Source organism: Panthera leo, chromosome D2, assembly GCF_018350215.1.
Source record: "Panthera leo isolate Ple1 chromosome D2, P.leo_Ple1_pat1.1, whole genome shotgun sequence".
NCBI lineage: Eukaryota > Metazoa > Chordata > Mammalia > Carnivora > Felidae > Panthera > Panthera leo.
The window spans coordinates 78086707-78300982 of NC_056689.1; the positions used below are offsets into that span (position 1 = coordinate 78086707).

Sequence of the window (214276 nt, forward strand, 5' to 3'; positions counted from 1 at the left end):
GTTCTTTTATCTCCAAAGCTGAGCATTTTCCACAACTTGCTTCTTTATTCACCGCTAGTGCACACCTACTATGTGCACGCTATGGTGCTGGGCATGGGAGAGGACAAATGATCTGACTGGTGCATTCTAACAAGACAGCTAGCTGTATTCCCCAACCTAGAAAGCATAGACATTTGGGTATAATGAAATGTGTATGTCTGTCTCATTTTCCTTAACCACCAGCTTATTTCACGAGACAATGTCACTGAAGTTAAGGAAACAAGCAAAGAGTGCACAACTACAAAATCGCACTTTTCTCAGCATACCTAACAATGTACCATCAATGTACCACGTTACACAGCACAGTCTCCATGCTATTCCTCTCTTCCTTTGTATCAGTATTTAGAAACACGAAACAGCAAACATTTGGCATTGCTGGAGGTTTGATTCATTCCAATAGCCTGCATGACGCCAAGTGACCGCTTCACTCCATACTTCACATTTTGTCTAGTTGGTTGTGCAGACCCACGGTCGTCCTTATCCTTTTTGCTCTGAACCTTCTAGTTTTTACCTCAGAGGTTTCTGCCCCAGGGGCCGTGCCGGAAGCCCCCCGGTGTCTGCGTGGCAGGCACCCCGGAAGCTTCTAGGCCATCAGGGAGGACCCTGGCAGTGTCCTCTGTGGCCCCGGCTGGCCTAGCTCCTACAGCACTGGGGCCAGAGGACACCGCAGGTCAGGAACCACTTGGGGTGATGGCCAGTCCCAGACCACCCACGGCGAAAACACTGCCACAGGAAGGTCCTGTGTGTGACTGCAGAGTCAGGGAATAAGCAAACCTTCTAGGTGCTGAGGACACAGCGGCCAACGAGACAGGGGCCGTGCTCCACAGCTCTCACGTTCGAGAAGGAGGCACTGCACAAACACACATATGAGAATCATTTCACAGACCTTAAGATGGCAAAACAAGGAAGAGAATAGGGGATGATGTGGGGTGGAAGGAAGGCCACTTCGAATAGGGTGGCCAAGGAGCTGAGGCCTGAATAAGGAGACGGAGCCAGGTAAAGGAACAGGGGGCATGCTCCGTGCAGGGGGGCTAGTGACGAGGCCCCCCGGGGCAGCAGCAAACTTGGAGGGCTTGAGGAAGAGACTCGAGGAGTCAGCACCGGGAAGCCCAAGGTCAGGTTGGAAGGGGCAGGACCATGCAGTCATGGAGTTTAGCTTTTTCTCTAAGCTGTGCATCAGGTCAAGGGACAAGGGAGACACTGTTTCTTCGGGGCACAAAGAAAAAAATGTCTGTTTTCATGGATAAAGCGTGCAGAACGTGAAGGGTATCTCTGTTGTATTAAAATGTCATAACGGAGGCTGGGAAGGGGCAGGGGGATGAGTAGGAAAGGAAAGGTCTAAAAAGGCGGGGGGCACCTGGGTGGCTCAGTCGGTTGAGCGTCTGACTTTGGCTCAGGTCACCATCTCACGGTTTGTGAGTTCGAGCCCCATGTAGGGCTCTGTGCTGACAGCTCAGAGCCTGGAGCCTGCTTCGGATTCTGTGACTCCCTCTCTCTCTGCCCCTCCCTCACTCACGCTCTGTCTCATAAAAAACGAATAAACATTAAAAAAAATTTTTTTAAATAAATAAATAGAAAGGCAGACCTGGTCTGAGCTGACGGGGCGGTCCTTGGAGGGTTCCCAGGCGGACATCAAGCAACCGAGTCACACACGCAGAGGCTTCCTGCAATCCACGTCGCTGGGCGGGCTGAGTCTCTGGACGGCACACAGGGCTGTGGGGAGGAGGCTGCCAGAGGCGACGGCACCTCGCACAGTAGTCTTCAGCACCCCCTTAGCCCTTCGAGTCCTGCTGGATTTGAAGGACAAGGCTGAGACTCAAGGCGAGCAGGGCCAGGCGCCCAGCTCACAGGGAGCCAGAACCCCTCTGGGGCCAAGCGAAGAGAGGGGCTGGAAGAGAGGAGAAAAGCACAGTGGGCCATGGTCCGTGCCTGGCTGAGAATACCCGGGCTGAGGGGGGGGGCACGTGTGCAGGAACTGGGTGGAGAGAGCGCCGGGTAGCCAGCGTGGACCCCCTGCCCCGCCTCGTACCAGCACAGCCGGGCCCTCACAGGAGGGAAGAAGGGAGGGCAGGCTCACACACCGGGGCTCCTTGCGTGCTCCCTGAAGTGCTACGTCACTCCGCCGTGGCACTAGGTACCACGGGAGGCAGCCCCGAGGCCCCCTGCCTCCAGCTCACCGGCCGACTGGCACCCAGCGGGTGTGCGGAGAGGCCTCTGCCGGTGTAGGAAGGCGCTTGTCAGGGAGCCAGGAGCACTGGCCAGAACCTCCCCTGTCGTCCTCCCAGGAAAGTCTCGGCTCCCTCAGCTACTCCAACTCCATCAGAAGCCGAACGCGGGGCCACCCTGGCCGAGTCATCGTGCGGCACAAGGTGCCTCAGCTGAAGTTCACCTGCAGGGCGGATGGCCCATCTGCAGTTGACATCAGTCCCGGGGCTGACGTCCCAAGGGAGAGCGTCGGCTATGACGTGTCCATATCCTTCCTCGAGTCGCCCATCAGCCTGGGGCCACACTACGGCAGCCAGAGCAAAGCGGTCTTCCTCCAGGTCACACTCCAGAGCCCCGACCCCAGCCTGAGGCTCTTTGTGGATACCTGTGTGGCCTCTCCAGATCCCCGTGATTTTACGACTGCCAAGTACGATCTGATCCGGCACGGGTAAGGAACATAGAAGGCCTTCTAGGGTTGACTGTTATATTCAGGTGGCATTCCTGCGACTTCTCTGTAGATCTAAGTCATAACATGGTGCAAAATAGTCCTCGTTATGCCCCAGAGGCAGAGTCGGGCCCCTACCGTCCCTCTGATCTCAGCTGGAGACATATAGTTATAGGAAGCCTGGACAACGTCCCTTGAATCCCCAAAGAGTCTTGGGCAAAGGCCCTGCTGTCCTGGACTCTGCTGTCCCATCTCACCCTTTCATACCTGTGCCTCCCTTCCCTCCGTGTTTTATGACTTTATTACACTCCCTATTTGTGGTTCAGGCTCTCAGGCATCTGATCTACCCTGATGGGCTGGCGCGTCTTCTCAGCCTAAACTCTTATAGTGGTGAGATTCACTATGGCTGTTTTGATTAAGCAACAAATTCGCCAAGTTAGAACTTGGGTATGTTGTTTGCCTTCATAGCTCCCTTGCCCCCTAACAGGAGCAAACACTTAGAGATGGGCCATTGGTGACCGGTGCAAGACAACAAAACCCTATCACTTACTGGTGGCAGCTTCAAAGTGGTGAGAGCCGCATGGGGCGCATCATCGTGGTACCTGTTTCCAAAAGACAGGGGGAGGGGCAAGACGTAGCGCTGCGCACGGGTGGCATGACCTCTAGCATGGGAAGTGCACAGGTGTGGCATTGAACCGCACTGGGTCTCGGAGTGAGAAAGCTCTTGCCTTTCCATTGTCCTCACAAATAGATCAAGGAGAGAGACACAGTTTGGTGCCAGAATTTTAACAGCCGACATTCTCCCAATTCTGCTTGTTTAGGTTTAAGATGCTCTTCTGTTTCTAATTTCCTAAGGTGGATTCTACATCTTTCTTCATTTCCAACACGTGCATTTGATTTATTTGATTTTGGTGAATTGTATATTCATTTTCACTTAGTTCGAAATATTCTTTACATTTCTCTGGAGACTTTTTCTTTTACCTCCAGGTTACTTTGAAGTGTGTTTGATTTCCAAATAGGAGTTCTCCAGCAACCTTTCTGTTTTTGATTTCTAGTTCCGTTCCATTGTGATCTGAAGATACATTTTGTGCGATTTCTTTTCTTTAAATTTGCTAAGGTGTGGGTTATGGTCCAGAATGTGGTCTATCTCGGTGAATATTCCATGCAGGCTTGAGAAGAGTTGTGTTCTGCTGGTGTTGGATGGAGTGGTCTGGAGATGGCTGTTAGTCTAGCTGATTGATGGTGCTTTTTAGGTCATCTAAATCCTTCCTGATTTTCTGCCTGCTGGTTCTGTCAATTACAGACAGAGGGTTGTTAGAGTGTCCAGCCATCACCGTGGATTTGTAGATTTCTCTTTGCAGTTCTATTAGTTTTTGTCTCACGCATTTTGATGCTCCGTTGTTACATGTATACTCATTAAGGGTTGTTGTGTCTTTTTGGAGGGCTGGTCTCTTTATCATTATGCAGTATTCCTCTTCATCTGTGATCATCGTCCTGGCTCTGAACTCTGTTTTGTTTCAAATTAATATAGCTACTCCAGCTTTCTTTTGGTTAGTATTAGCATGCTAAATCTTTCTCCATTCCTTTGCTTTTCATTTTTCTATGTCTTTATCTTTAAGATGGGTGTCATAGACAGTTATTAGTTGGAACTTGGGGTTTTTTGTTAGTGTTGCTTTTGTCTTATCTGCTCTGGCAGTCTGCATCTTTAAATGGTCATATTTAGAACACTCACATTTAAAGTGATTACTGATATAGTTGGATGAAAATCTACCATATTGGTAACTATTTTCTATTTGGTGCATTTATTCTTTGTTTCTACCCCTATTCTCCTTTTGCTGTCTTCTCTGGTTTCAGTGGAGCATTTTATATTACTCCATTTTATCTCCTCTCTTGATGTATCATTTGTACTTCTTTCCTTAACTTTTTCCATGGTTGTACTAGGGTTTACAAAACACATTCTAATTCTGGAAAGAGCCCCAATGTCCATTGACTGATAAATGGATAAAGAAGATTCATCAAAAGGAATGAAATCCTGACATTTGCAATGACAAGGATGGAGCTAGAGGGTATAAGGCTAAGTGAAATAAGTCAGTCAAAGACAAATGCCATATGATTTCACTCACATGTGGAATCTAAGAAATGAAACAGATGAACATAGGATGGACGGGGGACGGAGAGGTAAACCATAAAACAGACTCTTAATGATAGAGAACAAACTGAAAGTTGATGGAGGGAGGTGGGCGGGGGATGGGCTAGATGGGTGGTAGCGATTAAGGAGGGCACTTGTGATGAGCACTGAAACTGATATTACACTGTATGTAACTAACTGGGATTTAAATAAAAACTTGAAACTACAAAACCCCCACATTTTAAAATACTCAAAATTCACCTGCAAATAAGACAACCACCACCTTTAACCTCCCCTTTGGGCAAAATAGAGCAGAGCTTCAGAAGGCAACAGCTCTAGCTGGAATTTAATTACCTTGTTTGGTTTTTGTTGTATTTCTTTCACAGTTACCTGTCAGGAACAGTGGTTTTTCTACTCACAATAGTATTTTAAGTTTCTTCATAAAAGAAAGAGTGGGTAGTGGGAAGAGGTGTGTTTGGACTTCATATGTCTGAGTCTAAGCCTGATTATTTGAGTTGGGGTGCATTCACACCATCCTTTAAGTTAATCCTTGTGGCTGGGGGTGGTTTCTTCTATCAGGTGCATCAAAGACAAAAGCTATGTCAACCTCCACTCCCACCAGAAGAACACGGCCCAGTTCAAGTTCAACGCCTTCAACTTTCTCAGCAGCTATGATGTGGTGTATCTGCAGTGTGAGGTCGCCGTGTGCAAAGTGGGGGACCATTCCTCCCGCTGCTCCCAGGGCTGTGCAGAGTGGAGTAAGAGGGATGTGGGCCCCAAAGAGACCACAGAAGGGCGGACTGAGCATTTCCAAGTGGTGGGGCCACTGGAAGTCCACAGAGGGACGGGTCAGAACAAGACCCTTGTTTGATTTCTCCACTTTTCACATGATTCTGTTATTAGAAAGCAAAATCTATTTCCCTTCCGCAATGTAGTAAGTTTGAGAAATCAGAAGTTGTCCACACAGCGACAGGTGAAACTGCTAAAGAAGTTCTCTCTGAAGTTTGTTGCTAAATAAACCTTCTCTGATTACTAAACTTCCAGGCTGTCCCTCTCTTTGCCAGCCGGAGATGCTGCGTTTTCTAATTCTTCACTACCAAGCACGTGACCATTGTCTTAACTGCACAAAATGTTATCAAGAACAGAGTTCTCTCTCTATCAAATTAGCCAATTTAAGGTATTTTCTTTTAATTGACTCCTTAATGTTCAGATGCTGGTAGGTGGATCTTTTTGTTTCTGTCCCTTGAGTGATGTGAGAATTTCTTTTCAGATCTCACTAAGAGTCTTACGAAAAATAAACTAAGTGTCAGGAAATCACTGCTTTTTTTTTTTTTTTAACCCTAATAACTGGTCAGTTGAATCAAACAGGTCATTTGCTCATTTACTTGTTATCACTTACTCAAAACAAGCTCATTTTGCCCATTTCAAAGGGAACAAATTGCGCCTCAGCTTTGTTGGGTTTGGCGACAGCTTGGACATTGACAGCAAATGGGAGTCTGAGACACAATCACACGAACCACCCGTGACTGCTTGCTGAGCTACCACACACTCAGTCCGTGTCCCAGATCCTCAAAGCTTTATAGGAAAGCTAAAAAGTACACAGGAAATCTGAAGAGTACAGAAAGAAAGGCTTGTATGTCCCACACCCTCCTGAGAAAGGAGGGCAGCACCCACTTTATCCAAGCTCTCTTTGTGTCATCACAGAAAGAGGTCTGCACTAGGCTCAGTCTTTAAAGAGACAGTTTTGGACGTGGCCGTTGTTTTTTTCTTTGCTTGTCAAGAAATATTCAACAGCAACGTTTGAAATATGAGTCCTTAAGGCCAAGAGATTTTTCCTTTCATTGTCATTAAATAGCAGTATGAGATGGGATGAATATGGCCAAGTCCCCCGGGGAGGAGGGCAGGGTTTGGGGGAGCCTGGGAGCTAACCCTGAAGTCCCAAGAGATGAAAATCTGACGAGTGACCCAAGGGCGGACATTGCCTCCAAAGGGGAACATCTCAGTTTCATTTCAAACGTGCCCTTCATCGACAACCATCTTGCTAAAAATAGGTTACTGACGTTTACTTTGATGATGTTCCCTGCTTATACCTAGTAGAAGTTGACGAAACGTAATTACTGGTCAGTCTGGTGAAGACCGTATCTTTAAATCAGAAGTTAATCATTTGTCACCCAGTGGCTTCATCTTCAGTCACATGATTTTAGCATCGGGCATCGATTTCACCCAAGGGCTTCAGATGAATTGAGGAGTTTTCCAGGTAAGCTATGAGCTGCTGGAGTTTCTACTTTCCAAAGCTTATCTGCCCAGTAACCGCAGCTATCCAAATGTGTTGAGGAAGTGAGAGGCTAACAGCTTCCAAACTCAGCATCTTAGGACTTCTAACAGGTGCCTAACGTGAAAAGTATCGACACTGAAAGGACTGATCTTTTCAGAATAAAAAAATAAGGGGCCAGTGAACTTCCCAGCCAGGCTCTCTGGCTGTGGCTCAGCTAACAGAAGCCAGGAAGCGGCCCTTTCCACAACTATTCCAGGTGATTCTTAGGGACGCTGAAGTGTAAAAGCCATGGCCACTGCTAAGCATCCTGTGCTTTCTGGATCAAAATGCACTTCACAGAAAACTGCAACCCAGAAACACCAATGGGTACAGACAAAAAGGCCCCAAGAGAAGTCTGCTGTCTCCAGCCAAAGGACGGGTAAAGGAGCAGCCAGGCAAGACAGAGAACTTTTACACAATAGCCACCTGGCTCCACGCACCATGGGTGAAACTGTGGCCCTATCCCCAGCCCAGCCAACGAAGGTGAAGCGGGGAGCCTAGACTTTCACCTGCCCTCAGGATCCTTACATCTCCCCTCCCCTGCGCAGGGTGGTGTCACCTCTGGGCAGTAACCAGAGCCTCCCCAACACCCCCCAGGTCAGGCGGAGACCAGGTGGGGAGCCTAGACTTCCAACCCCACCCTTTAACACCACTCTGGGTAGAGCCAGGACCTCAACCCTCATCCAGAGGTAACAAGGCAACTCCACCTTCCGGGGGGAGTGGGGGGGCAGCAAGGTCACATGGACAGCCTGGGTTCCATCCCGCTCAGTGGTAATGAGGTGACCCTCCCCATCTGGTTTGCACGTGCTGATATTCCATTGCCCAATTTGCTCTTAGCCTTGCTGACATACCTTGTTAGGCACGTGTCTTGAATACAGCGTAATGGAGTCAGAATTTAGCGCTATGAGACATGCTGAAGATCCTCTTTTAGGAAGTGAGTCTAGTGACCGCTCTGGTGTGACACCCACATCTCCCTCAGATGGGATCACTCATTCCTCAAGCTGCCGGGAGTGTTGGTGGCTGATGGCTCTCGGCCCCACTGCTCTGCAGGAATTCCCTCGGCTCAAGGCAGCTGCCTCAGCCCCATCCGTTGGCTTCAACCACGAGTGGTCAAGGGAGGCACGTAATGGCCGGAGCACCAAGCCTTGGCATGGGGCATCTCTGAAGAGCCGGCCCAGCCCAGGACTCCTGGGGGGCTGACGGGGCTTTCTGCTGCGACCGCTTCTCCGCTCACCAACTCCCCTGCCGGGTCCTCCTTCCCTCACCCCTTTCAGGGCTTGATCGCAAGCACACTCCCCAGGAATCCTTCTGTGCGCAATACTCTCTATCAGAAGTGGTTTCCCGGGATCCGAGCCATGACAGTCAATACCGGGTGGGGTCTGAGGAAGCAGGTACTAAGACAGGACTTGGGGGGCCGGCCACGGGTAATCACCACTGGTGGCACGTGGAACACAGACAGCCCCTGACTGCAACTCATTTTCTCCTTTAATCCTTGCAACACTCCGGGGTGGGGGGTGGGGGTGGGGCAGTTTTACCCTCTCTGTTTTAAATTGTGAAGATCAAGGCTGAAGGTGAACCCGGCGAAGGTAACCCACCAGGTAAGAGGAAGAGCTAACACCCAGGCCACCAACTCCAGATCGAGGACCCTTAATTACTTTACTGCAGTTTCCCCTGAAGAAAAACACTTGCTGATATATATTATTTTATACCTATAATGCCTTGGTATAGCTCAATAGCTCTGCAAAAGGTTTTTTGATGCATGGTAATACAATTTTACAGTGTCTACTGAGTCACAGCATTTGACAATTGTCTTAGTCTTACACTATGTGCCTGGTGTGCCCCTGAGAAGCCCCCAGGCCTGGCCACCAGCATAAAATCAATCGGTTCCTGACAGAAAGATGGTGGACGGGCCAGCACCCAGACAGGTTGTAAGTTCTGTTTTTCTGAATTCGATTTGCCCGTTCTGATTACGTTCTGAGTGTTTTCACATTAGGTTGGAAGAGAACTTCTGCAGTAGCTCCGGGTTGTCAATACTGATGGAATGCGGAGGGCACCCAACCGCATGGCCACTTGGGGGAAGTGCTTAGAAGATCCACGTGGACATATTAAAGAGAAAATGGGGAAGCTGCATTTCGATTTGGATCTGGAAACCCAGCAGGCTCCTAAAAACTTGTTCGGTGAGAACAGAGATGGCGTCTTACTCGTGGTATATTCCCCGGGCATTACTGTGTACCCGATACGTGTGTACGGGAGGAAAGTCTTTGGGCATTCAGAAATGTGGTTGCCTCTTTAGATGTAGATCAGAACCCAAACCACGGTGGTACTGAGTGATGAGGTAGACTTGTAATGTGCATCTAAGACAAAGAATTCAATATGATGTTCGGTACGTGTAAAGTCAGTTCACACTGAGGTCTTTAATATTTGTTCAGCCACAGCAGAGACGAACGTATTAAGTCAGAACTGACTCCGCCTTGCTACAGGTATGTTTGGCTTTGGTGTTTGATGGGAAATGGGAGAACTGTTGTTTCAATTCATTAACCTGGAAACTACACAGAAGTCTCGCCTATGATAATCAGGGTCTTCTTTCCAAAGCCCTTTTCTGAGATGTGTTTAAGTTGTAAGATGCTGAGACTCCGCATTAAAATAGTGAGGCGTATGAATAAAAAAGATGGTCATTCTCTTTGTCACACTTCGTTTCAGAAATTATAACGTTCGTATATGTTTCAAAAGGTAACACATTTGCATCTAGAAAATAAATACAACTAATGCTGAAGACTTACGTCTTTTTTTTTTTTCCTTTCACCTAATTATTTACTGAAAGTGCTTTGTGAAAAAGGATGCTTTCAATTCATTTAATATTTTGGTGGCTTCAGGTCTTTATCATGAGACCTAACTTACATAATGTTCGCTCATTTCAACCACCCTGCAAGGCAGCACACTCTGACCACAATGACAGCAAGACCTGTGCATCACTCTTACGAGACTCTCCCTAATTTATTCATAATGGGTAGCATTTCCTTTGGTGTTCAGGAGAAATGTGTCTCACTTAAGGCTGAACCCGTTAGTTAATATTCTGCAGCTTCTGGTACTTGTAGTCTGTTCTCTGCTTCACAAAATGCCTTACTGTGATCGTAGCCACAATCACTACATTCAGAGCAAGGGCCATGAATAAAAATAGTTGCAGACTGTTGAAAGGTTGATTCTGAGTTTCTTCTCCATGTATTTGATACTGAAATCCTGTAACTGGAAACAAGATAAACATCATTTAAAGAAAAGTATTACTTGGCATTACAAAATGTTCATGAATTGTGTACCTCCTCGCAAATATGAATCTTATGCACCAATTAATGCATGGTATATAATGCCAACACAACATACAGCGACAGTGAGCAAATATTTCAATCACTTTATGTTTCTGTTTAGAAAGGACAAGATGCCCTTACATTCGTTTGTTTAAATAGTTAATTTGTTTCCTTGACATAAAGTGAAAAACTTGTGTCAATCAAGCATCTCAGTCAAACAGAAGCGCGGGTCCACTTATGGATTCTCACTATTTCCCATAGTTGTCAAAATATATGTGATCGATAGAGAAACAACTGGTTTCTCCTCTTGAAACAGGAAAAGGGTACTTTTTTAAAAGTTTTTATTTATTTATTTTGAGAGAGACAGAGACAGCCTGAGCAGGGGAGGGACAGAGAGAGGGAGGGGCGGGGGGGGGGAGAGAGAGAGAGAGAGAGAGAGAGAGAGAGAGAGAGAGAGAGAATCCCAAGCAGGCTCCACACTGTCAGCACAGAGCCCAACTGGGGGTTCAAACTCATGAAACCGTGAGATCATGACCTGAGCCGAAACCGAGAGTAGAACACTTAACCGACTGAGCCACCCAGGTTCCCTAGAAAAGGGTACTTTCTAATATGGATGATATTTCTGTAACTTTCATTCACAGATTTTCAACTAATTTCAGACTAATATCCACAGATGCATCATCTTTAGTGAATGTGTTTATAAAGTTACTGGATTTAATTTTTGTGTTCTTTTGCGTATATCTTAGAAATGTTTTGCTACAAACTAGAATCCTACTCCTTCATAGTCCATTCAAATAACAATTAACATAGAGGTCACAAGATTCTTTTATGCCAGGATAATTTTCACATGAGATAAACTCATAAGGAGTTTTTATTTAACTGTGGTCCGTCCAAAGCCATTTAGTTGTGGCTTGTCCATGAGTGGCCACCACCACCTCATTCTCCTGTGACCTGGCAGGGGTCATGTTTCAATCCTTTAAAAAGAAGCAGGGCTGGGGGCACCTGGGTGGCTCAGTCAGGTAAGCGCTTAAGCATCAGACTTCTGCTCAGCTCACGATCTCACAGTTCGTGACTTCAAGCATCGAGCTTTGGATCCTCTGTCTCCCTCTCTCTGCCCACCCCCGACTCCGTGCTCACATATGTGCACCTGCTCTCTCTCACTTTCTCTCTCTCTCAAAAATAAAATAAACATTTAAAAAAAAGAAGTAGGTCCATCTTAAAAGTAGAGTATTTTCTCTTAGAAAAAAATTGCTTTTTTTTTCCCAAAAAGGTGGTTGTGTGGGATGCAGGTTCATTGGATTTTCTCAGATAGGAGTTAAAACACATTGCTTTGATTCTATTATCTGCCATGCTGCCTATAACAAGGAGTCAGGAAGCTAAGAGAAAGTGTTGGTTTTAGAAGTGGGGAAGTTATATTTATACTCAAAAGCCACAGGGATCATGGTACATTATCAGTGCATAATATGTTTAAAATGTACCTGGTTTACATTTTTTCAACTAGTAGAAAGAAAAATTAATCTTGTGTGTTTATTAGGACTTAGCTGCTGATATGATAAATCTCTTACTGCGCATACTTAAGCAGGAACACAATTGAGCAGAATTTAATGAACCATGAGGTGTTCTTAGATCAGGAAATAGCTTGTTCTTTACCTGAATTTCCACTTGCACTTTGACCCCTTTTCAGACGAATAGGTCCTATGACAGAATCCGCCTTCCATTTGTATGAAGAAATGTCTCGTTTCCTTCTAGAGACACAGCCTTGGTTGCAGCGAGACTGATGGTCACTACTGTCACATATCAAAATCTTACACTGTAGATACACGGAGCCCAGATTTCTCAAGAATTTAAAGGCATTAAATTGGAATCTTCCATGGTGTCCAGAAAACGGATACACCTCACAAGTCTCATCTCGACTACATCTGGAACAGAATTTATGGCACATTTAGAAAATTTACAGTTCAGTCTTTTTGATATTGAAAAGAAATGATACAGAGTTTTGTTTGAACTAATTTGTGGGTCCAAAAATTGCTCTAGAAAGACAATGTCTTTAGCTCAGACCATAGTGAGCTAAGGCTATAGATCTGATTCCTGGGTAAGATAAAGTTCCCTCCAGCAATAAAATTCCTAGTCTATATGAATTAATTAGAAAACCAATTCAGATATATTAGAACTCAAATGTCTTACTCTACACACTTGCTTTGAACGTGCCAATAGGGTTGATATAAAGTCCATCAGCTTACAGAAAAAGAGGAAAACTTCCCTTTTTTTTTTTTTTTTAGAGAATGCCGCATATACTTTACTAATTGCATTATGTCTGTGTTCTAAATCTGGAACAAATGAAATAATCCTTTGGCGTTTTGTTGAAAATAATCAACATGGGGGGGTGGGGGGGGGAAGCAAAAACAAAACCACAAAGCCTCTTGACAAAAAATATATTTGTTTCTACCGGCAAATATTTGGGAAACATACTTAAAATTCTAGTGAATATGGGCTGTGGCTGTAGAAATGCTCTAACTTAAAGTATTTGTCACTAGTATACACTAACTGTATTTTGTAAAACAATTAAATTTACTAAACTCCATGGCAGCAGTATGGCAAACAATTATACAGCAGGCATACAGGAATTGTACAACCAGACACAAAAAATACTACTTCATTCGAGTCATTATTAATCCTCAGAAAAGCGTATCACCCATCAGTACATACCCACTCCTGATGAGGTCATAGGTTGGGGATGCAAAGTCAGACGTGGGAGAGGCAATACAGGTATCAAGAAAAACCACCAAATCTGGATCCGAGGTGTGGACACTGACTTGAACAAAAAGAGTTTGGTTCAAATCCACATAATATGGGGACTCCAGCAGAGGCTTTTCAAATGAATTGGATTCAAAAAGAGCCATGCTTGTGTTATATTTGCCCAACACATTTTGATTTTGTATTATGTCATCTTCTGTTATGTACATCATCTCCACAGTAGAATTACGTTCCATTTCACACTTCAGAACAATCTGGAGATGCTTCTGGCGGGTGATCACTTCCGATGCGGAGGACGGAATGAGAGTGATTATGTTGGTGTAAGTAATTGAATGATCTTCTACCTGCAGACCAAGATGGAATTCAAATGTTGTATTTTAAGTCCAATAATATTTTAGAACATAGATATGCATGGCATGTGTGGGTAGGCACACAATCATCTTAAATTGCAAGTCAGCAGCTTGCATGTTGGAATACCATAAGGCTCAAATGTGCTTTCTTTAAGAAACATGCTGGGTAGGAAGAAAACACGTGAGACGAGAGACAGAGCTTGGCTTAGAAAGACCAGAATACGGAATTAGACAGAACTTTTTACGTTAAAAACAATTTTGAACACAAATTTCCAGCCCTAGAAAGACTCGAGACCCTATAATGTATTGCCTTTCGTAAGTAGCATTAAGTTAGTGCGGCTCCCTGGGCGGTTTCCCAAGTGTATGCGGACAGAAGTCCTGCAGTAGGGTTTCCCCGGACTGCTTTCCCCAGGGATGCGCAGATAATCGTCCAGGTGTTCACGTGGAGCAAAAAATAACGATTTACTTCCATCCTTATTGATTCCCCGAGTAGCTCCCATTCCTTTCAACGACATCGTTGTTTCATGACCTGAGTGAAAAGTTTAGGGAATACATCCTAAAGGGACCTACAGGTTGCAAATGTTTGAGATCTTCAAGTTCTAGAAAAGGTAGAACGAAACTTATGTCCTTCATGTTTAAAACAAAGCATAATATTTTTATCTTCTCTCTTTACAGAGGAAAAGAAGAAGATCATAAAAATACAGCTAGGTGTTTGCTGAATATGAGATGTAGACATTTTCTGTACAGGTATTATTGGTAGACTCTTACACCTGCAGTATCTAGATGTTCGAACTTTCTGCAGTGAGTCGTCAGAGTTCTTCACCTTTTGGAAAAGATAACCACCCTCCAGTTACCCTGATAATGAATGTGGTCATTTGGCTTTGGTGTGTAAATGAGCGAGTGCACTTATATGTCCCCACAAGCTTACCACACATGAAGCTGCTAAGGCTTGGGAGTTGTTCGTTAAAGTCACCAGCAAGTACCGCGGCGTTATCTAACACATCTCTGGCGTGTGACAAAAGCCAGCTCAGTGTCTCGCTTTACCTTTTTGACTGTACTGCATCCATCCAGAGGAATAGAAAATTCCACCACATTTGATATCTTTGGTCTGCAAGTTGGGTCATTTAGTTGTAAGTTATTCATGCTATATTTTAATAATCCCAGGTAGGATTTACTAATGATAACTCTCATCTTGTCTGAGGAGCAAGTTAAGGATGCTGTTCAGAAAAAACAAAAACAAAAACAAAAACAAAACAGGGATGATTATGTTTATGTCAACCTTGAACTTTGGATCTTGAAAAGCTATGCGCACAGAAGTATATAAAAAAACTCAAAACCGGGGAGAGGGGAAAGTGGGTGATAGGCATTGAGGAGGGCACCTGTTGGGATGAGCACTGGGTGTTGTATGGAAACCAGTTTGACAATAAATTACATATAAAAAATAGAATAATAAAATAAATAAAATGAATGAATGAATAAATTAACTAATTAAATTAAAAAATAAAAACTCAAAGCCATTTTGCTCTAAACCATAATCAGAAGCCTGAGACAGCAGAGTAGTTGACCCACCTTTTATGACGTTCACCGTGACCTTTTTTGCAACTTGAATCTGTGACTCTATTATTTTTAATTGTGCCTTTACAGAAGGCAATAAGGAAAACAGTCGCTATTTTCTACAGAAATCTTTCTCAAGTTAATAAAATCATTCCCTTCCTCTTGTACGAGGCAATGCACAGAACTGATCCTCCAGCTTCCGATCACGAAGATGTTCCAAAGTATGTACGACAGGCTTGCAAGCAGGGGAGCCACGGGTAGGCTAAGAATTAAAGGGCAGTTTCTACGGGCACCGTCCTCAGAGAGCTCAAAACAGCTAAGGGGTATGACTTACTAGTGTTGACGTTTCCCGCGTAAACTGAAGTGTAGGAAGCAGTGAAGCCCCGGTAGGAGTTGGCGTAATCTGTAGATAGCACAACGGTCAGCGAGTCCGACGAGGATTCAAAGGTGGGCTTCACGTAGCCACACACTTGTCCAAGCAGGCCAGAGGTGGTGGAGGAGCCATCATAAACGGCAATGAAGTCAAATCTGCAGTATTCGTCCACTTCTATGCTAGAGAAGCAGGGCCTCTGGTGAAAATTCAATTCTCAACAGTCTCAGTCCTAAGCGATTCAAGAGTTTTCCTTACGGTGGGATCTCAGGCTTATGATGACAAACCTGGGGCTTTGCCCATCCCTGGTGTGACCTCAGAATCTTCAGAAAAAGAGTCCATTTACTTCAATGCAATAATATTGGTGCTTTCTTTTTTTTAATTGTCTTTAATGTTTTATTTATTTTTGAGACCAAGAGACAGAGCACGAGTGGGGAGGGGCAGAGGGAGAGGGAGACACAGAATCTGAAGCAGGCTCCAGGCTCTGAGCTGTCAGCACAGAGCCCGACGCGGGGCTTGAAACCACAAACCATGAGATCATGACCTGAGCTGAAGTCAGACGCTTACTGGTATTTTCTTTATACACCCATTCTTTGAATAATGCTCATCTAAGAGGGGGTCCACATGATCTTTTCCCTTCCCCAGGTTCCCCATTTGCCGGGGGGGGCTCGCTGCCTTTCTCCAACAGGAGAAATGGACCACAGTACTTACAAAACGTCTTTGAAGTGTAATTTTATCTTGTAACCTTTCTCCACTTGTATGTGCCACACGCAATAAGCCAGTGCAGGATGTGGATTTGGGTAATTGGGGCTGGTAAAGGATCCTTCGGAGGCATCCAAGTAACCACCACAGTTTGGAATAGCTGAAAGGGATGTGAGGGTGACCAAGAGTATAAATCACGGGAGAGACTTCATTGAGAGACTTCATTTAGTTTCTGTGCTGTGCGTTGAGCTCAATAAGCAATCCCCACCCAGACCCCCCGAATTTTATTCTATTGCCCTCTTTTGAATTGGCAGCAGACTGAGATTTTCATCTTTCTTTATCACTGGATTTTCTGGCCACTGGTGCAGGGCAGAGTGACACTGTAAGATCTGTCCCAGAGTTAGAGACCCTCCACTAAGGTCTTAGCCACGGAAAATGATGTCACACTCTTAGGACTAACATCTGAGGCTCTTCCTCACTTGGCCCCAGCCTAGCTTTCCAGCCTCATCAGCCACCTCCGCCTGACCTACTGTTCCCCACTGTCCTTCCCTCCCGTGGCTCCTCAGACTGTTGGTGCCAGCAGACGGGAGCCCTCCTCCCCTGCTTCCCGCCTCTCCCTACCCTACACTGTGGTTCACAGCTCAGCTCGGATGCAGCCTTCGTGAAGACACCCTCGGTCCCTCCCCTCCCCTCCCCAGTAAGTAAGCAAGCAGCCGGACAAGTGAAACGCAGACAGCCAACACCGAAGGCTCCTTTTAGGGGGGTGCAAAATGGTGTAGGCCGGCTGAAGCCGAGGATGCAGGTCAGGTAGTGGCTAGAGGTAAGGCCCGAAAAGGTGGCCCGGGTCTGGCTTCGGAGAGCCCTGACTGCTCCACTCTGGAGATCCGCCCACACCAAGGATTCAGCAGTTTACGAGGAGGGTGACCTACTCAACTCTGGGCCTCGGAGAGCAAACCAGAGTGGAGCTTTGCTCCTGAACCCACTTGCAGAGTTTCTTGGCATTCTGCTTTGGGTTGCAGCGGAATCTGGGTGCTGTGAATGCAGAACCATGTATTTGTAGCCTCAGACTGCCTGACAGTCTTAGATTCAGATGTGAGATAAGAGATTCTCAGCATGTGCTCCCTGGATGACCTTCTTTATCAAGAATTACCTGGAAGGGGCACCCAGGTGGCTCAGTTGGTGAAGCATCGGACTCTTGATTTCAGCTTAGGTCATGATCTCACGATTTGTGAGTTCGGGCCCCACGTAGGGCTCTGCACTGACCACATTGAGCCTGCTTGGGATTTTGTCTCTCCCTTTTTCTCTGCTCCTCCCCTGCTCACTCATGCACTCTCTCAAAAATAAATAAATATATTTTTTTACTAAAAAATTTAAAAAAAGAATCACCTGGAAGACGTGTTAAACATGTAGATTCTATAGCTCCAAAGATGTTGTGTTCAGACCAGAGGGAGGAGCAGTCCCTGAACAGGCATTTCAAAGGATCTCAGGTTATTATAAAACAGGCTGGGAGCCCCTGGGTGGCTCAGTCGGTTGACCATCCGACTTTGGCTCAGATCATGATCACTCGGTTTGTGGGTTCGAGCCCCGCGTCGGGCTCTGTGCTGACAGCTCAGAGCCTGGAGCCTGCTTCAGATTCTGTGCCTCCTCCTCTCTGCCCCTCCCCCACTCGCACTCTGTCTCTCTCTCTCTCTCAAAAATAAATAAACATTAAAAAATTTTTTTTAAAACAGCTGAACCTGGAGAGTCTGCTTCGGTCTGTCACACCGTACACCTCAATACGTAGCCGTCTGATCAGCCCCATCCATCTGCCTCACGTGGGAGCTGGTTAGAAAGGCAAAGTCATGGGCTCTATGCCAGAACCAGTGAATCAGAATCTGATTTCACAAGCTCTCCAGGTGATTCTTCCGCACACAGGTTAGAGAACCGCTGCTCTCGCACACAGCGAGCTCTCAGGGCACAGACTCAGACTCAAGGTTACAACAACCCACGCAGGAGAGTGTGTGACCTTCTGTGCTCGCAGGTGCAGAGGACATATACGTGTCCTTACTTACAGGTGCCGGGTGAGAAGTAGTAGTAGAAGATGAAGACAGTTCTTTGCATTCTTACAGAATCGGTGACTATTTGAACCGTTAACGTATCGGATGATGACTCAAAAACAGGAACGTAGTCATGTTTACTGCAGACTTTCCCGAGCACAGACCCCTTGGTAGAGTTTCCATCAAAAACTTTAATGTTTTCATTTTTACACCCTCCACTGGGATCCAGCCTGTGAACAGGACACATGGGTGGTTGGAGACGAACCACCAGGCCAGGGGGTTCGGCGTGGAGTCAGTCATTCACCTCGGCATGGCGGTTTGCATACCGGGACCGGCCTCCTTCCCCCGCCCCCCAACATCAACCCGCACACCATCAGTCTATAAAGGCCTCAGGAAACACAACTGCTTTGCCCGTGATCCTGTACAGTCAGGGGGGAGGTGGGACTCGGGTCCAGGACTCCTTCCCTTCCCGTCTCCATCTCTCCTGCTCCTCGTGCCCCGGTGTGAACCGTGGGGTGGGATCTTCTTATTTAGAATACATCCCCTTTGACATTTGGAACCCAAGGCCGTAGAAACGGGAAGCGACTCTTCCTCCACGGCCACCTCGCTCACGGTAAGGGACGCCCCTTCCTTCCCTCACATCCCCCGGTCTTCTTTCGTAAGGACGGTCCGTGCCCTGCACTGGACAGGGCAGACCCGGATGATTCATTGTCCTCTGCCCATGCTGACAGGGTCTCTCCGGATGGCCCCCGAATCCTGACACAGTTGCAAGATGGCTTAGAGGGAACACCGCGAGGGTAGACAAACCTGAATTCTTCCACCGTAGCCCCTTCCCTGCTGCGTAACTTTGGCTGAGCTATTCAGGATTTCACCTCACTCTCCCTTCTGCAAACGGGGATATCACAGCCTTCGTCTCATCCTGTGGGAGGTTTATAATCATCTGAACAGGGAGCACCGGCACAGGCCCGGCACACAGAAGTGTCTAAGACGGGCAATGTCCGTCTCCCCTCCCTCGCTCTTGCCCCGCTGCCGTCCTCTCTTTCTCGACACATCAGGGATACTGTATGTGATTCTTCATTAATAGCCCTTGAATTCTGGGAAATACGGAAGCGCCCCTTCTTTTTTATTGCCTTCAGGGCCAGACAGAAGTGAATGCCAACTTCCCTGGCGAAGGGCCACGAGTCTCAAAGTGTGGCACCTTGACCGCACCAGCAGCACCTGGGAAGTCGTTACCCGTGCACGTTCTCGGGCCCCGGCCACCCCCGTCCGGGTCAGAATCTGGGCCCAGGGTCCCACAGCCGCGCTTTTGCAAAACCCTCCCGCGCTTCTGAGACTCTCCGGTTTAGAACCACGGGCAGAGGGGGAGCGTAGGGGCGCTGGGGCAAGGGTGCCGGGATCCGGTCCCTCTGCTGCCTGTATCGGTCCGTGACCCTGGGCACGTGAAGTGACTTCTCTGGGATTTCTTTCTAATCCCCGCCGAGTGGGGATTAGATCGCATCCACCCCAGAGGGCTGTTGAGAGGACTGATTAACTGGGGAAGTTCTCACGAAGCCCTGAGAGAGTCTGGTAGGGCAGCGCCCCGTCCTCAGCTTGGCCTTGCACTGCCATAACCTGGGCACTTATAGAAAACGCTTGTGGGTGTATATTTATTTCAAAATAAAAAATTTAAAATAAAAAAAAACACTGCTGCCTGGTTGTCTGCCCCTCCCCCTCCCCCGATTTATATGAGGTGCAGCCTGGGAATCTGACTTTCTGGAAGCTCCCCCGCTGATTATAATGCATACTTTGAAACCATGAGTTTAGTGTCTTAGGACCTGGAACCTGGAACTAGACTAGCTGGATACTAACTATGGTCATTCCACTTACTATGTGACCTGAGACAAGTTTTCAATCTCCCTGGGATTGAGGGCCTGGGATACTCATACTGACCTCACAGGACCTCTGTGACCACAGCCAGGGGCCCAGTCATCAGTCAGTGACTAGTCGTCAGCCATTACGACCATCACCATGGTCATGGGAGTTACCACTACCTCTAGGAGCAGCTGATTTTTTTTCGACACAGACTCCTTGGTATGGCCAGAGTTCAACCACCCTCATTAGAAAGCAAAGCCTCTACTTACTGGAAGTGGGAAAAAATAATTCTGATGCTTTTGTTTTCTGGTTTTTCTAGTGTCCAGGTGCAGTCCTCATTGGGATTGAGTTGCAGGATTAGGGCTCTATGGGCATCCGATTGGCTGGTGCCTCCCACGGTGGCCCGGCAGCTAGATTTGCCTGGTAGAGACCACAGTTGGCACTGAGAAAAGTCAGCAGCCCCCGCCCTTCTCCTCGAGGGGTTGGGAATCTACCTCCCACATGTACTATCCATACAAGCATGCGGGCGATTGTGAGTGGTATTTAACTCATTCCAAAGTAAGCCACCAGCAACTGATTTCCCCCTCTTAGAGTCCTTGGGGAGAAAATACTTATGATTCCTCTATAAGTGGTGCATAAAAAATAAAGAATATATTAGGGCATGCAGAAAGATGGTTTTAAAAATAGGCTTTATATCTACAATATACAAAGAACTCCTACAACTCAATCATTAAAAGACAACCTGATAAAAGACAAAGGACCAAAATAGATGTTTCTCCAAAGAAGACATAAAGGCCAATAAGCACATGAAGAGATCCTCAACATCATTAGTCATCGGGGAAAATGCAAATGAAAACCACAGTGAGATACCATTTCACACTGTTCAGAATGTGAAACAAAACTAGAGTCGAAAACAGAAAACGAGAATTTGACAAGGATACGGAAAAATTGGAACCCTCTGCAAAGCTAATGGGACGGCTGCTAGGAAAACGGTCCGACAAGTCCTCAAAAGATGAAACAGGGAGTTCCCATAACGCAACATTTCCACTCCTAGGCATGTCTCCAAAAGGAATGAACACATACGTACACTAATGCTTACAGCCGCGCTAGCCAAAATAACAAGGGGAAACAACTCAAATGTCCATCAAATGATGAACAAATAAAATCTGGTCCATCCATACTACGCAGGATCACTCAGCAATAAAAAGGATGAAGCGCTGGCCCATGGTACAGCGTGGATGAACCTCGTATATTTTAAGCTGAGTGAAAGACCACATATATTGTAGGGTTTCATTGATAGGAAATGTCCAGATTGGGGAAATCTATTATAGAGACAGAAAGTAGACTGGTGGTTGTCTTGGGCTGAGAGCACTGGAAAAAACAGCCAATGGGTGCAGCGTTTCTTTCTGAGGTGATGAAAATGTTCTCAAATTAGAAAGTAGTCATGGTGGCACAATTCTGTGCCTACACTGAAAACCGGTAAATTTTACATTTTAGAAGAGTGGATTTTATGGTATGTGGCTTATACCCTAATAAAGCTGTTACTAAAGAGAAGGAAGAGGAGGAAGGAGAGGAGGAGCTGCAGCGGCAACTCTAACAGAATGTGAATAAAAAAATCAAGTACTTCAGAATGGAACCCAACTAAGGGTTCCCAAAAGCTTCTCATTTTCTTTTTATCTATGACTGATGAGCTATGTCCTTATAACAGTAGTCTCTTATTTCTTTTTCCCCAACAATAACTACTATTATGTTTATTAGTAAAAAACAGAAAGCCAAGAAAAAAAGTGTATAATCCCACCCATCCAGGAAAAAAATGACCATTAAAAACTTCTTGTAAATACTTCAGAACCTTTCCTTTCCTACTTCCTGATCTTTAAAAATGCTCAAGTGTATGTATTTTAAACATAACATCATATTACACAAATTTCAGGTAGTTTTTTTTCTCTCTCTCTCTCTTAAGGTAGATCCTGGGCACCTTTCTTCCAGCTCAGTCTTACTTGTACGAAACTGCCGAAGTACGTACCTTTGTGTGGATCTGCAACTTACAGAAGGAATGAGGGACATTCACATTGCTTTTTACAATTGGGTAAATGCGCCGTGTGTTTTGTGTGTGTGTGTGTGCACTTTTATAATTATTTCCGAGGTATTTACTTCTCACTAGTAAAATTACCTGGTAAAATTCTTTGTGATTTTTCAAAAAATATTTTTACGTATATTGTCACGTGGGCTTGAAAAAAAACTTAGTACCAATTCGAAATCACATCAAAGAGCATACGAATAAGTGTTCTCTGTAATACGGTCATTAGCAGGTAATTAAAACTTCAAAACTTTGGGCAGGGGCCTCTTGGAAGGAAGTCTCCTATTTTGTTAGGGAAAAAAAGAACTGGTTCAAGCTTCTTACCTTCAGACTTGGTCCAGTTGAACTCTGCCAAACACGGCACGATGAAAAGGGCCAAGGGGACAAGCCTGCTCACAGCCTCCATCTTGGTCAGGAGAAAAACAGCCCAGAGGGCTAGCAGGCTTTTATACTTCTCGGTGTTTCATAACCGGCTGGCTTCATGAGCCCTCTGGCCACCTTCAGGGAAATGTGTCAGTGTGACCAGCCAAGGACTAAATTTATGTGGGAATGGAGCAGCTGTGTGACTGGTGTATTATCAGCAATCCCCAGCTTGAGTGTTCCCTCTCCGGCTCATTCCTGGAAAGCTTACAGAAAGTTCCCAGCTAAAAACTTCCTCGCAGGGGATCTCCAGCCCCCGGCACGCAGCAGGCACTGAGTAATTCATCATGGCACCGAGTTAGAGTTGAGCCTTCGCCCTGTTATTTGTTCAGATCACGAAGCAGGTAGCACTGCTGATATCGTAAGACTTCACCGCTCTTCTCCTCCAATTGAAGTCAAAGGATCAGCTGGGGGAGGTGGGTGGCACCTGGGCAAAGTGTGGGTCCAGCTAGGTCACTTTGACGGCTGCCGGGGTGCTGACACAGAGGGAGAGGAAGAGCTGGTACAGGGTGGGGAGCAAAAAGAAAGTACAGGTGCAGGTTTGGCTTCAGGAACTCAAACCGTTATGTCCAGAGAGGCTGAAGCAGGTGAATTAAAGTCCCCTTGGCACTGTTTTACAAATGACAGAAAGGAATCCTGTCGTCCAAGGTGAGATGGGTGCTGCAGTGGCAAGGCCAGCGCCTGTGACATCAGGAAGTTGTGCTCACAAGGAGCTTGTATATGGGTCTTCCCTGTTTTCATTCATTCATTTATTCAACAATTATTTGTTGGCTACTGCTCTAGGGCCTGGGGATTCATAATTGAACGTGAGAAACACAGTCCCTGCCCTCATGGAACTTATTCTCTAAGTGGAGGAGACAGACAACAAACAAAGTAATTACAAATAGTGAGAGGTACTATGAACGTAATGAAACAGGGTGATGGGATAGAGTGCAGGGAGGATGCGATATTGAGGTGCAATTGAGAAAGATGAAAGGTGAGCAAACACAGAAAGACAGAGGCATTTATGTGTCATATGGGCTTAAGGGATGCATTTTAGGCAAAACAATGGGCAAGTGCAAAGGCCCCGGGGCGGGAATCAGTTGGGCATGTCTACATAATAAGGGAAGGCAAGCCAGTGTGGCTGAGGTGAGCAAAGGGGAGGGGAGTAGAATGTAAGTTAAGGTGAGGCAGGTAATGGTCCAATAATGAAGGATGTGTAGGTCAGATGAGGCATTTGGATTTTATTCTAAGTTCAGATGAAACTTTTTTGAGCAGGAAAACGATGACCAGCAGCTCTGTGGAGGTAATTGTGGATACAGACTGAACTTATAGCTTGAAACCCTTCCCAGGTGCCCTCAACTTTCCATGTTGTTCTCACTGTCCTACAGCCCAGAGACCCTTGCTTGGATCTAGGACACTGGGGTTCCTGGGCAGGGCACAGTACTAGACTGTGACCCAGGGGTTCCATTCCTAGTTAGACCCCTGGACCAGGCATCTGGCTTCATACCAGTGCCACAGCAGCAAGGCCAGCACCTGTGACATTACCAAGTTGTGCTCAGTAAGGAGCTTGGACACTCACCAAGGTCCCTGGCACAGCCCCACTCAGTTCCTGTCAGCTCGGAGACTTCTGGAGCCAGCCACGTACCAGGTAGGGACTGGATATCCTGATGTGAGAGCAGGGGCATCAGTATAGGGTAGGTACCCTTCTGATCACTAAGGACCCCTTACCCTCAGCTGTGCACAGATCCCCACTCCTACCCCTACTTTCTTACTAACACCATCCCCCTGTCTCCTATGGACATGATCTCCTAGCTCCCTGAACCAGCACCACTGGGTGTGAGAGCTCCATGGTCACTCTTCTGGGAGGGGGCTGACAGAGGGAAAGGAGCCCTGGGTCAGCAATCAGGAGACAAGCAGTTCAGGCCACTGGCAATTCACCATGAGATCCCAGGATCCCAGGGCCTGTGGGGTTGGTATACCTTATTTTGCTTAACCCTCACTATCACCTCTGCAAGCCCTCAATTTACATCACGGAAACCGAGGCTCAGAGAGGTTAAGAAACTTCCCCAATGGCCCATGGCTATTGAAAGGCAGAGTTGGATTTGAACCAAGTGTATCTAGCTCTGAAGCCCACAGGGTACGCTCTGTCCCTACTGCCTACCAGACGGGTGTCCCAGGAACCCTTGCCCCATCCTGCCTCCTTCGTGGACCCTGAGATGCCTGAACTTCAGATGTATTCCCAAGGAATTCCTGTACAGAACATGCTTGCACAGGGCCTCCAGGGTTCTGGGCACTGTGCTGCCCGTTGGGTGAGGTTGAGAGGGATATGGGATGGGCTCAGGAGCTTGCCAGCGACGAGAAAATCGAAGTGCAAGTGAACACCGAACACCAGGCCTGAACAGGAGACGCCAGACAGAGGCAGAGAAAGTGCTTCAGGAACTCAAGAGGGACAGGTCATTTCCAGATGGGAAGTCTCAGGGCAAGATGCAGGGAAGATGCAGCCTTGAATTTGCCTCCTGAAACTCATCCTGGAGCCTGCAGGGATTTTCGTGGCCATTCCAAACGGCTGCTCTGTGAGAGCAGCCTCAGCTCCCACATCCCTTCTGGCAAATCTCTCCACCACTGGAGTGCTGAAATGGCCTCATCAGCCAAGCCCTCTGGAGAGAGTGCTCTGCTCACAAAGCCAGGGTTTTGTTAACAAGTCCAAAATGTAGTTTCAGATGGACAGTCTGTGAGTAAAAAGGGGTCCAGACAGGGGAAAGAGCAGGAACAGAGGGGAGCTGATGAACAGGAGTGGAGAAGAGTATGTCCTACTGCTGAGACCAAGAGAATCCTGGCCTCTCCAACTCAGCTGGGGGTTCCGGTCAGCAGTTACAGGCACTGGCAGATGAATTAGCAAGACTCCGTTGTTAAAGGGATCCAGAAGGGAGGGAATCTGCTTCTGAAGATTTGCTTGGAGAATGCCAGAGGGAGAATCTCGGGTTTTCTGAAATGTCTTTTAGATGCCATTGGGCTCCACCCCATCATTACACAGATAAGCTAACTTAAACCCAGACATGTCCCATCGCTTTGTTCCCACTCTCTCCAAGATGACAGGTGTCCTCCTTCAGGACAGTGTGACAGAACTGTGCAGGAGAGGAGCTAGATGAGAGTGGGTGAAACTCTCGGGAGGAGAAGAGCCAAATGAGCTCCTCCAGCTGGGAATTTCTGAGTCGGAAACTGGAAACGCTCTAAGATCAATATATATTTTTCTTCTGGCATTGGAGATAACTCTCTTTATATTGCAATATAATACTACAAGATAGTTGCCCCAAGTCACCAAGTGGCTAGTACACAAATTTAAGTGCATTTATTACTTTTTTTAATGTTTATTTACTTTTGAGAGATAGCACAAGCAGGGGAGGGCAGAGGGAGAGAAAGACACAGAATCCGAAGCAGGCTCCAGGCTCTGAGCTGTCAGCACAGAGCTGAATGCGGGGCTCAAACTCAGGAAGTGTGAGATCATGACCTGAGCTGAAGTTGGACCTTAACCAACTGAGCCACCCAGGGGTCCCTAAGTGCATTTATAACAAACAACAACAAACACCAGAGGCAAAGAATTATTTTCAATATTGCATTTATTCAAAAGTACATAAATATGTTACATAACACATAATGTAAACATTATAAAACTTGACTTGAATAATAAAACATTCTACTAAGAAAGAAAGATTGCGCATGAAGATTTTTGTGCCCACCCAAGTCAGAGTCCCTCGTTTACGTCACAGAAGCATGGTGGCAGGGAATCAAAGTCGGCATACAAGCTACATTCGTCACAGCATTGGAGGTTGGGATAAGACCCAGCAGTGATGGCTGCGGCCGCGACCTTGTCCAGGGGTGAATTTTTTAAGGCCAAACAAAGAGGTGCCTTTGAACATCTTAAGAAAAGACATACGCAAAGTATAGGATTAGAATTTTTCTTCTCCATCCATTTGTCACAATTATCGGGGGTACCTGGGAAGTTTAGGGCTGGAGCCAATTAAATACATGACACCAGCCCCAAACTAGAGTTCTCTGGCCCTGTCCCAAGTTCCTATCTAACCCCCTCCTCTCCTAGGATTGTTAGAAATGTAAAATCAGGTTGCAGCAAATAAAGGAGAGCAAACTACAAGCGTGGATCACCCAGCGGATCACTACAGGCCCATCAAGTGCAGAGCGTGATCAGGAAGAGGGTCAACTCAGTGAGGGTAGGTGAAGCAAAGCAGCACCCAGCCACCCAGCCGAGAACATTCTACTTATGAGCTCACAGCCCTAAGCCAGAAGGGGAAAAAAACCAAGGTTCTACACTCACCTGCCTTTGCCTTTTCCAACCCACTTGCCCTTCCTGGCCTCACCCAGGGTGGGCCCACAGGGCAAGGAATGACCTTGCTCAAGCAGAGAGCCCCAGGTATCCTATTTGAGGGGGTATTTTTCACTCTTACCCACATCACTCACTTCAATGCGTTGGCTACTTTGTAGTAAAGACAGATGACAACAGCCATCAGCACAAGCATGGCCACCAGGATACCGCCAGCAATGCTGAACATAATTATTGTGTTGACTTTAGTAGACTTATCTAGGCAGAGAAGCGAAGGCAAGCAGTGAATGTGGCCTCCCTCCCCACACACCCACCTAGCGACCTCAGCAGCTTCCTCTAGTGGAAAAAGAATGAAACCCAAACCACGGATCCTTATGCAAAATGAGTCTTCCCAGAAAGCCTAGGACCCTACGCTGGCCCAGAGAGGGGGAAAGGGTGTATGTTTGAATGAGAGGAGACTGAAATACAAAATCCAGAAAGAAAGAAGAACGTGGAAGAGTCCCATTCTTCCTTTCACAGGAAGTAATGCGCAGCTATACAAATGGTTTTAGTCCCAAATACCTGGATTTCCTGAGATACATTCATTTTCAGATTCAGAATTAAGTCCTCACTCGATAGCAAGCTAAAAAATCTATGGGAACGATTAAGGGGATGACTTTTTAAAAAGGTTATGTTCAACAATGCTGATCATATACAAATCCATTTTGTAAGTGATACATGTTTCAGGAAAACAGTTTTCTATTCTCCCACTGACAACGGCCATTTTTCCTTCTAAATCCTCCCAGGAAATCCAGTTTTTCTGGAATATGCAATTTTTTTAACCTTATTCCCTGAAACTGGGGGAAAGTGAAGAAGGACGAAGAATAAACAATCCAACTGCCAAAACATACTTACTATTTTTTTCTTTAAAAAAAATTTTTTTAAACATTTATTTACTTTTGAGAGACAGAATGAGACAGAGCATGAGTGGGGGAGTGGCAGAGAGAGGCGGGGACACAGAATCCAAAGCAGGCTCCAGGCTCTGAGCTGTCAGCACAGAGCCCCCGACATGGGGCTCAAACTCACAGACCGAGAGATCATGACCTGAGCCGAAGTTGGATGCTTAACCGACTGAGCCACCCAGGCGCCCCCATACTTACTATTTTCTAACTCTTCCATGCTCGATGAATGCCGGCAGTAAAACAAAATTACAATTAATATAAACTTTAGGGAACAGTACATCTTATCAGGAATTTCTCAAACTTTTAATTTGAGAAAGAAAGTTCTAATTATCCCTGTTAGGAGTAATTAAGATATGAAGTTTGAAGAGCTTATTTTCAGATGCATAGTCTCCACGAGAGCTGGCAGAACGCACAGCCAATGTCCAGCTCCAACTTCTATGCCTGTCAGGCCATACATGGGCTGTGTGACATCAACACTTCAGACACCAACGCCCTTTCACAGAGTTCTGAATTCCATTCCACGTTCAGATATATGTTAGGACCAATAGCAAGACGAATGTCCAAATCCTATTCTAAATAATTTACTCTCAGTCTCACCTTTTTAAGTTTTCTTCCCTCAGAGAACCTTTCAGGGCTTGACCATTAATTAAAAGCAAATCTGGGATTTCAATAAAGTAAAATGACAGTAGTGTGGTAGTGTGGAGAGTCCAATATCTAAAAATACTCATATATTTAAAAGTTCAATTATAGAAGACTGGGTAGACTTTATGTTGTGGCAACACAATAGAATAATATATAGTTGTAGTCATTCTACAGGACTCAGATATAGGTTAACAGACGTTGGGACATTATACTTCTTGGCTAAGGCAAAAAGATTTCAAAAAGTAATTTGAATAGGATGCCTGTTATAAATCAGGATTCTATTATTTTGAAGTACTCACACCTAACAAAGCTCGTTCAATTAAATGAGGAAACTATTTTAACTATGAAGGGTTATTCCTTGTTGCTTTGTCCAAACCCTGGGTGGAATCACAAACAGCAGGGGAGTTATCAACAAAAACAGTGGCATAAGACCTCTGAAAATTCTTTCCTCTCTAAAAGCAATCAGGAATCTAGCAGAAAAACTGACTTTTTCAGACTCTGAAAATTAAAAGCTTGGTGCAGCTCAGGAAACATTTATTTAAGAAGAACTGAATCTTAGTATAAACAGCAAGGTTTATCGCATTGTTCCATCCTTCACTCTCCAGCTCCATGGCAACCTTGAAAATAACGGCCCAGGCTCCAATGCAGCCACCAAAGGGAAAATAGAGGCAAAGCTCTATCAAAGCCTTATTCCCAAAGAATTGTCATTATTTGACCTGTGTGCTGGTTACCTGAAAATCCTCACCTGCAAAGCTATCTGTCTGTATTTGACATAACTTAAGAGTTCACCCAATGCAAAAAGTCTTCTTCTAAGGGGATTTTGGCAAAAACAATTACAGATAATAGTTTTAACTTCCTGGCTGCCTGAGGTAGTGGATAACATTTGGGGCAAATCACAGAGTAGCCAAACAGCTTAAAGGAAAAGTTGGTAAATTAGATGTCCATAGGAGTTTTGAAAAGCTCTGATATATTCCTGGGACTCTAAGCCATGCACAGGTGTAGGGTTGTGTGCATGTCTAAGGCTGTGAGCATACTCAAGAAAGACATGAGATGGCCCTAAGCATTCACCTCTCACTGACCTTGAGGCTTTTTCCAAGCAAAAAGTGAAGGCTATGGCAGAGTTTTCAATTGCTTGGCTGATTGTCAAAGGCATGCCCCAATGCACACAGAGTCCCTCATGAAAGACTAGTGGATTTAATTGGTTCCAGGCATTTAAGGTAATCTTTGTCCAATCATTAGCTGATCACTAAGCTAATCAACAGAGACTTCAGTGTCCACCTACAACAAAGATTACAGATTTTATAGAATTTGTTGAGAAGTCACCAAACAAAAACAAACTCTGGATGGCAGGGAGAATCAGATTTCCAGAGTTGCCATGTTATATTATTTTAAATGTCTAGTTTTCATTGAGACTACAAGACATGCAAAAAAAAAAAAAAAGAGAGAGATAGAGAAAAGAAAGAAAAAGGAAGGAAGGAAGGAAGGAAGGGAGGAAGGAAGGAAAGAAAAAACAAAAGTATGGCTGATAAAAGTAAAGTAATTAATAAAAAACTTTCCCTAGGAAGCCCAGACATTGGCCCTACTAGACACAGGTTTTAAATCAACTATTTTAAATATTTTCAAAGGAATCCATGTCCAAAGAACTAAAGTATGAGAATAATGACTGTGATGGAGAGTATCAACAAAGAGAGAAATTAGTAAAGAGTCAAACAGAAATTTCGGAGTTGGAAAGTGTAACTGAGAAAAATTCATGAGAAAAGCTTAACAGCAGATCTGAGCAGGCAGAAGAAATAATCAGTGAACTCAAAGATAGGTCAATTGAGAATATCCAGTCTGAGTGAGGAACAGAAAAAAAAAGGATGAATAAAAATCAATGCAGAAATTCCTGTTCCACCACAACATGTAAAAAGCTTGGGAGTTGCCATCCTCAAAATAAGAAAAAAGCTGAACAATTGATAATCATAATGTCTTCCTAGGTCAACCAGTGAATTGAAGTCACAGGGCAAATAGACACCCCAAAACTGAAGAGACTGGTGAATATAGAGAATCACAGCTTCTCAGAAGCAGAAGCCACTGCTAGAGTCAGCAACTGAAAGGAATTTTTAAATGGTAATTGACAAATTGCTGGAGGCTGAATGAGGACCAGCATGGAAGAAACAAATTCTTGGGGTCCCAAGTTTCATCTGGGAGGGGAGCCACTTTCATGAATTTTACCTCAAGGAGATCAACTAGATCTGTGAAGACCACAGAAAAATCCCCTCATGTTTTGGTCTCCACTGATACCGCAGTGGAGGTGGTCTTATTCAGGAGGTGAAAGTCCTGAATTTCCAGTAAGCCTTCTCTGATACTACCCCAGCAATTAAGTGGAATGGTGCCTCATTATCACTGGGTCAAAACGAAGAAAAGTTCACACTTCCCAAGATCTCCACCGATGGGGGTGTTATCACCCAGTGTTCTCTGACACTAGTCTGGCAAAAAGGGGTGATCTGGGACAATACTTTATAGCCTGGTGAGAGTGAAAGTCTAGGTTAAGTCTTTACTGGGGAGGGGGGCTGCGGGTGAGCCACAGTTTTTTTCTGGGATATTTGGCTGGAATACAGGCTCCCTGTCTTGTCAGGCTCCTCCCCTCCTTTTTTTTTTTTTTGGTCCTTTGGCTAGAGACAACAGGGTTTTGCTTTTTTGGTTTGTTGGCTTGTTGTTTGTTTTTGTATTTTTTTGTTTTTTGTGTTTGTTTTTGTCTGCACCTATTGGTGTTTCCAGGTTGCTGCTTCTTCATCTCCAAGTCTGGAAATATGAGGCAGTAACAAAACCCAGAGAGCTCACCACCATGTTCCTTGGATTTCAAGTTTCCTAACTTGTCTGTTTTCTTCTCTCCACCTGTCAAGGCCTTGTGTTTGTTTTATACATAACGTCCAGGATTTTTAGTCACACTTGGTAGAAAGCATAAAAGTACACCTACTCCATCTTCCCAGAAGCAGAAGTCCCTCGTATGGAAGATTTGGGGTTTTGTTGTTTTTATTTTTATATTTTAGTTAACATACAGTACAATATTGGTTTCAGAAGTAGAATTCAGTGACTCATCACTTACACACAACACCCAGTGCTCATCACAAGTGCCCTCTTTAATACCCATCACCCATCTAGTCTATCTCTCACCCACCTCCCTCCATCAACCCTGTTTGTTCTCTATTATCAGGAGTCTCTTGTAGTTTGTTTCCCTTTCTTCTCCCCAACCACACGTTCATCTGTTTTGTTTCTTAAATTCCACAAGCTAAATCATGTTATTTGTTTTTCTCTGGTTGACTTATTTCACATTCTAGCTCCAGCCACATTGCTGCAAATGGCAAGATTTCATTCTTTACACACACCATATCTTCTTTATCTTTTCATCAGTCAACGGACATTTGTGCTCTGTTTAGCTATTGTTGACAATGCCTGTATGGGAGATGGTGAAATCAATCCTCTACTTAATGGCCATAGTCACTGTGCCAATCCTGCACTTGTCTGCCTCTGAAAGTGAATGCCTCCTTAAATCTTGTGTCCCAGGCACTTCACGTGTCATCTTAGATGGGGCCCTGTCCACCTTTCCACATAGGCTATCTCTCCAGCCTCATCTCCCACTGCATTTCCCCATACGCCATGCATTTTCATGCCACTGAGCCTTGACTAGATGGCTCTCCCAGTCCCTTTCCTCCTCTATCTGCCGTAATACTAACCCTGCAGGGCTTTACTCAATGCAACATCCTGGGTAAATTCTTCACTGCTTCCCATCTGTCTCCCATGTTAATTGCTCGTTTTCCTCTGTATCCATGACACGTGCTTGTACCTCTCTAAAAATTTGAATTCCAGGGGCGCTAGGTGGCTCAGTCAGTTAAGCGTCCGACTTCAGTTTAGGTCATGAGCTCATAGCTCATGAGTTCGAGCCCCACATCAGGCTCTGTGCTGACCACTCAGAGCCTGGAGCCTGCTTGGATTCTGTGTCTGCCCCTCCCCTGCTCATGCTCTGTCTCTCAAAAATAAATAATAAACATAAAAATTTTAATTTGAGTTTCGTTTGTCGTAAGGATTTCCAGTTCCTGTTTTAACTCTGAACAGACATTTGTCTTGAGTACAGGAACCTACTATGTTCACTCTCACTGAACCCAATACTCTGGAGTTGAATTAACTGTGGGGTGTTTTTCTACTTTTTATCTTACAAAAATGTTTTTTTCCAAGCTTCTTTTCTATGCCCTCCATCGAAGCAGCAACTATTCTGAGGGACATGTTCTCGAATGAGCTTAGTCATGATTAAATAGACAAGTTATGTAGACCTTCCCTACAGAGATGACCACTTCATTTCTTGGTTTCCTTTTATTCCTGTGGTTACTTGGTTGCCGTTTGAGGAGTCTGTACATTGAAAATTTGCCTTGTATCAAGGTATGTTTCACCGGGCAGAAACTCAGGATCCCCAATATCAAGAGTCCACTAGGTGCTGACACATTTCATGGGCAATGACCCAAATATGAATTTTGTCAATCTGATAGCAACTTGCCTGATCTAAACCTCTAAATTCAGACAGAGCAATAAATTCGGACGAAACAGAAAACCATGAGCATTATTACTTCATTTATTGTTCAAAATATTTTAGGGGCTCCTGGGTGGCTCAATCAATTGGGCGTCCAAGTCTTGATTTTGGCTCAAGTCATGACCCCACTTTCATGAGATCGAGCCCCGTATTGGGCTCTGCACTGACAGTGTGGAGTCTGCTTGGGATTCTCTCTCCCTCTCTGTCCCTCTCCCACTCTCTCAAAATAAATAAATAAATAAACATTAAAATATAATATTTTACTCATTACTTATTAGTCAGCAACATGAAGCTACTGACCTTATTACTTCCAATATGTTTTAGCAGTATTTTTCTGATCTTCACTGGAGATGGCCAGAAGACAATGACTAAGACTTGGACAGATGAGGAAACTGAAGCACAGAGAGCAGAAGTGACTCCCTTAGGTCCCCTAGCAAGTCACTGGCAAGGCAGCAACTAAGGCCTGGTTCTGTGATCTATCCCTCCAGCCCCCTCCTCCCAGATCCAGTGCCCTTCTACCCCCTCAACCTTTCTGCAACCCTCTGAAATGATGTGTGCCCCATTCACAGTGCCCACTAAACCTATCATCCAGAGGCTCTGATTTTGGCTCGGAGCTGAAAGATATGCAAACCAGTTGCATTTCATTTAGGGAAGGGCCTGGTTATTGTTAATATTTTCATCCTAAGTGCTATTCACATGTAGTGATTGGTCAGGAGTACTGAGAGTGGGGCGGGTGGGTGGCTCAGTCAGTTCAGTGTCTGGCTCTTGATTTTGGCTCAGGTCATGATCTCAAGATCATGGGATCAAGCCCAGTGTCAAGCCCCATGGCAGGCTCTCTCCGTCTTCCTCTGCCCCTCTTGTGAGCATGCCTGTGCACTCTCTCCTAATAAAAGAAAGGAAAAAAAAAGGTACTCAGAGTGGTGGGAGAGGCCATGTGTTCCAGATGGCAAAAAGTAGGCAGTGGCTGTATGCAGAATCCAGGAGTTGAACTTTGTGATGTGATCCAGGTTACAGGGGTTTGTTTTCCTGGCAAATTCTTCATCATTCACACCCACAAGGACTTTCACCCAGGCCCCTTACTTCGCCAAGTGCCCATCCTGTGGCTCTCGCCTGGGGCAGGTGGTTGCAAACACCCTGCTACTTGTAAATTGCACATCTGTGGCAGAAAGCAGCCCAGGTTCCAGGCTACTGGAATAAGCCTGTGAGCACCCCCTTACTTGGCCCAGGTTCCATCTCCAGACCTCTTCCACAGCTCCTGATCTGCTCCCAGGATCTTCATCTTTACCCTCAGACTCCTGCTCAGCTGAGGACCTTGCTATGGTTCTGGCAACTGCCATGAAAAGAGTCAGGTTTTGCCCTAAATAGGAAGGATCTTCCAAACTGAAATCCTCTTCTAGCAGTACATGCTACTATAGTATAGGATAGAATCTATACATGCCAGTTAATTCCCTGATTAATTCCCAAATCTGTGTCTGTGTAAGACTGGTTCTAATGCTTGCTTTGTCTTTTCAGCCTAAGTTTTTCTTACCTTTTAGCATGCATTATGTTTTGCTGAAAACCAGACATAATGTATCTGGAGAAATGTATAGGACCTGAAGTAATCAGGTTGTTAGTGTGGAGTTTTATGTTAATCTGGTTAAGATAGGCTATGCTTAACATTTGCTGTAACTATAGGTGTCAGAGGCTTCAATTTCCTCCAGTATTCTTGCTTTTGTTCCCCCACCCCCGTCTTTGGTTTCCCTAGAAACTCTTTTAAAATAGTCTGCATCCTACTCTTTCAACTGTCATCTGTTTTTATACTGAAGCCCTATTAATATTGGTAAGGCACTGGGGAAGGAAGGCATTCCAGAATCTTATGACTAAATCTATTTTTAGCATACCCGAGTCCCCAGCCTGTCACCATCAAAAATGTCTTTTTTTTTTTTTTTTCCCCTGCCCCTACTTGCTGACTGGAAGGCTAAAGGGGTCAGAGTAGTCTAATTGCTCATCCCCAGATCACAAAAGACTCTGGTGGTTTCCCCTGAGGGTACACCTTTGTTAAGAACACTGTGGGCTGGAGCATCCGGGTGACTAGGTCAGTTAAGCCTCTGACTTCAGCTCAGGTCATAATCTCACGGTTCATAGGTTTGAGTCAGGCTCTGTGTTGACAGCTTGGAGCCTGGAGTCTGCTTCAGATTCTGTGTCTCCCTCTCTCTGTGACCCTCCCCCACTTATGTACTGTCTCTCTCTCTCAAAAATAAATAAACATAATTTTTTTTTTTTTTTAGGAATAGTGTGGGCTGTATTTCCAAATGGTTACTTTCCCCTCCCCACTGCAGAAAGCCTGAGGGGATTCTTCTCCAATCTTCACTGTGTAAATATGGTGGGGTTCCTGGAAGTAAAACCCATAAAAGTATGGGACTACTAAATGTGGGCTCTCAGGGGTTTCCATCTCCTAGCTAGCTAGTCCACACTTGGCTTCCAGCAATTTATTAATGACCATTTAAGTGTTCCTACAAGTTACTGCCTCCAGAAGATTCTGTCCCTGATAAGCAAATCTCAAGTGTGATTTTCTGCATTTACTTCTCTCCAGTTTTCAGAGTGGCTCTTTGTTTGCCCTGTGACCTCAATTATCTGGTAGATTTTTTAAAAGTCATTGATTTTCAGTTGAAACAGCTTTTCTCTTATGATAAAGACGGTTGTGATGAATTCCAAACTCTTTGCATGTCAGAGCTGAAACCAAAAGTGTTGATTTTTTTTTTTAATTAATAATATAAACCCACGTAAACAAAAGCTCTTTGGAGTATTCAGCCCATGAGAATGTAAAGGGTCCTAGGCCAAAAGTATCTGAGAACTACTGTGTTACAATACACAGTCAGTCACGATTCACACTATAAATCCTAAGTTAATAATAAACTGCTCTTTAAAATAACTAAGCCAATCTGAAAAAGAAAAGGGAGATGACCCAAATAGATAAAATCATGAATGAAAATGGAATTATTACAACCAATCCCTCAGAAATACAAGCAATTATTAGGGAATACTATGAAAAATTATATGCCGACAAACTGGACAACCTGAAAGAAATGGACAAATTCCTAAGCACCCACGCACTTCCAAAACTCAAACAGGAAGAAACAGACAACTTGAACAGACCCATAACCAGCGAAGAAACTGAATCAGTTATCAAAAATCTCCCAACAAATAAGAGTCCAGAACCAGATGGCTTCCCTGGGGAATTCTACCAGACATTTAAAGCAGAGATAATACCTATCCTTCTCAAGCTGTTCCAAAAAATAGAAAGGGAAGGAAAACTTTCAGACTCATTCTATGAAGCCGGCATTACTTTGATTCCTAAACGAAACAGAGACCCAGCAAAAAAAGAGAACTACAGGCCAATATCCTTGATGAATATGGATGCAAAAATTCTCAATAAGATACTAGCAAATTGAATTCAACAGCATATAAAAAGAATTATTCACCATGATCAAGTGGGATTCATTCCTGGGCTGCAGGGCTGGTTCAACACTCGCAACGTAATACATCACATTAATAAAAGAAATAGAACCATATGATCCTGTCAATGGATGCAGAAAAAGCATTTGACAAAATTCAGCATCCTTTCTTAATAAAAACCCTAGAGAAATTCGGGATAGAAGGAACATACTTAAACATCATAAAAGCCATTTAAGAAAAGCCCACAGCTAATATCATCCTCAATGGGGAAAAACTGAGAGCTTTTTCCCTGAGATCAGGAACACGACAGGGATGCCCACTCTCACCGCTGTTGTTTAACATACTGTTGGAAGTGCTAGCATCAGCAATCAGACAACAAAAGGAAATCAAAGGCATCAAAATTGGCAAAGATGAATTCAAGCTTTCACTTTTTGCAGATGACATGATATTATACCCGGAAAACCCGACAGACTCCACCAAAAGTCTGCTAGAACTGATACATGAATTCAGCAAAGTCGCAGGATACAAAATTAATGTACAGAAATCAGTTGCATTCTTATACACTAATAATGAAGCAACAGAAAGACAAATAAAAAAACTGACCCCATTCACAATTGCATCAAGAATCGTAAAATACCTAGGAATAAACCTAACCAAAGAAGTAAAAGATGTGTGTGCTGAAAACTATAGAAAGCTTATGAAGGAAATTGAAGAAGATACAAAGAAATGGAAAAACATTCCGTGCTCATGGATTGGAAGAATAAATATTGTTAAAAAGTCAATACTACCCAAAGCTATCTACACATTCAATTCAATCCCAATCAAAATTGCACCAGCATTCTTCTTGAAGCAATCCTAAAATTTGTATGGAACCACAAAAGACCCTGAATAGCCAAAGTAATATTGAAGAAGAAAACCAAAGCGGGAGGCATCACAAGCCCAGACTTTAGCCTCTACTACAAAGCTGTAATCATCAAGACAGAATGGTATTGGCACAAAAACAGACACATAGACCAATGGAATAGAATAGAAACCCCAGAACTAGACCCACAAAAGTATGGCCAGCTAATCTTTGACAAAGCAGGAAAGAATATCCGATGGAAAAAAGTCTCTTTAACAAATGGTGCTGGGACAACTGGACAGCAACATGCAGAAGAATGAAACTAACCCACTTACTTACACCATTCACAAAAATAAACTCAAAATGGATAAAAGTTCTGAATGTGAGACAGGAAACCATCAAAACCCTAGAAGAGAAAGCAGGAAAAAACCTCTCTGACCTCAGCCGCAGCAATTTCTTACTTGAAACATCTCCAAAGGCAAGGGAATTAAAAGCAAAAATGAACTATTGCGACCTCATGAAGATAAAAAGCTTCTGCACTGCAAAGGAAACAATCAACAAAACTAAAAGGCAACCAACAGAATGGGAAAAGATATTTGCAAATGACACATCAGACAAAGGGCTAGCATCCAAAATCTATAAAGAAGTCACCAAACTCCACACCCAAAAACCAAATAATCCAGTGAAGAAATGGGCAGAGGGGCGCCTGGGTGGCTCAGTCAGTTGAGCGTCCGACTTCGGCTCAGGTCATAATCTCATGGCTCATGAGTTCGAGCCCCTGGTCGGGCTCTGTGCTGACCGCTCAGAGCCTGGAGCCTGCTTTGGATTCTGTGTCTCCCTCTCTCTCTGCCCCTCCTCCACTCATGCTCTGTCTCTCACTCTCTCTCAAAAATAAATAAAATTTTTTTAAAAAGAAATGGGCAGAAAACATGAATAGACACTTCTCTAAAGAAGACATCCAGATGGCCAACAGGCACGTGAAAAGATGCTCAATGTCACTCCTTATCAGGGAAATACACATCAAAACCACACTGAGATATCACCTCACACCAGTCAGAGTGGCCAAAATGAACAAATCAGGAGACTATAGATGCTGGAGAGGATGTGGAGAACGGGAACCCTCTTGCACTGTTGGTGGGAATGCAAACTGGTGCAGCCACTCTGGAAAACAGTGTGGAGGTTCCTCAAAAAATTAAAAATAGATCTACCCTATGACCCAGCAATAGCACTGCTAGGAATTTACCCAAGGGATACAGGAGTGCTGATGCATAGGGGCACTTTTACCCCAATGTTTATGCAGCACTTTCAACAATAACCAAATTATGGAAAGAGCTTAAATGTCCATCAACTGATGAATGGATAAAGAAATTGTGGTTTATATACACAACGGAATACTACTTGGCAATGAGAAAGAATGAAATATGGCCTTTTGTAACAACGTGGATGGAACTGGAGAGTGTGATGCTAAGTGAAATAAGTCATACACAGAAAGACAGATCCATATGTTTTCACTCATGTGGATCCTGAGAAACTTAACAGAAGACCAAGGGGAAAGGGAAAGGGAAAAAAAAAAGTCAGAGAGGGAGAGAGCCAAACCATAAGAGACTCTTAAAAACTGAGAATAAACTGAGGGTTGATGGGGGTGGGAGGGAGGGGTGGGTGGGTGATGGGCACTGAGGAGGGCACCTGTTGGGATGAGCCCTGGGTGTTGTATGGAAACCAATTTGACAATAAATTCCATATTAAAATAAATAAAATAAAATAAAATAAAATAAAATAGCTAAGCCAAAAACTTACATTGTGATATTGGTGGGAAGTTTTTAAAAATATGTTTTATTCTTTATCTGAAGTGGGGGGAAAAAAACAAAAACAAAAAAAAATCTCCAATTCATGACAAGAGTAATGTAGCACATTAAAACCAAGGTAATCTCAGCAACCACCATTCTAGCTTTGAAAAAAAAAAAAAAAGCATAAGATTGAATTTACTCATTTCTCCTTTTTCTGCTCCTCTTACATTGTAATAAAGTTCTGAACTCATACTGCTACCCTTATCAGTTCCATGCAAAAACATATTCTGAATATGTCCAACCAAGTATAAAATAATCTCTAATCTCAATAATCATTCAGATGGTAAGGAACACAAATATGAGAATTATTTCATAAAGTCCCCAACCACAAGGGAGTTATAGTACCTAAAACTTCTAAGTGTAGTACAGAAAAATTAGTAACTAATTCTGTAGTGCAGTGGAGGTCTATACTTGGTTTTCAACAGTAAAGAGGATTTTCCCTGCTATCCAAAAAAAAAAAAAAAAAAAAAAAAAAACAAAAACATTGTAGGTAGAGAGAAAAGCATGTGCAAAGGTAGAAGAGACCAGAATGCAGGCAGGAGACAAGAGTATGAAAGGCTTTATATGCTAAGCTAATGAACAAAGACGATGGTGACTCAGGAGCAGGACAATCAGAGGACAGTGCAAAGAATGAAATGGAGAAGATGAAAATGAAAGCTAATGACCAGTGAACAAACTCTGGGGATTATTCAAATGAAAGTGCTTGAGAACGGAAGAGGCAGAGGTGGAAAAAGGCAGGAAGGTTTTTCTTTTAAAAAAGCAAGCAAGCAAGAGTGAAAGAAAGAATGAAAGAAAAAGAAAGAAAGAAAGAAAGAAAGAGAAAGAAAGAAAGAAAAAGAAAGAAAAAGAAATCAAGACTTTGTGGTTTATTGTATATATGGGAATGAAAGAAAGGGAAGGACCACATAACTCTATAGTTTTCTGACCTACAGCTTTCAGTTTTATGTAAGTCAACACCCAGTTGGTAATATTGATCTTATTCATTAACTTGAACTCTGAAAAAGAGTATTTTCCTTTGGGGACTGTCCAAATAGGCTACCATGGATCAATGTTAACTTATGACCATAGGAAGCCGGACATGGGAGGGGGAAGAAAACACACACACACAAAACTGTTTAGACACCTTAGAATCAGTCTAGATTCATCTTTACAAACATGAAAACTAGGACACTTACAATTAAGAACTTTTAACTTTCTGATTGCTGTACATATCAGATCCCTCGGTGGGGTTTCTCTTTCAATCTTGGTAAATCCTTCTAATATACGCTCTGGATAACAGATTACTCACAAAAAATTACACTCCAATTTTTCTAACACCACTCCACAGATAAAAAGAATGAAAAGGGTATTGTACAAGTATCCCCTGCTTTCCCAAAATTCCCACGACACCACCTAGCTTTTATGAAAGCCCTACATTAACACAGCAAGGTCTTATTTTCCTAACAGCAAATAACCTCTTCACATTTCTTTCGGTCATCAAAAACAGGCACTAATGGAGGCCTTTGCGAAAGAAAAGTGGAAAAACTAGAACTTTTGGAAACCTGGGGATGCTCTTCCCTTCCGGCCATTTCTGTGAAGGCAAAGGTTTTTTTGTTTTTTTGTTTTGTTTTGTTTTTACAAGAACACTCCACTTGCGCGCATGAGGGAAATCCGTATTCTCACTGGGCACATATTCTAACATAACTCAAGAACTCAAGAAAAACAAAAAATTATTTTGCACTGAAACAAAAAACTCAGAACATGGAGTCCTAAAACAAAATTAATATGGCGCAGAATAAGATTTCTACTTTCCGGACTGAATGCCACCATAAATACATGGCTGACAGCCCAACTACGAAGAATGCTGACATTCCAATTTTATTTGAATCTAATTCTCCAGTTCTTTTACAAGGTAAGGTTGACACGACGGAGCAGAGAGGCCCCAGTTACCTTCCTATCCCATGGGGCAACTAGAAAGTTCCATCAGCTCCTTTCTCCCCGGAATCAAAGCTTAAAGGTCCTTCAAGTCCCAGCTCAGATGTCACTCCACCAGCACTGGGGTCCCGCTTCCGCTCGGGACAGGTTTCTGCTCACAGCCACCGCCGCCCCTCTGGCCGCTTTCCACACCTCCCCTCCAGCGCCGAGGCTGGAAGGCGCCAGGTCACCCCGCCGCCGTCCCGCCCTGGCGCCAGCGGCGCACCGACAGGGCGACGTCCGGCCGGCGCCCCGGCTGCACTGCAGTCCGGTGACACCGTGCAACCCTCCGCCTGCTAAAGCCAAGCTGCCGGCATCCACGCACCCGCCGCCCGCTGGGACGACGTGCTGGGGGACCGCGGGGGGGGGGGTCAAAGAAACCCCAACTGCACGGCCCGACCCACCGCCCAGGGTCTGCGGTCGGCGGGAAGGCCACGGCGTCCACCGCAGGCACAGCGAGGTCGGCAGCAGGGCCTCCAGGTCGCCTGCAGCGACGGCACCACTCCTACCTGACGATGGACTCTCCTCGAAGGACCAACCCTCCCGGGCGGCCAGACAACCGTCGTCCACACCGCCTGCTACTTCCTCGGACCAACGTCGAAAAATCCCCCTGCGTTCCCGCCAGTCTCGCCCCGCGCCTGCGCACAGCTCCTTTCGTAGGCCGAGGGGCCGTCGGAGCGCATGCTCCGTCCTTGAGCTCTTCCCCGGCAGGTTTGGAACCGCGTTGCTGAAGCTGGCTGGCGCGCGCATGCGCGTCTCCGGGACCTGGTTCTTTCCCCACTGGACAAGGAGAGGCTGGGCTTGGAATTGAAGCCTGCCGAGCCGGAAGGCGCTGTGCTTTTTCACCTCCGTCTGCTCTGGCGGAAACGCAAGCGGTGGAAGAGAGGTTCCGGGCTTGGCCTCGGCTGGCGGCTGCAGCATGGACACCCGGGCCGAGGAGGCGGGAGTGACTCGCCGCCCGATGCTGGCCTCTTCCTGGGATGCTGCCTGCGGAGCCCTGGCCCGGAGTCTCCATCTCACCCGGGCTGGTGTCGGCGCCCCGGACTTGGACTGGGAGCAGCTGCTGGCGCCGCCTGACCCGGGGTGAGCAGGGCCGGCGGGGACCCGGGCCGCGGCGCCGGGATGGTCGCGCTCCTGGGGGAGCCGGGAGGGGAGGCGGGGCCGAGCGGAGAGAGGGTGGGGGGCCCGGGGTGCGGGAAGGACCCGACTGCGGGGGCCCCGCATCTCCGCCGGGTCGCCCCCGGGGTCCGCCTCCCTCCCCCAGGCGAACCGACCGAGGCCTCTCTGTTGTCGACCCGAGGGGGCGTTAGAAAAACGAACTGTCGAGAATCCCCATCAGCTTCTTTATGAGAAAGAGCCGCGTTTGCCTTTTATTGCATTCTGCTTCCCACTCTTGTGCGCACAGTAGGTGCCCAGGGAACTTTTTATGTTGAAGGAGAAGGACTGCAGAGGCTTGAGTCCACAGCCGAGGAGAAAGTAGAGGGGAAAACCCCGGTGGGTGGCGTGCCCATCTCCTTGTGACTCTGTCTTGAGCGTTTGTTGGGTGCTTGGGAGGGTGCGGGGACCGCCGTGGTAAATGGGAGTGAGTTAGAAGTCCTGGTGGCCCAATAGGAGGGTCGCGAGCAGCGTTCGGACAGGTGCACTGTGTGATAGTTTGAACAATTCTTTTCAGCCAAGATCTGGTGATTTTGAAAAGAAGCCTCAACAGTGACCAAGATGAAAACCCCTGCTTCCTTTACCTGAGATGTGACCCTAACGGAGGTGAAGAAATCGTTTCTATTGGCGTTTTAAGTTCCGCAAGAAATATGGAAGTATACTTAGGAGAGGAGTACTGTGGAACCAGTAGGGGCAAGAATGTTTGTAGTGATCTGGATAACAGGTTTGTAACTTGTTCATGCAGAAGTGTTCCCCCCAAGCAGTGTTGTTTTTCCCCAGCGTTTGTGGTATTTACTGATTCTCTGACATTGAGGCCAGCACTAAGGGAGAGAAGATAAAAACATACCAGCAGGAATAGAAGTTTAGGCGCTAGGAATCTTGGCGTGTACATGAGCCCAGTTTTTTGTGTGTTTTTTTTTTTTTTTAATTTTGGAGAGAGCGAATGAGTGTGAGTGGGGGAGAGGGGCAGAAGAGGAGAGAGAGTCAGAATCTTAAGCAGACTCCACACTCAGGGTAGAGCCCCATTCGGGGCTCAATCGCATGACCCTGGGATCATGACCTGAGACAGAACCAAGAGTCTGGCTCAACCAAGTGAGCCACCCAGGGGCCCCTCAGGAGTTTTTATAAATGTGGAAATTGGGAGCTAACAGAAGGCAGATAAGTTGGTAGAACATCATAGCTAGTTAGTGGAGGACTTTGATTAGAATTGAAGTTGTGATAAATGTTTCTTGTCTCCTTAACTCAGAATGGTCTGTTTTCCAAAAATTAATTAGGCTGGAACTTTGAACACATTTGGAAGCCCATTACAAATAGTGCACAAACCCCAGACTGTGCCATACAAGTATATTGAATGTGTTATTATACTTTTGATTTTTTTTCCGAATTCTTAAAAAGATTCTGTCCTAATCTTTCTTTAATAAAATTCAAGCTATGAACGGTTTTATTATACCACATAATGTTGGAAATAATGGGTATGTTTATTGAGCTTTAAAATATGCTCTGTGCTACATGATTATACATTTGTTATCTTTTTTAATTATCTTATATAGGTAGTAAGTGACAGATGTAGTCTTTTCATCCAGTGCAACTCAGTATTAACCTACAGTTCTTTATGTCTTACCAGGAAAACTGAATTTCAGGATTTATGTATTGTCCTGGAAACCTTCATTTTTAAACGTAACTGTTAAAAGTGGTAATGAGTGAAAATTTTTAAAATTCATTTCTTTTTTATTTTTAGTGAAGGTGAAAAGATTATTTTGTACAAAAAATATCTAAAATTGGAGTTCTCCACACATGCTTGTAAAATAAAGGTAAGTAGTCACTAAATTATAACTAATTTGAAAACTACAGTTGTTTTTGTACTACATAAACTTATTTTCTGATAGCTCACTAATGTGGTAAGTCCAATGTGGTCCCTGGTTTTAGTTGAGAAATACTAAACATGGAAGAAGAAATTCTTCTCTAAGAAATTACCAAAATTCAGGGCACCTTAGTGGCTCAGTTGGTTAAGCTTCTGACCTCAGCTTAGGTCGTGATCTCACGGGTCATGAGTTGAACTCCACATCAAGCTCTGCACTGAACAATACAGAGCTTGCTTGGAACTCTCTCTGCCCCACCCCCGCCCTGCCCTTCCCCTGCTTGCACTCTCTTTCTCTCAAAATAAATAAATGAACTTTAAAATTATCAACATTCTTCTTTTAAAATAAATCAACATTTACTAGCTATGGCAATACTATGTCATGTGCTATTATTAATATAATGGTATCGTACTTTTAGCTTTAAGCCTTGGAAAACTGAGTTTAAGTACATTTTTTATTTTTATGTAGAACTTAGGTGCAAAGAAAGTGACAGTTTTTGTCCCAAAACATCCAAAGAGAACACAGAGAAGTTCCAGACAAAGGCAGTACAGAGTTCAAGAAATTTGGACTGGTGTCTTTAGCAGGAAAAATATTGTTACAGTGAACTTTAATGAGGTCATTAGAGTCTAGGGAAAGAGTACTTAGCTGGAAATCAGAAGCCCTGACTATGAAATGAGCTTTGTTGCTAACAAAACAGCCTTGGTCAAGTTTCCTCACCTGTTTGGACCTACTTTGTAGGTTATACAAGGAGACTAAAGACAGTAAATCGTTGAGTTATTTTTATCTTTAAAATATTTTATCTTGGGGTGTGTGGGTGGCTCAGTGAGTTAAGCATTCGATTTCCACTCAGGTCATGACTCTCAGTGAGTTTGAGCCCTGTGTCGGGCTCTGTGCTGGCAGCTCAGAGCCTGGAGCCTGCTTCCAATAATGTGTCTCCCTCTCTCTGTCCCTCCCCTGCTTGCTCTCTGTCTCTGTCTCTCTCTCAAAAATAATAAACATTAAAAAAAAAAACCTCAAAAGTATTTTATCTCTGTGCTTATTATTACTTAGAGAAGGTTACAGAACTGACCTTCCAAGTTGTTAATATTCCAAGATGTTGTTTTAGGAGCAAACGCTAGTAACTTCTAAAGTCTTTTAAATAAAGCGATTCATTCATTCAACAATTAGAGTGCCATTTGATACCAGATCCTATACTAAGCATTTAGGAATTAACGGAAATAAAATAAATTGGAGCAAAACCCTCATATTGCTAATAGTATAGTGGCCAAGACGTGTCCAAAAGTGTGCAAAATATGTCCTACATTCAATAGTGAGGAAGACTTGGGAATCAAAAAGCATGAAAGAGATCACATGGAGGTTGGAATGTAGATGTATAAATTTGATGAGATGTTTATTTAGTTGTTGATGACAGTCCGATCTTTCGTGTCGCACTGAGTTTTTTGATCGTGGATTTGTGTTCACCTGTGTCTTTGTGTGATACATGGGCTTGTGTGTCTCTGAAGGAGAATGTTTTGTGACTGTTCTGTGAAAGTAGGAGGGAGTGCAAGGACCTGTTTCATTTAGGGGGATCTTATGAGGACTTCTTCCAGGGCAATAACATATGCAAATTAAAATAAAAATAATAGCTACTGGTGCACAGTTTTGAGCCCTTAATCAGTGTGGTCAGTACTGGAAATTTTAACACGTACTTCTCAGAACAACTATGTGAAATCGTTATTACCCTCCCTCATTTTACTCCTGATTTCAGGTTTTTGCCTTTTCCCAGGATCACACAGGCTCTAAGTAGAGTCGTCATTGAACCCAGTTCTGTCTGATTCTAAATCCTAGTCCCTTTCCACTTTGCTACTTTGTTGTGCATATCACACATAAAATGTCTTTTGGTTCAGGAACATGGACAAAATGAGGCAGCATGAAGCGTTGGGAAAACTACTGGGGTAAAAGCTGGCAGAGCTACGTCCAAAGTTCTGACCTTTACTACCTGGGTGTCCTTTGACAAGTTAGAAAATCACCCTGCACTCATTTTTTAAATATGTAAGTTATCAAGCTATATATTAGATCATCTTGACATTCCCTTACAGTTCTAACTTCTAAAGTACTGACTTACATTTAGTATTTCAGAAGCAACGTAGCACGGGCTCTAGACAGCCTTATTTTGCTTTAAATATTTATATTTACATTGCAAGTTGCAGTATGTTAAGTTCTCAGATTGGTACAGTTTATTTTTAATCCCTTAAAAAACTGAGTAAATGTTATTTTATGTTTCCCATCCCCATTTGCTATTTTATGTGTCGTCTGTTAGTTTGAAAGGGCTTTTTTATTTAAATACTTCTGAGCCTCATGATAAATTTGAATTTTTTTCTATGACTATGCTAGAGAAAATGTAAAAATGAAAATGTATTTAATTTTTTGATTCTTGAATGCTTCACTCTTAAGTAAAGAGTAACTTTAAATGATGATTGTTTTTAATATTATTTTCTGGAACGTCTTTGTTTTGTAACAGTTGCTCTCCTTTGGTGAAAAGCAGTGTGTGTTCGTCAGTAAAGTTGTGGTACACATGAGGCGGGTTTCAGCCAGTTCCGCAACAAGCTCTCCTGCTCTAGGATCAAGGATAGACCTCCGGAGGGTCCAGACTATCATGGCGTCCATGGGGTCAAAGCTGTCACCTGGAGCTCAGCAACTGATGGATGTGGTTAGATTTCAGCAGCAGGTAGGTAGAAATGGATCCTGTCCAGGGACTCTTAAAAATTTGAGTGATCCGGGCACCTGGGTGGCTCAAGTCGGTTGAGCATCTGACTTTAGCTCAAGTCATGATCTCACGGTTCATGGGTTCGAGCCCCGCTTTGGGCTTTGTGCTGACAGCTTGCTCAGAGCCTGGAGCCTACTTCAGAATCTGTGTTTCCTTTTTTCTCCGCTCCTCCCCTGCTCACGTTCTGTCTCTGCTCTCAAAAATAAATAAATGTAAAAAAAAATGTTTTTGTTTAACTTCGGAGTGACGGCTTTTTATAAGGACACGTATTGACTTAAATCTTTTCTTTGCGTTTGTAAAATAGCATTTTTGTAGACTTTCCCTCCTACAAAATACCTTACTACAGACCCTCACAGTCTTTCATGAATTTATTCATTTAGCACCTTGTTGGTAGATAAGGCACTATTTTGAGCAATTTAGAAAGTTTTTCTCAAGCATAGAGATAAAGAGGAAATTGGAGGAGAGTTGTGTAAAGGAATATTGAGAATAATGGAAGAACTTGTCAAGCTCCTGAGACTACTATTTGAAAGGGTTTAGGAATAGTGTGTCTTTTAAGTATGATCCACAGAACGCCTATATCATAATCCTTTCCAGTGTTTACAAAATGCATATCCTGGGGCGCCTGGGTGGCTCAGTCGGTTAAGCGTCCGACTTCGGCTCAGGTCATGATCTCACGGTCCGTGAGTTCGAGCCCCGCATCGGGCTCTGTGCTGACAGCTCAGAGCCTAGAGCCTGTTTCAGATTCTGTGTCTCCCTCTCTCTGACCCTCCCCCATTCATGCTCTGTCTCTGTCTCAAAAATAAATAAACATTAAAAAAAAAAAAATTAAAAAAAATATAAAATAAAATGTTTAAAAAAAACAAAAACAAAAACAAAAACAAAAACAAAATGCATATCCTGGCCACACTTTTCCACCTACTAAGTCTCCCAGAGTGGGATCCAGGAATCAGTATTTTAAACAAGTATGCTATGTTAATTTTATGCACACTGTGGTTGGAGAGTAACTCTTTCAGTGCAAAGATTCTGTGGAGAAACGCTGAAGATGGTTAAAAAGCTTTCAAAAGCAAAAGATTTTGTAAATAGAAGAGATGAATGATTAAATATGACTAGTTCATTTATTTTGGAGAGAGGTACATGTCTTTCAATCTTAAGGTCTTATTCCTTAAGTTGTACTCGTTTTCTTTGCCATGAATTTGAATCCGTGCAGAAGGTTATTGAGTAAAACGTCAAAGTGTTTTCCTAGCTATCATCCCGTTCCCCAGAGGTAACTGCTGATAACAGTTTGGTGTGTAGCCTCTAGAGTGTTCTGTGCATGTAGAAACTCGACATAAACTGTCCCAGTCACCACTCACGGGTTAATACTATAGACACTGCGTGGTAACTGGCTTTCCTCCCACCGCTTCATGTGAGGAAGTTTGGGGGGACACCCTGGGGAAGGAAGATGGTCCCGTTCAATCGCCTTTTCAACACCCTAATGTGGGAGAATCCGTATTTGTGGAGTGGATCCTGATTGTCTAGGACTGATTATTGTTAACAAACCAGAAATCTCTGGAATCTAAGGCATGGCTTCTTGGAAAATGCCACATGAACCATGTGATTATCCGAGCATAAAATGGGGATGTTTCATGCCTGCTACGAAAGTGGTCAGCCACACACTGTTTACAGCCTTCATGTGTCAATTTGGACTGGGCCTGGGCCTGTCCCGAAGGGGAAAGAAAGGACGTGGGGTGCTGTGTCAGAATCCTAGACCTCCCCCTGCTTCACCCGTGCCTTGGGGATTGCTTGTTTCCTTGAAAGCTTTGTTAAAGGTTAACACTCACGAGTCATGTAGGTCTGATGTGACAATACAGACTTTTGTTTTATCACAGTAAATGTTAAAGTTATTCCTTATTTTCTTGTATTTGAAGTTCAGATATACTAGCTTTGATTTGTTTTTTGCTCTAGTAATTTAGAGTAACCAAGTAGGACTTCTATATCAAAGTACCTAACATACAGCGGTTGTTTAAAGTTACCTGAATGAAAGGCTATGCCCCATTTTCTTAGAGAAAACATTAAATTGTTCAGGATTTATATTATGGGACTTTTTCCCCTTTAAAATAAAAATGACTTTATAATTTTATTTTTTTCTGAGTATGAAAAGTGATACATCTTGGAGGTTTTTATAATATAAAAGTTATAGAAAATTCATACTTTTATAAGTCCTACAACATACAGAGAGAGAAAACTATTTTTCAGAAATCCGTGTGTGTATACACACGCATGTGGATGAAATTACATATACCCACACATATACATAGCTCTTTATATATTCATGTGTAAGTATACGGGCACAATTTTATGTAAATGCTTTTATACTGTACATGTTGCTCAGTAAAATTTTCCATTTAACAGGATATCATGGGCCTCTTATTAAGCAATAAAGCAATATCTCTGTGATTTTATGGATATTCTGTGGTATGTAACCAATGTAACCAGTCGTTGATTCATGAATATTTTAAGCTTTTTAGTTTTGTTTTTGTTTTTGTTTTGTTTTGTTTTGTTTTTTTGGTAGCATGAGTAGCAACACATAGAAGGAATTTGAATGTCTATTTTTGTAAATTGTTCCAATATCTCCTTAGGGTAGATTCTTCAAAGTGGAATTATTTTGGTAGAGTGAGTTCTTTAGATTATTTAATATGTATTTAGCTGTTCACTTTCAAAAGGACTTAATGTGACTTCAAAATAATATATGATAGGACAAGTAAAAATAAGAATTGAACAAACTGACATAAAAAGAAGTAGAAGAAGGGGCGCTTGGGTGGCTCAGTCAGTTAAGCATCTGGCTCTTGGATTTTGGCTCAGGTCATGATCTCACAGTTCGTGAGTTTGAGCCCCAAGTAGGGCTCTGCGCTGAGAGTGTGGAGCCTGCTTGGGATTCTCTCTCCCTCTCTCACCCTCTCTCTCCTTCTCTCTCTCTGCCCCTCCCCTGCTCACACACGAGCCCTCTCTCTCTCTCTCTCTCGAAATAAATAAATAAACATTAAAAAAACAGAGAAGTAGAACAGCCACCAGTCACCTGAGGTTTGTTCATTTACTCTAGTGACATATAGACTTACCCGTGAATATCTTGATACTTCATACAGAGAAAAAAAATCACCCAAAGAGCCCTGATCTGAGGGAAAAAAATGACTAAAAAGCAATGATTTTCTTATGATCCGAATATTAAGAAATAACAGAAAATGAAAATTTGCGTAGCGAATACATTTACATTGGACTTAAAAAAAAATTTTTTTTAACGGTTATTTTTGAGAGACAGAAACAGAGCACAAGCCGGGGAGGGCAGAGAGAGAGGGAGACACAGAATCAAAGCAGCCTCCAGGCTCCATCTGAGCTGTTGGCACAGAACCCGATGCGGGGCTCGAACCCATGAACTGTGAGATCATGACCTGAGCCAAAGTTGGACTCAACCGACTGAACCATTCAGGTGCCCCTCCTTCTTTTTTTTTTTTTAATGTGTATTTGTTTATTTTTGAGAGAGACAAGGGGAGCGAGGGGCAGAGAGAGAGGAGAGAGAAAATCCCAAGCAGGCTCTGCACTGTCAGCACTCAGTGTAGAGCCTGACACAGGGCTTGAACCCACAAAATGTGAGATCATGACCTTAGCCAAAATCAGGAGTCAGACACTTAATCAGGAGTCAGACCCACCCAGATGTCCTTCTCTCACAAACTCTTAAACAGCAGGAACTATGGGTCGATATATCCTGATAAGAACCTATCATACAGTTCTATTGTTTTGATTTTAGGATAGAGCCTTATGTCTTAACACTTAGTTATGTTTTCCTCCTGTGGAAAAATTGAAGAGCATAGCAGAGATATGATAGCCTTCCCTTCAAAGTAAACCAGAATCTTCTCAGGAAATAATACTGCATGAGCAGTTGATTAAGGCCACAAAACAGAACTCTTATTCTCCTGGAAATTCTGAAAAGAAACACAGCCAAAGGTAGCTCATTTTATTCATTGAAAAGGTCACAAAAGTATGTAGTACATTTAATTTTAAGTGACTGTGTGGCCTCCATGAAAAACTCATTGCAAAAGACATGGCTAAGTAAAAATGAGTAGTTTACGATATGTGGAAAGTAGGGGAATATTTAACTCTAAGAAAATTATCAATTATTGTGACTCAGTTGAGTAGTATATTTTATCGCCATAAATTAAGGAGGACTTTGTAGTGGAGACGTGAATGTTAATGAAGTTTTACCAAACATGCTAATATTTAATATTTCCTTTAGGGAAAAACTACAGAGAAATCATTAAAAGCCTGGACTGTGGAGTTAGGTGGCCCAGGTTCATGCCCCGGTTCTGCCACTTAACTAATTGTGTTACGGTAGACAAGTGACCTTTAGCCTGGGTCTCCTCCACCCAGTATGGGGGTAGTAATCGTAGCCTGCTTCGTGTGGACGTTTTGAGGGTCAAATGAAAGAATGCACGTCGCCTGCCTCACAGTCATTACCCCCAAAGTTAGCTGTCATGACTGTTAACAGAGACGTGTATTTCTTTACCTTGCTCAGAATCGTATTCCCATTGGCGAGCAGCTTCAGTCGGTTTTGGGAAATCCTGGCTACAGACGTGGGATTGACCTGCAGTCATCATCTACTTCGGGGGCCTTAGACAAGTCCCCGTCCACGCCTTTTCCTTTCAGAACCGGCTTGACCTCTGGAAACGTGACTGAAGACTTGAAAGCTTGCACCGATCAAAGTCTGCAGCCACCCGGTGGCGGAAAGGCTACGAGCCTCCAAGAGTATAAAACTGTGTCACCGAGCCATGTTCTTCTTGAGAATGACCTCAAAAATGCAGTTTCTTCTCTCCTACCAAAGAAAGCAAGTGACAACTCGAACATACCTAACTCTGACTTGCTGCCTTTTCTCCAGAGTTTATGTAGTCAAGTTAGCCATCTCCGCGTGGGACGTAACACCAAGTGGCAGGAAACCGTCCCTAAGGCTGGTGAAGACATTGCTGGTGTTGCGTAAGTATTTATTTTGAGACAAATGTGGTTTAGATTAGGTAGGTGTGTGAATGGCCTGAAGGGAAACAGACTTTTTCCGTGCACACTGCCTAAAAATGTGTTTCCAAAGATAATTTTAGGAGCTTCCACATTTTACCATTAACACACTTACAAGGAATAACTATTATACAAAGTAGAATTGGTTGCTTTGAAAGAAGTGCCTGAAAGTGGAGGTTTTGAGCACTTCTCAGGGATTTTGTGGAAGGATTATAACCTCAGAGAGGTTGGAGTAGAAAGTTGTTTGTATGAGTACCAAGCAGTTGTAGACTCATAAGCTTTACATTGTGTTTTTATTTATTTATGCTTTTTCTGTTCTTGAGCTCGGTATGTTAAGCATGTCGTTATAATAGATTTTCTTTGTAGATCATGTTTGACCTGGGCTAATTTTGGAATAATCAAAACTATATATATTTGGATAATAATTATTTGTAGTATACCGGCTCTTATCCCCTGATCTTATAATCTCATATTTTAGCAGCACAGGTTTGATTAGCAATGGTTAAGGATTTAGTATGTTCCTGGGGCACCTGGGTGGCTCAGTTGGTTAATAAGCATCTGACTTTGGCTCAGGTCATGATCTCACAGTCCGTGAGTTGAAGCCCTGCATTGGGCTCTGTGCTGATAGCTCAGAGCCCAGCCTGCTTCAGATTCTGTCTCCCTCTCTCTCTGTCCCTCCCCCCCCCCCCGACACTCTGTCTCTCTCTCAAAAATAAAATAAACATTAAAAAAAAAGTAAAAAAAGAGAAGAATTTAGTATGTTCCCTATCCTTTACATAAGTGTAGTTTGTCATTCAGGAATTCAGGACTCAGGTCATAGTTTTGGCTTACCCACTTTGCCACAGTTGTATCTCCCTTAATTTAGAGTTTTCCTCTGATGGTGAGGCAGTTGGAATAGTTTGGAACTAAAGAATTACATACCAGCCAACAAGATCTAATTGACATATAGAAGGCTCCACCAACAGTATCAGAATACACATTCTTTTCAAGTACCAATGGAAGAATCACAAAGATTATTTCTTGAGTTATAAAGTAAGCCTACCCAATTTTAAAACCATTGAAATCACACAAAGTGTATTCTCTGACCATAAATGAAACCAACTAGAAATCAGTAACAAAGACAACAACAGCAGCAAAATGGTCCAAACACTTAGAAATTCAGCAACACATTTCTAAATATTCTATGGTTCAAAAAGGAAATCCCATTAGAAATTTTAAAATACTTGGAGATGAATGAAAATACAGTAGATCAAACCGTGGAATGCAGCTACTAAAGAAGTGTTGAGTAGAATATTGATAGCACTAATGCTTACATTAGAAGAGAGGAGAGGTCTCAATAACACAAAAGTACAACTCAACAAACATGAAATAATCAGAATGGTCCTACATAACCATGCAAGAAGTTGAATTTGTAATTTAGAAGCCTAGCAACATAAACCTAAAGCAAACAGAAAGAAGATGAATGACAAGGAGTGGAAATCAATGAGATTGAAAACAGGGAAACAGTAAAGAAAATCCATGAAGAAATTCAATGAAATTGACAACATTTTAGTAAGACTGGCTAGCAATACAGGCAAAGATAGAAGATATAAATCGCCCATATAAAGAATGTAACTGGAGATGTCACTACACATTCTAAGTCCATTTTAAAAAGGGAATGGGGCACCTGGGTGACTCAGTTGAGCATCCGACTCTTGATCTTGGCTCAGGTTGTAATCTCGCAGTTCATGAGGTCGAGCACCACAATGGGATTCTCGCTCTCCCTCTCTGCCCCTCACACGTGCGTGCACACGCTCTTTCTCTCAAAATAAATAAACTTTTTAAAGAAAGGAATATTGCTAGTAACTTAATGCTCATAACTTTAACAGTTTGGAAGAAATGGATTAATTCCTCAAAAAAACACACACTACCAAACTCAACTAAGATGAAATAAACAGAATAGTCCTATAACCACTGAAAGTTCTGAATTCACAATTTGAAAACTAACATAAAAGAAATATTTAGGCCCAAGTGGTTTCACTGGAGAATTCTACCAAACCTTTACAGAACCCAATTTAAACACTTCCCAAAAAAAGAGAATGTAAGACCTCTCAACTCATTTTATGAAGCCAGTGTGCTCTGAGATAAAATTAGATGCTCCAGAGAAAATGAGATACATAAAAATACATGTAAATACATGTAAAATATATAAATCTATGAAAAATAATTGCAAAAACAAAAATGTAGCAAAACGTGTAGGATCTATAGACTGAAAATTACAAGATAGGTGATGAAAGAGAGAAGACCAGAATAAATGGAGAGACATACATGTTCATGAATTTGAAGACTCAAAATAGTAACAATGTCCGTTTTCCCCAAATTGATCTGTAGGTTTAATGGCATTCCTTCCAAAATTCAAAAACATTTTTTATAAATGTAGACAAGAGTATTCTAAAATGTGAAAATACAGGGCACCTGGGCGGCTCATTTGGTTAAATGCCCGTCCAACTCTTAATATTGGCTCAGGTCATGAACTCACCATTCGAGGGATTGAGCCCTTTGTCAGACCCTGCACTGAGCATGGAGCCTGCTTGGGATTCATTCATTCATTCATTCTCTCTCTCTCTCTCTCTCTCTCTCTCTCTCTCTCTCTCTCTCTCTCCCCCTCCCCCTCCCCCTCCCTCCCTCCCTCCCTCCCTCTCTCTCCCCCTCCCTCTCCCTCCCCCCTCCCCCTCTCTTCCCCCTCTCCCTCCTCCCTCCCCCCTCCCTCCCTCCTCCCTCCCTCTCCCCCCACCCCTATCTCCTCTCTCTCCATCTCCCTCATTCCTTCTGCCCCTCTCTCCCTCTCGCTCTCTCTCTTGTTTTCAAGTAAAAAAAATGAATAGAGCACACAGAAGTACCCCTAAACAATTATGGCTGACTGATTTTTGACAAAGGTGCAACAGCCATTCAGTGGAAAAAGCATAGTTTTTTGTTTTTTTTTTTTTTTAACGCGGTGCGAGAGCAATGGGATATCCAAAGGGCAAAAAGTGAACCATGACCTAAATGCCTTATACGAAAATTACCGTGGACATAAAAGCAAAACATAAAGGTATAAAACTTTCTTAATATATAAGAGAAAAGCTTGGGGACCTAAGACCAGGGAAAGACTCCTTAGATGACACCAAGATCACAGTCATGGAAACTTTGATCTCTTGAATCCCATCAAAATTTAAAAATTCTGCCCATAAAAGACCCAGATAAGTGGATAAAATACAAATTACAGACTGGGAGAAAATGTTTGCGAATTACAAGTTTAACAGATGACTTATATTTAATAAATAGCTGTCAAAACTCACATTAGAAAAACTTCAATCAGAAGGTGGGCAACAGACATAGAGCCATTTTCCTAGAAAGGATACACATGTCAAATAGCAGGTGAAAAGATGATCATCATTGACTTTGTGGCTACTAGGAAAATGAATATTAGAACCACAGCAAGATGCCGCTACACGGTTACTCCAAAGCTAAAATAAACACAGTAAATGGTAACAATACCAAATGCAGATGAGGATGTGGAGAAACTGGATCTTCTACATTGCCAGTGGGGGTAAAAATGCGCAGCCACTATAAAAAATACTGTAGCAGTTTCTTGAAAAGGAAACAACAGTTACTACATGACCCAGCAATCCTACTCCTGAGCATTATTCCTAGAGAAATGGAAACTTACGTCCACACAAAAACCTATGCACAGTTCATGGAAGCTTTATTTCTAGGTAATAGCCAAAAACTGGAAACAAGCAAAATGTCTTAAAATAGATGAACAGTTAAACTGTGACATATCCATATCACAGGCTGCTAGTCAATAAAAAGGAACAAACCACTGACACACGTAACAGCTTAGGTGGTTCCTGGGGACATTACGCTGAGTGACAAGAGAATCTCAAGAGGCCACGCGCTGTATGATTACATCTATATGGCATTTCCGAAATAAGATTTTAGACGTGGAGACCACATTGGTGGTTGTCAGGTGTTGGCGATGGAGGGGCTGAGGGGAGTGGAGGTGACAATAGGGAGCAGCCTGACGGTCGGTGATCATTAGTTAAGGAATAGTTGTGCATCTTGACTGTGCTGGTGTTCACGACAATGTGTGTACACGTGATAGAACGGCATTCACGTGCACTGTGCCAGCATGAGTTTTCTGGTTTTGTATTCTGCCATTGTTAGGTGAGATGTAACCATTGGGACCAGTGGGTGAAGGGCAGTGTCTTTACAACTTCCTGTGAAATCTATAGTTATTTGGAAAAAAACAAAACAAAACAAAACACAGTTTAAAAAACCCCCTCCTATATTCTAGAGTGGTGTTCTCAAACTTTTTGGTCTTTACGCTTTGAAATATTGAGGGCTGTAAAGAACCTTTATTTATGTAGAATATATAAAAAATTCATTTGTTTAAAAATAATAAGCCCATTCTATGGTAATATAACAATTTTTGTGAAAAATATATTTTCTAAAAAGGTTTCATAACGATGGTACTATTTTAAATTTATAAAATCAATGTTAGTTTTTTTGGTCGCATTCTCCTGTATGTTGCATTATAGTATATATCATCAATAGCTAGTAAGACCATAGAGGTACCAAGAGCAAACTGAGTTAATCTCTGAAAAAAATATTTATACCCTAAGCTTACTACCTTAGGAAAGTCTAAGAAACAGAAGAATACACAACCACAACTTGTGTTGATTATCAGAGCAGTGACATTATACCTTATGTGGCCTCTGGAAAATGTCACTGTACCTTCATGAGGATCTGAGGATGAAAAGTTCAGATGACATCTTAGTAGTAGGATAAAAATACTTGCGACTTCATGGAAGCTGAAAAAGTCATGGCGACCCCAGGGTTTTGTGGACCACACTCTGAAGTGTTCGTTGGTTATGAACTTGAGGAACTGGAGTGCTTTTTACTATTTTTATTTCTGTTTGCCCAGTCCAGTACATTTCATTTCTACATGTTTTCGCATTAGGTTAGAAAAGAACTTTCTGGTACTTAGATGGTGACAAAAGGCACAACTTTAAATTGTAGGGTTGTTTAGGGAAGTTCTTAGAAGACATGTGAAGAGCTTAAAAAATCGGACGGTATCTGTTCTGATTTGGAGCTTAAAATCAGAGCCTTTGTAAAGACTTGTTCTTTGAGGGTAGAAATTCTCTTCATTTTTATATTCTCATTTCAATTGTATGCTTAGATGGTTAAAGAATTAAAGATTCAGAATACTTTGGGCACTCAGGGTCATGGTTTCCTGTTCCATGAGTATTTTTGGAACCTGGAAATATGTTGTACGAAGACAGCACAGCTATGGAGGCAGATTTCGGCCATGTGTGTCGGCTGCTTGTTTTAGTAGAGTTTGGTTGCTTTTGTGATGACATCAGGAATCATTGTTATATTGTGTGTGTGTGTGTGTGTTTTAATTTATTTGTAGCACGGAAGAGCAGCCTGTGTGCTCCTACTTGGAAAAGGTCCTTACTAAAAATATGGAACTGATGGAAAAGAAGCTTGTGGACTACATTGATCAGCGGATGCATAAACTGCAGAAGCACATAGATACAAAGATGGCTTTGTTAATGGACGTGCTGCAGAGTCCCTGCCCCCCACCCGCCGGGATGGCCCTCCGACAGTGGGACTCTGGGGAAAGACTTTCAAACGGAGAAAGATAAGCGCTCGACACGGACCGTGCGCCACAGATATTTATTACGTATTTATTAGAAAGCCAAAACCCCACAAGTTCGAGGCAAGTATTTAATGGCATTTGAGGATCACCATGTTACGCACGGTGACCTCAGTGTTCATTTTAGCTCCACGTGTTACTGTGAATCCAGTACTGTGCGCTAAGATTTAACAACACGATAGGATTATAAATTATTTGCAGTATTTTTATTGTTTACTTTTATTTACTTTTTTAAGCGTTTAAGCTTTTTAAGGATTTCTATTGCAATTCATGAGTCTGTATTGTATATGTGTTGGATTTAAGTGCTGTTTTAATTTATACCAAAACCTTATGTTTTATGGGTGTGAAAAAAATACAGTATTTGATATATTTTTCTTTTTCTAAAACTGAGTACTTAAGAATCACAACCTTTAGTTTCAATCACATAATTACATTTTATATTGTTTATTTCAGATAAAAAATTAGATGTGATGTTTCTGCAACATTAATTTACATGGGGCCATTAATTTTGCATTCTGTCATGTTGGAGCTCTATGTGGATAGGAGAGAAAAATCAGAACTGGCCTTTGTTAAGATTATTACTTTAGGTTAGCGTTTGGTGGAAAACGAGTTTGATCTCACTAAACCCAGAAAGCATAAGGAACTCTTCTTTTCTGAGCTGATAGTGGTTCTTCTTTCCAGAGCCCTTCTCTGATATGTTTCCAGCGTGAAGCACTGAGGCTCTCACAGAAGGATTAAGGCCTATGAATCAAGGAGCTCGCGGTTCTCTCTGGCAGACTTAATTTTCAGAAATGACAATGATTTCATATGTCTTGAGGGGTGGTATATTTGCATCTAAAAAATAAATGCGTCTACTCTGGAAACTGTCTTGAGTAAATAGAAATAGTTTCATTTCATCTAATATTTGTTCTACGTGAAAAAGATGTTTTATACTCATTTAACGTTTTGGTGAATTTAGTTGTTTAAATAGTGAGAACCAATACAGTGTTCATGTACGACTCACTCTGACCTCAGTGACAGGAGGTCTCTGTACCACTTCTATCAGGCTTTTCCTAATTTAATCACCACATATGTAGCCATTAAACAGCATTTCTTGAAGAAAAATTTCTTTCAATGTTTATTAATTTTTGAGAGACAGAGAGAGCAGAGGAGGAGCAGAGACAGAGGGAGACACAGAATCTGAAGCAGGCTCCAGGCTCTGAGCTGTCAGCAGAGCCCGATGCGGGGCTCGAACTCATGAACCGTGAGATCATGACCTGAGCTGAAGTCAGAGGCTTAACCAACTAAGCCACCCAGGCGCCCCAAACAGCATTTCTTCCTGCCCTTGGGAGAAGGGTGTGTCACTTAAAGCCAAACCCTTTCCTTAACGATTAGGCAGCTTCTGATAGTTTCGGTCTGTTCTTTGGCTGGGAAATCTCAATAGAGTTACAACTAGAACACCAAGTATGTCTTATAAAATGATTCCAATAATACAATATTCATGATTATGGTACTAGAAGTAATTTAGAAGAGCTTTAATTCCTGATTTTCCATTTCTTAGTTTTTCCATGTTAATGAAGGCCTAAGCTACACTATATATATATATATATATATATATATATATATATATATATATATATTAGATATTCACAGATACTGATTTTCTTATATTTGTAAATTGCTGTACATGAGTATGTTTTTCTGTAATAATTGCTTTATTGTTATTTCCTAAGAAAATACTGCCAGAATTTGCTCAACAGAAGCAGGAGACCATACATAGTATTTACAAAGTCTCTGTGAAGTCTTTTTCTCCTTGTAACTTTTCTCCACCTGTAAAAGCCAAATGTGCGAAGTCAGAGCGAGCAAACGCACCTTCACAGGCCTGCTGCGGTTTAAAGTAGCTGCAGGGGATGTGTGGTGATCAAGAAATTAAATCGAGGTGAGGGTTATGTCTTTTCATTTGCACATTTTTACCACTTAGAGTGTTTTTCTATCTCCCTCCTCCCCATGGGGGTGCGTTGAGGTCTCCATCCCGTATCACTGGATTGTCAGTCTTTTCGGTGCAGGGCTGCGGCCCTGTCACTCATCTTCAGGTGTGGCCGCAGAGTCAAGTGTTTGAGGCTCCTCCTCACTTGGCTCCAGCCTAGCTTTCCAGCCTCATCAGCCACCTCCGCCTGACCTACTGTTCCCCACTGTCCTTCCCTCCCGTGGCTCCTCAGACTGTTGGTGCCAGCAGACGGGAGCCCTCCTCCCCTGCTTCCCGCCTCTCCCTACCCTACACTGTGGTTCACAGCTCAGCTCGGATGCAGCCTTCGTGAAGACACCCTCGGTCCCTCCCCTCCCCTCCCCAGTAAGTAAGCAAGCAGCCGGACAAGTGAAACGCAGACAGCCAACACCGAAGGCTCCTTTTAGGGGGGTGCAAAATGGTGTAGGCCGGCTGAAGCCGAGGATGCAGGTCAGGTAGTGGCTAGAGGTAAGGCCCGAAAAGGTGGCCCGGGTCTGGCTTCGGAGAGCCCCGACTGCTCCACTCTGGAGATCCGCCCACACCAAGGATTCAGCAGTTTACGAGGAGGGTGACCTACTCAACTCTGGGCCTCGGAGAGCAAACCAGAGTGGAGCTTTGCTCCTGAACCCACTTGCAGAGTTTCTTGGCATTCTGCTTTGGGTTGCAGCGGAATCTGGGTGCTGGAATGCAGAACCACGTAACATCTGACTGCCTAAGAAATTAGGTCTGTATTTCTCATCATTTGCTCTCCAGTCTTCATCAGAATCGCTTGGGGAAGCTGTCAAACTTGAAGTTTCTCCAGTCCCAACGCAGATCTTATGAATGAGACCGGAGGGAGGAGCAGACATTTCAAGGACTGAAATGGCATTGCAGGGAGGAGTAGGCATTTCAAAGGATCTCAGGGTCATTATGAAACAGCTGAACCTGGAGAGTCTGCTTCGGTCTGTCACACAGTACACCTCAACACGTAGCCGTCCGATCAGCCCCGTCCATCTGCCTCGCGTGGGAGCTGGTTAGAAAGGCAAAGTCATGGGCTCCATGCCAGAACCAGTGAACCAGAATCTGTGGTGGGGCCCAGGAATTAGATTTCACAAGCTCTCCGGGTGATTTTTATGCACACGAGTCAGAGAACCCCTGCTTTAATGAATGGCTGTCTCTGAAGAAACAGACTCACGATTTCAAACACCCAGGGCAGGTGTCTGTGTTAGCCTTGTGTATCTAGGAGATGCTCCTGAAAGTTTATGCCTAAATGAGAACCAGGGGTTCCAGAAGAGAAGTAGGGCAAGATTCAGGCAACTTTGACTTCTTGAGAGTCAGAATTTCTGAACCATGAAATGACTCAAATGGAGCGTAGTTATTTTTCCTGCAGACTTTCCCTAGCAGAGACCTGTTGGTAGAGTTTCCATCAAAAATGTTAATGTTTTCACTTTCACACTTTCCATGGGGATGAAAACTGTGAAGAGAGTACACGTGTAGCTGGAGATGAGCCACCAGCAGAGGGACCGACTGCTTACGTTATCGCAAGTTACAACGCGTGATGTGTCTGTTTACGTTGGAACGTCTCAAAGCCTAGCAGCTGCCGCCACCGCCACCATTGTCAAACCACACAGCGCCCACTGTCTTGAAATGGGTCCAGGGAGCTGAATGGCTTTGCCAACAATTTTGACAAGTCAAGGGAGGAAGGTGGGCCTGGAATCCACCTCTCCTGTTCCCCAGGCCCGTGTGGATTGTGGGGTGGGATCTTCCTACTTCGAGCTGATTCCCTTTGACATTTGAAATCCAAGGCTGTGAAAAGGAACAGCTCTTCTTTAATGGCCACCTCTGTCAAGGTAAAGCAAACGTAGCATCTTTTACATGGTTTTCTACCATTTTGACAGTGTTTCTCCAAATGCCCTTCGAAGACATATTTTCAAGATGGCTTAGAGGAAAATACACCAGGGTGAACAGATCTGAAGTCTCCTTCCACCTTAGTCCCTCACCTGCTGTGTAACATTGGATGAGTGATTCTGCCTTTTTCTTGACCTGTTTTCTCTTCCGTAAAAGGGGAGATCTCACAGCCTCCTTCATGCTATGGGATAAGGTTTATAATATTCTGAACATGACGCCCCTGGTATATAGAAGATGTTATATGGCAAATGTTAAATTCTTCTTTCCCTTTCTCTACCGTGTTCTCTTTTTGTCTTCTTAAACAGTAAGAATGACGTGTGTGTGTGTGTGTGTGTGTGTGTGTGTGTGTTAATGTTTATTTATTTTGAGAGAGAGAGAGTGCAAGCAGGGGAGGGGCAGAGAGAGAGGGAGACACAGAATCTGAAGCAGGCGCCAGGCTCCGAGCTGTCAGCACAGAGCGCAGCGCGGGGCTCAAACCCATGAACTGTGAGATCTTGACCTAAGCCAAAGTTGGACGCTTAACCTACTGAGCCACCCAGGTGCCCCGACACACATGGTTCTTTTTTTTTTTTTTTTAATTTTTTTTTTTTAACGTTTATTTATTTTTGAGACAGAGAGAGACAGCATGAACAGGGGAGGGGCAGAGAGAGAGGGAGACACAGAATCTGAAACAGGCTCCAGGCTCTGAGCTGTCAGCACAGAGCCCGACGCGGGGCTCAAACTCACGGACTGCGAGATCGTGACCTGAGCCGAAGTCGGCCGCTTAACCGACTGAGCCACCCAGGCGCCCCCACATGGTTCTTAATATCATTACTATTCGGGCAATTTTGAAGTCCCTCTTCTATATCATGTCTTAAGTGCATAAGGGAAGTCACAATCATGTTGAGCAGTGGTTCTCAAGTCTAGTTCAGGAAACCACAGCATCAAGCATTACCTTGGAACTTACCTAAAATGCAGATTCTTGGACCCCACTTCATACTGAATCAGAAACTCTGAGGGTGGGGCTATCCATTGCATTTCCTGAAGCCCTCCAGCTGGCATGGAAGCCCGCTCATTTTGAGAACCATTGGTCTATGTCAATGGTTCACAGGCTCTGTAGCCAGCTTACATGGGTTCCTTCCTAAAACCCCGACACACTGCAAAAATGTTCTATAACTGGCAAAAGTCTAGGCTTTTCACTAGGGCTTTAAACCCCGACCAAATTGTATCCTTGGCTAATCTTTCCGACTGGTCTCCTCCTGCCACTCCCCTGCACGCATCCCACTCTACCCCAACAGCCTTTGTCTTGTTCCTTGAGCACACCAAACCCATTACAGTCTCAGGAGTCTGTCCTCAGTATTTTCTTTGCCTGGAATGCACTTCCTCAGCTTGCCCTCTCCCTTTTTCCAGGCCTCTCCTGAAATATCGCCTCCTCAGAAAGGCCTTTCTTGATGATCCTCCCTAAATTACTCCTCTCCATCCCCATCACTTGCTCATTGATTTTCACTTTATTTTTCTCTTAAGCGTTCTTTAAGGGGTAGATCTGTTTGGAACAAATTCTTTTTCTTCATCTGAGAACATCTTTCCTACCCCCTGTCCATTCCTTAAGGGTAGTTTTGCTGGGTATAGAATTTGAAGTTCTTCTCATTCAGTGCTTGAGAAATGTCATGTGCTACATCTGTCTGGCTTCTGAGGTTACAGATGAGAAGTCCATCGTTTGAATTGGTGTGTTCGCCTGTAGGCAGTGTGTTGTTTCTCTCTCGCTGCTTTCAAGTTTGTTTCTCTGTCTTTAGTTTTTGTAAGTTTAATTACAATGTGTCTCGCCATGGATTTTCTTGACTTTATCCTGTTTGGACTTTTCTCAGCTTCTTGAATCTGTGTCTTTTGCCAGATTTGACAAGTGTTTAGCTATTATTTCTTTGGAAACCCAGCCCCATCCTTTCTCCTCTCCTTCTGAGACCCTGATGACATAAATTTTGGATCTTTTGTCATGGCCCCCCAAGTCCCTGAGGTTTTGTCAAATTTTTGTTCAGACCGGGTACATTTCTTGCTCTGTCCTAAGTTCACTGATTTGGTCCTGGCATCTCCGTCTGCTAGTGAGTCGATTCAGTGAGGCTTTTTGCTTTTTTTTTTTTTGAATTTCTGTTAATGTACATTTCAGTTCTGTAATTTCTACCTAGTTCTTTTGTTATAACTTCCATTTCTTTGATGAGATTTCTATATTTTGATTGTTTCAAGAAGATTCGTTACTGATTGTTGAAGCTTTTTTATGATGTCTGCTTTAAATCCTTTTTGGATAACTCCAACATGTGATTCATCTTGCTGATAGCATCAGTTTACGGTCCTCTCTCATTCAGGTGTTACTTCTCTGTTTCTTGGTCCTACAGGTGATTTTCCATTGATCCTGGCTGTTTTGGCTAAGTACTACTTAGATCTTTAATTTTATCAGGCAGTCACGCTGCTTAGATTTAGCATGCAGGTCCTGGTCTACTTTTGTGGGGCGATGTTCCAATGACAGTTTAATGTCCAGAGGCTTTGCAGTGCTGTTTTGATCTGTTCAGTTTCTGTAGTGCCACTGGGGCCCCCAGGTCCCTGACAGTGCTGCCAGAAGGGGCAGAAGACTCCCCAGGCTAGCGCCATCTGGAGATCTAAGTGGGAGAAGGGAATCTGGCCCACAGGGACAAAGATGCTTCTTATGGTGGATCCCCTTTGGGCTGTCAACTGGCCATCCCAGTGTCCCCCAGAAGAGCGGAGTCTTGGGACCAGTGAGGAAGCAGGTCACTTCCCCTGAGCTTTTACTGTCAGTTGGGGCTGCCACACCATGCACCTTACCAGTGTGGCGGCGCTAGCTTGAGGATGTTCGCTTGTCTTGCATTAAATCCCACAGCAGCACACCCACTGGCGCCACCTTCTGTTGCCAGATTCAGAGTTGGAAGACACCGGCCTGGATCACCTGTTTCTGTTCCGCTGTTGTGTTGCTCTTCCAGGCCCGGGGTCCCTACCCCGTTGGCCTTCTTCTTTCCAACTTGCAGAGTTCTTCTTTGACTCTTGTTTTTTTTCCAGGGGTTACAGTTATACTTCAGATAGAAAGGCAGGGAGAAACAAGTCCAAGCCGTCTCGTCTGCACCCAGAGTCTCCTCTTAATGTTACTAGATTGGCTGGCTGTGGGCCTCTGTCATACACAGCTGACTAAAACAGATGTCCTATTCAACTTTTCATTTTTGTGACCCTTGTATCTCACCAATCAAGTGTGAACATCTTCCAATGTCAATGAGCATATACTTGAATCCTAGTAAGTGGCATTATGTTATTTCATTGTATAGCTATAGCATAAAGTCAACCAGTCTTCTATAACTGAACTTTGAAGTGTAAAAAGATTTGTAGCCTCCCCATATCTTTTTTAAAAAATGTTTGTTTATTTTGAGAGAGATTGTGTGTACATGTACTTGTGTGCGAGCAGGGGAGGGGCAGAAAGAGGGGGAGAGAGAGAATCCTAAGCAGGCTCCGCACTGTCAGCACAGAGCCTGACTCGGGGCTCAATCCCATGAACCGTGAGATCATGACCTGACCCAAGATCAAGAGTCAGACATCTAACCGACTGAACCACCCAGGTGCCCCAAGCCTCCCTGTATTTCTATCTTTTTATTTTTTTTTAATTGAAATCTTAAACCTGCTTTTGAGGAGCAGTCAAATCCTGAAAATCAGTGTGAGGGAAGTAAGACCTGAAAAGGGAAAGACTTAGAATTAAATGGCTCAAAATGGTGTTTCTATTTCCTGGGTGCTAACATGTACCCAAACACGGAACAGAATTCAGAACTCCGTGAAGAGCTGGTATCCCGAGAGTCGATGTCACATGCCTGTGGCATAGGACATGGGGCTGGACGGTGGCTGCGCTTCTAAAGTGAGTTCTTCAACCTTGGATCTTAATTCCTCCTAGCAAGGATGATTCGATCCTTCTTTCTGAAATTACAGGTTTCATAAAATATCGTCTTCCCTAAATTAAAAAAAAATTTTTTTTTTTTACTAGTTGGCCTTCATCCAGATCTGGACAGGTTAATTGTCGTAAGTATGCTCAGCACTTAAAATTATTTATGCTTCTTTCTTGCCTCCCTGTTCCCCAATTTCAGAGTGTTAAACAACTTGCTGATCCTAGACACCTCTCCCTGGCAGTATTTAGCAAAAAAAAATGGCCAAAGGGCCTGTGGTGTTCTCAAGAGACAGAATGAAGGATAAGGGCTCCTAGAATCTCCTTAAACCGTAAGATGACCGTCGGAGTGGGAGAATTAAGACCTTTTCCTCCTTAAAACATATTATTTACAGTGTGGGTTTGTGTATTCTCAGCATTGCACAGCATGATATTTGGGGAAGAAAGAAAAGAGACATCTCCCTAGTCATTCTCAGAAATGGCAAGTTTTAAACTTGATGAACAGCACGGGGTCACTCCCGACTCTATCAGGGAATATATTTCACGAGACCCAGGTGTTTGGGAGTAAAACTACCTGCTCAAGAGCGGGCCTGTGAAAGGGAGAAATTCTTCCCGTTTTCTCTCCTGATTTCCTTCTCTCTGGACTTTGTATTTCAGTTGCGTTTCATCCACAAATAAACCCTTTCCCCTCTGGGTCAGCCTGTGCTCTTAGGCCTCCCCGGGAAGATTCCTGCATGTTTTACACATGTAAGGCTTTGTGGTTTGGGGCTCATGATTCCCCCGCCGAAGGAAGTGTGTGCTAGGTGGGTGTGTGGGGAGGGAAGCCACGTTCGCTGCTCACCCGCACTTCTCTGCCCAGGTGTGTGTGAGATGCTTGACCTCAAGATTATCATCGCCCTTGGTGGCGGCTTACTGATTGTCACATTTGTGCTGATGGCTGTTGTCATCTGTCTTTACTACAAAGTAGCCAACGCATTGAAGTGAGTGATGTGGGTAAGAGTGAAAAATACCCCCTCAAATAGCATACCTGGGGCTCTCTGCTTGAGCAAGGTCATTCCTTGCCCTGTGGGCCCACCCTGGGTGAGGCCAGGAAGGGCAAGTGGGTTGGAAAAGGCAAAGGCAGGTGAGTGTAGAACCTTGGTGTTTTTCCCCTTCTGGCTTAGGGCTGTGAGCTCATAAGTAGAATGTTCTCGGCTGGGTGGCTGGGTGCTGCTTTGCTTCACCTACCCTCTCAGTGTGACCCTCAGCCAGTTTATTCAGCACGTTGGCTGGGCCCTCCCTCTGTCCCAGACACTGCAGACTGTGGGGGAGTCTCTGACAAGTCTGGGTCTTAGACTCACTCAGAGGATAGGCTGAACCTCTCTCACAGTGTTCTCTCACTCTCTTACCTGCGTTGGGGGAGCTCTCACTGTGTTGTCTCATTCACTGTGCTTGGCCTAGGGGACACGGAGGTGGGCCTGTAGGATTGTGGGGGAGCTGAGCTGTAGGAAGATTCTGGGGCACGCCCACACAAGGGAGTATAGATCAGACTAAAGATAACTACCTTTGGGAGAGAGGAATCTTCCAATGGGGGAGAGATGGGTCCTCAGAAGCAGTGCTGTTCCCATCCTAGGGAAGTTAAGCCTGTGAGCTGGAAGGTAAATTCCAGAACCTGGGGGGCGGCCCTCGGTGGCACCTTCCCGATCACGCTCTGCACTTGATGGGCCTGCAGCGGTCCGCTGGGTGATCCACGCTTGCAGTTCGCTCTCCCTTATTTGCTGCAACCTGATTTTACATTTCTAACAACCCTAAGAGAGGAGGGGGTTAGACAGGAACTTGGGACAGGGCCAGAGAACTCTAGTTTGGGGCTGGTGGCATGCATTTGACTGGCTCCAGCCCTAAACTTCCCAGGTACCCCTGACAATTGTGACAAATGGATGCAGAAGAAAAATTCTAATCTCATGCTCTGTGTATGTCTTTTCTTAAGATGTTCAAAGGCATATTTGGCTCTGACCATCAATGATAATGAGGCCACAGTCACGATGACCACAGACTCCACCAATGGGTCCTATCCCAGCATCCGGTGTTGTGAAGAATGTAACTTGAATGCCAACTCGAACCCCCTGCCACCGTGATTCTGTGATGTAACCAAAAGCCGTGGACTTGGCACAAAAATCTTCATTCGCAGTATTTCTTTCTTGGTAGAATTCATTATTCAAGTCACGTTCAAATCATGTTTATATCATGTTAAGTACCACATATTTATGTACTTTTGGATAAATATGCAAGAGGAAAATAATCCTCTCCGCCTCTGGCATTTTTGTTGTTGGTCATGTACTTAAATTACTTAAATTTGTGTAGTAGTCACTTGGGGACTTGGGGCGAGTAAACTTGTAATATTGCAGTATAAGAAGGAGAGTTAAGAGTAATAGAGAAAAAGGCATGCTGCCAGTTGAACAAGAAGGGATGTTGTGCCAGATGCTTGGGGTGGAAAAATAAAAGCATCTGGAAACTAGGCTCAAAGGGAAACACGGCATCTCTGAATGAGAGAAACTTCTTCCTGGTGCTTAATTCTGTTTGGATCGTATTACACAGAGCCCTCTCCTTGAGACTCTGAAAAAAATGGACATCCTTCTTTGGGTTTAACCAAGCCTCAGAACCAGTTTTCAAACCCTGGCAGGTGCTAACATCTGAGGGCACGCCGTCAGTCCAGACGCTGATTTCTTCCAGACCCCTGGGCACTATGTTGGCTCCGAGGACGTAGGTTTCTGTAGGGCGATTCTCTCCCACAGGCGACAGCAGACGCTTCTCATGGAGGGTACCAGGGCCACAGCAAGGTCCTCGGCAATGCAGGACCCTGAAGGTAAAGATGGGTGAGACGCCTGGGGGCAGAGCAGGAGCCACGGATGAGGCACAGGGATAGAACCTGGGCCAAGGCGGGCTCACAGGCTTACTCCCGGTAGTCTGGGCTCCAGGCCACTTTCTGCCACCTTGCAGGCATCAGGGGTTAGTCACAGGATGGGCACACTCGGCAAAAGAAGTGATGTGGGTGAAAGTCCTTGTGGGTATGACTTACAAAGAATTTGCTACAGAGAAAACAAGCCCCTGTAGCCTGCACGAAAGTTCAGCTCGCTAATTCTGAACCCAAGCCGCTCCCCGTTCCTCTGTTACATCTCCAAACTTCATCACTGCCAACACTCCCAGGTATCATTAAACGTGGATTGCTGGGAAGGTACTTGTAGGACATAAAATGAAAAACAAAAAAACCCAGCCTCTCCCTAAACTGCCTGCAACTGAATTTCTTTGCAGGCTTTCCGGCACAGAGCCAGAGCATTCTAGCTCACAGAACCAGAGGGACCGGAACGGGAAACGAGAACCTTTCTGAGGGCTCACAGAGGTTAGGTGGTGGAGACAACTGGACTTGGGTCTGGGTGAAGGTGAGCGAGGTCACAGAGCCAGGCCCTGGGTTCTGATCTGCCCTGACTTGCAGTGGAGAATGGAAGTCACTTCTGCTCCCCGAGTGTAGTTTCCGCTTCAGTTACAAAGTGGTTTGAGCCACTGTATCTCCACTGGAACTCAGAAAGATACTTCCAAACACACCGATGGTAGTGAGGTCAGTACCTGAATGTGGGTGATTGAAAGAGCCATGTTAAAATATTCTTTGTTTTTGTGACAGCACGAGCAGGGAGGGGCAGAGAGAGAGGGAGACACAGAATCCGAAGCAGGCTCCAGGCTCCGAGCTGTCAGCACACAGCCCAACGCGGGGCTCGAACCCACAAACTGCAAGATCATGACTTGCAGAAGTCCGTCGCCTGACCCACTGAGCCACCCAGGTGCCCCAAAATATTCTTAATAGATCGAAAGAATTTAACACAGGGTTTGTTCTTGTGTCTTGAGTTTACTGCTGTGTTTGAATTCAGAGGTTTGGGCGAGCGAAGCTATGACCAGATTGACAAAATTCATCTAGGGCTCATTGTCCATGACACCTAATAGATTCCAGCCTTTCTGTTAGGCACTTATTCCGGACATAAGACACAGTTCCCGCTCTCAGGTGCTCAGAAACACCTCTGAAAAGAGAAAGCCCACAGAGCACCACACCCTCCAGGATTTATCAAATGGAGCAATCAAGTCACGTTGGGCATTGTGGGGCCCAGGACGTGAGGCGTTCAGTTCCAAAGGAAGCAGGCCCGCGGCCCGGCTCCTTCCCAGGGACAGCGCTCACGCAGGCCACATCTGTGGCTTCCGTGGCGCATTTTCGCCGCCTCGCTGAAGCAGCTGGCTTCACGGGCTGGTGGAGTGGCCTTTTGAAGTCTCAGTTACAGCACCAGCCAGGTGGCCGTACCTTGCAGGTCTGGGGCAAGGTTCTCCAGAAGGCTGTGGATGCTCTGAATCTGGGCATCCAGTCTGTGGTACTATTTCTCGTAGAGTCAGGATTCCCAGTTCAGGAATCAAGGGCCGGAAATGGGAGTGGCGCCACTCACCATTCCCTCTAGCGCTGTTACTTACCCCTAGCAAAATAAATTTTGTCTCCTGCTCCCACAACTTTTTTGCTCTGCTGGCCTAACCGGAGGCCTTAGCTCCAAGGAAGGAGCGCTTCTACTGGGACACATGACAGTGATTCCCCTGACCTGGAACTCAGGACTGCCAGCACGGGCTCCTCGTGTCTTGGAGTCAACAGGCCAAGAAGGGAGTCAACGGGGGGCTGGCTGGGGTGACTGATCCAGACTTCCAAGGAGAAACCAGACTCCACAGTGGAGGTGAGGACTATGTGTGAAAAGAGGGAGATCCTTCAGGGCCCCTCTTCATAAGACCAGGCTCCGTGATTAAGGCCGATGGCAAACTACATCAACCCAATCCAGCCAGGATGACTCATGGCCTAGATCCTTCGGGAATGAAAGTTTGTGGCATGCTGCGGGGTAAAGAATCACAACCAGCTGAGGTTCTTGATGAAAGCAGAGGGAATACAGAACGAGCAGTTATGACTACCTGCTACTACCATGGGACCAATTATAGAAACAAGGACTGTGATTATGATTATTTCCTCCTTACTTGTTATGAATACACTGGTGTGTATACACATACACTTATGGACGTATGTATACATATACATAATATACACATATCGAGCAAATGTCCTTGTTTTCTTTCCTCTCTCATTCCCATTTCATATAACATGTATTGTCTTCAAGTCAGTATTTAAGTAGTAGTTAAAATCTTTTTAAAAAATCTACTTTATTTTTATTTCTTAATTACTGTTTATTTTCGAGCGAGAGAGCGCAAGCAGGGGAGAGGGGCAGAGAGAATCTGAAGCAGGCTCCATGCTCAGGGCAGAGCCTGACGCAGGGCTTGATCCCATGACCCTGGATCATGACCTGAGCCGAGATCAAGAGTTGGGCTCTCAACCGCCTGAGCCACCCAGGTGCTCCATAAGTGGTATTTAATTTTATATTACAGTATTTCAGTTACGGGATATCAGGAAAATAATCAACATCACTCAAATATTTGCCTCCTCTTCTGGGGAAGGAATCCGTGTGTTTTCCCTCTGCCAGTGTCCCTCTCCTCCCGGAGGAGGGACCCTAAGGCTCTCACACGTAGTGATGGCAGTTCAGGGAGCTAGGAGATCACATCCGTAAGAGAGAGGGAGAGGTGCGGTAAGAAAGGCCAGGGGTGGGGGTAGGAGTGAGGATCTGTGGACACAGCGGAGGGTAAGCAGCCCTTAGTGACCAGATGGGTCCTCACCACATAGGCATGCCCCCTGCTCGCTCCCACACCAGGACACCACTCCCCACCTGGTATGTGGCCGGCCCCAGAAGTCTCTGAGCTGACAGGACCTGGTTGAGTGTCCAAGCTCCTTGGGAGCACCACTTCCCCATGTCACAGGTGCTGGTCTTGCCACTATGGCACCGGTGTGAGGCCAAATGCTTAGTCCAGGGACCTCGCTAGGAATGGCTCCCCCTGAGTCACAGTATAGGCTTGTGTCCTCCCCAAGAACCCCAACATCCTAGAGCCCAGTGATGGGTTCTGGGCTGCAGGACAGTCAGGATATCACAGAGGGTTGAGGGCAACCAGAAAGGGTTTCCACCTAGAATATCCGGTCTCTGCCTACCTCCACAGAAAATTCTGTAAAAATTAGTCACATCTTTCTCCTGCTCGGCCAGTTCCAACTGAACTGAGAATAAAATCCAAACTCCTTATCTGACCTACAGCTCCTTCACCTTTTCCTCATTATCTGCCTCTCCTTACCTTCCCTGCCATCGCCTTCCCTTCAGTGACACCCACCACACTGGCCGGACCGCCCTTATGTTGTGGACGTGTTAAGTAAGCTACTTGCTGCTTCCTCGGGGCCTCTGCACTTGCCCTTTCTGTTGCCTTCTTGTACCCCTCCAGCCCAGATCACACATGACAGCCTCCCCCTCATCTCTGTGTTTGCTCAGATTTCATCTTCAACATGCACTCCCTGGCCACTCTAATATTGCCCCGCCCCACCCCCACTGAGGCAGTCACTCTCTAACCCCTCGTCCTGCTTTATTATACTCAGAGCACCTCTCACTATTTGAATTTTTCATTTGTTTTTGTCTCCCCCACTTAGAATATGAGTTCCATGAAGGTAGGGCTGTGTCTCTCATGTTCAATTCGGTATTCTCAAAACCTAAACTATTAGCTAATGGATATCTGTTGAGAGAAAAAAAGAAAGGAAGGAAGGAAGGAAGGAAGGGAGGAAGGGAGGAATGAAGAAGGAAGGGAGGGAGGGAGGAAGGAAGAAGGAAGGGAGGGAGGAAGAAGGAAGGAAGGAAAGAAGGAAGGAAGGAAAGAAGGAAGGAAAAAAGGAAGGAAGGGAGGGAGAAGGAAGGGGGAGGGAGGGAGGGAAAGAAGGAGGGAAGGAGGGGAGGGAGGGAAGGAGAAAGAAGGAAGCAAGGGAGGGAGGGAAGGAGAAGGAAGGAAGGAAGGAAGGAAGGAAGGAAGGGGAAGGGAAGGGAGGGAGGAAGGAAAGAAAGGAGGGCAACTCTACACTCTCATACACTTGTTCTTGTTCATACACTTGTTCAAGGACACCAGGATTCCTTTCTATCGTCTGCAAAATAGTACTTAAGGGACTTTAATTCCCCTACTTCCGGCCCTGTGGACATAATGGTTTAAAATTCCTGGCAATTGAACCTGGACCCACACTTTCTTTTTCCTCCTCATCCTGTGTCATCGCTCTCCTTGCTGTCAGCACCCTGCCAGGCATCTGGCAACACAGCTGGAACCAGAGTATGCCCGGGTGCCACAATACCTGCCTCGCCTGGCTGATCCTTTAGAATCCAAAGGCGTTCATTTTTAGAGAGGAGCAGTGAAGGCTTACGGTATCAGCAGTGCTACCTGCTTCGTGATCTGAACAAATAACAGGGCGAAGGCTCAACTCTAACTCTGTGCCATGATGAATTACTCAGTGCCTGCTGCGTGCCGGGGGCTGGAGATCCCCTGCGAGGAAGTTTTTAGCTGGGAACTTTCTGTAAGCTTTCCAGGAATGAGCCGGAGAGGGAACACTCAAGCTGGGGATTGCTGATAATACACCAGTCACACAGCTGCTCCATTCCCACATAAATTTAGTCCTTGGCTGGTCACACTGACACATTTCCCTGAAGGTGGCCAGAGGGCTCATGAAGCCAGCCGGTTATGAAACACCGAGAAGTATAAAAGCCTGCTAGCCCTCTGGGCTGTTTTTCTCCTGACCAAGATGGAGGCTGTGAGCAGGCTTGTCCCCTTGGCCCTTTTCATCGTGCCGTGTTTGGCAGAGTTCAACTGGACCAAGTCTGAAGGTAAGAAGCTTGAACCAGTTTTTCAATCAACACAGGGATATATTTAGAGGCACCTGCCAGAGATTTTTAGTTTTAAAACCTTCTGTTGCTCTCAACATGGAAAAATAGTACTCATATATATTTCAGGGGGTACTAAATTGGTACCAGTTTATTCCAGATGATGTGACAATATATATAAAAATATAAAAAGCATGATTCTACCAAGTGTTTTACTTCTAAAAACTTATCTTTAAAGAATTTATATCAGTACTTCCCAAACACTTCCAAAAAACAGAAGAGGAAAGAACACTTCCAAACTCATTTTAGGAGGTCAGCATGACCCTGATACCACAGCTAGACAAGAACATTCAAGAAGAGAGTAGGGGTAACTTTAATTATATCAGACAAAATAGATTTTAAGTCAAAAACTGTAACAGAGACAAGAAGGTCATCACAATGAAAAAATGAGTTAATTCTTCAAGAGGATATAATAATTGTGAATATATATGCACCCAACATCAAAGCACCAAACATATAAAGCAAATACTAACAGATCTGGAGAAACGGACTACCATACAAGAGTAGTAGGAGAATTTAATACCTCACTTTCAACAATGGATAAATCATCCAGACAGAAAATTACTAAGGAAACGTTAGAACTGAACTACGCTTTAGACCAAATGGACCTTACCAACACATACAGAACATTCCATCCAAGAGAAGCAGATACACATTGTTCTCAACCACACATCGAAGATTCTTCAGGACACATCATATGCTCGGTCACAGAACAAGTCTTAACAAATTTAAAAAGATTCAAGACACATGGAATTTTTAGCCACAATGGCACGAAATTAGAAATCTATAATAAAGAAAAACTGAAAAATTCACAGAACTATGGAAATTAAAAAACACAATCCTGAACAAGCCATTGGTCAAAGAAAAAATCCAAATGGCAAGTAAAAAAATACCTTGACATAAATAAAAACGGAAACAAAATATATCAAAATTTATGGGATGCAACAAAAGGCAGTCCTACTAGGGAGGTTTACAGTGATAAATGGCTTCATTATGAAAGAAGAAAGCTCTCAGATAAAGAGCTTACCTTTACATCTTAAGAAACGAGAAAGAGAGGGGTGCCTGGGTGGCTCAGTCGGTTGAGCGTCCGACTTCAGCTCAGGTCGTGGTCTCGCAGTTCATGAGTTCGAGCCCCTTGTCAGGCTCTGTGCTGATGGCTCAGAGCCTAGAGGCTGCTTCGGATTCTGTGTCTCCCTCTCTCTCTGCCCCTCCCCTCCCCACCTCTGTCTCTCTCTCTCTCTCTCAAAAATAAAATGAAAACATTAAAAAAAAAAATAGAAAAACAAGCTAAACCCAAAGAGAGCAGAAGGAAGGATGTAGCAAAATCAGAGCAGAAATAACAAAATGGAGACCAGAAAAGATCAGTGAAACTAAGAGTTGGGTTCTTTCTAGTTTCGTTGCTATAACTGAGATACAATACTGTGTACAAGTTTAGGATGGACGGCGTAAGGATTTGACTTACATATATGGTGAAATGATTACAGTAAGTTTAGTTAACATCCATCATCTCATATAGATGCAAAAAAAAAAAAAGGGGTTTTTCCCTTGTGATAAGAACTCTTAAATTTACCTTCTTAGTAACTTTCATATATACCATATGGCATATGGTATATGACAGTGTTAACCGGAGTCATGGTGTTGTACATTACATCCCTAACACCTATTTATAACTGTGAGTTTGTACCTTTGGACCACCTTCCTCCAATTCCCCCTCCCCTCACTCCCACCACTGGTACCCATGAATCCAATGTCTTTTTCTCGAAGTTCAGTCCTTCCTTCTTTCTTTCCTTCCTTCCTTCCTTCCTCCCTCCCTCCTTTCTTTCTTTACTTTCTTTCTTTCTCTTTTTTTTTCTTTCCTTTCTTCCTCCCTCCTTTCCTTTCCCCTTTCCTTCTCCCTTCCCTTCCCTTCCCCCTTCCTTTCCCCCTTCTCTTCCCTTCTTTTAGATTTCACATATAAGTGTGATTATAGAGTATTTGTCTTTCTGTTTGACTTAGTTCACTTAATATAATGGCCTCAAGGTTCATTCATGTTGTCACATACGGCAGGATTTCCTTTTTGAGGCTGAATTGTGTGTGTGTGTGTGTGTGCGCGCACGCACACGCGTGTACATCTATTCATCCATCGATGAACGCTTATATTGTTTCCATGTCTTGGCTATTGTAAACAATGCTGTTATGAACATGGGAGGGCAGATTCTCTTCAACATAGTATTTTTGTTTCCTTCAGATATATTCCCAGAAGTGGAATTTTTGGATCCTTTGGTAGTTCCATTTTTAATTCTTTGAGGAACCTCCATACGGTTTTGTATAGTGGCTGCACTGATTTACAATCCCACCGACAGTGCACGAGGGTTCCTTTTTCTCCACATCCTCACCAACACTTGTTATTTCTGGTCATTTTGATTTTAGCCATTCTGACAGGAGTGAGGTGATACCTCATTGTGGGTTTGATTTGCATTTCCCTGATGATGGGTGATGTTGAGCATCTTTTCATGAGTCTGTTGTCCATCTATATGTCTTCTTTCGAGAAATGTATGTTCATATCTTCTGGCCATTTTAAAATTGGATTGTTTGGGGGTTTTTTTGGTGTTGAGTTGAATAAGATCTTTTTTATTTTTTAGGTAGGCTTCATGCCTAGTGCAGAGCCCAACACAAGGCTCTTGACCCTGAGATCAAGACCTGAGCTAAGATCAAGAGTCGGATGCTTAACCTACTAAGCAACCTGACTATGCCTCTTCATAAGTTCTTCATATATTTTGGATACTAACCCCTTATCAGTATGTCATTTGAAAATATCTTCTCTCATTCCATAGGTTCCATAGTTTTGTTGGTTGTTTCCTTTGCTGTACAAAAGCTTTTCATTTTGATGTAGTCTTAATAGTTTATTTTTGCCCTTGTTTCCTTTTCCTTAGGAAACATACCTACAAAAATGTTTCTATGGCAGATGTCAGAGAAGTTACTGCCTATGCTCTCCTCTAGGATTATTATGGTTTCCGATCTCACATTTAGGTCCTTAATCCATTTTGAGTTTATTATTCAGCCTTAAAAAAGGAAATCCTTTAAGGAGCACAGAGTAGTATGCAGAGTTGCTAAATACTACATTGGTACATCTGAAACTAATGTAATGCTGTATGTTAACTATATGGAATTAAAATTAAAAAAAAAAAAAGAAAAAAAGAAAAGAAACCCTGCCATTTGCAGTAACATGGATAAACCTGGGTGATGTTATGCTAACTGAAATAAGCCAGACACAGAATTACAAATGCATGATCTCACTTATATGTGGAATCTCAAAAAAACTTGAACTTATTTTAACAGAGTAGAATGGTGGTTACCAGGGAGTAGGTGTGAGGGAAATAAGAGATGTTGGTTAAAGGGTACTAATTTTCAAGATAAGTACTTAAAGAGTACTAACTACAAGATAAGTAAGTTCTAGATTCCTAATGTAGAGCATGATGGCTACAGATGTCTATACTGTTTACTTGAAATGTGCTAAATACATAGATATCAAGTGTTTAATGGGAACTATTTGAGGTGATATGTTAATTTGCTTGAGTTGGGTAATCATTTCACAATATATAGATATATCAAAACATCATGTTGCACAACCTTAAATACACACAATTTTTATTTGTCAATCATATCTTTAAAATAACACCTACAAAACAGGAAGTATTAAGCTACACGGCCGTATGGGGATCCGAGGCAGGAGGTGAAGACCCACAAAGCCCTGGTCCTGCAACTCAATGCCACGAGGACTGTACCTGGACACTTGAAAGACCAGAACATGAAAGCATCAGACTCACCTTTCCTGCTTCAGGTAGAGACTTTGGTCTCCTAAAAAGGATGGCTGAAGACTCTGGCCATACTGACAAATCTCTGTGGAAAGAGGTCAGCTGTGCCCAGAAGTTGTGGTAGGAAAACCCACAACCCAGCTGACGATGGGAATGGCTGACAGCCCCTGACCGGACTGTGCTCCCCGACTGGCTCTCATGGAGGCTGAAAACTTGTCTCAGGTCACATAGTAAGTGGAATGATCAGCATTAGTACCCGGCTAGTCTAGTTCCAGATTCTAGGCCCTGAAACACGAAACTTGTAGTTCCAGACTTTGCTGTGCATCGCTCAGCAGGGGAGTTTCCCAAATCCCAGATGCACAGGCTGAACACTGTGCAGTTAGCTCAATATTCTGGGGGTGGTGGGGAGGGAACCAGGTACCAGTGCTGTTTTTATTTTAAATTTTTTATTTTCACTTTTTTAAATGTTTGAGAGAAAGAGAGAGAGAGAGAGAGAGAGAGAGAGAGAGAGAGAGAGGAGAGTACAAATGAGCGGGGGAGGGGCAGAGAGAGAATCCCAAGCATCTCTGTGCTGTCAGCACAGAGCCCAAGGAGGGGCTCAATCTCATGAGCCATGAGACCATGACCTGAGCTGAAATCAAGAGTCAGATGCTCAGCCAACTGAGCCTCCTATGCAACACCCCCCAATTTTTTATTTTGAAATAAATATACACCCACAAGCGTTTTCTATAAGTGCCCAGGTTATGGCAGTGCGAGGCCAAGCTGAGGACGGGGCGCTGCCCTACCAGACTCTCTCAGGGCTTCGTGAGAACTTCCCCAGTTAATCAGTCCTCTCAACAGCCCTCTGGGGTGGATGCGATCTAATCCCCACTCGGCGGGTAAGAAATCCCAGAGAAGTCACTTCACGTGCCCAGGGTCACGGACCGATACAGGCAGCAGAGGGACCGGATCCCGGCACCCTTGCCCCAGCGCCCCTACGCTCCCCCTCTGCCCGTGGTTCTAAACCGGAGAGTCTCAGAAGCGCGGGAGGGTTTTGCAAAAGCGCGGCTGTGGGACCCTGGGCCCAGATTCTGACCCGGACGGGGTGGCCGGGGCCCGAGAACATGCACGGGTAACGACTTCCCAGGTGCTGCTGGTGCGGTCAAGGTCACACTTTGAGACTCGTGGCCCTTCGCCAGGGAAGTTGGCATTCACTTCTGTCTGGCCCTGAAGGCAATAAAAAAGAAGGGGCGCTTCCGTATTTCCCAGAATTCAAGGGCTATTAATGAAGAATCACATACAGTATCCCTGATGTGTCGAGAAAGAGAGGACGGCAGCGGGGCAAGAGCGAGGGAGGGGAGACGGACATTGCCCGTCTTAGACACTTCTGTGTGCCGGGCCTGTGCCGGTGCTCCCTGTTCAGATGATTATAAACCTCCCACAGGATGAGACGAAGGCTGTGATATCCCCGTTTGCAGAAGGGAGAGTGAGGTGAAATCCTGAATAGCTCAGCCAAAGTTACGCAGCAGGGAAGGGGCTACGGTGGAAGAATTCAGGTTCGTCTACCCTCGCGGTGTTCCCTCTAAGCCATCTTGCAACTGTGTCAGGATTCGGGGGCCATCCGGAGAGACCCTGTCAGCATGGGCAGAGGACAATGAATCATCCGGGTCTGCCCTGTCCAGTGCAGGGCACGGACCGTCCTTACGGATGAAGACCGGGGGATGTGAGGGAAGGAAGGGGCGTCTCGGGAGATGCTGCATGTCCCTTACCGTGAGCGAGGCGGCCGTGGAGGAAGAGTCGCTTCCCGTTTCTACGGCCTTGGGTTCCAAATGTCAAAGGGGATGAATTCTAAATAAGAAGATCCCACCCCACGGTTCGCACCGGGGCACGAGGAACAGGAGAGATGGAGACGGGAAGGGAAGGAGTCCTGGACCCGAGTCCCACCTCCCCCCTGACTGTACAGGATCGCGGGCAAAGCAGTTCAGTTCCCTGAGCACTTGTGAAGAGACAGTGGATGCCGCGTGGTTGACAAGAGCGATGGTGATGGTGGCTGTTAATGGTGGAGAGGTTTTGATGAGAACAGGTGTTTTACTACTTTGTAAAGTGTGATGCTAATGTGAGCAGCGGACCACTTTCCTAGTGAGACGTGTTTCTCCCGAATGTCAAAGGAAGTACGATCATATAGCTATACATGTTGTGAATGTCCCACAAATCATAAAAGACTAGAAAAAGTGATATGCAAATTCTCCTGTGACTACGGTCAGAGCATGTTCCACATGCTGTATTACCTCTGTAGTATATAAAAATGAGTAGCGATGGGGCGCCTGGGTGGCTCGGTCGGTTAAGCGTCCGACTTTGGCTCAGGTCATGATCTCGCGGTCCGTGAGTTCGAACCCCGCGTCGGGCTCTGTGCTGACAGCTCAGAGCCTGGAGCCTGTTTCAGATTCTGTGTCTCCCTCTCTCTGTGACCCTCCCCCATTCATGCTCTGTCTCTCTCTGTCTCAAAAATAAATAAACGTTAAAAAAAAAAAAATGAGTAGCGTTATCTAAATTAGCCCTTATTTTATTTTTTCTACAGAGAGCACGAGTAGGGAGAGGCGCAGAAGGAGAGGGAGGGAGAGAATCTTAAGCGGGCTCCACGCCTAGTGTGGCTTCTTGGAAGCGGGGCTGGATCTCATGACCCTGAGATCATGACCTGAGTCTAAATCAAGTCGGACGTTTAACCGCCTGAGCCACCCAGGTGCCCCTAAATTAGCCCTTATTCCAAAGGATAAATTCACCAAAACACTGAATGAGTGTGAAATACCCCGTTTCCATAAACATAAAACATTTTCGGCAAAGATTCACTGAAAATAAAACTTTACTGTTTCCTTGAGACTAGTAATTTCCAAAGTGGATAGGTTTATTTTTAAGGGCAACTAGATCACTCGTTAACACACATACGATAGTTATCATACGTCTGCCAGAGAGAACCGCAGCCCCCTTGATTCACACGCTTTCTTCCTTCAATGCAGACCTCAGCGCTTCACACCGGAAACACACGAGAGAAGACCTCTGGCCAGAACCTGTATCTGCTCAGGAAAGGAGGGGACTGTACACTTTCTGGGTTTACTGAGATCAAACAGGATGAATTCTCTCAATTTACCTCAAACGCTAAGTCTAAAGTAATAATCCCAACAAGGAACAGGCCGGTTCTGATGTTTACTTTCTACCTACTGCTACGCTTTATTGAAACAGATAATAACGGCCCCGGTGTATACGTACGCCTGCCAAACACACTGTGCCTCAGCCGTTATCCGAGCGTAAACACCACCCAATCAATGATCTGAATGAAAGGCTTTTAAGTCTTAGGTATCTAATTTTCCATGAACAATCAATTAGAAAAAGAAAAATCATCAAATACTCTAAGCATTCTTTTTCATACTCCTAAGACCATAAAATAAGCCCTATTATAAATAAAAAATGTACTTCTATCAAAAACATTATACAACACAGACTCATGGATTGCATTAAAAATCCTTAACATGTTTCAACACTGAAGCCAGAAACACACATACATTTCTGTCAGAGTGAACAAGACTGTAAACAAAAATAATTTATAACCCTATCGTGTTGTTAAATCTCAGCGCACAGTACTGGATTCACAGTAACACGTGGAGCTAAAATGAACACTGAGGTCACCGTGCGTAACATGGTGATCCTCAAATGCCATTAAATACTTGCCTCGAACTTGTGGGGTTTTGGCTTTCTAATAAATACGTAATAAATATCTGTAGCGCACGGTCCGTGTCGAGCGCTTATCTTTCTCCGTTTGAAAGTCTTTCCCCAGAGTCCCACTGTCGGAGGGCCATCCCGGCGGGTGGGGGGCAGGGACTCTGCAGCACGTCCATTAACAAAGCCATCTTTGTATCTATGTGCTTCTGCAGTTTATGTATCCGCTGATCAATGTAGTCCACAAGCTTCTTTTCCATCAGTTCCATATTTTTAGTAAGGACCTTTTCCAAGTAGGAGCACACAGGCTGCTCTTCCGTGCTACAAATAAATTAAAACACACACACACACACACAATATAACAATGATTCCTGATGTCATCACAAAAGCAACCAAACTCTACTAAAACAAGCAGCCGACACACATGGCCGAAATCTGCCTCCATAGCTGTGCTGTCTTCGTACAACATATTTCCAGGTTCCAAAAATACTCATGGAACAGGCAACCACGACCCTGAGTGTCCAAAGTATTCTGAATCTTTAATTCTTTAACCATGTAAGCATACAACTGAAATGAGAATATAAAAATGAAGAGAATTTCTACCCTCAAAGAACATATCTTTATAAAAGGTCTGCAATCAGCAAGTTGTTTAACACTCCTGACATTGGGGAACAGTGAGTGGCTCAACTGGTTGGGTGTTCAACTTCAGCCTAGGTCATGATCTCACCCTTCCGGAGTTCAAGCCCTGCATCAGGCTCTGTGCTGACAGCTCAGAGCCTGTTTCAGGATCTGTGTCTCCCCCTCTCTCTCTGCCCCTCCCCCACTCGCACTCTGTGTCTCTCTCTCAAAAATAAACACTTAAATAAAGTCATACAGTCATGCATATACTAAAAATATAAAGTCCATAATTTTCTGGACTGTCCTTCATTACGATGATTTGTAACTTTTTATGTAAAAACACATCTATCACCCTGCACCAAATGTTCCTTCCCAGAGCACTCTCTTCTTTGTGAAGACTGCATAACCCCTGCAACTATCCTAACTTGGCATCCAAGAAAATTCTTTTCCTTTCTCTATAAAATTTTGAAAAAGGTTAGCTCATTTCGCACTGACAGAGCTGAGAGGAATGGAGACATTCAATCTCACCTGGCCCCAGAGCAGTTTTTAATCTCAACTTAATTTTTTTTGGTTTGCTTTGTTTTGTTTTGTTTGTTTAGCCACAACAAATACCAACTAGAGTTCACTGATGTAATCTATCAACAACTAAAGAATAATGGTTTTTTTCCTTACCGAGAATCCTTACTAAAAAATATTACTAAGTAATAAATATCCTTACTGAAAACCATACTTTTTTTCCAATAACTTCCTAACCTCCTCAAATTTCAAGGCTATTGGAGACTTTAAGAAAATTTCAACCAATAAAACTACCTCATTTTACATGTGAAAAAAATCTAAACCACAAGATTTAACCGGTAAGGCAAAAGAGTTAAGCCAGAACTATGACCGGAGTCATGAATTCCAGTCTAGTGCAATATCCTGACACATTACATCAACATGAAGGATGGGGAAACATACCAAATACTTAGCTACCCATTAATCACACCAAGGCTGCAAAAAAATTAGAATTATGAGATCAGCAGATGAGGGTCTGTACACTATAAACGATTATAAGCTTAAAAATGTCATTGATGACCAGACTAAAATTAGCCTATGGCAAACAAGATCTACAAAGAAAATCTACTATGATGACTCAGTGATTATAATCAGGCACAAATGTTTATCTTATGGTTTCCACGGCTCCTCCCCATTTATACAGATAACTTTCTACTCCAACCCTTATTTGATGCTTATACCCCTTCCATAAAATGCCTAAGAAGTGATCAACATCTTCAGTTTTAGACACCTCTTTAAAAGTAATCCATTCTCCCCTACAGAATATTTATTCTCTATAAGTATGTTAATATTTATTCCCTATAAGTATGTTAATGTGTAAAATGCAGAAGCTGCTAAAATGACCTCGGGAAACATTTTCAGGCAGTAGTTAGTGAAACCAATGTTTTCCTCCAACTGATTCTTCCACCTATGAAATCTAAATCACACTTGTCTTAAATACTTACGCAACACCAGCAATGTCTTCACCAGCCTTAGGGACGGTTTCCTGCCACTTGGTGTTACGTCCCACGCGGAGATGGCTAACTTGACTACATAAACTCTGGAGAAAAGGCAGCAAGTCAGAGTTAGGTATATTCGAGTTGTCACTTGCTTTCTTTGGTAGGAGAGAAGAAACTGCATTTTTGAGGTCATTCTCAAGAAGAACATGGCTCGGTGACACAGTTTTATACTCTTGGAGGCTCGTAGCCTTTCCACCACCGGGTGGCTGCAGACTTTGATCGGTGCAAGCTTTCAAGTCTTCAGTCACGTTTCCAGAGGTCAAGCCGGTTCTGAAAGGAAAAGGCGTGGACGGGGACTTGTCTAAGGCCCCCGAAGTAGATGATGACTGCAGGTCAATCCCACGTCTGTAGCCAGGATTTCCCAAAACCGACTGAAGCTGCTCGCCAATGGGAATACGATTCTGAGCAAGGTAAAGAAATACACGTCTCTGTTAACAGTCATGACAGCTAACTTTGGGGGTAACGACTGTGAGGCAGGCGACGTGCATTCTTTCATTTGACCCTCAAAACGTCCACACGAAGCAGGCTACAATTACTACCCCCATACTGGGTGGAGGAGACCCAGGCTAAAGGTCACTTGTCTACCGTAACACAACTAGTTAAGTGGCAGAACCGGGGCATGAACCTGGGCCACCTAACTCCACAGTCCAGACTTTTAATGATTTCTCTGTAGTTTTTCCCTAAAGGAAATATTAAATATTAGCATGCTTGGTAAAACTGCATTAACATTCACGTCTCCACTACAAAGGCCTCCTTAATTTATGGCGATAAAATATACTACTCAACTGAGTCACGATAATTGATAATTTTCTTAGAATTGAGTATCATCCATCAAGTTTCCCATATAATAAGCTAACCTAAGGAAACCTTCTACTACTAGCTTCTCACAAAAGACATGCCAGATAGCTTACACGCTCTAAGGTACTGATGATGTTCCATCGGTACATTTGTGACGTCTACAATGACTAAAATGAGCAAACTTTTTGGCTATGTCTGCCTTAATGATTTGCGGCCTCAACTGAACCGGTGCTATATTATTTCATGACAAGATCCTGGCTCACTTCTGTGATGAGGTTACATGATCTCCCCTACAGGGCCTGTTTGTGCCGCACTCTTGGATTCTTCCTCAAGAGAAGAGCAGAACTACTTCTAGTGGACTTGACTCTGAAGCTTTAGGGCTCTATCCTAAATTCAGAACACAGAACTCTATTACACACTCTTATCGGGGGTATCATCTCATATTTACTGTTGGCTCAATACCCAGTGAAAGAGAATGAGAAAAATATTATTAAGGTTAGCTAAAGAAACTCAGTATACACATCTTCCAGATATTCTAAAAAAATGATTCCTGGATCATGCCAACCTCAAACTCAATTCAGTCAACAAATATTTACCAGAAATTGACTTTGTGTTTCAGGCATAGGAAATGAGACAGTAAACAAAACCAATGAAAATCACTGATATGTGGAACCTATAAGGGAGTAGGAAACAATGGAAGGAAGGAAGGAAGGGAGAAAGGAAGACAATATATCATGTGGACAGAGACAGTGATAAATACTTAGGGATAAACAATGCAGGAAAGGGGAATAATGAAAGCCAGAGAAGATGGTGGTGTAGGAGGAGGGGAGTCTCCACAGAACTTCTGTTACTGAAGTGAAGAAATACTCTAGAAAGAAATGTGTTCTTCTATTGAATCCAAGTTTTGAATAAGCCTTAAATTAAATTATTCCAAGAAGATGAACTGTATACAATTATGTTATATAACTACATGCATATTGTATATACAAATTATGTGTAAGTTTTATATAAATTTGTATATAATTGCATGTAATTATATGCAATATAATTTTTCTATATTTTGTATAGAATTACATACATATTATATATATAGCATACAATTATACAAATGTATATATATAAATTATGTATGTAATTCTATACAAAAGTTTTAAAGTAAACAACTCTCCTCTGGTGGAAACGAGCTTTACTCAATCATGATGACAAAGCTAAATGATTTTTGGTAGCAGTATAACAGAGCAAAAATACCTTAATGACAGAAAATTGAAAAGTCTACATAAACAGCAGTGAAATCAATGTCAAAATTGCATATGACGATTACTTTGGCAGAAATGTTAATTATAAAAATCCAAATGTTAATAAGGTATTTGCTATGCAAGGTTTTCTTTTCTGATATATCAAATTTTGATTATAAGAAATTCACTGATTATAAAAATTCATATTTTTTTCAAATAAAAGCTCTTTAGGTGATTTACCTTTCCTCTTTGCATTAACTGTCAAGGAATTCAGAGGTAAGTCTATGTGGCAGTGCAATAAATAAACAAACTTTAAGTGCTAGTGGCTATTCTATTTCCTGTCGTTTGATTTCACTGAATTCTTAATTTTCTTGTACATTGGCCTTACAAGGTACAACAAGCCCTTTTAAAAGCAGGCAGAAGGGGGTGCCTGGGTGGCTGTCGGGTAAGTGTCCCAACTTCAGCTCAGGTCATGATCTCATGGTTCATGAGTTCGAGCCCCGCGTCGGGCTCTGTGCTGACAGCTCAGAGCCTGGAGCCTGCTTCGGATTCTGTGTCTCCCTCTCTCTCTGCCCCTCCCCTGCTCATGCTCGCTCTCTCTCTCTCTCTCTCTCTCTCTCTCAGAAATAAACATTAAAAAAATTTTTTTAAAGCAGGCAGAGGGATATGTATGAAATAATTTCTAACAATGGATCCATGTCATGTTATATGGAAAACAATTACAGAGTAGCCTAAAAGAACATGAAAGCATTCATGTAGAATTATGTCTATACGTATATATGAATATGCAAAAAACTATTGTGTATACATAACTTCATATATGCACATGTATATACCTCCAGGCTTGTGAAAAGTTGTTTATCTCTGTATATCCGGTCAGATATCTGAAAGGATTGACTAACTTTAGTTATCACCTTGAAAAAGCAAGAAAAAAAGATATTTGTATTTCAAAGGTGAAAAAAGTAAACCGTGTAAATCTTGCACACCTGAATTTGTTCTTCGAGAAAATGGGGCACACCCTTTCACTCAGATAACATTAAATGAAAACTACATGCTAGGGCACTTTGATATAGTGTCCCATTCAATTTTTCCAAACGGAAAAGCAAAAACAAATCAAAGCCAGCAAATTTGAACTTCAAACGTAATGAAATAAAATACGACGTTAATAAAACTTTCAAGAACACAAGCAACCCCATAGCCCAGGTGAAGCAGGGAGAGGCACAGGACTCCTAACAAAGCTTCCCAGGTTGTTTCTTTCCCCTTCAGGACAGGCCCTGCCCAAATTAATATAGGAAGGTGTGTGCGGTTATACAACTTCCATAGAAGGAATAGTTTTGGTCATGAGACATCCCTACTTCATTTATTTATTTTTTAAGATTTTATTTTTAAGTCATCTCTACACCTAACATGGGGCTTGAGCTTATAACCTGAGATCAAGAGTCGCATGGCTCTACCAGCTAAGCCAGCCAGGAGCCCCAAAATATCCCTACTTTATACTCAACAAATAGTTGATACATGACAAGAGCTTACATGACATTTTCCCGGGAGACATTCCATAGACTCTGGTTTGTTAATAATATGCAATCCTAGAAATCCAGGTATATCATGTAAGAATCATCCCATAAATAGAGCCTCCTCACTTGGAAGAAGTCTTTTATTAGCATGTTTAAAAGAAGATTTAACTGGATCACTTTTTGTCTTCCCCAAATGTCCTCATACACAATGATTTAGTGGGGGGAGGGGGGAGGGCACAGCATGTGTGTTGGATGGAAGGACGTGCACGTATTTCTACAAGTACAGAAAACTCCAGGATACACACCAGGCAGGGAACAGAATGAGAGCTGGGAAAGCACTTTTATGATTTACTTAATGCACTTTTTGTTTAATAATATAAATTATTGTCCAATTGGCTAAAATACAGTGTGTAAAGTGTGCTGTTGGTTTTTGGGGTAGATTCACGTGGTTCATCGCTTACCTACAACACCCAGTGCTCATCCCAACAAATGCCCTCCTCAATGCCCATCACCCATTTTCCCCTTTCCCCCACTCCCATCCACTCTCAGTTTGTTCTCTGTAATTTAAGAGTTTCTTATGGTTTGCCTTACTTACTTTACTTCTGAACAGATTGAAATTCAAGGCAAAGAAAACATGTATCTTTGGAATTAAAGAAAACTTAAAGACATGGCCAAAAAAAATCTATTATCCATGTTATCCCTTTTTCCAAAGCTAAGTTTTTAAAACATAAAAATTGGTCTATGAGCTGACTTTAATTCCTGAACCCTCTCTGTTTCCAAAGTCTTGCACACACAAAAAAATTTCTTCTTGTTTTTACATTTTCAATCTCTGTCTCCATAGGATCCTTGTCCTCAATCATTTGTTTTTAAAATATACTATGCATAAGACTCACCGGGGGATGCCTGCTTGAAATACTGATTCCTGGAAACCGCCTTCAGGGTTTCAGGTCATTGGTGACAGCCAGTAATCTGTATTTTATAAATATCACAAGGAATTCTGATACAGGCAAGTTCCTTATCTCTACCATTCTTGAAACAAACCCATATTACCCTGGGACCTCAACATTCCAACTACCCCCATTTAGTGCCTAATCCCTCAAAATCTGGCTTCCACCTCATGGTTATTCAAACTGACCCCCTGAAGATCTCTAAGGAGTACTCAGTTGATAATCCAAATCCTATATATCGTATACTTATCTGAAGCCTTAATCAAGACAGACCAGGTCCCTGTTCACATGAAGCTTACATTTTAATGAGATAGACCAATATATAAATAACAACAAAATGATCAAGAAGGCTCTGATGAAAATATGATACAGATTTGGAGGAAAAAGCTATTTTAATTATTTAGTTTTCAGTTTACTTTTTATTCATTTTGAAAGAGAGAGAGAGGGAGGGAGAGTGTACACGCACAGGGAAGAAGCGGAGAGAGAGGGAGAGAATCCCAAGCAGGCTTCATGCTCTCAGCACGGAGCCCGATGTGGGGCTTGAACTCACGAACCATGAGGTCATGACCTGAGCCAAAATCAAGAGTCAGACGCTTAACTGACTGAGCCGCCCAGGTGCCCTGGAAAAGGCTATTTTAAACTGGTAGTTGGGGAAGGTCTTAATAAGGATGTAACATTTAAGCTGGTATCTTAATAAAAAGAAAAAGCCAGATTTGCCAAGGTCTGGGGAAAGGGCTTCTGGAGAAAGAGAAAAGTTAAGAGTGCAAAGGTCCCGAACACATCTGAGTATCTGAGGAATACACACATCAGCATGTCTGGAGCAAGGTGTCCAAGGAGATTTGGTAGGAAGGAGATGAGGTTAAGGAGTCCAAGAAGGCCCAGATCTTAGATGCCAAGGTAAAGAATCTGGGTTAATTCTGTGTGAGAGAAGCAGTCAGAGGGCTTTACACAGGGGGAAGGACGAGTCTGATTTACCCTTTGAGATTATTCTGCTTGCCCTGTGGAGCATGGACTGTGGTGGAGCAGGGGGCCCAGTCAGAGACTTCCTGCGGCATCGAGGTGAGATAACGGTACAGGAGAAAGAAAGTATGAACCTGGTATTTTTTTGAACCCCTCCTTTCCAAGGTTCCTGTGATCACCGTCAACTTTGCTAGTCTCCCTTTCTTGCCCATTGTGTCGGTGACACCTGTATTAAATGAATATTGGTTGAGAAGCCTCGCTGGCTCAGTCAGTTAAGCGTCCGACTTTGGCTCAGGTCATGATCTCATGGCTCATGGGTTCGAGCCCTACACTGGGATCTATGCTGTCAGCATGGAACCCGCTTCGGATCCTCTGTCTCCCTCTCTCTCTGCCCCTCCCCCAGCTGCACTCTCTCTCCAAATAAATAAACTTTAAAAAAATAAATAAATTACTATTGGTAAATCTCGCGAGAAACGCACAAGTTGTTTATTATACTATTTGTTTTCAACTTTCCCATGAATCCTATGATCTTAGCAGTATTATCACTTAGATTTTGAACCTGGGGAAATTTATGTCAAAAAGATGAAGCAACACCCGATAGCACAAGTACAAACAAATGTCAGCACCAGAACCTGCCATCAGGTCTCCTGACATCAGGTCTTTCCTGCTGCTACTCGGTCGCACCGCTGGTCTTCCGCTCTCCTATTCCTTTTCCCTCTCCCTGTGTCCTTCCCAAACACAGCTACTCCTCATGGACCCTTCTTCCTTGCTCTGGCTCTCCCTTCATTTCCTTCCCCACCCTCTGCTGGGGTGCCCCTCGCATACCTCCCTTCTGCTTCCCGCCACAGGCACCGTTGGATTCACATCCATGACTCAATACTCCCCAAATCAAACTTCCTTTCTCCCAAGTAGCCTCCTCCCTTGGGTTCCATTTATACTGTCGGGAGCCCCATCTTCAAAACCTCAATTTCACTTTTAACTCTTTTATCTTTCTCCAGCGACACCAATATCAAGTTAGCTGTCAAGCCCTGACGGCACCGTCACCTTAGCAACTCACAACCCAGCATCAGGTTATACGTCCAATTTCAGACCCTCCTTAACTCCCACCTGGATGAGGGCAGGAACAGGCAGCTGCTCCCCTTGGGGTCCCACATCCTACTGATTCACCGTACCCTCTCATTCCTCTTATGTATAACTCTGGGTTCGAATTTCCCAAAACATAGGCAAAACCACCTATGAGCTTTTAAGACAGCATTCAAAGCCCCCTATGATCCGGCCCCAAGCCCAACTCCCCCTACCACTTCTTCACCCCAGAGAAGCGAACTTCTGTCCATTTCCTAGCTATATCCCGTTCCTTCCAGCGCTGAAGAGTTAATCCATGTTATTTTCTCTCTCAAACTGCATCCCTCCAAATTTACTTGCCTGGTCCCCTCCTTCTTTTCTAAAGGCCTAGATAAAATGAGACTATAAAGATCCTTAAAGATAGGCTACAGACTAATCTTTGAACTTTCTAAAGTGCTCAAAACACTGCCTCATTCACTGAGAGGGTGCTTAATAAATATTTGCTGAATGAATGAGTAAATTCATGGAAAACTGTGAAGATATGTAACAAAAATATTTTGGAAGAGGGTAAGTCTATAAAATGTTATTTTACAAAAGTAAATAAAGGTATGCATTAAATCAGTATCTTTTCAAAACATTAAATCAATCTTTTTCAAAGAAAAAACCAAGTCAATACGTGTCCTTAAAAAAGCCACCTTTTTGAAATTTTTTTTTTTTTCAACGTTTTTTATTTATTTTTGGGACAGAGAGAGACAGAGCATGAACGGGGGAGGGTCAGAGAGAGAGGGAGACACAGAATCGGAAGCAGGCTCCAGGCTCCGAGCCATCAGCCCAGAGCCTGACGCGGGGCTCGAACTCACGGACCGCGAGATCGTCACCTGGCTGAAGTCGGACGCTTAACCGACTGCGCCACCCAGGCGCCCCACCTTTTTGAAATTTTTAACGGTCATCTGGAGAGAATCCATTTCTACCTACCTGCTGCTGAAATCTAACCACATCCATCAGTTGCTGAGCTCCAGGTGACAGCTTTGACCCCATGGACGCCATGATAGTCTGGACCCTCCGGAGGTCTATCCTTGATCCTAGAGCAGGAGAGCTTGTTGCGGAACTGGCTGAAACCCGCCTCATGTGTACCACAACTTTACTGACGAACACACACTGCTTTTCACCAAAGGAGAGCAACTGTTACAAAACAAAGACGTTCCAGAAAATAACGATATTAAACAATAATCACTATTTGAGGTGACTTTTTAACATAAACTAGCAACAGTAATGTATTTAAGAAAACAAAACATTAAATACATTTTCATTTTTTAAAGTTTTCCTGAAAATTGTAGTGGTCAGCACTTCTAATTTATTATCAGGCTCATAGGAACTATTTATATAAAACAGTATCATTTGAGGGGTGTCTGGGTGGCTCAGGGTAAGCATCCAACTTCACCTCAGGTCATGATCTCACGGTTTATGAGTTCAAGCCCCGCATCCGGCTTTCTGTTGTCACCATGGAGCCTGCCTCAGATCCCCTCTCTCTCTCTCTCTTTCTGCCCCTCTCCCATCCTCTCTCTCAAAAATAAATAAACATTAAAAAAAATTATCATTTCAAACTGAAAAAATATACAGAATAGCCAAAAGGGACTATAATAAAGTTCCATTCACTTAAATTAATGAATAAAAATAAACTATACCAATCTGAAAATTTAACATAGCACAGCTAGCTACAATACTATTTAATACAAAAGCACTTCCAAAGTATTTACTGAAATCCTAAAAATAAGTCAGTCTCTTAGAATTTAGAATTATAAGGGAAAGTTAAAATGGTCTAACATAACCTGCTAGTTCACACACAAAAATGATGAGGTCAGGGGTGATTTTCTGACTTGTCAAAGGGCTACCCAAATTAGTAGGAGCCAAGCTTGGAACACAGCCCTTCTGGCTTCTCTAGTAGCGTCCTGCTCAACACTTTATGCTGCCTCATTTCATCCATGTTTCTGAACCAAAAGACATTTTATGTGTGATATGGACAACACAGTAGCACGTGGAAAGGAAACAGAATCAGACAGAACTGGGTTCAATGATGACTCTACTTAGAGCCTGTGTGACCCTGGGAAAAAGCGAAAACCTGAATCAGGAATAAAATGAGGGAGGGTAATAACAATGATTTCACATGGTTGTTATGAAGATTAGGTGTTAAAGTTCCCAGTACCTACCACTGAGTAAATGCTCAAAAATATGCATCAGGAACCATTAACTTTCATATGTTATTGCTCCAGAATAAGCTCTAGTAGGTGTAGGATCTCTCTAAATCAACCTAGCCTTTGCACTCCCACAGAGTTTCCAAAGAACAGTTACAAAAAGCACTTACCTTCAGAGACACACACAAAACCACATGTAACATAAAAACACAAGTCAAATCAGACCCATGATCCAAGAACTTTGCGTGTGGCAGCAAAGAGGTGGACTGTCCTCAACAATCAAGGAATCTCCCCATTAAATTTCTACACCTACCCTCTAACCTCCCTACTATCCCTTTTCTGCTTTTTCACCCTCATTGCCCGACCACTGAATATGGGACACATTTTACTCATTGAGTTGGCTTATAATCTATCTCATTACACTAGAATGTAAGCAACATAAGGGCAGTCATTATTATATTACTGCTAATTCCTACATGCCTCACACAGTATCTAACATCAGCAGGCATTCAAATACTTGAATGAAGGAATCACTTTAAATAAATCTGAAAGTTATTAATATATACTAAATAAAACAATATCTTGGAATAACCAGTTCTGTTAATTTGCCACCAGCAGATAATGAAATTACTTATTTTGTCTTATTCTAAAGTCTTGTAACCCTGTATAAAGTAATGTGGAGACAAAAAGATTGCAAGTGTTTATTTCCTTTTTAAAAAATTTAAAAACACAGGGGGCCTGTATGGCTCAGTCAGTTAAGCATCTGACTTCAGCTCAGGTCATGATCTCATGGTTCACAAATCCATGCTCCGCATCGGACTCTATGCTGACAGCTCAGAGCCTGGAGCCTGCTTCGGATTCTGTGTCTCCCTCTCTCTCTGCCCCTCCCCAACTTGCACGCGCATTCTCTCTCAAAAATAAACCAAAAAAATTTTTTTAAGTATCTTTATAGAGATATAATCCACATGCCAAACGATCGAGTTAAAGCGTACAATTCAGTGGATTTTAGTATATTCATAGAGTTGTGTAACCTTTGCAATTTTAGAACATCACTCCAAAAAGTAGCTCTTTACCCACTGCCAGTCACTTCCCATCCCACCAAGTCCCCCAACCCTAGCCAACAACGAATCTTTAGTCTCTATGCATCTGCCTATTCCAGACCTTATATATATATACATACATATATATTCTATATATATATGTATATGTACATATATATTCCATATATATATGGAATCACACATACATATATTCCATATATATATGTATATATACATATATATTCCATATATATATATGGAATCACACAAATATACATATATATATTTATGGAATCACACAAATATATATATATATATATTTATGGGATCACATATATATATTTATGGAATCACACAAATATATATATATATTTATGGAATCACACAAATCTATATATATATATATATATATATATATATATAGATTTATAGAATCAAACAAATACATATATGTATATATGTATAAACAAATTGTTTCAAATGAATAAGCAAAAAAAAAAAAAAAAAAAAAGCAGAATCAGACCTATAAACACAGAACACAAACTGATGGTTGCCAGAGGAATGGGCAAAATGGATTCAAGGGCATGGGAGATACAGGATTCCAGTTATGGAATGAATATATGTATATATATATACTTATGGAATCACACAATATATGGCCCCAAATTCTTTCACACAGTATAATGTTTCAAGGTTCACCCATGTCTATAGTATGTTTCAGTAATTCAATGCTTTCTATGACTAAATACTTTCCCATTGTGTGGGTATACTATACCATATTTTCATTACATTCATTAGGTGACAGACAGTTGGGTTGTTTTCTGTGTAAGCTTTTAGCTATCAGGAATGATGATGATGAACATTCATGTAATTGATGATGAACATTCATGTAATACCAAGGAGGGTTTTTTTTAGTCCTCTAATTTTTATTTATTTAAAAAAGTTTTTTTAATGTTTATTACTTTTGAGAGAGAGAGAGAGAGAGAGAGAGAGTGTGTGCAAGTGGGGGAGGGCCAGAAAGAGAGGGAGACACAGAATCCAACAAAAGCAGGCTCCAGACTCTGAGCTGTTAGCACAGAGCCCGAAGTGGGGCTCAAAATCACGAACTGTGAGATCATGAGCCAAAGTTGGATGCTTAACCAACTGAGCCTCCTAAGGTATCCCTATTTATTTATTTTTGAGAGACAGAGAAAGAGAGAGAGAGAGAGGAAAGAGAGAGAGAGAGAACACACACGGGTGAGCAGGCAGAGGGGCAGACAGAGAAGAAGAGAGAGAATCCCAAGCAGGCTCTGTGCTGTCAGTGCAGAGTCCGGCTTGGGGCTCAATTCCACAAACCATGAGATCATGACATGCGTCAAAATCAAGTCAGACACTTAACCAACTGAGCCACCCAGGTGCCGTTTAGGTCCTCTAATTCATCCATGAGGTACTTCCAAAGAAAGAGATTTGCCGAGGGTCACTTAACTAGTCAACAAAGCAGAATTAATATCCTGGGCCTATGTACTCCGGTTTGGTACCTTTTCTAGGCTCTAGTGATACCACTAATTTTCACTTCTGTATTTTTCATACTTAAGACATCACTCCAAATCCCTGATTTTTGGATGCTCTTCTCTAAACTTCTCTAATTCCCTTCCACCTTTCTTGATATAATGAAACCAAAACTGCTTGCAGTTATCATGACACCATATTTTTATAGAAAGACAACCAGGAACAAAGGTAGATTAAGCATATTATGAAACCAACCAGAAAAGAAGCACAAATTACACAAACACATTTGCAGTTGGCAACTTAGTTAAAATTTAGTGATGACTTACCTTTATTTTACAAGCATGGCTGGAAGACTCCAATTTTAAATATTTTTTGTAGAAAATAATTTCATGCTCACTGAAAATAAAATTTAAGTTACTTTTACCTTATGATTTTCAATAAACTTAAAAACAAATTGTTTCACATGAATAAAAAAAAAAAAGCAGAATCAGACCTATAAACACAGAACACAAACTGATGGTTGCCAGAGGAATGGGCAAAATGGATTCAAGGGCATGGGAGATACAGGATTCCAGTTATGGAATGAATAAATTATGGAAATAAAAGGTACAGCGTAGGGAATATAGTCAACAATACTGTATGGTAACAGATGGTAGTTACACTTGTGAGCACAGCATAATCTATAAAGATGATGAATCACTATGCTGTATACCTGAAGCGAATGTAACATTGCACATCAACTATACTCGAATTAAAAAAAATTTGTTTTAGTTGTTTCTAAGCCATTACTTAAATCCTGAGATTCAATTAGAGTAGAATCTTTGTATAAGAACTTAGAGAAAAATCAGGGACCCTGGGTGCCAATGTTGCTTGAGGCACCAAACTTGATTTTGGCCCAGAGTCGTGGAATCAAGCCCCACATCAGGCTCCCTGCTGAGCATGAAGCCTGCTTAAGATTCTCTCACTCTCTTCTCCTCTTTCTCTCCCTCTGCCCTTCTCCCCCACTCACATGCTCTCTCTCTCACCAAACATAAGTCTTTAAAAAAAAAAAAACCTAGAGAAATAGCAAACTATAACAGGCTGAATTGTGGGTTACATAGGCTGGGGAGGCACAGTCTTGGGCCTGTCTGCTACTCACAATAGAGTTCCTTCCAGAAAAATGTATGCAGTGTTTCAGACTAACTGCCCAATTACCTTTGGAAGAGACACCATTGTACGTCCATGTAGAAAAAAGGCCAAGAAGAAGAATAAGGACTACACTGTAGTCTGCAGTCTATACAGTCTGACTACCTAGTATGACCCTCTATCTAGTCAGCTCCCTCAATTAGCTCTAAATTTCCACATTTATAAAAATTGAGAAAGGTGACCTAGACTATCTCCAAGATCTTTTATTTTTTTAATTTTTTTTTTTTTAACATTTATTCACTTTTTGAGAGACAGAGACAGAGTGTGAGGACGGCAGGGGGCAGAGAGAGAAGGAGACACAGAATCAGAAGCAGGCAGTCTCCAGGCTCTGAGCTGTCAGCACAGAGCCGGAAGCGGGACTTGAACTCAGGAACTGTGAGATCATGACCTGAGCTGAAGTGGGACGCTCAACCGACTGAGCTATCCAGGCGTCCCAATCTCCAAGATCTCTTAAAAGGAGAAAGTTCTATTCCTGCTGGTATGTTTTTATCTTCTCTCCCTTAGTGCTGGCCTCAATGTCAGAGAATCAGTAAATAACACGAACGCTGGGGAAAAACAACACTGCTTGGGGGGAACACTTCTGCATGAACAAGTTACAAACCTGTTATCCAGATCACTACAAACATTCTTGCCCCTACTGGTTCCACAGTACTCCTCTCCTAAGTATACTTCCATATTTCTTGCGGAACTTAAAACGCCAATAGAAACGATTTCTTCACCTCCGTTAGGGTCACATCTCAGGTAAAGGAAGCAGGGGTTTTCATCTTGGTCACTGTTGAGGCTTCTTTTCAAAATCACCAGATCTTGGCTGAAAAGAATTGTTCAAACTATCACACAGTGCACCTGTCCGAACGCTGCTCGCGACCCTCCTATTGGGCCACCAGGACTTCTAACTCACTCCCATTTACCACGGCGGTCCCCGCACCCTCCCAAGCACCCAACAAACGCTCAAGACAGAGTCACAAGGAGATGGGCACGCCACCCACCGGGGTTTTCCCCTCTACTTTCTCCTCGGCTGTGGACTCAAGCCTCTGCAGTCCTTCTCCTTCAACATAAAAAGTTCCCGGGGCACCTACTGTGCGCTTAAGAGTGGGAAGCAGAATGCAATAAAAGGCAAACGCGGCTCTTTCTCATAATGAAGCTGATGGGGATTCTCGACAGTTCGTTTTTCTAACGCCCCCTCGGGTCGACAACAGAGAGGCCTCCGTCGGTCCGCCTGGGGGAGGGAGGCGGACCCCGGGGGCGACCCGGCGGAGATGCGGGGCCCCCGCAGTCGGGTCCTTCCCGCACCCCGGGCCCCCCACCCTCTCTCCGCTCGGCCCCGCCTCCCCTCCCGGCTCCCCCAGGAGCGCGACCATCCCGGCGCCGCGGGCCCGGTCCCCGCCGGCCCTGCTCACCCCGGGTCAGGCGGCGCCAGCAGCTGCTCCCAGTCCAAGTCCGGGGCGCCGACACCAGCCCGGGTGAGATGGAGACTCCGGGCCAGGGCTCCGCAGGCAGCATCCCAGGAAGAGGCCAGCATCGGGCGGCGAGTCACTCCCGCCTCCTCGGCCCGGGTGTCCATGCTGCAGCCGCCAGCCGAGGCCAAGCCCGGAACCTCTCTTCCACCGCTTGCGTTTCCGCCAGAGCAGACGGAGGTGAAAAAGCACAGCGCCTTCCGGCTCGGCAGGCTTCAATTCCAAGCCCAGCCTCTCCTTGTCCAGTGGGGAAAGAACCAGGTCCCGGAGACGCGCATGCGCGCGCCAGCCAGCTTCAGCAACGCGGTTCCAAACCTGCCGGGGAAGAGCTCAAGGACGGAGCATGCGCTCCGACGGCCCCTCGGCCTACGAAAGGAGCTGTGCGCAGGCGCGGGGCGAGACTGGCGGGAACGCAGGGGGATTTTTCGACGTTGGTCCGAGGAAGTAGCAGGCGGTGTGGACGACGGTTGTCTGGCCGCCCGGGAGGGTTGGTCCTTCGAGGAGAGTCCATCGTCAGGTAGGAGTGGTGCCGTCGCTGCAGGCGACCTGGAGGCCCTGCTGCCGACCTCGCTGTGCCTGCGGTGGACGCCGTGGCCTTCCCGCCGACCACAGACCCTGGGCGGTGGGTCGGGCCGTGCAGTTGGGGTTTCTTTGACACCCCCCCCCCGCGGTCCCCCAGCACGTCGTCCCCGCGGGCGGCGGGTGCGTGGATGCCGGCAGCTTGGCTTTAGCAGGCGGAGGGTTGCACGGTGTCACCGGGCTGCAGTGCAGCCGGGGCGCCGGCCGGACGTCGCCCTGTCGGTGAGCCGCTGGCGCCAGGGCGGGACGGCGGCGGGGTGACCTGGCGCCTTCCAGCCTCGGCGCTGGAGGGGAGGTGTGGAAAGCGGCCAGAGGGGCGGCGGTGGCTGTGAGCAGAAACCTGTCCCGAGCGGAAGCGGGACCCCAGTGCTGGTGGAGTGACATCTGAGCTGGGACTTGAAGGACCTTTAAGCTTTGATTCCGGGAAAAAGGAGCTGATGGAACTTTCTAGTTGCCCCATGGGATAGGAAGGTAACTAGTGCCTCCCCACCACCTCCACCCATCCTCTTCCTGGAAAGGCTTGTGCAGATGAGTTTTTCATTTTTTGAAAGCAAAAAGGAAATTAGGTCATAGACAAATGGAGCATCAAGTTCAAAAGTGCTTAAATGTAAAGGTACTGGTTTGCAAAGATTTTTCGGTATTCCAGATTCATTCTAGGTGGTCTACATCAGTGTTTTGATTCTAAATATCTTGTTTCCCTGTGGTCATACATTAACTTTCACTCATGTTAACATTTTGGGCAGTCCAAAGGAAAATACGCTTTTCTTCAAAAATCCCAATCTTGAATTTAAGGAGTGAAATGAATGTTATCTATTGGATTTTGACTTCCTTAAAGAGGCTGAATGACCAGGAGCCAAAACCTAAAGACTCCCATACATTCAGGAAATCACCAGGTCTTGTTACAAAGCTGTAGTCATCCAGACAGTAAAGTACTGGCACAAAAACAGATGCAGATCAAATGGAACAGAATAGAAAACCCAGAAATGGACCCATAATTGTATAGTCAACTAATCTTTGACAAAGGAGGAAAGAATATCCATGCAATGGAAAAAAGTCTTTTCAGCAAATGGTGTTGGGAAAACTGGACAGCAACATGCAGAAGAATGAAAATGGACTGTTTTCTTACACCATACACAAAAATGAATTCAAAATGGATGAAAGACCCTAGACGTGAGACAGAAAACCATCGGAATCCTAGAGGAAAACAATAGGCAGCACCTCTTTGACCTCAGCTGTAGCAACTTCTTACTAGGCACATCTCTAGAGGCAAGGGGAACAAAAGCAAAAATGAACTTTTGGGACTTCATCAAGATGAAAAGCTTCTGCATAACAAAGGAAACAACGAAACTAAAAGGCAACCTATGGAATGTGAGAAGATTTGTGCAAATGACATATAAGGGGTTAGTACCCAAAATCTATAAAGAACTTATGAAACTCAACACCCCCAAAATAAATAATCCAGTTAAGAAATGGGCAGAAGGGGGCACCTGGGTGGCTCAGTTGGTTAAGCACCTGACTCTTGATCTCAGCTCAGGTCATGGTTTCGAGTTCCTGAGATTAAGCCCTGTGTGGGACTCTGCGCTGACAGCACAGAACCTGCTTGGGATTCTGTCTCTCTGTCTCTCTCTGTCTCTCTCTCTCTCTCTCTCTGCTCTTCCTGCACTCCAGCAAGCATGTGGGTGCTTTCTCTCTTTCTCAAAATAAATATTAAAAATAAATGAGAAGACATGAATAGATACTTTTCCAAAGAAGACATCCAGATGGCTAACAGACACATGAAAAGATGCTCAACATCACTCATCATCAGGGAAATACAAATCAAAACCACAATGAGATACCACCTCATACCTGTCAGAATGGCTAAAATTAACACAGGAAAAAAACAGATGTTGGCAAGGATGTGGAGAAAGAGAAATCCTCTTACACTGTTGGTTGAAATGCAAACTGGTGGAGCCACTCTGGAAAACAGTATGGAAGTTCCTCAAAAAAGTAAAAATATAACTACCCTATGACCCAGCAATTGTATTACTAGGTATTTACCGAAAGGACACAAAAATACTGATTCAAAGAGGTACATGCTCCCTAGTGTTTATGGCAGCATTATCAAGAATAGCCAAAGTATGGAAAGAGCCCAAATGTCCAATGTCCATCAACTGATGAATGGATAGAGATGTGTGGCGCGTACATACACACACACACACACACACACACACACACACACACACGTGTGTGTGTGTGTAATGGAATATTAACCATCAAAAAGAATGAAATCTTAACATTTGTGACAGTGGATGGAGCTAGAGTGTATTATGCTAAGTGAAATAAGTCAGAGAAAGACAAATACCATACGATTCCACTCATATATGGAATTTAAGAAACAAAACAGATGAACATAGGGGAAGGGGAAAAAAGAAAAGCAAACCATGAGACCCTTAACTATAGAGAACAAACAGGGTTGATGGAGGGAGCTGAGTATTACGGAGGACACTTGTGAGGAGCACAAGTGTATGTAAGTGATGAATCACCAAATTCTACACCTGAAACTAATTTTATCATATATGTTAACTAGCTACAATTTAAATAAAAGCTTGAAATAGAAAATAAATCACCAGGTCTTGATTTTCTTAAAGGAAATCTTTCTCATCTTTCTTCATCTCTGCTTCTTATTTTCAAGCACTAGCTTTCATCTGAACAATTCCAGGAGTTTCTTTACTGTCATTAGTCTTCTCTGTCTTTTTTAAATGTTTTATATATTTTTGAGAGAGCACAAGCAAGGTAGGGGCAGAGGGGGGGGGGGGGACAGAGTATCGGAAGTGGGCTCCACCACTGATAGTGGTGAACTCAACTTTGGGCTTGACCTCACGAATCTCGAGATCATAACCTGAGCCAAAGTTAAGCACTCAACCAACTGAGCCACCCAGGCACCCCCTCTCTTTTTTTTTAAGTGAGCTCTCTGCCCAATGTGGGACTTGAACTCGTGACCTCATGATCAAGGGTTGCATGCTCTACTGACTGACCCAGCTAGGCACCCCTAGTCATCATTCTCATACCCTCTATTTCATCCTCTACACTGCCCTCTGCCCCTTCTGATGCTTGATATCACCATCACCTTTTCTGCTTAGCATGGCATAAAAAGCCCTTGGTACTGTGACTCTTGCTTGCCTCTTTCCACATACTGCCTCCTCCTTTTGCACATACTTTTCCCTCTATCTAGAATCCCCTTTCTTTGGGTAGTAGGGAATGTCCTCTTTATCATTCAAAACCAAGCAGATATCCACTTTGCTACGGAATTAAACTAATTTCTCTGTAGTATGCTTACCCCTTTTAAGTATGTGAAGAAAAACCACAGCTGGATGGTAAAAAACAGATTTTATATAGAACTATTGCAATAGGAGAAAGACCTCTATATACAACCAGGCTCAATTCTCTCTCTCTCTTTTTTAAGTTTATTTATTCATTTTGAGAGAGAATGAGGGGTGGGTAGAAAGAGGGAGAGAGAATCCCAAGCAGCCTTCGCACTGTCAGCACAGAGCCTGACACATAGCTCAAATTCACGAACCGTGAAATCATGACCTGAGCCAAAACCAAGAGTTGGGTGCTCAACCGACTGAGCCACCCAGGTGCCCCAAACCAGGCTCAATTCTGAATATATCATGGACAAGTGGGAATTTATAGGCAAGGAGCAGGGTGGGGAGTCTGTAATGGAAAATTGTGAAGAGGAAACATCGGGGTCCGGGGAATTCTGGCTAAAACCAGCCTAATAGAACATTTGCCGATGAGAGGCCAGGATGGTCAGCACCTGGGGGATGGTGGAAGATGAGGAACCTGATTAAATATCAAGGGTGATCAGATCTGGAGGATGGGGGACTCTTGCTAAACTGACTTGGCAGCAGATCTCTTACTATAACTAGATTTTACAAGGAAGTGCACAGATGAGCCTAGGAGTAGATTTCAGGATCCTGAGTGATCAAGCAAAGAGTCTTTGTTAGATACGATAATTCTGCAGTTTCAGACTTTATCAGTTTACATAGTTGTGTTCTCTACTATCTGTAGGCTTGTCAAGATTAGCAATTATTTTATGCCTTCTAGAGGTGTTGAGCACATGTTTGTTGTATGGAATCGACAAATTGGCAAAGGTTGGGTGACAGCTTTATCACGAACTAAGACACCGAAAAAGGCAAAACTAGTAAATTCAGTCATATGCTTTTTTCTTCAAAGCCAATGTGGTGGTTGTTCAGAACTGATCTCAATCTTAATATGAAAAATTACTTTTGTCATGAATTGCAACTAACTTTTTTCCCTGTTTTCCCCTTTGAAATAAATCATAAAATGTATGTCAATACAATACAATTCCTACCAATATCACTAGGGTGAACTATGCAATTTTTAACTCACCTATTTTAAAGTTTATTACAGCTTATTAAAATGTAAGAACTCAATGTGCTCTTTAGGAGCATTTTTCCAGTCTGTTTTCAGAATATAAGCCAATGCATACTGAAAGGTACATTTTAGAAAAAAAGTGAGTTGGAGTATTAATTTTCCTGAACCCATTCATTTAGTAATACAACAGTTTAAATGTTGACCATCTTAATTTTAAGTAGAGTTACTTCTTACTGTATATGTCCTGCCTTTTAGGCAGGAGTATACTCCCCATGAAGGTGGTTATAGGAACTTCTCTTCCTTCCCAACAAGTACCGCTTGGATTGTGCCTCCTTCCATTTCTGGCTCTTGCAAGGTCCCACAATTGCCAGGAATTCCCTTCCTCTCACCCTGCCTCCATATGGGCCTGTAATTAAGGAAGGAGTTGGGAAAGAAACAATGACTTCCCTATCCTTTCCCTCCAATTCTTGTTTATAGGTATTTCCCACCCCATCTCATTTATAACCTCTCTTCTGGTTAGCAACATTGCTGTACTCTATAAAGTTTTTAATACAGCCTGACCTCAACCTTTCTGAGGAAATGTGGAAATGATGGGGAAGCTCGTGATCTAGAACTGAATCTGTGCTCACATCCATGTTGTTGACTATGTAACATCTTCTTATACTAAAGTTGCTTTGTCCAGTAAAAGGGTTAACTTGTTCGAAACGTGCACATTCCAAAAAAGACCTGGCTCTTACCCAGCTCCTGGAAATACCCTCTAAGCTGTTGGCATATCCTGCTTGATAAAATTGTCTTTTAACTAGGGGCCTTGGACCCCACCATCTTGAGGTTACACTAACAATTGGATTTATGGTGAGGGGCCACATTCTATCAGTTTGACCCTTGAAAGGGCTGAAGACTGAGTAACTAACGTCAGCACATGGGTGCTACATGCCTACCTGACTGACCCCCAATAAAAACCTTAGACACCAAGACTCAGAGGAGCTTCCTTGGTTGGCAACACCCTGCACATGATGTCGCACATCATTCCTGGGAGAATTAAGTGCTGTCGTTACAACTCCACTGGGAGAAGACAACTGGAAGCTGGCACCTGGTCTCACCTGGATTCTACCCTATGTGCCTTTGCTTTACTAGTTTTAATCTGCATCCTTTCATGTTTAAGAATCTGTTATAAGGCACACACAGGAACAAGACATGGTTATATCTCACAGCCATGTTAGATTCGTAACCATGGGTATAACAGCTTTTCTGAGTCCTAACAAATCATTGAGCCCGAGGATTGTCTTGGGGACTACAACACAGTTGTGGTCATCAGTATATGTCAAGAATTGGACAGGGGCGCCTGGGTGGCTCAGTTGGTTGAGCGTCCCACTTCAGCTCAGGTCATGATCTCACAGTTCGTGAGTTCAATCCCCGCGTCAGGCTCTGTGCTGACAGCTCAGAGCCTGGAGCCTGCTTCAGATTCTGTGTCTCCCTCTCTCTCTCTGCCCCATCCCCACTCATGCTCTGTCTCTCTCTGTCTTAAAAATAAATAAAAAATTTTTTTTAAAAAAAGGACATTCTTCCATTAGTAACAGCATTTAAATTCTAAATGGGGAAAATAGTAGTTTTATTAGGAGATAGTGTGTATGGTTTCTAAAAAGAACCCCACGCTACTGTTAAATGGTATTCTTGCTTCCCTACCTCTACCCACGCATCACTATCCTAGAGTCTTAGTAAAGAAAATAATTTAAAATCAAGTTAGGGGAAAATATTTGAAAATACAAATAGAGGTGTTAGGGGTGAGGTAGGTAAGAGTCACATAACTGTGTCTTGTTGCTGTGTGTGCCTTACAACAGATTCTTAGACACTTTGATTTAGGACCCCTTTATACGCTTAAATTATTGAAAACTGCAAAGAGGTTTTGTTTGCATGTTTTACTTTTGTAACTTAAAAAAATTAACTTGTTCTGCTTGTATCTACAGCCGTATACACTAATATGAATGAATTCAGTAAAAAGAGTAGATTGAAAAGGTAACCAGCATGAGTAGCATGGTATCTATGGAAAAATCCACTCCAGCTTCACAATACCTGGCTTAAAATGAACTTTCGTAATGGACCCATTTCATGGGATTGTCTTATCCTGCATTCTTGGGAACTCGGCAGCGACCGAGGTTGTTCACCTAGAATTTTAAGATCTGGGTGAACCAACTCTTCTTTTGATAAGTTCATAATGCAGGAAAGTAGCATCCAAGCTAAATGAGTTGTAGGATGTATTTTGTGACTTTTTGTTGTGTTTTTGTGACACTTGTGCTTTCTGAAGAAGTAACCCATCAAATATTCCACATAATATGCTCACAACCCACTTTGAATATTGTGTGCTTCCTAAAAAATTACCCATCTTTATGCATAATTACAGAATTTTGAAGTATGTTTATTAATGTCCCCCCCACAGGGATAAGTTATAATATTGGACTTCAGGAAAAAGGGAAACTATAAAATCCTTGTAGGATTTTTACCTTTGATAGCTGTATTTTTGTATACGATACATATGAACAGCCAAGGTACATTTTCTTAATTGGTAGTTATATTTATCTCTACATGCTGTGGACATTTTACTTTTCTCACTTTCCTCAAATATTAGCTTTTTTTTTAACAGCAGGGGTGGTCTTTATTTATGTGCAGATATCTAATATTTAACACAGTATCTGATACACAAGTACCAAGTGAACATTGAGTGAATAACTTTCAGTGTTAAAATACATGGCTCACTAGACTGTTGAGTTTGTTTTAAACATCTTTGTAACTATTTTAAGCATAGAACAATGGTAGGAAGGAAACAGTAAGAAAGCCCATTAGAAATCTCTAGGAATTGTTTTCTTCCAAAAGAGTTGTTTAGAAAGTTTAAGAAACCAAGAAATTGAAATGTGTAGCATCACTGCTCCCATGAACTAGAGGTTGACAACATCCAGATCCTCCATTATCTTAGCAGAACTGCTTCTCGTACCTGTGATCTTTCTTAGACACGTTGCTGGTTCTTAGGGTTGAGATTAATGATTTTTCTGGCACGGAGTACCCACTGTCAGCACAGTAGAATGATTGACTCTCTCACACTACCAGGGGCAGAGCAGTCTTTGAGAAATCAGAAAAACACTACATATTGTAAAATTCCTTCAAGATCTGGTAACATTTCAGTATCTGGCTCACATTTTGAGATACCTTTGTTAGGATTTTTAAAAGCTCAATGAAGAGATAAGATTGGTGACTTGAAGACGATTCAACTGAAAACGATATTGATAGTGTCGGAGAGGAGCCAGTAAGCTTACAAGGTTTTATGCCAGCCTGAAATTTACAGGAGTTTTTGCAACGGGTATGAACAAATACCTCACTGGAGAGCAAAGAAAGGGAAGTTCGTTTTCACAGGCCCATGAGGAGATGGCAGCTAACGGGACAAGCACTTACTAAATGTCTGCCAGGCTACGGACTCGCTTGTCTTAATCTTCTCAGCAATGAGAAGTGAGAAATTGGAGAGGTTGTGAACAATGCCATGTTTGGGTTAAGGTAAAGATTGTAAAAAATCTGTAGGGGTTCCAGAAGGCTTAGCTCTGGGAATTAGTGAAGAAAAATGAGCAAAAGAGGTGAGGAGTGAGGTTTTATATTACTATTGCTGTGACTGAGGAAATCTGGGCTTTGGCAAGCTAGATTGTTAGCAGTTTGTTAGCAGCTGAAGAACTTGAGTGCTGAGTTGGCAGAAAACAGCGTTAGTGACCGGAGGAGAAAACCTGCTTCTGAAGATGCTGGGGATGTCAGACGGTGGAATCCCGGGGCGCCTGGGTGGCTCAGTCCGTTGGGCGTCCGACTTCGGCCCGGGTCATGATCTCGCAGTCCGTGAGCTCAAGCCCCGCATCGGACTCTGTGCTGACAGCTCAGAGCCTGGAGCCCGTTTCAGATTCTGTGTCTCCCTCTCTCTCTGACCCTCCCCCGTTCACGCTCTGTCTCTGCCTCAAAAATAAATAAAAACGTAAAAAAAAAAAAAAAAAAAAAAAGGTGGACTCTCTGATTTTGGAAGTGTCCTTTTGAGCCCTTCACTCACAATCGGGAAACTTAACCCCAGAGCTGTCACACACTGTTTTGTGTTCACTTGCTCTCAGGCGAATACAGCTTCCCCTTCAGGACAAATTAACGTTTGCAACGGGCAGCTGAAGCCAAGCGAACTGGAAGCGCTCGTGAGAAGAATGAGCAGCCTCCAACATGGAAGACTTAGCCGAGGCAAAAACCGGAATCCGGAGCTGGGCACCCCCCACGTGGTAGTCAGGAGACCTGGGCCAGGCAAGAGTCGGGGAGCGCCTGCGGCTCTGAGGGGCAGAACTGAGAGAACAGAACTAGCAAGGTTAGGTCTGTCGAGCAGCCTCACTACAAGTTCAGAGCAGAGTGACTGCTCCAGCAGGAAGGGTCACTGACCCACCCCCTTGCTCCTGAGAGGATCAGAACGGACAGAAGGATGATAAGTGGGGTGCACTTAGTGACAATGCCCGTGTGGCAATCAACTTAAGAGCGATTTAAGTCAATTTGAACAAATCCTAAGCAAGAGTGACCTGTGCCCCTTCGGATTATGTGTTTGTATATGAGTCAAAAGGGCCACAAATGTCTCTCGAGGATGGGCTTGCTTTTTGGTCACTGTGATTACTGCAATGACACCAAAAATAGATCAGTCTGATTATGGGTACTAGAATCCAACAGAGCAATGAAAGTTTGGGTCCTTTCCCTCCCCTAAGTTCTTAGCATACTCAGCTTTATCCTTTTTTTTTTTTTTTTTTTACGTTTTTTGTTTTGTTTTTAATGTTTTTATTTTTGAGAGCATGTGAGTGCGGAAAGGGAAGAGAAAGAGGGAGACACAGAATCGGAAGCAGGCTCCAGGCTCTGAGCTGTCAGCAGACCCTGATGCAGGGCTTGAACTCACAAGCTGTCAGATCATGATCTGAGCTGAAGTCAGACGCATAAAGGACTGAGCCACCCAGGCGCCCCTTAGCTTCATCCTTAAATCAACTGACATGGGAGGGAAGGGGAAAGGAGGTTCAAGGGGACGGCACTAAAGGGCAGAGACACCCAATGTCACTAAGCAAGACTTTTTAAGTTCCAAGCGGCTACCTGCTTAGGCTGAATAAATGAACTTCTAAATTTCTGCTCAAAGTTCTGTATCTTCATTGCTGACACCATATATTTGAGTTTGGGTCCGTCTGCAACTCAGCAACCACTGCCATACTGCCTTTCGGTTGGGGACCTTGGGCTTGCTGCCCCACTGTCATAATATTCCTTCCTCATTCTTGCACTGGACCAATGGCAGAATGTCATGAAATTAAGAGTATGTTTAATTCGTGGCTCAGCTTCAAAAGAAAAAAGAAAATGTACATACACATGCCGTGTCAATTTATACCAGATTTAACATTGGGTTACCGATTGTATTTTGCCCCTGTATGTGGACTCTAACCTCACTTGTTCACATTTTGAACATACCACTTTACGACTAAGAAGTAATCCCCTTTAAAATAAGGTGTAAGTTAGAATCCGAATTCAACTTCTCTACACTACATCTGCACACAGGGAGTTTGTCTTATACCTCTCCACAGCTTAGTATTTGAACACTAAAATACCTACTGTCCTCTGCATGAAAGCATTGGAACTGAGGTCTAGGGATGTTCTATCCGGCCTCCACTTCCTCACACTTGCTGTAACTCAGGGCACAGTAACTATTTATTTTGCCCTGCCACCTGTCACATTTAGGAGGGGCAGAGGAGCGCGGCCGTGGGACTGTCAGCTTCGCCTGCTATGCTGACCTCCAGCACTTGACCTTTCAAAGACCGCTGGAGAAAGACGCCCAAAGCTTCTTCCGGGATCTTCCAGGGCCCGGTGCTTGGTCGTAGCAAGACCGAGGCGCAATTCCTAGTGGCTTGCAAGTTTCCAGAGGGGAGGACAAATCTAACTGAACACTGAGGCCACCTCTCTGACCCTTTGGGAAATGGCCGGAGGTTAGGAAACGCATCACCGCGGCCTGCCGGGCCCCGAGGACTCGCCTCACAAACGGGAGCCCTCGCAAACAGGCGGGCCGCGCACGGTGCCAGGATCGGAAGACCCGCCGGGTGCCCCCTCCCGGCCCCAGGCGGCGCGGCGCGGCAGGGCTGTGGGAGACTGCGCGTGCGCGCTGGGCGGCCGGTTCCGGAGACGACGTCCCCAGCCGCCTCCCGTCTCCCGCGACAGCATGAAGACCGCCGAGGACGCCAGAGGAGTGCATGGCGAGGGGCCGCGGAGGCTAGGCCTCTGCCTCCTCTGCGGCCTGCCCGCGGCAGGAAAATCGACCTTCGCGCGGGCCCTAAGCCCCCGGTTACGGCAGGAGCGGGGCTGGGCGGTCGGCGTGGTCGCCTATGATGACGTCATGCCGGACGCGTTCCTCGAGGAGGCGAGCGCGCGGCCGTTGGTGAGTACGGAGGGGGCGGGGCCTAGCCTGTGGTCGCAGAAGGAAATAGAGGGGCTCCACCTAAATGCTGGACTGCCCCTTGGGTGGGAGGTGCGGCCCTGACGGAGGGGGGAGACTGGAGTTCGAGAGAAGTGGAGTTGGTTTAACGTAGAATGTGTCGACTCCGTCTTAGAAGGATTCGTCGCAGAGATTTATGTGTATATTTGGGGCCTGTACGGATTGTGTATTGCATACAGTGAGTCTTAAGACGGCGTTAGGTTTTGTCGGCGTGCAGGATGGTACCCTCCCGCCCCCCACCCCCACCCCCATAGACAAGTATGCTTTTGAAAAGTCCTTTAGGAAGATCGTACTTAGGAGAGGGACAGAATCTCTTAAAAACTTCACAGCCAGTTTAACGTCCGGCCACCGGTGAATCCTTGTGGGTCTTCAAGTTTACACAGTTGGGAACTTTTTTTTTTTTTTTAAGATAAAGGATACAAAATTATGAATAACAAAATTACTAGGTTCCCTCCCATGACAATAGAAAGCTGTACAGATGAAGGGGCTGGTGTCTGAAGCTCTCTCTTCACTCATTTCCGGGTAAATCTGCCTCTGCCAGCATTAGGAAAAGACGGCTGTTTCTCAGGTGACCACCAGATGAAGTAATGGGCTTGTGTTTAGGCACCTACTTACATATAGGTACTTATAGATTCTCTTGAAGCCTTCAAATCACACTCTGTGCAGCGAGATGCGTCCCCTTGGAGAAGCACAAGAAAAGTGCGACCTCTGGGGAAGAGTGGATTCATATCTCCCATCTCGTTCTCCCTAGACTAAATACTCTTGGACAGATTCTGAAAAATTGAGATAGATTTGTCGTTCAGTACCTGTGTGTAGGTGGAGGCATCTAAAGAAAATACGAATATGATGTGAGTCCACTCTCCATATATGTAAAATTACAATACGTTCGGTGGCTGGCAACTGTATGTATTGTGTCCCGTTCTTGTTCTAATTGTGAGATGACTACAGTATCAAGTCCCTGGCAGCACTAGATTTAGTTGGATGATAGTATTTTCGCCACTTGAGTGAAAGCTGAAAGTTGGCAAGATGTATGGTTGTATTTACTGGGCCGTTTCCTCACTTTTATCGTTACAGTTTTTCCACTCCTCCCTGTAGACGGAGACTGTGGGACTCAACTAGTCACCATGAGTAGGAAATCTCACCTTTTAGGAAGTGATCGTGTTTTCCTTCTCCGTAGGTTTAGCTGATGTATTTGTTGTATGTGCTGTAATGTCAGTGATGTGGTAAGGCATGGACAGGCAGGAGAGGGACCCTTATCTCCTGTTCCTATGTTTTCTCTCCAGACTGGACCTGCTCTCCACAGTCCTTGAGTGGCACAAGATTACCTAAGTTCTCAAGTTACTTATTCTCTTCCCTTCAGTCTAGCTTTCCCCATCCCATTCCAACTCTGTTGTGAGCCTCAAGGCTTTTCACCCTGACCCAGGCGCCTTTCGGCAGATCTTTTCTGTCCACAACTTTTCTCATCTCAAGGGCAAACCAGCGTTGCTTTGTCTAAGCCAATTTTATTTTGTCAGGATATTGATTTTGGCTCATTTCTCTTGGATGGTAACAGCTTTTCATTCTTCCATTTATTTACTCATTCAGTCATTTTCTGTACTGGAGTAGCTCTTACGTGCCTGACCGTCTGCTGGAGGCCAGTTAGCCCATGGACTATTGGTTGAGCAGAGAGTTAGAGATGTGCAAACCAATGCCTAAATAGTGTAAGCCCCGTTAGGGTGGAGACCCCGTCTGTGCAAAGCAGGAGGTCGTGTAGGCAAGGGAGGGTCTGAGCTGCCTCCTGCGTGGATGTGTCTGTGGAGACTTCAGAGGACTATCCTCAGTGAGTAGGAGTTTCTGGGCAGAGGAAACAGGATATCGGAAGACCTAGGAGGCAAGGTGAAACGAGTTGTGCTCAGAGAATTCCACATGGTTTGGCTCTGTGAGCTGAGATGTTCACGTGGGGTGGAAGGCGATAAGCGGGAGCACCCTATTGACCAAAGCCCAATATAAATTGTGATTTTTCCCTCTTTTGTAGCCATCCCAATGGAAGGTGCTTCGACAGGAACTGTTGAAGTACCTAGAATACTTCTTGTCGGCTGTCATTAACGGGTGTCAGATGTCTACCCCACCCAACAGGACTGAAGCCATGTGGGAGGATTTTATAACCTGCTTAAAGGACCAAGATCTGATATCTTCTGCTGCACCGGAGGCCCAGTCTTGCTATCTCTTAACAAAGACTGCTGTTTCTAGACCTTTGTTTTTGATTTTAGATGACAACTTTTATTATCAAAGTATGAGATATGAAGTCTACCAACTGGCTCGGAAATGTAATTAAAACATTTTTTTTTCTTACACACAGACACTTGTTTGCCCATCAAAATCACGACCGCTTTTAGTGAGAATTGAATTGGATCAGGAAGTTAGTACAGATTTACTTAATTTTCAAAGCTAGATGTTCAGTATTTTCCTGCCACAGCTGGGATAATTTGCCTGATTTGTTTATTTGGCATTTTGGAAAAAATAGTGCACCACTGATTTCACGGTTTCACATTGCTTTCAGATTCATTAGGCTTTTGCCAGCTTTTTTTAGATTGTTCCCTGGAGACCTGTTTACAGAGGAACGGCCAGAGACCCCAGGCGCTGCCTGCTGAGACCATCCACCTGATGGGAAGAAAGCTGGAAAAGCCCAACCCCGAGAAAAATGCTTGGGAACACAACAGCCTCACAATTGAGAGTTCAGAATGTTCTTCCGAAGCCAGGTATCCTACGCAAAGCTGACCTTAGCTGGGTGCCTCCCTGAGGGAGCACTGTGCCTTGGCTTTACCCAGGTCCACTCGGTTAACCTTTACACAAGCATGGAGATTGCTCTCTCTCCTCTCTAGAGAAGAGGCAACTGAGTGAGAAAGTTAGTTTGCCCAGAGTCCCCAAGCTCATGGTAGCTCAGATGTGAACCCAAGTTTGCTGGCACACATGTGCTCTTGTTAAGACTATGTTCTCCCAGGGGCGCCTGGGTGGCTCAGTCGGTTAAGCATCTGACCCCTGGTTTCAGGATCTCACAGCTTGGGAGTTCCAGCCCCAACGTCGGGCTCTGTGCTGACAGTGCAGAGCCTGCTTGAGATTCTCTCTCTCTCTCTCTCTCTCTCTCTCTCAAGATACATAAATAAACTTAAAAAAAAAAAAAAAAGACTATGTTCTCCCAGAGATCAGAGCAGGGAATGCAGAGTTGGACACATCTTTGAAACTCTTGCCACAGTAGCACAGTCTAAATAGGTTGCCCAGTAATTTTCTCACAGAAAGAAAGAGAGTGGAAGTGGTCTGGAGTCCTAATTTTGCCTCAGACCCCCCTGCAGTTACACCACCGCATATATGTGATGCCTGTGGGCTGCGGTGCTAATGCTTTCGTCTGTGATATATGTCTTGAGAGTTCTACAGCCACACATTTCTAATGGAATTTTCGCAGATGATGGAAATGTACTACATTTGTACTGTCCAGTGTAGTAGCTGCTGGCCACATGTGACTATTGAGCACTTGAAATATAGCCGGTGCATCTGGCGGCCTGAATTTTAAATTTTATTTTAATTACTGTAAACTTAAATAGCCTCATGTGGCTAGTGGCTATTTTCTCAGACAGCACAGTTCTAGAGCTATTTTGCCCTCATTTTCTTAGCTCCTGCCTAACTGTTGTCCACAGGGGACCAGCAGTTTTTAAATGGCTAATTTTTAAAATTCACTTTGTTTTCACTTATCCACTTGTCACTGTCTGAAATTATACATTTTTGCTGATTTAATTATCTGTCTCCTAATGGAGATGATGTAACCACTGCTGGACTTAGAAAGCGTAGGGATCTTGCTGTACCCCCAACTTATAGCACATCGTTTCACATACATAGTAGTAAATGAATGAATGGATTCTACCTGAACCCTCCATGGCCCCTTGACCAGCGAGGAACTTTGCTAATCCCCATCCAGTAAATAAGAAGCCAGAAAGAAGTCCCTTCTTTAGGAAATAAAGTAGTTATAGTAGCCTAAAATTTGGCACTTAATAAGGGAAAAGAGAGGATTTCTTTTCAAAGCTTATTGAAATGAGTCTTAGAAAATTAATATTTTTTAAATAAGGGGATTCTTTTGCCTTATAATTTGTTTTCAGCTTCTCCATTTGGATTTTGTAAGTAGAAGGTAGCTTCCAAATCTTTTCATTCTTTACCCCTTTGGCTTAGGATCCTTTGGATTATAGCATGTTTATTCCTCTAGAATTCAATTCAGTATTCATAAACACAGGTTCTTTTTAAAAAAGATGTTTGATAGAAGGATTCATTCTATCTCACCTTCTCTTCTAGCCTGAAGTTGACCGATTTATTGCTTACTGCTTTGGAAAATCCAGTAAAATATATGGAGGACAATGTGGAACAAAAGGTAAATCTTCCAGTATAGATTTGGTATAAATGGCAAGGTACAACTGTTTGAAGGAAGGTCTTTCTGAGCTGAATGTAAAAAAAAATATGAGTAAAATGTGAAAAATGCCTTTGTCACCGCCTTGGCATCTCAGCAGCACTCTACTTATGACAACTGGCTGCAGTGGCATCCTGGTGGCCGCGTGCAGCAGCTGGTCAAAGCCGACTGTCACATTTTCCGAAATGTTAGAGCCTGTTAACATATGTTGGTGTTGGTAGCTTGGGACGGACAAGGACAGGAGCACTTGCACCGCACATAGTGACAAACGCTGTAGACGGAGAGCCCATTATTGGACAGATTGTCAGCCCCCATCATCTAGATGGGATCTCGGGAGGGACAGCTGGAACAGAAAAGCCACCGTAACTTTCCTTGTAGTCTCATCAGAAACACATCACAGTTTAGCCACCTCTTTTATAAAACTACCTAACTTCCAGTAACGACGTCTGTGTTGCATAGGAAGCAGACAGAATCATTTGTTCAACCAACCTTCTTCATCAAGCCGATCAGATGCTCCGAAGGATTGTCTCTCAGACGATGAAGGAAGCAAAAGGTATGTTGAGCAGTCGTGTGGGGTTTAGTTGATACAACTCTCCTGCTGTTCTTGTTCCCTTGGGTAGTTGGTTAGCTTTCCGTCACAACGTTGACATTGTTTTTAGTTTCACTATGCAACTGGATTATATAAAACTAAAAATTCTACCCCCCAGAACAGGGTATTCATCCATCCAATACATTTTTATTGAGTGGCTACTCTGTACTAGGCTTTATTCTAGATACTGGGGTGTCAGCAGGGAGCAGAACATTACTTCGAGGAGACAGACAAATACATGAGTCTCTGCTGGTGCCCTGAAGAAAAATAAAGTAGGGTAAGGCAGTGGAGGGTGATGGGAGAGCTTCTTTTAAAAACTGTTTTTTAATGTTTTTTTGTTTTGTTTTTATTTATTTTTGAGACAGAGACAGAGCATGAGCCGGGGAGGGGGAGAGAGAGGGAGACACAGAATCCGAAGCAGGCTCCAGGCTCTGAGCTGTCAGCACAGAGCCCAACGCGGGGCTTGAACTCACGAACCGCGAGATCATGACCTGAGCCGAAGTCGGACGCTCAACCGACTGAGCCACCCAGGCACCCGGGAGAGCTTCTTTTAAAGGGTAATCAGGAAGGCTTCTCAGAGGTGATATTTAAGCAGAGATATGAATAATGGAAAGAGTCAGCATGCAGATATCTGGAGATAGATCATTCCACGCAGTGGACACGGGTGCAGAAACCCCAAGGTGAAGTTATTTGGTAGGTCTTAGAGCAGAAAAGAGGCCACTGAATCGGGTGAAATAAGGAATGGGGAGAGGTGGTCAGGGGCCACATGTCCAGTCAGCAAGCTCAGTGGATTGTCAGTCTGAACTTAGATGGCATGTGTGGTCGTTTTATAAAATAACTCCTTTAGGGGTGCCTGGATGGCTCGGTTGGTTAAGCGTCCGACTCTTGATTTTGGCTCGGGTCATGATCTCATGATTCATGGGATCAAGACGCGTGTCAGGCTCTGTGATGACGGTGCAAAGCCTGCTTGGGATTCTCTTTCCCTCTCTCTCTGTCCTTCCCCTCTGTTGTTCTCTGTGTCTCAAAATAAATGAACATTAAAAAAAATTACTCCTTTCGCTTTTAAATATTGAACTCTACGCTATATTTAAAATCTGACTTAAAAACTAATAGCCTACCGTTTCTTTAGCTTTTACATGCTAAGTGCCTTATACATACTGTTTCCAGTCTTGACAGCCTCATGAGGTAGGTGTAATTTTACAAATGGGGAAATGAAGGTTCTGAGAGGATCAAGTAACTTACCCAAGGCTGAACAGCTGCTAGATACGTGGCCAACCTGGGTTCAGAGTCAAGTCTGACTCTAGTTTGTTTTCTCTTACGCTCCCTGCATCATCGGCATCTATTCTTAACACCTTTACAACAGTTTCTTGGAAAAAGAAACAATACACTAACCATATGGTGTGTTTCATACTTTTTTTTTTTTTAACCACGATCCAGAAGCAGATTTTGTCTTGTACCCGAGACTGTAGCTCAGTACACGAACACACACGTGCATAGCAACAAGTTTCACAGAACCCTCACGTTCGGTGAGCTCTTCTATGATCTTTTTGATTCCATTTTAGATAAACACAGCTTGCAACCTGCATCTCACTTGTAGGTTATAATCCAGAGTTTGAAAAACACGGGCCTGGAAGAGAAACAGCAGCATAATTAGAATAGAAACAAAAATAGTTGCAAATAGTTGCAGGAGCTGGGGCTCAATCATTTGCCTGCCTTGTCTTCTGTATAAAATGAAGAGAAGGGGAGGAGATAGGATTACGCTCAAATCACTCTTATTTCCCACCCATTAAAAAAAACCTTTTTTTTTTTTTTTGGTGAGGGAGGTGGTCGTGGCTTCTAGATCTATGCTTAAATGAAATTAGAAATTCATTTCTCCTACCACCAAGAAAATGAAAAGACAACCCATAGATCAGGAGAAAATCCTCGCAAATCATCTATCTCATAAGGGACTTGCATCCAAAACAGATAAAGGACTCTTACCACTCAATAATAAAGATAACCCGATTTTAAAAACGGGCAAAGGATCTGAATAGACATTTCCCCAGGGAAGATCCACAAGTGGCCCACAACCACAAGAAGACACACTTGACATCATTAGTCATCAGGGAAACGCAAACCAAAACCGTGAGCGGCCACTGCACCCACTCACTAGGCCAGCCAGAATCAGAAAGTCCAAGAGGCGGTGAGCACGTGGGGAAATCCGAACCCTCGTCCGCTGCTGGTGGGAATGGGAAGCAGTGCAGCTGCTTTGGCAAACAACCGAGCACGTCCTGCAGCGAGTAAGTGTAGTCACCACGGGACGCAGCAATTGCACTGCCAGGAAAGAGAAGTGAAAACATATGTTCATATAAAAATGTGAACACAAATGTTTGCGTCAGCATTATTCATCGGAGCCAGGATGAGCCTTGAAAATGTTAGACTAAGTGAAAGAAGCCATCACAGACGGCCACGTGCTGCTTGAGTTCAGTCGTGTGAGAGATCCAGAAGGGAGAAATCTAGAGGCACAGAACCCAACGTGGGACTCTATCTCCTGAACCTCGAGATCATGACCTGAGCCGAGACCAGGAGTCAGACACTTAACCGACTGAGCCACCCAGGTGCCCCCTGAGTTGGAGTCTAAATTAATAAAGGGTATACAGTATGCAAATTTATTTCAATAAAGCTGTTTAATAATAAAAATCTAGTTCCTCAGTCACATTACCCACGTGGCTAGTGGCTGCTGTATTGAAGAGGGCAGATCCAGGACATTTCCATCATTGTAGGAAGTTATATGTTGGACATCTGCTCTAGAGACTATTTACAACAGTTTCAACCACACTGTCATTTCCTATTCCTGCTGTTTTTGCCTTACTACCTGTTAGCTCAAGAACATTCTAAACCAACCATCTTGTCAACAACAACAAAAAATCCCCTTCAGGCTTATCTTTTCTGCTCATGCATCTCATACCAAGTTATTTAAAAGATTTGTTATCAGTCAGTGTGACCTTTTGTCTACATAGTACACCAACTCAACTGTGATTAACAAAATCTGATCAGTTTGTCAGAAGTATTCAAATTAATTTCCTATGTTGTTAGACAGCGTGGCCTGATTTAATTTATACAAATAATTTGAGAATGTCTTTTCATTTTAGAGGAACGAGTGCTTCCTTTCAACTTGAAGCTTCTAGCAGAAGAACTCAACAAGCTCAAAGCAGAGTTTTTGGAAGACCTAAGACAAGGAAACAAAAAGTACCTGTGCTTTCCAGAAACCATCAGTGTATCAGACGCTATTGCTTTTTTTCATCATGAGAAAGATAATATTGTCCAGAAATATTTTTCAAAGCATTAAAACTTTTGAACTTACAATCAAATATCCAATTTTGGTTGAGTTTGCAAAATCAAACCATTTTGCATTACTGGGTGTTTTCTAGGCCAGTGGTGTGAATTGCCAGACTTGTTTAAAAAAAAAAAAAAAAAGTCCGTTCTAAAGATCCATTTGTCATAACAGAAACTACTTCAGTTGGTGGCTTGTCGGATGTGACATGGACAGTTGAGTATGGGCAGCAGGCTTCCTCATGTATGTGCCAGAACCCTTAGGGTAGGGCTGGTGTCTTCGAAGGAGGAAGACAGGAGTCTTCGTCAATAAGGCAGAGAAGGAGGAAGACAAGATGTGGATACATGGAGCTGTTTTTGTTTTAACTCATGTGACAGATCTTCTCATGGGTAAGGCATTCTACAAATTCAAACCAATGTAGCCATAACCCCCACCCCTTTTTTTAATTAACGGTTTACATACGGGAAAATTACTAAAAAACTAACTGGACCCTAGTTTTCAAAGAAGAAAAATCGAGATCAATAGAAGTGTTATTTTTTTATTCATGTATTACAAAAGCAAAGCTTAATTCACAATATGAACTACAGACTAGATATGGTTATTTCAGCATCAAACTAAACTGCTCTCTGGAATCCCTAAACAATGTAGTGTTTTGCAACCATACTCAGGTTTTATGTTTTGCATATAAAATATGTTCGTTACATCAAAGTACATATGAACAAAAACAAGTTGTAGAAATCATAATCCCTCTAATATTATTTAATGAAAAAGTCCTTAGCAGGGAATTTCTTTAAAAATAATACATCCACTTGATAAATATCTTTGTAAAACTTAAAATGAAGTTTATCTCAACATTTTTAAAGGGATATCCCCTTTGTCAAACAATTCTGCAGATAAATGGCAAACACTTATTTCTAAAATGAAATAGCAGTGGCAAATATTCAAAGTAAAAGTCTAGCCTTTACTTGAATTTCAGGAAGTTGTAGCTACATACTAGATTAGTAAAATCTGAAACGAAATTATTCCCTGTTAATCTCTTCACAGTTTCTTAAAAAAATATTAGTGGAGATAAATTATCTATGAACTTTAAAAATCTAAACTTATGTTCACTGAACAAAAATAAATTTAGTTTCAGAGCATTGCCTGTTCACAGCAAAGTACTATAAATAATTCATGTTCAACTTTTCCTAGCAGCTCCTTTCTATAAAATATTTGATTAAAAATAAAATGGGAGAAACATATTCAACACTTAATGGAAGATAGTATCATCTTTCCATGTATAAAATTTAACCCAGAAAATTTAAATAAAATCCTAAATCTTTTTAAAAAATACAATACTAAAAACGTTTCTAAGGTAGATTTGATTCAAAAACTTTAGTGCATTTAGAATTAATTGTAGCGCTCAAGCACTGACGCCTTTGGAACACGGACTGTGCTCTTTTAAGTCTTAGGAAAATTCGATTTCTAATTCTAGTTTATAATTATGAAAAAAAAGATATTCTCTGTTTAAATTAAAGTGTACCTTCAAAACATCTATCTTTAGTTGTCAGAAAAAAGTGTGTGTCACTATTGGGCCCAGAATATAGAGTTAATAAACTGGTTTTAATGAGAGAGTCCTTCCTCTTTCTTTAATGAAATCTCTCATTTTCTTAGAGTATTGCTTTCGTTTGAATTGCAAAAGCTTCCAAATGACGGCAACCTGTTTCTCCTGGCAATAAAAAAATACTGGAGCCAAGTCAGATTTGGAGATGGTTGCATGAAAGTGGATCTGAGCAGTGAGTGAGTGAAGCTACAAGAGAAATACAATCGTAGATGGCACAAGCCTCAGATCTGACAAGGAAGAGAGTTACTGACAGTTTGGACAGACTCCTTGCTGCTCTCTCAACAATGCTGCTGAGATTAGTTTCAATTGGACATTAAACCACAAGAACTCCTTTTACTGTCTTTCTAGCATTTGGAAGGGAGGGCAGAAGATCCATTAAGTTGGCACTTGGGGGTTCTGGGGACATACACTGTCCGTGTTTCCCTTTTAGTTACTATAGATGAGCTCAGGTCTTTTTTGCTTAATAAATGCTTAGTAGTTAGGATATTCTCCTTAAGAAGCCAATTAGTAACACTTTGTAAGATCTGAACCAAATTAAAAAATCAAACTTTTGCAAAGTACACAGAAACCAGCAGTTAGTAACGATATATTTTATTGACCAAGCCCTCTTCAGAGTAAGCTAGTTATTACACAATATAAAAACAATAGCCTCCTATTCAAAATTATTCTAGATTTAGCAAGTCTTATTTTTGTAAACAAATTAAATACCACATTTAACTGCATCTTCTATCTATTTTCCTACTTTTTGTACCCTTTCCTACTAAGGCGGCGATTCAGTCTCCGTATAGTTTTGTCACTGTACACGAAAAACTGGCAGGACCTGCAAATAAGCATTACAACTTGAATTCACAGCAGATCTTTTAAATGGCCAATTCTGAAGGAAAAACCAGAATTTGCTCTGCACACACGTTCTCATTTTTTTAAGTATTACTTCACCACCACATTTTCCCATGTGTTACTATACCACCTCTTCTCAGAAATTATGGACGATGAATGGACAGAGGGCAGGAAATGGACATTTCAGAGATTCTGTGTGTGTGTGTGTGTGTGTGTGTGTGTGTGTGTGTGCGCGCGCGCGCGCGCGCGCGTGCATGTGTGTAAAGGACTGCATTTCCGAGGAGTGAGATGGATAAATTCCACTGTACCTCTTTGGTCATCAAAGGAATAGAAGGAATAACAGAGTCTCCGTATACTTATCAACCTTGCCTGACAATAATGACGTCAGAATGGAGAATTTAAATGAAAGGTTCAAATTAAAAGAAACAAAAAGGCATCTTTACAGATAATCCTCTTATATTTCTAACACTCTCCTGTATTTTCCTGTGGCTTTTACAATAAACCAGCATAAAAAGATAGGTGTTTAAACTGGAAATGGAATAAACAGGTATTTTAAATATTAAGCCCATTTTCAATTTAAGTTTCATTTCTTTTCAGAACTTTTACCTCATGTTTTTATAGCTTTAATTTGAAAGGAATGCACTATTACATTTCCCCTTATGGAAAACAAAATCTACACAAAGTAGTTCTGTGATTATCAGTTGAAACGAAAGCGCGGCTTCAACTTGAGCAATGTGAACTAAACAGCATGTCAGTTAAGAGTGTTGTTAAAGGCAATTCCTCTCCGAAAACACTGAAATAAGCTGTTAATAGACTTTGGAAGAGGTGGTAATTTTACCATGCTGATTCATGGCAGAAATTACCTAGCTGCAATGTGTATGTTGAAATACCAAGAGTAGCAATAAGCTTTGAAGATTTTATGGACCATAAATATGGGAAATTTAAATGAATACCTGTTAGGATTATGACTGCACTCCAATTCTCAAATGTCTAAATGAAACGAGAAAATAGACCCCAATGTGTCTAACTGTTCTAATACATAAGTGACCCTCACCAGATTTTTATGGGGAGAAGAAAAAAAAAAAGGAGAAAGTTTTGTTTCCACTGTCAAACTTACATTCTATAAATATGTAGATAGACTTTAAATTAGCAGACATCTTATTAGGAATGGCCCCACCCCCAGAAAAACAAAAACGACAATAAACAAAACTATAAAACACAAAGGTAAAACCAAGGAAAGCATAATGTGATTATTTTCAATCAGTGTTGATTATGTTGTCCCCTTGCAAAATGACAGGCAAAATCATACTTGTTTTTACATTTGCAGCCACATATGTTACACTGGAAAGGATTTTCGTACCCATGACATCCCATATGAATAGTGTAAAGGATGTTGTCGGCGAAGTACATATCACAGTGCTGGCAGTGGTGCAGGAGCTGAGGGTCCTGGACCGGCAGCGTGGGAGCCGGAGTGCTCGGCTGGCTGTTCCCTAGGCTGGGGGTACTGGTGTGGGCACTCGGTTCGCTGCTCGGACCTGCCACCGGACTGTAGTTCCTCTGACTGTGGGGCGGCCGAGGCTCAGGGCTCGTGGGGGAGGAGCTCTGAGGAATACTCGCGGACACGGCGGCAACGACCGCTTGGGCAGAGGGCTGCTGCATCATGAAAGGCTTCTCGTCGGGGCAGGGGACTACGTCGGGGGAGGCGGGGTTTTGGTTCTCCGGCGGTAAACTGGACAACTGTCCTGCCAGAGTCGAGAGCTGATTTAAAGGGTTGTCAACCATGAGTTCTTGTGGGTCCCTTGGCAGGCCACCCGTTGGTGCGGTTTTTGCCATACTTTCATACGAGTCGGTCTGGATATTTGGGATTTCGTGGGTAAAGTCGTTAAGGTAGTCTGGCTTCTGAACCACCATGGAAGGTGGACTTAAGTTGATTAGTGCTCTTCTGCTATAGCCCAGATTGCTTGTTTTCTTCTGTAAAACTCCCCACATTTTCTTGCTGCTTAAGGAAGACCTAGTACCTTTAATTGGTACCATTTTATGCTTGCGCCTTCGATGATGGGACAGGTTACTTCGATCACTGCAGCGGAAGGAACATAATTCACATTTGTATGGTTTTTCTCCTGTATGGGAACGCATGTGGGCTTCCAGATGGCGCTCGTAAGCAGATGCGAATGGACATAAGTGACACCTATGAGGTTTCTCACCTGTTTAAAAAGAAAAATGGGGGAGAAACTGCAAAGGTAGCTCATTTGTGGAGAGTTTCATGTTTTGTCCGTTCATTAGATTTAGAAATTGTTCGTTTCTTTGCAAAGAAACCTGTACACTTAAATAAAGCTTAAGAACTCTTCAGCCACAATTTGAGACATAGAGAGCCATTCTCTTAGTCAATATCATGTAAAAGTTGTTATGGCTTCAGCTGGCATTTTGGGAAAGAAGAGCAAAACTGACAGTACCCTGTATAACAGTGACTTTACCGAAAGTATGCCTCAGTTATATGTTTATGTACACACCTGTACACGAGCACTTCTCCATACATATTCATACACATACACACACATACCCCTTCCTCAGAAAAAAAATACAAAAAGCCTTTCTAAAAAGTCCTTCTATTAAATAGAAAGCTCAAAATGGAAATGAGTTTCCTAGTCCAAGTATGAGTTATGCAAAGTGTCCCTTCAAAATGGCCAGTGCTTTACCTCTACCTTCCTCCTTCTCCTCTTCAGCTGCCAGAGGGGACAATTTGAGTTAGTGCCCTTAGCTGGAAATGGTGTAAAATAAATATCTGGAATATGAGATTTGGAGTCATTAATTTAACAAATTAAGTACTGAATACTCACTATGTGTCAGCTGCTCTTTTAGGCTCTGTGGGCACCAAGAGGGCCCTGCCACAAACCCTGTCCTCAGAAGGGGTCTAGGTCAGCCCCACATAGCATGAGAAACCACAGGCACACAGCTGGGACACCTGACCAGGGCTTGCCCAGGGCAGGAACAGCTAGGAGGGTTTCTCAGGAAGTCGGGTGGCTACAGCAAGCCCTGCAGATTAGCAATGTAGTCTGTGACTGTATAAATGCCTTGTCCCTGGTCGGCAACTGAAACATACTAAGGATGAAGATAAAAACATTTTATCACTTCACATACCATCAGCATTAACCTGCCCAGCCTGAGAAGCAGATAAATGTTGAGAGATTACTTGGAACACGAAGAAAGATGGCTAAGGAAGGGGAAGCTCTAGAAGGGGCCTTACTTCCTCTCATTATGCTATTGTTTTGAAAAAATAGAGTAACTTCTCCATTTATCCATACCTTGTTATCAGCCATCAATGTTAAACTATTAGAACTATTTATAGGATGCATCAACCTGCCTTCCTTGGCCCCTCTCCCACCCCCAAACAAATGCCTTCTCCAGCTGTTTCTCCGTTACCTGTGTGGATTCTAATGTGTTCAATAAGCCGGGCTGTTCCTTTGCTGGCATAGTTGCAGTACCGACACTTGAGCTTCCCGTCAAAGGTCCTTTCAAACCCGTCTACTAACATTCCTGAGTTTTCATCCAGAGAAACTTCAACAGATGGGTGATCGAGTCCATTTTGATCACCATCTGTTCCAGCTATAAACAAAGTATAGCAAAAGAAATTATGCATCTCAGAATCAACTCAATTTAGCATTTTGGTTTTGAGTGGTAAAAAAATCATAAATTGATAGTTAATTTAGCACAAAAGCTAAACTCGTAAGCTACAGACTTTCACTTTCTGAACTGAGGTTAATTTCACACAAAAGCAGTATCCTGTTTTTGAGAACCTTTCATAGGGGGATCTCAAATTACTTACACATACATTTTATCAGTCCTCCACATGCTTCTGAAGAAGAGAGCTGGGTATTATCCTAATGTGACAGGTGAGGAGACAGAGGGGAGGGAGTAAGGAGTATTGGCAAAGTTACACACGTTTAAGATTCTAGCCACTTCTACAAATATTATAACTGGCAGTCACGGTAATCTCCCCAATCCTAACTCTATTTACTGTAGTCTAAAGCAATTAATGTTGAGTTTTGCACTGTTCCACCTGGTTTATGCACATGTTCTAGAGGCTGGGATGCATTTAGGATCTTAACATTCTAAATAAGCACATAAAGGAAGATAGTCTATCTGATACCTCTGAATGTTAGAACTGCAAGAATTTGAAAGCTAAAAGGTACTGTCTGGCCCTTTGTTTTTAATTTGATCCGACTACTTCTTTGTATCTATAAAGAAACCGAAGGGGCAAGTGCTCCTAATCAGGAAGACCAGCAAGCAGTGGGGACTACAAGCCTTTCTCTTGGATCCCAGTCCAGGAACCTATACACTCAAGTGTCAGAAGGGACATTTTTGGTGCTGCAACTTCATGGGAATAGCAGTACTATTTGTGTGAACACATCAAGCCGCCTCCTCCACTGTTTCCTCCCTGCTTCACCAGGAGAAAAGTGATCTTGCTGGTCGGTGAAAACCCAATATCCAACAGTGCCACGGCATGGGAGGGACAAGGCTGTGTCCCCCTCTCCGATTTCTCTCTCGAGCCGGTGACTCCAAAGATTTAATGTGCATGTATATGAATCACATGAGTAGCTTTTAAAAATACAGACTGATTCAGTAGATCTGCACTGGGAACTGACATTTTACACTTCTGACAAGCTCCCAGATGATGCTTGGCCACTGCTGTTGGCCCCTGGACTACAGGCCACAGACCATCTTCATCAGGGGTCAGCAAACCTCCCATAAGGATCAGAGAGTAAATACTTTGTGGCTTTATGGGCCACATGTTCTCTATCACAACTACTCAACTCTGCTGTTATAGCACAAAAACAGCTATAGAAAACATGTAAACAAGCAAATATAGCTCTGTTTCGATCAAATGTTACTTACGGATGCTGATGTCTGAATTTCATATAATTTGCACATTATAGTATTGTTTTGGTTCCCCCCCACCACCATTTTAAAATCTAGAAATCTCTCTTAGTTTGCAAGTCATATAAAAACGGTTAGCAGTCCAGGTGGGGTCTGTGAGCAGTGGTTTGTTGACCCCTGAGCTACGTTCAGAAATAAATTCCAGTGTGTTTGGTAAGCAAACAAGATAAAGTATGTCTGTAACAGGCCCAAATGGGTTGCTTTCTCTATTCCAGTTTGCTGTCTAAATGGGTAAACATTGTCAGCGCTTTCTTCATTTTAAGAGAGAAAAAACAGAAACCCCCATCATGTCTCTGGTCTAATCCAGATTTCCTAATGGCCAAATCCTTTGTGTAGTGAAGCTGATGTTCGACCCCCTTGGGTTCCTTGTTTCGACAGTTAGCTACTAGAACTTATAAGATGGGAAGGATATTTGGAACTCCTAACCTTCCAATGAGACCATAATGCCTCTCCAGACCATGTTAGGCCCTTGGGGAAGCCTCATTCTCCCTCAACAAAAATCGGACATGTAAAGAGGAAAACAAATTGTACTGTATCTTTCTAAGTAAAGATGGAATGATTCACGTTAGTCAATAGTGGTCTTCATCATATGCATAGCTATATACAAACATTAACATATTTATGAAAAGTGAATTAATTAATAGTATTAAGATGAGTCTACCTCCCTGAAGAGCCTCTGCTTCTTTATCCCCACTAACTGATCCAGAAATCATATTCACATGATGAGTCTGTTGAGTCAGATATTCCTGGAAATCTTTCACGAAGTCCAAAGGCTCTGGTTTCTTTTCACCCATCTTTACTTTTTTCTTTTTCTTTCTTTCTTTTTTTATTTATTTTTATTTTTTTGAAGTTTACAGTTCGTTTATGCCTAGGGGGAAAAAAAGTGAAATAATTTCACACTATTTAGTGAGATCCAATATGTATTAAAACAGTGACAAAGATTACTATGTTCAAGGAACTAAACAAAGCTACAAAGAACACAGTGCCTGCCTTTTAATATCTTACTATTTTCTTGGTGAACTAGATAAGACATACAGAAAATGGTGGATATTTAATATATTTAATATTTAAATAAACTAGGATTCAAACTTAGTCTTAAAGAATGGAATGAAATTACAAAGACAGAAAATAAGAGAAAATAAGTCCAGATGAAAGAAACAGGCACATCAGCAGGATTATCAATGGAGACAGTAAAAAAAAAAAACCAAGTGGCTCAATCAAGGCCAGAGAGAATTTTCTGGATGATGGACATATTACATATCTGCATTCCCCAATACAGTTGCTACCAGCCACACACAGCGATGAGTACTTAAAGTGTGGTGAATACAAATGACCTGAGTTTTTAATTTTATTTAATTAATTTAAACTGAAATAGCTACATATGGCTAGTGACTATCATTTTGGACAGTAAAGGCTCTCAAATCACAGGGTTCACATGGATGAATACTCTAGAAATAAAGGTGATCTAGAACAAGGGGTGGTAAACCTTTTCCATAAAAAGGCAAGACAGTAAGTATTTTAGGCTTTGTAGGTCATAAGGTTTCTGTCTCAACTACTTAACTGTCATTATAGCTGAAAGCGGCCATAAAAAACATGTGAATAAATTGAGTATGGCTGTGTTCCAAAATAAAGCTTTATAGAGGCAGGCGTTAAGCCAGGTTTGGCCTACATGCCATAATTTCCCTGACCCCTGCCCTAGAAATCCAAATCCCCACCTCTGCCGCTACCCATCATGCTATGAGAATGGAGGGAAAAAATTAAGAAAGAAAACAAAAAATCTGATGCTCATGTAGAGGGAAAGTATCATATAAGATTTTGTAACCACAAACTAAACCGATCCTCACATAGGTATAATTATGGCCCAAATTCAGAAATCAAATAATGAAAAAGTTTTCTAGTAAAAACAAGATAACGAAGTCTAGCACCTAGGAGACAAAAGTCTTTTCTTCCAGGAAAAATATTTTTATGCAAATGTCTAAGGTCTTGTTAAATACATCTTCTGCTAAATTTTTTTCCTCATTAAATATTCCAATTATTTAATGAGTTATTTCTATCTAAAAACACTCATCTTTGAAAGCCAGATGATTCATTCAGTAGAATGAATCTAAAGATTAGTCACTTCTCAATATGTAAGTTTAACATCTTCTCAAAGCCCGGCATACACACAGAAGAGCACATAAATCCTAAGGGTAGAGCTCAATGAATTGTCATACGCTGAATGCATCCATGAAGTCAGCATCCACGTGGAGAAACAGAAGGCCACCCGCATCCTGGTAGCACCCCGGCACACCTTCCTGTGCTGGTCCCTGAGCCCCAGCAAGGACCCTGCGACCTCTGAAATTGCTATGGCACAGGGTTTGCATATATCAGCTTTAGATGGTGCAAAATGGTTTTTCAAAGTGCTTAAACCAGTTTACACTCTCACCAGCAGTGAACAAGAGCTCTCTTGCTCTACATCCCTGCCAACACACAGGTATTTATTGCTTTTTTCATTGTAGCCATTCCAGTGCATATATGGTGGTATCACACTGGTTTTAATTTCTATCCCTTGATGATTAATGAAGTTGTGTACTTTTTATGTTAATTAGCCATGAAGACACCCTCTATTTTCATACCCAGTGAGAGAGCTTTCAAGTCTTTTGCTTATTTTTCTAATAGGTAAGAGTTCTTTGTAATATTCTGGATATGAGCTCTTTATTGGATATGAGGATTTCAAGCGTCTTCTCTCACTGTTTGCCTTTTCACTTTCCTAAAGATAACCTCATGAACACAAGTTCTTAATACAGTCCAACTTCCCCATTTCTTTCCTTCACATTTAGAGTTGTGTCCTTACCAATATCTTACTTGAGGATGTTCTTCTGTAGTTTCTTCTAAAAACTTTACTAGTTTTTTTTTTTTTTTAACCTTTCATATTTCATCTGGAATTTGTGTATGTATAGTGTGAGGTAAAGAGTCAAAATATACTTTTTTCCCAAAGAGATGTCCTAGCAACACGCATTTCATAGACTAGCCTTTCTCCACTAGATTCTATTATCACCTTTCTAAATCAGGTGATTATATATATGTGGCTCTATTTCTGGATCCTCTATTCTGTTTCACTGGTCTATTTTTGTCTATGCTCACACTAACACCACGCGGTCTTTTTCTTTTTTTTTTTTTTTTACCAATTTTTATTTTCTTTTGAAAGTTAGTGATGCGTGGGCAGAGTCTACACATACATATTTGCATTTGGCTGATGAAAAGAAAAGTTTCAAGAAAGTGCACAAGAAATAAAGGGCGCCAAGCACAGACGGCAACCACATTAAGAACTAAACAAACCAACCTACTCCAGTGTGATTCAAACTGCAGTGGTGGACGGGACCGTCAGATCCATAGAATCTTAAGAGCTGGAAGAAAGTTTACAAATCGAGGCCTCCCCCTCCTCCTTCATGATATAACCCCCCCTCTATGATCTTATGACCAGCTAGATCCTCTTCATTACATCCCTAGTCAGCAAGTCTCTTCTCCCCCCTGTAGCTAACATGTCTGCTGAACTCAGTCATCCCTTAAATGGCATGATAATGTTTTTGATTCCTTCTGAATTTTTTCTAGGTGTCACAAATTATGATATCCGCTCCTGGCATGAGATATCAGAGACTCTTCTAAGGATGGAAGGAGCAGGGGGCATGTAAACAACCTCCTTTGACTGCTATTTAGATGTTTCAAAGAGCTAAATATTTCAAAAGTTATTTCAACCAAATGGAGATTTACACAATACATGTATGTCTCCAAACAGTTTTTTTTTTAACTAAATGGGATTTTTAGTAGATATTCTGATAGTTTTACTATATTAGGTATTTATACACACACACACATATTTTTAGCGATTCATCACTTACATATAACACCCAGCACTCATCCCAACAAGTGTCCTCCTTAATACCCCTTGCCCCTTTAGCCCATCCCCTCACCCAACACTCCCAACAACACTGTTCTCTGTATTTAAAAGTCTCTTATGGTTTGTCCCTCTGTTTTTATATTGTTTTTGTGTCCTCTCCCTTATGTTCATCTATTTTGTATCTTAAATTTCATGAGTGAAATTTGTCTGAATATTTGTCTGACTTACTTCATTTAGCATAATATACTCTAGTTCTATCCACGTTGTTGCAAATTGGAAGATTTCATTCTTTTTGATTGCTGAGTGAGATTCCATTGTATATATACCACATCTTCTTTATCCATTCAGTCGATGGACAATTGGGCTCTTTCCATACTTTGGCTATTGTTGATAGTGCTGCTATAAACATTGGAGTGCATGTGCCCCTCTGAATCAGCACTCCTGTATCCTTTGGATAAACACCTAGTAGTGCTATTGCTGGGTCGTGGGGTAGATCTATTTTTAACTTTTTGAGGCACTCCATACTGTCTTTTGGAGTGGCTGCACCCGTCTGCATTCCCACCAGCAGTGCAAAAGGGTTCCTCTTTCTCCACATCCTCACCAACATGTTGTTGCCTGAGTTAATTTTAGCCATTCTGACAGGTGTGAGGTGGTATCTCGTTGTGGTTTTGATTTTTATTTTCCTGATGAATGATGTTGAGCATCTTTTCACGTGTCTGTTAGCCATCTGGATGTCTTCTTTGGAAAAGTGTCTATTTATGTCTTTTGCCCATTTCTTCATTGGATTATTTGTTTTTGGGGTGTTGAGTTTGGTTAGGTTCTTTATAGATTTTGGATACTAACCCTTCATCTGATATGTCATTTGCAAATATCTTCTCCCATTCCGTAGGTTACTTTTGCTGTTTCCTTCACTGTGCAGAAGCTTTTTATCTTGATGAGGTCCCAATAGTTCATGTTTGCTTTTGTTTCCCTTGCCTCCAAAGACATGTTGAGTGAGTTGCTACAGCTGAGGTTGAAAAGGTTGTTGCCTGTTTTCTCCTGTAGGATTTTGATGGATTCCTGTCTTATGTTCAGGTCTTTCATCCATTTTGAGTTTACTTTTGTGTATGGTGTGAGATAGCGGTCCAGGTTCATTCTTCTGCATGTCACTGTCCAGTTTTCCCAACACCATTTGCTGAAGAGACTTTTTTTTTCCATTGGATATTCTTTCCTGCTTTGTTAAAGATTAGTTGGCCATACATTTGTGGGTCCATTTCTAGGTTCTCTATTCTGTTCCAGTGATCTATGTGTCTGTTTTTGTGCCAGTACCATACTGTCTTGATAATTACAGCTTTGTAATACAGCCTGAAGTCCAGAATTGTGATGCCTCCAGGTTGGTTTCCTTTTTCAGGATTGCTTTGGCTTACTGGAGTCTTTTCTGGTTCCATACAAATTTTAGGACTGTGTGTTCTAGCTCTGTGAAATGCGGGTGTTATTTCGATAGGGACTGCACTGAATATGTAGATTGCTTTGGGTTGTATCAACATTTTAACAACATTTGTTCTTCTGATCCATGAGCATGGAATGTTTTTCCATTTCTTTGTGTCCTTTTCCATTTCTTTCATAAGCTTTCTATAGTTTTCAGCGTATACGTTTTTCACCTCTTTGGTTAGGTTTATCCCTAGGTATTTTATGGTTTTTGGTGCAATTGTAAATGAGACTGATTCCTTGGTTTCTCTTTCTGCTGCTCCATCATTGGTGTATAGAAATGCAACCGATTCTACACATTGATTTTATACCTTGCGACATTGCTGAATTCATGAATCAGTTCCAGCAGGCTTTTGGTGAGTCTTTTGGGTTATCCACATAGAGTGTCATGCCATCTATGAAGAGTTAGTTTAACTTCTGCCTTGCCAATTTGTATGCCTTTTATTTTTTTGTGTTTTCTGATTACTGAGGCTAGGACTTCCAAAACTATGTTGAATAACAGTGATGAGAGTGGATATCGACTTTAAATCGTGTTCTTGACTTTAGAGGGAAAGCTCTCAGTTTTTCCCCATTGAGAATGATATTCATGGTGGGTCTTTCATATATGGCTTTTATGATCTTGAAGTCTGATCCTTCCTTCTATCCCTACTTTCTGGAAGGTTTTATCAAGAACGATGCTGTATTTTGTCAGATGCTTTTTCAGCATCTATTGAGACAATCATGTGGTTCTTATCCTTTCATCACAATGTGATGTATCACATTGATTGATTTGTGGATATTGAACCAACCCTGCATCCCAGGAATAAATTCCAGCCGATCATGGTGAATAATTCTTTTAATGTATTGTTGGATCACGTTTGCTAGTATTATTGAGAATTTTCCCATCCATGTTCATCAGGGAAATTGGGTCTGTAGTTCTCCTTTTTAGTGGGGTCTTTGGTCTGGTTTGGTTTGAAATCAAGGTAATGCTGGCCTCATAGAATGAGTTTGGAAGTTTTCCCTCCATTTCTATTTTTTGGAACTGCTTCAAAAGAACAGATGTTAAATCTTGTTTAAATGTTTGGTGGAATTCCCCTGGAAAGTCATCTAGCCCTGGACTCTTGTTTGTTGGGAGATTTTTGATTACTAATTTGATTTCTTTACTGGTTATAGGTCTGTTCAAATTTTCTACTCCTTGTTTCAGTTGTGGTAGTTTGGATGTTTCTAGGAATTTGTCCATTTCTTCCAGATTGCCCAATCTGGTGGCATATGGTTGCTCATAATATTCTATTATTGTTTGCATTTCTGCAGTATTAGTTGTGATCTCTCTTCTTTCATTTGTGATTTTATTTATTTGGGTCCTTTCCTTTTTCTTTTTGAACAATCTGGCCAGGGTTTATCAATTTTGTTAATTCTTTCAAAGAACCAGCTCCTGGTTTCATTGACCTGTTCTACTGTGTGTTGTTTTTTATTTCAATATTATTGATTTATGCTCTATTCTTTATTATTTCCCATCTTCTGGTTTTGGGCTTTATTTGCAGTTCTTTTTCCAGCTCTTGTAAGTGAAGGCTAGGTTGTATATTTGAGACCTTTCTTCCTTCCTTGGGAAGGCCTGGATTCCTATATACTTCCCTCTTATCCTTTGCTGCATCCCAGACGTTTTGCGCTGTCATGTTTTCATCTCCACTGGCTTCCATGTACTTTTGAATTTCCTCATTAATTTCTTGGTTAACCCATTCATTCTTTAGTAGGGTGTTCTTTAATCTCCCAAGTATTTATGGTCTTTCCAAATTTTTTCTTGTAGTTGACTTCAAGTTTCATAGCATTTTGGTTTAAAAATATGCACAGTATGACCTCTATCTTTTTGTACTTGTTGAGGGCTATTTGTGTCCCAGTATGTGATCTATTCTGGAGAATGTTCCAGGTGCACTCAAGAAAAATGTGTATTCTACTGCTTTAGGATGAAATGTTCTGAATATATTTGTTAAGTCCATCCAGTCCAGTGTATCATTCAAAGCTAGTTTCCTTGTTGATTTTCTGCTTAGCTGATCTGTCCATTGTTGTAAGTGGGGTGCTGAAGTCCCCTACTATTATGGTATTATCACCAATGAGTTTCTTTATGTTTGTGGTTAATTGATTTATATATTTGGGTGCTTCCACATTGGGGACATAAATATTTACAACTGTTAGATCTTTTTGGTGGATAGGCCCCCTTAATTGTGATATAATGCCCTTCTTCATCTCTTGTTACAGTCTCTATTTTATTTTAAAATCTAGTTTCTCTGATAGAAGTATGGTTACTCCAGCTTTCTTTTGAACACCATTAGCATGACAGATGATTCTCCATCCCCTTACTTTTAATCTGCAGATGTCTTTAGTTTTAAAATGGGTCTCTTTTAAGCTGCATATAGATGGGACTTGTTTTCTTACCATTGTGATACCCTATGTCTTTTGATTGGAGTTTTTAGTCCATTGACATTTAGAGTGAGTAGTGAATAAATTCAGTACCACCGTGTTGCTGTTTCTGGTGATGTTCTCTGGTCCTTTGTAGTCTTTGTTGTGTCCAATCTTTTTTGTTTCATTTCGTCTTTTATCCACTCAAAGACTCCCCCTTAAAATTTCTTGCAGGGCTGGTTTAGTGGTCATGAACTCCTTTAGTTTTTGTTTGTCTGGGAAACTCTTTCTCTCTCCTATTTTGAATGACAGCCTTTCAGGATAAAGAATTCTTGGCTGCGTATTTTTCCGATTCAACACATTGAATATATCCTACCACTCCTTTCTGGCCTGCCGAGTGTCTGTGGATAGCTCTGCTGCAAACCTGATTGGTCTTCCCTTATAGGTTAAGGGCTAATTTTTTCCCTTGCTGCTTTCATAATTCTTTCCTCATCTGTGTATTTTGTGAATTTGACTATGATACGCCTTGGTGACGGTCGGTTTTTGCTGAATCTAATGGGAGTTCTTTGTGCTTCCTGGATTCTGATCTCTGTGTCCTTCCCCAGATTAGGAAAGTTTTCTGCTAGTTTGCTCACATAAACCTGCCCCTTTTTCTCTCTCTTCATCTTCTAGAACCCCTGTGATTCAGATGTTATTCCTTTTTAATAAGTCACTGAGTTCTCTAAGTCTTGTATCGTGTTCTTTTGCCTTTGTTACCCTCTTTTTTCTCTGCTTCGTTATTCTCCATAATTTTGTGCTCTACTTCCTCCATCCTTGCCATCATGGCGTCCATTTGAGACTGCATTTTGCTTGCAGCATTTTTAATTTCGTCCTGACTAGATTTTACTTCTTTTATCTCTGCAGAAAGGGATTCTATGTTTTTTTCAACCCCATCTAGTTATCATGGTTCTAAATTCTAGTTTAGACATTTTGCTTATATCTGTGTTGATTAAGTCCCTGCCTGTCATTTCTTCCTGTTCTTTCTTATTGGGTGAATTCCTTCATTTGCCATTTTGGAGGAATAAGAAAGTTAATGAAATAAAAGTTAAAAATTAAAAACAAAACAAAAAATGAAACAAAAGAAGTTTGATCCTAGGTGTGTTTTGGTCTGCTTGTTGAAAGGTTGATAAAATAGTAAAAAAAAAAAAAAAAGGGCAAGAAAAGAAAAGAAAAAAAGGTTTAAAAATGTATTTTTATAAGCCCTAAATATTTTATTAGATTTTTTTAAACGTTTATTCATTTTGGAGAGACAGAGAGACAGAGCGTGAGTGGGGGAGGGGCAGAGATGGATGGAGACACAGAATCTGAAGCAGACTCCAGGCTCTGAGCTGTCAGCACAGAGGCCGACACAGGGCTCAAGCTCATGAAGCATGAGTTCACGACCTGAGCTGAAGTTGGATGCTTAACCAACTGAGCTATCCAGGAACCCCTAAAAATTTTTAAGCTTAAAAAAAAAATTTATATAATAAAATAAAATGAAATAGAATGAAAAATTTTTAAAAATAAAAAATAAAGTAAAAAAACAAAAAAAAGAAAAATACATTTTTTTCTTTCTGTATCCATGCAAAAGAAAATGAAAAAAAAAAAAACAAAACCAATTTACACAAAACCAGAAGCAGAAAAACAAATAAATGAACCAGAAAACAGAATTAAATCCAAATGAAGTTACATCCAATTACCCCTAGAACTCAAACTATGAAGTACTCTATAGTCTGTACACTAAGCAGGTAGAGGGACTTGTGCTGGTGTTCTAGGAGATATGCTCGGAGGGAGCATTTGGGTAGGGCTTGGTGTAATGGCTCCATTCTCCACTAGGTAGCGCTGCTTAGCTTACTGAGGTGGATCGGTGTGGCGCACGTGTGTGTGTGCAGGAGATAGAAATGGCTTCACCCAGCTCCCTAGTCTGTGGCACAGGAACTTCATGCTCTCACCAACCCATGATCAAGCACCCCTCCTTTGTCTCAGGCCTCCGTCCACTCCCCACCTCTACTCTGTCCATGTCCAAGCTGTCCGCCTACCAGGCGGCACCTCCCTCCAGAGTTTTGATCCCAGGTGGGGTTGTGTTTCAAAACCCCACACTTTGGGGCGCCTGGGTGGCTCAGTCAGTTACATGTCCGACTTTGGCTCAGGTCATGATCTCGCGGTCCGTGAGTTCGAGCCCCGCATCGGGGTCTGTGCCGACCGCTCAGAGCCTGGAGCCTGTTTCAGATTCTGTGTCTCCCTCTCTCTCTGACCCTCCCCCCGTTTGTGCTGTGTCTCTGTCTCAAAAATAAATAAACGTTAAAACAAATTTTTTTCAAAACCCCACACTTTGAGAGAACCTTGTGGCTTGGACCCACTATGACTCTCTGGGGGAAGGTCTTGCTGCACAATGGCCAGGTGCCTGCTGGCCCCAGAAAACGTTTGTGTGATCGTGCAGCCACAGGGATTCAGAGATTGTGGCAAATCACAATACCCAGCTGGCGTCAGGTTTCACTACACTCTGGCATATATGTCCCAATACCAGCAAACGTGTCTGCTCTCCGGAGTCCACTGGGACCTTTGTCTGTGGGAAGGCCGTATGGCCTCACCAAATGCTCTCCAAGCAGGGGAACCACTTCTCCCCATGTGGCACGCGGACCCCTCAGACCCTGCTGCCTGCTCCTGGGGATTCGCCCTACTTCCTCACCAGAGCACCACCAGCCACTGGGCTCCAGAACTTCAGACTCTGTGCTCCAATGTTTATAGAATCCTGGTGGTATTGAAACCCTCTCCTTTCTTCCTGTCAATGGTTTTGGGGAACAGATTTCTTGTTCAGTCCCCTGTGTTTTCACTCTTCCTCTCTCTTTCTCTAGCTACTTTCGAGGGAGTGTTTTTCCTGCACTCTCCCAATGCACCGCACTCTCCACCTTTCTCTGTCCTCTCTCCACAAAAACAGCTCCCTACCCTCCGCTGCTTTTGTCTCCCCCAATTCACCTCTCCACACTGCATACCTGCCGAGTTCTGTGGCTCAGGTTATGCAGACTGTTGTGTTAATCCTCAGATCAATTTCCTAGGTGTGCAAAACGGTTTGGTGCTAATCTAGCTGCACTTCAGGGATGAGACAAACTGAGGATCTCCATGCCGCTTGCCTAATAATAATTAGGCAGTCCTAATAATAAAAATCTTAATAACTCAGGTACTAAGGTCCACCAGTACGTTTTTCTTCTTCAAGAATGTCTGGACTAGTCTGGGTACTTTTCAATCTGTTTTCCAAAGCATGAACTGTGGAGTTGAGAAATGAGAAGGCTCCATGACAGCACATTTCCCAATTAACAGCAGCTTGATTGATATTTTAAGACCAAAACTTCTGTTTTAACTAATGAGAACTCTAATAGATATAGACTAACCCTTAACTATGTCACTCCTGTAGCATGCTGTACTATACAATACTGCAGTGATATTTTAGTAACTAATGGAAGGACACAGGGCAGTTTTTGGTTTCCCTTATTTACTGGCCCCAGACTGATTTTTATTTAATATCTGTATTTCTTGTCTTTCTCTCTCCTCACATCTAACTTGTTCTTTATTCTGAACATATCTATCCAAGTAAGGATGTGCAAATGACCAAATTTTCACTGTTCTTAATGCAACATTTGAGAATAGTTCTTTTCCTCCCTTCTTAGAAGATGTTTAGGGGTTTTTAAAAGGTATTGTTATTACTATATCTTTTCATTGTTTTCTAGAAAGTTGAGGCCACTGAAAGTCTATCCTTTAGATAAACAGTATTACGGTATTAGGCCAAACGTACTAGCTTGAAGACTCTAAACAGAAACTTCTCTCGCCACAGTTTCTTATTTTGTAAAATGGGATAGTATCAACTGGCAATGCTGTTTTAAGTTTTACAGGTACGTATACGTAAAGTATCTCACAGCCTGTGTAGCATACGGCATGTTCTCAGACAACAGTAGCTATTTTGCAGCAAAAAAATGGTTATACCTGAGGTCAAAAAATTCTTCCTGTCCCAGATTTTTTTTCCTTTTTCTATCAATAAGTTCATCAACTGAGCATCATAAGCTATCATTTTATATATATGTTCTTTAGTTACAATGAAACACACATGGTCTACCCTCGTCTCATTAATTCCCATAGCCCAAATTGCAATTTCCCAAACTCATATCTCATTTTACTCTCTTAGGCCACCTCTTTAAATCATTTGCTTTAGTCTGGCTCAACTTTCTCAGTCTTAAGGATCATTGTTGGTTTCTGAACAAGTTTGTTTCAGTTACTTTTTCCCATCTTACCATGCTTATGTGAACTGGTTCTCTCTGCTTCCTAACCAGTGTATTACTAATTGTTCCATGACTATTGTTGATTCTGCTCATTCGTCCTTTAAAATTTAACCTTTGAGGGGCGCTTGGGTGGTTCAGTCGGTTAAGCGTCCGACTTCGGCTCAGGTCATGATCTCGCAGTTCTTGGGTTCGAGCCACGCATCGGGCTCTGTGCTGACAGCTCAGAGCCTGGAGCCTGCTTCCGATTCTGTGTCTCCTTCTCTCTCTGTTCCTCCCCTGCTCACGCTCTGTCTCTCTCTTTCTCAAAAATAAATAAAGATTAAAAAAAATTTTTTTTAATTTAACCTTTGATCAGGGGCAAAAAAAAAAAAAAAAAAGTGAGCCAGTCAGCTCCAATGAAAAAGGTTTTTAAGAATAAGATCAACAGGGGCGCTTGGGTGGCTCAGTCGGTTAAGCATCTGACTTCAGCTCAGGTCACGATCTCGCGGTCCATGAGTTCAAACCCCGCATCAGGCTCTGGGCTGATGGCTCAGAGCCTGGAGCCTGCTTCCGATTCTGTGTCTCCCTCTCTCTCTGCCCCTCCCCCATTCATGCTCTGTCTCTCTCTGTCTCAAAAATAAATAAAGATTAAAAAAAAATTTTTAAAAAAAACAAAGAATAAGATCAACAATAATTGGTAGTAAGATTATAACTCAATAAAAGGGAAAGGGGAAAAAAGGACAACAAAACACACGGGTGGGAAACAGTGTAAAGATATACATAAAAAGGTATGAAATACAGCAGACAAATGAACCAAATGAGTTCCAGAAAAATAAAAAGATAAGCCAAGAGAAATGTTTTTCAAAAAAATAACAATCAAGAAATTCCAAAATTAAAGATGTCTTTCAGACAGAAAGGGATCATAGAGCGCAAAACAGAACCTATGATAATAAAATAACAGACACATTTTGAAATTTTAAAACCTCAAAGAAGATAAAGAGAACATAAAGCTACTCAGAGGAAAAAAAGGCAATCCACCCACGTAAAAAAAAAAAAAAACAACAATCAGACTGATATCTGAGTGTCAAACAGTAGGTGCAAGAAAATAGCAGAGTAATCATTCACTCAAATTTAGAATGTTTAAAAATTCCTCAAGTTGATATAGGGTATCTTCCAAAAATCTACATCACAATTAACAGAAAATTTAGTTGCATTCCCTTTGGAATCAAGAACAAGACAAGGATGCTTGCTATTACCACTGCTACTCAATAAAGTACTAGAGGTAGAGGCCCCCACAATAAGAGGAAAAAGAAATAAAAGGGATGAGGATTGGTAAGGCCCTACAGATTGTCTGTGTCCTAATTATAAAAGTTGTAATTAAGAAAGAAATCCTGGTATTTACATTGCAACTTAGCATCACTTCTTGCTAATCAATATGAAAACTGAGATGTGTCCACTGGAAAATATCTGAATATGCTTTGACAGTCTTCAAAAAGCAAGACAAATCTTACCAACTCCTGATTAGAAGGCCTAACATTGCTATGGTACAACATGTGACCATGCAGAAAAAAAAATGCGTGAGATTGCCAGTAAGCAAGCAGAAGAAAATGGTATTTTTATACATGCATCTCAAGTTTTAAGAACACAAATGAGCCTAATTACAGAGGATGGCTGGCATATTTTGACAGTCTTGGCTATTATCACATTGTCACATTATAAATTTCACTGCGTTCTCTGCCATAAATTGTGTGATTTTCAATCATAATGCATGATGGACTTAAAAAAAAAAAAAGAATGCCTACGAAAAAAGGGAAGATCACAACACTGTAAATATGGGGAGAAAACTGTTCTTAAATTAGAGTTTTAAGTATATTGATGAGTTTTAACCTCTGATATTTCTGCAATGGTTCAGAAATTATGTGTCATTCCATCCCTAAGCATTTTTTATGCTCCCTTGACCTATATCACATCTATCTCTCTCACACCCTCTCTTACTTTCTCTCTCTCTTTTGCGCGCGCGCGCACACACACACACACACACACACACACACACACACACAACATGACAGGCCCTTGCCTAAATCTGAATGGAGTCTTTGGTTCAAAATCCAGCTCTCTCCATCTCAAGCCACTATTTCTAATCAACAGTAAATAGAAAAAGAACAATAACTGAAACTACAGAACACTTCCTAATATCAAAAGAAAATAAAGGTTTCATATCCAAACCCTCTTCCTGTCTTTAATAATCATCAGTCTCTGAAAGTTTAATCTAAGAACTTCACAAATTAACTGAAATCTGGAGATGCCCCTAAGACACTGATAAATTTAAAAACCTCTCCAAACATACCATAAAAATCTACTTTAAGAAATCAGCAAACTATAATGTTTTTACTGGAGGTATCTTTTCCACAAGTCATGAATTCAACACCTTGGGACTTGTTAGCCAAAATACAACTTACACAAAATTTCAAAATGGAAGATCATGTCATCAGAAAAAGAAACATATTTGAATTCTCCAATTTTATTACAGATTTGGGTGGTGTATTCCTAACCTGACCTATTCTTTCTACTAAATGATATCTAATTATATCAACCATGGAAGAATTATTCCCATTCCTTATGATACGGCAAAACTTTTGTGTCTCCCCTGTGATTACTCTGATTAAAGTTAAGTTGGGTCTAGTATGGTACTCCCTGGGGTGTAGGTACATGTCTGTATAAACTGGGTAGAATGTACCTTAACCATTTTTATGCCAATAGTTTCTCCCAAATTACCCATTCGAGGCTCAAAAATAAGGTTCTTACAAAACAGCCAGAGGCTACCCAGTGAAGGAAAGAAGCATTTAAGAAACAAGCTTTGGGATCCCAAAAGAACATGAAAACCTCTTCACCTTTAAGCAGGTAACTTAAAACTATTCTCCAACCTTTCTTGGTTTCTGATATTGGTGTATGAAGTTTTCTGATATTTGTTTTTCAGTCTCACACTATAAATGGGAAGTTGTTGACACACATACAAGTGCACACACATAAACCCTCTCTTAACCAGGAGCTAACAAAACAGGCATCATGATGTGAATTAGAAGACAGCCACAACCATGAAACAGCGGTGACATAAGAACCAGAAGAATTCTCTATGACCTACCTTCCCCCCAAAGTCTATCTTTTTTATTAGCTATGGGAAATTTTTGAAAACAACAGGATACAGGAATAGAAATCTCTGTTTTATTCACCTACTCTTTGGGGGTTACTAACCATAAGGTAGAAAACTGAGCAACCAACTTACTTATACAACAGCTTAATTTGGTGGTTAGGTATGCCTCGACAAAAGTGACTGCAGCTTAATAGATGTGCTTATTTTTATGGCCTAATAATTACAGTCACTGAAAGATTTACTTTGCCATGGAATACACATCAAGGGAGAAAGAAGCCTGACAAATGAGGACTGATTTGTAGAGACAGTGACGCAGACTCTTCAAAGATAATTAGGACACATTTCCTTCGATTACAGAATTGTCCAAAACAAATTCTTTGAAAGCAAAAAGGGACAGTATAAGGCTTTGAGAAATCAGATAACATAACATAAAAGTAAAACATAAAGTTAGAAGATATCCAAAACAGGAGCTACACACTCTAACCTTTTCACCCCAAATCAGTTCCTCCTTTTTCTTGCCACTCCAACATTGATGAAATGAAGAGTAATCGAAATTTACTCTGGAGACACACCAAGGGACTCCAAAAGGCCATGGAGGGAATTTCAACTAAAATTGAAAAGCCATACAGAGTTCTGCAAAGAAAAGCACACCACAAATCAAAACCTTTATGACAAAAAGTTAACTAGCATCTACAGGTTTAAGCTAAGAAAATAACCTGTGCCAAGTTTACCATTCCCAGAAAACTAAACTAGTAGATAATGAAAGAACAAAAGAACAAGTTTATTTCAAAAAAAGCTACAAAGAACCACCAAAGAATAACAAGCACTAATTTGACTTTTTCCACCCACTGGTGGATTTCTTAAGATTTCGTTTTGGCAAATTCTCAATAATGTTTATTTTCTTAAACTCAAGTTATTAATTTCATTTGTGCACAGTGTTGTACACTTACAGAGTCAGGCTTAGTACTGCTGAACAACTACAGTTGCATAAAAATAATGCACTAGTCCTAGGGAAACATTTGTGGGAAAGGGCTAAAAGGAAACCTCCAAGCACACCCCGCCAGGAACGAACACTTGATTCCCCTCTTTATTATGCTCTCTATCGCAATCCCAAACACGTAGGGTTTTCTAGGAAACAGTTTGAACCCCTAGGGGGCAAAAAACACCAAACATCTCAATTCCCCATAACGATTTCCCAACATCATATTAATCAGTAGCTGTTGAAGGCATGTCAGAAATTAAAATAAAATGCAATTTTAAAACTAACTGTCCGGATGTTTAAAATTTTGTTCTAAATAAGTTTTGTTTCTTCAAAACCGAATTCTCCTTAGATCTCACAACTTAAAGTACCTTTATTTCTTCTCCCAATTGTCACTTCCCATTAGGGTTCCCAATAGCACATTAAGGGGACACTACACGGGCCACGTGGTCAGTGGTAGCTGGAACCGGTTTAACCTCAATTCAAATTCAGTTACAGAGCACTTAATAGTTGCACGGCTTGGTTACCCGCACTACAGTTTATTAAGAGACTTAAGCCTGCGTGAACTTGAATGGGTCTTCGCTGCAAAGCCTCACATCTCCCCAAACCTCACATCTCCCAAAATGAGAGTGCATAAACAGTAGAAACTAACCCAGGCAGGACCATTAGATAACAGAGGTTTTAAAAGTCCTCCCAAGGAGCAGCCCAGGACTGGCGTCGGAGCAGCATCCTCATAAGGATTCGGAACACTTAGGAGTCCCGCGCCTCGTCTAACCCCCAGGCCCTGGGACCCGGTGAAGACGCAAACCTCGGGGAGACCCCCGCACGACCACCTGTCAGAGCGAGAAGCAGCTCCCTACCCAGCAGTCTCCAGCCCCTGCCTACAGGCGCCGCTCCCTCGGGGCTCCCGGAACCGAGAAACAGCACGTTCCGCACTCGGGCCAAGAACACCCTGGGTCGCGACCCTGCTGACCGACCGACCACGCCCAACCTTCCGCTGAGACTGAGTCCCGAGCGGGGTCAACCGGCCCGCTGCGAACTCGGCTCTCGTCTCCCGCCGCTCCTTCTTAACTGTCCTGCTCAGCTGTGTCACCGCCTTCCGAGCCGGAAGCCTGCTACTTACCACCTGACCACCGCACCGAGTAACTCCCACCGCCTTGTTTAATGCCGCTACCGTCGCCGCCGCCGCCGCCGTCTTCGTCACCGTCGCTGCCGCCGCCATGTTTGTTGTGTCTCCGACTCTCTTCCCGCCCCACAGCCTTGTCGAAGTCTCGCGTGAGCAGGGCTTATGGCAAAGGCGGAGAGGGAGCTGTGTGTCTCTCTTGAGGTTCCGTAGGCACCAGGGGGCGGGGCCAGGGAGGTGGGCTGGGGGTGGGGTGGGGGCGGGGCCTGACCCTGCCCTCAGGCCCCGCCCCTAAGCGCTGGCCCTGGGCCCGGAGGCGCTGAGAAAGGACTTCGCTGGATTGACACAGTCGCATCTCCTACAACACCCATGGAGGGAGCGGCGGTTCGGCTGCTGCGCGGAAGCGCGCTGGTGAGTGCGCTGGCGGCGGTCGCCCTGGGGGGTCTGAGACGACCTTGGCCTCGGCGGCGGGGTCTTCTAACGGGACCCGGGAGCCCGCTCCACGTCTCGGGTCCTAGCCTCCTTCTCTCCTCCGGGTCGGTCTCAGACCCTTCACCGAGGGCCGACCTCCCACCAGGCCTCTGGGCGAGCCAGCCTCCGCTTCTGTAAGGAGGGCCGGGAGTAGCAGCTGGTGAAAAGGGGGCTGGGAGATGTTCTAGAAGCTTCTTTGAGGGAGCAAGCATTCTGCGCTAAGTCGGAGTGCCATGGCTCCCAGATGTCCTTTGCAAATCTTTGGGCCTGAGCCTCGGATCCTTAGGGGCAGTTTGCAGAGGTGCCCCCTCTCCGAGGCCAACTTTACCCAATTATTACATTTCACCACCACCCCCAAAAAGATTGTTAAAAATAGTCTCTTTCTGAGCGGTGCGTTACCCTGTCTTCCCTAACTCAGCCCTGCTCCAGAGTTAGGAAGGGACCTCAGAGTTGGTCAGACTTCGCATCCAGTTAGAGAATTCCCTCAGCCCCTTATCTCATGACCAGGGCCAGAGCATCTCCCATGGGTGAGCTCAGCACTGCTCAGGGGAGCCCATTTCTCTCCGGCTTCCTCAACTTGAGCTGAAACCTGCCTCCCAGGAATATCCACCTGTTGTACCTAATTCCGCTCTCCGGCCGGACACAAACTGTGGATTCTTTAAAAGATACTGTGTGGGGTTTTTCTCATTACATTAAATGTTTCCATTATTCAGCTTTTCCTAGGGTAGGCTTTCCAGAACCCTCTCACACTTGGATACATTTCTGTTTGTGAGAACACTTCATTAGGGACTTGACCTCTGCTTGGCTGTAGACCTTTACATTTGCTCTAATGAGTTAAAGGCTCTTCAACTGCCAATTCAGTGGCATACCCAGAGGCAGAACTCTCCTTGTGTAATTAGAGATAGTTAATTTTATTTGACTGTCTTATAGACTTGAGGTATTAAGAAGATTACTAAAGTCGTCTTAGTGTATTGTTGCAAAGAAATTAAGTCTCTATGGTACTATTTAGTACTATTTTATAATTGTTGTTTAGTAGTTTAGGAAAGACAGTTCCCAGGATTTCACAATTTGACTCTTGTGTTAGAGCCAACACAGTTTTAGACACACGGGGTGTGGCAGGCACATGTTCTTGGTGTTCTATTTGTGTCATTTCATTTAATTCTTAAAACTATCTTCCAGAGTACTAGTTTCATCAGTCTTTTGGCTGCAGAGGCTAATGCCGGAATAGATCAAGTGACTTGCTCAGAGTGACTTGCTAGAAAGTAAGTGACAGAGCTGGTGTTCAGATTCTAGTCTGATGGGACACTTGACCTTCGTGCTCTACTACCTTCTTCTCTTCCTTAGCCATGTCAGAGATGTCTTTTGTTTGGATTTGTTGGTTTACTGTGACTGGTTGTCCTTGTTAGTTTCTGAAACTCTTTTGCATTAATCAGCTAATGTAATTGACGGGATGTTGACTCTGTAGCACAGTGGTTGAGAATGTGGGGTTTGCAACCCGATTGCTTGGGTTTGAACACAGGCTCTGTCACTTCCTAGCAGTGTTGGACAGGTTATTGAATCTCTGTGGATCTTAGTTTCTTGATCTGTAATATGGGGAGAATGATGGTACCTATCTATAGGGGGATGTGAGGCACTTAAAATAGTGCCTGGCATAGAGTCAGCTGTCATTAAATGTCAGCTTTTATTGTCATGCGTGAGACATTGGGTAGTATGCCAGGTACAATAAAGACCATGAACACTGACCTTTAAGAAGTGTATCTTTTAGTGGGGAAGTTAGAACTATATCCAACTAATCTGATATGTAGGTGGCATACAAATCCCAACGGGTACACAGTCTGCCTGTGGGCTCAGAGGAGGGAGCGGTATACAGGACCATTAGGGGAGAGACAGCCTCTCTGGGAGCTGGGTTTAGATTTTAGGGGAAAAAGAGAATTGGGAAAGACACAGCAACGAAAGGGCCTGGGGAATTTTAAGGAATTTTGGAGTTTATCTTTTAGGTTGTTGAGGGGCCTTTGAAGGTTTTCAGCTTTGGAGGTACATAGCTATAATCTAGTTTTATTGCTGTCATAGCAAGTGGTACGGAGGGTAGAGAATTGCAAATTAGGGCTAATTTTGGTCCCTGATATCAAAGACAAATGGAAAGCCAGATTTTAGTGAGAATTTTCTATAGACCAGGGACAGCATCTTACATCCACCACCCTGTATACTGTTCCTATTAAGCAAGTCTTAGTGGCTTCATTTCACAGCTGAGGAACTGGGGGGTGGGAGGGGGAGGACGGTATTCAAGGTGCTCTTGTCACACAACAGTCAGGTCACAGCTTGGGCACTCAGCCATGCCTGCCTTCTCAGAAGGGCTCTCTTATCCCTGCACGTGCATTAGAACTAACATGTCCATTTTGTTGGGGCAACCTGGTTTGTGGGGAATTGACCTAGTCTACCTGTGGTTCCAAAGCATTTTAGGCAACTTGATGTTTTTCAAGGGATCATTTTAAAAACGTATTTTTGAGGTGATTCCGTGTTCAGTTAATCCTATAAAGGATTTCTAGACTTTCTAGGACTTCTAGAAACAGGCCTTGGAATCAGAGCACTGGAGTTTGAATCCTGCCTACCACCTCTTAGTTTGATGACCTGAACAAAACGAAAAGGATTCATTCTGCTTTAGACTTCAGACTTTTAAAAGTGTGAATTGAACTTCTAACTGGAAGCATTTTGGAAGCTGATCAGGAAAGGGATCCGGAAACTAGCCAAAAAAATCGGAGCAGAAACTAACAGAAAAATCAGATATAGGTCTGAGCCTTTGGAGTACATCACAGACCATGTGGGGTGAATGCGGAAGACAGGCAAAGTCAAGACGAGAATTAATGTCTCGATTTGTGACAAATACACTTTATTCAGAGTAAGAGCAAAAGTACAAGCACAGCTCGTGCTATGTAAAGAAAACAACCCAAAGGGAGCAGAGGCGTGATGGAACTCAGGGCCAGCTTATGGAGATGCTGGAATGCACGTTGAGGCAGCGTGTGAACTGGGTCTGTTTAAGGCTAGAGAACTGCCTTAGGTTCGTAGGCTCCCTTCCCTCCTCTTACTATCCACCTGCCCCTGCAGGCATTTTAAGTGTGCAACTCCTGGTCTGGAAGTCGGGTCTCTTGATTGTGGTTTAACTGTTCTTTCTGCTACCCAACCTGGTTTCCCTGAAAAGGAGGGAAATTCCCAGTACCTGATAAGGTGTTGGACCCGAGTTAATGGCACAATTAAAAATTTTTAAGTTCATTGATAATCCCACCCTGTAAGATTTCTTTGGAAATAGAAGCCGTTTTGGAAAGAGAACTTGTTGGCCTGGCCAAGGCCATGTAAAGGTGAACAGGTCTCCTTTATGCTGATTTCCCAGCACTTTGCCCTGTCTTGGTTTATTTCACCCTCTCCTGAGACAGTCTCTGTCTATTCTTCTAGAAAGTGGTGGCATTGTTAGGAACCTTTAGATACTGGAGGAGGCGGAGACCGATGGAAGGGAAAGGTTACCTTTTTAGTAGTTCTGGAGAACACCTGGAACCAAAGCTGCTGTTTTTGGAGAAAGCAAGCAGAGGTTAAAGAGGTTCTGGTGTAGAAGCTTTGGCTCGGGGATAGGAAGGCAAAGAAAGGATCGATTTAAAATCTAAAATGAGATATGTAGTACTTAAATCATCTTAAAATAAATACCCTAGAGTTAGTTGGAATTCTCTAAGAGGTCTGTGTAGAGGAAGACGGGAGTCCTTGAGTTGTTACAAAGTGGAGAAGAAACATTGCGTCATCTGCTGTACTGAAGAATTTTTTTATAACCATTACTGACACAGTGGCATTAATAAGCAAAGCCTCTTATCTCCGCGTCTTCTCACATTTTGCTGTAAGGGAAACTAGCTGTCTTGGAAGAATTCTCCCTCCACCTACAACAGAGCCTGAGAAAAATGTGGCCAGCTGATTACATAATAGGGCCCTCTCTGTGTTAACCCATAAACCTGCAGAACTATTTATATACCATGTTGCTCCTTCTACCCCAAGGAGCATCAAAACATCCCAAAAATCACCGTTCTTGTTTTGATTAGGTTAATTAACAAGCAGTGAGCATAATTACACACCTTGGCATTTAACCTTGAGCTCATATTTATTATACGAGACCTTGGCACGGAGGACCTGCCCCTCTTCACTCCTACTTCCTGCTTGAAAACTTCTTAAATTTACATGTTTTAGAAACAGGTACAAATGATAAGAGGTTCAATGTTCAAATGTCTATTCGTTAAATTCTTCTAGATTGTTGACATCATCTTCATAAGCCATGTGAATTTCTGTCATGGTAAAGCTATAACATTTGGTTTCTCTAATTTTAAAGTAATTTGCTTAATTTAATTGGGGGGGGACGGCACTAGAATTTTTTAAAATGTTATTTTCAGTAGATAATTATAGGTTCTCATGCAGTTGTTAGAAGTAACACAAAGAGATCCTACATACTCCTTTTTTCTTTTTTTTTTTTTTTTTTTAGAGTGTGTGCAAGGGGAGGAGGGGCAGAGAGAGAGAGAGAGAGAGAGAGAGAGAGAGAGAGAATCTTAAGCAGGCTCCATGGCCCATCGCAGAGCCCGATGTAGGGCTCGATCTTACAACCTTGAGATCACGACCTGAGCTGAAATCAAGAGTCAGACAGTAACTGACTGAGCCCCCAGGCACCCCCTCCCTGCATACTCTTGATCCAATTTGTCCTAGTGGTAACACCTTATAAAAACTACAGTATAGTATCACAACCAAGATGTTAACATTGAGACAATCCATCACACTTACTCAGCTATCTCCAGTTTCACATGTAATTTATATATTTTGTCCTGCGCAGTTTTAATCACGCATATGTTTGGGGATCCACAACCACAGCCAAGCTACGGGACACTTCCAACTTCACAAAGATCTTTTGTGTTACCTTTGTTTATCCATCTGTATACGTGTATCATTTCAAGAATGTTAGATAAATGAAATCATCGATTTATAACCTTTGGGATTGGCTTTTTGCATTCAGCATAATAGTCCTGAGATTCGAACAGGTTATTGCCAAGCTGTTGCCGACGTGGAGAGCTTGCTTCTTTTATTGCTGAGCGATATTCCATTTTTCCGGACTGAAAAACTTTTCCTCTGCCCTCTTGGGTTCTGTAGCTGGAGTCTGGAAATTAAACTGACAGAAGACATTAACTCAAGGAAAAGGTTTATTTCGTATGAGTAGGGGAGCCAACAGAAGAACTAGCTGGCTCTTTCAAAGGTTAAAGTTTTCGTATCTTAGGGAAAAGGAAAGGGGCAGAAACTGATCCTAAGAGAAAAACAAATAGGGTTCTTTTAGGAAAGACAGATGAGTTTTTAGGAGAACAGACAAGAGATAAGAAAGTTGGTGATAATATTTGTCTCCACAAGTATTGGTGGTCTTTCCATAAAACTCCCCCAAGAGAGGATTTCTGGCACCCTCCTTTCCCCAAAGTTACTGCTTTGAGCCAGATCAGGGAACCTCCGAGAAGACTTTTTTCCTACATTTGTTGAATCTCAGATGTCTTCAGATTAAAACAATCTTTCTGCCAGCTCTGGGGTTCCAAGTGGGTCCCCACGCCTTGAGTGATATACCATTGGGTGCTTAACCAATCATCCAATGGAAGACAGTGTGGTTGCTTCCAGTTGACTATTTTGAATAAAGCTGCTGTATACATTGGTGTGCAGGTTTTTGTTTGAACTTAAATGTTCATTTCTTTAAAAAAAATTTTTTTTAAACATTTATTTATTTTTGAGAGACAGAGTATGAGCAGGGGAGGGGCAGAGAGAGAGGGAGACACCAGAATTCAAAGCAGGCTCCAGGCTCCAGGCTCCAAGCCGTCAGCACAGAGCCCGACACGGGGCTTGAACTCACAAACCGCGAGATCATGACCTGGGCCAAAGTCCAGGAGCCCACCCAGGTGCCCCCTTAAATGTTCATTTCTTAAGTAAATAGCGAAGAACACAGTTGTGGTAATTGCATGATCGCAAAAAACTTGCTGAACAGGTTTCCAGAGTGGCTGTGTCATTTCACGTTCCTAACAGCAGTGTATGGACATCCAGTTTATCCTCATCCTTACTGTTAGGATGTCCTTGGAACCACAGTAGAGGGGACGGCCATCTTGCCAGTGCAACCCAACGAAAAGCCCCTAGTAGCGTGCCAGAACAAATTGGAGGTCAACCAATCACCGAGCGGTCAACCAATCACCGAGCGACAGCACGACCTGACACGAAAAAGGCCCACCCAGACCTAAACCCGGAACCACTGCAGCTTAAAAACCCCACCCCACCACACCTGGGCTCGACTTCCCTGACTCCTCTCTCTCTCTCTCTCTCTCTCTCTCTCTCTCTCTCTCTCTCTCTCTCCCCCCCCCCCCGCCTCCCTCCCTTCCTCCCTCCCTCTCTCTCCCTCCCTCCCTCCCTCTCTCTCCCTCCCTCCCTCTCTCTCCCTCCCTCCCTCTCTCTCCCTCCCTCCCTCTCTCTCCCTCTCCCTCTCCCAGAGTCACGGAACCTCGCCTTAGTTCCCGAATAAAGCCTTTGACTGCTAAAATTTTTTAGCCTCTGACTCCTATCTTTACCCTGCCTTACGCCTGACCCTAACACTTACCATCAGTTGGTATTGTTGTTACGGTTTTTATTTTAACCATTCTGGTTATATCTCGCTGTGCTGATTTACTTTTAAAATACTTTTTAGTTCCCAGCAGAATCGGAGAGTGGGATATTCTGGTTTGTTGACAGTTCAAAGATCCTTCTTTTAATATTACACATATTTAATTATATCATAAAATAATCTTATTTTACCCTTTCTTGATCTGTAAAGTTGAGTCAATGCTGTTAGAAAACCAGAGGCTAAAAATGATGTCGCTTAGGTTAAGGGCCGCACAGCAGTAAGCCAAGACTTAATACCTAACTTAACTGTAGTTTTCAACACCCCCCCACGCCCGCCAGCCAACCAGGAATGTAGCCTTTAACAGGTCAACTTGGAATTTCTTGGTCCAACTAGGAAATTTACTGATAGACCCTTTCAGCTCCCCTTAGGAGGGAGGGCAACCTTGCCTAAACAGTGCATTCCTTGTTAATAAATTACTTTCTTTTCTTTTTAAATGCTTTCTCTGCTTTTAAAAGCCTTTCTTTTATTTATCCCAGTGGCACTCCCTCTTGCTAGATGGGATGCTGCCTAATTCATGAATCATTGAATAAAGCCAGTTAGATCTTTAAATTTACTTGGTTAAAATTTTTTTTAACGCAAAAAGGACAAGAAAGTTACCGTCAAAATCTGCTTACCGAGGGTGAGCACCCTAATTATTTAGCTGTAGAATTACTACATGATTTTAATGGACTTGTGTGTCAAAAAGGACTTAGTGGGTACCTGGCTGGCTCAGTCACTAGAGCATGCCACAAGACAGAGCATGAGTAGGGGAGGGGCAGAGAGAGAGGGAGACACAGAATCCGAAGCAGGCTCCAGGCTCCGAGCTGTCAGCACAGACCCTGATGCAGTGACCTGTGGGGGAGGTCAAGAAGTGTGCTGGATGAGGATGGGGCATCGTTCAAAAGCTTTTTTGAACCTTGTTATTGTTCAACACAAAAAAATGTTTAAAGCCAAACACATTGGGGGCGGACGTGGCAGGGAGAGCAGGGATGCACATTCGTGGATCATTACCATAGACAAGTGAGTGGTTAGGCTTTTGAAAGGTTGCATTAAGAGGAGTTGACTTTTTACTTTCCAAGTCATGTGTGTTAAACCAGATTCCAGCCCAGGCTACACATGAGAATCATCTGGGGGAGCTTTCTAGAAATACAGAAGCCCAAGTTTCATCTTGAGCCCGTTGAATCAGTCTTCATTGGTATGGCTCTCTCTTTTTTTTGCTATCTCAGGGGCAACTCGACCCTAGTGGAGTTGGTGAATGTTCCCAGAATTGACCAGTTTCTTTAGTTAAATTACGTGCAACTATATTTGACAGGTTCCTAAGAAAGCCATAAAGTTGTTCTGCAGTATGATTTATCTAAAACCGAACCTAGCATTTTAAAGGCAAGCCTATTTCGAAAATCCAGAGCATACATGGATTACACATCACATACTTTAAAAAGTCGTAACATTAACATTTCATCAGTAAATATTTCTAATACACAAGAAAGTGCAGGAAATAATATAATTGGCACCCATATGCCCACAACCCACTTTTCCTATAGTTTTGGAGGTTAGTTTATCTGTTTAAACGTTTATTTTGGGGGCACCTGGGTGGCTCGGTCGGTTCAGCATCCTTCTTTGGCTCAGGTCATGATATCACAGTTTGTGAGTTCGAGCCCCTCTCTGTGGTGACAGCTCGGAACCTGGAGCCTGCTTCAGATTCTGTGTCTCCCTCTCTCTCTGCCCCTCCCCCACTCACGCTCTATGTCTCTCAAAAAATAAACATTAAAAAAAATTTTTTTAATAAATGTTTATCTTTGAGGGGGAAGTATAGGGGCAGGGGCGGGGGGTGGAAAGGACAGAGGATCTGAAGCAGGCCCTATGCTGACAGCAGACGGGCCGACACAGGGCTCGAACTCACAAACTGTGAGATCATGACCTGAGCCAAAGTTAGCTGGTTAACCGACTGAGCCACCCGTTTGTTTTTTCAAGAAGTGAAACAAACACTTGACAAAAACGGTGCCATTTCCACCTTCTCCACAGAGGGCACATAATCCTGACGCTGATGTGTATGCTTCTTGTTCATGTTTTTAAAACTTTTACTGCATCCGTGTGTTTCCATGAGAATATATACTATCATTTGGCGTGTTTTTAGAGTATACATAAATGCTATCATCCCAAACAAATCCTTTTTGCAAATTGCTTTTTTAACTCACTATGATATTTCCAAGATTTATCCCTGTTGCTATATGTAGCTCCCTAGTTCATTTTAACTGCTGTAAGCTATCCCATTGAATTATAGAGGAGGAGAAAATATTTTTCACTCTACCCTTATAGGTTCTTGGCTGAGATCCCTGTGTAATAAAAGACAGGTTAACAGGGAAAGACAAGCAAAGAAACAAACAAATTTAATAACTTGGATACCTTCTGTATAAATGGGAGACACCCAGGGAGACTGAGTAACCCTGAAATGGCCCAAGCCACCATCACTTTAAATACTGTTCCCAGCTAAATACAAAAGTTGGAGGGAGGGAAGTGCAGTTGTGGGAGGTTGCCAGGAAAAGCACCACTAAACAAGAGTGGGGCAGTTCGGCAGATTTAAGCCCTCCCCTTTTCCCTGCATAAGTTTCTAGGGACTTAGTCGTCCTACTCTTCCTGGTACAGAGAGGAAGAGGAAGACACCCTTTCACTTGATCTCCCTTTTAATGTAGCCAAATGTCTCAGTTTTGAGACATTCTCTTATGTCCGCTATTTCTGAAAAAGAGCCAGCTCAGGGGGGTGCCTGGGTGGCTCAGCTGGTTGGGCGTCTGACTTCGGCTCAGGTCGTGATCTAGTGGTCTGTGAGTTGGAGCCCCGCCTCGGACTCTGTGCTGACAGCTTGCTCAGAGCCTGGATCCTGCTTCGGAATCTGTGTTTGCTCTCTCTCTGCCCCTCCGCTGCTCGTGCTCTGTCTCTCTCTGTTTCTCAATCGTAAGTACACATTGAAAAAAAAAAAAAAAAACAGCCAGCTCAAGATAATCCTTAGGTCAGAGAGGCATATTTTGTGATGGCAAATTCTTTTCCACTTCAGAATCAGTACCCCACAACTTATGCATTCCTTTGTTGACAGATAATTGGATGTTTAATTCTTCACCTTTATAACTGTCACTGCATTGCTTGCAAGCTTATCCTCATGTGTATGAGCTAACAGGGAATTGCTGGGCCTTAATGTGTGTCTTGATCTTTATTGTCACTTCGGTAGTGATTTCTTTTTTTTTTTTTTTTTTTTTTTTTTTTTTAACGTTTTATTTATTTTTGAGACCGGGAGAGACAGAGCATGAACAGGGGAGGGTCAGAGAGAGAGGGAGACACAGAATCTGAAACAGGCTCCAGGCTCTGAGCTGTCAGCACAGAGCCTGACGCGGGGCTCGAACTCACGGAGCGCGAGATCATGACCTGAGCCGAAGTCGGCCGCTTAACCGACTGAGCCACCCAGGCGCCCCGGTAGTGATTTCTTATACCTGTTTTTACACTCGACCTACAGAGTTTAAGAGTTTCTTCGCACCCCTCCCCCCACTTTGTTAAAGAAAAATTATTCATGACCCTTGTTAAAGATGATGAAGAAGACTTTATTCAAGAAGGGACTACCGCAGGGGCGCCTGGGTGGCTCAGTCGGTTAAGCATTTGACTTCAGCTCTGGTCATGATCTCACAGTTTCCTGAATTCAGGCCCTGCCTCAGGCTGTCTGCTGTCAGCACAGAGCCCGCTTTGGATCCTGTCTCCCTCTCTCTCTTCCCCTCTCCGACTTTGTCTCTCTCTCAACAATAAATAAAAACATTAAGAAATAATTTCAGAATAAAAAAGGGTCTACATTGGATTTTGCGGTAGGGAGGGGAGATCAAGCCCAGTTCCAAATACAGCAAGGACAAGTAGAGTGGGAGTCAGCAGATGCAAAATCACTAAGAAACATTACAGGCAAGTGGGATTCTTTTGTGGGGGCAAGGGGGCAGACCACCCAAGGTAGGCCACTTTGGCATGAACGTTAGCGTGAGTTAAAAGCAACCAAAACCTGGCAGGTTCAGGTAAAGCTCTATACTTCCCCCCTTACCTGCCTGCTTATACCAGGAAGAAAGCTATTAACGGAGATTCCTCTTTACCTAAGAAACTCACCTGCATGATTGGGTGACCTCCAGACATCTTTCCCCTTCCTGCTTATGGCCTTGTCCCTTCTGTATGCTCAGATGTCTACCCCGTCCTTAGCTCATAAAAGCATCACGTCACCTGACTGTCTTTGGAATTTCCAGGTCTGTGTGGATTCAGTTGGACTTTCTCCTGTTAATCCTTCCCATCTCAGTTTGATTCTTAGTCCAGCTAGAAGGACCATGAAGGTTAGAAGAAATGCTCCCTCCCTGACACTTGGTAGAGTCACACTCACCAGCGAGGATTCTTGCTGGAGGCACGCTGTAGTGATCAGATACTGAGGGTGGGTGTTTTCACTAACCTGACCCAGCAGGATTCTTGCTAAAACTGGACTCAGCGGACCAAAGACAGCGCCCAAGGTCAGGGCCTAGTTGGAATGGACTGAGAGGAGCTGACTCATGTTTGGTTAAGGAGACAGCCTTTGTCCGACTTCCCCAACAAAGTGAGAGAGAAGCTGAAACAGGAGACTGAGGAAAAACTGACCAGAAGGAACGGGAAGACAATGAGAGGGGAGCATTTGGAAGGAGGAGGGTGTGCTCACCTGAACTGAATCTGCTGACAGCAAGTAAGTTGAAGCCTGGAGAGCATAGAGATGTTGGTGGAGGCCCTCCAGGGAGAGGTGCCCGTGAGCAGTGGGGGCACTGAGGAGGCAAGGGCAAGCAGGCAGTGCTCCGGCGGTGTGTGGCTGTGTAGGGGAAGGGGGGGGGGGGATGGTACTCCAGGTGGATTCGAGCAGGGAGAAATGGAAAAATGTGAGAAGACAAACGTGATGGCTAAGGATCCCGTGAAGGTGGGGAGGGGTGGGATCCAGAGAGAGGTAGGGGGACGGGCCTCTCTTAAGAGGAGGGACAGCATTTACATTGTAAGAGGAAGAAAGGACAGGAGGGGTGGCCCATGCAGGGCCCCGAGTGGATTGGGTGGTAGGAAGTTGAGGTGTTCACTGTTTGTTGGCATTAATTTTCCTGGTAGAAGGTGAGATCGTCGGCTGACGGTGAGGGGCAGAGCTTGTGCGTGTCGAGAGAATGTCATCATTTCAGAGAATGGGAAAGGGCCTAAGTGGAGGTAGATGACTATGAATTTAGTTTTGGATGAGGCCACACGTGTGTCTGTGTCCTCTGTGCCCTGGATGCCAGTGCAGAGAGGTAGCTTGCTGGAGCCATTCTTGGCTCGAGTTGTGATGGGAAGTGCGGTGCAGTAGATTGGGGAAGAAGTGGATGACGAGAAGTGGGGAAGAAGAGGTGCATCACGAGGAATTTGGGGGTGAGGCAACCACTGTATGACGAGCGGCAGTGGTGAGCACAGAGCTCTGTGCGTCTGGCCAAACCCAGTGAACTGTATACTCCAAAAAGTACATTATACCAGGGGCACCTGGGTGGCTCAGTTGGTTAAGCGTTCGACTTTGGCTCAGGTCCTGATCTCGCGGTCTAGGAGTTTGAGCCCTACATCGAGCTCAGAGCCTGGGGCCTGCTTCAGATTCTGGGTCTCCCTCTCTGCCCCTCCCCTGCTCACACTCTGTCTCTCAAAAATGAATAAATGTTAGAAAAAAATTTTTTAAGTACATTTTACCTTATGTATAAAAGAAAAATTGAACCGGGCTCCTGGGAGACTCAGCCGGTTGAATGTCCGACTCTTGATATCAGCTCAGGTCATGCTCCCAGGCTCGTGGGATCGAGCCCCCCGTTGGGCTCCACGCTGAACATGTTGCCTGCTTAAGATTCTCCCTCTCTGCCCTCTCTTTCTCCACCCCCCCCCAATAAAAAATAAAGTAAAATTGAACTGGGTATAAGGGGAAGATGGAATGTTGCTGTGGCAAATGAATCTAACGATATTACAAGTTGTGATACTGAGGTTTATAATAAACACATGCCGGGTCTTCCTTCAGGGTTCCTGGCGCATAGCTCCCCAAACCCTGGGAATTTCCTAGGCAAAAAGAGCAAAGAGCATCTTTCATGAAAATAATTGGGATCCTGTTTGCAATTCCTGAAATAGTTTGAGAGCCTTAAAGGTGAAATGGGTGCCTTGTTACTCCTACTGGACCCCCTTCCACGGCACTTGAGTTTCTGTCAATGAGATGACTTCTAGACTGCAGCAAAGGGTGGGGGCTGGGTTCCTCGGGAGCCACTCTTGTGATGAGATGGTTGGGCCTTTCAGTTTCACACCCCCCACCCCCTCCACCAGGCTCCTGGGAGGGAAGAGGGGCTGGAGGTTGAGTTAGTGGCCAATGGCCAGTGATTGAATCAATCTGGTCTCCGTAATGAAGCTTCCATACAAACCCACTGGGACAGGGCTCGGAGAGCTTTCCGGTCCATGAGCACAGGGAGGTGCTGGGAGATGGGTGCCCGAGTAGAGAACACAGAAAGGTGTGCTCTTTCCCCACACCGCGCCCTGTGCATCTCTCTGTGTGGCTGCTCGGGAGTTACGTTCTTTGATGATAAATCAGTAATCCAGTAAGAACAATGTTCCTCTGAGTTCTGTGAGCTGCTCTAGAAACCTTAATGAACCCAAGGTACTAGGAACCTGCAATCTGTAGCCAGTGAGTCTAAAGCACGGGATGGCCCGGGCTTGCCAACTGCTGCGTGAAGTGGGACAGGAGCCATCTTGTGGGACTTGAGCCCTTGACCTCTGGGGCCTGACACCGTCTCTGGGTTGGGAGAATTGCTTATTGGTGTGGGGAACACCCCCACGTGTTGGAATTCGTCCCAGAATTATTACAGGACAGTCACATCATCCCACACAGGGGGCGGGGAAGAAAGAAGCCGCAGAAACCATGTTTCGATTGCCAAAGACAAAAAGGCCTGTGCGCAAGCACAGATTTGTGTCTCGCAGTGGTCTGGGTTAGCAGTTCTGAAACTGTTGTAAAACGTGTACTAAGTTTAAACAAGTAAATCATCCTAGGTCTCGAGAGCCAAGTTTCTCACTGTCGGAAAGAAGTTACCAGTAAGAAAAGAAAACTGGGATGTGAATTCTGTGGTTCCGGGATGAAATCCAAGCAGGAAAGGGCATGTCTTCTTGCACACATGCGGGAAAAAGAGCTGGGGGCACATTTGGTGGGAACCTCTTAATATAGACATTTAAGGTGCAAAGCCCTCCACGTTGCATTGGAACACTTCCTCGGGAAGAGCCTAAGCGGGGCTTCGCAGCTTCGCAAACTTCTCTCATGTGTCCTCCTTTTTACCTTTCACTAATTGTAAAAGCCCGTAGAACTGAAGCACTCTAAAAATGTTGGGAACAATATTTCGTTATGCTGGAACACGATGGATATGTTCCATATATAACAGATGTAATGGATTTAGCAAAAAAAAAAAAACAAACCTACCAGTCAATCCACAGTCAAGGGTTCTTCACCTTTTTGTGTGCCATAGATGAAAGGTACACAGCACTGTAGTGAAATTTAATAGACCTTTTCTCAAAATGTTTTAAAATACATAAAATATACAAGACACAGGAAGCCAGTTATGAGAAAAGTTATAAAGATATTTTTAATTGTGATATAGTAATACGTATTTCTTAAGATCTGGCAGCAGCTCTGTAGTTCTGAAGTAGTAAGGAGCATCGAGATATTTGCACCAATTTATTTGATACGAAAATATCTGTAATTTCTTTTGATGACAGAGCCACAGATAACTTGTAACTTGTTGCCTCCGTTTCATAACTGAAGGAAATGCTTTATTTCTATTAGAGGTTAGTGAGATAAAGATATAATTTCCCCCATGCAAGTTCATGGACTTTATTGTTCCGTCCACAGGAGTCTACAGACCCCAGGTCTGATCATCAGTACTTCTAAGGGCAACAGAACTCTGGTCAGCCGAGTAGGAAACAGATCAGACTCACGTTACGGAAAGTATTTGGCAAGGCATAAATAACTATTATTCCATTCAAGGAGCAATTGCTGCCCTGTACAAAAAAATGTGATGATGTGGTACAATGGGTTATAACTGTGGAAAATCATTTTGATGGAGTGGACACCAAAGCCGCACAGGCTGAGGTCAACACTGAAGGGCAGGGGACAGTCGAAAATCATCATCGAAACCTTGGGCTGTGCAGTTTAAAGGCGAGGCCAGGAAATGTTTCCTTTATTAAAGACTGTCATATTAAAAGGAACTTTTTTTTTTTCTGCCAAAAAGGAGAGGTAATAACGTTCAATGCTTTGGTTCCTAAGGGATTCCAATCCCTTAGCACACAGCCACTGTATTTTATTATCGCATCTTCCTACGTTTGTATGCCCACTTTGTAAAGGACCTTTGCCTCTGTTGTCTTGTGAAGCTAAAATAATTGCTATGTGTCGAACACTTTGTCGGTAGCAATTTTGAGGCTAAAGCGGGTCACGGTTATGTCAGCAGGAAAAAATGGGTATTATTGTCATACCTGCTGGCTTCTTAAGTTTCTCAGTGGTGGGCTTTCTGTTCAACTCCAGTACAAAGGTGATACATTGACTCAGAGACACAAAGAACTCTGTAGGGGGTCTGGTGAAGTAAATAATCTCTTCCAGAAAGAAGAGAGGTGGGCAATGTGTTGGGGTTTTAAAATGTAACAGGCGAGTTTCATGATCATTTTGTGGAGGAGATTAGTCAGCTCATTCATTCATTCCAACATCTCTGGACGGTCCCATTACAGGACTCACCGCCCCCCCCCCCCCCCCCCGCCCAACCACTGAGCAAAACATACCCTTCCACCTCCATAATTCCATTCCTTCTCCCAGCCCGTCCCTGGTGCCTGCTGTCACCGATCACGCTCTCTCCTGCTCCTACTTAGCACTCTGCTGCCTTCCTCAAGCCCCTGTGCACCTCCCTTTCTCAACCCCCCTCTCCTTACCCGTGATTCTTCACCTGTGTCATCAGGAAGAAGACACCACCTCATGTATCCCCCTTCCTTCTTTCTAGTCCAAAGTTTTCCTCTCCCAACTGTGTCTTTTAACAGGAAGAAAACGTTCCGCGCAACTTCGCCCTAAACTATCTGCCTCCTGATTGCGCAACTTCGCCCTAAACTATCTGCCTCCTGATTCTGAAAACGAAACAAATGAATTACAAAACTGAACCACATTTTTCTTCCATGTGGCCAATGTGTGTTTCCCCCCTGAATCTAGAGCAGAGCACATCTGTACCTGGGCACATAATTGCAAAGATTGACCCGTAGGTGGGAAAGATTAACAGTGGTTTCAAACACAGTGACTTGCTCCTTTTTTCTCTCACTCACTCCCGTTTTTTACTACCTTCTTTTTAATCCTGCAAAACTTGACTTTTTTTTTTTTTTTTTTTTTGGCCTGTTCCATGAGCCATATCATGTTCTCCCTTATGCCCTACACTCTCTGGCAATTGGCAGGTGCTCAGAAAGTTCATTTTTAAATCTCGTTGAGTAAAAGGAACACACGAATTCTTTTTTTATTTTTTATTTTTTTTTTATTTTTTTTTTTTTTAACGTTTATTTTTGAGACAGAGAGAGACAGAGCACGAACGGGGGAGGGGCAGAGAGAGAGGGAGACACAGAATCGGAAGCAGGCTCCGGGCTCCGAGCCATCAGCCCAGAGCCCGACGTGGGGCTCGAACTCACGGACCGCGAGATCGTGACCTGAGCCAAAGTCGGACGCTCAACCGACTGAGCCACCCAGGTGCCCCAACTAATTCTTTTTTTAAAGCAGCTTAATTGAAGTATAACTTACATACCATGACATTCACTCCTTTAAAGTGTGTAGGGCAACGGGGTGCCTGGCTGGCACAGTTGGAAGAGCATCTGAAGCTGGATCTTGAGGTCACGGGTTCGAACCCCACGTTGGGTATAGAGATTACTAAAAAATAATAAACTTTAAAAAAATAGGAAAAATAAAGTGTGCAACGCAATGATTATCAGTAAATTGACAGTTACAGAATCATCACCACAATCCAATTTAGAACATTTCCATCACCCCCCAAAAGATCATTGTGCCCTTTCTTGTTTTGTTTTTTAAGTAGGCTCTACACCCAGTGTGGGGCTTGAACTCACGACCCTGAGATAAAGAGTCACGCGCTCTACCAGGTAAACCAGCCAGGAGCCCATCATTGTGCCCTTTGTAACCACTGCTCCTTCTCACCCCCCCAGCCCTAGGCAGCCGCTGCTCTACTTTCTGTCTCTGTGGATTTGCCTTTTCTGGAAATTTCATGTAGATAGAATCATACGATCTGTGATCTTTTGTGGCTGGCTTCTTTCACTTAGCATGTTTTTACGTTCAGGAAAAGACTGATACCTTATCTGTTTCCCTTGCAATAGAATTCTACAAAATAAAATTGGAAAGGTATGGCAAGTATTTAAAATTCGATGACTTCTTTTTTGTACAAAATTGGAGCAAATCCATTGTTTAAGCAGAATTGGCACGTTTGAAGGATTTGGGCCACTGCGGCAGGGAGATACACGAATGGCAAGAAAAGCCAGCCTTGCGGGTTAACTCTGTTACTACTGCCACAGCTACCTCTGGTAGGACCCCCACTGCTGTGTTCTTAGGGGCCCGAGTAGAAATAGTCATCACTGTTTATTGAGCTCTTACTATATGGCAGGTGCTATGCTAAACCCTTCATGCAGATTGTCTCATGAATCCTCACAAAACTCAAGGGATTATTATCTACATTTTGCAGGGAAGGAAACAGCCTCAGAGGTTTTAACTGAGGCTGAAATCACTTGCCCAAGACCACATAGCTGGTAAATACCAGATGCTAGGTTTGAAACTAGTCCAGTCCTTGCAGACTATAGAGCCCATTTTCTTAACCCTTATGCCACATTGTCTCTTACTAATGAGAAGCTGACAAAACAAAAGTAGCCTCAGGAATCAAAAGAGGCTGGCTTCTGCAGCCAGTAGGGCAGGGGACTCTCCTCCCCCACCCCTGCTCAGTTGCCCTGTGCAACCCACCCCGCTTGAGAATGCTCTTTGCTCTGGTCACCCAGTAGTGCTTTTATATTCAGGTTTCCCCTTCAAAGAAGCCCATGGAATGCAACATTTTAAGAATGAGTTCCACCTAGAAAGTTCTGTTTCCTTGAAGGTAAAAGGTAATCATCCGGGAAATTGGTTTAGTTAGAAGAGCTCATCACTGGTAAAGGACACACATGTTAAAAAAAATTTTTTTTTAACGTTTATTTATTTTTGAGAGAGAGAGAGACAAAGCATGAACGGGGGAGGGTCAGAGAGAGGGAGACACAGAATCCGAAACAGGCTCCAGGCTCTGAGCCGTCAGCACAGAGCCCGACGCGGGGCTCGAACTCACGGACCGCGAGACCATGACCTGGGCCGAAGTCGGCCGCTCAACCGACTGAGCCACCCCGGCGCCCCAAGGACACACATGTTAAACCAACTTGGGTTTTGGGTCCCAAGACTGTGAATTTTAAAATGTGCCAGCTCACGTTCCCCTTCTTTGGTGACGCAAGAGAGGAGAGTGGGTTATAAAGTTATTCCCGAAGAAACTGATGTTCAGATACTTTTCTTTACCTTGTGTGTGTGTGTTCCCTGTTCAACGGGGGGGACCGTTCCTACAGCTAAGAAGACATGTCCCAACTTGCCTGTCTTCTTGGAAAACTCCTCCCCGTGTCCTGAAATCTTCCCAGTCAGCAGCTCTGCTCGGTGTAACGGATCATGGGCCATCCTGCGCCGCCCTGCAGATGTTTACAGAGGAGGAGATGATGATTAAGAACACAGGTGAGTAGACGGCTCACTTTCACCTCCAGACCCCTCTGCTCACCAGTTGGGTCCCTGGTGTGAAATTCCGTGATGTGCCTGGGGGATGTGTGCACCTCAGTTCGTGAATGCAATTTTTTTCCCATGAATTTAAAACATTTTTTTGAAAACAGTAAAACCTGCTATATTAAATAGAATAAAGACGTTATCAGTATTGGTTTTTTTCCCCTACAGTTAAAAAATTTGCCCAGGAACAGATTGCTCCTCTGGTTTCAACGATGGATGAAAATTCAAAAATGGAGGAATCAGTAATACAAGGATTATTTCAGCAAGGGGTATATACTTTGTAATTCTTCCCATTTCAAACTTTAAAAATACTGTACTTTCCGGCATTCAAATGTAGGCATGCTTTTAAATTTAGGGACTTTAATGATGGCATAACGAAGTCTTCATTTCCTAGTCAGAATTATCTGTGTTCTCATTCATTCATCCATTTATTTTTAAATGTTTATTTATTAGAGAGCATGATTGGAGAGAGAGGGAAAGAGAGAATCCCAAGCAGGCTGCACACTGTCAGCACACAGAGAGCCCGACTCGGGGCCCGATCTCATGACCGTGACAGAATCGTGACCTGAGCCGAAATCCAGAGTCGGATGCTTAACCGACTGAGCCATCTAGGCGCCCCTGTATGTTCTCTTTTAGATTGAGGTCCTAGTTAAAGATTTTCTTTTAATTGATTTAACATTTGAAATTGGAAATCCTGTACTTCTTAAGTAAAGGGCTTAGAAGCAAGTGAGAGTGATTTCTTTGGACCTGTGGTACTCAACTAGAGGCCGTTTTGTCCCTCAAGAGATATTTGGCAGTGTCTGGAGACGTTTTTGGTTGCCACAGCTAGGGGTGCCACTGACAACTGGTGGGATAGAGGCCAGGGATGCTGCTAAACATTGTACTGTGTGCAGGACAGCTGCGTGACAAAGAATCATCCAGCTCGGTAATGCCCAAGATTAAGAAGCCAACTTTAGTGAAACTTCATAGTCAAGTGTATATTCTACCTGAGTCCCTCTGTACATGGTAAACTTAGAAGTTCAGGTGACATCTGAATTCCACATTAACTAGGGAAACCGATTTCCAGATTTCAAGTCACGTAGTCCTTTGATGGAAGCCCAGGATACAGAGCAGATAAAAGTAGAATTGTTTTGAGGTGCCTGGGTGGCTCAGTCAGTTGAGCTTCCGACTTCAGCTCAGGTCATGATCTCGCAGTTTGTGAGTTCAAGCCCTGTGTCGGGCTCTGTGCTGACAGCTCAGAGCCTGGAGCCTGCTTCCGGTTTCTCCCTCGCTCTCTGCCCCTCCCCCGTTCATGCTCTGTCTCTCTCTGTCTCAAAAATAAATAAACTTGAAAAAAAAAAAAAGGTAGAATTGTTTAGGCTGTGGGTTTATCAGCATGGGGGCTCCAAGGAGAACATTTTCAGAATCACTGCACTCACTCGTCATCTCTCCCTCTCCGTAGGCGTGAAGCAATCATTCATTTTTCATTTTGAATACTAGGGATATCCCAGAACTAGTAGCTCCTATTCAGAGCCCTTGGCTAAAATCTGGTTTGTTAATCCTATTTGAAAAATAGCCTTTCTCGCCAAACCTAAATCGTTTTGCTTCTTCCCGGTTTTAAAGAGACCAGTTTTTTGTTTTTTTTTTTTAACGTTTGTTTATTTTTGAGACAGAGAGAGACAGAGCATGAACGGGGGAGGGTCAGAGAGAGGGAGACACAGAATCCGAAACAGGCTCCAGGCTCCGAGCTGTCAGCACAGAGCCCGACACGGGGCTCGAACTCACGGACCGCGAGATCATGACCCGAGCCGAAGTCGGCCGCCCAACCGACTGAGCCACCCAGGCGCCCCAAGAGACCAGCTTTTTAATACCATACATAGTGATTTTTCCACCTTTCTTTAAAGCAGTGAAACGTCTGGGAAAATGGAATCTTCTGTGGAGTCCCGGTGGGTCAGATAGCATCCGTGAATCCAGTTTTTTGGGCAGGCTTCGTCTCCACTGTCTGCAGAACCTCTAGGCTGCTCTGAGGAGTCTTAGTGTTTGCTCTACAGTTTGGACTCCACTCCCCCCACCAGAGAGTTTTCGCTGGCTGGGTTCGCTGCGGCCCCACGGCCTGCTCTTCCTTAGGTGGAGCGCCACCTGGAGGCTCTGCTTGACTGCACACATCCTGCACCGGCTGTTCTCAGCCTCCTCTTGTCCCCGTGCTGTGGTCACCGGCCTTAATAGCTGACAAGTACGGTATTTCCGGTACTTGTAGGGAAATACTTTACAGTAGGGAAAATCGGTGACTTTTTTGGAGAAGCAGTGTCTCTGACAGCTCTAAGGTATTACAGTCAGATGAGTTATCACGCCCTCCTCAGACTTCAGGCACGCCCGAATCCTTCAGTTTTCCCTGGTAGAACATCATTTGTAGTTCTCACCGTCTCAGTCTCCCGCCTTTGTGCTTCTCCCTGCCCATCCGCTAAGCTTCCCATGAGCTTAAACATAGCAGCCGGAACCCAGACTGCACCGTGCTGCAGCATTCCAGAAGTGTCTGCGCAGAATGGAAAGGAGCAGTATTATCCTTTTACCTGTGAACAGCTCTGGGTCTTGATTTACACGTACACACATTCTCTTTCTGAAAGAGAATACTTAGAAGTAGGGGACTGGGGACATTTCATGTTCCAGACTCAGGAGTAGCTGCTGAACAGTCAGACGGGCACTGGAAAGCCTTGGCCAGAATCTGGTCGTGTTTACCAGGCTCCTCTGCCTTGTCTGTTGTGGTTCAGGAAGAGACCACCAGATGTCCACTAACCATCCGGACTTGCCACAGTGCCCCCAGGAGGAATGGTCATTCAGTCATTATCTTGGCCGAATGAGTCAAGGTGGAGGCGGCTGACCAGAAGAGATCGTGACCCACTGCCTTCCTCCGTCTCCTTAGTGTGCGAGACTTTGTCATTATTCCATTCCGTTATCCTTCAGAGCATTTCACCAATTTTTGTGTTTTAGATTCCATAAGGAAGCAAATGATAGTTCTAGTGTATAACTACATCCTTTTCAAATTTATATAGTTACATATAGTCTTATAGTTTTTGTAACTTACAACGTAGTGAAGTAGCCATACCAAAGTAAAATGAAATATGCGATTTTAAAATTAGGAACTTACATAGTTAAACTTTGGTTTTGAATTTGTTCTTGCAAGAAACTTTCCCATATAGAAACTAACTTTCTTAATCTGTCTCTTTGTTCTTCCTTTAGTTGATGGGTATTGAAATTGAAACAAAATATGGAGGAACAGGAGCTTCCTTTTTTTCCTCTATCCTAGCGATAGAGGAATTAGCCAAAGTTGATGCGTCTGTGGCTTTGTTGTGTGACCTCCAGAACACCGTCATTAACAATCTGATTAGAAAACATGGAACAGAAGAACAAAAGGCTACCTATTTGACCAAGCTTGCGACAGAGAAAGTGAGTTGATAGTTGTTGAAATGAATCTGATCTCTTCCAAACTTAGGACATCTTCAGCTGCAATGTTGACTCCTATCCAAGACCACAGCGCGGCACCATTCGTCAGTCAAGCAGTGCTCCATAAATTAATGCTATTAGAAAAATCTATTCTACCTCTCATTTCTGCTCAGCAATTCAGAGAATAATCATCACAGAAAAAAAAAAATTTTTTTTTTTTGGCCCCAATTATATTTTCGTAATACCTTTGTTGGTAGTTTCATTTATGGTGAGATGTCTAGAAAACTGCAGTTATTAGAACCAATTTCATTCAATTTAACATTGAATATGTGTGCTTAAGTCTTTAAATCTGTCTTCGACAAATAGTAGGGCATATTTTATGTTTAAAAAAATTTTTTTTAGTGTTCATTTACTTCTGAGAGAGAGAGGGACAGAGCATGAGTGGGGGAGGGGCAGAGTGAGGGAGACACAGAATCCGAAGCAGGCTCCAGGCTCTGAGCTGTCAGCACAGAGCCCGACACAGGGCTCAAACCCGGAGCCATGAGATGATGACCTGAGCTGGAGTCCCAACGCTCAACTGACTGAACCACCTAGGCACCCCAGTAGGGTGTATTTTAGAAAATAATAACGTGAAGATACCATTATTATTTTGATAAGTACAGGCTTTTAAAAGTGGCTAAAGCTTTCACTGACAAATGTTTACTTTACCATAAGTATTTGTTATACTGAATACATATACAGTTATTAACTTGGAATTTTTTTTGCTTGCATATGTAGATAGGAAGTTTCTGCCTTTCAGAGGCTGGAGCAGGTAGCGATGCATTTGCTTTGAAGACCAGAGCTGATAAAAAGGGAAATTATTATGTCATCAATGGGTCAAAGATGTGGATCACCAATGCTGAGTATGCGGGGCTCTTCCTGGTGATGGCAAACATAAATTCTGACCTTGTAAGTTTGGAAGCAAAATTGCTTCCCTCCGCCGCCCCACGTTTTCTCTTTCTATCTCTTGCCTGCGTGCATTTCCTTTTTACAACTTGGTCTGAAATCCTTCCTTCTCCTCAGGACTAAAATGTTAGGACAATTGATTTCTTTTCATCCTCTTATTTACTGATCTTCCTGAATAAATACGGTTGATGTGATTATTACTTACATGGAGGACTATTTATTAATTGCCACCTAGTGTGTTATATAGGAAGCTAATCTTCCATTCTGTAGGATTCCAGAGTTTCTATTTAATGATGAATGTAAGTACTGACTTAGTACATTTTTTTTTTAAGAATATTTTGTGTAGTTAGAAAATAGATACAGGGCAAAAAAGTCAATACATTTTATCTTTTGTCCTTTCTCTGACCTAACACGTAATTGAATTAAATTTTGAAACTTTAAAGTATTTAATAAAATTAAATTTAAAACATGGAAATTCTCATGATCACACAATACCTTAGCATATCTTAATTTTACTAGCCATAATGGCTTTTGAAAAAGTCAAAGAACCTGTAGCCTTCTTAACTCTGAACCTAGTGCTTTCCAGAACTTCTTGTGTCCTAATGCACATGTTGTAATTCTGAGTCCATTGATATTTTAAAAAAAATTTTTAATGATAATTTATTTTGAGAGAGAGAGCCAGAAAGAGAGAGAGAGAACACAAGTGGAGGAAGGGCAGAGAGAGAGGGAAAGAGACAATCCCAAGCAGGCTCTGTGCAGTCAGGCCAACGGGGGGCTCGATCCCACGAACCATGAGATCATGACCTGAGCCAAAACCAAGAGTCAGATGCATAACCAGCTGAGCCACCCAGCTGCCCCTGAGCCCATTACTATTTAATGCTGAAGTTCAGTTTTAATTTTCTGGTAACTTTCAACTGTTGGAAACAAGGGATCTTCCCAGTTCGAGTGTGGCAATAACATTTTTTATTTGCATTTTAAATCTTCTTTTTAGGGGTATAAAGGAATTACCTGCTTCTTAGTAGATCGCGATACTGAAGGCCTTCACATAGGGAAAGCAGAAAACAAAATGGGGTTGAGAGCTTCTTCCACCTGCCCATTAACATTTGAAAACGTCAAGGTGGGTGTCTTAGAATTTCCAGGGAAAGACTGGTGCGAAATAAGCCTTTGCACGGAATTATCGATGTGCAAGAAAAGTGTCACAATGTTGAGTGTGCATAGGAGAGTATTTTGTAAAACTGGGATGATGTTCTTAGGTGAGACTGTGACTAAATGTGCTTATTTTTTAAATAAGTATTTTTATTTTTTTTTAAGTTTATTTATTTATTTTGAGGGAGAGAGTGTGCGTGCAAGCGAGTGGGGGAGGGGCAGAGAGAGAGGGAGAGAGAGAATCCCCAGCAGGCTCCACACTGGCAGTGCAGAGCCTGACGTGGGGCTGGAACCCATGAACCATGAGATAATGACCTGAGCCAAAACAGGAGTCGGACGCTTAACCAACTGAGCCACTGGGGCGCCCCCTAAATGTACTTTTCACAAGAGTTTAGGCAAAGGATGGAAGCTTCTCCCCAGCAGCTGGCCTCAGAGCCAAAGCTGAAGATTAATCCTATTTATGCCTAAACAAATTTTTGTTGTTGTTGTTTACTTATTTTTGAGAGAGAGAGCACGCGTGCACACAGAAGAGGGGCAGAGAGGGAGGGAGAGAGAGAATCCAAAGCAGGCTCCTCGCTGCTTATACTCACGAACTGTGAGATCATGACCTGAGCTGAGGTCGGATACTTAACCGCCTGAGCCACCCAGGCGTCCCCCCACCCACCCATTTATACTTTTTAATTTATATGCTTGTGAGCCATTTATACTTTATAAACTTGCATTCCGAGACAGGTGTGTGGTGTTGGATATACTAAAGGCCACAAGGTGGGGATGTTACTCAGCGAGCCTGGGAACCGACCTGGCGTCGCCCCACCGTTCAGTGGAATCAGTTCCAACCGAGGAAGAGAAGATGGCCAGAATGCTTAGTTAGAACTTGACTCAGGTGGAACAGGTTGTGACGGGTTTTTTACCACTCCTATCGCCACTCGATTTTTCTGTTCATGAGTGAGCATGTGTTGTGTGTGCCCACGGGGTGACTGTACAGATAGATGTTTCAGCCTCACTGATTCCCCGGACTGGCTTCTTTCCCGCTGCCCTTTCTTCCTCTGTTCTGCCCACTTCCTCCCCCAGGGTTATAAAGCTAAGTGTCTTGTTTCATTGTTCCTAGTCTAGATTTTTTTTTTTAATGATGAATAAACACTTTATTTCTTCTCTCCTTTTTGCCCTCCCTGGTATACACATGCAACTGTGTGCACACAACCTCAGTTGATTTTTACGGGAAGAATAGTCTTGGCAGAAGAAAGGTTTCACACCCTTGATTTAGGAAACCACTTGCCTATTTTCTGTGATCTCTACAATGTTGTATCTCATCCTATAGCATACAGATTAAAATCCCAAATCTCATTTGGGATTCAGGAATTGTATGAGATTACCCTTTCTCTAGACCCATTCATTTGTTTCACACACGCCTGGGCTAGACGCTAGAGGACGCAGTAGCAAACAGCACAGACTTGAGTCCTGTGTCTCCCAGAGCCCGTGTGTGGGAAGAGGTGCAGAGGGAGAGACGGGTGTAGCTGACAGTTTCCTTGGAATTTGCTAAGTCCTGGGCTGGAGTCCTATGATGCGAATTGGGAGTATTGTGCATGTAAAACTATATAATCAAAATGAACTCTGTAAAATTAAATGGAGAAATAACTACATTTTTCCCTTCAGGTTCCAGAAACCAACATCCTGGGACAAATTGGACACGGCTATAAGTATGCCATAGGGAGTCTTAATGAAGGCAGAATAGGAATTGCTGCACAGGTTAGTCACATTGTGGCCATTTCGTTTGACTCTTGCACAGTGTGGGTCCATTAAACGTAGAAAGAAAAAAATGCAGGAAAACTGATGAATATTTGGAAGCGTGTGAACACAAGATGGCGCCCTTCCCTTCCGTGAGGTGGGAGAATGGCGTCTGACCACCAGCTTGAAAATCCCACTTTTGGTCAATTATGTAATGCCCTGAGAGCCAAACAATGGCTTAGTGGTGACACTTTTTCTGCTTTGAGAATGTTAAGTATTATCTGATACCTGCATCAATCACTTCTCAAATATATTGTTAATAAATTAAATGTGCATTTTTTAAAAAATCGTTTCAATTTTTGAGGTTCATGCTAGAAGAAATTTTTTAAATTAAGAATACATAACAGTCTGTGTAGTAAGCATCTCTAATCTATAATATCTTTTTTTTAATGTTTATTTTTGAGAGTAGAGTGTGAGTGGGGGAGGGGCAGAGAGAGAGGGACACACAGAATCTGAAGCAGGCTCCAGGCTCTGAGCTGTCAGCCCAGAGCCTGATGTGGGGCTTGAACCCTCAAAAGCTCAGACATGACCTGAGCTAAAGTCAGACGTTCAACCGACCAAGCCACCCAGGTGCCCCTCTAATCTATAAATAATGAAAAATGTGTTGCCTAGTGTTGTGCATGTGAAAATCTGGCAATTTTTTGTGTGTAGTGCTTGAAATAAAATAACCACAATAAAATAGGATATATAAGATGAGAACTATTCCATTTTTTTGATCAAATTTGCCCTTTGTAATGCATATTACATTTTTCTGTGAAGTGATACCAGTTTTCTTTTTTTTATTTTCTTTTTATTATTTTTTTTAACCTTTATTTATTTTTGAGACAGAGAGAGACAGAGCATGAACGGGGGAGGGTCAGAGAGGGGGAGACAGGATCAGAAGCAGGCTCCAGGCTCTGAGCTGTCAGCACAGAGCCCGACGCGGGGCCCGAACTCACGGACCGCAAGATCACGACCTGAGCTGAAGTCGGCCGCTCAACCGACTGAGCCACCCAGGCACCCCTCGGTTATTTTCTTGATTAGCAACATGAATAAAGTCTTGGGTTTTATTATAAATGTCGTTTGGGGGACACGTGGCTGGTTCAGTTGGTAGAGCATGTGACTCTTGATCTCGGGGTCGTGACTTTGAGCCCCATGCTGGGTGTAGAGATTACTTAAAAATAAAACATTTTAAAAAATATATCATTTTGTAGAATATATTTACAGAATTTGTAGAATTCATTTAGTCAGTGAATATCCAGAATTTACAAACTGACAGCTTTTAGGTTTTGAAGATGTTACATGTATTAGCTATTGGAATAGTAAATGTCATGCTATTACCCTAGGGGTTTTTGTGTTGCTGTTAATTTGCTGACAAAATATTCTTAGATCAAAACTTAACCCGTGTTTCCCACAAAGCTAGATAATGAGAGAATTGGCATATCTGTTTTTCTTAATGTTTTTCTGTGATTCAGCGTCATCAGATACGGTGTTAAAAACTGTAGTCTGAATCTCCTTGTTCTCAGACATATAAATAATATAGATGTTCTGGCATTAAAATACACAGCCTGGGCTTTAGTCTAATTACTCTGAGTTATCTTATAACCTAATTAAAAGTTAAGGTCAGGTAGTTATTATTTCTTGGTTAGCATTGTGAATGCCTTTTAGAGCAAGAGTCACATCTGACAGAGACCCGAAGGCATCAGTCCTCAAAACTGCAGCCAAGGACTATTTAGTTTTTCAGTAAATGATAGTGAAAACATTGTACAGAGATGAGAAGCCTATTGTGATTGACAGCCAGTGATTTCAATTTTCACGTCAATGTAGGATATTATTCACATGCTGTGAATTTTAGTCCTAAGAGTTTGGTGACAGTTGGCTAAATCAAATTTAAATAAAAAAAAAAAAAAAAAAACGTTTGATGACATCATCTTGACTCAGCCAAAAATGCATTGGGTCGCTGCCTCACTAAAATTTGGGGGTGTTTTTTTTGGCAGGGTGGGGGGGAGATCCTTTCATTTTTAGCACAATATTCTGTTCTCCAGAAAATTCAAAATAAAAGGCTAAAGGAAAATGTGAACACTAATGAAATATTAATAAGTCTATGGGCATTTCCCACAAAGCTTTTGCTATTGATATTTGTTTCCTTTTTCTATTTTTTTTTTTAAATGTTTATTTTTGAGAGAGAGAGGAGACAGAGTGCGAGCAGGGAGGGGCAGAGAGAGAGAGAGAGACAGAATCCAAAGGAAGCTCCAGGCTCTGAGCTGTCAGCACAGAACCTGACATGGGGCTTGAACCCATGAACCGTGAGATCATGACCTAAAGCTGAAGTCGGACACTTAGACCAACTGAGCCACCCAGGCACCCCTGTTTCCTTTTTCTAAAACCCACATAGTTTGGCATAAGTAGATGGTGGCTTAAGTGGCTACCTGGTGTTGAAATTTGGAAACCATTTCTAAGCTTGAATAGTTCAATACAGAGCTTAGTTAGCAACGGGACAGTTCAGCTAAGATTGTCACCATGTCCTGATTTGTTCAAGTGCCTAAATCCATGTTTTCACCAGGTGCTCTCGCTTTAGCCCTGCAGTGAACCATTAAGGTTTTAAAACGCTGATGCCGGGGCACCTGCGTGGCTCAGTCGGTTAAACGGCCGACTCACAGTTAAACGGTTAAACGGTTCATGATCTCACAGTTCGTGAGTTCAAGCCCCGCATCGGGCTCTGTGCTGACAGCCTGGAGCCTGCTTCAGATTCTGTGGGTGTCTCTCTCTCTGCCCTTCCCCCACTCGTGCTCTGTCTCTCTCTCTCAAAAATAAATAAACATTAAAAAAAATTTTTTTAAACGCTGATGCCTAGGCCACTCACCCCCTCCATTCTCAAGATTTAGATTCAGTTGTTAGACCCTCATGTCACTTTTTTTTTTTTTTAATCAAGTCCCCACAAATGATCTTGATATGCCTCCAGGGTTGGAAAACACTGCTCTTTTATGTTCTAGTGCCCTTTCCCCTGAAGTCCTTATTAATCCTGATCGTATGCAGAACGGACAGGAAGATAGAAGGTTAGGAAGTGACCTTCCATGCTTGCCTTCTAGAAGGACCAGAGGGAGCTGCTCTAGTCTTTTGAGGCCAGTTCTGAGCAAAATTTCTGTGGCTTGCTTTATGCCTGGAGAATCAGAGCTTAGAGGAGAAGCTTCCTTAGAAGTAACCTGGTTGTACAAGTACAGCCAAGCCGTAGGATTTACCCTGCAAGAATTCAGTAGACTCATGTGTATGTGAAATCTCTCGAATCTTCTCCCAGTTACTGGAAATTAACTTCTACAAATGCAGTGGGTGAAGGTATTAACACACACCTCGCCAGCCCTTCCCCTACCCCAGCTATTCAATTTGCCTGTAAAAGGGATTTATACCCTAAATAGTTAACAGTGTTAAACTTACAACAAAATAAGAAATTCTGCTCTTTTTTTTTTTTTTTTTTTTTAAACAGATGCTGGGATTGGCTCAAGGCTGCTTTGACCACACTATCCCATATATGAAGGAAAGGATACAATTTGGCAAAAGGATATTCGATTTTCAGGTACGTAATTCTCAGTCTCTTTCTAGCCAGTTATACTGTCGTGGCTTCCTATTAATGAAGAGCTGTGTCATAAAGCTGTGGAGGGCGTCCCCTCGGGGGGATTTTAATGGGAGAGGTGGAGAGGAGGAAGGAATAGGTCTCAGGGAGCATACCTGTGAATGCCTTGACCTTCTCCAAGGGCAGAACAACAGTCCTTGAGGCCCGCCTGTGGCATGACTCCTCTCTAAAGATGATACTAGGGTGACTTCAGGGTGACTTCGCATCCGCTAGATGTGTAGAGTATTCAGCACATTGCCTGAGTCTAACGAGTGCTCAGTAAACGGTAACACTTGTTAGGAATCCCCTGCGCAGGTCAGAGCCATGCGGTAATCCTCAAAAGACGACACCTTGACCCTTCTTTCTTGTAGAAGGTACAGTGTGCTGCAGTGGGTACAAACGAGATGTTCTCAGCCAAGCGTATTGGGAAATAGGGGCCCGGTCTAATGATGTAGCTTCTCGGAGCTCCCCAGATAAGGGGACCGTTGGTGACGGTGGCATCTTCCGGTCCATGTTGAGGCCTTGCTGGGTTCGGGAAAGCCTGGAGTGACAGCTTACCAAGCTTGCTTAAGCACTTTACCTAAAAATCCCGAAAAATTGCTTTACATGTTCACAAAATCTTCTTGTAAGCAGGCCCCAAGTACAATTTCTTATTCCATTACCAGTTCTGTTGTGATGTGTTGTCTTCAGGTGCTGTAGTAATTATTTGTCATTACGTGGGCACACACAGATTGCACGTGCATGGAAATACGAGGCACAGTCAGTTCTGGCCTGGAAAGTCTGAGTGAGCATGTCAGTCCTGGCCAGGGCCCCCCACAGCCTGTGCTGTCGTGGCGTCTTATACGTGGGAAGCTGAAGCATCTGGAGATTGAGTTCCCAAGGACATACAGCTAGTAATGTGTCAGATTATCAGATTATGTCCCAAGGACATATCAGCTAGTAATGTGTCAGATTCTGTCTTGGCTTCTGGTCTTTCATGTTATTGTACTAGCGAACTCTCTCAGGCCAGCTACCACACAGATTGCAAGGAAAGGGACAGAATACGGAGGCAATTTGAGGGAGATCTCGGTACGCCAGAAACTATTTTTGTGTCTGTGGAGTTGGTAAGGGAGGGATACGGGGTCAGGTGTACTAATTGGTATAATCGTGGCACTTCCAGAGATGCCTCTTGTGGCATTAGAAAACACTTAGAAACACTTTTGGAAAACACGTTTGGAAATTCGATCTTGAAAAACAACATTATTTATTATATATAATTATTTTATAATATATTTTTATACATCTATCCACGTATATCTGATGCTTTGGTTAAAGGTAGAGTTTTCTCTAACTGCTTTAATCGCATTAGAATAGTTTGTGTTTTGCTTTGCATGTGATCATTCACATCTTTGTTTTGTCCAGACTACAAGTTCCTTGGGTAAAGATGAGGCCTCTTCATCCTCACTTCTCTCAGTTGTGTGTTCAGGATAGATTCATTGAATATGTTCTCCATGTCAGGCCCTGTGTTCACAGTGTAGTCAGGGAACCGGTATTCAGCAATCGTTAGTTCTTGTAGGGCAAGAGACATTGCCGGCATCAGCTTTATGCCTCTCCTGGCACCTGATGTGGTCATTGGAGTGGACAACCTAGATGGTAACTGTTGGTTTAATTGAACCGAATGTGCTTTTCAAAAATAATTAGAATCTGCATTCCACATAACAAGCCATAAACTATTTCTAGAATAGTGATATTGGCATAGAAATAGACAAATTGACTGATGGAACAAAAAAGAAAGGCCAGAAATAGACTTAGGCACGTATGGAAACCTGATGTAGGATAGTAGTGGTGTTGCAGATCACTGAGTGGGGCTATTCTTTCCTTGTGGAAAAAAAATGAGACTGGATCCCTACCTCACACCATACATGGAAAATAGATTTCTGATATACTAAAGATGTAACATAAAAAATAAAATTTTAGGGGTGCCTGGGTGGCTCAGTCGGTTAAGTTTCTGACTTTGGCTCAGGTCGTGATCTCACAGTTCATGGGTTCAACCCCCATGTCATGCTCTGTGCTGACAGCTCAGAGCTTGGAGCCTGCTTCGGAATCTGTATCTCCCTCTCTCTCTGCTCCTCCCCTGCTTGCACGGTCTCTCTCTTAAAAATAAATAAACGTTAAAAAAAATTTTTTTTTAAGTTTTAGGAGAAAATAGAGAATATCTTTATGCTCTCATGGTAGGGAAATTATTTTGTAAACAAGGCCCCAAAAGACTAATTGTAAAAGATAATAATAATGGTGAATTTGGCTACCAAATTTCTTTTCCTCAAAAGACGCCATAAAGTAAAAAGATAAATTAGAAGGAGGATGGTATTTGCTGTACACATAGGTTAGTGAGTGTTCAATTTATTATGATGCTTTATAAGCTATACACATGTAACAGATTTTTTTCGTGCATACCAAATATTACAGAAAGAGAAGGAGAATCTATCGGGTATTTTCGAACTGTTTTTAACTGTTCTCCTTGCTGGGCTATATAAGTCATAAGCACAAGGAACTCTGACTGTCATGTTCAGTGCAACATCTTTAGTGCTCAGCACAGTGCCTGGTGTATAGTAGGTGCTTAGTACATATCTGGGCAGACAGAGATATTGGGCATGAGAAATTTCTGTTCGTAATAGACATACCCATGTCCGTATTTCCAGGATATAGTTTGTAACTATAAACTGCTAATACTCATATTCTCACTCACTGTCTCACTCCTTTTCTTGATTAACATTGAGTGAGTGCCCCTCCATCCTCTAAAATTTGAAGTGGTAGTGATTTCTTCAGGGTGTTTTATTTTGTTTTGTTTGTTTAATTAGTCTTCTGTTGTCTATAACCCTAAAGAAACTGGTACCTGCTCATGAATATTGCCGTAGAGGTACTTTAATAAAGATACTTAGACAAAATTGGAGCTTCAACTGTTCTTTCACTGCTTTGCAACTAACAGCATCTATTTATTTATGTATTTGTTTACTGATTTACTGATTTATTAAAAAAAAAAATTTAAGTATTTATTTACTGTTGGGACAGCGCAAGCAGGAGAGGGCAGAGAGAGGGCGACAGAGGATCTGAAGCGGGCTCTGCACTGACAGGCTAACAGCAGCGAGCCCCACTTGGGGCTCGAACTCACAAACCACAAGATCATGACCTGAGCCAAAGTAGGACGCTCAACCCCTCTGAGCCACCCAGGTTCTCCCTAACAGCATCTTTTTAATGCACCAAGGCTATATGCAGAATCAAAATTTTATGAATTCAAGCAGATGAAAAATATGTTCACACTTTTGCTTTGCTGGGATTTAGTTTAAGCTTAATTTTGATCATGCAATGGGCTTAAATTATTAAATGTAACAGTCAAATTTTGTTTTGTTTTTAATTTTTTTTAACATTGATTTATTTTTGAGAGAATGAGACAGAGCGTGAGTGGGGGGGGGGGGGGGTGGGCAGAGAGAGAAGGAGACACAGAATCTGGAGCAGGCTCCAGGCTGTGAGCTGTCCGCACAGAGCCTGATGTGGGGCTCGAACCCACGAACTGCGAGATCATGACCTGAGCCGACGTTGGACGCTCAACCGACTGAGCCACCCAGGCGCCCTAACAGTCAAATTTTTAAGCCTCATTTTGTGATGATTTCTTAAGTCTTGACATTTACAATTATATGAATTTTGAAAGTTGTCTGAGAAATAATGTATTTCATTTTAGATTGCATATTTTAATTATTATTTTTTAGATTGGAGATTTTAAAGTATTTCTACAAGATGAATGTAAATTCCTTTGCAGGGGGTGCATATTTTCAGTGTGTCAGCACTCCATGTCCAGGCAAGACTTTGAGGATAAGCGGTGTTTTCGTGAGTCCTAATTCTCTAACTTGGGCCTAAATATTACAGGGGCTCCAACACCAAGTGGCTCAGGTGGCCACCCAGCTGGAGGCTGCAAGATTGCTAATATACAACACTGCTAGGCTTTTAGAAGGTGGAAAGTCATTCATGAAAGAAGCATCCATGGCCAAATACTATGCATCAGAGGTAAGACAAACAAAACGTAATTCACCTTCCCCTCCCCATTATTTAAAAGTATTAACCTTTCCACTTAGGAGTGTTGATAATTGGTTTGTTTTTCAAGTAAAATAACGTAGACTTTCCAGTTCCTGCAACAGAAAAGCACACTTGCAAACCTTGCGTAGGAAAGTGCTCAATTCTACGAGGTCTTGATGTCTTTACAGGCTCTTCTGTGGAAACCGAGTGGCCCAGTTCAGGTAGAACACCCACCATAAATCCCTGGGTGAGCCTCAGTCTGAATGATGGCATCACACCCGTGGCTTCCAGTTGGGGCCAGGTGAATGCCATGGGAGCTCATGTGAAATAAAAACACAAGAAGAGATTGTTTCTGCTTTAATTTAATGCTTTCTGTTGATACTTCTGCCTTCTCTGTTTAACCCATTGGACACTGGCCGGAGAACTTTGCCCGGTCGCTGACTGCTACGTCCCATCCTCGGCAGTATGCCTTATTCATTCCATAGCTTCCGGTAGCCACTTAACGTCTCAGCCCCCAAATTTAATCTCCTGCCTCAACCTCCCTTCTGGGTTCCAGACTAACAGATCCAATTTCCACTTCACCTGCCCAACCCATCGCACCAGTCAGATGCCTGAGCGTCATCTCACCACCCCCTTCCTCGTCGTCTCCACCTTGAGCCCATCATCCAGGTGCTGAGGACTCTGCCCCGAGTATTTCTTGCATTTGTATGTTTCCCTCCCTTTCTGCTGCCCCCTATTGAACAAGCCGGGTGATTTCTTCACCAGACGCCTCCACTCATCTTCCGACTGCTCCATTGGTCCTTGTCGCTTCCTCTAGTCCCCTCTTCCCTTTTCTTAGTGTTCATGAGGCCATGCCATTCCAGCTTAACCTTTGTGGCTTCTCACGGCAAATGGAACAGTGCTTGTATTCATTTCCTATTGCCGCGTTTAACAAATGACCAAAAATGTAGTGGCCTAAAACACTGCAGTTTTATTATGTCATGGCTTTGGAGGTCACAAGTCTAAAGTGAATATCACTGGGATAAAATCAAAGTGTCAGCAAAACTGCCTTTCGGAAGCTCTGGGGAGAATCCATTTCCTCACTCTTCCCGCTTCTAGAGGCTGCTCACATTCCGTGACCTGTGGCCCCGTCCTCCGTCTTCAAAGCCAGCGGTAGCGTGTTCAAATCTGGCTTGAGCCGTCCTGCCTCTGTCTTTCCCTTATGAGGACCCTTGTGATGCCATTGGGCCCACCCAGGCAGTCCGGAACCATCTCCCTCTCAAAGCCCTTAACTTAACCACATCTGTGGGTCCCAGTGGTCATGTAAGGTAACAAACATTAGTTTGTGGGGATTAGCATGCACACAGACTGGGGGGCCATTACAGTATTAAACATGCTTGCCCTCAGGAGGCCCGCCTGCCTCTCCATTCTCTTCGCAGCTTGCCCTGACCCCAGCCCACCATCCCTCAGGTCCTTGAGGTCGGTAAACCCATTCGCCCCTTGAAACCCTCCCACACGTTCCTCAACTTGACATGTCCCCTCACTCGTCCTTTGGGCCTCAGTGAAGCTGTAATTTCTTCACATTGTTCTCCCTCTACATCACATCAGCTTCCCTAGCCAGTTCTCCTTGCCTCGTAGAGTTGATCACTTTCTGTAATTGTTGGTTTGATGTGGGAACCAAAAGACCAGTGACCGTCGTATACCGCCCCCAACCATCGTTTACCCAGCGGCTGGCGGAGTACGTGATGTAAAGAAGGCCCTTTGTGTATATATTTGCTGAGTAACGATACCTGTCGGTGTGCATAGGTGTCTGAACAGTACCCTAACGTTCTTAAGAAAATAGGAATTTTGTGAATAAATAACGAGTTGCCAAAAATGGCGTAGAGAATGGGGCTGAGGAGACAATGCGATCTTACAAAGTAACTCCGATCGGCGGACAGCAGTGTCTCCACGTTACTAAAATATTCCGCAGGAGTGTTTATGGTGCATGAGTTATGCGGTTTCAGCATATTATTTGCTGCTTGGTTTTGGCAGATTGCAGGCCTCACAACCAGTAAGTGTATCGAGTGGATGGGAGGAGTCGGCTACACCAAAGATTTCCCTGTGGAAAAATACTTCCGAGATGCAAAAGTTGGTAGGTAGATTTTTTTACGTTTTCTTTTGTGTTCTTTTATTTGCCTCTGTAGCCGTGTGGCCTGCTGTATATGTTTGGTTTTATATTACCGTACTTAGGCAAAGGCAATTGTAATCTCTTCACTATTGTGTTTATTGGCTCTCTTCTTTTCTGGGGCTGGGCTTTTCTCCCCCACCTCTTCCTTCAAGAAGAAGGATGGATTTATATTTTTTAAGACATCAAGTTGCCTTTATAAACGCCTCAACAGAGCTTTTCGCAAAACTGCAACCAAACTGACTTGTCATTTTTCTCTTACCAAAAATGTTAATACGTTTGATTCGTTTAATGCCGTTCTTTGAAGCTAAGTTCTAATTTCAGAAGCCCAGCGCCCCATCAAGCCTGAGCCGTCTGACGCTCCACTCCCAGGCGGGAAGACCAAAACAAGGAGCTTTGAAAGCTGTCTGTTTCAGAGTGACAATCCAGGCTCATGCGTTGATAGATTGGAACAATGAACTTCAACCGTTTACTACTGATTCTGGAATCAGAATCCAATTTCCAAATGGAATATTTTCATCTCTTAGGCAAAATGACTTTGTCATATAGTACCATATTCAGGGGATATTGAATGATATCACTAGTGACAGTTTTATGGCAAATATACAGAGGTAATGTGTAGAAGCTATGTCTTAATGTAGACACGTAGTTATGGGTGCACTCCTAATTTTTTTTTTTTTTTTTTTTTTGCTCCCTTTTTATTTAAGGCACAATATACGAAGGAGCTTCAAATATCCAGCTCAACACCATCGCAAAGTGCATTGACACAGAATACTGACGTCCACAGGGACGGGCCTCTCCCCCTTGTCGCTGGTATAAAAGTCTAAACTATCGTGCCTTTTTGTGGAAGTAAACCTCCATGGCATTGAAGTATTCTGTTCAAGGCCTTAGTCATGATTCTTGGGATTGATCTTTTGTGTTTTATCTTTCCAGTCTGCATAAATTAGGCACCGGGAAATCATTTTTCAAATTTGGGAAGAAGGGCATCTGTGTTTTCTCCAAAACTGTTGTTAAAGTTGTACACGTGTAAATCACTTCAGCTTCAGGGCAGACAGACGTTTCACTCTGTCAGCATTTGGAGAAATGCATGTGAAGTATTACGTACAGACATGACTGCTTTATATTCCTGTTAAATCTTTATTTTTTGGATCAGAGAAACATTTGTTATAGTTGGCAATTCTATTGATCGATTCAGTTCTAAGTTACTAGCCTAGGTAGGAACTGAAAATGTATTTAGAAAAATCTAAAAAAAAAGTTTTAAAAAAATGTTTATTTTGAAGGAAAAAGAGAGAGAGAGAGTGGGCAGGGGAGGGGCAGAGAGAGGGAGAGAGAGAATCCCAAGCAGGCTTCTCGCTGTCAGCAGAGCCCAATGCAGGGCTCTTATCTCAAGAACTGTGAGACTATGACTGACCAGGAGTTGGAAGCTTCACTGAATGAGCCACCCAGGTGCCCCTAAAAAAGAAGGTTACTTTTAAAAAAGAAAAATCTGGGGTGCCTGGGTGGCTTAGTTAAGCGTCCAACTTCAGCTCGGGTCATGAGTTCGAACCCCATATCGGGCTCTGCATTGACAGTGCAGAGCCTGCTTCAGATCCTCTGTCTGCCTCTCTCTCTGTTCCTCCCCAGCTCGTCCTCTCTCTCTCTCTCTCTCTCTCTCTCTCTCTCTCTCTCTCTCTCAAAAATAAACATTAAATAAATAGATAGAAAGATCTGAAAGTTCTAGTTCTAAATGGAAGTGGGTGGAAAATAAGGGCATAATTCTATAGGTCATATGATTGAAGACATTATTTTAACAAAAGAAAGCAATACGATTTGTTCCTATAATTGAGCTGCGTAAAAGATGCATTTCATGATGCTTTCAGCAGATCATTTTAAAAACAAGTTCTTCTCGGGGCTCCTGGGTGGCTCAGTCGGTTGGCCGTACGACTTTGGCTCAGGTCATGATCTCGCGGTTCGTGAGTTCAAGCCTCGCGTCAGTCGGGCTTGTGCTGACAGCTCGGAGCCTGGAGCCTGCTTCAGATTCTGTGTCTCCCTCTCTCTTTATTCCTCCCCTGCTCGCACTCTGTCTCTCTCAAAAATAAATAAACGTTAAAAAAAAAAAAAAAAGAACAAGTCCTTCTATTAGTTTTCAAGCATAAAGTTTAAATAGTTTGATTTAATAATCAGAATATATTCAGTATTATAATATTCATTTTATCACACACTGTTTTTCAGCAACATCATTTCTTTCTGTATTTGAACTGAATAGTATTTCCTCAAACTTAAAGTTATTGGGCTTGACCATGAATAGTAATGCAGATGCTGTGTTTTGGTTCAGTGGTTCTCAAGAGGGAGAAATCTTGTCCCTGTAAAGAAGTATATCAAAATCTTATAAGGAATGAGTTAGAAGGGGCCTGTAGAGTTTGAAAAAGCATATTCAGTGATAATGGAAAATAATATAAAAATAATTTTATATCTTGCAAGGCAAAAATCTATTTGTTTCACAATACAAATTACAGAAAAGCAAAGCTCTACAAAATATAGAGCTGGTGATGCCATCTCTTCAGTATTGGGGATTCTCAATCAGGAGAAAAGGACTCTCCTCCCCCTCCCCCAAGCCAGGGTACATATCCTGAGTCCCCTCAGAGAAGTAGATGACAGATGGATTAGAGTTTTGTCTCTTCTGAAAAGGTGGGATGGGTCAGAGATGTTGAAAAATGCTTCAGGGTTCATACTGCTGCTGTATGGGAAGCATTTTAGTCCATAAATGAGAGGATCATGCTTATTAAGAAAACCTGACATTTTTAAAGTAATTTTGCTTTTGCACCTTCATGTTTCTTGAATTGGATTAATTTCTGTGATGCAAATCATAGTTAAATACTCAGAATTGGTAAATACAATTGAGATAGGAATTACTTTAAAATATCAGAAAGAAATAAAGACAAATACAGATCTTGGATCAAAAGAGATTACGTCTACGTGACTTTCAAATAGGAAGATGGTAGAAATTCCTTCATTCAGTCTTTCGGAACAAAAAGGCAGTGTAATCTGATAAAAAAACAAAAAAAATAGGGGAATGGATGAAATGCCCTAAAACAAGGCTGGACGTCTAGTCTTTAATTTCTGTGATTATGTAAAAGGTAGACTTCACAAATAATGCAGAAGCCAACATTAGTACCAAAAAAAAAAAAAAAATCCCACTGGTTCCTGTGGAATTGTAAAGACGTGAAACTTCAAGAAACCTCGTGTTGGAATTAGCAGCATTGGAGAAACTCCTGTGTACGTCCAGACCTTGAATGTATATTCATTGTTGACAAAGTTCTAATGATGTGTACCTTTGTCCATGTTCACAAAAACCAGTTGCAAGTTAATTCTGTAATCTAGTTAATGCATCTACCTTCTTGTATTAGGGAATTATTGTGTCATTTTGCCTTTTACCAAAAAGGATGTCGTGGGTTTTCCCTGTAGTTCTTCCCTTATACCTTTTCTTAATAACCATGACTTTAGGGGCTTTAAAACGGTCTATCCCGAGTTTGTGTCTAATGGAGAATGAGCTGGTTCACCTCCTGAAGGCTGTCATTATTCTTTGTGAGTTTGAGGATTGGGCCTTCGTGGCTCTCAGGAGTTTCAGACTTGAACCCAAACACCAAATACGTCTTGGCTGTATTTGTGTGGAAGGAGCTGGACTCAACCCAACTGCCAAGTCGGTATTGTTAGAGATTTCATTTTACAACACGAAAATGAATCAGTGTCAAAAGATTTTAGAACCACGGAAAGATAAACCTGGAAAGACCTTAGAGAAGTATCCGGCCAACTCTTCATTTTAAACGCGAAAGATTCATGACCCAGAATGTTTGCCCAAGGTCATCCACCAAGGACAAAACAAGACAAGAATCCAAGAGTACTGGCTCCCGATACAGTGTTCTTCCTCCTACCTGACATCATCTCTGTTCAGCAGATTTTGGATTTCATTCTTATTATATTTCAGTATGATTGTTGATTTATTTCTTTTAACTGACCAAGAGCGTTTCAGAAGTGTTGTGATTGATCAGTGTCATGACTTACATACATTAATCTCCTGCCAAAGACACCAGCTGCCATCAGTTGAAGCTGGCATGTCACATGTGAAGATTATTGTGTATGATTTGGTTTTATGGTTATGACATATGTTAGCAAATGCATTTAGTTCTATCCTCACTGTTGTATTTTGCTGATCCTTCATGAAGGGAACGGTGTATGTCAATCAGACTACTCAGTGTCACAAAGTCCATATTCTATGGAGAAGGAAAAACTACGGCACTAAGTTAACTGGAGATTTTTGCCGCTCTGACAAAGCAAAATCGTTCATTCCACATACAGATGAAGTAACAAAATGGTGTAATCTTCCTGCAAAATACATAACACTTTTGTTTGCCAGCCTGATAGCTTGCCTCTCCTGTAAGCCAATTTCGTTTTCAGAGAAGAGGTCCTACGATATAGACCAAGTTTAAATTCTGATGCTAAAGAAAATTTTACTGGAGGACCCTTTTTTCTTTTTTTTTCTTTTTTCCTTTTTTTTTTTCAGCAAAATAAGGAACTCTTCAGTTTGAGAGGTCACCTGTTTTGAGCACACCTTCACAGGATAGATCTCGTCTAGCTGATATTTATACCTGTGCTTTCTAGTACTACTTCTGGAAATTTTATATCGTTGTGCCTTTTACTCAGTGATCTTCTATAGCCCGACGCCGCAGGTTTCAGCCTGTTCCCCGTTCCCTCCTATGCTACTTTAGAAATCCAGGTATCGGTCGTTCAGCGATTTGTGCCGAGCATTCACTGTGTCCAAGGGTCGAAAGTGCCCCACGGGGATGAGAAAGTAGATGCTTAGTGAAACGTGTGCTGATCTCAGGGGTCATTTTTCTGTCCTCGTTGGTGCCTCCTCACACAGAGATTGAGTGGGAAACTACCAAGCCCAGCCCTATGCAAAAGTACTTCTTTAGATCCTTTAGAATAACACTAAGCGCTAACGTCTCTTGAGCTCTTCCCATGTGCCACCTGCTATTCTGTGCTCTTGACACATATTAACTCACAACAACCCTTTACAGTAGGTGCTCCTGTTAGCCCATTTTACAGGCAAGGAGACTGAGGCATGGAGAGGTTCAATAAGATGCTTATTGGTACATGACAGAAATGATTCAAACTCGGGCAGTCTGGCTGATGAAGGCCATCCCAGGTTCGTTCCTCCGGTCTTATGGGTTTGCTCATCTTCAGGAGGCTTCCAGTAAAATACCAGGATGATCTTTTCAAACAGGGAAGGGTAGCTAGCAGGCCTGCAAAAGAAATCATTAGGGGTGGTGGGAGCCTGTGTGTTTTGGGAGAAAGACTGGGGAGTGGGGTGGATAGGGTGATGGAGAGATGTGGCTGGAAGGAGAGCAAAGTACTAAAAAGGGCACTAAGGCAATACCAGGAAATGTCCTGCCCTCCAGAGTGATCTGGAAGTTTCCCTGAGACAGGAAGAATGAGAGAGCAGGATAAAAAGCTGAGTGGTGGTATAGGATGTTTGATGTGCAGTTATCTGTATGGATAGCTACAATATAAAGGGGAAAAGCTAACTTTACAAAAGTTACTTGTTTTTAAAGAAAGCGTGTTAAGTAGGAAACAAAATAAGGTAGGGGTACAGCCAAACATGATAGGTATACATGGGTTAAACTCACCCATGAAAAAGAAAGGATGTTAAGATGGGACAAAAGGAAAATATAACTCCCAGCTACCTACAGTTAGAAACGCCAACAAACAGGAAAGTTGAAGGGAAAAGACCGCACACCTGCTTCAAGAAGTACCAGCACCGAATTAAAGGCACAAATAGTCGTAAAGAATATCCATGAGAAAATAGGAAGATTTCGCCAAGAAGGCCCACTAGTCGTGAACTTTATGTCTCTAACAACATAACTGGGAACTATATAGAGCAAAACAAATGGAAATACAATGAAAACCATCGACAAAACCATCATCCTGGGCGCTGACTCAGAAATCAACCAGCCTAGTAGAAAAAGGTAAGAACAGGATAACAGAGGATTGGGATAGCAGAAGTTACAATTGGTGTCAAGGGGGGCAGGACTGTCCTTTTGAAATGCAAAAGAACGGCCCTTCTCCAGGAAATTGCTACAAATTCTGGGAAAAAAAAAAAAAACCAACCCAAATTTTACAGGCAACCTTCACCATACACGATGGTAAGTAAATAAATAACAAAAAGATAGAATACAAAAAAGGGAACCATAGCTTTAAATAACTTTGGTTAATTACAACATGAAAATACAGGTTACGATTGTGGACGGAGGCGTGGGAAGCCCAGCTGTCTTGGTCGGGTGCCTAAGGGAGGACAGCCAAGAAGGCGTGTCCCAGACTCTTAGGACAGCAGAGTTTGTAGTAGTGAGAAAGTAGAAACGTAGCGAGAGAATAAGTAAACAATGGAATCACACACTGTACATCCCATGTGGCAGTTTAAAAGAGTAAGATCCACATAACCTCGAATATTTGCCCAGAATGGTACAGATCTATCTATTTCGGTAAGTCAAGCATGCATAAAAATTTTTAGAATGAACTCGGGAAGTGTGGTGGCCACGCTGATAACTGCAACGAGGGCCTGTGCTGGCACGTGAGAAGGTAGCCCTGGGGGTCATTGGCATCATCTATACTGTTGGAAGTCTTATAATGGGGTGTAATAGTACGTGTAATTAAATAAATGTAAGAGTAATTGTGATTCGAAAATAAAGCTACCTGAAGGGTTGCTGAGAATTTTCACTTTGGTGCATCATTTTACCTTTCACGGACTTTTCTGCTTTTCTCAACGAGCCACAGCCAAGTAGGCAGCTCCGTCCAGCCACACAGGACACTAGGCTGACAGGACCGAAAGGGATCTGAAACCTAGTCCCTTGAAAGGTTGGCCTCTGTGGGTAAGTCGCACTGGCCCAGTGTAAACAGCTGTCCCGCACAAAGCCATGTACGTCTTGCTTTGCTGAGCAGGACTTTCCCAGGGAGGTTTCTCGCACTCAGCTGCAAACTGGGCCACCTTCACTGGCCTTGATGTTAGCATCTTGCCTCTTGTCGTAATTTGATTTTATGTGATGGGACCTGAGATCTCCAAACCTAGTATTTATGACCTGCGAAGGAAAACTTTTTTTTACATTTTAGATGGCATATAAATATGTTCATAATATCCTCAGTTTTGCCTCTTGCCCACAAAATATTTACCGTCTGGCCCTTAGGGAAAAGTTTGCCAACCCCTGATTAAATTATTGCCCCTTAAATCAGATTCTACGGAGAAGGTCAAAGCTAGTCTGTTTGGAAAACACCAAAAAAATAATAATAATAATAAAGGAAGACACGATGTTCCCTGAGACCTTGGGTCATTATTCCCTTAATTTTATTTGTAGCCTATCTGGCCCCATTGGCTCCCTCCTTCAATCTCTAGCAGCGTTCAAGTCTCCCGTCTTTAAAAAAATAAAACTTCCCTGTGGGGCACTGCCCCATAGCACTGACAGGTGGTCACATGGCCACAGGCCTCAGCTCAGGGCCTGCTCCTTTAATCTCATCTTAGCTGACATTCACTTTTGTCAGTGGGCTTAATACTCTCAAAAATTATCTTTTTACCTTTAATTGGTGACCTATTATATCCCTTCCAAACTCTACTTTTGGCCACCCTCTTCTTCCTAAAGCTCTCTGCTTCCTTCATTTTTTGTTTTTTGTTTTGTTTTTGACAAAACACCCAACTGTTGGCTGACGCTACTGGTTTCTTTTAAATGGAAATTCTACCATTTATCAAGATTCTGCCATTGTACCTCTTACCGTCCTCTGTTCAAAGCCTTCACTGAGCTCTAGAATAACTGAGTCTAAAAAAGGCAGACTGTGGAATGCCATCCCCAGAATTTGCTGGTCATGAGGTCCGATGCTTATTTTCAGATCTGCCCTGGCAGGATGTCCAGCAGGGTCTTGGAAATTTATGTCTAAAACGCCTGGAAGGATTAGGGTGGGAGGGAGAGACTTGGCAGTCTTACGTAATTACTGATGCTGTAAAGACTGACGAAGTCCTCAGGAGAGTGGAACAGCCCTGTCACAGACCTTCTGCCCCTAACTCACCTGAGATCCTGCTCTACCTGTCAAATCCCTGGGCCTGGAATCCGTTTCAGAATCCCTCGGGGGATTTTTCATTGCACACTGAGAATTGAGTGTTCCAGGGATTCCAGCCCCAGAGTCCACGTTCCTTTTCAACTTTCCAGCACCCCAATGTAGCAGGACCAGCTAACAAAAGCCCAGACCTCCCTTGAATACCCACCTGTTTAGAGGGCCAGAGAGGCAGCAGGTGGAAGGGGCAGGACACCTTCCCCTTCACCCTACTGAGTTCAGAGGTGACTAGCTCATTACAGATTACCCTGCTTCTCTCCTCATGTGGTATTGAGAAGCTATGCACCAGCTGTTTTCCTAGTTCTGTGGAACCAAAAGCAATTTAGGGCAATGTGTTCATTGCATTTCTCCCACACCAAAATAGGAGGCTCGGTGGGGCTTGTTTAATGAAAACTTACCTTTATTAGCAAGAGAGTTAATGATGAAACTACGGATAAATTACCTTAGATGCAGTGTTTTAAACCTAATAATTTTTCTTAGAGAGAAATGGATTTTTTTTTTTCTCTCTCTCTCTCGGCGATGTAAACTAACAAGTAATTCCAGAGTCTTAAGGTTTTGTACCTTTGGAGGGTCAGGGAGGCTGGAGGGAATACATCTGGTTGAGTGGCTTTATTTTGCACGTGGTCATATGACAGAAACCTATCACTGTTTAATGTATGCGCAGTTCCTTTGCACATTAATACTCCGTCTTATCAACCCAATCGATTTTTCCAAGTAGACAAAGGCTAAGGATATGCTTATTGATTGCTGCCAAGCTCATTTTAAGCGTATTTTAATAAAGAGCATTTTGCAACTAAGACAGCCCTGTACTTATCCAGTGGGCAAGTCTTGGGAATTACTCAGATTGAAATGTACTAATGTGAAAACAGTTGCCGGATACAGAAAGGTGTGTTTTGTTTTTGTTTTGTTTTGTTTAAGATTCAAAAAAAAAAAAAAAAAAAAGACAATTAGGCTCTGTCAACCGGTCATGTTCTCACAAACCAGGTTGTCATTTGGTGCCGGCATTTGTGCGGTCTTCGAGTTAACGCACTTCTCGACCTCAGTGGACCCCAAGTTTGTATAGATGTTCGACACAGGCCAGCTGATTTTTTTGGCCTGGAATTCGTTCTGGGCCTCAGCACGTAAGGGCGGTTTTCCAGAAGAATCAAAATTTCAAAAAAAAAAAGTCGCTTCATCACCTCTGACTAATAGATGGTGAAGAACCTGAATCCGACTCAAAGACTGCAACATTCACCACTGGCCCCTTGGGGGAAAGGGTTGCACATGATGATGCAAAAGCCAGAATGTTCCACAGGCATCTGAAAGGAGTATCTCTTGAGAGAAAACCCTCATAGTTGTTAACAACCAGCAGAAGAGCGTGCTCTCAGGGTGGGTTCTTTGGTTTGTTGGTTAGTGTTGAGTCTCTTGTGTGACTTCTCCCAAGACTCATTTCTCTCGTAGTCCTGTTAGGGTCCTAGGGCCTTAACTCCTAACGGTTTTTCGGCCTCTAGTTCCTCTATCATTTTTGCTACTATTTCAGTCAGTGGGTTTCCTCTGAGACCTGTGGCAATGTCCGCACGTCCTGTGGAAAGAACACAGGATCCCCCAGCATCTCCGCAAATGCCCTCTGAGGGTTGAACCGGCGGGTCCTGCGTGTTCGTGAGCCTGGAGCTAGCCTTCAACTGGGGGCCGACCCGCAGTCTTATTGTTTTGTCAGTGATAACATCTTTAGCTAATGAAGAGGGGTACAATTGCAGGGACTTTAATTTGATGTGGATCCACTGAAAACGTTTTCACATACATTTTCATTGTTCTGATTGGTAAGGAAATCTTCATTCAGTAAAGAAGGCGTAGGGGCACTTACTTGACTGGCTCAGTCCATAGAGTGTGCAACTCTTGATTTCAGAGTTGTGAGTTCGAGCCCCACGTTGGGCGGAAACGTTACTTAAAATTGGATCTGAAAACAACAAAAAAGAATGTGTAATGTCCTGTTTGTGATCACTTGATTATTATGAGTTTTAAAAATGTGAGTGGATCACCTCTAGGAGGATTTTCTTTTTTTTCTTTTTTTGAGAGAGAGTGCAAGCAGGGGAGGGGCTGAGAGAGAGGGAGAGAATATCCTAAGCAGGCTCTGAGGCAACAGTGCAGAGCCTGACTTGGGACTTGATCCCATGAACTGTGAGATCATGATCTGAGCCAAAGTCAAGAGTCAAACACTAAACTGACTGAGCCACCCAAGCGCCCCTCTATGAAGATTTTCTATTTCTTATTTAGTTCGAGCTTTTGTGTTTTCTAACTTTTATATTTGTGTGTTCTATTTCTGTTAAGATCATATACATGCTCCTGAGCCACGGGAGTTTTAAAAATAATTTTATTCATAATGTACAAAACTGGAATGTATTTTCATTAAAAATGCAAATTAAAGTTAATGAAAAATTTGAAAATTATTTTTACCCGTTTCCCAAAGTTATTTTTAAAGTACTTAAAATCATTGACGTAAAAAAGCAAAATAACACTCTAGCTATAAGACTTTTTCATTTTTGAAATTTGAACTATTTATTAAATACTTTTTATAAAAAACACCATTCACAAATCTAGCATCCAGTTACCATCGAGTGGGTATCATGTGCCGTGCACGTTACATGTAGGTCACATAAATAATCCAAGTTAAAAGTCATGTGAATTATGAATGTCGCATCATGTCAGCCACCACGTAAAACTCATTTTCCAATTCATGGAAAGTTCTGGTAGTGCCCACTGGAACACAGAGGAGCCAGAAAGAGGAAGCTCATCGCTTTGGGAAATGACCATCGACTCTGCAAGAATGTACTGCATTCTTGTTCTCTGAGAGGAGCGATTTAACAAGTCAGTGAATTTGTTTCCTGAGCAAATCCTCCTTCCCCCCAGAGCAATATCTGAGAAGAGGCTGGGAGCCAGGGGTCATCAGGTCCTGGCTTTCAGGGGCAGGGTGAAAGGGTGTCTGTATCTTAAGAACAAGCAAGGAGGCAGCCTGGGGAACCCCCCGTGGGTGCTGATGGGGGTGGCAGGGAGAAGCCCATGCAGAGGGAAGGCCTCCAGCAGTCCTGAGCCTGGGGAAGCACCATGGCCCCAGGGGTGGGTGGGGGGAGGTTCTGAGGGAGAGTCCAGGCAAGGATCTGAAGGTTTGCAGCTGAGCCTGAGGTCGTGAGGATGACTGAGGTCCTCTTTTTTTTTTTTTTTTTTTTTTTTTTATGTTTATTTTTGAGAGAGTGGTAGCAGGGGAGAGGCAGTGAGAGAGGGAGACAGAGGATCCAACGTGGGCTCTGTGCTGACAGCAGAGAGCCTGAGGCGGGGCTCGAACCCACGAACTGTGAGATCATGACGTGAGCCCAAGTGGGATGCTTAGTCAACTGAGCCCCCCTGGCGCTCTGGGTGCCTCTTATTAGTAAGGGAAAAAAGATGGAGAAATACATCAAACTAAGTTGGAGGGATTAAAAGGTGGTTTGTGAGGTCTTCTGAAATTAGGGGATGCATTTTCTTTTCTGGATGAGAGAAACTTTTGGGATAGCCAGGGACAGAAGGGAGACGCCGGCCAGAACCATGAAAAGCTTTGGTGGAATCGCCCAATTTGGGAGACGAGTCAAAGAATCTTGCCCGTCCGATATTGGTCCTCGTAAATTCGCACGTTGAAATCCTACCCCACAAGGTGATAGCGTCGGAGGTGTGACCTTTGGGTGGGGTGGGGAAGAATGAGATTAGTGCCCTTATAAGCGGGACCCCAGAGGGAGCCCTGACCCTTTGGGCCATGTGAGGACACACCAATAAGATGACCCTCATCTGACACCGAATCTGTGCCATGATCTGGGGCTTCCCAGCCTCTGTAAGAAATAAATTTGCTTATAAGACACTGCTCCCTGGGGCACCCGGGTGGCTCAGTCGGTGAAGCGTCTGACTTTGGCTCAGGTCATGATCTCACAGTTCGTGGGTTCGAGCCCCGCGTCGGGCTCTGTGCTGACAGCTCAGAACCTGGAGCCTGCTTCGCATTCTGTGTCTCCCGCTCTCTGCCCCTCCCCCGCTGCACCCTGTCTCTCTCTCTTTCTCTCTCTCTCTCTCTCTCTCAAATATAATTAAAAACATTTTAAAAAATTAAAAAAAAAAAAAAAAAAAGATACCGCTCCTGCCCCAGCCTCCAAAAGAGCTGAGACCAGGTGTTGAGAAACCATCCATGGGATGGATGGCCAGGTAGGAAGCACAAATTGGTCAGAGTAGCATCTTAATAAGTGTTTCCCCTTTCTTTTACTCATCATTTCTAATCAAGCAGGAGCTGCCACAGGAGCTGAAATATCATTTGGAAAAGTAGCCGGACGGGGCCAATGGTGTTTGCCAACACGGCTCTCTTTGCGTTTGTACTTTGTTAAGCCACTTGGATGGAGGAGGAATGAGCCTTGTCTCTGTTACGTCACATAGCTTGGAAAGCCCAGAGGCCCGAGGTCCCAGAGCCAGTTGAAGCAGCAGCTTACCAAGGCCAACAGGCTTAGGCTCTTTCCATCTCTGTGCTTCCCGGACATCATCCTGAGCCTGGGGCCTAGGTGGCTGCAGCCGCTGGAGGTGTTACCCACCGACACAATCATGTCCAAGGAGAGAAGAACATTGTAGAAGCCGTGGAAACAGATGGCCTCCACAGACTACTCTTCGGACCCTCCTGGCCAATTTCGGGTCACGTACGCACTCCAAAATCCTCCCTTGGAAGGAAGGTAGGATTGTCTCCAGATCAACAGCACCCACCCAGGAAAGATCGGCTCCCTGACATCCACGGCTACCGGGAAGGGGTAGTTACCAAAACAAAATCTAGATCTGCTAGGAAGGCAACAGGGAGTGGATGCTGGCCCGGTGCATCTATGTTCCAGAGCTGCCGGAACAAAATACCGCAAATGAGGTGGCTGAAAACGACAGAAAGGCGTTGTCTCACAGTTCTGGGGGCCGGGAGTCTGAAGTCAAGGTGTTGGTGGGCTCATGTACCCTCTGGAGGCTCTAGGAGAGGATCCTTCCTTGCCTCTTCTAGCTTCCGGGGGCTGCCAGTCACCCTTGGGGTCCTTGGCTCATGGCAGCACGGACCCCAACTCAACCTCATCATCACATGGCCGTCTTCCTTCCGTGTGAAGTATCCGCGTTTCCCGTGTCTTCTAAGACACCAGCCCTATTGGATTTGGGGCCCACCCTAATGTGGTGTGACCTCATCTTCACTTGATGACACCTGCAAAGGTCTTATTTCCTAGTAAGGTCACACTCATAGTGTGGGCATGAATTTTGGGAGACACTGTTCGAACCTGTACATATGGTAACCAGCTGTGCCCACCACTGAAAGAAGACATGTCCTGGGTCAGGGGTCTCTGTGAAACGCAATGAATGATTCAGAATGGGTTCCTACAGAGGGTGGATCTGTTTAGAGGCCAGTGTGGTCTTGGTAGTGGCACACGGAAAGCCCAGTCGCCAGTGGGCCGCCTTCGCTGGTTCTGCCTCCAAAATAATTCTTCATCTGTACATCTTTCCATCTCTACTGGCACTTTAGTCCAATCCAAGGTGTGATCTCAGTCTGGGGACAGTACCCCCTAATTAGCTCCCAGCTTCCTCTCTTCCCGGGATCCAACCCATTTGCCACCTATCCGCCGATGACAGTCTTTTAAATGTCATTTGGATTCTATCTCTCCTTTTCAATGATTTTTCTAGACCCGTGCTGTCCACTATGATAGCTACTGACTAGCCCCGTGTGACCATTTCAATTTAAGTTAGTTAAAAATAAATAAAATGTGACATTCGATTCCTCAGGAGCACTAGCCATGTTCCAGAGCGCTCACTGGCCACGTTCGGCTGGTGGCCACCATATTGGGCAGCGCGGCTATAGAGCATTTCCGTTATCGCGGAAAGTTCTGTAGGTCTGGGCTGCTCTAGAGAGCGCAGCAGCTGCTTCCTCCAAAGAACAAACGATGCCCAGAGTGCCTGACTAAGCAAACATCATCGTTCTCCAAGAACTTTTGGCTTTGAAGCAGTGTGGCAAGATTAATTTTCAGAGATGGTTTTGGTGTTCTTTTGGTATTTTCTCCTTTCCCTTCTCCCCATTCAAGGAGGTTCCGTGATCCTTGCCTCACACAAGGCTGGCAACAGCCCTTCCTGACTTCTGTTCCTATTTTCGGCGGAAACAGAGTTTGAAGGAGAGGAGACACCTAAGTCCAATGTGGACGATAAGGCTTGAGGAGAGATGACTGTCTCCCAAATTAAAGAGGGGTTTCCCAGGTCAGGAGAGGAGAGAGAGGCCTTCATGCCTTACGTGTAGCCTAGACTAGCATCCTGGGAATGTGAGCCAGAGGGAACGGTGTAGGGGACACCAGGAGGCTGGATTGCAGGCAGAGCCCTCTGGCCTTGATCTCAGACATGTCCCAGACGAAGCAGAGAAGCCAAGCAAGGAGGTGCCCAGACAGTCCCAGTTTATGCCTGTTGCCTCAGAATAATTGTCAACAGGGCCATCTTTCACTTTCAGAAGGGCTTCCCAGTTTGGGCAATAAATGATAAGGTCGGCCTACCTAAGTACCTCATGTTGTAAGTTCAGAAAGCCACCAGGGGTAGGACCACCTACCTCCTCACAGGCCTCAGAGAGGTGCCACGAGCCATGGTCCACGTGAGAGGAGCATAGGCTGAGAGGGAGGAGAGGGTGCTTTACTTCCCCGAAGTCAAGGTGGTTGAGGGTCCTACAAGGAAGGCAGCCTGGCATTTTGTTCACAGGTGGATGCCTTACTTGGACCATAGATTGATGCTTTGCATAAGAGCAGGAGAGGAAAGACCCGGGAAGCAATGACATGATGAAAGGACCCCCAGAGAGAGGCCCAGACCACCCTAATTTGAGTTCCTGGTTCCAAAAAGTGAAAGCACGTGGGTTCTGCACATACCTGCAGGCCTGAGAGTTGGCTCAGGAGGTAAATGAGATCGTGCTATCCGATCTTTCTGGAATCCTTTATGTTCAGGACAAAGAGGTATGCACAGAAGAGGATGGAGCCAGCAGTAGAATGTAGCCACTCTTGCTACAAGAGACCCCCAGGGCCCAGAGAGCAAGTCCTTGATAGCAGGACTTGGTGTAGCCAACACTCCGGCATCCTGTGCATAGAGAAGGAGCCAGCACAACAGGTCTGCGAGGGACCGCACCCCGCCTGGCCATAGGAGGAGGCAGAGTTCTCTTTGCTCTCCCTCCTCGCTCCCCGACTCCACAGCCAACCCCAGCCCCAGATGAGGAAAGGAAAAAGTCAAGAGAGACCCTGCACTCTCCCCACCCCACCACACACACACACACACACACACACACACACACAAGCTGCTAGAGCCCCAGACAGGCATGGCCAGTGCTGACATTCAGGGCACAGCTTCAAAATAGACACGAGACTGCAGTAACTAAGAAGCTATCGTAGTGAACTGAGATCGACTGTTGTCAAGGGACTTGTCCCCCTAGCAGGAGCCAGGGACTGGGTCCAGGGTAATTGGGGATGATTATTAGCAGAGATCCTCAACACTCAGACTCAATAAGCTTGTGCAATCAAACCTAAAGGAACACATGATTTCCTTCTTGCTCACCTGTATTGGGGCACAGAGATCCACACCAACCACCCCGTCATTGGACCACTTCCTGAGATCTTCAGCTGCTGTGATCCCTGGGTCCCTGGCCTCATCCTCTCTCTGCTATGGAGACTACATAGGAGACCCCCCAAAGCAAACTAGCTGGTGGGACAAGATAACCTGAAAAGTCTTCTGAAAAATCTCAGAGTCGTAAGCTGTTGCTTGAGACGCTAGGGACTTGTCAGCTACCCTCTTACTCACCTTGAAAGAACCAGAGCCCGGAAGGGTGAGGGCCTTTGCTCCCATGATGGTGCAGTGGATGACCAAGGGCTTGGACCCGGATATCAGACTGCCGGGGTGTGGCTGTCTGCTCCCCAACTTAATTGTACAGCTTGGGTGGCTCAGTTGACCTCTCTGGTGTTTTATTTTCTGAACTGTAAGATGGAAATTATGCTCGACAGCTCGGCCATTATGAAGAAGGTATACGATGCGTGTATTCCAAGCCCCTTAGCAGAGAACCTGGTATCCAGTAAGCCACTCTGTAGATGTTAGCTCTTACTGTACCGCCTACTTTCCTGGCTCCTCCCGACTCATAAAGTCAAACCAACTGCTAACGAACAGGTCGGAAAGTAACGTTGAAAACTCCTGAAGTCCCATTTTTTTCCCCTCAAATTATAGCAAGTCCCTTAGCCAAGGGTGAAATACCCTGACCCGCTTGGTTAGAGCGGGCATCAAGGCCACTGCCGCATCTGGCGGTGCAGCCAGCAGAAAATGCGGAGGCTGTTCAAGCACTTTGGCTTCCGCTCCAAGATGATCTGCATGACATTTGGGTCAATCAATTTAGAGATAATGATTCTTGCCGCTGAGCTGTGCGTGTCCAATCACAAGAAATAGGGGTCCCCAATTGATTTTTGTGGACTGGTTTCATTTTCTCGGAAAGCTTTTCAGGTCAAACATTGGCCAGAGCTAGGGTGCTGATAGGAGGTGGCATATTTCCATCTACTTTTGCCCAGAAATGTCTGGCTATCATTGTGCTCTGTTGAATAAAATTGAAATCATCAAAGCCCTTTGAGGCATTGCAAGGACATTTTTCAAGCAGGACTTTTAATCGGGAATGGGGGCGGGGCGGGGGAGGGGGGGAAGGACACAGAACATCTGTGGAGACACACATACATACACACACTCACACACACACACACACATATATATATATATATATATATATATATATATATTTTTTTTTTTTTTTTTGGTCTTTTCCAGAATAAATTTCTCACAGCAACACAGTGAGATTCAGGAACCTGGGGGGGCTCTCTTCCTGTGCTATGTTTCCCCCCTACACACACACACAATGTGTGGACTTCATTTACAGCAATCTTTAAAAAGTAAAGTACAAGGAAGCCTAAATGAATAGTTAATTAAAAATAGGCAAATGGCCTTATTTCTTTCCTAAACTGGTTGATGTGTGCCCTGTTGTGGGTTTTTTGAGAACACAAAACTATTAATTTATGGGTGCAAAGAACAGGGAATTAATCCTAAAGAGCCCTGCAGCCTTTGAAGACCTGAATCATATGTTGAGCTCGTTTAAAACTTGCATAGGAAATTAAGGTAGAATAAAGCCCTTTAATTTGAAAAGTGCATCTATAGTTGCCATCCCTAGGATATCTGCAGGGTCATTATTCAGAAAGGTTAAGGAGGACTTTATTTTTTTATATTCACTATGTATTCCTCAGTCCCAGCTCACCATGGTGCATTTCAACTTATAAAGAGAAGGAGATAACAAAAGGGGGAGGGGAGCTTTTTATTCACTTTCCACTTAATTTCCTTGCCGCCACGCCAGTCCCAGCTTAATGAATGTAATTGCTACCTTTGATGAAAATACTATTATCAAGATCACACATTACATTGGAAAACAGTTTTTCTTTAAACACAGCTACTGCAGTCTCTAATTATGCATGTAACAAGTGTCTCCCGAACAAAAGAGCATGTTGTCTACAATTGCTAGGAATTGGAGCAAGGCAAATTCGAACAAAGGACAGATTAGATTTGCTCCCGCTCCACAAAGCCCATCCCTCTGATTAATTTCCTGCAAAAACTAAAACAATTCTCTTAAAAGGAGCTCACCCTTCTCCAGAATGATCCATATGCCATTTGGGTCTTTCTATAGGGTGATAATGGCCCCTGATTTGAACTCGTGTTAGAAAATAAGAAAGGGCTTTTATGAACTTCCTCTTTCATATGCAAATGAGCAGCACGAGATCTTGAGGGATAATGAGCCCCCCAAAAAGTGACTTTTCAGTGGCTGTGAAAGAGCTCGCTGGTAGGGGAAAGTCTGCATTGAGCATGTTCAACCTAATTATTTTATTAGTTCCAAGAAATGAGGCATCTTTGAGAAAATATTTCCCATGCCTGCTGAGACTGGGCGACAACAGCTTTTCTGGGGTCACCTTTCCTAACAGACAGACCGTTTCTCGACTTGTGCATAGACTTTTCTAAGCGGATTCATGGCTACACATAATGTACACTTACTAGTTTAGGAGGCTCTGGGTTTTTATGGCACTTGGCTATGGATGTTGGAGGCCACATTTATCAAATGTAGGCGAGGGGCTGGACAATCCCGTAACACCTCAGTTCTGCCCCCCAGCATTTTTCAGACCCAGAAGAAAAAAGGCGAGTTAGTTTCCAACACGATGTTAGCCAGGAGTATGAGTTCTAGAGTCGGATCGTCTGGGTTCAAACCTCCATTCGCCGTTTACCACTCGTGTGATGTGGAAAAAAAAATCATCTGTGTCTTTATTTCCTCAACTGTCAAACAGGGGTAAGACTGAAAGTGCAGTTAGCGTTAACTAAGGTAATACTTGTGACATGCTTAGTGCGGTTCCTGGCACATAGTATGCACTCAATAAATTTTACTTGTTGATATTCTTACTTACGACCTGGAAGATCACTGGTGTTTAATGAAACATTTGGTTCGTGTTTGGGTTTCCCAAAGTACTGTCCATCACCTCCTTGAGTCCTCAAATCGGGCCGCCTGCTGCCCCTGGGAAAATGGTACAGGATGTGTCATCTCAGATGGGAATCCTGTGCCCTGTCCAGGGAAGACAAGACTGCCAGAACCAGTTTGAGGCCATCCCAGTTAGGTGTGGAGCTCTCTTTTGCTACAGCTCTGCTGTCTAGAACTGGCCTGATCCTTTTCAGAGGCATGGTCAGGAGCCCTTATCAGGATGAGTCTCAGACATGGTCCATAAAGGACCAGCAGGGACAACACAGGATGAAGCCGCGTCTTGTCCGGAGAAGGATCTGGATACGTAAAAGGAGAACCGCCACGCATAGATCATCACTATCCTAAGATCTGGTACCTGAGTCCTCGGGTCACGTGGCTTCCTTAGGGCAGTGAAAGGGATCATCACTCTGTTCACCAAGGAACTCACCATCCCTAAAAGTCGTGCCCACCAGCACCGCGTGTCCCTTCCTGCGGAGCTCTAGCGTCCATCTTTGCTCACCTGTGCAAACCCGCATCTATCGATTACAAGGAATAAATCGATTACAAAGGGAAACTGCAAATTATGCCAACGTTGCAGATTTCATGGTGTCGTGAAAATGGTGCCGGGGAAGCGTTCGTGTGCAAAGCTCTTGGCGAAGGAGGATCTAGCCATTCCTAATTTGAAGAGAAACACAGGCAAGGGCGTGGGCACAGCAGACACGCCGGAGAGAACAATCTGAGTGCCGGGGATTAAGACGTGCGCTCATGAAGATGTATGGCGCCTCCGGATAATTTCACAAAAATGACCCTCTGTAAGACTGTGCCGTGAGAATCACCCACACAGAGTGGCCCACGGAGTGAGCCATCACACAGTTTTGTGCTGAAAAGCGTACTTCCCGCAAATCAACATTCGCTTCATTCTTCTCTCAGGCCAAGATTACAGATGCAATTATAGCCTTAATTTCAAAAAAAAAAAAAAAAAAAAGCAAGATACGTTTGTTTGAATAAGTCATAATACAAATTTTAAGTGGTAAGACGAAGTGAAGTTTTAAGGCTAATTCCACATCAAGCGTCTTTTCTCATCACCATTTGCTAAGAAAGGAGTTCCCGGTTTTATTACATTACCTCTGTTGAGCACCAATGTTCCTAGAATGACGTGGACCTTGTGTGGCCCAAGTGATATCTCGGGATCCCTAGGACAAAAGGCATACGTTCCTATATTAGGAGCTCAGAGCTGCGCAGCTCCTTTCTTTACCTACCTCTGCCCGGAGTGATGGGGAAACACTCTCACACAGGGGAGCTGGTACCCCTGAGATTTCACCCCCGGGGCCGGGTGGGGCGGGCTCTCCAAGTCTGTGCTATCCCGGCAGGGAAGGCTTCCCCAGTCTGGATGGCCTCCCATGGCACCTGTCAGCACAAATCTCTGTGACTGTGGTCAGAGGAGAAGGAGCCCAGCCGGACTGGACTCAAGTGCACAGCACTGGGGCTGCAAGGCTTGGACTTACGAGGGATTGAAGGGTAGCCACAGAGGCTCGGCCTTGGCCTCAGGCACCTTACACAATCTGAAAACCGCTCTGCAAACAACAGGCAGCCTTCTGGCCCCACCCTCCCCTGCCACCCCAGGAGCAATGGAAAAGGGCCAGCACTGGGCTGAGAGCAGGCAGACAGTGCAGAGATGGCCCTTACTTCACCACAACAGCAATTCTGTTCTTTTCCAGGAGACTGATGGCCCTGGGGGCAGTCCGCTGGAATCCTGGTCCCGGCCACAGCCCTGGGAGGGGGACCCAGTGAGCACAGGGGCAGAGGTGGAGGTGCCGGGGCGCAGGGCAGCCTGAGAGCAGGAAGGGTCCCCTCGAAGGTCCATACATCGGTCACCTGTCCCGTCCCTCCTGCTGCCCGCACCCCACCCTGGAGACAGGCTGGAACAACTGTTTCTGAGGACCCTCAACAGGGGGACAGCGTTAAAGACAAGGGAGCTTTGAGGCAGCATCTCTGAGTCTTGATGGCGGTGCAAATGACCAGCCATTTCCTGGTCCACTGGTTAGCGGAATTAGCATACTGTGAGTGGGAACAGCCTCCATCTGTCTTCTGTGCTCTTCATCACCCGCGGCAAGGTGGAACCGGCACCTGACCTTTGAGTCCATGAAGGGTAATGCCCCACACTCCTGAGAAGACGTGCTCGTCTCCACTGGCCACATCATGGGACTCCAGAGCATCCTCAGCCTGCCGTGTAGGTCACATCTACCTCTGGGGGTGCTGGTGTTTACTGAGGGCTCCGGGCTCACCCAGACGAGAAAGGGGCGAGCAAGGAGCTCTGGCTTTGGAGTTGGGACGCCTGGCCTCTCTGCTGTGTGCCACCTGTGGGTTGCTGGTCGTCTCTGGCCTCATCAGTCAATCAGGGGTTGTCAGAGCAGGTCTTTAGAGGTCTTCTAAACCCCGATTTTCTGGCTTCCCTCCCAGAAAATCTTTTCCAACCTTGCCCTCACCTTTCCCCCTAACCCAGGGACCCAGCCCCAAACCTGCCCACCCCCCACTCCCATAGTCTGCCATTGTTCCCATGGCAATCCCATGGCAACTGAATACTCTATCCCTAGGAGCCTGCCATCCCAAATTCACTCCCTCTAGGCAGCCTCCCCCTTAATTCAGCAGGAGATCTGGCCCTGGCTCCCTCCTTGTGTTTGCCTCTGCTCAAAGCCACGAGCTGGGTTGGAGGACAGAGTCCCTGGGGGAAGAAAAGGAAGATAAGGCTGGGAGAGGCCTCCCCCCGTGCCCCCCAAAGCGGGGTCTCCAGGATGCCCCCACTGTCTGCCAGGGGCTTCTCCGGAGCCACAATGCGCATCCTATAAGGTGGCTCGTGCTTCTGGGTAGCCGCCACGCTGAGGGAGGGCTGGCTGTGTGTCAGGGGATTTGACCATCGATGGGGTGCCCCAAACAGTTGGTTGCAAGGTGTTATTTATAACTCTCACTGGGTGTAATTTCTGTCATCGACTGCACAGGAAGGACCTGTGTGGGCCAAGACGACAGGGAAACTGGGCTCCAGCAGAGCTGAGCTGGGTGTGACCTTGGGAAAATTCTTTCCCCTCTTTGCAGTTTGGTTTATTCATCAGTTAAATAGATGGTTGAACCAGATCATGGCTAACCATGGTTGAACCAGCCTTGACCTGGAAGGCTGCAAAAATGGCAGAGGGGACTGGAGAATGTGTATTTAAAAAAATTTTTTTAATGTTTATTATTTTTGAGAGCGACAGAGACAGAGAGAGACAGAGGGTGAGCAGGGGAGGGGCAGAGAAAGAGGGAGACACAGAGTCCAAAGCAGGCTCCAGGCTCTGAGCTGTCAGCACAGAACCCGATGTGGGGCTCAAACCCATGAACCGGGAGATCGTGACCCGAGCCAAAGTCGGAGGCTTAACTGACTGAGCCACCCAGGCGCCCCCTCATTTTGCAAAGTATTAAGTTACGGCCGAGGACACTGAACCATGTGACTCACACGCCCAAGTTCAGGCGTCTGCCCAAGCAGGTTCGGGATGTGACTGCGGTGTAACCAGAGGCAGACAGAAGCCATCTGGCTCCCTCACAGGGATCTGTCAGCCCTGGAGGGACCTGGAAACCTCCCTGGATCTGGCCTGCGCCCCGTGGGGAGAAAAGGAGGGGCCTTGGCTGGGGCCAGTCACAGGGTGGGGCTGTCTCATCTGCTTGGTTGACGGTTGACGTCATGCACTTTCCCTTCCATTCACAGCTGCAATCACATGGCACTTGCTTGGCGAGCTTTTATGTGTTCCTCCAAACCCCAGGCTATTGTGGGCTGGCCTTCTCCTCCGCTCCCTGTGCCTGTACCGCCATCATCACAGTCCTGCCTCCGCGCTGGCAGGAAGACTTTGGCGATGGGCAGTCAGGCTGTAAGCCGCTGGAGGGCAGGGCCTTCTGTGCCCTGGGATGTGGCACAGCATGTGCTTAACCGGAGTTTGCGGAATGAAGGAACGAATGGAAAAAGTGAAAGGAGCAGATGTACGGGATGAGAACATCCCAGGATGAGGGGCAGAAGCCAGAGGTGGGAAACCAACCAGTGTTCAGGGACCTGGGAGTGATGGGTATGGATGAGTATGGGGGTGGAGAGAACCTACTCTTGCTTTTTATTGTTCGTCTCACTGGTACCTGGATTAATTTCTGTATCACGCACTACACTGTGAATCTCATGGACACATTTGACAGTGTCCACACAGGCTTTTGCCTGAGACCTGGCACATCCTAGGTGCTTAAACAGAGCTCATTAAATGAATTACTTAGATAGGGGGGGAGGGCAAGAAGGTAGACAGTGCTTTGCAGGCCTACAGGCACCAAGAACCCAAGTCCATTGCACGGTAGCTATACAAAATGCAGAACGCCCACTCAGATTTGAATCTCATGTAAATAATGAATCATTTTTAAATATAAGGATGTCCCAAATATGGCATGAGACATACTTATACTAAACTAATTATTTACGGTTTATCTGAAATGCAATTAAACTGGTATTGTGTGGGGTTTTGCTTGTGGATGTGCTTGCTTGTTTTTGTTGTTTCGTTTCAGTTTTGCTAATCTGGCAGCCCACCCTTCCCTCTTTCCGCTTTACAGTACTTCTCTCTGGTTTTGTCCTCCAGTTGACCTCAGAGTCACAAGATGGTTGCTGGAGCACCAGCCTCCATGTTCGTGATTTAGAAAAGCAGAAGGATAAAGGGAGAAAGATCTAAAGAACACCTGTCTCCCATCGGAGTCAGCCTCTTATTTTTTTTTTAATGTTTATTTATTTTTAAAAAAAAAATTTTTTTTTAACGTTTATTTATTTTTGAGACAGAGAGAGACAGAGCATGAACGGGGGAGGGTCAGAGAGAGGGAGACACAGAATCTGAAACAGGCTCCAGGCTCTGAGCTGTCAGCACAGAGCCCGATGCGGGGCTCGAACTCACGGACCGCGAGATCATGACCTGAGCCGAAGTCGGCCGCCCAACCGACCAAGCCACCCAGGCGCCCCAATGTTTATTTATTTTTGAGAGACAGAGTGAGCAGGGGAGGGGCAAAGAGGGAAGGGAGACACAGAATCTGAAGCCGGGGCTGGGGTCCCAGCTGTGAGCACAGAGCCCGAAGCAGGGCTCGAACCCACAAACTGTGAGATCGTGACCTGAGCCAAAGTCACATGCTTAACAGACTGAGCCACCCAGGCGCCCCTGGAGTCAGCCACTTTTAAATGGATATCCTAACTTAAATATGGGCTGATTCTTTGACGATAACAAGGAGTCATTGTTTATTTTACTAGGTATGAAGGGTATTGTGGATATATAAGAAAATGTCCTTCTTTTCTGGAGATGCATCCTAAAATATTTACATGTAAAGTGTCATTGTGTCTGTAATTAATTACTCTGGGGGGATAAAAGAAGAAAATAAGCAAACTGTTAACAACTGTTGAATCTGGGTGATGAGTATGTATGGGTGCCCGTTATCCTAGTCCCTCTACCTTTCTTTTTTTTTTTTTTTTTTTTTTTTGCCATAGATTTGAAGATATTTTTCTAAGTGATCCCTATACCCAGCGTGGGGCTTGAACTCACCATCCCAAGATCAAGAGTTGCACGCTCCACTGACTGAGCCAGCCAGGCACCCCCCTCTACCTTTCTTTATGCTGGAAAATTTTCATAATGAAAATTTATTTTTGGTGGTCCTTGCCTAACTTTTATGTTTTCTCACTGCCCAAGCCTCGCAAAGAGAAGGCTGGGAAAAGTAGTCTTTGAGCTGCCATACTGATGCCTGGGTCTAATCAGGCTTTTTGTCATTGAGGACAAAGGGGAGAATGGACAGTCTCTGCCCAGGGCACAATTCTCAGCTCCCCCTGTAGGGCACACGGAGAAGTGAGGACCACAGTACCCAAATCTCTGCTTTGGCTTCCTTGTTGGAACCAGCCCTTTCCGGTCTTACTCGGCCTCCCGATGTGATTTCTACCCTTAGAAGGGTAACTAAGTCACAGCAACTCCTCACCCATGGGTGGGTATTCACAGGAACCCTGCTGAACCCCAAATCTGTGCATTCTGCAGCTTTTTCACCCTGCATTATCTTTTCAGGGACCCCTGAGGCTGCCTTGCTGAAGAAAATGGAGCCCAGCTCCTTCCCTCCTGCACCAAGAGGAGTTGACATTTCCCGGGGCACTGGGCTGCCCCCACGGGGCAATCATGTGGGAGGAAAGATCCTTGAACAGAAGGCCACATTCAGAGCTATGCCCCAGGTAAGATGATTAGGCGGTTTGTTTGGCTTTCTGCCTCTGCGTCTCCATCTGTCAACAAACCAGGAGCTAATGGCTCTGGGTGTAGGGCTCGCTTATATCTCAAGAACTCAAAGCCATGGATAAATACAGGCTGTGCTGCGCTCTACATATTTGGCACATAGTAAGCCTGCTATGAGGACTTGAGGGGGGAAGCTTGGGGGGCATTCTGGTCCATCAGCTAATGAATGGGTGACCACAATGTGGTCTATCGGTGCGATGGAATATTATTCAGCCATGAAAAGGAACAAAGTACTGATAAACGTACAACATAGGTGAACCTTGAGAAGATTATGCTAAGTGAAAGAAGCCAGTCACAAAGGACCACATATTGTTTGGTTCGTTTATGTGAAGTATCTGGAACCTGCAAATCTTCAGAGACAAAAAGTAGATTCGTGGCTTCCTAGGGCTGAGGGTGAAGGGGAACTGGGGAGTGACAGCCCATGTGTTTTGGGAGGGGGTGGTGATAAAATGTTTTAAAATGGACTATGGGGATGGCTGTGCATATCTGCAGTTGTATTAAAACCCATTGAATTGGGGGCGCCTGGGTGGCTCAGCTGGTTGAGCATCCAGCTTCAGCTCAGGTCGTGATCTCACGGTTTGTGAGTTCAAGCCCTGCATCGGGCTCTGTGCTGATGGCTCGGAGCCCGGAGCCTGCTTCGGATTCTGTGTCTCCCTCTCTCTCTGCTCCTCCCCCACTCGTGCTCTGTCTTTCTCTTTCTCTCTCTCTCCCTCAAAAATAAATAAACATTAAAAAAAAATTAAAACCCATTGAATTGTACACTTTAAATGGGTGGATTGTATGCTACGTGAATTATATCTCAATAAAGCTGTTTTTAAAACAAAAAAATAAAAAGACCTTCTGAAAAACAGGAGATATTTTTAAAACAAAAAAAATAGAAAGACCTTCTGAAAAACAGCAATAATATCAAATGTTGACGCTGGGGGTGCCTGGGTGGCTCAGTTGGTTGAGCGTCCAACTTCAGCTCAGGTCATCATCTCACAGTTTGTGAGTTCCAGCCCCGCGTCGGGCTCTGCGCTGACAGCTCGGAGCCTGGAGCCTGCTTCCGATTCTGTGTCTCCCTCTCTCTCTGCCCCTCCCCTATTCACGCTCTGTCTCTGTCTCTCTCTCTCTCAAAAATGAATCAATATTAAAAAAAAATTTTTTTTTTAAATGTTGACGCTGGCCAGGACTCAGTGCATTGTGGACGCCCAGGATGCCGTCCTCTCTGGAAGATTCCCAGCATCGATTTGAATTCTAGAAGCCAAGTGGCACTGGATATGGCGGGGTGGGGGGGCAGGAGTCCTGGCTGCCCAGGCCGAGCCGCGAAGGTCGAGTTAATGCGCCTCCACTTACATATATTGATTGTGTACCTCCCTCTGTTCCCAGCACTAGATCTATGAGCGAGAGGAAAGGAAAAAGGAGTTCAGGTTTAAACTCTTATCACTAAAGCGAGTCTCCCTCTACATTAAAAAACTATCCAGACCCCGTGGCAGGAATGGGCTCTGTTCTTGGGGCATAAATTTGTGTGTGTGGAAAAAAGACTTATTGGTGAATTTAGCAGTATTTTTCGTTCAACTGGCAGTTGCTAACCATTACACCAGTATTTATTTGATTCTTAAAGAGTACAAAACCATGGACCACAAATAAAGAAGATGGAGTAATAGTTTGTGGCTGGGCCACTAGCTTTAAACTTGAAATGAAGTGTCCAGTTTTGAGTTACTGTGTCCAACCACCATTTGTACAGTTTGAAAAGTGGGGGCATTTTTCCAGGCTGTCAGTGCGACTGTAGTTCATTCCCGTGAATGATATCGCTGAAGGAGCAGTCGTTCTGCTACGAGCACTTCACTCATGACCAGAATATATTAAATGTATTAATCTGTGCCTCCCGGCGTAATTTAGGAAGGTCCTCTATTTGACACATTCCCGTACATCCTTGTTTTATTGCTTGCTCCCGCAGGTAACAATGTCTCAAAAGTCTTGCTCCTGAATGAAGTTAAAATTACATGTCACCCAATAGCATATGCAGTTTTGTGGCTTATTTTGCTGTCAAAATTACCACCCTGCAACAACATGAGACGTTAATGGGGACGTGGCATGATTTACCTCGGCCGCTCCGAGCCCGCTGGCCAGGGAGGACTCCCCACGGCCCAGCGGCCATGTGCTTGGGGAAGCCTTGGCCGCCTCAGCCCTTCGGCTCTGTCTTTAACACCCAAACCGTGTCACCGAGCGGGGCCGGCCCCTCCTAAGAGGAAAGTAAGCGCTGTGTGAGACAACTCTGCCAAGTCATTGTTAACTTGCCTTAAACGGCTGGGGGAAAGTGTGTGTTTCAAGCAGAGAGGACTTAGCCCGTTTCGCATGCAGTCGGGCTGGTGGCTGGCCTGTTGAGAACGTGCCCTAGACTTCGCGTAGACACGTCTGTCTAATTTTTAGGCTAAAGGGAGCAGCCTTGATTTACAGTTTGTTGCCATCTTTTTCCACCCTGCCAAGCCAGCATCTTTGGAACGTTTATCTCAGGTAACAAGACAAGGCACAAAGCCAGGGTATATATGCCTTTTAATGAGATTACGGGTTGCCCATACGGGAAGAGTATCGGATGTAGTTTGAAAACTCCCGGGGCTTGGACCAGTGGCTGCATTTGGACTTTCGTGGGTCCTACGGGCTTGTTGCCTTTGTGGAATGCTTCCCCCATTTTTCTATATACACATTCAAATATATAAAAATATATAAATATGTATTATATATTTTGAAATTATATTTTATGGCTGCATTGGTATCGAGAACAAAATCTAGGCTGGACCCATTATTATATAGTCTCAACTGCTATATTAACGTTTTTGTTTCTGCTTCTGATGTGAAATGAGACCTTTCCAGCGGCCCTAGGTGCTGTGCCTGATGGGTACGTGAGCCCTGACCTAGGCTACAGGACCCAAGCCTCCAATCTTTCTCTAGGAGTTTCTTTCTTTTAAGGCCAGAACAGCCTGGCTGTGGCAGCTCACAGGAGAAGGCTTAGGTGACCAGTATCTCACGTCCCCAAGCCTGGCCCGGATTGTTCCCCCTGCTTCCTACGGCTCCCCGCCTCGGGCGATGACATCAGATGCATTCTTCTTCGCTGGCTGCCTCCGCCTCCTGTTTATCCATCTGTATTTTAAACAAATAGGCCGGGGCCACTGCTGTGGATTTTCCGATGCACTCGAGCGCTGGGGACAGCTCCTGAGTGTGGGATCAGAAGTCTCCACCTGCAGGCATGGTTGACGCACTGATGGGAAGGGCACTGGTTAATGATGGGCCACCTTGGCTGACCCCGACCCCATCGACCGCGGCCTTCTCCCCAGACGAGCCTCTGCGGTCCGGTCAGCTGCAGAGAGTTTAAAGGGCAGCTGTCGTCCTCGGTCACCAAGCCCGCCATTAATAATCTTTTCATCCGTGACAGTGACAAACCCGTGGTACTTGAAGAGAGTTTATTAAGGTCAGTCTATAAATAAGAATTAAAATTTTTTAAAAAGGGGTTGACACCAATCAACAGACAGATGAAGAAAATGATTGGGAGAAACGGCAGATACAGGACAAGGAGAGGGAAGGTGAGGCCCAGCCCGCTGTCTGTCTCTGGCCTCGCCTGCCGTTCAGATTCCAAGAAGCGGCTTTAGGACTTGGAGGCTTCGTGAATCCAGGCCCTGGCTAATATTTTGTCATTTAGTGCCTGTTCTCTGGGCTGATAAAAAGGATTGCAGCCATTTCTCTATGTCAAGCCCGTAACTGAGAGCTGGTAAAATTTAAATGTCTCATCCGTCCTCGGGCTTGCATGCAAACAGCCTCACCCGAGGGCTCGGATCCAGGCCCGCAGGTGAGTGACGGTCAGTCCCTGCTTGCCTGGCCCAGCCCTTGTCTTGGGATGGACAGAGCCAGTGGCCACAGAGAGCTGTGAGCCTGAAATGTGTCTTCCTGCAGCCTGGTCCCCTGGCTCAGAGGGCAGGATTCTCTGCGGCAGCCTGCGTGTGCGTGGGGTGTGGGCACAGACTATGTCGGGCTTTCTCACAACCAAGACGATTAAAAAAAAAAAATTTTAACATTGATTCATTTTTGAGAGAGAGAGAGACAGAGACAGAGCGTGAGCAGGGGAGGGGCAGAGAGAGAGAGAGAGAGGGAGACACAGAATCCAAAGCAGGCTCCAGGCTCTGAGCCATCAGCACAGAGCCCGACGCAGAGCTCGAACCCTGAGATTGTGACCTGAGTCGAAGTCGGACTCTCAACCGACTGAGCCACCCAGGCGTCCCTATCACCAAGATGATTTTTAATCACGTACTCAAACAACTGTTTTCCAAGCTCTTTTGCATGTGTTAGCTCATCGGGCCCTCACAAGAAGCCCAGGAGAGCCTCAGGACAAGTTGGATGATCTCTGTTTAGAAGATGTTCCAGGCACAGAGAGGTTAGGCTGGTCACTCAGGATGTAGGCACGGAGCCAGGTCACTGTCCCCTAAATGTGGGGAGAAAAGGTGGAGGAAGGCTGTGGGCAGAAAGTCTAAGTGCTGAAGGGAAATGAGACTCAGCAGGCATTCTGCCTGGCAGGTATGACCACGGGTACCAAAGCCCGCTTGTCTTGGCTTTGGTGATAACCGGGGAGCATCGCCGTGGCCCTGCGGGGCTGTCATGCCCTAAAGAACCTTCTGAAACACCACATTGTTGGAATTGGGTCTGGTTGGTGCTTTGTTCCACATAAGGGCACGTCACCGTGTCCCCTCTTTCAGAAAACTAGACTGAAGCACGGTGGTCATTAATTCTGAGTTAAGCAGAATCATCAATAAATCAGAATGCCCCCAATATGGAAGCAGGCAATAGAGAAGATGGTAAGTTCCTCTGAATGCCCTGTCCATTAGTCCTCAGATACCCCACGATCTGTGCATAAGCTGGAGGTACTCAGGGATACACCAGAGACCAGGAGATGTGCAGACAGAACGCCCACCCGGAACCCTGGGCAACAAGGAGAAAGACTTCAGAGCTTGGAGTCCAGAAGAGAGGATTCTGGCATTTAATTTGGTTTGGCAAATGTCTAGTGAGCCCGGCTTCCATGCCAGACCCTGAGCCAGGGAGCATGGAGGTAAGGCCAAGGTGAAGCGGCCCGGGCCCCTGAGCTTTAGGGTGAGAATAGCCGGCATGTGCCCAGATGTGAAGACCTCAACTGAGGGAAAGGAATTCTAGGGATGCCTCACAGAGGAGTCGCCCCGACGGAATTGAGTCTTGAAGGACTGGTGGGACAATGCCACACGGGACAGGGAAGGGCAGGCTAGGTCACGTTATGGGCTGAATTGTGTCCCCTCAAATTCATATGTTGAAGTCCCTACTCTCAGGACCTCAGAATGTGACTGTATTTGGAGATAGGTCTAAGTTTAACTTTAAATGAGGTCATGGAGGTGCGCCCTAATCCAATATGACTGGATGGCCGCTGGGAACACCCATCTAAGCTCAAAGCCAAGGTCGTGTTGGAAGATGTTTTGGATTCTCTCTGCTGACACAGCAGCCTCCGTGGTGGGGGAGAGTATGGTGGGCTGGATAATAGCCCCCGAATGGATCGGGTCCCAGTCTCAGAAATTGCAAAGTTTCCTTGTAAGGAGAAAGGGTCTTTGCAGATGTGATCTTGAGATAGGGAGATTATTTCAGTGGGCCCTAAATACAATTATGTGTATTCTTATAGGAGGGAGACAGGAGGATTTTCCACACAGAGGAGAAGGCAGTATGAAGACAGAGCAGAGACGTTGGCCTTGAAGATGGGAGTGATGTGACCACAAGCCAGGCAATGGTGACAGCCACCTGAAGTTGGACGGGCAAGGGACAGAACTCCCCCTTAGAGCTTGGAAAATGGTCCCGACCGCACCTTGGTTTTGGCCCAGTTACACTGATTTCAAACTTCTGGCCCCAAGAACCGTAAGAGAATAAACTCTGCTCTGTTGAGCCACCTCGTCTGTGGTGGTTTGTCACAGCCACCATAGGGAACTCGTATGGAGAGTCAGGCCAGGGCTCTGGGCTCAGCCCTAATGCCTGCCAGGTGTCCAGCCAGGGCCTCTATGCCCTCTCTGTGAGCCTCTGCTTCCTCCCCTGTGTGATGGGAACAACAGTCGGTCCGTCCTGTGCACTCCGGGCCTCGTTCTCTGAGCCTAAGACAGTTCTGCAAGGGCCTCATAGGTTCACATGTTCCTCAGGGGGCCCCGGCAGCAGCCCAGCCGGGCCTGAGAACTGCAGCCAAGCACCAGCCCTCACCAACTTTCCCACCGGTCGTACCCAGCGCGGTAGCAAGCCTGGAGGCCCCAGGGACGCCGGTCTGGGAAGGCCCCGACACCTACAAAATGTCGCTAAGGTTGGACGAAAGAAGGAAATCGGTAGTTTGTTTCCCAAAGGCCCAGGGCCTCCTCGGATGGCCTGTCCCCCTGGTCCCATCCCCAGTGACGAGCAGCACTGGCGTCCCAGCCAAGAGCTTGATTCGGGGTGGGGGGCTTGCCCTCTCTCTCCAGCCAAGGCTTGCACGTAAGAGACGGTGTGCATCCTGGCAGGCTGGGCAGGGGTGAGGGGGGCTCATGCTCCAGAGGGACCTCCAGGCAGCCCCTACTCAGTGGGGTAGGCTGCTCACCACCGGCCCTGGGATCGATCCCAGGCCAGGAAACATGCAGGTTTTGTAACTGGTGAAGGAAATTCTGTGGACACACCTGTGCTCCCTGACAGCAAACCCTCTTGGGGCCCTTTCCTGGTTCCCGGTCCCTCCTCCTCCCCAGGCCTCTCCGACGTGGATCCCAGCCTCCCCCACCTCATCCCTGCTCACGTTCATCACGGCACTTATCACGGCCTGAAATTACCCATTTTTTACCTTGTACATTGTCTGCCTCTCCCTCTAAGAAAGTAGGTGCATGGAGGAACGCAAGGCTGTACCCCCAGTGCGTCTCTGCACAGAGAACCCGCTCCATAAATAATGAGTGAGTGAATGGATGAGTGAATGGACAAGAAGGGCGCTCAAGACCCAGAACAACCTTCCACGGATGGTGAGGAGGGGATTCTCCGAATCAGGATGAACCCTCAGCTGGAAAGTGAAGTCCTTCTCTGAGCAAGCAGACCTGCCCCCGTTCTTCTAGACTCAGCATTCATCGGGCTGATTTCTGGGAATCTCTAGAGAGCTTTCCAGAAGCTTCCAGAGCAGAAGTGCGAGGAAGGTTCCCTCTCCCTGATCCTGGGCTTGAAGTCCAGGGGCAGAGGGACCAACCAGATGCCACTGTGATGCATGCGGCGGGTTATGATGACGTGCCTGGGGATCAGACAGGACCGAGAGGGAAGGTGGCTGGCAAGATGGATCCAGGCTGGGTATCTTGGGTGCATTTCGTTGATTTTTTCCCCCAGTGTTTAAAGCAAAGTCCCAAAGGCATGCAGTTGGACTTCTTTCAAAAAACGGCAGCCATATTTCAACCCATAATCTCACCGTAACTGGGGATGCCCGACACGGTTTAGGCTGCGGAGACCCGGTCTGCACAACTCACCCTCTCTTGAACTCCCCACAGTCTCACCCACATTCTAGGGATGAAGGTGCCCCTTTCATTCCTTCCCAGCGTCTGATTCCCTCAGTGACATTTTAATCAGTTGGGACGGCAAGGGAATCTTCTCTCCGTCACCCTCTGAAAATCGTTAATTGTTAAAAAATTCTTTTTTTTTTTGCTGCTTAAAGTTTCATTATTTTAAACAATCCAATTTTACGGGCATTGCATCCTTAATGTGACCTAATTACGGGGGATGTGTTGGTAAAGAAGAGGTGGGTTACTTCATTCAGGAAGTTTTGTCTTCCCGAGAAAGGGGCTGACGGGCGGATTTCCAGGGAGTCCTACATCACTACACTCCGGAATTACCCATAGTTGTACTAGGGGGCTGGGAAAACGCTTCGTTACAAATAATTAAATTAAGCGCAACCAGAGCCGCACGGCGGAGACACCAACCTTACTTAAAAGCGATGAAATCCTCAGCTTCAGAATACATCTTTACTGCCTTTACTACTTTTCCACTCTTCTCTTCCTCTCCAGCTGCTTTCGGTGGGGGGTGCTTTTCCTGTACTCCCCCCCCGCCACCCCGGTCCTCTCTCCGCCAGCACGAACAAGCTCCCTGCCCTCCGTGGCTTCTCTCTCCCCCAGTTCACCTCTCCACGCCGCGTACCTGCCGAGTTCTGTGGTTCAGGTTGTGCAGATTGTTGTCTTAATCCTCAAATCAGTTTTCTAGGTGTGCAGGGTGGTTTCGTGTTGATCTGGCTGCATTTCAGGGACAAGAGACGCAAAAAAAACTTCCATGCTTTTCTGCCATCTTGGTCTTCCTGCCTTTACTACCTTTCAACCTGCCTTTATGGCACCAGTCAGTCCTCACTAGATTGCGATCCCCCAGGAGGCAGCAGGGAAATTCCCCTACTTGACTCCACGTGAGTGGGTTGGGGTCAGGAAACCTACATCTGAGTCTTGGTGCTGCTTCTTAACCAGCCGCGTGGTCTTGGGTGAGTCATTTTTGTCCTGAGCTCTGGTTTCCTTGTCTGCAAAACTGGGAAAATAGTAAGTCAAGCCTCCCCAGAAGTCGTGAGCATCACTCGGGATGATGGAAGGAAACACACGTTACAAACTAGAAGGGCCAGACACACTAGTCAGAGCCCCCGCCTCCCCTGAAGTTTGAAGAGGGGGATCTTGGGGAAGTTTGTTCGCTGCCCACTGGCCAAGCTGGAATCCTCCACGGCAGACATTCCATCCTGGCCCCCAACACTCCTCCTACCCCTTCAGGAGCCCCCTGCCCTCTGGGGCCCCAAAACATGCTGACATTTCTTATCTTCACGCCCTGCTTTCATTCTCCTTGCTGGTGACTGTAGGTCTGTGGCGTGGGTATTTCAGAGACCCCAACGCACAGGGCACAGAACGATCGCCTGCACAATCCAGCCCCTTTGTTTCTACTTAAAATTCAGTCACATGATGATGGGTGATTCACTGAAATCAGCCACATGGTTTTATCAGGGGCCTCAAAAACCACAGGCTCCTTTAGGGTTAAATATACACATGCATGTTGGGGCGCCTGGGTGGCTCGGTCGGGTAAGCATCTGACTTCGGCTCAGGTCATGATCTCATGGTTTGTGAGTTCGAGCCCTCTATAGGGCTCTGTGCTGACAGCTCAGAGCCTGGAGCCTGCTTCAGATTCTGTCTCCCTCTCTCTCTGCCCCGCCCCTGCTCACACCATCTCTCTCTCTCTCTCTCTCTCTCTCTCAAAAATAAATAAATATTTAAAAAATCGTTTTAATATACCTGCGCATATATCCAGGGCCACTGTCCTCAAAGAAAGCGAGCACTGCAGAGAGGCTATGGCCATCTTTGCCACCAGTGGGTGCCCACCCGCCTGCCACCCGGAGTCGCTCTGGAGCCGTGGTCACCTACCGTCACTTGCAGATTCTACACCCGGTGCAGTACCTTCCCCTGCTGTGCATGCCACATCTTTATTCTTTGGCATCAGTAATGACAAGTCATGTCTGGGGAACGACATGACTTAGCAGAGACCCCTTCAGATGCCCCTCAGTGGGACTGGGGGCCCTAGAGACAGTGAGGGAACACAGACCACCAGTCCTAATGGACACTCCGGGGAGCCAGCCAGGTTACAGAAATGCTGTCTTAGAAGGATGGCCACAGCTCAACAAAAGAAACCTAGAAGCCGAAACCAGGAAGTTTCTTCCCACCCCCCCCCCCCCCCAGAAGGGGCAGCTGACACTGATGGGAAGGACTCTGGGGTGGGGGTGTCTGCTGAGGGGTTTTGCTATTCTGGCAGCTTCACTTGGTTGGTGGGAGCCATCGTCAGCCCCCTTCACCCCCGAAGCTGCTGAATTCCCCGATGGTGGATTTGGTTCCCGTCTCCCTCAAGACAAAAGGCGCTATGGCAACTGGAAATGATTGTTGTGATTAATCATTCCTGACATCTAAAGGGTTTGCTGCTGAGGTCATCTGACACGGTGGCAAAACCCATGGGCCCAAGGAGCAGCCCCCTTACTTTTTAACTGGGGGAGACTGGGGATATCACTGGCCTCTTAGAGCCTCAGTGTCCTTACCTCTAAAATGGGACCAGTGACAATTACAATTATAGTCGCCATTTTGTCACAGGGTCACCATAAAGATTAAATGGTAACAGCTGTGTAAATTACCCAGCAAATACTAAATGTTCAATATATTTTGTTTCAGTTCGGAAGTACTTTCACTTGTGTTAATCGCATTTTATCCTTATGGTAACTTTGTGAGTTTGTAATTATTATACCTATTCTCCTGATGAGGAAATTAGGGCTCCAAGAGGGCCCTGGACTTACTTGTGATCACTGAGCCAGCAGGGGGTGGAGCCGGAAATGGCCCCAGGGTCCCCCACCCCCACCCCACACTAGCTGAGCCACCTTGGATCTTCAGTGTGCATCAGAGGTTCATTTTCCTCCCCAAATCACTCCCAGAGCCCAACAAACCCATCAGCAGGGCCATCTAGACTAGTACTGTCTATATTATGGAACATGTGGCCACGTGTAATTGAAATAAAATCGAGTTAAAAACACAGTTCTTCAGTTCTTGTGGCTGGTGGTCACCATATTGGATAGTGTGGCATTTTCGTGGCCTCAGGAGGCTCTCTGGGACAATGCTGAGCTCTCCTCTCAGCGTGACCTTCATCTCCATGCCCAAAAACTCTCTTTGGGCCAAAAACAGCGCTTGGTCAAGGAGGAGATGGGAAGGTTTCTCAATCAGTAGCCAATGTGACAGCCAAGACAGAGATGTTACCATTTTGACCAGAAGTAACAAAATCCTGGCAGGGCAAAAGGGAAAATTCACTCATCAAGTATTGTTTAAATTATTTGAAAATATACCGCATCTGTTTAATGTTTAAAGCAAAAGAAAGTGGCAAAGTAACCGAGCATGAGATAGCTTTCAATAAATAATCATGGAATAAATAGGAATATTCGCATGGGAGCCCTGGAAATGCACGAGTAGTTTGGTACCAATAAAATGCAAAGGATAAAAATAAAATACAATACAGCAGCGAAAGTATTTATATAAATCATGAAAATGTAAGGAAAGAAAAAGAGCCAGCTGCCCCAGCTCACATTTGGAACAAGGTAATACGAGAAATATAAGTCTGCCACCAAAGACTGTATTAGAAGCTGGAAATAACGAACATGATTGCATTGTAGTTTTTCCAAGGGTGAAATTTACAAACGATTTACTGTAAATGTTTACCCAGTGTACAATAGAGAAATGTGATCAGAGATAATTTATCTTAAAATTTTCACCGTATTCTTATGTATTCCACTTGAGAAGGGGGCGTGGGGGTTTTAAACATGTTATTGTATCTTCACCTCCCCAGCAGCTCTCCCCTCTCCCCACCTTTTTCTCCCCTTTTTGGCTTAACTTAAGCCGCTGGACAAAGTTGTCCCTTTGAGCTTCTGTTAAGAAAGTCAAGCAGTATGGCCTGCAGTGAGGTGTTAATTGACGACCAATCAGATCAATATCCATTCCAGTAATCAACAGTTTCAGAGCAAAATCCACTCCATTTCCCTCTTAGTCCCTAGATGGAAAGAGAAGTTTGGCTGATGGATTCCCCGCCCCCCCCCCCACCCCCACCCATGAGTCTGGTTGTACCCAGTAGGGTCCAATTCCTCATTTGTTGGACAAACCATTCCCCAGTTCAGTTCATGTTAAAGGCAAAATCTTTGGAGTTGGAAGACAGAAGTTCAAGTTCAGCTCTGCCCTTCCCTCCCACCAGGGCAGCCCCAACTTGTATGGTTTCTTTGTCAGTAAGATGGGGCCAGTGAGTGCGATTTTAGAAACGTTCATACCGCGAAGCATACTGTGAGCGAGTTTGCTGAAAAGGGGCCCTGATTCCTTCTTCATCCCACCCACCAGCCCTCTAACCCTCTCCTGGGGACCGGGCTGTAGAGGGAAGCGTCCGCTCAACAAATCACAGCAAGATGCTGGCATTTCCTCAGGTTGCCCTTTCTAGTCCCACCAAAAGTTATTGGAGGGGCTGGAGTTGTCTACCTGGAGAAGAGAACATGTGGGGAGCGTGGCTAAGCTTTCAACCACTGAAATGACTCCCATGGGCAGGATGACTA

The 214276-nt window shown here is 43.9% G+C and overlaps 8 protein-coding genes and 1 long non-coding RNA gene across 25 annotated transcripts; 5 read left to right on the forward strand and 4 right to left on the reverse strand.

The window, feature by feature from the left end:
* Positions 1-8551: 8551 nt before the first annotated feature.
* On the forward strand, positions 8552-14559 carry LOC122202745. Of its 4 annotated transcripts, none has more exons than XR_006194858.1 (5): positions 8552-8729; positions 9125-9308; positions 9561-9611; positions 13408-13507; positions 14213-14559. It is a non-coding gene; the product is annotated as an uncharacterized LOC122202745 (long non-coding RNA). The 4 variants fall into 4 exon arrangements; XR_006194859.1 differs by having other exon boundaries at positions 13411-13507; XR_006194856.1 differs by lacking the exon at positions 9561-9611.
* Positions 8830-23735, reverse strand: CUZD1 (CUB and zona pellucida like domains 1). Its single transcript, XM_042909238.1, has 9 exons — positions 22452-23735; positions 20320-20470; positions 18215-18429; positions 16173-16323; positions 15426-15643; positions 14582-14754; positions 13140-13531; positions 12084-12352; positions 8830-10368 (listed from the first exon to the last, which is right to left on the reverse strand). The coding sequence occupies exons 1-9, from the start codon at positions 22531-22533 to the stop codon at positions 10193-10195; spliced, it is 1827 nt and encodes a 608-aa protein (XP_042765172.1). The 5' UTR covers positions 22534-23735; the 3' UTR covers positions 8830-10192.
* Positions 23736-26138: 2403 nt separating this feature from the next.
* Positions 26139-41851, reverse strand: LOC122202744 (protein FAM24A-like). The gene is made up of 3 exons (XM_042909242.1): positions 41598-41851; positions 27003-27123; positions 26139-26446 (listed from the first exon to the last, which is right to left on the reverse strand). The coding sequence occupies exons 1-3, from the start codon at positions 41836-41838 to the stop codon at positions 26272-26274; spliced, it is 537 nt and encodes a 178-aa protein (XP_042765176.1). The 5' UTR covers positions 41839-41851; the 3' UTR covers positions 26139-26271.
* LOC122202742 (ATPase PAAT-like) lies at positions 41781-58688 on the forward strand. 2 transcript variants are annotated; one of them, XM_042909239.1, is made up of 6 exons: positions 41781-42171; positions 42761-42967; positions 43982-44054; positions 46603-46809; positions 51395-51849; positions 57320-58688. In XM_042909239.1, the coding sequence occupies exons 1-6, from the start codon at positions 42008-42010 to the stop codon at positions 57552-57554; spliced, it is 1341 nt and encodes a 446-aa protein (XP_042765173.1). In that variant the 5' UTR covers positions 41781-42007; the 3' UTR covers positions 57555-58688. The 2 variants fall into 2 exon arrangements, with proteins under 2 accessions (XP_042765173.1, XP_042765174.1); XM_042909240.1 differs by lacking the exon at positions 57320-58688 and having other exon boundaries at positions 51526-51609.
* A 6559-nt stretch (positions 58689-65247) lies between these two features.
* Positions 65248-67618, forward strand: FAM24A (family with sequence similarity 24 member A). The gene is made up of 4 exons (XM_042908921.1): positions 65248-65316; positions 65443-65477; positions 66200-66320; positions 67307-67618. The coding sequence occupies exons 3-4, from the start codon at positions 66211-66213 to the stop codon at positions 67452-67454; spliced, it is 258 nt and encodes an 85-aa protein (XP_042764855.1). The 5' UTR covers positions 65248-65316; positions 65443-65477; positions 66200-66210; the 3' UTR covers positions 67455-67618.
* A 19-nt stretch (positions 67619-67637) lies between these two features.
* LOC122202511 (ATPase PAAT-like) lies at positions 67638-97043 on the reverse strand. Of its 4 annotated transcripts, none has more exons than XM_042908905.1 (6): positions 96649-97043; positions 95853-96059; positions 94393-94462; positions 90322-90528; positions 82777-83231; positions 67638-68176 (listed from the first exon to the last, which is right to left on the reverse strand). In XM_042908905.1, the coding sequence occupies exons 1-6, from the start codon at positions 96810-96812 to the stop codon at positions 67684-67686; spliced, it is 1596 nt and encodes a 531-aa protein (XP_042764839.1). In that variant the 5' UTR covers positions 96813-97043; the 3' UTR covers positions 67638-67683. The 4 variants fall into 4 exon arrangements, with proteins under 4 accessions (XP_042764839.1, XP_042764841.1, XP_042764842.1 ...); XM_042908907.1 differs by lacking the exon at positions 96649-97043 and adding an exon at positions 96238-96560; XM_042908908.1 differs by lacking the exon at positions 67638-68176 and adding an exon at positions 68653-68940 and having other exon boundaries at positions 96649-96969.
* Positions 97044-107805: 10762 nt separating this feature from the next.
* Positions 107806-123618, forward strand: PSTK (phosphoseryl-tRNA kinase). 4 transcript variants are annotated; one of them, XM_042908917.1, is made up of 6 exons: positions 107806-108115; positions 110187-110478; positions 110712-110910; positions 112490-112565; positions 113061-113154; positions 123187-123618. In XM_042908917.1, exons 1-6 carry the CDS (start codon positions 107900-107902, stop codon positions 123399-123401), a joined length of 1092 nt encoding a protein of 363 aa, XP_042764851.1. In that variant the 5' UTR covers positions 107806-107899; the 3' UTR covers positions 123402-123618. The 4 variants fall into 4 exon arrangements, with proteins under 4 accessions (XP_042764851.1, XP_042764853.1, XP_042764852.1 ...); XM_042908919.1 differs by lacking the exon at positions 123187-123618 and adding an exon at positions 118157-118243; XM_042908918.1 differs by lacking the exon at positions 123187-123618 and adding an exon at positions 116322-116589.
* IKZF5 (IKAROS family zinc finger 5) lies at positions 117028-141365 on the reverse strand. 4 transcript variants are annotated; one of them, XM_042908913.1, is made up of 5 exons: positions 141117-141365; positions 139499-139647; positions 124540-124746; positions 122364-122546; positions 117028-121147 (listed from the first exon to the last, which is right to left on the reverse strand). In XM_042908913.1, exons 3-5 carry the CDS (start codon positions 124670-124672, stop codon positions 120204-120206), a joined length of 1260 nt encoding a protein of 419 aa, XP_042764847.1. In that variant the 5' UTR covers positions 124673-124746; positions 139499-139647; positions 141117-141365; the 3' UTR covers positions 117028-120203. The 4 variants fall into 4 exon arrangements, with proteins under 4 accessions (XP_042764847.1, XP_042764848.1, XP_042764849.1 ...); XM_042908914.1 differs by lacking the exon at positions 141117-141365 and adding an exon at positions 140854-141108; XM_042908915.1 differs by lacking the exon at positions 139499-139647.
* Positions 141365-178065, forward strand: ACADSB (acyl-CoA dehydrogenase short/branched chain). 4 transcript variants are annotated; one of them, XM_042908909.1, is made up of 11 exons: positions 141365-141527; positions 159916-160075; positions 160289-160389; positions 163337-163543; positions 164318-164488; positions 165477-165602; positions 167285-167377; positions 170877-170966; positions 174903-175040; positions 177063-177162; positions 177520-177889. In XM_042908909.1, the coding sequence occupies exons 1-11, from the start codon at positions 141486-141488 to the stop codon at positions 177651-177653; spliced, it is 1362 nt and encodes a 453-aa protein (XP_042764843.1). In that variant the 5' UTR covers positions 141365-141485; the 3' UTR covers positions 177654-177889. The 4 variants fall into 4 exon arrangements, with proteins under 4 accessions (XP_042764843.1, XP_042764844.1, XP_042764845.1 ...); XM_042908910.1 differs by lacking the exon at positions 177520-177889 and adding an exon at positions 177903-178065 and having other exon boundaries at positions 141366-141527; XM_042908911.1 differs by lacking the exon at positions 141365-141527 and adding an exon at positions 152062-152986.
* The last annotated feature ends 36211 nt before the right edge of the window (positions 178066-214276 follow it).

What these genes read in the sequence shown, in the direction of transcription:
- LOC122202511 (XM_042908905.1), bottom strand. Translation starts at nt 96,812, where the DNA reads ATGGACACCCGGGCCGAGGAGGCGGGAGTGACTCGCCGCCCGATGCTG. An exon ending in TGGTTAGATTTCAGCAGCAG is followed by an intron (nt 83,232 to 90,321) that starts GTAGGTAGAAAT and finishes TACCTTGCTCAG; the next exon opens with AATCGTATTCCCATTGGCGA. An exon ending in GAAGACATTGCTGGTGTTGC is followed by an intron (nt 68,177 to 82,776) that starts GTAAGTATTTAA and finishes CTTTACCTTCAG; the next exon opens with GGTCCTGCATTGCCGAGGAC.
- IKZF5 (XM_042908915.1), bottom strand. Translation starts at nt 124,672, where the DNA reads ATGGGTGAAAAGAAACCAGAGCCTTTGGACTTCGTGAAAGATTTCCAG. An exon ending in AGCAGAGGCTCTTCAGGGAG is followed by an intron (nt 122,547 to 124,539) that starts GTAGACTCATCT and finishes CTTTGTTTATAG; the next exon opens with CTGGAACAGATGGTGATCAA. An exon ending in ACACATTAGAATCCACACAG is followed by an intron (nt 121,148 to 122,363) that starts GTAACGGAGAAA and finishes CTTTTTAAACAG; the next exon opens with GTGAGAAACCTCATAGGTGT.
- LOC122202744 (XM_042909242.1), bottom strand. Translation starts at nt 41,838, where the DNA reads ATGCGCGCGCCAGCCAGCTTCAGCAACGCGGTTCCAAACCTGCCGGGG. An exon ending in CGAGGAGAGTCCATCGTCAG is followed by an intron (nt 27,124 to 41,597) that starts GTAGGAGTGGTG and finishes TTCTCTGCCTAG; the next exon opens with ATAAGTCTACTAAAGTCAAC. An exon ending in AAAGTAGCCAACGCATTGAA is followed by an intron (nt 26,447 to 27,002) that starts GTGAGTGATGTG and finishes TCTTTTCTTAAG; the next exon opens with ATGTTCAAAGGCACCTCTTT.
- LOC122202742 (XM_042909239.1), top strand. Translation starts at nt 42,008, where the DNA reads ATGGACACCCGGGCCGAGGAGGCGGGAGTGACTCGCCGCCCGATGCTG. An exon ending in TGTAGTGATCTGGATAACAG is followed by an intron (nt 42,968 to 43,981) that starts GTTTGTAACTTG and finishes TTTTATTTTTAG; the next exon opens with TGAAGGTGAAAAGATTATTT. An exon ending in GAAGACATTGCTGGTGTTGC is followed by an intron (nt 51,850 to 57,319) that starts GTAAGTATTTAT and finishes ATTTATTTGTAG; the next exon opens with CACGGAAGAGCAGCCTGTGT.
- FAM24A (XM_042908921.1), top strand. Translation starts at nt 66,211, where the DNA reads ATGCTTGACCTCAAGATTATCATCGCCCTTGGTGGCGGCTTACTGATT. An exon ending in AAAGTAGCCAACGCATTGAA is followed by an intron (nt 66,321 to 67,306) that starts GTGAGTGATGTG and finishes TCTTTTCTTAAG; the next exon opens with ATGTTCAAAGGCATATTTGG.
- ACADSB (XM_042908909.1), top strand. Translation starts at nt 141,486, where the DNA reads ATGGAGGGAGCGGCGGTTCGGCTGCTGCGCGGAAGCGCGCTG. An exon ending in CCAAGCTTGCGACAGAGAAA is followed by an intron (nt 163,544 to 164,317) that starts GTGAGTTGATAG and finishes TTGCATATGTAG; the next exon opens with ATAGGAAGTTTCTGCCTTTC. An exon ending in CAAACATAAATTCTGACCTT is followed by an intron (nt 164,489 to 165,476) that starts GTAAGTTTGGAA and finishes TCTTCTTTTTAG; the next exon opens with GGGTATAAAGGAATTACCTG.
- CUZD1 (XM_042909238.1), bottom strand. Translation starts at nt 22,533, where the DNA reads ATGGAGGCTGTGAGCAGGCTTGTCCCCTTGGCCCTTTTCATCGTGCCG. An exon ending in ATTATTTTTTCCCACTTCCA is followed by an intron (nt 18,430 to 20,319) that starts GTAAGTAGAGGC and finishes TCCTGTTCACAG; the next exon opens with GCTGGATCCCAGTGGAGGGT. An exon ending in CTACTTCTCACCCGGCACCT is followed by an intron (nt 16,324 to 18,214) that starts GTAAGTAAGGAC and finishes CATCCCTTTCAG; the next exon opens with CTATTCCAAACTGTGGTGGT.
- PSTK (XM_042908917.1), top strand. Translation starts at nt 107,900, where the DNA reads ATGAAGACCGCCGAGGACGCCAGAGGAGTGCATGGCGAGGGGCCGCGG. An exon ending in AGGACAATGTGGAACAAAAG is followed by an intron (nt 112,566 to 113,060) that starts GTAAATCTTCCA and finishes TGTGTTGCATAG; the next exon opens with GAAGCAGACAGAATCATTTG. An exon ending in GACGATGAAGGAAGCAAAAG is followed by an intron (nt 113,155 to 123,186) that starts GTATGTTGAGCA and finishes GTATCTATAAAG; the next exon opens with AAACCGAAGGGGCAAGTGCT.